At 48.2% G+C, this 255375-nt stretch overlaps 8 protein-coding genes across 9 annotated transcripts; 5 read left to right on the forward strand and 3 right to left on the reverse strand.

Annotated features, from left to right (window-relative positions):
* Positions 1-20372: 20372 nt before the first annotated feature.
* Positions 20373-35547, reverse strand: LOC146037139 (ficolin-1-A-like). The gene is made up of 10 exons (XM_083161087.1): positions 35212-35547; positions 33316-33429; positions 31427-31471; positions 29452-29505; positions 29062-29097; positions 26638-26661; positions 24980-25104; positions 23616-23745; positions 22453-22587; positions 20373-20974 (listed from the first exon to the last, which is right to left on the reverse strand). Exons 1-10 carry the CDS (start codon positions 35285-35287, stop codon positions 20712-20714), a joined length of 1002 nt encoding a protein of 333 aa, XP_083017213.1. The 5' UTR covers positions 35288-35547; the 3' UTR covers positions 20373-20711.
* Positions 35548-41748: 6201 nt separating this feature from the next.
* PMPCA (peptidase, mitochondrial processing subunit alpha) lies at positions 41749-53094 on the reverse strand. The gene is made up of 13 exons (XM_083161088.1): positions 52974-53094; positions 50866-51065; positions 50433-50512; positions 49971-50053; positions 49345-49439; positions 48635-48735; positions 47601-47864; positions 46963-47055; positions 46711-46829; positions 44730-44820; positions 44355-44417; positions 42777-42921; positions 41749-42420 (listed from the first exon to the last, which is right to left on the reverse strand). The coding sequence occupies exons 1-13, from the start codon at positions 53018-53020 to the stop codon at positions 42251-42253; spliced, it is 1551 nt and encodes a 516-aa protein (XP_083017214.1). The 5' UTR covers positions 53021-53094; the 3' UTR covers positions 41749-42250.
* Positions 53095-53130: 36 nt separating this feature from the next.
* On the forward strand, positions 53131-63310 carry ENTR1 (endosome associated trafficking regulator 1). Its single transcript, XM_083161089.1, has 8 exons — positions 53131-53605; positions 55708-55832; positions 56314-56640; positions 57342-57415; positions 57807-57918; positions 58973-59035; positions 60005-60144; positions 61005-63310. Exons 1-8 carry the CDS (start codon positions 53545-53547, stop codon positions 61096-61098), a joined length of 996 nt encoding a protein of 331 aa, XP_083017215.1. The 5' UTR covers positions 53131-53544; the 3' UTR covers positions 61099-63310.
* A 4226-nt stretch (positions 63311-67536) lies between these two features.
* SNAPC4 (small nuclear RNA activating complex polypeptide 4) lies at positions 67537-120405 on the forward strand. Its single transcript, XM_083161090.1, has 23 exons — positions 67537-67844; positions 71579-71613; positions 71968-72099; positions 74552-74677; positions 75128-75206; positions 76365-76446; positions 76778-76882; positions 77190-77262; positions 87575-87739; positions 88074-88221; positions 88474-88580; positions 90019-90113; positions 90673-90767; positions 90848-90936; positions 93171-93590; positions 97005-97097; positions 97700-97916; positions 99053-99123; positions 101160-101282; positions 102952-102979; positions 103516-105236; positions 106532-106643; positions 119615-120405. The coding sequence occupies exons 1-22, from the start codon at positions 67718-67720 to the stop codon at positions 106634-106636; spliced, it is 4236 nt and encodes a 1411-aa protein (XP_083017216.1). The 5' UTR covers positions 67537-67717; the 3' UTR covers positions 106637-106643; positions 119615-120405.
* A 10225-nt stretch (positions 120406-130630) lies between these two features.
* CARD9 (caspase recruitment domain family member 9) lies at positions 130631-175472 on the forward strand. 2 transcript variants are annotated; one of them, XM_083161091.1, is made up of 13 exons: positions 130631-130700; positions 151320-151519; positions 153664-153801; positions 155202-155527; positions 157038-157217; positions 158906-159061; positions 165463-165588; positions 166147-166332; positions 171698-171733; positions 172064-172112; positions 173380-173450; positions 174021-174097; positions 174513-175472. In XM_083161091.1, the coding sequence occupies exons 2-13, from the start codon at positions 151339-151341 to the stop codon at positions 174595-174597; spliced, it is 1611 nt and encodes a 536-aa protein (XP_083017217.1). In that variant the 5' UTR covers positions 130631-130700; positions 151320-151338; the 3' UTR covers positions 174598-175472. The 2 variants fall into 2 exon arrangements, with proteins under 2 accessions (XP_083017217.1, XP_083017218.1); XM_083161092.1 differs by lacking the exon at positions 173380-173450.
* A 4072-nt stretch (positions 175473-179544) lies between these two features.
* Positions 179545-197937, forward strand: CACFD1 (calcium channel flower domain containing 1). The gene is made up of 6 exons (XM_083161094.1): positions 179545-179677; positions 188395-188671; positions 191232-191304; positions 192116-192241; positions 194120-194227; positions 195753-197937. The coding sequence occupies exons 2-6, from the start codon at positions 188554-188556 to the stop codon at positions 195829-195831; spliced, it is 504 nt and encodes a 167-aa protein (XP_083017220.1). The 5' UTR covers positions 179545-179677; positions 188395-188553; the 3' UTR covers positions 195832-197937.
* Positions 197938-198718: 781 nt separating this feature from the next.
* Positions 198719-219113, reverse strand: SLC2A6 (solute carrier family 2 member 6). Its single transcript, XM_083161093.1, has 10 exons — positions 218683-219113; positions 206609-206771; positions 205206-205412; positions 204003-204102; positions 203475-203686; positions 202808-202960; positions 201522-201630; positions 201277-201444; positions 200957-201102; positions 198719-200211 (listed from the first exon to the last, which is right to left on the reverse strand). The coding sequence occupies exons 1-10, from the start codon at positions 218769-218771 to the stop codon at positions 200056-200058; spliced, it is 1503 nt and encodes a 500-aa protein (XP_083017219.1). The 5' UTR covers positions 218772-219113; the 3' UTR covers positions 198719-200055.
* Positions 219114-228437: 9324 nt separating this feature from the next.
* Positions 228438-247841, forward strand: LOC146037147 (uncharacterized). Its single transcript, XM_083161095.1, has 2 exons — positions 228438-228460; positions 244557-247841. Exon 2 carries the CDS (start codon positions 244568-244570, stop codon positions 245351-245353), a length of 786 nt encoding a protein of 261 aa, XP_083017221.1. The 5' UTR covers positions 228438-228460; positions 244557-244567; the 3' UTR covers positions 245354-247841.
* The last annotated feature ends 7534 nt before the right edge of the window (positions 247842-255375 follow it).

A 255375-nucleotide genomic window follows, 5' to 3' on the forward strand; every position in this document is an offset into this window, starting at 1 on the left:
TCACAGGCATCCAAGTGCCGCCCCAAACATGTGCCGCCCCTAGGCCGGTGCCTCACGTGCCTTATGGGAAATTCGGCTCTGGTCACCTGCGGAAACCATTGCTTGGGGGCCCACGTAATCACATTAGGTGCCAGTAAGTGTGATGGGTACCAGGCGCTGTACAATCTACTTTACATTACACACTCCTCACCACAAAGCGTAAGTGTGTAACAGGAGATTTCATTACACTGCAGCATACTTGCCTACTTTTGAAAACTAGTTTCAGGGAGATTATAGTTGGTAATAGAATTTTGCACAGCGCCCCATGGAGGGGGCTTGTCATGCTCCTCCCAAAGGGTGTGTCTAGTTCCATATATGGATAGATTGTGAAAAGAGATTGTGAAGTGGCACCTAGAAGCGTGGATGTGTACAGCTACATCTGATAGGAATCTTTTATAATGACTTATATCCAAATGTAGATGAGCCCCAAAGCAGTTAGTAAGAGATACTATACTTGGCAAAGTGCTGGGAAATGGTGCTGATGATTCCGTGTAAATGTATTTATCTCTCATTCCTTTTTTCCCCAAAAATGTAACAGTGTAATGTGGGCTAAGTGACATGAAGGAGATTGCTACACTAATGAGGGAGAGAGGGAGATTGCTGCTATGTCAGGGAGTCTCCTGCAGAATGCAGGAGGGGAGGTAACTATGATGTAACAGTGTAATGGGCTAGGTGACATGAGGGAGATTGCTAGACTAATGAGGGAGAGAGGGAGATTGCTGCTATATCAGGGAGTCTCCTGCAGAATGCAGGAGGGGAGGTAACTATGATGTAACAGTTTAATGTGGGCTAGGTAACATGAGGGAGATTGCTAGACTAATGAGGGAGAGAGGGAGATTGCTGCTATTTCAGGGAGTCTCCTGCAGAATGCAGGAGGGGAGGTAACTATGGTGTAACAGTGTAATGTGGGCTAGGTGACATGAGGGAGATTGCTAGACTAATGAGGGAGAAAGGGAGATTGCTGCTACGTCAGGGAGTCTCCTGCAGAATGCAGGAGGGGAGGTAACTATGGTGTAACTGTGTAATGTTGGCTAGGTGACATGACGGAGATTGCTACACTAATGAGGGAGAGAGGGAGATTGCTGCTATGTCAGGGAGTCTCCTGCAGAATGCAGGAGGGGAGGTAACTATGGTGTAACAGTGTAATGTGGGCTAGGTGACATGAGGGAGATTGCTATACTAATGAGGGAGAGAGGGAGATTGCTGCTATTTCAGGGAGTCTCCTGCAGAATGCAGGAGGGGAGGTAACTATGGTGTAACAGTGTAATGTGGGCTAGGTGACATGAGGGAGATTGCTAGACTAATGAGGGAGAGAGGGAGATTGCTGCTATGTCAGGGAGTCTCCTGCAGAATGCAGGAGGGGAGGTAACTATGATGTAACAGTGTAATGTGGGCTAGGTGACATGAGGGAGATTGCTAGACTAATGAGGGAGAGAGGGAGATTGCTGCTATGTCAGGGAGTCTCCTGCAGAATGCAGGAGGGTAGGTAACTATGATGTAACAGTGTAATGTGGGCTAGGTGACATGAGGGAGATTGCTAGACTAATGAGGGAGAGAGGGAGATTGCTGCTATGTCAGGGAGTCTCCTGCAGAATGCAGGAGGGTAGGCAAGTATGCACTGCAGTCTGTCTGCTGGTACATCAGGCCAGTCTATGTCAGGGCAGGAGGGGACAGGACAAAGCAGTGGCGGAACTCCCGGAGGCAATGGAGTCATCTGCCGCCGTGGCCCCCGGCTTAAAGGGGGCACAGGCTCCATTGCCTCCGATGTTCCGATGCCAGGGATGCCTTATTGGGTGCCGCTGGCTGTCGCATTTATCTTATGAAGCGGTCGGGCGCCGGGTGCGAGTGCCCCTCCCCTCTTGTGCGCAACGGCGCATCACCGCTCCTCGTCCTCCCTGAGTGTCACCTTCCTGCTGGCTTCGTGCTCTCTTCTTTGCGGAAGTCCCCTGACATCCGCTGGCGCCTGAGTGAGCAAGCCAGCTGCCTGTCTCAATGACCGCCGGGAGCCGGGACACTGAAGCAATGGGAGCTGCTGCTGGGCAATGGGAGAGTGACAGATAGTCACTGAAGATAGAAGCAGGGTGGTAGACGCTGCAGCAGCCTGGCCTGAGGGTGAGAGATAATTCAGTAAAAGCCTGCCCGACACACTGTAGTAACAATATCCTGTTGGAAAAGAAATTATAAATATATATCTATATATATACAGTATGTTACTACTGCCATCCTTGCTGGCGGGTCGCCAGAACGTACGCGCTGGCGACCCGCCAGCAGCCACGCCAGCGAGGAGACTGAGACGCGCGTGCGTCTCAGTCTCCGTCGCTAGCGCGACGGAAACCCTGTCCGTCTCCCGCCTCAGGGAGACGGACAGGGTTAGGGGGGGTTAGGGGGGGGGGGTGCGGGCAGGCGGCGGGGACCCCGGGTTACCGCCGGCAAGCCGGCGGGGACCCGGGGAAACGGATGGAAGCGCCGTCGGAAGGGGACGCGCGCGCCTCTCGTGCGCGCGCGTCCCCTTCTCACCATCGCCATGGCGCTGGCGGGGGATGGCGGCTGGCGACGCCAGCGCCATCCCCTGCCAAGATGGGAGAAGACCCATCTGTATATATATAGATATATAGGTACTTATGTAGTATCTGGGCGTCCGATTTAGAAATCGGATCGGATCGCATCGCATCGCATGCGACCAAATCGTATGCGATGCGATGGTCAAGATTTTTCCATAGGATTCAATGTTAAAATGGTCTGAGTCCATTTTAACATAGAATTCAATGGGAAAAAGGGGTCCTTTTCCTTTCCCCACTATCCAAGTGGGCATGGAGTTGGATATAAACCTGTGGCGAGCGTAGCGAGCCACCGAGCCCGAAGCGTGGCGAGCGTAGCGAGCCCCGCGAGGGGACACAGAATACTTTTTAAGAAATATGCGTCCCCTCGCGGGGCTCGCTTCGCTCGCCACGCTTCGGGCTCGGTGGCTCGGTGGCTCGCTGCGCTCGCCACGCTATATAAAATCAACTCTATGCCCACTTGGATAGTGGGGAAATGAACAGGACCTTCTTAACATTAAATCCTATGCAAAATCGCATCGAATCGCATCGCATCTGATTGTATGCCTTAAGGCCCCCATACACTATGCGATTTTGGGACGATTTCATCCGATTTCGGCACTTTGGGCCGATAATCGGATGAAATCGGCCCAAAATCGTAGGTATGTGACATTTGATCCGATCCGATGCGCGGTCCCGTGCGCATCGGACCGGATCAGGGAGGTCTGTACATACGATCACGTCCGACCTCCCTGTATGCATATGCCTGCCACCTGACAGGCATATGCATACAGACACCGGGGGAGTAGTGGAGGCGGCCAGCGGCAGCGGGGGCGGGCAGCGGCGGTGGGGACGGGCGGCGTGTGCGGTGAGCGCAGTGTACTTACACATAGCAGCAGCGGCGGGGACGGGACGCGTAGTGGCGGCTATTATATTTTTAAAATACTTGTCAAATGACCGGCCGCTCTCTGATTGGCCGGAGAGCTCTCAGCCAATCAGAGAGCGGCCGGTCATTTGACAAGTATTTTAAAAATATAATAGCCGCCACTGTGCGTCCCGTCCCCGCCGCTGCTGCTATGTGTAAGTACACTGCGCTCACCGCAAACGCCGCCCGCTGCCGCTGACCGCCCCCCCCCCCACTACCGCCGCTGGCCGCCCCCACCACCGCTGCCCGTCCCCACTACTGCCGCTGACCGCCCCCACTACTGCTCACCGCCCTGCAGCTCCCCGGGTTTTTTTTTACATGGGATAAATCGCATGCGATTTATCCCATGTAAAAATGGCACATCAAGTGCCAAATTGTATGTGAGCCTCCCGGGGAGCTGCCGGGCGGCTCGCAGGTAAATTGGGTCCGACTTGTCCCTAGGACAAGTCGGCCTAATGTATGGGGGCCTTTAAGGTAAGGCATAGAATCACAAAATCGGACGCCCAGATACTACATAAGTACCGATATATATATATATATAGATATATATATATATATTATCCAGACACGTGGTGGGATCAAGGAAAAGGGCCACAAATCCAATATATATATATATATATATATATATATATATATATATATATATATATATTAGAAAGAGAGAAGAGAGCGCTCCATGGTGCAATATCAAAAAAACAATCTATGTTTTTAGAATGGAGTTTCTCCAGCAGAGTCAGGTGTAAAATAACGTACCACAATAGGCGGTATAACAACCGCAAGATACTTGCATCAAATTGTGTTTTAAACACGTATAGTGTAGGAGTGAATGATACTCAGAGTTTTCACCGGTAAGCTGACACTATGAGGAAAGATGAAAGCACTCCATGGTGCGGTATCAAAAAGACAATTTTTATTTTTAAGACAAAGTTTCTCCAGTAAAATCAGGTTTAAAATGACGTACCACAATAGGCGGTATAACCACCGCACGATATTCGCATAAGTGATGTTATAGACACGTAAAGTGCAGGAGCAGTTGTCTCAGGATCTCCTGTGTCTTAACACGTCTGGTCAAAGAAATGCCGCGCCAGGCCACGCCCCAACGCGTTTCGTAACCACGTACTTCGTCAGAGGGCTGGCCTGGCGCTGGTCAGATTCCTCTTTTAAAGCCCGTGGCTGACTTACATAGAAGATGAGGACATTTTTCTAGATTTAGAAAAATTATTAATAAAAGAAACACGTGCCTGGTGGGAAATTGAAAGTATAGACAATTATATTAAGAGTAAAATTGTCCCACGGGGTCTGAGATTGCTCAAAGAACCCACGTTTGGACAAGACAATCTCAGACCCCGTGGGACAATTTTACTCTTAATATAATTGTCTATACTTTCAATTTCCCACCAGGCACGTGTTTCTTTTATTAATAATTTTTCTAAATCTAGAAAAATGTCCTCATCTTCTATGGGTTCTGTAATTTGTGTGGTGCTCTCATTTTGTTCACAAAATACATTTACACACTGCAAGGCTCTTTTAGCTCTTATATCCGTCAATCTAGACATTATACTGGTTAAGACAAAAAATGCAGCAACTTAAAAACGAAATTCAACGGAAATACAACAACAAGGAAATAAGGTGTCAGGGAAACCGGGTGTCAGAATATATTGACTGCAACATTAAAAATTATGTGCCCGACTTGGAGTCATATGTTAAAGACTCCACTGCTGTATTACAGCTAGTTGAAAGTATCCAATGGGAGTCAAATTTTAAGTGGGGTACAATCAACATAAACTCTTTATATACTTCCATTCCGCATCAAAAAGGATTGGAATCCATAGAGGCTGTGTTACAAAACGATCCCAAGATGAAACCAGCTAAAACTAAATTTATCATTGACTGTCTCCAATTTGTTTTGTCCCATAATTATTTCTCATTTCTTGACGAGTTTTATATCCTGACCCACGGGACGGCGATGGGTACTATTTGCGCCCCGGGGTATGCAAATTTGTTTTTAGGGGAATGGGAGAAGAAATGTATATACACTAACAATCCTTTTATTGACTATATAGCGCTGTATAAGCGCTATATAGACGACATTCTGGTGATCTGGAGGGGCACTGAAGATCAGTTCAAGGAGTTTGTAAAATATATACATAACCCTGAATTAAATCTAAGTTTTACATTTAAATTTGATCCGATATCTATAGAGTTCCTTGATTTAACGTTGACGGCAAAATGTGCGAATGGCAGCTTTGGCATAGAGACCTGTACGTTTTTCAAACCAGTTGACAGCAACAACTATCTCGAGTATTCAAGCTGTCACTATAAGAACTGGAAGACAAATTTGCCCTACTCGCAGCTCCTAAGGCTAAGGCGGAACTGCAGTTCATTGGACAAGTTCAATGAACAGGCAGAAGTCTATATTGAAAGATTTAAGGAGAAGGGATATCCGTTAGACTTGATCAGCAGAGCTGTGAATAGGGCAAAATCCTTAGACAGAAGTGAGCTTATTAAATACAAGGTCCCAGACCAGGAAACAACATCCCAAAGTAAAACCTTTTTTTGCCCATTTGTAACACAATACAATGTGCATAATGGGCTAATAAGGAAGGCACTTCACAAGAATTGGCATATTATAAAGGCTGATTCGATTTTGGGAGAAAAACTACCACCTGCCCCAGAGCTGGTTTTTCGTAGAGCTACCACACTAAAAAACAGGCTATCACCTAGCCTTCTCCCCAAAATCCCTAATGATAGTGTTAAAACAAACTTTCTTGGCAATAGCACTAAAATTAAAGGATTTTATTTTTGCGGCAAATGCAAGATGTGTGCACATGGCAAAAAAGGCACTAAAAGTATAACAGGAGGAGATGGAAAAACGAGGGAGATAAAAAGTTTTATTAATTGCAACAGCATATATGTCGTATATTTACTTATTTGCAAGTGCGGAAAGTATAGGGAAAACAAAAAGACAATTGAAAATACGCATATTAGAACATTATAGGAACATAAAGAATAATGTAGAAAATCATAGTGTGCCCAGGCATTTTAAGGAATGCCAGGGCGGTGATCCCAAAGGTATGCGCTTCCTAGGCATAGAACAAGTTAATTTAGATATAAGAGGTGGTGATAGAGATGTACAATTGCTCAGACGAGAGTCATACTGGATATACACAACGAAAACTCTCTACCCCGATGGACTAAATGAAGGAATTGAAATCACACCTTTCCTATCATAATATCTTTTTAAAATACAGCTCATCGCGCTGACCATCTCTCCTCCCTCCTCTTATAACTTATCCACTCTCATTCTTTCTTTCCATCTATCTGCTTTGTTATCCGCTAATATATCTGCCTACTGAGTGAGTTTATAGTTATTATTTGTAGTGGGACTCTTGCGGTCCACAATGAATGGTTTTACTGTACGGTTCCTTAGTTTGGGCCTTCTATATAAGTGCACAATATTTGTACTTGTCCTTAGTATTAATAGTTATGTTACCATTGTAAAGTCCTTTCTCTTCTCTCCATATTTTTATGTATTTTTATTTATATATTTATACCAATGTCTATGTATACCTCTATTCCACCCGTACGGGCGATGTATGTAGACATATTTAATGAATACATTTAATTAACATAAAAAAAATTCTTTACCCTCTCCTCCTTAACCTGGTTTCGAGAAAAGTCCATGGAATATCTCCGGTCACTGTCCAATTTAACACAATCCAAATGAATATGACCCGTTTATTGAGCGAGAAGACTACCTTAACTAAAGAAAAACCCTACCTCCCGAAATTGCAAGATCTGCGATCCAATGTCGGGTGGTGTATCGTCTTCAAAAACAACAATTGTCAATCAATCTTGTCAGTCTGAATATTTTTGCCTTATGTATATTTATATGTAAAATGTTGATATCTTTTTAAGTGTTATAAATATGTTTAGGAGAAATTGTCGGTTATTTAATACCGCTGACATCCTTCCTTGATTATGCCTTAAAAATGTTTTATATTAGAAAAGGAAAAAATTATTCTTTTTTAGATATTAATTGCTTTATTTATTTAATTGAATTATAGTATTGTTTATTGTATCAAATGTTGCACTGCACCGTTGCGAATTTATATTGCTATTACAAATGTTTTTTGGAGTCCGTTGCTGCCAAAGATTACCATATAATTGGTTGTAATTATCTGATGGATTTCAGATGTAAGTCAGCCACGGGCTTTAAAAGAGGAATCTGACCAGCGCCAGGCCAGCCCTCTGACGAAGTACGTGGTTACGAAACACGTTGGGGCGTGGCCTGGCGCGGCATTTCTTTGACCAGACGTGTTAAGACACAGGAGATCCTGAGACAACTGCTCCTGCACTTTACGTGTCTATAACATCACTTATGCGAATATCGTGCGGTGGTTATACCGCCTATTGTGGTACGTCATTTTAAACCTGATTTTACTGGAGAAACTTTGTCTTAAAAATAAAAATTGTCTTTTTGATACCGCACCATGGAGTGCTTTCATCTTTCCTCATAGTGTCAGCTTACCGGTGAAAACTCTGAGTATCATTCACTCCTACACTATACATGTTTAAAACACAATTTGATGCAAGTATCTTGCGGTTGTTATACCGCCTATTGTGGTACGTTATTTTACACCTGACTCTGCTGGAGAAACTCCATTCTAAAAACATAGATTGTTTTTTTGATATTGCACCATGGAGCGCTCTCTTCTCTCTTTCTAGTGTCTTTACACCTGTGAGATTCAGGTGAAACGAGAGCTGCCGGGACAACACTAAATTCCCAAGGTGTATGTTTAAATTGGATACGGGACTATTAAACCCCCCCTACATGTGTGGATAAACTCAGAAACATCCACCAGAGGTTTTTCCAAAGTTTGCGCACTTATTTCCTTGTTGAGATATATATATATATATATATATATATATATATATATATATATATATATATATATATATAGAAGAAATGAATGCAGCACTCCAGCGTATGTACAAAAGATTTCTTATTCGTGAAAGCAATAATATACAGCAACGTTTCAACACTTGCGTGTTGTCCTCAGGCTTAATATACACAATAAATCACCAACCTTAAATAGCCCCCTGTGAGCCGTCTGCCCGTGAAACCCGCTCACGCTGCAGCCAGCGTGTAACTACGTGACGTCAATAAGATGCGGCCTGTAGCGGCCGTAATGTAAACAATATGGTCACCAATGCAACGGGAGGCACGGCTTTCAGGCTGTAACGCCGTCAGCACGAATCTCCAGTCCCCGCAGTAAACTTTATGTGAACGTGATACATAGTGATACATATTATACAAATACAAACAACATTGAAAAACTAATTACATAAAACAGCGAGGTGACTAATACTCTAGACAACCTATGCTAATACGTATTTATCTAATCCAGCATCTGCCAGATTCCATAACTGTGGGTATTAATTAGACTATTACTGGCAATCAGAATGCACAATAAACATAATAACTGGTGATGCCTATATATTATCCAATTAGATTACACATTATGCTCAAAATGACGCCAAAAGACATCAAATTACCACTGCCCCATTGATACCATCTACCCAAGGGCTGGCATGGATAATCTGCTTACTATCAGGAATTCATGGGCCACCAACTGTAACCGCAATTTATGTCGGACCCATTACCTGGTATGTCGTGGTAATTATCAGGTCAAATAGGGTGAGTATGTTAGATATTGGACCCTACTCCTGATGATGCCTGGGACTTACATTGATCCTACTGGACCCACAATGGCTGCTGGTGCGTGCCAACACCTCAAGGTGAGATGCTAAAATTTATCACTAGACCTCCCACTTAATGCCACTCTACAGATGGTTATATTATGGTATTAATCAAATGAGCGCATTTAGGCCTGTTGACTCATTAAGGCCCCTTGGACTGAGGGTGTTGAGTCTCATAATCCAATATGCCTCACGTTGTAATAGCCGCAAGCTCCTATTTCCTCCACGTATGGAGGCTGGCACATGGTCAATCATCCTATATTGGATTGATGTGATAGAGTGTCGAGCTTCAAAGAAGTGCCTAGCTACAGGCTGTTCGCTTTTTTTGGTGTTGATGGCGGATTGGATCGCAGACCGATGTGCGGCCATGTGCGGCAAGGATGATTGACCATCTGCCTGTCTTGATAAAGGGCTACCCGCCCGAAACGTCGATTTGCACTACTTCTGTGTCTTTTGCTTTCTTATTGATTACTGCCACCGTGCAGTTTAAAAATCTTAGAGTGACTTCTGCTACTATCTTTGGTACATTTCCCCAGCGGGATAGAAGAGCACCTAAGTTGTTGCAGTACTACTGCTGGAGTGCCGGGACCCCAACCCTATATATATATATATATATATATATATATATATATATATATATATATATATATATATATATATAGTAGGGTTTGGGGGGGGCACAAGCATTCATCTTGCCTCCGGGCACCTGAGACGAACTTACGCCACTGGGACAAAGGCTGCTGTTTCCTAATAACACCTGAGGTTGGTGTAACTGTTATACACTGCACTTCCATGGAAAATGTAGTGCCCTTTCGTACAGGTGGTGGGTGGGTGAGTGGGTGTTATGTACATATACTCTACAAAGACAACTCTTTCAGGAGAGTGACACTCACTGACCCGCACGTAGTATATATATTTGGTACTGGCACAAATTCTATCCTGGCTATATTTCATTTTCCCAGGGTCAGATGCCGCTTAATCACCAATGCCAACTCCTCATAGAATTTGATGGCAGATAAGAACCACTTGGCCCATCTAGGCTGCCGCTTTTTTCAACATGTTACCTCAAACCATACTTGATCCTTATTTCTGTGTAAGGATATCAATATGCCTATCCCAAGCATGTATAAATTGCTCTACTGTATTTGCCTCTACCACCTCTGATGGGAGACTATTCCACTTATCTACTACTCTTTCTGTGAAGTAATTCTTCCTCACATTTCCCCTGAATCTTCCTCCCCCCAGTGTCAGTGCATGTCCTCGTGTTCTGCTGCTCCTCTTCCTGTGAAGAATGTCTCCCACCTGTACCTTGGTAAAACCCTTGATATATTTGAAAGTTTCTATCATGTCCCCCCTTTCCCTTCTCTGCTCCATAGAGTATACATATTAAGATCTTTTAGTCTTTCCTGGTACATTTTGTGATGTAGGCCATGCACCATTTTAGTTTGTACAGTCTCTAATGTATTTATATCCTTCTGGAGATATGGCCTCCAGAACTGAACACAATATTCTAGATGAGATCGTACCAATGACCTATAAAGTGCCATTATTACTTCTTTCTTTCTACTGCTGATACCTCTCCCTATGCAACCAAGCATCTGACTTGCCTTCTTTATTGCTTTGTTACATTGCCTACTTGCCTTTAAGTCCCCTGAAATAGTGACACCTAGATCCCTCTTTTCCTCAGTAGTTTCCATTATAGTGCCATTTATACTATATTTAGTCTTTGGATTTTTGCAACCCAAGTGCACGATTTTGTCATTTTTTGGCATTAAACTGTAGTTGCCATGCTCTTGACCATTCCTCTAATCTACCTAGATCATCAATCATTTGTTTTACCCCTCCTGGTGTGTCTATAATAAGATATTAAAAAGCACTGGTCCAAGTACAGATGCCTGGGGTACTCCACTTGTAACCTTTCCCTCCTTTGACTGTACTCCGCTTACTACAACTCTCTGTTTTCTGTCCTGCAACCATGCTCTTATCCATTCAACTATCTTAGAATCCAATACCAAGCTTTCAAGTTTATTTAACAGTCTGTGATGTGGGACAGTGTCAAAAGCCTTACTAAAGTCTAGATAAGCTACATCTACAGCCCCACCTTGATCTATTACTTTAGTCACCCAGTCAAAAAAGTAAATAAGATTTGTTTGACATGATCTTCCTCCAGTAAACCCATGCTGTTTTGGATCCTGTAAATTGCTGGTTTTGAGATATTCTACAACTCTTTGTTTTAAGAGTCTTTGCATCAATTTCCCTACTACTGCTGTAAGGCTCACTGGTCGATAGTTGCTTATCTCTTCCTTGCTTCCACTTTTGTGCAGTGGGACTACATTAGCTGTTTTCCAGTCCTCTGGGATTACTCCAGTAGCTAGTGACTGGTTGAATAATTCTGTTATTGGTTTTACTAGCCCCCCTTTAAGCTCTTTTAGTATCCTTGGATGTATCCCATCTGGCCCCATTGATTTATCCACTTTCAGTTTTGAGAGTTCTGTGAGGACTTTCTCCTCTGTAAATGGACTTGTTTCTCCCTCAGTTTTCTGACTATACTTGCAACTTAACTCCATTGTCTAGGGGGCCTGCTTGTAGAACCCTCTGTACCGTACAGTCTAATACCTGCATGGCCTGGTCCAGTGAGACAATAGCACAGTTTATATCCGGCTGCAGCCAGACACTAGCCAGCCAGGCTACTTTGGCCAGCTAGATCCTTGGAGGCTCTCCAGACACTAGTCATGAAACTCTTGGGCTTTGCTGGGGCCGGTCACTCCAACCCTGCTGGGTATAGCCTTCATATGTCCAGTGTAGGAGGCGTGCCTCAGCCACAGTCATGTCCATGTAGGATCTCTGTGCCACCCTTGTTAAACAGGGAGCCAGCTTATCAGACATCCCTCCACAGGCCATCCCAGAAGCGCAGTTGTGCGCTCAAATGTGCCAAGGAATACCTCAATGTAGTCAGTTGGGGTGAGCTTTGGTAATCTATCCTGCTCCTGCCCACCTTTCCCCATCACCTTTTACTTCTCATACACATCCCAATCTCCAGGGACTCCGCCACCACCACACATCCCAATATCCCGGGTGTCAACACTTAAGGAATCTGTGTTCCCAGCTGTGACCATGGTGGGCCCGTGGAGGGCGCTGGATACTAGAAGTAAGTGTATTGGTTGCAGGAGCAATGTGACTGGAGTATTGGTAACAGCAGGATTTGGTCTGAGAACTGAGGGAGGTATCTGGCCTGTGAGTACTGAAGGCCTAGGAGCCCTTGGGTGATGCTGCTTGCCGTTAGGTGAGGCGGCTTTAGGAAGCGGAAAGACATCCAGCAACTGAAGAGGACTGTGGCACAAGGGAGCAGCTGGGAACATGGGTGTAGAGTCTAACCCACCGGTGGTCTTCGCCAGGGAACCCAGCAAGAGGCTTTGGTCTTCTCTGCACCCGACGAGCAGGTCGTGGCCCCCTGCCCTGGTTTTCTGTGTTCAGCTGTCTTGTGGGTTGAGATGCTGGGGATACAGGATACCCAGGAAGATGTATACTAGAGGTCTTGAGAGAGATGATATTCGATGGTGAAGTTGATCGGTCAGGGAACCAATGGTGAAAGGTATTTGTGTACTGGTATCTATCTGGGAACTGAGGTAGATTTAGGCCTGGATGCCTGTGAGCACTAGAGGTGTGGCCTGTAGGCTGATGGTGAGGTTTGACTATCGGAGCCGGGAGTGATGTTTGTATGTCAGCCTGAGAGCCAGGGATGCTGGTATACCGATCTGGGAACTGATAGGAACAATCGGTCTGGGCACCAATGGGATAGTTGGCCAAGGAGCCAGTAGTGACCTCTGCTGGGGATAACCTGCACCAAGCACAGACTTCTTCAGGTGGAAAGCTGGAGATGATATTAGCTTGAAGAGAATCTGGCAGATGAAGAGTTAACCAAGGAACCGATTAACAGCAGCAACAGAAGATCACATGTGCTCAGGTAACACTGGAAGAAATAAGCAGGAATAAGCTTGTAGCCAGTGCATACCTTGATTATGTGATTAAGTGCTAAGGTCAGAGTTTCATAGTTTGCAGGTTACCTATTGGAGCCAACATGTCAGCTGATGGTCTTCAACATGGAAGATCCCAGAATGCAGACAACCTGAAGTAGCCTGTGATTACTTCAGAAGACAAGAATCCTCACAGGTGAATAATCAGCCAGGAATGTGATGATGATGCTGCAGCAACATGGACACAGACAAGCTGGGAAACACTGGGAAATAGGGACTCCGCCACTACTGCACATCGCAATATCCAAGGACTACACCACTACTACACATCCCAATATCCAAGGACTAAACCACTACTACACATCCCAATATCCAAGGACTACACCACTACTACACATCCCAATATCCAAGGACTACACCACTACTACACATCCCAATATCCAGGGCAGTGCTCGAAGTGGGCCGGTATACAACGGTATGACATACCGGCACTTCACTTCGAGCACTGATTTTTTTTTTCTCCTCGGCTGTGGTGGCTGGATAGCAGGAGTGGAAGCAGCAGCGGCCAGCTGGTTAGAAGGAGAGGAGACCCGGCTGCGGCGGTGAACGGGGGAGTCGGGGAGCAGAAGTTCCGGCCGGGGGACAGAAGACGTCAGCAGCAGCGTCCCTGAGCGGGGGGAGGTTGGCTCCGGCACTGCAAGGTTGCGCGCACTGTGCGGCGTGACAGCCTTCCGTGTCACCCACTTGCTGTGTGCCATCTACTGGGACTGCCTACCCTCCACCGCCCGCTTTCCTAGTCCTCCTCTTTCCCTCAGTTGTCTGCCCACCGCCTGTGGCTCACAGCGCCCCCCCTGTGAAAGCAAACATGTAATCCCTCTAGGCAATGAGCATGAAACCCTCTTGACAAAGAATATGAAGCCACTTGGCATCGAGCATGAAACCCCCTTGGCAACAAGCATGAAGACCCGGGCATCAAGCATGTAGGTGAGCAATACTTATGTGGCATAATATGTAATCGTCATCACGGTGTAAAGCAAATGTATATTGGGCATCACGGTGTGTGGCAAAGGTATATTGGGCATCACGGTGTGTGGCAACTGTATATTGGGCATCACGTTGTGTGTGGCAAATGTATAATGAGCATATGAGTCTCTCTCTGCTGTCACTCATACAGGGCCTTATTCTGGTTGGAGCGGCCGGGCCGTATGCGGACGTCCCGGGATTTTTTATGATCTGCGCATGCGTACATTCGCTAATGCGCAGGCGCGACCACTCACCAACGCTTACGGACGGGTCTCTACGTGCGAAAAAACCTGTACGCGAGTGTACGGGTATTGGGGGCGGCACAGGGGCGTGAAGAGGGGTGCGGCCGAAATAATGAGGGAAAATGGGTGTAAATATGGGCGTACACAGGGGTGTGCACCAAAAATGAGCGGTGCTACTACCGCACGATCGACTAAAGCACCGTTCATTTCGGACACAAAACAGGCGGCCGCCAACCGCCATCTCAAACCACCCCTACAGATACCGCATGCCAGCGTGCGCCTGGGTTAGCTAATTTACGCGGATTACTACTCAAACACATACACCTGAATGTAATAAGCAATGCTGCAGTCTATTAAGTCAAAACCATGAATTCACTACCTGCAAGCCACACACAGCACTCTAACACATTGGAAGGTTATCTTTCTATACTTCTCTACATTTAAAGGTTTGTTTAATTTAAGGTAAGAATCTTTGTAAGACCTGCTTATATATGCTAAGGTAGGTATTTGTTAAACAGGTCGACACATTCACTACGTGCTTTCATAGACTTTACACAGTAGCACACTCAATCTACACAAGTCGACATATGTCAACGTACAAACATAGGTTTTGTATTTATGATACAATAACATAAACCACATCGAACACCTACAAAGGATGTTTCAGCAATGTTTTAAGCCCATGGCCACTATTTTGCACATTAATTAATTCAATCAATTAATTAATTTTCATAATTATAGTTGAAAGGCAACATTTGCTGGTCCATATATATGAAGGGTATGTCAGCGTACACGGACGTACGCTCACTCTCACGAGCGGTGACATAAGCTGACTTTTCTATTGAAAACAATAGGGACCCGTCCGTGCAAGCTGGCGTACGCTCAGATCTCCGCAAGAAGGCGGTGGGAAGACGGACGAGAGACGTCCGTAAACGGCGGCGTACGCTCAGTTGTACGCCAGTTGTCGGAGTATAAGGGCTGGCCCGTCCGTGTACGTTGGCGTACGCTCATTTGTACGCCACTCCCCTTCTACGTTGTTTATGCCCGTACGTATGCGGCAGAGTTGTGGGTGGACCTAACCCCAACGGCCGTGTGCGGCTAGCGTACGTTAATAGGGAACGTACGCACGTTTGGCCGCTCCGATCAGAATAACCTCCACAGTGTGACACAATGTGCAAGGGGCACTAGTACTATATAGTATAAGGGGTCCTACTAGTGTGGTATATCAGGGGTATGTGGTATGGTACGCTACACACCCCCTTTTTCATTGGCCACACCCCCTTTTCTGGAGCGCGCGCGCATAAATAAATCCTTTGTTTTTCCATACCCCCATTTTAACATTTCCACTTCGAGCACTGATCCAGGGACTACACCATTACTACACATCCCAATATCCAGGGACTCTGCAACTATTACACATCCCAATATCCAGGGACTCTGCAACTACTACACATCCCAATATCCAGGGACTACACCACTACTACACATCCCAATATCCAGGGACTACACCACTACTACACATCCCAATATCCAAGGACTTCACCACTACTACAGATACCAATATCCAGTGACTACACCACTACTACACATCCCCATATCCAGGGACTACACCACTACTACACATCCCCATATCCAGGGACTACACCACTACTACACATCCCAATATCCAGGGACTACACCACTACTACACATCCCAATATCCAGGGACTACACCACTACTACACATCCCAATATCCAGGGACTACACCATTACTACACATCCCAATATCCAGGGACTACACCATTCCTACACATCCCAATATCCAGGGACTACACCACTACTACACATCCCAATATCCAGGGACTCTGCAACTACTACACATCCCAATATCCAGGGACTACACCATTACTACACATCCCAATATCCAGGGACTACACCACTACTACACATCCCAATATCCAGGGACTACACCACTACTACACATCCCATTATCCAGGGACTCTGCAACTACTACACATACCAAAATCCAGGGACTACACATCCCAATATCCAGGGACTACACCACTACTACACATCCCAATATCCAGGGACTACACCACTACTACACATCCCAATATCCAGGGACTACACCACTACTACACATCCAATATCCAGGGACTCTGCAACTACTACACATCCCAATATCCAGGGACTACACCACTACTACACATACCAATATCCAGGGACTACACCACTACTACACATACCAATATCCAGGGACTACACATCCCAATATCCAGCGACTACACCACTACTACACATCCCAATATTCAGGGACTACACCACTACTACACATCCAATATCCAGGGACTCTGCAACTACTACACATCCCAATATCAATGGAATACACCACTACTACACATCCCAATATCCAGGGACTACACCACTACTACACATCCAATATCCAGGGACTCTGCAACTACTACACATCCCAATATCCAGGGACTACACCACTACTACACATACCAATATCCAGGGACTACACCACTACTACACATACCAATATCCAGGGACTACACCACTACTACACATACCAATATCCAGGGACTCTGCAACTACTACTCATCCCAATATCCAGGGACTAAACCACTACTACACATCCCAATATCCAGTGACTACACCACTACTACAGATACCAATATCCAGTGACTACACCACTACTACACATCCCAATATCCAGGGACTTCGCCACAACTACACACCCCAATATCCAGTGACTACACCACTACTACACATCCCAATATCCAGGGACTCTGCAACTACTACACATCCCAATATCCAGGGACTACACATCCCAATATCCAGGGACTACACCACTACTACACATCCCAATATCCAGGGACTCTGCAACTACTACACATACCAATATCCAGGGACTACACATCCCAATATCCAGGGACTACACCACTACTACACATCCCAATATCCAGGGACTCTGCAACTACTACACATACCAATATCCAGGGACTACACATCCCAATATCCAGGGACTACACCACTACTACACATCCCAATATCCAGGGACTCTGCAACTACTACACATACCAATATCCAGGGACTACACATCCCAATATCCAGGGACTTTGCCACTACTACACATCCCAATTTCCAGGGACTACACATCCCAATATCCAGGGACTACACATCCCAATATCCAGGGACTACACCACTACTACACACCCCAATATCCAGGGACTACGCCACTACTACACATCCCAATATCCAGGGACTACACATCCCAATATCCAGTGACTACACCACTACTACACATCCAATATCCAGGGACTACGCCACTACTACACATCCCAATATCCAGGGACTACACACCCCAATATCCAGGGACTACACATCCCAATATCCAGGGACTACACCACTACTACACATCCAATATCCAGGGACTACACACCCCAATATCCAGGGACTACACATCCCAATATCCAGGGACTACGCCACTACTACACATCCCAATATCCAGGGACTACACATCCCAATATCCAGGGACTACACACCCCAATATCCTGGGACTACGTCACTACTACACATCCCCAATATCCAGGGACTAGACCACTACTACACATCCCAATATCCAGGGACTACACCACTACTACACACCCCAATATCCAGGAACTACGCCACTACTACACACCCCAATATCCAGGAACTACACCACTACTACACATCCCAATATCCAGGGACTACACCGCTACTACACATCCCAATATCCAGGGACTACACCACTACTACTCGTCCAATAGTTATGGTCCTGGTATGGAGTTTATCATGCCAGTTATGGTCTTGGTATGGTGCTTTGTGTGGTGGCACATATCGCGCTACGCCAGTTATGGTCCCGTTATTGACTACTCATGGTGCCCTGTGTGGTGGCACATGACCGACCACACCAGTTATGGTCACAGTATGGAGTGTATCATTGCCTTGTGGTGCCCTGTATGGTGGCACATGACAGTCCACACCAGTTATGGTCACAGTATGGAGTGTATCATTGCCTTGTGGTGCCCTGTATGGTGGCACATGACAGTCCACACCAGTTATGGTCACGGTATGGAGTGTATCATTGCCTCGTGGGGCCCTGTGGGGTGGCACATGACAGACCACACCAGTTATGGTCACGGTATGGAGTGTATCATTGCCTCATGATGCCCTGTGGGGTGGCACATGACAGACCACACCAGTTATGGTCACGGTATGGAGTGTATCATTGCCTCGTGGGGCCCTGAGTGGTGGCACATGACAGACCACACCAGTTATGGTCACGGTATGGAGTGTATCATTGCCTCATGGGGCCCTGAGTGGTGGCACATGATAGTCCACACCAGTTATGGTCACGGTATGGAGTGTATCATTGCCTCATGGGGCCCTGAGTGGTGGCACATGATAGTCCACACCAGTTATGGTCACGGTATGGAGTGTATCATTGCCTCGTGGGGCCCTGAGTGGTGGCACATGCCAGACCACACCAGTTATGGTCACGGTATGGAGTGTATCATTGCCTTGTGGTGCCCTGTATAGTGGCACGTCATACCACGCCAGTAATGGTCCCGGTATGGAGTGTATCAATGCCTTGTGGTGCCCTGTATGGTGGCACGTCATACCACGCCAGTAATGGTCCCGGTATGGAGTGTATCATTGCCTCAAGGTGCCCTGTGTGGTGGCACATGACAGACCACACCAGTTATGGTCACGGTATGGAGTGTATCATTGCCTTGTGGTGCCCTTTGGGGTGGCACATGACAGACCACACCAGTTATGGTCACAGTATGGAGTGTATCATTGCCTCATGGGGCCCTGAGTGGTGGCACATGATAGTCCACACCAGTTATGGTCACAGTATGGAGTGTATCATTGCCTCATGGGGCCCTGAGTGGTGGCACATGATAGTCCACACCAGTTATGGTCACGGTATGGAGTGTATCATTGCCTCGTGGGGCCCTGAGTGGTGGCACATGCCAGACCACACCAGTTATGGTCACGGTATGGAGTGTATCATTGCCTTGTGGTGCCCTGTATAGTGGCACGTCATACCACGCCAGTAATGGTCCCGGTATGGAGTGTATCATTGCCTTGTGGTGCCCTGTATGGTGGCACGTCATACCACGCCAGTAATGGTCCCGGTATGGAGTGTATCATTGCCTCAAGGTGCCCTGTGTGGTGGCACATGACAGACCACACCAGTTATGGTCACGGTATGGAGTGTATCATTGCCTTGTGGTGCCCTTTGGGGTGGCACATGACAGACCACACCAGTTATGGTCACAGTATGGAGTGTATCATTGCCTCATGGGGCCCTGAGTGGTGGCACATGATAGTCCACACCAGTTATGGTCACAGTATGGAGTGTATCATTGCCTCATGGGGCCCTGAGTGGTGGCACATGATAGTCCACACCAGTTATGGTCACGGTATGGAGTGTATCATTGCCTCATGGGGCCCTGAGTGGTGGCACATGCCAGACCACACCAGTTATGGTCACAGTATGGAGTGTATCATTGCCTTGTGGTGCCCTGTATAGTGGCACGTCATACCACGCCAGTAATGGTCCCGGTATGGAGTGTATCATTGCCTTGTGGTGCCCTGTGTGGCGGCACGTCATACCACGCCAGTAATGGTCCCGGTATGGAGTGTATCATTGCGTTGTGGTGCCCTATATAGTGGCACGTCACACCACGCCAGTAATGGTCCCGGTATGGAGTGTATCATTGCCTTGTGGTGCCCTGTATGGTGGCACGTCATACCACGCCAGTAATGGTCCCGGTATGGAGTGTATCATTGCCTTGCTTCAGCTTACTCTTATGTTTGCCACATCGGTGGAAATAATGAGAGATTACTACGTGGTTCATATCACACACACCTTTATTCTGTACCTGAATTACACCTAGTGTTGTATTCCATATTCTGTATTATTATCACCCTTTATCAGGATTCATGTAGAAATAATGCCTCCAACTAAGTTAGTGTTCTGTATTACCCACAGGACATGACACTGTTATACATGAACGGAAAACAACTTTATAATATGGTGACTAGATAGATAGATAGATAGATAGATAGATAGATAGATAGATGTCCCATTGAGGAGATAACATCACAATGTGCACATTTCCAGAACATTGTTCCCCTGTTCATCCAGTTTAGCAGTCCATTCCATTGTGGGGGTCAGTGATTTGTTCCATCTTATTTTTTATCCATTACTTGGCGGAACTTCATTTCCGAGAACTTGAGGGAATACTCCGCACCCTCGAAAGTTGACCAGATAATTCCCTTCTTCTTCTTCTCTTGTTGTCCACGGATATATTCCCCATTCAGAGAGGAATCAGAGCAGGAGCGGTGCCACCAGGGGGCAGAATATATCACAGCGCAGTTAAATCTTTTGCTGTCATCATTATCATTGTCGGAGGTGGTGAATTTCTGGTTTCTGTTTGTAGAAAGGGCGTCACCTGTGAATGGTCGCAGGGCTGGTCAGTCAGTGTAGCCACACACAATAAATAGCACAACTATATTTCAGTGTGGTCATGTGACACCATTGTGCTTACTGAATAGATGCCAGTAGCAGTGGTACTCATGCAGGAATAAGACACTAAGGGGGAAACTTACTAAGATGTGTATTCTACTTCACATGTGCTGTTGCCATGTTCTTCTAGAGCAGGGCTGGGCAACACCGGCCCTCCAGATGTTGATGAACTAAACATCCCACGATGCTTTGCATTAGTTTTGCTATGTGGCCATGCTGCAACTGATGCAAGGCATGCTGGGATGTGTAGTTCATCAACATTTGGAGGGCCGGTGTTGCCCAGCCCTGTTGTAGAGGGTGCTAAATAAATAAGTAGTAGATTCTGATTGGTTGCCCATGGCAACAACACTTGTGATGTAGAATACACATCTTAGTAAATTTCCCCCTGAACGTCATTTGTGAGTATACAATGACATACCTCCCAACAGTCCCAATTACCGCGGGAACATCCCGGTTTTCGGGGACATTCCCGCGTCCCTCCCGCAGCCGGCAGTGTCCCGTGGCGAGGGGGGGGGGGCTGTTGGGAGTCCCCCTGTCGGCTGCTGAGCAGCGGGGAATAAACGCTGTGCGCACGCACAGCGTCTATTCCCGCAGCCAGGGGGCTGGGGGCATGGCTAGAGTCTCACAGGGCCTCTGGGTCATGCCCCCATAGTGTCAAAATGGGGGCGTGGCCTCACGAGAGTGCAGCGAGTATAGGCCACGCCCACTTTACCACACACCCTCCTACATGCCAACTTCATGCCTATTTCATTGTGACGGTTTAATCAATATAATTGTGATGACTATAGTCTGAATATAGAACTGTGGACCCGCATGGTGGGCAGAGGCGGATTTAGGGGTCTGGCACAACGTCATTGACCGACCCTCCACCAGGAACAAATATATATACATATATATTGTGTATAGTATAGAATATAATGTGCCTCCCCCTCTCTGGATTATAATATGAGGGGAGCCACAGCTGTCACCCCCATACACACGGGCGTATCTATAATGGGTGCAGTGTGTAAGGCAATACCGTTCAGAGCTCGGTGTTGGCAGCGCTGTGGAAACCACCGAGCAGTTGGTTGGTGCGCACTAGACACTGGCGTCACCAAGAGATTCCCAGCATTGTCCCAGAGTTTATTGCCGGCTAGAGAGTTGGGGGTCTGGACGGAGAGTGCACATGGACCTCCTCCTATGATCCCACACCCCTGCCCATAGAGCCAGCGGCAGAGCAGGGGAGCCCACAGTGGGGCAGTCACCGGTAAATGGCACCACAAGATGCCAGGGATGACCGTTACACAGCATGAAGATGGGTTGGGGTCACCTGAACGGATGCCTCTAGCTCTGGGGATATAATATGTTATATAGGTCCTGACTATGGATGACGCTGGAGCTATCCCCAGGTGATCACTGTATTACCTGCATTACCCGCCGTGTAATTCCCCAGGTACAGGGCATACTTCTCAGACTCTCCTCCCAATCGGAAGCCTTGGTACATGGCATTGGCATGATTATTATCAAAGTCTTCCAAATCGACTCGGAGCTCAAAATGACCTGTGAGCAAAAGAGGAAAACTCTGAAGATCATAAATTGTATCAAGTACGTAACGAGTCAGAGAGGCTTTCTGCTGGTCAATGTGGATCAGTGATCAATGGAGAGATGTGACACCTTCTTGGCTCCACGTCTGGTCACCCAGCACCTGTGCTCTCCTGGCTCCTCATCTGATCACCCACCACCTGTGCCATCCTGGCTCTTTATCTGATCACCCACCACCTGTTCCATCCTGGCTCCTCATCTGATCACCCACCACCTGCGCCATCCTGGCTCCTCATCTGATCACCCACCACCTGTGCCATCCTGGCTCCTCATCTGATCACCCACCACCTGTGCCATCCTGGCTCATCATCTGACCACCCACCACCTGCGCCATCCTGGCTCTTCATCTGACCACCCACCACCTGTGGTCTCCTGTCTCATCATCTGGTCACCTACCACCTGTGCCACCCTGGCTCCTCATCTGATCACCCACCACCTGTGGTCTCCTGTCTCATCATCTGGTCACCTACCACCTGTGCCACCCTGGCTCCTCATCTGATCACCCACCACCTGTGGTCTCCTGTCTCATCACCTGGTCACCCACCACCTGTGCTCTCCCGGCTCCTTGTCTGGTCACCCACCACCTGTGGTCTCCTGTCTCATCACCTGGTCACCCACCACCTGTGCTCTCCCGGCTCCTTGTCTGGTCACCCACCACCTGTGGTTTCCTTGCTCTGCAATAAGGTGAAACAGTTATAGGAGCCTGTACCCCTTTACTCCATTTGCTCTGGGGTATCAGGACTCTCACCTGAGAACATTGCGAGGTAAAGATTTTGGAATCTAGTTATGATATAAAAATAATGAGTAAAGGTCGAGGTATTTCCACTCTTATTTCCCTGCATTTGGCTGCACCCACCCAAGTATGTGCCAAGGAATGATAGACTTAGGAATGTTTCTCAGAGTTGTGGAGAGAACTCTATCCCGGAGCTTATGGTGAATAGATCTGGCACCTTCTGTAGGTATCATTATGATGATGGAAGTATTACCTGACGATGTTAGTGAGTGAATGTTGTCGTTCCCCAGCCAGAACTCACTCCAATGATTCCCAAAACCTGTCTTGTAGGCGCTCCAGTCACGGTTAAAATTCACTGAACCATCCGAGCGTCTCTGGAAGACCTGCAAAGAGAGAGAGGGGCAGCTGCTGACCGACCCGGTTCTAGCGTGTGGTGCGTACTTGCTCCTCGTCACACCACTAACCATTCCTCATTATTATTATGATCAACCTGAGGGCTGAGAACTGCAATGGTCAAGGCCAATAACTGGAGTCTCCCAACAGTGAAGAGTTAATGATAGACATACAAGGAATCAATATGGAGTTCAAGATATGGCAGACTGTACCACAAGAGGGCCCCAAGAGAAAGACTAAGGGGACCACAATTTGTTTTGTATATAGGTCATTAGCATGCCCTCTATGCTGTATGCCTGGCACTAGCATGTACTCTTTCTTGTGTGCTTGGCACTAGAATGCTCTCTGTATTATATTATAGTAAATAGAATATATCATGTTTTGTATAACTGTCACTAGAATGCGCTCTGTATTGTACAGTGGTCACTGAGATGCTATCTGTATTGTATATAACTAGGATGCTCTCTGTATTGTATACATATCAATAGGATGCTCTCTTTGTTGTATAGCTGTCACTTAGATGTTCTCTATATTGTACAACAGTCACTGGGATGCTCCCTGTATTGTATATCACTTGGATGCTCCCTGTATTGTACAATGATCACTGGAAATATCTCTGTATTACATATCACTGTGATGTTCTCTGAAATGTAAAGTGGTCACTGGGAATCTCCCTGTATTCTATATCACCGGGATGCTCTCTGTAACGCTCAACGATCACTGGATTGTACAACAATCACTGGAATTATATTTGAATTGTATATCACTGGGATACTCTCTGTATTGTATATGACTGGGATGTTTCCTGTATTGTATATAACTGGGATACTCTCTGTATTATAGGGCACTAGATGTTCTCAGAATGGCGATAACCCAGGAATGCGAAGCTGGGCTGCCCGATGTTGATACACGGGAGCCTGGGCTGCAACTGTAATGGTGTTGTAGGGAACACAATGGGACCTGGTGCAAGAAAAGGCCGCGACGCCTATATCGGGGTCCTTCTTACACAGAATCAGGCTCCATCGCACACAGATGCACGAATGGCCCCTCGCCCCACTGGTCAGTGTACACCGGCAATGCAGTGCCATCGCTCCCACAAGAGCCACATTTTGGGTGAGAAAGATGCCTCGTGCGGCATAGTTTTCAGGGACCTGTCGCGCCGGGAGGGGCTATATGGTGCGACTGCAGCAATAGGTGCAGAAAAGATATTGGTTTGACACTTACGATCCATCCTCCACCTTCACTTTCCATGTCACACATAACCCTCAGAGGCTTCCCATCCGGATATACGGTATACCAGCCGGTAAGAGACAGTCCCAGGTCTTGCAGCTCCAAGCAGTTCCTCGGAGCTACAGAACAAGCAGAGGAAGCGATTTAGCAGTAACCGGCTTCTGGGGTCAGGTTATCTGCATTTGTTCTGGTTAGGATAAGAGCCAGGCTGTGGTTAGGATTAGAGGTGCAGGGAGTGCAGCTGCTATGGGGCCAGAGCTGAGAGGGGCCACCTTCCCTGTCACAGTTACATGTGTTATATACAGGGGTGTAGCTACCATAGGTGCAGGGAGTGCAGCTGCTATGGGGCCAGAGCTGAGAGGGGCCACCTTCCCTGTCACAGTTACATGTGTTATATACAGGGGTGTAGCTACCATAGGTCCAGGGGGTGCAGCTGCTATAGGGCCAGAGCTGAGAGGGGCCATATTCCCTGTCACAGGTACATGTGTTATATACAGGGGTGTAGCTACCATAGGTGCAGGGCGTGCAGCTGCTATGGGGCCCAGAGCTGAGAGGGGCCACCTTCCCTGTCACAGTTACATGTGTTATATACAGAGATGTAGCTACCATAGGTCCAGGGAGAGCAGCTGCTATGGGGCCCAGAGCCGAGAGGGGCCACCTTCCCTGTCACAGTTACATGTGTTATATACAGGGGTGTAGCCACCATAGGTGCAGGGAGTGCAGCTGCTATGGGTCCCAGAGCTGAGAGGGGCCACCTTCCCTGTCACAGTTACATGTGTTTTATACAGGGTATAGCTACCATAGGTGCAGTGAGTGCAGCTGCTATGGGGCCCAGAGCTGAGAGGGGCCACCTTCCATGTCACAGTTACATGTGTTATATACAGGGGTGTAGCCACCATAGGTGCAGGGAGTGCAGCTGCTATGGGACCCAGAGCTGAGGGGGGCCACCTTCCATGTCACAGTTACATGTGTTATATACAGGGGTGTAGCTACCATAGGTGCAGGGGGTGCAGCTGCTATGGGGCCCAGAGCTGAGAGGAGCCACCTTCCCTGTCACAGTTACATGTGTTATATACAGGGTGTAGCTACCATAGGTGCAGGGGGTGCAGCTGCTATGGGGCCCAGATCTGAGAGGGGCCACCTTCCCTGTCACAGGTACATGTGTTATATATAGGGTGCAGCTGCTATGGGAGGGGCCCACCTTGCCTGTAAAAGTAAATGTGCTACATACATTTTTCACTATAGGGAGGTACACAGGGGCCCTTACAAACTTTTGCTATGGGGCCTACAAAGATCTAGTTACGCCACTGAGGGTAAGGCTGTGGTTAGGGTTAGAGTATTACTATTAGACTGTAGTTAGGGTTAGAGTTATGCACTGGTTAGGATAAGGGTCAGGCTGTGGTTAGAATTAGAATTAGGCTGTGATTAGGATGTGGCTACGGTTAGGCTGTGGTTAGGGTTAGGCTGTGGTTAGGGTTAGGCTGTGGTTAGGGTTAGGATATTGGGGTTAGCCTGTGTATTAGGGTTAGGATTACAGTTATGCTGCAGTTAGTATAAGGGTTAGATTTATTCTGCGATTAGGGTTACAGTATTGGAGTTAGAATTACAGTTAAGGATAGGTTATAAAATACATATTCTCAATTTTCTCTTACCATCGAAGGGATCTCCTCTTTCTCCTGTATAAGGTACAAAATGGATACATAGAGTAAATAATCTATAGACGCTGTATAATTCTGCTGTACAGAGTATGCTAACATTAGTGTAACCCAATCTGCACAGTCCTGGAGCCCTCATACATACAGTGTCAGTGTAACCCAATCTGCACAGTCCTGGATCCCTCATACATACAGTGTCAGTGTAACCCAATCTGCACAGTCCTGGAACCCTCATACATACAGTGTCAGTGTAACCCAATCTGCACAGTCCTGGAACCCTCATACATACAGTGTCAGTGTAACCCAATCTGCACAGTCCTGGAACCCTCATACATACAGTGTCAGTGTAACCCAATCTGCACAGTCCTGGAGCCCTCATATATACAGTGTCAGTGTAACCCAATCTGCACAGTCCTGAAACCCTCATACATACAGTCCTGGAACCCTCATACATACAGTCCTGGAACCCTCATACATACAGTCCTGGAACCCTCATACATACAGTGTCACCCAATCTGCACAGTCCTGGAACCCTCATACATACAGTGTCAGTGTAACCCAATCTGCACAGTCCTGGAACCCTCATACATACAGTGTCAGTGTAACCCAATCTGCACAGTCCTGGAACCCTCATACGTACAGTGTCAGTGTAACCCAATCTGCACAGTCCTGGAGCCCTCATACATACAGTGTCAGTGTAACCCAATCTGCACAGTCCTGGAACCCTCATACGTACAGTGTCAGTGTAACCCAATCTGCACAGTCCTGGAACCCTCATACATACAGTGTCAGTGTAACCCAATCTGCACAGTCCTGGAACCCTCATACATACAGTGTCAGTGTAACCCAATCTGCACAGTCCTGGAACCCTCATACATACAGTGTCAGTGTAACCCAATCGGCACAGTCCTGGAACCCTCATACATACAGTGTCAGTGTAACCCAATCTGCACAGTCCTGGAACCCTCATACGTACAGTGTCAGTGTAACCCAATCTGCACAGTCCTGGAGCCCTCATACATACAGTGTCAGTGTAACCCAATCTGCACAGTCCTGGAACCCTCATACATACATTGTCAGTGTAACCCAATCTGCACAGTCCTGGAACCCTCATACATACAGTGTCAGTGTAACCCAATCTGCACAGTCCTGGAACCCTCATACGTACAGTGTCAGTGTAACCCAATCTGCACAGTCCTGGAACCCTCATTCATACAGTGTCAGTGTAACCCAATCTGCACAGTCCTGGAACCCTCATACGTACAGTGTCAGTGTAACCCAATCGGCACAGTCCTGGAGCCCTCATACATACAGTGTCAGTGTAACCCAATCTGCACAGTCCTGGAACCCTCATACATACAGTGTCGGTGTAACCCAATCTGCACAGTCCTGGAACCCTCATACATACAGTGTCAGTGTAACCCAATCTGCACAGTCCTGGAACCCTCATACATACAGTGTCAGTGTAACCCAATCTGCACAGTCCTGGATCCCTCATACATACAGTGTCAGTGTAACCCAATCTGCACTGTCCTGGATCCCTCATACATACAGTGTCAGTGTAACCCAATCTGCACAGTCCTGGAACCCTCATACGTACAGTGTCAGTGTAACCCAATCTGCACAGTCCTGGAACCCTCATACGTACAGTGTCAGTGTAACCCAATCTGCACAGTCCTGGAACCCTCATACATACAGTGTCAGTGTAACCCAATCTGCACAGTCCTGGAACCCTCATACATACAGTGTCAGTGTAACCCAATCTGCACAGTCCTGGAACCCTCATACATACAGTGTCGGTGTAACTCAATCTGCACAGTCCTGGATCCCTCATACATACAGTGTCAGTGTAACCCGATCTGCACAGTCCTGGATCCCTCATACACACAGTGTCAGTGTAACCCAATCTGCACAGTCCTGGAACCCTCATACATACAGTGTCAGTGTAACCCAATCTGCACAGTCCTGGAACCCTCATACATACAGTGTCAGTGTAACCCAATCTGCACAGTCCTGGAACCCTCATATATACAGTGTCAGTGTAACCCAATCTGCACAGTCCTGGATCCCTCATACATACAGTGTCAGTGTAACCCAATCGGCACAGTCCTGGAACCCTCATACATACAGTGTCAGTGTAACCCAATCTGCACAGTCCTGGATCCCTCATACATACAGTGTCAGTGTAACCCAATCGGCACAGTCCTGGAACCCTCATATATACATTGTCAGTGTAACCCAATCTGCACAGTCCTGGAACCCTCATATATACATTGTCGGTGTAACTCAATCTGCACAGTCCTGGAACCCTCATATATACATTGTCAGTGTAACCCAATCTGCACAGTCCTGGAACCCTCATACAGTGTCAGTAGCCATTATAGCTACGTTACAGCCACCTCACATACTCAGAGTGTCTACCTTGTGCTCCGACCGGTCCGGGGAACCCTGACAGTCCTGTTGGAAGATTACATTTACGTTAGCTTCAGGAGATATCTGTGTAGATAATAGAATCCTATTTATTATCTGTCCCGTAGATACAGTGTAGCAGTACGTGGAGGGGGGGTGTCTTGCCTCCGGGCGCCCCGAGCTTAATTCCGCCACCATATGTCAATCAGTAGTGGCCGCTGTTAGAGGATAACCCCAGCGGGGTGTGGTCGTGACCACGGTAAGATGGTGGCGTGGCTGTGGGGAGCGGAGGCTTGGCTTGTGTGGCTCAGGGGTACCTCCGGGAATACTAAGCAATACTTATATATGATTATGTGTCACTCCTATACAGTATATAGAACTCTTACTGTAACAGCATTTTACCTGATATCCCGATAGGTCCGTCTACTCCAGGACTTCCCTTCTCTCCGGGATCCCCTACAAGATGGAAACGTTGGTGAAGCTTCAGGCAGCAGACAGCAGTTATTAGTTATATAGAGAACATTGTAGAGGGCCTCATCCATGACCAACGTTGGGGACACACTATACAGCGATCTAGTGCACACATACTGACCACATCCCCTGTGATACACGGGGTAAGTATCATGGGGGTTATTCTAGTTCACTCTTTCTGACATATTCCTTCTTAGATGGACAAAACCATGTGCACTGCAGGGGGGCAGATGTAAAATGTGCAGAGAGAATTTGATTTGGGTTAGTTATTTTGTTTCTGTGCAGGGTAAATACTGACTGCTTTATTTTTACACTGCAATATAGATCTCACTTTGAAGTAAAACCCCACCCAAATCTAATTCTCTCTGCACATGTCACATCTGCTCCACCTGCAGTGCACATGGTTTTGTCCATCTAAGAAGGATTTTGTCAGAAAGAGTGAACTAGAATAACCCCCCATGTGACGTGTAATTTACAGGTAAGCATTATACAGGTGTCTGTTCCGTCCCACAGGCTCCAAGATAACAGTCTCCCAATAGCAGGTTAGAGGCTGGATCACAATCCAACTCCAAATATATTGTAGACAGTAATTACACAGAATTCGTATGACCCTTGAACATTCAGCAAAAGCTGTAACTTGGAGGAATTATCACAAGTAACAATACTCAGTCATCACAAGTGACAATACCAATTAAAGGTCACAAGAGGTGAAATGTATCTATTAGTTGACTTTTAGGACTTAGGGGCTCATTTAGCATTAATGTGCAATGCCGGCGTGGAGACGTCGCCGGGCATCGCAATGCGGTTCCTTGTAATACCGCCGGGATGTATCATTTTGAGGGCGCAGGGACAGGGCTCCGAAAGGAGCCCGTCCCTGCGAAGCCCTGACCCGGAAGCCGGGGGGGTCTGCGCATGCGCGGTTATGCGCTGACCCCCGCCGATCCCTGTGACCGCACTGCCCCGCTCGGCAGTGCGATGTGTAGCCATAGGCTACAATGGGCTATCGCCATCCCAGAATGGCGATAGCCCAGGAGTGCGAAGCCGGGCTTCCCGTTGTTGATAAATCGGGCAGCTTCGCATCCCCCATAGAAACCTATGCGGCCGGCGGCAGTGCAGGGGGGATCGCAGCAGGGATCAGAGATTCCTGCTGCGGTCCCCCTTTGATACATTTGGGGGATACTTAATATTTGCGGCTAACCCCCGAAAACTGGTGTTTTCGGGGATTTAGCCGCAAATATGGTTTGATAAATGGGCCCCTTAACCCTCTAACAATGCCAGCACCGCTCACAGCATCTGTTCTTTTAGTATAAATACAAATATAGCGGAGTCTATTAAATGAAGTTTATTTAAATATTAAGTCTTCTTGAAGGGGACAATGTAATAGATCATATTAATGTCAATATTCACTGCTGAAAGAGAGGGGAAGGGGCCACAGTTAAGTTGCAAGTATAGTCAGAAAACTGAGGGAGAGACAAGTACATTTACAGAGGAGAAAGTCCTAACAGAACTCTCAAAACTGAAAGTGGATAAATCAATGGGGCCAGATGGGATACATCAAATGATACTAAAAGAGCTTAAAGGGGAGCTGGTAAAACCATTAACATTATTATTTAACCAGTCACTAGCTACTGGAGTAATCCCAGAGGACTAGAAAACAGCAAATGTAGTCCCACTGCACAAAAGTGGAAGCAAGGAAGAAGTCAGCAACTATCGACCAGTGAGCCTTACATCAGTAGAAGGGAAATTGATGGAAACACTCTTAAAACAAAGAGTTGTATAATATCTCAAAACCAGCAATTTACAGTGTCTGAAACAGCATGGGTTTACTGGGGGAAGATCATCTCAAACAAATTTTACTGACTTTTTTGACTGGGTGACTAAAGTAATAGATCAAGGTGGGGCTTACCGTCCTCGCCAGCAGAGCCAGGATTTCCAGGGGCTCCGTTGTCACCTGTTGGCAAATAAGTTATAGATGACATTATAAGCCAGTAACATGAGAGCAGGGAAGGCGGCGGAGAGTGCCCGGGACAGGGGTGTCTGAGATCGCAGGACAGGGGACACTTGGACTAGTCCTGTGGCACTCAGCGGCCCCAAATGCTGCACTGCCAGTTATGATTGGCATACAGTGATGTACAGTAGGAGATGGTTATTAGTTCTGCCCATCGGCTAACATTTAATATATGGACATTGTGCCTGATTCAGACGATCGCATGGCTGTGTGCAGTAGCCAGATTTCAGGGAGACGCTGCCTGCTAAGCCGAGATCCCACCTTGTCAATTAATGTGTACGCCTTGTGAATAGGTGTGTAGGGTTACAGAGGACTTCACACCTGTCCAAATTATGTTGTACACTCCCAGCATTTTCCCACACACACCCAGCGTTTCCCCTAGACATGCCTTGCATTTTCTCCGACACACCCAGCGTTTTCCCAAGACACGTCCAGCGTTTCTTTACACGCCCAGCGGTTTCTTGGGCACACCTGAATTTTTCCCAAAACTCCCGTTTCCCTAGACAGTCACAGCTTTTCCTCGACACACCCAGTGTTTTCCTAGACACGCCTTGGGTTTTCCGGACACGCCCTGCATTTTCAGATGCGTGCAATGTTTCCCTACACACACCCAGCGGTTTCTTGGGCACACCTGAATTTTTCCCAACACTCACAACATTTCCCTAGACACTCCCAGCATTTTCCCTAGACATGCCAAGCATTTCCCTGGACACGCCCAGAGTTTCCCTAGACACGCCCAGAGTTTCCCTAGACACTCCCAGTGTTTCCCTAGACGTGCCCAGTGTTTCCCTAGACGTGCCCAGTGTTTCACTGGACACGCCCAGAATTTCCCTAAAAAAGCCATGCATTTTCCAGGCATGCTCAGCGTTTCCCCAGACACGCCCAACATATTTCTGGACACACCTGTATTTTTCTTAACACTCACAACATTTCCCTAGACACTCCGTGCATTTTCCTGGACACGCCCAGAGTTTCCCTAGACACTCCCAGCGTTTTCCCTAGACACATCTAGCGCATGGGTCCTCAAACTGCGGCCCTCCAGATGTTGTGAAACTACAAATCCCAGCATGCCTTGCCACAGTTTTAACACTCCCTTATAGCAAAACTGTGGCAAGGCATGATGGGATTTGTAGTTTCACAACATCTGGAGGGCCGCAGTTTGAGGACCCATGGTCTAGAGTTTCCCTGGACACGCCCAGAGTTTCCCTGGACACGCCCAGAGTTTCCCTGGACACGCCCAGAGTTTCCCTAGACACTCCCATCGTTTCCCTAGACACTCCCATCGTTTCCCTGGACACGCCCAGCGTTTCCCTGGACACGCCCAGCGTTTCCCTGGACACGCCCAGAGTTTCCCTGGACACGCCCAGAGTTTCCCTGGACACGCCCAGAGTTTCCCTAGATACTCCCTGAATTTTCCTAAACAAGCCCTGCATTTTCCAGGCACGCCCAGCATTTCCCCAGACCCACCCAACATATTCCTGGACACACCTGCATTTTTCTTAACACTCCCACTAAACAGCCGTTTACCGCCCCCAGACCCCTATTCCTGGCGAGCAGCCAACAATCACAAACAGTTGCAGGAGTTCATTGTAGCCGGGCATTGCGGCCCATACGCAGTTCATCAATAATCCGCCAAAGCGCAATCAGGTCTGTATTGGGCCCAGCAGCAATGTAATGACTGAAACACGTGTCCAGAAGAGCTGACAATCTAGTAGAAGTGGAATTTCCTGCCGATACTGTATATATATAAAAGTCACAGACTGATGGCTACCATATGGGCATTGTACCTTTTTCCGCGGGTGCACCACCAGCTCCCAGTAACCCCGGCGGCCCTTGGACACCAGGACATCCCTTTAGTAGGTCCAGACTATTCCGCCATCGATCTGCAATGACGCTGACATCTGTGCAGGAGAAAGAACCAAGGAGGAGAATGTGTACAACCTTACACGCTATGCGGGAGCTATAATATACAAGATATATACAATATACAAGAAGGAGCTGGAGATGTACAGACATGCTGATGTCTGTCCGGTGATGGGTCTATTCTATGGGTAGGCCTGGAGGCGCAGCTCCATCCTAATCATTGTTAATCTGGCCCTGAGAACAGGGCTGCTTTAGGAAATAGACAAAACCATGCTGCACTGCAGGTGGGGCAGATGTAATTTGTGCAGAGAGAGTTAGATTTGGGTGGGGTGTGTTCAAACTGAAATCTAAATTGCAGTGTAAAATTAATGCAGCCAGTATTTACTCTGCACAGAAACAAAATAACTCACCCAAATTTAACTCCATCTGCCCCACCTGCAGTGCAGCATGGTTTTGTTAATTTGCTAAATCAGCAGCTGTGCGATCAGATCTGAATTAGGCCCACTGTGCGGGCCCTATAATACACAGGGCCACACATTATCATCCTTAATCTCAGCAATAGTGTTATTTTATAAAAAAAGACCGCTCACAGCACTGACAGCTCTCTACCTGCCCTTCCGACCTTCAACTACGCGTAAAGGGCGTGTCTGTAGCCATCTTCTGCGCACAAGTCGAGGCGGTTCCAGTTAACTCAGACGTTAGATGTCCTAGGGCCGGGGTAATGGCCGGAGCTATCCCTGGCACCCCCTGGAGTAATATTGTCTTCTACAGGATGACCACAGGTTCTAGCAAACCTCTCCCACATGTTGGTACTTGGAGAACAACAACTACCAGCATGCCAAGCTCTATAGACCTGCTTGTACCTATAGTAGCACATTTATATACAGCAGGGGTGGCCAAACCGGTCCTCGAGATCTACCAACAGTCCACGTTTTCCAAGTTACCTAGCTGGTGTACAGGTGCAGTCATTACTAACTGTCACATTTTAAAACATGCTGCATTCATACCTACTATAGATACACAGGTTGCCTGGAAAACATGCACCGTTGGTAGATCTTGAGGACAGGTTTGGCCAGCCCTGATATAGAGCATTAACAAAACTTCAAAACACATTTCAGAGGAACCCCTGGGCTGGGGTAACTAATTGGAGGGGGGGGGGGGGTATAGTACGGATTACTTCGGCTGACAAACCCTGGGAAGCACCTTGGCTCTGGCATTAGGACAACAAGGACCGGCTCCCGCACTGGTGCTGGTTTTACTTTCGGTGGCCTGCTTGCGATTTGGTGCACTGCATGCGGTGTGATTTGATGAATTGCATGTGTGCAATTTGGTGCATTGCATGCAGTGTAATTTGGTGCATTGTATGCAGTGTGATATGGTGCATTGCAGTGTGATTTGGTGCATTGTGTGTGGTGTGATTTGGTGCATTGCGGTGCGATTTGGTGCATTGTGTGTGGTGTGATTTGGTGCATTGCGGTGCGATTTGGTGCATTGTGATGAGATTTGGTGCATTGTGATGAGATTTGGTGCATTGTGATGAGATTTGGTACACTGTGTGCATTTTGGCGAGCTTGACATGTGACTTCCATGTGAATTGCCTTTAAGTAGAGTTCGTGATTTACAAAATCGCCCCAAATGTGATTTACGGTTTCCTGCTTTGCTGAATGGTTTATGTGCTGCGTAACTGGGCGCTGCCGACCCCTTGTGGCGCCATATGAATAAAGGATAATAACTTATCACCAAAATGACCAATGAAGTCTATAATTAGGTCTTATGTTCAGTATAATTCCCAATAAGCAATAAATGATCAAATGACTGACCTGAGCAGGTGTCTGCGGTCTGGCTTGTGGCCGCAGTTATCAGGGCGCTCAGTATAACCAGGACAGGGACACTCATGGCGGTCTGCACTCTGGGGTCTCAGCCTTTAGTCTGTGCCCTGCTCACACCTCTGCCAGCTGCGGTGGGATGAGGCTGGATGTGAGCTTCTCAGCTGCGGTGGGATGAGGCTGGATGTGAGCTTCTCAGCTGCGGTGGGATGAGGCTGGATGTGAGCTTCTCAGCTGCAGTGAGAGGAGGTTGGATGTGAGCTTCTCAGCTGCGTGGGATGAGGCTGGATGTGAGCTTCTCAGCTGCGGTGGGATTAGGCTGGATCTGAGGTCACTGACCCTATCCAGCCAGACAACTGTTACGGGAACAGAATTTACCTAACTAAATACCAGAGAAACTGTGTTGCAATTATCAAACAAACCTCCAAATCCTTAGATCAAGGTAACTGTGGGGGAATGATTTTCTACAGAATGTTCACTGTGTCATATTATGTGGTCCTCAGGGCAGAGGAAGGGTGCTCATATATAGTAATCTTATTAGTAGTTACCATGCAGCCTTTATTCCACCAATAACATATATGTTGGTCCCCCTTATTTTTAAAACCAGCACTTGACTCCAGTAGTCAGTCAGGTAATGCCTCAGCTGGGTGACACTTTTATATTTTGTTAGGAAAACAATTGTGCTTGGCTCTGGAACTAAAAGCCCCAGCAAGCCTCCCCCACATGCTGGTACTCAGAGAACCAGCATGCAGGACATTAAATGGCCTACAGGTTCTTGTAGTTCTACAGTCAAACAAATATAAAAAAAACACACACTGTGACAGCATAACTTTAATAAACACACACACACACACACACTTGCCTATGTTGACATGTGGGCCTCAGTCCACTTTTCCACTTGAGCGGGCTGTCTGTTTGGCAGGGGACTGGATGTGGCTGCTCAACTCAGAGCAACGTGTCAGCTATTCCAGCCCCACATATCCAGTCCCCCGCCACGCTGCTCACCTGCTATGGTGAGCAGTGTATCAGCTTTTTCCAGCTCCCTGGGCAACAAGCATAAAATGCCCCCTGGGCAATGAACGTAAAATGCCCCCTGGGCAACCAGCACAAAATGCCCCCTGGGCAACCAGCATACATACACAACCCCCACTGTGGTAACCAGCATGTAACCCCTGCAACGAGCATATAGGTAAGCAGCACTTATGTGGTATAATGTGTACTGGGCATAACGGTGGGTGCTATAATGTGTACTGGGGGCATTACAGTGCGTGGTGTAATGTGAATTGGTACTATTATGTGGCCTCACCCCTTCCCCACAATGCCATGCCCTAGTTTTCTGTGTATTCTGCTTTATATGAGTGCGATGTGTGACATAACATGTAATGGGCATTATGGCATGTAGCCTTATGTGTAATGGGCATTATGATGTGTGGCATAATATGTAATGGGCGTAACGGTGTGTGTGTATGTGTGTGGCATAATGCCTAATGGGCATTACGGTTTGTGATATAATGTGTAGTAGGTATTACGGTGTGTGGCATAATGTGTAGTAGCTATCAGTTCGGAATTTATACTGTCTGCGCTGGGGCAGCCATTATATGGGACTTCTTGCCACCAATATGCCCACCATCCATCCCTGCACCACATAACTACTAGTGCTTGAGGGGGTTGGGGGCCCCCACAAATATCAGAAGGAGGCCAACCAAATATGGGAGGATCCTGACCCCAATCGTTGATTTCCTGCCATGACAGCCATGATCTTTGCCGAGGTGCAGTCGAAAGACCAAAGGGCAATGCATGAAATTGAAAGTGATTGCCTAGCAGTGCAAAGCACTGGAACCTTTGATGTTCAGGAGGAATGGGCACATGAAGGTAGGCATCCTGGATACATAGGGATACTATGAAGTTCCCTGATTCCAATGCCAGAATGATGGAATGTAGGGATGCCATAGGATATTTCAGAACCTGGAGGAACCAATTGAGGGATTTGAGGTTAAGTATCGGCCGATATGCCCCACTGGATTTCTGTACCAGGAAGAGGCTGGTGTAGAAACTCAGGCCTAGTTGTGCATGGGGAACTTGCACAATGACCCTGGACAGGAGGAGGGACTGAATGGAGTCCCTGAGGGCCTCTGCTTTGACGGGATTCTTTGGCAAACTGTGTTTAGTGCGTAGCCTCTTGTGACCACATCGCAGACCCAACTGTCTGTTGTTGAGCCATGCAGCCAAAAATTGCAACAGACTGGGGTCCTTCAGGTGAAGGTCCAACCCGTCAGGCAGCGGGCTTGTCTGACTGCTTGGTCTCTGGATGATGGGTAGACCAGGCGTGTCTTCCTCATTGCTAAGGAGATCTGGAGGGCTGAGGCTGCAATCTGGGTAACGACTGTCCTCGTGCCTTACCCTGTGGGCAAAAGGAAGTAGTACGGGGTCAAGGCCCTGCAGTGGAAGGCAGAAATGCCGCCGCCGTAGCCACTATTTTGTCTCATTCTGGACCAAAGAGGACACTTCCGGTAAAAAGGTAAAGCCTCTAAAACCCTCTTGGAGTCCTCTGCATCCACTCAACAAGAATGGAGCCACAAGGCCCGCCTGGCTGACTGCGGAAGCCAAAACCTTAGAAACTAGAACCCCAGCATCCATGGCAGCTTTTCCTAATAAGAGGCGTTCAGCTAGACAGGACACGCCAAAGGAACTAGCTCATCGTGGGGAGTGCCCTCAGACATCCCTCTGACCAGGGAATCAGACCACTCCACAAGAGCCTTAGAGACCCACGCTGAAAACAAGGCCGGTCTAGCGACTGCGCCTGTGTGCGTATAAATCACCTTCATAAAATGTTCTAATTTTCTGTTGGTGGGCTCTTTTAAGCGGATGGTGTAAAAATCCAGACGCCGAAATCCCGACAATTTCTACCTCTATGGGTGACCACAACACCCATAGAGGTAGAATAAAATAGTGTGGTGAGCGTAGCGAGGCACCGGGCTCGCTGCGTGGCGAGTGCAGCGAGAACGCAAGAGGGGCAATCCATGGCCCCCCCTTCTCAGGATTTCGGCATCGGTATTTCAACCACCGGGATTTAGTAATGAATCCATTTTAAGGAACCAGTATTTGGGATGGGCAGATAAGAAGACCTTACTGAGCAGGCCACATGTGCATCCACTGGAGGAGGATTTTCCCAGTTAACCCTATACTCCAGGGGTGGGGGATATAGGATGGAAAATCTGTTAGGGAACCAAAATGTATGATTAGGGGTAGCCCAGGCTTCCTCTAACATGTCCTCCAGCTGATCAGATTTAGGGAAAAGTGAGGTCACTTTTTCCTTTCGCTTAAAAACGGGTGTGGTACAGGGGTCTGACAGTCGGGATCCCAAATGGCCAGACCCAGACAGCATGGTGAGCGCAACTAAGCCCCTTGCGGGCTCGCTGCGCTTGCCACGCTGTGGGCACGGTGGCTTGCTTCGCGAGCCACCTATTCTATTCTCCCTCAATGGGGGTCGTGGACCCCCACAAGGGGAAAATAGCCGACAGCCATCGGGAACCCGACTGTCTGTGTTTTGACAGCCGGGATCCCAACGTCGGGTAAATGCCTGTCGGGACCCTGTCCAGCGCCCCTTAAAAACAGAGCCCTTAGTTACACAGGCCTCATCCTCCCCCATGTCCAAAGTTTCCCTGACCGCTTTTTACCAAGGTGTCCACGTCTATTGCTAGCGGCAGAGGGAATTCAACCTCAGTGGATATAAATTGGACATTTGCTGATGTGAACCACCAAGTCAGAGATAGGCCAGCCTTCGGAGACAGCATCACCCTTTGCTGAAGGGACAGCTGAGAACTGGGTCACTGACAGAAGACACAGTTGGAAAGGGCGGGAGCAAAACCGGCCGTACTGAACCAACTCGAACGCAGCCACCATCTTGCCTAGAAGGCGGGTGTAAAGATGAACTGAGACCCGTTTGTCCTGTAGTACCTGATGGACCAACAGCTGAAGAGAGCAAACCTTGTCCTGAGGCAAAAAGACTCCCTGGAGGGAAGTGTGCATAATCATTCCCAAAAATAGCAGCCTCTGTGAGGGCTGAAGCCAAGATTTCTGGAAATTGAGAATCCAAATGTGATGTACTCAGGTGCTCTGTGTCAACTAGATGTCATGCATCAGAATCGTCTAAGTAAGGTATTATCATTATACCCTGTGCCCGAAGAAGCTCCATAATCACTGCCATGACCTTTGTGAAGATCCGTGACGCGGACTATAGGCAAAAGAGTAGGGCCCGAAATTGGTAGTGCCGGTCTCGGGTTGCCAACCGTAGGAACTCCTGGTGAGGTGGCCAAAGAGGGATTTGCAAGTAGGCATCCTTGATGTCTAGGGACACAAAGAATTCTTCCTTTTCCAGACCCGTTATCATGGTCTGGAGGGACTCCATCCTGAACTCGACAGCCTTCCAGAAAGGTTTGAGCTGTTTCAGGTTTAGGATGGGCCTGGCCGAACCGTCCGGCTTTGGCACCAGAAATAGACTGAAGTAAAACCCCAGTTTCTGTTGCTCTTGAGGTACAGGAATGACCACCCCCACATCGAGTAGTTTGTTGAGAGCTTTCTCCAAGACCTTGCACTTGTCTGGAGAAACTGGCAAACCGGTTATAAAAACTAGTTGTGGGGGGAGGTATCATCAAGAGGCTCATCCTGTAATCTGAAACAATCAAATCCCTTGCCCAGGCATCCTGACAAGAGTGGACACAAGTGTCCACAAGAGCGGAAGACATGCCCCTACCTTGGGATCCCCCAAGTGAGTTAGATGCAAGCTGAAGGCTTGACTGAGGTCTTTGGGTCAACATAGGGCGGAAGCAGAGGTGCCTGACCGTGACCTCTGGCTCCTCTAGTGGAGGATCCCCCTTTGACGGCCTTGAAATCTACTGGCAGGGAGAAAGGACCGAAAAGACGGCCCCTGAAGGGTTCTGGGGGGGAGCTGCTGAAGGCACAAAAGGAGATTTACGTCCTTTTGCCTGAGAGATTCATTCGTCCAGTTCAGGACCAAATAAAACCTCTCCATTGAAGGGCAAAGCTTCCACATACTGCTCAGACTCAGCCTGCCACTGGTGGAGCCAAAGAGCTCGACGCACTGAGACAGACAGGGCTGAAATTCTTGCCGCCACCATACATATATCGGTAGAGGCCTCTATGAGATAAGCAGCTGCCTTACGAACGTGGTCAGCTAGGACTATTAGGTCCCCCACAGCAGGGTTGGCTCTGGCCAGCCCAGACCTCCATAGCTTTGGATACCCAACAGCCTACCAGGGCTACACCGGCAGCAGTATAGATAGTTTTTAATGTTTCAAATTTCCTGTCAGATGGTTCTTTAAGAGAAGAAGCCCCTGGAACAGGAAGCACAAGCTTTTTTTGAGAGTCTGGAAACCGATGGGTGGAGTCTCACTTAACTTCCTGCTAGGGTGGCCGCCCAGGATTTGGCCTCAAAAAGTCTGGGATTTCAATCCCGGGATTTGACTGCGCATGTGCATCCCTGGTGGTCCAGCTGGAGCGGGTGGCAGAGCAACCGTCCACTTGTTAGCGCTGCCCAGCGGTCCACAATGCCGGGCTGCACAGCCGCTACAGCCTCTTGCGTGCATGCGCTCCCAGCAGTAAACAAGTTACCTGTAATCTTGTTGTGCCAGTGCCCGACTGTGTCCTCCCGTGTGACCGGGGGCCTGCTGCAGTCAATCAATGATGTGTGGCTGCAGCCACCGGGCCCGGGTGATGGAGCAGCAGCGCTGGTGTCTAATAGACCCCCTGTGCTGCTGCCGTTACTGACCACAGTCAGGGCAAAAATAAGATTTAAAAATGAAAAATGTAGAGGTCAGGCTAATTATTGCAGACCTCTGTGGTACATGTTAGCGCCTGCCAGCACCAAAAAAACCTGAGCTACCTGGCAGCGGGGTAGAGGAGGGGAGGAGCCGGGGCTGACTGGGAGGCAAAATAAGTTAACCTCTTGGGTGCTGGTGGTCTCTCACTCCCACTCCACTACCCAGTATTAAGCCCATGGCCCCTGACGTGTCCGAAAGGGCTGCATAAGGCAGCCTCCCGTTATAACGGTGCTGCTCCAAACTGCCTGGAGAGGAGGAGCCTGGGTTGTCCAGAGGCAATTCTTTTAACCTGTTTGGTGTCTGCCAGGTCCATCAACCTATACCCGGCGTAGCCCTGTGTCTCCTATGGCTCGAAGAATAAAACTACTTTCTACCAAGCTGCAATGAAGGCAGCCAGCTGTGATACAAAAACCTGTGCCGGGAGTCTAATGGGGAGGGGGCACGAACCGCCCTGCACAAGGGAGGTGACACACACACACAACACATGTACCATTGTGCCTAGGGGGAGGGGAGACACGCAACTTCCTGCACAATAAAGAGGTGGGGGACAGGACTCACTTACCTCTCATCACAGGGGCACACATGCACCTCCCTGCACAAGGAGGGGAGACGGACAAGACACACATACCTCTCTGCACGGGGGACGACGATGACAGATTAATGAGGGAAACAATTGAAGTAATAATAAATATTTCACACATTACAAACTTGGTTTTAATTAGAAAATATTAATATGTTGGGTTTAAGCGCAATGGGAAGGTTCTTCCTCCCAGTATAGTCGTATCCATTACCATTAGTGCTGACAGGTTGTGGTAATACTCAGTCTAGTTTAATACGGTGACTGTTACACTTATAATGGAGCTGACAGAATAAAGGTTTGCTCGGTGCTTGTGTAACAATCCTGCCGCCCAAACACAGTGGTGTGTGAGCTGACCCAATTTTCACCACAAAGTAACATAAGGATCTGTCTGTGCCTCGTGCCTCAGTGACCGGGGGAGATGAATATTGGTTCACAGTAGAATACGAGTCAGGAACATTGTTGCTGTGGGGCCCAGAGCGCTCTCTCCTGCACGTCCTGATGGGACCCCTCCACGGAAACCTTCCTGACTGGTATGACCTCTCTGAGGGACAGCGCAGACCGTAACCCTCCAATCCACACATCTGGCAGCTCCGTTTGCTGTAGGGGCAGCGCGCTACCGGAAGAGGCGGTATGATCGGGGAAGCCGACCGTCCTTACTGGAGAGTGCAGCCTGGATGTGGTCGTACTCCGGCAGCTCTGACAGATCTCCTAACGCGGCCACAGCCGGCTTACTCCGCAGCATCTTAGTAGCCACTCGCTTTATGTCGCCCGCCTTCACATTACCTGTAAGAAGGAGGCAAGTAGGTGACAGGCATCCACAACATGGCTTCAGTGCAGAATTCTGACCGATTCCTAAATCCCCTGCATCCCCCTGGCAGCCCTACGCAGAAATCTAACCCGACCCAACATGATGCCGAATGCCGCAACATAATACCAACACCGCACCTTACACGGAGGGACACGTAGCAGCATCACTAGGGTCTGTGCTGGAAGACACGCTCCGTACGACTGGGCAAGCCCCCAGCATGGCGGGAAATCACGGCCATGCCGCCAAAATGTCATACACCTAGGGTCCCGGCAACGCAGCCACCCTTACGCACAAGGAGCCCCCCCCCCACACCACAAGCTTCAGTTCTTACTGATGAGAGAGCACAGTTCATGTGGAAGTTTTCTCGTCCCAGTGGCTAGCACTTGTCTCCCAACATCCTCGAAGATCACGGGTCGAGCCTCCAGGTTCATCATTAGCATAGATTTCAGCTGAGTCTTTGCCCGTTCCAGCTCCACCTGGTTACAGAGCAATACAGTACTGGTATAGCAGGAGCGGTATTCTCTAGGCCTGACTATCCCCCTCACACGGAATGTGCCCCCCGGGGTGGCTAGGCATAACTATCCCCCGCACACTGAACGTACGTCCCCGGGGTGTCTAGGCCTGACTATCCCCCCCACACTAAATGTACCACGCCCGGGGTGTCTAGGCCTGACTATCCCACCACACACGGAGTGTACCTCCCCCGGGGTGTCTAGGCCTGACTATCATACCACACATGGAGTGTACCTCCCCCGGGGTGTCTAGGCCTGACTATCATACCACACACGGAGTGTACCTCCCCCGGGGTGTCTAGGCCTGACTATCCCACCACACACGGAGTGTACCTCCCCCGGGGTGTCTAGGCCTGACTATCCCACCACACACGGAGTGTACCTCCCCCGGGGTGTCTAGGCCTGACTATCCCACCACACACGGAGTGTACCTCCCCCGGGGTGTCTAGGCCTGACTATCCCACCACACACGGAGTGTACCTCCCCCGGGGTGTCTAGGCCTGACTATCCCACCACACACGGAGTGTACCTCCCCCGGGGTGTCTAGGCCTGACTATCCCACCACACACGGAGTGTACCTCCCCCGGGGTGTCTAGGCCTGACTATCCCCCCCCACACTGAATGTACCACCCCGGGGTGTCTAGGCCTGACTATCCCCCCCACACACTGAATGTACCTCCCCCGGGGTGTCTAGGCCTGACTATACCCCCACACACTGAGTGTACCTCCCCCGGGGTGTCTAGGCCTGACTATACCCCCACACACTGAGTGTACCTCCCCCGGGGTGTCTAGGCCTGACTATCCCCCCCACACACTGAATGTACCACCCCGGGGTGTCTAGGCCTGACTATCCCACCACACACGGAGTGTACCTCCCCCGGGGTGTCTAGGCCTGACTATACCCCCACACACTGAATGTACCCCCCCCCGGAGTCTCTAGGCCTGATTATCCCCCACACACTAAATGTACCTCCCCCGGGGTCTCTAGGCCGGACTATCCCCCACACACTGAGCGTACCTCCCCCGGGGTGTCTAGGCCTGACTATCCCCCGCACACTGAGTGTACCTCCCCCGGGGTGTCTAGGCCTGACTATCCCCCACACACTGAATGCACCTCCCCGGAGTCTTTAGGCCTGACTATCCCCCCCCACACACTGAGCGTACCTCCCCCGGGGTGTCTAGGCCTGACTATCCCCCCCCCCCCTTCCCCGGAGTCTCTAGGCCTGATTATCCCCCACACACTGAATGTACCTCCCCCGGGGTCTCTAGGCCGGACTATCCCCCACACACTGAGCGTACCTCCCCAGGAGCTGACCCTCAATTTGTCTGACATTACTACTGAATGATGTCGGTCAGCATTTCTATTACATGGGGTCACGTGATACTGATATACCGACCTCCCCCACGGATCCGGCCATCAGGGAGAATTCCCGAGTGATAATTTCCACCATCTCTCGCACCTAGAAAACACAATATCATCACATTATGGCAGGATTGCAATTACCGCTTGTGTATCTGATCTGGGACCTATGCAGGTAATAACGGTTACATAGAACACTGGAAGTGTAAGCGAATACTCTCTGGGGACCTAGATGGGCTTTATCAGGGACTGGCGGATGTCTGAAGACCCAGCCCAGGAGAGGTACGTCCCCGTCACATGCTATAACTTACATGCAGGGACAGCCGGTGTATGATTAGCTGCTATGTGCAGTGGGGTTAGAGGACATAAGACATCAGCCATTCCTACCACACACACACACACACACACACACCTGGCGAGGGTCAGCGCTGGCATGGATGCACAGGAGTCCTGTATCCTCATAGCTGTGATGGTAGGAGGTCGCGTTATACATCCAGTGATGCCTGTACGGGGAGAGACGAGCCATGTGTCACACCTCAATCATGCACTCAAGCACTGGCAGCATATATAGTGCTCAGGATCATGTGTCATCGCACAGTACTGCCTCCCTCTTCCTGCATGCTACGTGTAGTGCTCAGGATCATGTGTCATCGCACAGTACTGCTTCCCTCTTCCTGCATGCTACGTGTAGTGCTCAGTATCACATGTCACCGCACAGTACTGCTTCCCTCTTCCTGCATGCTACGTGTAGTGCTCAGTATCTTATGTGTCACAGCACAGTACTGCTTCCCTCTTCCTGCATGCTACGTGTAAAGCTCAGTATCATGTGTCACAGCACAGTACTGCTTCCCTCTTCCTGCTTGCTACGTGTAGTGCTCAGTATCTTATGTGTCACAGCACAGTACTGCTTCCCTCTTCCTGCATGCTATGTGTAGTGCTCAGTATCATATGTGTCACCACACAGTACTGCTTCCCTCTTCCTGCATGCTATGTGTAGTGCTCAGTATCATATGTGTCACCGCACAGTACTGCTTCCCTCTTCCTGCATGCTACGTGTAGTGCTCAGTATCTTATGTGTCACAGCACAGTACTGCTTCCCTCTTCCTGCATGCTACATGAGTATCTTATGTGTCACCACACAGTACTGCTTCCCTCTTCCTGCATGCTATGTGTAGTGCTCAGTATCATGTGTGTCACCGCACAGTACTGCTTCCCTCTTCCTGCATGCTACGTGTAGTGCTCAGTATCATATGTGTCACCGCACAGTACTGCTTCCCTCTTCCTGCTTGCTACGTGTAGTGCTCAGTATCTTATGTGTCACAGCACAGTACTGCTTCCCTCTTCCTGCATGCTACGTGTAGTGCTCAGTATCATATGTGTCACCGCACAGTACTGCTTCCCTCTTCCTGCTTGCTACGTGTAGTGCTCAGTATCTTATGTGTCACAGCACAGTACTGCTTCCCTCTTCCTGCATGCTATGTGTAGTGCTCAGTATCATATGTGTCACCACACAGTACTGCTTCCCTCTTCCTGCATGCTATGTGTAGTGCTCAGTATCATATGTGTCACCGCACAGTACTGCTTCCCTCTTCCTGCATGCTACGTGTAGTGCTCAGTATCTTATGTGTCACAGCACAGTACTGCTTCCCTCTTCCTGCATGCTACGTGTAGTGCTCAGTATCATATGTGTCACCGCACAGTACTGCTTCCCTCTTCCTGCATGCTATGTGTAGTGCTCAGTATCATATGTGTCACCGCACAGTACTGCTTCCCTCTTCCTGCATGCTACGTGAGTATCTTATGTGTCACCGCACAGTACTGCTTCCCTCTTTCTGCATGCTATGTGTAGTGCTCAGTATCATATGTGTCACCGCACAGTACTGCTTCCCTCTTCCTGCATGCTATGTGTAGTGCTCAGTATCTTGTGTCACCGCACAGTACTGCTTCCCTCTTCCTGCATGCTACGTGTAGTGCTCAGTATCTTGTGTCACCGCACAGTACTGCTTCCCTTTTCCTGCATGCTACGTGTAGTGCTCAGTATCATATGTGTCACCGCACAGTACTGCCTCCCTTTTTCTACTATATGTAGTGCTCAGTATCATGTGTCACCGCACAGTACTGCTTCCCTTTGTCTACTATATGTAGTGCTCAGTATCATGTGTCACCGCCCAGTACTGCCTCCCTCTTTATGCTTGCTACATGTAGTGCTCAGTATCACCAAAATAAAGTTAACGAGTCTCTTCTGAACCAGGGAGTCACTGTGTTGGATACTGGATCTGCAGCGACTGCGCTCTGATATCTGCCCGGCCCAGTGAGAGACTGGGCACATTCTACCACAGAGACAGCTCTGCTGTCGGCACGGGCGAGATTCCAGGATGGGGCTCAGGTCTCACCTGTTGAGCACATTGAGGTACAGCCTGGAGAACATGCCTTTTCCCGGTCCTCCCGCAGAGAAGGAGCCGCCCCCGCCCATCATCATGTTTAATACTGCAAACGGGATGAAGTCATCTTCCTGGAAGAAGACGGATGATTCAAGCAACCAGCATCACAGTGGGGGCCCGCGACACATGCGGCGCCACAGCAGGGGCCTGCGACACACAGCTGGGTGGGACAGTATATGCGAGGAATACTGCACAGATAATTACCAGAAATGAGCAGCTCTCCAGGCCAATCATGATGTGCGTGAGCTCCGGGATGGGGGTGGGGCCGAGACTCACATCTGACATGTCTTTCTCCACCTGCCAAACATGAAAGAGGGCGGCACTCCGTCACTAGCCCCGGCTCTACTCACACAAGCAATACCACAATGATGCTAATGATATTATAATAGATACATAGAAATCAGCCAGATGGATGGGAAGAGCACTGCATTCACAGGTCATGTATATGGTACCAGAACAGTGCAGCATGGTGTTACCCAGGGGCATATTATATCTACCCCTCTGCAGTGCAGCATGGCGTTACCCAGGGGCATATTACATCTACCCCTCTGCAGTGCAGCATGGTGTTACCCAGGTACACGTTACATCTGCCCCTCTGCAGGGCAGCATGGCATTACCCAGGTACATGTTACATCTACCCATCTGCAGTGCAGCATGGTGTTACCCACGTGCAGCTACTAATGGTGTGAGAACAATTTGTAGTCAGTACAGTATAATGAAGTGTGCTAGCTGCAGATTCCTATGGAGTTAATGTACAGGTGAATGTAGTAGTTCTCTACCATCAACACAAGACCCCGCTCACCAGGGCTGCACCACAGAAGGACAATATACTATGCTATTACCTTGACAATCCCTCCTGTGTATTGGGCTATAGATCGATCAATGTTCCGGGGTTTCCCAGATGCCCACACAGGCTCCACCTTTTGCAGGTACTTCCTGGCACACTCCAGCAGCTGGTCATGTTCTATGCCCACTCCTGCCAACACCATCCTATCAGGGGTGTAGTAGTTGTGCATGTAGGAGTGTAGAGTATTCCGGGTGATCTTATCAATGTTCTCCAAAGGGGAGAACCTGGGGAGGCCGACTGTGTTGTCCCGATATGCTGCCTGCAAAATAATCATTACACAGATGGGCTGAGAGATGTATGTGTGTTACAGGAGCCGGCGCAGGGGGGAGCAGGAGCCGGCGCAGGGGGGAGCAAGAGCCGGCGCAGGGGGGAGCAAGAGCCGGCGCAGGGGGGAGCAAGAGCCGGCGCAGGGGGGAGCAAGAGCCGGCGCAGGGGGGAGCAAGAGCCGGCGCAGGGGGGAGCAAGAGCCGGCGCAGGGGGGAGCAAGAGCCGGCGCAGGGGGGAGCAAGAGCCGGCGCAGGGGGGAGCAAGAGCCGGCGCAGGGGGGAGCAAGAGCCGGCGCAGGGGGGAGCAAGAGCCGGCGCAGGGGGGAGCAAGAGCCGGCGCAGGGGGAGCAGGAGCCGGCGCAGGGGGAGCAGGAGCTCACTTAATTCTATGTGGTCACGTGGCACTACCGGCCCACACGCCTGATTCTATAAAGTCACGTGGCTCTACCGACCCACATCTCTCCTTCTGTACACATTTGATGCCTGTGGATGTCCCTGCTCCCGCTACGCAGAGACAGAGACACCTACCTTGTATGTATGTATATATATATATATATATATATATATATATATATATATATATATATATATATATATATATATATATATATATATATATATATAACAATAACTGGGCACCCAGAATGCAGACATCAGGGTCCCATCTACTTCTCTGGCATACGCTGTAGGCAATACGTCGGCAGCTGGCATCCGTTAGGAAGATATTTCTGTGCTACGCTGTCAGACAGAGCGCCTCACTCACTGCATGAATCATCTCCGTCAGCAGCGGTTCAGGGTCAGGTCTCAGGCTCAGGTCCTCCAACTCAAACCGTACAGCCATACGCGTCATCTCCAGCTCCTCATCTAGAAACACACAGGCGACACTCAGGAAAAGCAGCCACCCATCTGGAAATACTCAATACACAATGGTTTAAGCCCTGGAGCGTACCACTAGGTGGTGCTACAGAGAACACCGCCTGGCCACAGTCTGTCCCGCTGATAGGGAGGTATATACACTGGGTACCGGATGACCTACCGACAGCCGGGATTCTGACGCTCAGTATACAGACTGTTAAATGCACAAACGGAGCTATTCTACCCCGTGGGGGTGCATCACCCCCATAGAGGGAGAATAGAACCTGTGGCGAGCCCGGAAGGGGCTGCAATGCGCTGGCCCCCATCGGAGTTCCAGAAGTCGGGATTCCAATGTCAGTATACTGACCGTCGGTGCACTATACCAGACCCATATACATTAAGCAGGCATAGGTAGCTGTTAGCTGTTATGTAACAAGCCAGCACGGAATTTACTAAACTATTCTGAAGGAATGATCACAAAAATCTCACTGGTTGCCCTTGGCAACTTCACACGACTGAGTTACAAGGAACTGAGAAGGTTATGTACAACTGGTAGCCAATACACTAAACCTTGTGTCTCATGTGTTACACCAGCTCTATCAGTGTTTACAGGCTTACCAGACAGCCGCGGCTGCAACACCACCTCCGCCAGCAAACTGACCACAGTGTCCAGTCCTTTAGTTTCTGCAGACACAGCGTACATGGTAGTATCTCTGGAACAGGGAGACAATTACACAGTCAAGGCTAGGCCACATTCTCACAAAGGCAGCTTCATAAGGATGCTTGCGCCTGTCTAACAAGCAAGTGGCTGTATCCTGCACCTCACAGCACATGAATGGAAGAGAGGAGAGAATGGCGGGGAGACAATGAGCTTCACAGGGACCAGTTACAGCTGCAGAACAGAAGTACTTACCAAAATCTACAAACCCAGAGATAGATTTTGTAAAGCTTTGGTACAGAACTCAGCAGCAACATTCAATGGACTGAATCATGATCTAGCAATATAGCCCGCAAGCCCAGTGCTGACTATAGAGCCGCCTTGTGTCCTTTCACCCCCATATACTGTATACAGTGCTCCATTCCTTGGCCTCAGCTGTATATTGGGACTCACTGCAGGGCCATGAATGAGGCAGACATAGATGGTGGGAGGAGGCCCCACTATCTCCACCACATTCCACGCCTCTCACACCTCACCCACATCCCACGTATAGACAAACCTTACACAGGACATAGCCAATGCTCACCTGGAGGTCTGACAGTCACAGATCCCCCCATGCTTCTCCAGTGTCAGCAGGATCTCATCTTTGCTGCTAAACTGGGCCGTGGACTACAACACACAGGAGAGACAAGATCGGTTACACCGGGTGTAATGTGACTCCACTGACGCCAATGTGATGCCATGCATTCCCACTGATGCCAATGTGATGCATGTTCCCTGTAGGTGATGCCATCCAGTAAGATGTGTGCCCCTCCCCCCGACAATCCTAGTGCCCCCCACTAGGCTAATACCATGCGTGCCTCCCCCAACTAGGCTAATACCATGCGTCCCCCCCCCCCCCCCCAACAAATGAGATATGTAAGGATGGGATGTGTGTGTGTTCCAGCGCTGATGCATGTATGCTACAACTGTCTCATCGCTGTATTATGGTATTGGTACACAATAGTATTACACAAGTGTCACATGCAAGCATAGACCGGACACTTACAGAGAAGGCCAGTTTTTCCAGAAAGTGGGAGATGCCGCTCAGATACTTGTTTTCGTGCCTGGACCCCGAATTTATCAGGACTGTAAGACAATATGTGATAATTTAGGGGTGCAAAAACAAACAAAGGGAAATGCAGCGTCCGGTGTACCATCTGCTATAGAAGCCATTTCTATCTGCTCAGACAGCCACATGCTAAGGTACAGTGCTCTGCAAGCCCCACATCACACAGGCGTCCCCCAGTAGAGGCAGCTGTGTATCCCCATATCCGCCTGCTCTGTGCTCCTTAGCGCGAGGGGTCAGGTTAGATGCTGCAGAGACTAGACAGGAACACCGCAGTGTCCGCTCCTCTGTCTATCCTATCTATTCTTACAGCATGCACTCTGGTGTCCAGCCCATTTGGAGCTGGAATGTTAATACAACCAGTAAAACTTACGGCCGACTGTGCAAAACTGCCCGAATTTGTTCTGAGACGCCACGCGTAACCCGTTTTCCAGAGTGGTGACCTTTGTCTCAAACTTCTCCTGTCCGTCAACTCTTGCAAAGACCGGCTTGGGCACCCCTGGTAAGGAAGAGGTAAGTGGTATATTGGGGTAGGTGCTGCTGCTGTACCTCCTGTAGGCAGGTTCTCCACACCTGATGGAGAGAACAGATCAAAACTCAGATCCTCAGAAGTCACCTTCAGCACTAAAACAGTAACGGGCACCAAGTATTAACTATGCCAGCTATGGGTGCACTGCTGCATCACCAGTAACTGTATCACCTCTTCATTTATCGGATTCACATCATAAATGAGTCATTGGGCAGAGGAGATGCTGGACTTTACTATATGTGCAACATCAATGGCGTGCTAATGGGCTGGCCAGCAGGACGGTACCAAGTGCTTCCCATTACAGTACAGGGACGAGGCCCTACCCTGCCTCCAGATGAGATGAAGAAAGGAGAGTGTGCGACAGATTATCCCAAATACTGTGGTGGCTGAGAAAATGGACTGCTCTCCAGGGCCCCATTATTTGTGGCTGATTCATGCTACTGATCTCTGCAGATCAGGATAAAGAGAAGTTATTCTGTGCAGCTGCTGATCAAGTTAGACACAATACAGAGAGCACTGTATCCTGTGTGCACCTTCCTGACATAGTAATATACACTAACGCCTCCTATATCATACACCATGCAGACGGTGCGGCACTGTGTTACACTCAGGATAAGCAAAAGGGTACTTGTGTAGTTTCACGGCGCCACCTTACGCTACGTTGTCAGCGTAGCCCAACGGCAGCTTAGCGTAGTGTCCCAGCGGCAGCCCTGCGTAGTCAGCATAGTGGCCCTGTCAGGCAGCGTAGTCACCCGACTGTCTCCGCGAGCTGCAGCTCTGTCCCGTGTCCCTGGCAAGCCTAGCGAGTGCCTCTCACACAGCGCCGGTAACCGCCAGATCCCCTGCGCTGGCGGACTCCGGCGGAGAGGAGATCATGCGGGCGCCAGCGAGAGTCACCCCCATCTGCCTGAGACGTACGAGCATCTCATACACCATACTTGCCTACCCTCCCGGAATGGCCGGGAGGGTCCCGCCAAATCGGGTCCCCCGGGAAGGGGGGCAAGTCTCCCGCATTTCCCTACAGCCCCGGCTCCCCCTCTCCCCGCGGTCTAAAAACTATGACTTTCGCGGGTCCGCGGGGAGGGGGCGGGGCTAAATGACGCAATTCGCGGCATTTCGCATTATTTTTAGCCCCTCCCCCCACCCACAGACACGCAAATTGAGGCTTCAGCCCGTCATGGGGGCAGGGCTTGATGACATCACCCGTGCCCCGCCCCCAAAACAAAGCCTCTACCAGCCCCCTTTCACTCCTCTCCGGGCTTCTCCCGGAAAGGAGTATGCCAAAGTCGGCAAGTATGTCATACACTTGTGCGTCTCAGTGATTTGTGCGGCAGGGTACGGCAACCCTTCCCTTGTCCGCTTCAGGGAGACGGTCAAGGTTAGGGGTTCGGTAGCGCATGCGTCTTGTGGTGCACAAAGAGGGGGGTGCGGGCGCAAGTGCGTCCCATGCACAATAAAGGACACATTTGCCAGTGCTCTATGTTACATACTGGCAAATGCCTCCATTTCAAACACCTCGCAGTGAGCATTGCACGGGGGATATATGAGAGTTGATGCTGGGCAGTAAGAGAAACAGACAAATTAAGAACAGATACTGAGAGTTGCCCAGTATAAATAAGAAGTGGCACTGAGCGCACATACACAGATGGACAGGTGACAGTTACATGCTGGACATGAGAAGTGATGCTGGGCAGTGATACATGTAGGCAGAGTAAGAGCAGGTACTGATAGGTACCCCCAGTATAAATAAGAAGTGGCACTGAGCACACACAGATGGACAGGTGACAGTTACATGAGGACATATGGGCAGTGATACATGCACAGAAGCAGGGAGAATGCCCCATGGGAAGGTATTTGGCACAGTGCCCTCGCCAGGATACAGAGGATGCCCTGCTGAGGGCAGACGTAACTTGCTCCATGTGAGTAGATGACAGGAGTTATACTGCCGTTACCTCTTGATCCTGACCCACGCCCGGCTCCTAAACATGTTCGCCGCCATCTTTACACCCTCAACCCCCCTGACCTCCCGACGTCCGAGCACTTCCGGATACGTCACTTACGGCCAGGCAGAAGATGCTGCTGCACTATTCTCCTCAGGAGTAAGCACCCGGAAGTGACGCCGGGTGAGGGCGGAAGTGTCTCCTTGCTCTTATGTTGTCCCAAATCTACTTCCTATAGCCCGTATTATTCACATAGCAATACAGTTTGAGCGAGGAGGAGTCCGTTCCCGCTCACTGTTCAGTGCAGGAAGTGAGTCCTCATGCTGTGAAATTAGGGATGAGTACCCCAGGCTCTGCCCCGTGACCACGCCCTCCTCTACCTCATACAAGGCTCTGCCTCCTCCCTGTTACCCCACTGCGGGCTCTGCCCCCCCCTCTTACCCCCACTGTGAGCTCTGCCACTCCCCCCCCCCCCCTCTTACCCCATACAGGTCTCTGCTCCCTCTCTTCCACTGCAAGCTCCCTCTGTTACCCCACACAGGGCTCTGCCCCCTCCCTGTTACCCCACACACAGGGCTCTGCCATGTCTACGTTCTCCGGTCAGCCCACAGGGAGGAGAACCAAGACCTTGATCATAGAGGATGGTAAGTACAGCAGCCAGAGACCACTGTATGCTATAGTATCAGTCTGTCACATTGTATCCCCCTGCTTCCCATTGTCCTACAGTATCTGTTACATTGTATCCCATGTGCTACAGTATCTGTCACATTGTATCCCATGTGCTACAGTATCTGTCACATTGTATCCCCCTGCTTCCCTTGTCCTACAGAATCTGTCACATTGTATTTCCCTGCTTCCCATTGTCCTACAGTATCTGTCACACTGTATCCCCCTGCTTCCCATTGTCCTACAGTATCTGTCACACTGTATCCTCCTGCTTCCCATTGTCTTACAGTATCTGTCACATTGTATCCCATGTGCTACAGTATCTGTCACATTGTATCCCCCCCTGCTTCCCATTGTCCTACAGTATCTGTCACATTGTATCCCCCTGCTTCCCCGTGTCCTACAGTATCTGTCACACTGTATCCCCTGTGCTACAGTATCTGTCACATTGTATCCCCCTGCTTCCCCTTGTCCTACAGTATCTGTCACATTGTATCCCCCTGCTTCCCCGTGTCCTACAGTATCTGTCACATTGTATCCCCTGCTTCCCCGTGTCCTACAGTATCTGTCACATTGTATCCCCCTGCTTCCCCATGTCCTGCAGTATCTGTTACATTGTATCCCATGTGCTACAGTATCTGTCACATTGTATCCCCCTGCTTCCCCTTGTCCTGCAGTATCTGTTACATTGTATCCCATGTGCTACAGTATCTGTCACATTGTATCACCTGCTTCCCCTTGTCCTACAGTATCTGTCACATTGTATCCCCCTGTGCTACAGTATCTCTTACATTGTATCACCTGCTTCCCCATGTCCTACACTACAGTATCTGTCACATTGTATCCCATGTCCTACAGTATCTGTCACATTGTATCCCCCTGTGTTACAGTATCTGTCACATTGTATCCCCTGCTTTCCCATGTCCTACACTACAGTATCTGTCACATTGTATCCCATGTCCTACAGTATCTGTCACATTGTATCCCATGTCCTACATTATCTGTCACATTGTATCCCGTGTCCTATAGTATCTGTCACATTGTATCCCCTGTGCTACAGTATCTGTCACATTGTATCCCATGTCCTACAGTATCTGTCACATTGTATCCCCTGTGCTACAGTATCTGTCACATTGTATCCCCTGCTTTCCCATGTCCTATAGTATCTGTCAGATTGTATCCCCTGTGCTACAGTATCTGTCACATTGTATCCCCTGCTTTCCCATGTCCTATAGTATCTGTCAGATTGTATCCCCTGTGCTACAGTATCAGTCACATTGTATCCCCCCTGCTTTCCTGTGTCCTACAGTATCTGTCACATTGTATCCCCTTGCTTCCCCTTGTCCTGCAGTATCTGTCACATTGTATCCCCTTGCTTCCCCTTGTCCTGCAGTATCTGTCACATTGTATCCCCCTGCTTCCCATTGTTTTTTTAATTTTATTTTTTGGGGGGGGGATATATTTTTTATTGAAAATTGAGAAAAAGTTGACAAGTGGTACAAAGAAAATGTCATAAAGCAAGTTGATACAAAAATAGAGGGCAGAATTGCTTCCCCGTGTCCTACAGTATCTGTCACACTGTATCCCCTGTGCTACAGTATCTGTCACATTGTATTCCCCTGCTTCCCCGTGTGCTACAGTATCTGTCACACTGTATCCCCCTGCTTCCCCGTGTCCTACAGTATCTGTCACATTATATCCCCCTGCTTCCCCGTGTCCTACAGTATCTGTCACACTGTATCCCCTGTGCTACAGTATATGTCACATTGTATCCCCCTGCTTCCCCGTGTCCTACAGTATCTGTCACACTGTATCCCCTGTGCTACAGTATCTATCACATTGTATCCTCTGCTTCCCCTTGTCCTACAGTATCTGTCACACTGTATCCCCTGCTTCCCCGAGTGCTACAGTATCTGTCACATTGTATCCCCCTGCTTCCCCGTGTCCTACAGTATCTGTCACACTGTATCCCCCTTCTTCCCAGTGGGTAGCCACCCACCCCCAGGGGTATTGGAGAGGAGGGGGGGGGGGCACACTAGTCAGCAACATGTCTCTTATTGACTCTTTCCCTGCTCATCAGATGGCGGGGCTGCCAATCAGGAGGATGCAAACCCCTTTTCCTTCAAGGAGTTTGTGAAAAGCAAATCAAGCTCAGATTCAACTGGGAAAGTCGGTGACGGAGCCTGTGATGGGGATTTCCCCCAGGTTAGTGACACCAGGCTGGTATATACAGGGGTGGATGTGTGCCCTGTGGTGGGACTGAGGGTAGGCCCGTGATGGGGACTTCCCCCAGGTGAGTGACACTGGGTAGGGCTGGCTGAAGAGTCTAGGTAAGAGGTGGAGGGCTGACGGAAGAGTCTAGGTAAGAGGTGCAGGGCTGACGGAAGAGTCTAGGTAAGAGGTGGAGGGCTGACGGAAGAGTCTAGGTAAGAGGTGCAGGCTGACGGAAGAGTCTAGGTAAGAGGTGCAGGGCTGGCGGAAGAGTCTAGGTAAGAGGGGCTGTATTTGCACAACAAAATGTATTTTATTGGAAGTATAACCTTGTGTGACTTCTAGTGGACCCCTTGCTAACAGGAGGCAGCCATTTTGTGTATCATATGATTGTTATATGATTAGTTGCTGGGGTATGAACAGGGCTGCCTCTCCTGGGTGTACGTGAGAATCAGGCTTTTTATCTCCCCTCCAGGTGCTTCCCCATCCCCAGGACAGGACAGGGTACACGCTACACTACCAGGACCCCACCCTAGATGAGGATCTCCTGGATGACCATGAAGATGATGACTGGAGCAGAAGTTATCACCCATCTGCTGTGGAGCAGACTCATGACGCTGGGACTGACAGTATATATAACGAGTCATATGACTACAGTGACAGCTCTGGGGGGGAGAACTTTACACCCTGGCAGCTTCTGGGACATGCCTCTCCTTCCACAGCAGGAGAACCGCCCACTACCACGTTACGGGATTTCACTGAGGACGTGCGCCTCCAAACCCTGCGGGTCAGCTATGATGAGGTAAGAGGCCAATGTGCTTGCCAGAGGCTCAGTCAGGATATATGGAATGTGTGCATCTATAGTCCGGTTTGAAAGCTTACAACCTGCGCTGCCCTACATCGACAGGTAGGGGGCGAGATTGTGCTCTATGGAATCTGTGACTATAGTAATGACATCACTGGCATCTGTACACCTGCTTACATCATCCTTCAACTTCTTTTGTGCTTCAGCTTGAGCTCCTATTTCCTACATTGTCCGATCTATAAGATGCTGCTCTGCTCCCGGTGCTTTATTGCAGGTGTGAAACAAGGATTTTTGTCACCTGTGGCAAAGGCTCCCTGCATCATTGGGAAAGCTGAAAGGATTGTATGGAGAGGGCAAAACACATTCTAGTCCCAGATAGCATCGCAGTAACGGGCAGGCAGTGCAGATAGTGGCGCAGTGACGGCCAGGCAGTGCAGATAGCGGCGCAGTGACTGCAAGGCAGTGCAGATAGCGGCGCAGTGACGGCCAGGCAGCGCAGATAGCGGCGCAGTGACTGCAAGGCCGGGCAGATCGCAGCAGTCATGCCATTGATCCTAATGTTAAGTATACAGTGAAAGGGAAGTGGCAGACTTCTGCACCAGTAAGTACACTATTCAAAACCCCACGTTATAGTCACTATATACTCCATGATTGTAAGCCTTCAGGTACACAGGATAATGTCCTCCTTTGTGTTCCAGATGCTGGAAGAAAATACATTCCTGAAAATGAAAATCCGAGAACTGAAGGAGCTTAATGATTCGCAGGCAGAAAGGTTAATACGCCATTAATCTCCCTCTGATGTCACCGCTACTGTCCTCGTTGTATTATCAGATTCAGTCTACTCCAGCCGGGGAGTCATTACAATAAAATACAAATGGTTTAATGCAGGTTTGAGAAAACCATTCTAGAAATCTGGAACCAGTTTGACAGATCTAGGAGCTTGTAGAGATGTGCGTCCTGGGCATTAACGTTACCCAGAGATAAAGCCCTAGCGGTGCCCAGCCCAGATAGGGCAATGTTCATGCTTGGCAGTGCAGTCACCTACCTCAGTACTGATAATCCCCTGGATTTTTATTATAAATCTTACAGAGAATATTTGGTCATTTACTTCAGTTCCTGTCCAGCAGAGCTTACAGTCTAAACTACGGTTCCGTCCATTACAGGGTTAAACATCTGGAGAGGAAACTGGAGGAAAAGATTCTGGAGGAGCAGAAGGAGGCGCAGGACCTGGAATCCATGGTGCAGCAGGTGGAAACAAACCTGCAAATGATGACGGTCAGTATTCAATGTATAAAGCTATTGACCAATCCTCCAAGTATATGTATTACTACAGAGTATTTGTCACAGTGATGGCTGCCATTCTGTGCTCTAACCAATAGTCACTGAGAATGACGTCACTTTGAGTGTGGCCTATCCAGTCACTAGTGACATCACTGAGAGTGCAGCCTATTCAATGACTAGGAGCCAGTGACATCACTGGAAGAGCAGACTATCCAGTCACTAGGAGCCAGTGACATCACTGGGAGCGCAGACTATCCAATCACTAGGAGCCAGTGACATCACTGAGAGTGTAGCCTATCCAGTCACTAGGAGCCAGTGACATCACTGAGAGTGCAGCCTATCCAGTCACTAGGAGCCAGTGACATCACTGAGAGTGCAGCCTATCCAGTCACTAGGAGCCAGTGACATCACTGAGAGTGCAGCCTATTCAATGACTAGGAGCCAGTGACATCACTGAGAGTGCAGCCTATCCAGTCACTAGGAGCCAGTGACATCATTGAGAGTGCAGTCTATCTAATCACTAGTGACATCACTGAAAGTGCAGCCTATCCAGTCACTGGCAGCCAGTGACATCACAGATTGAGGGGCACACTTTAAAGAATGCAATCTAAATGTTTAAAAAAAAAAAAAAAGGTGTCACCTCTTAAAGGGAACCTGTCATCTATATACAGTGATTGTAGCCGGGAAGTGCCACCTGAGTGTAAGCTTATGTCCTCATCAGGTGCCGCTTCCCAGCTACAATCCTAGCTGGGAAGGGGCACCTGAGGAGTGTAAAGCCTGTGTCTGAGTGACGATGCTGGCTGCGTACAGTGAGTGTAGCCGGGAAGCGGCACCTGATGACAGAGTACAGGGTGACAGCAACTTCCTTACATCTGATGAGGTTCAGCATCTGGACTTTCCCTGTCCCCTACAGATGACGTGTGTGATGACGTGTGTTGTTGTGAGATTACATGTGTGTGATGGCTGTGAGATTACATGTGTGTGATGGCTGTGAGATTACATGTGAGAATGTAACGTGACCTTATCTCTGAATGTTCTCTCTTTCTAGAAAAGAGCCTCGAAGGCAGAGAGTAACGTGACCCGGCTGAAGCAGGAAGTGGCTCTTCTCCAGGTATCTGGTGCATTGGATTATGGATGTGTAAGGACATGTGCAGCTGGGAGTACCAATGATCTATCCTTAGTCCGTTACAGTTGGTGTAACAGCACAAAGTACATAACTATGGGCCTGATTCAGATTTGATCGCTGTTGTGAGAATTCTCAGCTCAAATGAATGTCTGTGCATACTCATGGATTGTAGCGTGCGTGTTCGAGACCAAATAGTGAAATAAAAAAAAAACCCCAGTGCATGGCGTCCGGGGCCGTACTGACAGGAAGCGGCATTTGAGGGTAGTAACGAGGCGTTATCTGGGAGGGAGTGCGACGCTGGCGCCGGCCTTGGTCAGCCTGTTTCCGTCACAAATAACAGGTAGGGTCAAACGTCTATTTGCATAGCCTGGGAAAATCATTTGATGCTTTGTGAATTGCTGGGAATATCGATGCATTCGCAGTTCGATCACAGATTTGCGCGGGACGGGATTTCTTCCTGTCTGGCCAGTGGCTATCTCCTCGCAGTCATCTGCACCTTTGCACAACAGTGATCAGGTGTGAATTAGGCCCCTAATGCGGACTGTACCTGCAGGCTTATTGCAGACTCTATGGTTTTACTGCGCAGCTGTATGGTGGTGCTAGATAACCGTGTGAAGTTGGAAGCCACGATCCGCCAGAGATTGATCGCAACAATTTTTGATTTTTAGGTCAAATTTAGTTTTGACCTATTCAATGAAAGTCATGATTTTTCGACTAGTCAAAAAATGGTGAACTACTCACCAATCCCCGTGTTTTTTTGTTGCAAAATTGTTGCGTTTCAACAGTTTTTCTTTGTCGTGCAGTTCCGAGTTTAAATAAAAATTACACCAGCGAAAAATTACTGCAAATTGTCGGAAAGCGGCTGCAATGGATTATGAAGGACTAATTGAATTCCAGCCTTAGCCCCACACAGCAGAGAGACATCAGACCTATGTATATTATTTTGTATTGCAGATTCAGCTGAGCACCTACAAAGCTGACAATGAGGCCCTGCGGAGAGGAGAGACGGCCGGAATGAACGCCGTGAAGCAGAACGCTAATCTAGCGCTGCAGAACTTGCACAAGGCAGTGAGTGGGGCTCAGGATTCTATAAAGTAAGTGTACAGCAGTGTGGTCCTGCTGCCATCTGTGTATAGTAATGCTGTTCCTCTACTGTGCGTGTACTGTCATTAGGCATATAGCAGCGCTGTCCCTCTGCCGTGCGCGAAGCATCATTAGGCATATAGCAGGGTGCTCCCACTGCCGTGTGTGTAACGTCATTAAGCATATAGCAGCGCTGTCCCTCTGCCGTGCGTGTAACGTCATTAGGCATATAGCAGGGTGCTCCCTCTGCTGTGCGTGTAACGTCATTAGGCACATAGCAGGGTGCTCCCTCTGCTGTGCGTGTAACGTCATTAGGCATATAGCAGGGTGCTCCCTCTGCTGTGCATGTAACGTCATTAGGCATATAGCAGGGTGCTCCCTCTGCTGTGCGTGTAACGTCATTAGGCATATAGCCGGGTGCTCCCTCTGCTGTGCGTGTAACGTCATTAGGCATATAGTAGGGTGCTCCCTCTGCCGTGCGTGTAACGTCATTAGGCATATAGCAGGGTGCTCCCTCTGCCGTGCCTGTAACGTCATTAGGCATATAGCAGGGTGCTCCCTGTACTGTGCGTGTAACGTCATTAGGCATATAGCAGGGTGCTCCTTCTGCCGTGTGTGTAACGTCATTAGGCATATAGCCGGGTGCTCCCTCTGCTGTGCATGTAACGTCATTAGGCATATAGCAGGGTGCTCTCTCTGCCGTGCGTGTAACGTCATTAGGCATATAGCAGGGTGCTCTCTCTGCTGTGCATGTAACGTCATTAGGCATATAGCCGGGTGCTCCCTCTGCTGTGCGTGTAACGTCAGGCATATAACAGGGTGCTCCCTCTGCTGTGCGAGCAATGCTGCCATATTCTCTTCTGTTATACAGGAAGCTGCTGTCTGGAGCTGAAACATTAACCCTGGTGGCGGAACTGCTGCGATCCATAGACAAGATAGCTGAAGTCCACGAGGATGTTCCCTAAACTCTCGCTGTCCCTCCAGAGCTCTGCTCTATCAGAGCATGCTGTATACCCGATTGGTAGCTATGTATACCGATGCCTGATTGGTAGCCATGTATACCTGAACACAGCGCCAGTGAAACTGAGCCGTCTTCTGCAATGGTGATGTCAGCAGTGATCTCCATAGTCCATAGAGAATAGAAGCTGCCCATATAATGGTCTGCCCAAGATGGCTACCTACACTGTAAGCAGACGATGGACACTTTTTAATGAGCTGCTGTTTCCCCTAACATTTCCAGTGCTAACACTAACATCTGATCGTTTATTTTTATATAAGAAATTATTTTTTTTATACAGTGTGTGTGTGTGGGGTAATCAAATCAGGACTTTTCCAAAGTTGGTTTACCAACATGAAATGCTGTGCCTGCAGGGATGTCTTCCCGTGTCCGGTCCTGCTGATGTAATGCGCTGTTCGTACCAGCCGCAGGAGAACCCACCTCCCAAGACGTCTTCCCGTGTCCGGTCCTGCTGATGCAATGCGCTGTTAGTAGGAGCCGCAGGAGACCCCACCTCCCAAGACGTCTTCTCGTGTCGGGTCCTGCTGATGCAATGCGCTGTTAGTAGGAGCCGCAGGAGACCCCACCTCCCGAGATGTCTTCCCATGTCCGGTACTGCTGATGCAATGCGCTGTTAGTACCAGCCGCAGGAGACCCCACCTCCCGAGACGCTTTCCCGTGTCTGGTCCTCCTGATGCAATGCGCTGTTAGTACCAGCCGCAGGAGACCCCACCTGCAGGGACATCTTCCCGTGTCCGGTCCTGTTGATGCAATGCTCTGTTAGTACCAGCCACCAGAGACCCCACCTCCCGAGACGCCTTCCCGTGTCCGGTCCTGCTGATGCAATGCGCTGTTAGTACCAGCCGCAGGAGACGTCTTCCCCTGTCCGGTCCTGCTGATGCAATGCGCTGTTAGTACAGGCCGCAGGAGACCCTTCCTGCAGGGACGTCTTCCCGTGTCTGGTCCTGCTGATGCAATGCGCTGTTAGTACCAGTCACAGGAGACCCCACCTCCCGAGACGTCTTCCCCTGTCCGGTCCTGCTGATGCAATGCGCTGTTAGTACCAGCCGCAGGAGACCCCACCTGCAGGGACATCTTCCCGTGTCCGGTCCTGCTGATGCAATGCTCTGTTAGTACCAGCCACCAGAGATCCCACCTCCCGAGACGTCTTCCCCTGTCCGGTCCTGCTGATGCAATGCGCTGTTAGTACCAGTCGCAGAAGACCCCGCCTGCCTATAACATCATTCCCATTACACAGCTATACTATTGCTACACAGTAATCCTGATCACATGACTCTGCCTATTACACCGGATTCCACAGCATCGATGGGAGACTTGGATACTGCTGTCCTCGGCTAAGTGATTCCTCACATTCTGTACTGTGCAGTGTATACAATAAAGTATCTCCAGGACAGTGTCCTTATCCCAGCTTCATGTGTAAAATGTAACATTAGTGGGAGCTGTGCTGTTGGGATCCTTTATAATATACCAAGATATTATATAATTATATGGACTCTATTATTATGGAATGTTCTGTTCGACTGCTACCTTTATCAGGCAGTAGTATGAGTGGCACCTCCCTGAGACGTGGTGGGTGATGTAAGCCCTAGTGCAGTAAGCTGTACCTCATGTCTTAGTACAGTATATAATACGGATGAACACTTGTGGTGTAATGTGCATCAGGTCACGGTAGCTGTAATCGGTAATATCCTACTGGCTCACAGGATATGATGCACTTTATAATCGTTGTCCCTGCACCGTTGATGTCATTATATTTTATAACACCGCTCCCCAGGGGGTTTTATATTCTGTTTAATATAGAAAAGTATTTGTATTCTGCCATATGGGCCTTAATGTAGTTATTCCATCATATGGTGTGGATATCGCATTATGTCACATTAATGATCTTTGCAAAGCACTATGATAACTTCCTCTAGCACTTTATGTTGTCTGTGTGGACAGATAGTTTGCACTGTATAGTACTGTGTGCGCGCTACGTGCCAAAGGTGTAAAGGTAGACAGCAATAACAAATGTCCTTTGTGTCACCTGTGCATGCTAGTTACTAAGGACTAGTAAGTATACATGGTGATGTCACTGGCTTAGAATGGCTGCCAGTGATGTCACCAGAAACTAATAAATAAGCTGCATTCTTTTTGGATCAGCCAGTAATGCCCCCAAACCCCCCCCCCCCCCCCCCCCATTGTGTGCAGAGGACGCATGTACTTTTAGCAGCAATTATAACTATAATAATCCAGTTTTGTTATATATGACTACGCACAAATACAGTATTTATTAGTATGCACTCTCTCCTTTATGTCTGCCGGTATCATCCCTCATCTTATTACTTGGAAGTGTCGCAGTGGCTAATGGTGACACTGTCTAGGAAACGATGTCTTCTGCCTCCCAGCCGAAGAGCTAGCACTCAGGAACGGAAGCTCTTCTAGCCATATGGGGTAACCTGTAGCTCGTCATCGGGAGTGGAGCCACATCTGGTGAGCCATGGATGGTCCTACCATAGATCTATACTACATGGCAGAACCACTATGATGCTTTATTATATGTTATATTGACCACAAGGAATAAAGTGTTATTTACACTAAACCTGCTGTGTGTTTGTGCGGTCTCTGATGACGGTGTGTTCTGTACAGTATAACTTCATACTGCGTGCGTCATGTTATTCTCCTGGTTATATATATGTACTTATAGCCATTGGCGTATGTTCTCTGGTCTCTCTGACTCCTGGCAGACTCCTCTTCCCAGCACTGGGAGTACTTCCAATCACTCCTCACAACTGACATTTGTATCAATGTCGCCTGAATAAAATGAACAGATTGCAGCGAATACTGCAACAGAATGAGAACTGTAAGAAGGTTGGTACTTTTCGCATCAATCCTTACCCACATATATTCCCTACAGAAGCGCAGGCAGCGAGCGCTACTCAATACAGCAAATATTGCAATAGTTCCTAATGTGCGCTGTTACCGTTGTGGGTCAAAGTTCGAGGAGACCCAGGCGGGTGGATTCCCAGAACAGTACTTCAACAAATGACTTTAATATTTTTTTCAGAGTAAATATCTTTTTCTAACAATTTATTAATGAGATTTTAAACAAAACGCTGTACATTGTATAGCAGAGATTGGTAATTAGTTACTAAGGGGGTTATTCTAGTTCACTCTTTCTGACAAAATCCTTCTTTGATGGACAAAACCATGTGCACTGCAGGTGGGGCAGATGTTACTTGTGCAGAGAGAGTTAGATTTGGGTGGGGTTTTACTTCAAAGTGAGATCTATATTGCAGTGTAAAAATAAAACAGCCAGTATTTACCCTGCACAGAAACAAAATAACTCACCCAAATCTAATTCTCTCTGCACATTTTACATCTGCCCCCCTGCAGTGCACATGGTTTTGTCCATCTGAGAAGGGTTTTGTCAGAAAGAGTGAACTAGAATAAGGCCCTAAGTACCTGTCAATTGCATGTTAAGCCATCATTGTTCAAAATTCAGGGCTTGATTGTAAGTTTCCTGGAAGGCCTAGAATGCTCAGCAGCAGGGATATCGCTCATCAAAGTCCAACAGTAATCTGCAATCATGAATGCATCCCAGCGTCCCTGATACCTGGTCTCCAACTCTTTCATCTCCTGGTGGAATCTCTCACCCTGCTCGTCGCTCCTTGATCCCAGATTCTCAGGAAACCGATCTATATGTGAGAACAATACCCCTTTCACACCAGAAAATGCAGGGATTTACCCGGGAATATGGCCCTGGATTGGCCCTTTTCATATCGACCTAGTCCCTGCATTTTCTGGTGTGAGGGTCCGGGGTCCAGAATGCAGGGATCTGGTAGAGACAGATTTCAAATCCATCAGCTCTTCTCGCCCCGCTGCCCGACAAATAGCGCTACAAGCGCCCAGCCGTCTTTACTGGATCCTCGCAGTCTGGACTCCGCCCCTTGGACCTCGCCCCTGGAACCTGCTCCCACCGGCCTGTTTCCCGGGCTGGTCCCGGGAGCAACCCTATCTAGCAGGGTTGAATTCCCCGGGAAAGTGGCCCGGGAACCTTGCACACCAGCGCTAGTCGTGGGTTGTTCGCGGGGTCATCCCAGATTTCAGGCTGGTGTGAAAGGGGTATAAGTAATGCTTTTTTTATACTCATGTTGCATCCAAGGTTTCTGAAAGTTCCACGTAGTTCGTTGCCTTCTTGTTGCCCAGAAAGTTCTTTACCACCAGAACAAAAGCCTTCCACGCTTCCAGTTCTGCTTTTTTCATAGAGTTTTCGAACTGTGGCTCTCGGATGAGCTGACGGATTTGAGGACCATGGAAAATACGAGCTTTCAACTTCTCAATTGTCAATCCTGGTAAAGCTTTGCACAAGAAGTGAAGCATCCACCATCCCTGTCCAGAGCTTTGGTGAATTGGATTATCAAGCCAAGCTTGACTTGCAGCGGTGGGAAGAGAATCCTGTCTGAGGGTTGTTGATGACATTCATAGATCTGCCAGGCATCAGTTCCTCCCGTACAGGCCAGTCCTTCTTTTTGTAATGTTGAGATCTGTTCCTACTGTCCCACAGGCACAGATAGCATGGGTACATGGTGAACCCCCGACTTTTTTCCCAACAAAAAGTTCACCATCTTAATAAATCATCATAAATTTTTATTTGCGCAGGTTTTTGCCACACCTGTCATAATACACCAAATAATGCAAAAACACACATAAACGTTAGTGAGAACTCAATAACTGAAAAAGTTGACCTGATTGACCAAAACTAATGTCATTTTTGAATTCATAATTATACAAAATCAGTAAAAAATACTTGGACAATTTTTACATTGTTGGACAGTGTTATTATGGGATACGGTCATTGGGTCCCCAGCATGATGGTAGACAAGCATTAGGTCGACATGCAGGAAGGTCGACAGGGTCATTATGTCGACATGGTTTTTTTCTACTGTTTTTTGAGCCAAAATGTGGCGACAGGCGGTATTTCATGCCCTACCATCCACAAGGGCGTGGTGGAAGAATAAAATAGTGTGCGAGGCACCTTGCCCGAAGCATGGCGAGCGTAGCAAGCCATGCAAGGTACGCGGTGCTACGTTTCGGTGGGAGATTGTGCAGGAATCTGTGCCGCCAGCATTACCGTGGGATCATGTCTGTGCCCTTCTCCCACCAGGGTACCAGCGCAGGATCCTGTCGCTAGGGCTACAAATATTAGGTTGACGGTCATTATGGCGACCACTATAAGTCAGGGTTGCCGACCCTCCCGGAATGGACCGGAGGGTCCTCCCGGATTCTGGGGGACCCTGCTTCGCCCCCCGATCACGGCATCCTTCACCCTGACCAGGGCAGTTAAATACCGCAATCCGCGGGTCTCCGAGGAGGAGGAGGGGCTTATGTGTTATAACACATAGGGGGTTATTCTAATCCACTCTTTCTGACAAAATCCTTCTTAGATGGACAAAACCATGTGCACTACAGGGGGGCCAGATGTAACATGTGCAGAGAGAATTAGATTTGGGTGAGTAATTTTGTTTCTGTGCAGGGTAAATACTGGCTGCTTTATTTTTACACTGCAATATAGATCTCACTTTGAAGTAAAACCCCACCCAAATCTAATTATCTCTGCACAAGTAACATCTGCCCCACCTGCAGTGCACATGGTTTTGCCCATCTAAGAAGGATTTTGTCAGAAAGAGTGGATTCGAATAAGGCCCATAGTGGCTTAATGACATCATGCTGAAGCACCTCCCCCCAAAGTGCTGCTGAAAGTCTCCTCTCCCTGCTATAAGTTGATACATGAAATATGTTGACATGGTCATTAGGTAGACACAAAGGGCAGTTTTTGTATTCTTTACTATCCATGGGTAGGGTACAGTGCACTGCTGCACAGCGAGACACCATGCGCGGGGATGCGGCACACTTGAAACTATGTAAAGCTCATGTCGACATAATGCTTGTGCCGACTTAATGACCATTGTCAACCTAATGCATGTTGACCTATTTCATGTGTTAACCTATGACGCATACCCACCAGCGCCCTGCCCCTCTCCCATTTGTGAAACCAGTCCTGCGCCCCTCTCCTAGCAGAGAAGTTGTGCCCACTGAAATGGGTGTGGGTCGAGCCAGCATGGACTGTGATTATGTTTTGGGTCATTGACCTTACACCGTTACCCTGGGAGATGGAGCAGGATCAGGACTCAGGATTGGTCTGCTGCACTGCACTTCATACATACCGCACAGCTGCAGAGTGACCGGAATGCATGATGGGTAATACATGCTAATCACTGCCTGGGGAACACACCCCTTCTGACTGCGTATCGGTCGGTGTGAGCGTTGGGCCTGCACCCCGCCACACCCACTTCTGTTCTCCTATGCAAATCCTTCCCTGTGCCCCTCCTCCGGCAGTGACAGGATTTGCATAGAATCTCCCAGCATGCCTCCCTCCCTGTGCCACAGACGGCGGCGCATGCGCAGTGTTGTGGCTGAGGGGCTGAGGTGCGCTGAGAGTTTTGCGGTTTTATACCCGGCGGGGGCTGCTCCGGGTCTCATAGCCGGGTGGGGAGGCTGCTCCGGCCGGGTCCTGTCAGGAGAGCATGGCCGCCATGGAGGCGGAACGGGAGAAGATCCAGCGAGAGATCGAGGCGCTGGAGAGAAGTTTGGGTCGGGATGCAGCAATGTGCGAGGAGTCGATGTCGGTGCCCAGTGACTGCTCCGAGGATGGTGAGTGGGTGACAGGTGTAACCGTGCGGGGCTTATAGGGGGAGCCGGGCTCTAGGGCCACACTCCTCAGTCAAAAGGTGTCGACATAGCGTATGGTCAACATGGGTTTTTCACGTTTTTTTCATAAAGTTTTTTTTTATATTTTAACTATGTTTGGGAGGGGTAAAGTAGCACGCGTGAGTGCATCGGTAGTGTAATGAGGCACCTGCCCCCGAGCACGACGAGCGCAGCGGTAGTGTACTGAGGCACCTGGCCCCGAGCACGGTGAGCGCAGCGGTAGAGTATTGAGGCACCTGGCCCCGAGCACGGTGAGCGCAGCGGTAGAGTAATGAGGCACCTGGCCCCGAGCACGGTGAGCGCAGCTGTAGTGTAATGAGGCACCTGCCCTCGAGCACGGTGAGCGCAGCGGTAGTGTAACGAGGCACCTGGCTCAGAGCACGGTGAGCGCAGCGGTAGGGTAATGAGGCACCTGGCTCCGAGCACGGTGAGTGCAGCGGTAGTTTAATGAGGCACCTGGCCCCAACCATGGTGAGCGCAGCGGTAGTCTATGTGGCGAGGGGAGCGGTTCACTTCTGGGGTCTATCTGGCGAGGGGAGCGGTACACTACTGGGGTCTATGTGGCGAGGGGAGCGGTCCACTACTGGGGTCTGTGTGGCGAGGGGAGCGCGACACTACTGGGGTCTATGTGGCGAGGGGAGCGCGACACTACTGGGGTCTATGTGGCGAGGGGAGCGCGACACTACTGGGGTCTATGTGGCGAGGCGAGCGCGACACTACTGGGGTCTTTGTGGCGAGGGGAGCGCGACACTACTGGGGTCTTTGTGGCGAGGGGAGCGCGACACTACTGGGGTCTATATGGCGAGGGGAGCGCGACACTACTGGGGTCTATGTGGCGAGGGGAGCGCGACACTACTGGGGTCTATGTGGCGAGGGGAGCGCGACACTACTGGGGTCTATGTGGCGAGCGCGACACTACTGGGGTCTATGTGGCGAGGGGAGCGCGACACTACTGGGGTCTATGTGGCGAGCGCGACACTACTGGGGTCTATGTGGCGAGCGGTACACTACTGGGGTCTATGTGGCGAGCGCGACACTACTGGGGTCTATGTGGCGAGCGGTACACTACTGGGGTCTATGTGGCGAGGGGAGCGGGACACTACTGGGGTCTATGTGGCGAGCGCGACACTACTGGGGTCTATGTGGTGAGGGGAGCGTGACACTACTGGGGTCTATGTGGCGAGGCGAGCGCGACACTACTGGGGTCTTTGTGGCGAGGGGAGCGCGACACTACTGGGGTCTTTGTGGCGAGGGGAGCGCGACACTACTGGGGTCTATATGGCGAGGGGAGCGCGACACTACTGGGGTCTATGTGGCGAGGGGAGCGCGACACTACTGGGGTCTATGTGGCGAGGGGAGCGCGACACTACTGGGGTCTATGTGGCGAGGGGAGCGCGACACTACTGGGGTCTATGTGGCGAGGGGAGCGCGACACTACTGGGGTCTATGTGGCGAGCACGACACTACTGGGGTCTATGTGGCGAGGGGAGCGCGACACTACTGGGGTCTATGTGGCGAGCGCGACACTACTGGGGTCTATGTGGCGAGCGGTACACTACTGGGGTCTATGTGGCGAGCGCGACACTACTGGGGTCTATGTGGCGAGCGGTACACTACTGGGGTCTATGTGGCGAGGGGAGCGGGACACTACTGGGGTCTATGTGGCGAGCGCGACACTACTGGGGTCTATGTGGTGAGGGGAGCGTGACACTACTGGGGTCTATGTGGCGAGGGGAGCGCGATACTACTGGGGTCTATGTGGCGAGCGCGACACTACTGGGGTCTATGTGGCGAGCGCGACACTACTGGGGTCTATGTGGCGAGCGCGACACTACTAGGGTCTATGTGGCGAGGGGAGCGCGACACTACTGGGGTCTATGTGGCGAGGGGAGCGCGACACTACTGGGGTCTATGTGGCGAGGGGAGCGCGACACTACTGGGGTCTATGTGGCGAGGGGAGCGCGACACTACTGGGGTCTATGTGGCGAGGGGAGCACGACACTACTGGGGTCTATGTGGCGAGCGGTACACTACTGGGGTCTATGTGGCGAGCGGTACACTACTGGAGTCTATGTGGCGAGCGGTACACTACTGGGGTCTATGTGGCGAGGGGAGCGCGACACTACTGGGGTCTATGTGGCGAGGGGAGCGCGACACTACTGGGGTCTATGTGGCGAGCGGTACACTACTGGGGTCTATGTGGCGAGCGGTACACTACTGGGGTCTATGTGGCAGGGGAACGGTACACTACTGGCCTCTATGTGGCGAGGGGAGCGGTACACTACTGGCCTCTATGTGGCGAGGGGAGCGTGACACTACTGGGGTCTATGTGGCGAGGGGAGCGGGACACTACTGGGGTCTATGTGGCGAGGGGAGCGGTACACTACTGGGGTCTATGTGGCAGGGGAACGGTACACTACTGGCCTCTATGTGGCGAGGGGAGCGGTACACTACTGGGGTCTATGTGGCGAGGGGAGCGGGACACTACTGGGGTCTATGTGGCGAGGGGAGCGGGACACTACTGGGGTCTATGTGGCGAGGGGAGCGGTACACTACTGGGGTCTATGTGGCGAGGGGAGCGGGACACTACTAGGGTCTATGTGGCGAGGGGAGCGGTACACTACTGGGGTCTATGTGGCGAGGGGAACGGGACACTACTGGGGTCTATGTGGCGAGGGGAGCACGACACTACTGGGGTCTATGTGGCGAGGGGAGCGGTTCACTTCTGGGGTCTATCTGGCGAGGGGAGCGGTACACTACTGGGGTCTATGTGGCGAGGGGAGCGCGACACTACTGGGGTCTATGTGGCGAGGGGAGCGCGACACTACTGGGGTCTATGTGGCGAGGGGAGCAGTTCACTTCTGGGGTCTATCTGGCGAGGGGAGCGGTACACTACTGGGGTCTATGTGGCGAGCGGTACACTACTGGGGTCTATGTGGCGAGGGGAGCGGTACACTACTGGGGTCTATGTGGCAGGGGAACGGTACACTACTGGGGTCTATGTGGCGAGGGGAGCGGTACACTACTGGGGTCTATGTGGCGAGGGGAGCGGTACACTACTGGGGTCTATGTGGCGAGCGGTACACTACTGGGGTCTATGTGGCGAGGGGAGCGGTACACTACTGGGGTCTATGTGGCAGGGGAACGGTACACTACTGGGGTCTATGTGGCGAGGGGAGCGGTACACTACTGGGGTCTATGTGGCGAGGGGAGCGGTACACTACTGGGGTCTATGTGGCGAGGGGAGCGGGACACTACTGGGGTCTATGTGGCGAGGGGAGCGGGACACTACTGGGGTCTATGTGGCGAGGGGAGCGGGACACTACTGGGGTCTATGTGGCGAGGGGAGCGGGACACTACTGGGGTCTATGTGGCGAGGGGAGCGGGACACTACTGGGGTCTATGTGGCGAGGGGAACGGGACACTACTGGGGTCTATGTGGCGAGGGGAGCAGTACACTTCTGGGGTCTATCTGCTGATATCTACAAATTGACACCTCTTTATGTCATCCTTTCACTACATAATAAATGGTCTATTATTTAAGTATAATCTACTGAAAGTTCTGTTATAGCGTTTACTGCCTGCATGTATCACCATAGATCCCATGATGATGATGTACTTGCTCCAGGCCCACAATTTACAAACCTCTGAATCTAAAGCTCTTCATGTTTTTGCAGATGATCTGGACATGGAATATGGAGATTACAAAACAGTGAGTTGGGCATTTGCTGTTTTACGTATCCAAGTCCCTGTACCTTGGAAGCACCCACCCGACGCATCCTCCTTCCCAGGAAGCACCCACCCTACGTATCCACCTTCCTAGGCCCCTGGAAGCCCACTCTGTGCATTCACCTTCCCAGTATCCTTGAAGCACACCCTATGCATCCACCTTCCTGGTACCCCTGAAACGCCCACCCTTATCATATACCTTCCTGGTCCCCCGGAAGCACACCCTACGCATCCACCTTCCCGGCCCCCCAGAAACGCCCACCCTAAGCATCCAACTTCCTGGTCCCCCGGAAGCCCACTCTACATTTTCTTAATCACCTGATTTATTTCTTGCCAGGATGACGTTGCTTGGGAAGATGGTGGGGACTCGGTGGAGATTTGCTTACAGATGAACCTGGTCTACCAAGCAGTGATAGAGGAGAAGCTGCAGGAACTGGAAATCCTCGTTGCTCAGAACAAGGACCAGCAGGTACAGAGAGCGCTTACATGTGATCAGTAATATGTACAAGTGTACACAGAGCGCTTACATGTGATCAGTAATATGGTACGCGTGTACAGAGAGCGCTTACATGTGATTAGTACTATGGTACGCGTGTACACAGAGAGCACTTACATGTGATCAGTAATATGTACACATGTACACAGAGCGCTTACATGTGATCAGTAATATGTACACGTGTACACAGAGCGCTTACATGTGATCAGTAATATGTACACGTGTACACAGAGCGCTTACATGTGATCAGTAATATGGTACGCGTGTACAGAGATCGCTTACATGTAATCATTTATGCGTGTACACAGAGCGCTTACATGTAATATGGTACGCGTGTACACAGAGCGCTTACATGTAATCATTTATGCGTGTACACACAGCGCTTACATGTGATCCGTAATATGTACGCGTGTACACAGATCGCTTACATGTGATCATTTATGCGTGTACACACCGCGCGCTTACATGTGATCAGTAATATGGTACGCGTGTACACAGAGAGCACTTACATGTGATCAGTAATGTGTACACAGAGTGCTTACATGTGATCAGTGATGTGTACACAGATAGCGCTTACATGTGATCAGTAATATGTACACGTGTACACAGAGTGCTTACATGTGATCAGTAATGTGTACACAGAGAGCGCTTACATGTGATCAGTAATAGGGTACGCGTGTACAGAGAGAGCTTACATGTGATCAGTAATATGGTACGCGTGTACACAGAGAGCACTTACATGTGATCAGTAATGTGTACACAGAGTGCTTACATGTGATCAGTAATGTGTACACAGATAGCGCTTACATGTGATCAGTAATATGTACGTGTGTACACAGAGAGTGCTTACATGTGATCAGTAATATGTACACGTGTACACAGAGCGCTTACATGTGATCAGTAATATGTACGTGTGTACACAGAGAGAGCTTACATGTCATCAGTAATATGTACACAGAGTGCTTACATGTGATCAGTAATATGTACACGTGTACACAGAGAGCGCTTACATGTGATCAGTAATATGTACGTGTGTACACAGAGAGTGCTTACATGTGATCAGTAATATGTACGCGTGTACACAGAGAGCGCTTACATGTGATTAGTACTATGGTACGCGTGTACACAGAGTGCTTACATGTGATCAGTAATATGTACACGTGTACACAGAGAGCGCTTACATGTGATCAGTAATGTGTACACAGAGAGCGCTTACATGTGATCAGTAATATGGTACGCGTGTACACAGAGAGTGCTTACATGTGATCAGTAATTTTTTCTTCGGGACACGTCAGGGGCCACAGGCTAACACTGGGTATTTGGAGTGGGAGAGAAGCTTCCAGCACCCGAGAGGTTAAATTGCTCCCCCCCCCACCCCAGGCAGACCAGGCTCCTCCCCTCCTCTACCCCGCCTCCAGGCCAGGCAGGAGCCACACGCACCGTAGAGAGGGGCTGCTATCAGGGCCGGTGCTAGGGTGTCTGGCGCCCTCCTGCAAACCATACATTTTGCGCCCTTTCACATTGCCATTGCAAGAAGCTGCAGCCCGATTGTGGGAGCATATGCAACATGCGATCTTATGGAGGATCTCGGGTGTATGTACATGTATGCAATGCATACACCATCTCAGTGCTGTGTCTACAAAATTTTGCAGGCACTAAACGTGCCCATACACGCTGCGAGAATCGCATATGTTATAGGCCAGATCGCATTGCATCGCACGGCATGCAATGTGTGTGCAATGCGATCCGAAAGCAGTACAAAAAGTATATGCTGCACATACTTTTTGTACTGTGTGATGCGATGCCCGATTTCAGCGTGTATGGCCACCTTTAGGCACATAACCCAGCCCATTATTTAAAAAGTGTCTAAATTAATATAAAAACATCTACAATTATTTAAAAAATTGTTAGAAACATGTATAATAAAAAAGACTCACTGTTCTTTTGCTGTTTAACTCTTGTATCTGCATAGGCAGGACGCTGAGGATGCCATTACACCCCTCTCATGACTGAGGGGGAAAGGAGGGGAGAGAAGGAGGAGATGGAAGAATAGGGGAGGAGATAGAGGGGGCGGAGTGTTGAGGACTGGCAGTGGCCTTTCCATACTAACCGCCCGCTGTCAGACAGGCGCTGCGAGCGGCGTGCAGGAGGCAGTGACAGTGAGGGCTGAGGCAGCTTTAGCAGAGCAGGGAGGGAGACAGCGCCTTTTCAGCATGGCGCCTCCCTGCTTTGCAGGAGCTGCTGAGTGGGTAGCGCCGGCCCTGGCTGCTATATGCAGCTTTACATATTATTTTTACACTGACTTTGGACGGTGACAGAGCAGGAGCTCTGGGGGTCTGTTAGACACTGCTGCTGTGGCCCCTGACGACCTCGAAGAAAGAGATTTTACATGTAAATCCTAAATCTCCTTTTCTCATCATTTCAGGAACAGCTTCTGTGGGAACTTGCTGGGCGGAAAACTCAAAGGGCTGGAACAGCAAAGACCTACCCAACCAATCATTCCATCGGCCACTACTCCAAGCCATATTTCAAAGATAAATGCAGCGGTGTGGTGAGTGTAGTTGTTGCTTCCAGACTTATTTGTTGTATCGGATTATTACAAAATAACCCGTGTTATGTGTTGTATGCAAACTGAACTAATTGTTGTCTTTATTTTGCTCGATTAGTTTGTATCTTTCCTTACTAACTGTAGAGTTGTGGACACGTGGCTGCCCTCTTTGTAGTTTCCGGATTGTTCAGATGATTCTATCTGTGCCTGTAATCCATAACCACGTGTATTGGGAGTAGTATTAAGCGTGGTTGGTAGAGATGACCAGCCACCTAGTTTCCTCCTCCTGGCTATAGTGGTCCTGCCACAGTCGGCAGGAAGAACGTGGTTCCAGCCACAGTTTTCAGCCCTGGTTTTTTATTTTATTTTGCTGGAAATCTAGAAGACGCACTGATGCTGATTCTGCCAGCAATGACCATTAAGCCTTTTGTTTCTGATTCTGCTGCTTTGCAGGGCCCCCCGGCCAATCCGGAGATGATAGCCCGATCCGCTCACATTGTGAAAACCTTTCAAGAACTCGCCAGTCGGCAATGTGAGTAATTGTCTTCTAAGCAGCTCTAACTAATTATTGGGAGGTCAGCCTGCATGACCCCAGAATATACAAACGTGTTCCAAAATCAGTTCAGTCGTAAGCCTGTTTCCAAGTTCTGTAAATCCAGAAGTACATACGATGAATCAGATACTGGGTATGTTGGGCAAAACATTTAGTTAATGAGAATAAGACGGAGCTTTGAGTGTTTGCTGCAGTCTGTGCAGAATGCAGTGTTAATGGAGGCAGTGGGTGCCGGCTGCTGCGGGGGGACAAGTGGGTGCCGGCTGCTGCGGGGGTACTAGTGGGTGCCGGCTGCTGCGGGGGGACAGTGGATGCTCCATCTGTGCTTGTGTTCATAGGGAAGTATTTTGTGTGTGTATGTGTGGCAATGTTCTGTGTAAGAAGCTGTTGTGCCATTGGCTGTTCCTTCAAGTTCCTAGGAACCACAGTCTCCCGGGACCTTAAATGGGGGCCCAACACTGATACTATTTTGGAAAAGCGCAGCAGAGGCTGTTCTTGTTCCTTAGGCAACTGAGGAAGTTCAACATCCCACAGAAGCTTCTGCTCCTCTTCTACTCCGCGATTGTGGAGTCTGTACTGTGCTCCTCAATACTGGTCTGGTACGGCTCTGCCAGCGAGAGAGACAAATGCAGACTCCAAAAGGTAGTCAGAACTGCAAGAAGATAATCGGGACAGACCTTCCCTCTGTCCAGGACCTGTATCTGTCCACAGCAAAAAAGCAGGCAACGAAGATAGTCAGGGACCAACTACATCCTGGCCATGGCATGTTTAACCTGTTGCCGTCAGGCAGATGCTACAGGGCTATTCCCCCCCCCCCCCCCCCCCAGGTCCACCAGAAGCCTAAAAAGTTTCTTTCCTCAATCGGTTCACCTGCTGACACATGAACTCCTCACTGTCTAGTCACACCATAAACCTTTGCACATAATCTAACACAGTGTCCCCTCGGAATAACTTTCTGTATGACTGTACATGTTCCCCTACCTGTTTATACTGTATGTTGTTTAGTTGTTACCCACCTGGCTGCTGCACAGCAAACCGAAAAGAAAAATTCCTAGTATACGCAAGTATACCCGGCCAATAAAGCTGATTCTGATTCCATGATCCCGTAACCTGAAAGTCTTGTGTTCTACATGACAGGGATTCCTTCGTATAATGATGAACTGAGACAGGCCATTGTCAGCGGTACCTTACAGAGGATGCTACAGCCCAAACTGCTGAAGTAAGTAGTAGTGGCTGTTATTGTGCTCGCTGCTTCATCTGTTCCCTGCTTATTACACAGTGCAGTGTCACTGGGAACCCGATGTGCACTGCCCTCCGTGTAATCATATGTGGTACTTGGCCTCTGTATATGGCAGCTGTTCTCCTCCACTGTCCCATCAGATCTAGTGAGGTCTCCTCCTGTTCTAGGGAGGGTGTCACTAACTATCTCTATAGCTCTATCACAGTGCAGCCTCCTTTCTGTCTCCCGACACATAATGTGTGAGGTATCTGTGCTAGTTATGTGTGTGGGATTTGCCTGCGCTCTAATGGCGTCATATGCACCCTTACAGGCTGGAATATCTGCAACAGAAGCGCAGCGACACCAAGAGCGATATTGACCGGAAACTGTTTACAAAGCAGATCCAGGAAAGTGAACGTGAAATTGATGATATCAAGTAAGATTCATGTTTATATCTGGTAACCGCAATGCAGCACGATGCAACAGAAATTCAGCAGCCCATCAACAGTAGGGTAGGTAGGTAGAGAGAGGCTGCAGGAGGGCATAGTTGGGCTGTGGGCTCGAGTCAGGCTGTGAGGGACATTAGGGTTTAGATAGTGGGAGGCAAAACTATGGGGCTGTAAACATTATAATCCGGCACAGTGCTGGAACCGCGGGTGCCGGGATATCAATATTCTACCTGTATTAGGTTCCAGGTGATTGAGGTTTAGATGTTCCGTGTAATTCTTGTGTTTACTTTCCAGCCAACTTCCAGAGCATATGTTGATGGGCCAAAGAGGTGATGAACATGACTGGGAAAAGATCTCCAACATCAATGTGAGTGGGGCTGAGACGTCTTCTGGTTCTTTCCCCAGCGGCCTGTTACTCTACCAGATGGGAACAATGGGCCTTATTCTAGTTCACTCTTTCTGACAAAATCCTTCTTATATGGACAAAACCATGTGCACTGCAGGTGGGGCAGAAGAGGTGCAGAGAGAATTAGATTTGGGTGGGGTTTTACTTCAAAATGAGATCTATATTGGTGTTAAAATAAAGCAGTCAGTATTTCTCCTTCGGGAGACATCAGGGGCCACAGCTTTACTTTGGGTAATAGGAGTGGGAGTGAGCTCCAGCACCCTAGAGGATAACTTTAACTGCCTCCCAGGCAGTCAGGCTCCTCCCCTCCTATACCCCGCCTCCAGGCCACGGACCTCAGTTTTTTAACAAGCCATGGCAGGAGACAGGAGAGAAGGAAGAGAAGCACCACACAGAGACACATTCTGAAACATGTTAGTACCCTCAACAGAGGAGTAATATATATAACCAGTGAAACGTAACTTGTAACGTAACTGAAGCAGGCGCGGCAGGGAGGGATCCCTGTGGCCCCTGATGTCCTCGAAGAAAGAGATTTACCAGGTAAGACATAAATCTCATTTTCTCCTTCGGGAGACATCAGGGGCCACAGCTTTACTTTGGGACGTCCTAAAGCAGCCACCTATGGGTGGGGACGCGCCTGCGCCGCAGCCAACACGCTCTGCCCGAAGGCAGAGTCCTGGGAGGCAAAAGTATCAAAAGCGTAAAAACGCACAAAAGTAGCAGCTGACGACCATGTCGCAGCTCTGCAAACTTGCTCAGCTGTAGCACCGCCCCGAACAGCCCAAGACGCTCCCACAGACCTAGTGGAATGTGCCCGGATACCAGCCGGAACCGGGAGAGAGGCACCCAGGTATGCCTGCCGGATGACAGAACGAAGCCAGCGGGCAATAGTCTGTTTAGTGGCCGGCCATCCCCTCTTTTGAAAGCCATACAGCACAAAGAGGGAGTCCGTCTTGCGAAAGGACCGGGAGCGGCGCACATAGATGCGCAGCGCCCGTACAACATCCAAGGATGATTGATCCAAAGATGCATCTGGCCCTTGAAAGGCCGGAACCACGATTTCCTGGTTAACGTGGAAACTGGACACCACTTTTGGTAAGTGAGAAGGGACAGTCCTCCCCTCCTATACCCCGCCTCCAGGCCACGGACCCCAGTTTTTTCTAGGGTGCTGGCAGGAGCCAGATGCACCCAAAAGAGGGGCTGCTATTTAGCAGCCATAACTTTTTTTTTTTTTTTTAATTTTTTATCAGAGCAGCAGCGCTGGAGGTCTGAATAGACCCCTGCACTGCTGGCTCCAACACCCGGATCCGGCGCTGCCTCGCCACCCGCGGGTGGGGACCAGCAGCGGCCCCCGGGCACTGGGGAGCCTGCAGCCACAGCCGGACGCCGGGGACCACAGGCGCCCGCTTCAGAAGAACCGGGACGGCACTGTGAGTAATACACGCTCCCCGCCGGGAGCGTGTGCGATAGCGCAGCGAGGCGCATAGAGATGGCTGCTACAGCCGGCGAGGGGTGACCGCCGGCTGTGCTAGCAAGCGGTCGGCCGGCTCGCCGCCCGTCCCGCTGGACCACCAGGGAAACTAGTTTGTGGGCAGCAGCGCTGGTATGCGGGGCCGCCCGGCGCGCGCCGGATCCCCGCCATTTTACCAGCGCTGCATGTGGACACCTTCCCTATGGTCATTTGTTAGCAGGGGGAGGAGGCTCCCCCCACATCAGCCCCTCCCCCGGGGACAGTAGGCAGGGAACTGTGCTTGGCGCACAGAGAGTTCCCGCCACTGACATCCCTTCCTGTCTGCCTGGCTGCACGTGAGAGGGACACGGAGAAGCTCCAGTGCCACCCGAGGTTCCACTCTTTCACTGCCAGGAGGCTTGGGCAAGTCCCCCCTGTACCTCTCCTGCGGGACACAGGTCACAGTTATTGAGTGCTCCAGTCAGCCATAGCTGCTGCAAGAGCCTAGTGCCATTGACTTTCTATTTGCATTGTATGCCTCTGTATGCTTGCTGTATATGTGTACTTATTAACCCAATAGCTGCTGCTGCAGTGTATTTGGTGTCTTTTTGTACTCAGCCCTCCTGTACTTACAGTAGTTATGCCGAAGAGCAAGTCCAAAAAGGGGGACGCCCCAGCATTGCTGTCATGCACAGCCTGTAATGCGGGCCTATCTCCCCTGGACTATGTACAGGACGGCGTATGCGCAGGCTGCTACAATGCGCAGGCGCTGCCCACGCCTACGGCCTCCTCTCAGGAGCCTGCTTGGGCCTCATCCCTTGTGCAGATGATGGCGCAGCTAGTTGATAAAGTCTCGGCTGCGCTGCCCCAGCGGTCCATGCCGTCCTCATCGGCAGCGAGTGCAGCCCCCCCAGCATTGGATGCCCAGGGGGAGGGTCCACTGCCCGCAGATACACGCAGGCTTTTAGTTAGAAGACCGTCGCCACTCCGCCCCCTCCTCGGGCAGGATACTGACGATGAGGAGGAGCAAGACGATGTCGATGATGATGACTATGTTGAGGAGGCAGTCGATGACGCCATTGACGTCGCCGCTGACATAGGGGATACCTGTGTTGGAGAGGACCCCCCGTCTCGCCTTGATGTACCAGGCCTGATTACAGCGGTTAAGAAGGTCCTGCTAGTAGACGACCAGGCTGACCCGCCTGCGGAGTCGGGCCCTATCTTTAAGCGCCCTAAACGCTCCTTCAGTCGCTTTCCCAAGTCCGATAACCTGGACTCGGTCATTAAGGAAGCTTGGGAGGTCCCTAATAGGAAGTTTATCATTCACAAACGTTTCTCCTTCCTCTATCCTCTCCCCCAGGAGGACAGGATCCCCTGGGAGACAGCCCCCAGGGTAGACGCTCATGTGGCAAAACTGGTTAAAGCCTCCTTGTTGCCCATACCTACAGCGTCTCTTAAGGATACGGCGGATAGGAAGTTGGAAAACTTCCTGAAGCTGATATACACCACGGCAGGGGCAGCGGGCAGGCCGGCCCTGGCGTCAGCCTGGGTGGCTATGGCTCTAACTAAATGGACCGCTGCCCTCAAATCAGGGGTGTCTGAGGGGGCCCCAGCAGATACCCTTCTGCCGACTATAGAATTGATACATCAGGCTGCCCTCTACTTAGGCGAAGCGGCGCTTGATTCCGATACTCTCTCCTCCAGGGTGTCCGCTTCAGCAGTGGCTGCTCGCAGATCACTTTGGTTGCGCTCCTGGAAGGCGGACACGGATTCGAAGAGGGCCTTGGAAGCCCTTCCATTCGATGGTTCCCTCTTGTTTGGTCCTGAGCTGGACAGGATGGTTGCTACGGTGGCAGCATCAAAGACTGCCTTCCTACCATCCACCCCGACTACACGGCCCCGGCCGGCCTTTCAGTCCTTTCGGTTTCAGGGCCGTGGTAGAGGACAGTCCTTCTCCTCCAGATCTTCCCAGGGAGGCAGATCCTCCCGTGCTAGGGGCAGACGTCCCTGGGCCACAAGACGCCCTGACCCAAAGCCGGCGGACAAGCCCGCTGCATGACAGACACCGGGAGGACCCCAGGGTGGGCGGTCGCCTGTTGGAGTTTTCCCCCATCTGGTTGGAATCCACCACAGACGCGTGGGTTCAGGAGGTGGTCTCTCGGGGCTACTCCTTAACTTTTTGGCATCGCCCACCAACATCGTTCTTTTCCACGAGTCTTCCATCAGACCTGGAAAAGCGCAAAGCGCTAGAACTGGCAGTCCAACGTTGGCTTCAAACAGGGGTCATCATACCTGTCCCCTTGTCCCAAAGGGGTTCGGGGTTTTACGCCAGCCTCTTCTTGGTCAGGAAACCAAACGGTTCCTACAGGCCCATTCTCAACCTAAAGAAGCTAAACAAGTTTGTACGGGTCCCAAAATTCAGGATGGAGACTCTGCGCTCCATTGTCCTGGCCCTTCAGCCAGGAGACTTCATGGCATCCCTGGACATTCAGGATGCGTACTTACACATCCCCATTCGCCCAGAACACCAGCGGTTCCTGCGCTTTGCCATCCTGGACCAACATTTCCAGTTCCGAGCCCTACCATTTGGTCTATCCACTGCTCCCCGGGTGTTCACAAAGGTGATGGCAGTAATGGGCAGCAGTCTGCGCAACCAGGGGATCCGGATAATCCCATATCTGGACGACCTGTTGATTCTTGCTCCGTCTGCAGAACTTCTCCAGGACCACCTGAGGGTGGTAATACAGCTTCTGGAGCGACACGGCTGGATCATCAATTGGGACAAGTCCTCATTGATTCCGGCACAGTCGATGGTTCACCTAGGAGCCACGTTGGACACTATCCATCAGAGGATCTACCTGCCGGAGGACCGTCGTCTGATTCTACAGTCCAGAGTCCGTTTGCTCCTCCATCCTCGACGGGTGTCCATACATGCCTGCATGAAGGTACTGGGTTCCATGGTGTCGACTTTCGACATGGCAGAATATGCCCAGTTCCATTCCCGCCCCCTTCAGAAGGAAATCCTCTCCAAGTGGTCGGGATCCTACCTCTCTCTCCGATCTCAGGTGATAACCTTATCACCGACAACCCGTCTCTCTCTTTCGTGGTGGCTCCTAGACCAGAACCTCACGTTGGGACGCCCATTCTGGATCCATCAGTGGACCCTTCTCACTACGGACGCCAGTCTCCGCGGGTGGGGAGCGGTCACTTGCCAGAGGTCTTTCCAGGGCCTTTGGTCTACATCGGAGGCCAAGCTCCAAATCAATGTCCTCGAACTGAGGGCGGTCTTCCGAGCCCTTTGCCTGGCAGAACCCTGGCTGAGGGGTCGTCCGGTGCAGGTCCAGTCGGACAATTCCACCACAGTGGCTTATATCAACCACCAGGGGGGCACCCGCAGCAGGGCGGCAATGATGGAAACATCCCGCATCTTTCAGTGGGCGGAAAAGAAGATTCCAGCTCTATCGTCTTTATTCCGGGAGTCCAGAATTGGGAAGCGGACTACCTAAGCCGTCAAACACTGAATGCCGGCGAATGGTCCCTCCATCAGGAGGTTTTCCAGATGCTGGTACATCGGTGGGGCTTACCCGAGGTGGACTTGATGGCCTCTCAACACAACCACAAGGTTCCCTCTTACGGAGCCAGGGCCCGCGACCCGGCCGCCATCTTGGTGGACGCTCTGTCCGCTCCGTGGCCGTTCAGGCTGATGTATGCCTTCCCGCCATTCTCCCTCCTCTTGCGACTGATTCGCAAGCTGAAGGCGGAGGGAGGCACATTGATCCTCGTGGCCCCGTATTGGCCCAGGCGAGTCTGGTTCTCAGACCTCCAGGCTCTGTCGGTGGCCCCCCCGATCCGCTTGCCTCTGCGTCGGGACCTTCTCTCTCAGGGTCCGTGTCTGCATCCAGACCTGAGGCGTCTGGCTTTGACGGGGTGGCTGTTGAGACCTCCCTCTTGAGATCTAGGGGGTTTAATGCTCGAGTAATTTCCACTATGCTTAGAGCAAGAAAGGCTTCCTCTGCGAGAGCTTATAATCGGGTTTGGAGGGCTTACTTCGTTTGGTGTAGGACTCGCCACTTCAATCCTAAGTCTTACCGCCTGGCTCGGATTCTATCCTTCTTACAGAAGGGCCTGGAGGCTGGATTGCGCTTATCTACCTTGAAGGTTCAAGTCTCGGCTTTGTCCATCTTGTTTCGCCGACGATTAGCACTGTTGCGGGATGTCCGCACATTCATGCAGGGGGTTCTGCGTATCCAGCCTCCCTTTGTCCCCCCGGTTGCTCCGTTGGACCTTTCCCTTGTGCTATCTGCACTCCAGAAACCACCGTTTGAGCCTTTGCGGTCAGTGGACCTGTGTTGGCTCACCTGGAAAACGGTTTTCTTATTGGCAATAGCATCAGCTCGGAGGGTGTCCGATCTGTCTGCCCTGTCTTGTAAGTCCCCCTTCCTGGTCTTACACAATGACCGGGCGGTTCTTCGTACTGTCCCTTCTCACTTACCAAAAGTGGTGTCCAGTTTCCACGTTAACCAGGAAATCGTGGTTCCGGCCTTTCAAGGGCCAGATGCATCTTTGGATCAATCATCCTTGGATGTTGTACGGGCGCTGCGCATCTATGTGCGCCGCTCCCGGTCCTTTCGCAAGACGGACTCCCTCTTTGTGCTGTATGGCTTTCAAAAGAGGGGATGGCCGGCCACTAAACAGACTATTGCCCGCTGGCTTCGTTCTGTCATCCGGCAGGCATACCTGGGTGCCTCTCTCCCGGTTCCGGCTGGTATCCGGGCACATTCCACTAGGTCTGTGGGAGCGTCTTGGGCTGTTCGGGGCGGTGCTACAGCTGAGCAAGTTTGCAGAGCTGCGACATGGTCGTCAGCTGCTACTTTTGTGCGTTTTTACGCTTTTGATACTTTTGCCTCCCAGGACTCTGCCTTCGGGCAGAGCGTGTTGGCTGCGGTGCAGGCGCGTCCCCACCCATAGGTGGCTGCTTTAGGACGTCCCAAAGTAAAGCTGTGGCCCCTGATGTCTCCCGAAGGAGAAAATGAGATTTATGTCTTACCTGGTAAATCTCTTTCTTCGAGGACATCAGGGGCCACAGGGATCCCTCCCTGCCGCGCCTGCTTCAGTTACGTTACAAGTTACGTTTCACTGGTTATATATATTACTCCTCTGTTGAGGGTACTAACATGTTTCAGAATGTGTCTCTGTGTGGTGCTTCTCTTCCTTCTCTCCTGTCTCCTGCCATGGCTTGTTAAAAAACTGAGGTCCGTGGCCTGGAGGCGGGGTATAGGAGGGGAGGAGCCTGACTGCCTGGGAGGCAGTTAAAGTTATCCTCTAGGGTGCTGGAGCTCACTCCCACTCCTATTACCCAAAGTAAAGCTGTGGCCCCTGATGTCCTCGAAGAAAGAGATTTACCAGGTAAGACATAAATCTCATTTTACCCTGCACAGAAACAAAATAACTCGCCCAAATCGAATTCTCTCTGCACATTTTACATCTGCCCCCCTGCAGTGCACATGGTTTTTTCCCTCTAAGAAGGATTATGTCAGAGAGTGAACTAGAATAAGGCCCAATGTTCTTTGATAGGTGCAGTGCATAGCCAATTCCTGCAGGGGTCACTCCCTCAAATGCCAGCAGCTTAGTACACGTGGATAGGTTGTTGCTATGTGAGATGGATGCACTTATATGATTTTGAACAAATTATTCCACTTTTTTTGACCCTTACAGTCAAAATATTTATAGATTTTTTTTTTTTTGCAGTTCAAACGGTCTGGTTTAAATGAATTGTATATTATTTATTTTTTTGGTACTTGTTTCCTAGCACGGCCACAATCGCGGCCATCGTGGGTAATTTTTAGTGGCCTGCGACCGACGCGATGCCCCCGATTTTTCCATTGAAATGCATTGAAAAGAGTGAAAATCGCGTCGGTCGGGTCGTATGCGGCCAAAAATGCTTAAATGGTCCACCCGCGATGGCCGCGATTTCCCCATAGGGAACAATGTTAAATGCCTCAATTTACCCGCGATGACCGCGATTTCCCATAGGAAACAATGTTAAATGGGTCAATTTACCCAAATCATCATAGGGAACAATGGTAAATGGGCCAGAAACCCCAAAAAAACACCCCTGAACATTGACATGTCCCCCCAAAAGTAGTTCACGCCACCCCGCGATCAACGTGAACCCGAAGCGTGGCGAGCGGCGTTGGTACGCGTCCTCCGACCTTTTCATACCCCCACCATCCACGTCGGCGTGGAGTTGAGAATAGAATAGTGTGGCGAGCGCAGCGAGCCACCGAGCTCGAAGCGTGGCGAGCGTACGCGGATACCTTCACAGGTAAACGCGTCCCTTCGCGGGCTTCACAGGTGTCCGCGTCGCCATGGACACCTGGGAAGCCCGCGAGGGGACGCGTATAACTGTGAAGGTATCCGCGTCCCCTCGCGGGGCTCGCTGCGCTCGCCATGCTTCGGGCTCGGTGGCTCGCTGCGCTCGCCACACTATTCTATTCTCAACTCCACGCCGACGTGGATAGTGGGGGTATGAAAAGGTCGGAGGACGCGTACTGCCGTCCCTCGCGGGCTCGCTGCGCTCGCCACGCTTCGGGTTCACGTTGATCGCGGGGTGGCGTATAGTACTTTTGGGGGGACATTTTAATGTTCAGGGGTGTTTTTGGGCCATTTACCATTGTTTCCTATGATGATTTGGGTAAATTGATCCATTTCACATTGTTTCCTATGGGAAATCGGGGTCATCGCGGGTAAATTGAGGCATTTAACATTGTTCTCTATGGGGAAATCGCGGGCATCGCGTCTGGCCCATCGCACCCGTTTTTTTTTTAGTGCCCGCGATGGCCCCGATTTTACCCCCGATGACCGCGATCATGATCGTTGTGGCCGTGCTAGGAAACAAGTACCATTTTTTTTATTCAAAAATGGTCTAAATTGAATGTTGAACGATGTTAATGTTCTTATTTTAAAGTGGCTCACCATTGGATTGGCTACTAGCGCTAGGGCTGTTGATCCTAAATAGACATTGGACTTGAAAGGGTTAAACCCGTTCTCTGCTATATTTGTTGAGAGCAGCAGGTTGAATCCATGTTTTCAGATTGTGATGCTGGAATTCTTATATGCGTGTATACAGGGCTTCCCATACGTCTTGCAGTACGTAGGTGTTATATATGTAGATGCTATATATCTGCACGTGTCCTGGGATTCCCGCACCTCTTACAGGATGTAGATGTTATATATCCGCGTATGTCCGGGGATTCCCGTACAGGATGTAGATGTTATATATCCGCGTGTGTCCTGGGATTCCCGCACCTCTTACAGGATGTAGATGCTATATATCCGCATGTGTCCTGGGATTCCCGCACCTCTTACAGGATGTAGATGCTATATATCCGCGTGTGTCCTGGGATTCCCGCACCTCTTACAGGATGTAGATGCTATATATCCGCGTGTGTCCTGGGATTCCCGTACAGGATGTAGATGCTATATATCCGCGTGTGTCTGGGGATTCCCATACAGGATGTAGATGCTATATATCCGCGTGTGTCCTGGGATTCCCGCACCTCTTACAGGATGTAGATGCTATATATCCGCACGTGTCCTGGGATTCCCGCACCTCTTACAGGATGTAGATGCTATATATCCGCACGTGTCCTGGGATTCCCACACCTCTTACAGGATGTAGATGCTATATATCCGCACGTGTCCTGGGATTCCCGCACCTCTTACAGGATGTAGATGCTATATATCCGCACGTGTCCTGGGAATCCCGCACCTCTTACAGGATGTAGATGCTATATATCCGCGTGTGTCCTGGGATTCCCGTACAGGATGTAGATGTTATATATCCGCACGTGTCCTGGGATTCCCGCACCTCTTACAGGATGTAGATGCTATATATCCGCGTGTGTCCTGGGATTCCCGCACCTCTTACAGGATGTAGATGCTATATATCCGCGTGTGTCCTGGGATTCCCGCACCTCTTACAGGATGTAGATGCTATATATCCGCGTGTGTCCTGGGATTCCCGCACCTCTTACAGGATGTAGATGCTATATATCCGCGTGTGTCCTGGGATTCCCGTACAGGATGTAGATGCTATATATCCGCGTGTGTCTGGGGATTCCCATACAGGATGTAGATGCTATATATCCGCGTGTGTCCGGGTATTCCCGCACCTCTTACAGGATGTAGATGCTATACAGTATATCCGCGTGTGTCTGGGGATTCCCGTGCAGGATGTAGATGCTATACAGTATATCCGCGTGTGTCTGGGGATTCCCGTGCAGGATGTAGATGCTATACAGTATATCCGCGTGTGTCTGGGGATTCCCGTGCAGGATGTAGATGCTATACATAGTATATCCGCGTGTGTCTGGGGATTCCCGTGCAGGATGTAGATGCTATACATAGTATATCCGCGTGTGTCTGGGGATTCCCGTGCAGGATGTAGATGCTATACAGTATATCCGCGTGTGTCTGGGGATTCCCGTGCAGGATGTAGATGCTATACAGTATATCCGCGTGTGTCTGGGGATTCCCGTGCAGGATGTAGATGCTATACAGTATATCCGCGTGTGTCTGGGAATTCCCGTACAGGATGTAGATGCTATATATCCGCGTGTGTCTGGGGATTCCCGTACAGGATGTAGATGCTATATATCCGCTTGTGTCTGGGGATTCCCGTACAGGATGTAGATGCTATATATCCGCGTGTGTCCGGGGATTCCCGTACCTCTTACAGGATGTAGATGCTCAGCATTGTGGCACTGAATCACACACACACAGAGGCTGCCCATCATGGAGTTGATTTGTATTGTCTTTCAGTTTGAGGGTATACAGAGTTCGAGAAGGCTGAGGAGTATGTGGAAGAACTATGTGCACCCTCATATTAACAAGGAGCCTTGGGAAGAGGAGGAAATCCAGAAGTTACAGAAAGTAGCGGAAGAACATAACTTTGTCAACTGGCAAGAGATCGCGCAGGAATTAGGGGTGAGTACACTCACTTGACACACATAGACACACATACACACACACACACACACTTTTCACTACATACATCCTAGTCATCAATAATAGTCTAAGCAGCAATGTGTAGCCTGTAGTTGTCTTTTCTGAAGATAAACCCACCAATGTGCAGTGTGCATTTGTTAACTAGGAGACTGCAATCAGGGTGGTACAAGACCATCTGCAGCAGCTTCTGGACTAGGACAGCTGCCAGCAAGGGAAGTAGGCAGGAAGCAGGTCGCCCAGATTTAGTTACATGTTATTACAGCGATGCTCAGAAGGCCGCCTATAACCCGCACCGTTGTGTCTCCCGTCACAGACCAAGCGCACAGCCTTCCAGTGTCTGCAGACTTTCCAGCTCCACAACAAAGACTTCAAGAGGAAAGAGTTCACGAAGGAGGAAGACGAAGTTCTTACGCACTTTGTCCAGCGGATGAGGGTCGGCGACCATATTCCTTACCGTAAAAGTAAGTGTTGGACGCAGCCAGAGATTAGCGCCATTTCCTCTGATAAAGGAACCATGCTCTGTAATTGGTGACTGGCTAGAAGTGGAGGACGGGATGGACTTTCAGTTGTCCGCCGCTCAGACATGGCCCGACGTCTGGCTTCAGGACACATTGTTACTATTGGTAATGTCCTTGGCTCCGCCTGCAAGGCAGCTTCTGATTGCATTAGTCTGCTCAGTACCTGGACCTGACCGTGCCATCTGCTTTCTTTAGTTGCCTATTTCATGGAGGGTAGAGACCCCATGCAACTGCTCAGTCGGTGGTCAAAGTCGCTGGATCCCAACCTGACGAAGGGGTACTGGAACAAAACCGAAGACGAGGTAAGACCCTTTTATTTTTCAGGACACGTCTGGGGCCACAGGCTAACACTGGGTAGTGGAGTGGGAGCAAGAGCTTCCAGCACCCTAGAGGTTAAACTTCTCCTGCCTCCCAGGCAGGCCAGGCTCCTCCCCTCCTCTACCCCACCTCCAGGCCAGGCAATTCAGTTTATTTGGTGCTGGCAGGAGCCAACATGCACCTTACAGAGGGGCTGCTATAGGCAGCCTTACATCTTCATTTTATTTTTATTTTTTAATTATTTTCTCCTTCATCCACTAGGTGGAACTGGAGTTCACAGTGGGGAATATAGGGGACTACCACGAGCATGGGCACTTTAAGAAATTAAACAAGTGTGGCTGATTCCACCCCTCTACTTCCCCTTCCCATGCAGTCTTAGATTGTGCCCTGTGGGAGCTGGGCGCTTATTTGAGCTCTCCAGGGGACGACTAGACCACTGTCCCAGAGTGACCAGACGCCGCTGCATGCGGCGCAGTACTCCAGCCTGTTAGTGCGGGAGTCCGGGTAAATGGCAGTAAATAGAGACTGAGCGGCCATTTGAAATATGCACTATTTAAGGGGGCGGAGCTTAGCACTGCAGGCTCCCAGCCTCTCCCCACAGACGGCGGCCATCTTAAAATTTACTAAGATGGTAATTAGACTTCAGAGAAACAGATTCTCTGTTTGTACTATACAAAGCTTGGTTGGCCTGCTTCTAGCCCTTCTATAGTACGCTGGTTGAGATTTGCTATTCGTCAGGTTTACAATGTGGCTTCGCGTCCAGTGCCAGCTTCCATTCGTTCCGTGGTGTGTCTACCTTACAGTTGTGTTGTGCCGCTTGGGCGGGCAAACACGCGTTTATACAGTTTTACAGTTTTGACACGTTTGCAGCGGTGGATAGTCAGTTTGGCCGCATTGTCTTGCTGGATTCTCAGCGCTCTACTGCCCGTGTGGAGGCTCTGGGACGTCCCAGTAGTTATGACTCCCTGCGTATCCTATGATAAATCCCTTTCTCTGAGTGCATAGGATACCTCTGCGCTACTCACCCAGCAGGTTGGCTACAGTACCTTGCCTATAGTTATTATGCGTATATGTTGTGCTGCCTCTCCCCGAGCACGGTTTCTTAACTGGTCTGGGGGTGGGGCATAGAGGGGGAGGAGCCAGTCACACAATGAAGAATTTAAAGTGCCCAGCTCCAGTAATCACCCATTTATAACTCAGTAGTAATGACTAACCAGTGCATCCAATGGACTAAGAGAAAAGGATTTATCCTGTTTATGCAAAGCACCTCAATTTCTTCTCTGTTATTTCGCAGCGTATATTATAATTATTCGGAATAGTAGTGATAAGTACTTCGGGTACTGCGATCGTATTTCTGGGAATTGTTCTGTTGATGGTGAATAAACGATAATATCCTATATCTTCTTATTCACACATTTTCAGATGTTACTAAAAGCTGTCGCTAAACATGGTGAGAAAGATTGGTACAAAATCCGACACGAGGTGCCCGGAAGGAGCGACATGCAATGTCGCGAGAGGTATGGCTGGCAGAAGCCTCTCATTGATGTCTCTCATACTGGTGTCAGGGGGATTTCACTGTCTTATCCACCCCCACTTGGCTCCAGCTCTACCTCTCCTCTTCCAGTCTCTCCAGCTGTGTCTCTTACTCTGCGTATTTAAGCCTGAGCCTACTGTCTCCCCTCAAGCATCGATCTCTTCTTGTTCTTAACACCATCCTCTTTCCTGTACCTCAAGTCACTACCTATCTAATATAACACCCCCCCCCCCCCCCCCCCCCCGTACTATTTGTACATTTTTGTTGCATTGTTTGTGTGTCACTGTAATTGTATATTGTACAGTACTGTCTGGGAAATACCAGCAGCTGATTGGTTGCAGTGTGAGATGCTGCTGCTGCATTTGCTTACTTCATCCGGTGTTTTTGTAAGCACAATATTAAATCTGGCTAAATGCTGACGCTTGTGAAATGCAAAACCTGTGTGTGTGAGTGTGTGTGTGTGTGAGTGTGAATATCCTCCGCTGATGTATTCTCAGACTGATAACACATGATATTCTCATTCTGAATGCCTGATCTCTTAGGTATTACAAGGGTCTTTACAAGGGGGTGAAAAAAGGCAAATGGAGCCAGGAAGAGCAGGAGAAACTGATAGAATTTACTGAGAAGTACGGCGTAGGTAAGTCACTGGCCCTGTGACCTGACTGGTATATGTACCCGCGTGCCCCTGTACTTCTATCTGTAATTGGTATCTGACAGGTCACTGGACAAAAGTAAGCAAAGAGATCACACGTCGGAACGGCTCCCAGTGCCTGAGCAAGTGGAAGCATATTAACGGTTACTTCAAGGTATGGAAACGCAATAAAACATTATAGGACAACATGTTTGCCGTAGCTTTAGGCGCCCATACACTGGTGCAATTTTGGCCGGTTTTCATCCAATACAGACACATTGGGCTGAGAAATTGGATTAAAAGTGGCCAAATCAGATCTGTTTGACATCTGATCGGATCCATGCCCCCTGTGCGCGTAGTGTCAGAGGTCGGGCGTGCTGCATATAAGATAAATCGGATGTGCAGCCGGCCGTACACATCACGGGGGCTTTTTAGCACCTACGATGTATCCCATCCGATTTCCCCATCAAATACCAAGTAGGATGTAAGCTCTCCTGGCGATCTGCCGTGGAAGCTGACGGGAAATCGGGTCTGACTACTGCCTCAGGTAAGTCGGACCCTTAAGATGATCCTCCATAGGTATCGGTTTCTCAAATTGTATGTAGCTGCACATAAGATGCTCACAGTGCACCAGGGACTCTGTGCTGTCACGTTGTATCTGCAGTGCAGCAGGGCTCCCCCAGGCATATTGTGTGTTACGTTGGGCTCCTCCGATATAATGTGTGTGTCGTGTTGTATCTGCGGTGCAGCAGGGCTCCTCCAGGCATATTGGGTGTCTTACGTTGTATCTGCGGTGCAGCAGGGCTCCTCCAGGCATATTGGGTGTCTTACGTTGTATCTGCGGTGCAGCAGGGCTCCCCCAGGCATATTGTGTGTGTTACGTTGTATCTGCAGTGCAGCAGGACTCCTCCGGTATATTGTGTGTGTTACGTTGTATCTATGGTGCAGCAGGACTCCTCCGGCATATTGTGTGTGTGTGTTACGTTGTATCTGCGGTGCAGCAGGGCTCCCCCAGGCATATTGTTAGTGTTATGTTGTATCTGCGGTGCAGCAGGAATCCTCCGGGCATATTTTGTGTTACGTTGTATTTGCGGTGCAGCAGGACTATATAAGACATATTGTGTGTGTGTGTAACGTTGTATCTGCGGTGCAGCAGGGCTCCCCCAGGCATATTGTGTGTGTGTTACGTTGTATCTGCAGTGCAGCAGGACTCCTCCGATATATTGTGTGTGTTACGTTGTATCTGCGGTGCAGCAGGACTCCTTCGGGCATATTGTGTGTGTGTGTGTGTGTTACTTTGTATCTGCGGTGCAGCAGGGCTCCCCCCAGGCATATTGTGTGTGTGTGTTCCGTTGTATCTGCGGTGCAGCAGTGCTCCTCCGGCATATTGTCTGTGTTATGTTGTATCTGCGGTGCAGCAGAAATCCTCCGGGCATATTTTGTTACGTTGTATCTGCAGTGCAGCAGGACTCCCCCAGGCATATTGTGTGTGTGTGTGTGTGTGTTACGTTGTATCTGCAGTGCAGCAGGACTCCTCCAATATATTGTGTGTGTTACGTTGTATCTGCGGTGCAGCAGGGCTCCTCCAGGCGTATTGTGTGTGGTATGTTGTATCTGCGGTGCAGCAGGGCTCCCCCGGGCATATTGTGTGTGTTACGTTGTATCTGCGGTGCAGCAGGGCTCCCCCAGGCATATTGTGTGTGTGTGTGTTACGTTGTATCTGCAGTGCAGCAGGACTCCTCCAATATATTGTGTGTGTTACGTTGTATCTGCGGTGCAGCAGGGCTCCTCCAGGCATATTGTGTGTGTTATGTTGTATCTGCGGTGCAGCAGGACTCCTCCAGGTGTATTGTGTGTGTTATGTTGTATCTGCGGTGCAGCAGGGCTCCCCCGGGCATATTGTATGTGTTACGTTGTATCTGCAGTGCAGCAGGACTCCTCCGATAAATTTTGTGTGTTATGTTGTATCTGCGGTGCAGCAGTGCTCCTCCGGCATATTGTGTGTGGTACATTGTATCTGCGGTGCAGCAGGGCTCCTCCAGGCGTATTGTGTGTGTTACGTTGTAACTGCGGTGCAGCAGGGCTCCCCCGGGTATATTGTGTGTGGTACGTTGTATCTGCGGTGCAGCAGGGCTCCCCCGGGCATATTGTGTGTGTGTGGTATGTTGTATCTGCGGTGCAGCATAAGGTGTAATAAGATGTAAGACTGACCATTTACACTTAGTGACAGGGACACGGCACTGATTTATGAGATCTCATACGCAGACAACAGCTGGGGATAATATCTGTGCTCTTTGTTGGAGTCACTCTGATTTTAGCATCTTAGTTTTAGGACTATTATTGCCTTTTATTTGGGGCTACTCTATGGGAGCTGTCGCAGGTAATTACACCCACTCCTTGGTTTCACAGAGAAAGAAGAAGCAGCAGCAGAAATATGTGAAGCGAAGGCCTAAGAAGATAAAGGAAGAGGCTGTGAGTGATGTGGAGGCCGGTAGCAGTGACAGCAGCAGCTGCTCCATTGACATTAGCAGCAGTGAGTCCGAGGACAGTTCCATGGCTCATTCAGAAGAAGACCCTGATAAGGCGGACCTCCCCGCTTATGTACATTATACTCCCAGTTTGAATTTATGGCTTCCCAAGAGGAAATACCCCAAGTCGCGTAGCAGAAGCCTCTTCATCCATCCTGCGGCCTCCGGCAGCGCCCAAGTAGCTGGGACTAAAGTCCAGAGGAAGGGTGACACCTTTCAGTTCAACACTATACTGAAGGGTATCGCCTGTTCCACGTCCACAGACACCGTCACTGAATCTCCGGATGACTTCCTCGTGCAGGTACCTCAAGTGTATATATTATCCTGTTATCTGCTCCAACATATAGGCGGTTATTCTGGTTCACTTGCAAAGGCGCAATCACTCTCTAATGGATAAAACCATATGCACTGCAGGTGGGGCTGATGTAACGTGTGCAGAGTGAGTTAGATTTGGGTGGGGTTTGTACTTCAAACTGAGATCTAATATTGCAGCGTAAAAATAATGCAGCCAGTGTTAACCTGCACAGAAACAATAAAACACCCAAATGTAACTCTCTGCACATGTTACATCAGCCCCACCTGCAGTGCACATGGTTTTGTCCATCTGAGAGTGATTGTGCCTTAGCGAGTGAACCAGAATAACCCCCATAATCCTGTGCTGTACATAAGACAGGGTTAATGTCCCTATGTTTTAATTGTATCCCCTGTAACATAGAGGCTGGGCTACCTACCTGCATATGCAGATGCTGTATTATCCTCTGCAACATAGAGGCTTGGGTACCTACCTGCAGATGCTGTATCATCCCCTATAATATAGAGGCTGGGGTACCTGGGGAGTTGGATTCAGTCGCACAAGATTAAGTGTTATTCAATTCATGTCCTTGGTAGGAGGCCCCCTATTGGTTCATAGTAGTAGGAACACAATGTAGAATATATTTTGGGGGTGTGCAACCACATATGCAAATTGGTAGGAATAAACAATTTTGGAGAATATAAATAATTTGTCTGGTTGTGGTGCACCAAAAGAAGCAGAGAGATTTATCTCAAATAAAATGTAACCTTTAATAAGTTTATTAAAAGAGCGAAATATTTAAAAACAAACATGTAAATGGGACAAACCGTGCGGACGTGGTGTGTGTTAATACACAGCACATGCGAAGCAAAAGTGTGTTTTTATCAGTCTCTTTTTATTAATAAAGTTCAGTGAATACAATGGCCTTTCTAAACATACACAATTGGTTATTTTTCTCAGTTCAGAAACACACAATTAATATGAAAGATTTCTAGGTTCCCCTATTTAATTGTATAATTGACCTTCGAAAAGAAATAAGCAGAGTTATGTCACAGTCTAATCTGTTCAATGATACAGTATCTGATGTGCAACAATGTTAATTGTTGCCAACAGTAGTCTCTGTAAATACCAGATAATATGTGAATTATTCCAAGCCTTTATATATAGGCAGTCTGCTTAATTACCCATATATGGAGTATGTCAGTCTCCAGCGGATTCAGGCAGAGTGGTGCAAATCAAAACCCCATTAATATTCACAGTGGGGACGGGTTTGTAAGATATTGAATACTAGATTAGGATATGGCTCAGTGGTCACAGCATTTATGAGTAAGTCAATATTTGCTGGTCTCTCTATTTGCACGGTGTCGCTTAATGGTTAAATAGTGGAGGCAGAATGGCACACACCGATCTCAGTCACTAGGAGTGGTGGGGACGGGTTGCCTGATACTGCACAGAGTAAGTGAGCACATCATGGTAGTGTAGCTGTGTAGTTAATTAGTTATTCTGCTTTCTGTCCATGCAGCATGCTCACTGGAGATGTGGGCGGCTGTGCGGCTATGGGACACTGCATACAATATACATGGCATACAATATACAATAACACAGTGGTTTAATGCAAAGAAGCCCTTATAAGGGCTGTAAGTAGCGGCACAAATTTTCTGTCAGGTGGAGACCAAAACACACATATCGCCAGCACGGCTGATGGTACCACCGGCGTATGCTTCGCTGGCCGCTTCCTCAGGGCAGCCCTGAGGAAGCGGCCAGCGAACCATGCGCCGACGGCACCATCAGCCGTGAGGGCGATATGTGTGTTTTGTTCTCCACCTGACACAGAAAATCCGTGCCTCTACTTACGGCTTTCATCTCCCTGCCTGCCGCCCTCCCCCAGTTAGAAATTGCCATCAGGCGCAGCGAGCCCCTGAGAGGCATTGAATAGGGTGAGATGGAGGGCTGGCAGCGAATGCTCCAGCCCTCCGGAACCCTGCGAATGTGCACTAAACAGTATTCGCTGCACATCACGATAATTATCATTGAATACCTCCCATTATCTGGTATTTACAGAGACAACTGTTGGCAACAATTAACATTGTTGAACAACATCAGATACTGTATCATTGCAAAGATCAGACTGTGACATATAATTGCTCATTTCTTATTGAAGGTCAATTATACAATTAAATAGGGGAACCTATAAATCCTTCATAATTGTGTATTTCTGAACTGAGAAAAATAACCAATTGTGTATGTTTAGAAAGGCCATTGTATGCACTAAACTTTATTAATAAAAGGAGACTATTAAAACACACTTTCGCTTTGCATTTGCTGTGTTTTAACACACACCACTTTGACACGGTTTGTCCCATTTACGTGTTTGTTTTTAAATATTTATAATAATTAATAAACTTTTATTAAAGTTTTACATTTCATTTGAGATAAATATCTCGCCTCCTTTTGGTGCACAACCAGACAAATTCTTTCTGTCCACCAAAATTGATTGTACCTATCCTTTAACATAGAGGCTGTGGTACCTACCTGCTTACGCAGCTGTTGTATCATCCTCTGTAACATAGAGGCTGGGGTACCTACGTGCATACGTAGTTGTTGTATCATCTCCTGTAACATAGAGGCTGGGGTACCTACCTGCTTACGCAGCTGTTGTATCATCTCCTGTAACATAGAGGCTGGGGTACCTACCTGCTTACGCAGCTGTTGTATCATCTCCTGTAACATAGAGGCTGGGGTACCTACGTGCATACGCAGCTGTTGTATCATCCTCTGTAACATAGAGGCTGGGGTACCTACGTGCATACGTAGTTGTTGTATCATCTCCTGTAACATAGAGGCTGGGGTACCTACCTGCTTACGCAGCTGTTGTATCATCTCCTGTAACATAGAGGCTGGGGTACCTACCTGCTTACGCAGCTGTTGTATCATCTCCTGTAACATAGAGGCTGGGGTACCTACATGCATACGTAGTTGTTGTATCATCTCCTGTAACATAGAGGCTGGGGTACCTACCTGCTTACGCAGCTGTTGTATCATCTCCTGTAACATAGAGGCTGGGGTACCTACGTGCATACGTAGCTGTTGTATCATCTCCTGTAACATAGAGGCTGGAGTACCTACGTGTATACGTAGCTGTTGTATCACCCCCTGTAACATAGAGGCTAGGGTACCTACCTGCATACACAGCTGTTCTATCATCCTCCAAGGTTGCTAATAGCTCCGGATAGTAGAACCACAACAACAAGGTTGATATTGGGTCCTTGGCTGCAGTACATTGTACTCTGCAGTGTATTTGCCCTGTGTTGCTGGGGCAGACACTGTACGCTGGCTTTATATAGTATATATCAGAATACAGACGGCAGAGTGCGAGCAGCTGTATGTAACGCGGCTGAGTGGTAACCTCTCGTCTCTCCCCAGGCTGCTGACAGTGGGTGCCAGATACTGCAGATCAGGGAGGACGATGTCCGCACAGTCCTCAGACGGAACACAGATCGATGCCGGGAAAAGCAGGTGCAGTAATCCTGTCCCCCGTACCATTAGCACAGTGCTGGCTGTTACATCTCATCTACACATAACACTAATTATAACCCACACGTGGCGGCCAACACTAGCGCCGTCTCCAATAGAGACCGGTCGTAGCGTTAGTTGTGTGTAATATGTTTTCTCTTTCCTCCACTAGGTGACACTGGAGAGTTACAGTGGGGAATAGAAGGGCGACTATAATATTTTATCTAGCGTGACCTTAGATAGTGATTATATAGCAGCTTAGCGTGTATACCTGGGAGTAGTAGTGCACTTCGGGCCCCTGGCTGAATCACTACGTCATGTTAGATACGTGTGAGAATCCTTACACTCACTGTATGGTTCCAGAGCGCGTCGGCATGCTGCGTCCACGTCACTGTCCCCATTGTCACTGTGACATTCTGATTGCTGCGCATGCATGGCTGGCGATCCTGCATCTTGGTTGCTGATCTTGTGGCCTTATCAGGCTTCAGTGCAGGAGCCCCAGGTGTTCTGTGCCTCTGGTAACCAAGGCGATGCCCCTAAATGTACACCTTGCTCCATCACACCAATCAGGTGCCACTCTACATGACATGTGATGTTCTTTGCAGGTCCAGCAGCTGAAGCAGAAGCTTAGAAAGTACCCGGCCAGGTCTCGGAAGGATGACCCTGCGCAGGAGGACTCAGAGAAATCCTCGTCCAGGTTTTCAGTGTCCCAGTTGTGCAAAGTTTCAGTGGACAGAAAGCTGCTTTTTGCTGTGACACCCTGGGTGGGAAATGTGTTTCTTCCGCTATCCACAAACTACGGAAGGAAAAGGAGAACACACGGTAAGCGCTAAACTCCGCTTTATTACATACCGGCGGGAAGAATCGTCAGAGCACTAGTCTGAGTCGCTGTGATCCTTCCATGTTTTGTGATGGCACATAGGTCGTATGTAAGCGAGAACTGTATGCCACATACTGTGTGCCTGTCTGGGTAGAGGCTCTGCTGACTGTATGCTGTGTTCACACGCGGAGCAGCCAGGCTGTGTACTGTACATTTAGATGAAATGTTTTTCCGCACAGAGTGTGTTTTTTTTTCTTTTGCTCAGACCCTGTGTAATCCCTTGCTGTTTGTTCTGTGTGTTCAATTTGTATTTCACACTACTCTTTGTGTGCTTTCCTTTGCAGGTTTTTGTATTGTTAACAGCTATGGTGCTACCCTTCTCTAGATATGTACACAAAGCAAAGAAAGGGGAGAAAAAGCTACAGCTATTCTGGGTGCACTCTTGGGTTTATCACTTGGTCCGATCAATTAATTTGAAAGAAATACTTTAAAAAAAAAAATAACCTTTATTTGTACTATTATTTAAAAAAGAGGAGATCTAAATGACCTTTCCTCTCCATAAAACGAGAGAGATAAAGAGTGATGCTTTAAAGTAAGAATGGTGCTATTAAAAAAGAAAGATTCATGTGTCATGTACCCCTTTGGATGACAATAAGGGGTACATGACACATGAACACAAGCATATGAATTAAGGCACTAAAAAGTCAGTCTTAAAATCTTTCTTTTTTAATAGCACCATTCTTACTTTAAAGCACCACTCTTTCTTTCTCTCTCTCGTTTTATGGAGAGTTTAGGTCATTTGTATCTTTCCTTCTTTTTTAAATAATAGTACAAATAAAAGTTATTTAAAAAAAAAAAGTATCTCTTTCAAATTAATTGATCGGACCACGTGATAAACCCAAGAGTGCACCCAGAATATCTCTAGCTTTTTCTCCCCTTTCTTTGCTATGTGTACTGTACATACAAGTTCCTGTGGCTTGTGCGAGCTGGTGGGATGTGTTTTTTAGTTTAGCTTATTTTATTATTTTTTTAAATAAAAGAATATTTATTTCAAAATCGTGTAACCCCGATGGTTTCTGATGATTTGCCGTGCGCCTTTACTGTGTAACGGAGTCTAATCAGATTATTTTATTTTCAGCTGATGAAATGAGAAGAAAGCTTCATTCCATGACCATAACCAGCACCCCCATATTCACTTTGCTTATCCAGGTGAGTGTGTGTGCGGGGCACTAGTGCACATTGTAGGGGTCCCTCTCACTTTACCTATCCTGGTTAGTGTGTGCGGGGCACTAGTGCACATTGTAGGGGTCCCTCTCACTTTGCTTATCCAGGTGAGTGTGTGTGCGGGGCACTAGTGCACATTGTAGGGGTCCCTCTCACTTTACCTATCCTGGTTAGTGTGTGCGGGGCACTAGTGCACATTGTAGGGGTCCCTCTCACTTTGCTTATCCAGGTGAGTGTGTGCGGGGCACTAGTGCACATTGTTGGGGGCCCCTCTCACTTTACCTATCCTGGTGAGTGTGTGCGGGGCACTAGTGCACATTGTTGGGGGCCCCTCTCACTTTACCTATCCTGGTTAGTGTGTGCGGGGCACTAGTGCATATTGTAGGGGGCCCCTCTCACTTTGATTATCCAGGTGAGTGTGTGCGAGGCACTAGTGCACATTGTAGGGGTCCCTCTCGCTGTACTTATCCAGGTGAGTGTGTCCGGGGCACTAATGCGCATTGTAGGGGCCCCTATAGCGGTTGGGTGGTGCCCTTCTAGTGTTACCACCTAGATGAGAGCATCTAATAACCCTGTTCCGTGGGCATCACAGAGGGATGTGGTAGGGAAAATAAAGTGTAAGCTCCACTGGGGCAGGGTCTGATATGAACTGCCAAATATTCTCTGCGGTATATGTGTGCGCTACATAAATAACTGATGAGGATCATATAGTTGTCACCGTTTGATTATTGTGCATTAGAAGGTTAATACATAAACAGCGTCCCTGGGCCACCAGGTGCCTTGACCCCAAGCCAGAGGACAAACCTTCTGCATGACAGGGCGGGCCTCCTCCAGGGGGATCCCAAGGTGGGAGGCCGCCCATTGGAGCTTTCAGATGTCTGCCTGGAAAACACAATTGACACATGGGTTTGGGATGTTGTCTCCAGGGGCTTCTCCCTAACCTTCTGGCATCGTCCACCAAGCTCGTTCTTTTCTACAAGTTCTCCAAAGGACTTAGAAAAGTTCAGGGCTCTGGAGCAAACCATCCAGAAGCTCCTACAATCTGGAGTCATAGCACCGGTCTCTTCGTCTCAACAAGGCTCGAGATTCTACGCCAGCCTCTTTCTAGTCTGGAAACCCAATGGGTCATACCGTCCCGTTCTCAACTTAAAAAGACTCAAAAAGTTTGAGTCCTGAAGTTACAAATGGAAACATTGCGGTCCATAGTCTTGGCCTTACAACCAGGAGACTACATGGCATCCCTGGACATCCAGGATGCATATCTGCAAATCCGTCAGATTCAGGCACCCCCGGGTGTTTACGAAGGTCATGGCAATGATGGGCAGCCCACTTTGCAACCAGGGAGTCCAGATACTTCCATTCCTAGAGGACCTGTTGATTCTGGCACAATCTGCAGAAATTCTTAAGGACCATCTGAGCATAGTGGTGACTGCTAGAATGCCACCGCTTGATCATCAATTGGCCCAAGTTGTCCATGATTCCCGCACAGTCTCTCCTCCATCTGGGAGCCCAATTGGACGGGACAGACATTGCAGTCCCTCGCATCTGACATCTCCTCTCCCTCAGACGGGTGTCCATTCATGTCTGCATGAGAGTCCTAGTTCGATGGTATCGACCTTCGACGTGGCGCAATACGCCAAATTCCACTCACGTCTGCTACAACTGGAGATTCTCACCAAGTGGTCAGGATCCTACACCAACACCCGGTATCAGGTGATAGCTGGTGGCTGCTAGACCAGAACTTCACAGTCAAAAAAGATTGGTGGAGAGCAACAGGCGCTGTGCTGGGACTTGCTTGGATATGAATTCCAAAAGTGGGTGGGATGGCCGCATACAATCCTAGGCAGACCTTATTCCCTATGTTTCCTCACTTACTTTAGAATTCAGTCATGCATTCCCATTGTGGTTTCTTTGCTTATTCAGGTATGGTAGCTGTCTGTAGTCCTATCTCCAGGACATACACTTACTTTTTTCTCTCTCGGGTGCCTGAAAAGTCTTCATGTCCCTCTGTTGTGTTTCAGCTGTTTCAGATCGATGCACAGGGCTGCCTGCAGATGATCCGCCTAAGGAAAGGGAGAGAGTCGGAGACTGTTAAAAGCATCAAAAGTTGCGCAATGAGAACGGAGCGCAGGACGGCGAACTCTGTAAGTGAATTTCTCTTCCCAGCAGCTCCTCTGTTCTTCTGCGTCACCAAAGCTGTGTAACCGGCCTGGGCCGTGATTCTACCCTCTGAGCCATAGAGAGGAGAGGGCACCTGCATACTGCCTATATCAGCTTGATGCCAACTGCAGACTGGCTATGTCCTATATCAGGTGTGTGGGGCATATCGCCGATATCGCCTCTGCCGCTCTTATCCTCGTTTCCTAGACACTGTGGCATTGCAGGCAGCAACACCCCACATGCCCAGTGCATTCCATGCCAACAGGAGAGTGAAGGTGGCATGGGTATCAGAGGGAGCAAGCCCTCAGGGAAGAGGAGGGCTGGACTAGTGATGTCAATATGGCCACCGGTCTGTTCTCCATGTGGCATCCAGGGCGATGCATTGCGCATGCTGGGGCTGTGTCCTGACGGTGTGCGGGGTCTGTTGTGTATCCTGGGGCGTTCTCTGCTTCCGGTGTTCTGGGTCTGTTGCGCATCCTGGGGCGGTCTCTGCTGCTGGTGTGCGGGGTCTGTTGCTTATCCTCAGGCAGTCCCTGCTGCCGGTGTGTGGGGGTCTGTTGCGTATCTTCGGGCTGTACCTGCTGCCAGTGTGCGGGGGTCTGTTACGTATCCTCAGGCGGTCCCTGCTGCCGGTGTGCGGGGGTCTGTTGCGTATCCTCAGGCGGTCCCTGCTGCCGGTGTGCGGGGGTCTGTTGCGTATCCTGGGGCAGTCTCTGCTGCCGGTGTTCTGGGTCTGTTGCATATCCTCAGGTGGTCCCTGCTGCCGGTGTGCGGGGGTCTGTTTTGTATACTGGGGTGGTCTCTGCTGCCGATGTTCTGGGTCTGTTGTGTATCCTCAGGCGGTCCCTGCTGCCGGTGTGCGGGGGTCTGTTGTGTATACTGGGGTGGTCTCTGCTGCCGATGTTCTGGGTCTGTTGCTTATCCTCAGGCAGTCCCTGCTGCCGGTGTGTGGGGGTCTGTTGCGTATCCTCGGGCCGTCTCTGCTGCCGGTGTTCTTGGTCTGTTGTGTATCCTGGGGCATTCTCTGCTTCCGGTGTTCTAGGTCTGTTGCGCATCCTGGGGCGGTCTCTGCTGCTGGTGTGCGGGGTCTGTTGCTTATCCTCAGGCAGTCCCTGCTGCCGGTGTGTGGGGGTCTGTTGCGTATCCTCGGGCTGTCCCTGCTGCTGGTGTGCGGGGGTCTGTTGCTTATCCTCAGGCAGTTCCTGCTGCCGGTGTGTGGGGGTCTGTTGCGTATCCTCGGACTGTCCCTGCTGCCAGTGTGCGGGGGTCTGTTGCGTATCCTCGGGCTGTCCCTGCTGCCAGTGTGCGGGGGTCTGTTGCGTATCCTGGGGCAGTCTCTGCTGCCGGTGTTCTGGGTCTGTTGCGTATCCTGGGGCAGTCTCTGCTGCCGGTGTTCTGGGTCTGTTGCATATCCTCAGGCGGTCCCTGCTGTCGGTGTGCGGGGGTCTGTTTTGTATACTGGGGCGGTCTCTGCTGCCGATGTTCTGGGTCTGTTGTGTATCCTGGGGCGTTCTCTGCTGCCGGTGTGCTGGGTCTGGTCTGGTACACATGCCAGGCCTATTTTGCAGCACAATTCTACATTTTACCCTGATCTGTTTTATTCTCAGCCGCCTCAGTCGCTTTTATTAAATGTTTCCCTCTGCTTATTTCCAGGGTCTGCTGTCACCAAGAAGCATCTTAGGTACAGTATGTGCTGGTTATACAGGATACAAAGTACAGTTATGTGCGCTACGTTCTGCTGTCACATTCTACAAGTGTTATACATATATATTACTCTGGAGTTATATGATTACTTGTATGATAAAGATCAATATCTCCTGTACTGCAGGGTATGCCGGGTGTATGATATCTGTATCTCCTGTACTGCAGGGTGTACCGGGTATATGATATCTTTATGTCCTGTACTGCAGGGTATACCGGGTATATGATATCTGTATCCCCTGTACTGCAGGGTGTGCCGGGTGTATGATATCTGGGAATTTTAGAACGCCACCTTGATGGGAATAGGACTTGATCCCAGGCCTCTGTAGTGAGGGTATCCTAATCTCCCTGCAGCGCACAGTGAGGGACGTTATCCTGCAGAGGCTTCTACTTTTATACAGTGTTTTGTATTTCGTAGTTCTGTGTAATGTCGTTGTGTACCTGCCAATGGAAACATTGTGGCACTATAGAAGTAAACCTGATCTATATTTACTGTACGTATCTATTTTATTCTAGTGCGTTATTTTGACAAACAAGATCCAAAGGTAGGTCGTGGCGGCAAACCGAAACCCCAAGGAAAGCCATGTGCTTCTCAGGCAAGCAATGGTGTCCCTGCCGTAGGAGGTCCGGCCCCTGCCGTAGGAGGTCCGGCCCCTGCCGTAGGAGGTCCGGCCCCTGCCGTAGGAGGTCCGGCCCCTGCCGTAGGAGGTCCGGCCCCTGCCGTAGGAGGTCCGGCCCCTGCCGTAAGAGCACATACTCCCACACAGAAGCCAAAAACAGTCTACGAGTTATTGATGGAAAAGCGAATGCAGCAGGCAAGAGCCAGACGAGCGGCCAACCAACGTGCAGTTGTCCTGTCTCCAAACATCCTGGTTCCACCACAGTTTTTGATTCAGCAGCAACTGAGCCCAGCAAGACCAGCACAACCCATAGTGATCAATGCGGCTCCACTCAATGCGCAGAAGGGCGTCTGGCCGGCCATGCCCTTCATATCCATGCCCGCAGCGCAGGTTATGCCACCAAATAACACAGCTGTCGGACAGATGTCGCCAGCAAAGAGTGCTGCGACCGATCCAGGGAACGCATTATTGGTTTCTTCTACTAATGAAGCCCCGGAGACAGTAAATAGTAAAATGACCGGTGGTTCTCCATCCCAGGCTGTCGCAGATTCACAGCAATCGTCCGTACGGATTGTTCACACTCCCATGAGTCCTGCAGCCACCAGCAGCCCACTTCCTGTGACGTGGCTGGTGACTCCTCAAGGGTTTGTTCCAATTCCGTCTCATGCATTAATGTTTCCAAGTCCAACCCAGCTGCCCATAGATCAGGTGAAACCCAAACTCTCCACATCGCCGGAAGCCAGAGCTGCAGGAACCTCCACAAGCGATTCCTCCATTTGTAGGGTCTCGGAAGTGCCAGTAGATGTGACTATTAGTAACCATGAAGGTTTGCCTGCTTTTAGCGGCTCCATATCACAGGAAGGTACGGCAATACCTCCTGCCGATGTTCTTCCTGTTCCACCAGCTAGACCTCCTCTGCCGGTCTTGGCTCCTGCACCGGTTGGAACCAGCAGCTCAAGTCAATCCACACTGACGCCCAAAAAATATCCTGTTGTTAAGATTGCAAAACTCTTGCCCTCCGACCTCGATAAAGTTAGCGCAGTGACTGTTGCAAAGAATGGAGACCCCAATCCAGTCCAGACCCCTACAGCTGGCGCTGAGAAGAACATAGTAGATGTGAGCCTCATCTCCTTGGAAGAGGAAGCCAGTGTGAGAGAGTGGCTCCAGGGGAAGAGAGGGGTAGAGATGTCCTCTGTGAGGGGCGGAATGGCCTATTTGCCACCTTCTGTTTGCACTCTGAAAACACTCTCTAGGATTCTATTACAAAAGGACGTGTTGGAGGAGCGCGCTTTTACCCTGCTCCCTTGTGCTGAGGATGTAGAGACCATGACCTCCCAGAGAAAGCAGGAGGTCCTCAATGACCTGGTGGAAGAGAGACTGAAGGATAACCCAGCGTACCATGCTCTCAAGCAGCGGTTCCTCTCCGCATTCACCTTCCCAGGGCTCTTAGCCAGCTTCACACCACCGATCAGTAAATCAGCAAAGATGAAGGAGGAGGAAGAGAGCGATGAAGACAGCGATGGGTCTGTGTACAGAGACGAGGACGGCCCCAGGAGAACCAATAGTGTGTCAGAAGATGTCCCTTCCGGAGAAGCAGGGGTCAGGCTATCAGAACAGGTGAGATGCTTGGTGTAACGCTGAACAAATGTGGAGTAAAAGTCATGTTATTTACAGTGTATGCTCAAAACTTAGAGGGATATCCAAATGCTTGCGATCATTGATGGCGGGGGGTTGTATCACTGGGGGGGCTATTCAGTTAGCCTGCATCTCCTGTATATGACAGGCCCTGCCCACTGCGTCTCCTGCATATGACAGGTCCCACCCACTGCATCTGTAGCAGGGGTCCCCCCCACTGCATACTGCATCTCCTGCATATAACAGGTCCCACCCACTGCATACTGCGTCTTCTGTGTAGGACAGGTCCTGCGTACTGCGTCTCCTGTGTGGAACGGGCCCCACCCACTGCATACTGGGTCTCCTGTGTAGGACAGGTCCCGCCCACTGTGTACTGCCTCTCCTGTGTAGGACAGGTCCTGCATACTGCGTCTCCTGTGTAAGGCAGGTCCCGCACACTGCGCACTGCGTCTCCTGTGTAAGACAGGTCCCACAGGTGCATACTGATTTTTTCACAATTTTTACAATAAAACCTGAATCTCTAAAATACATATAGATGCTGGCTGGAAACCGAGGCACTCTTAAAATAAATTCTTCAGTGAAGAACTGGTGTCCGACATTTCGGGGTTCACAGACCCCTTTTTCAAGGAACACGTCGGACACCAGTTCTTCACTAAAGAATTTATTTGAAGACCACCGAGTGCCTCTGTTTGTTTCCAGCCAGCATCTATTTAACAGCCCCAGAAGGGCACCGGAGGCAGTTGTCTACAGTAGGAGAGAGTCCCGTTCGCGGTGGGGGGGGGGGGGGGGGGGTTGGGTGGGGGGCGGTTGGGAGGGGTGGTGGCCGCTCACCTACACTAGTTAGTAATGGTGGGCGTGTGCTGTAGCCCTGGTGGGGTGCAGTGTGTTTTCAAAGGGTTTGGGGATGTGTGTAACGCTGCTCTTTTCCCTGGGGGGTGGGTTTGTGTATAACGCGTTTTGTCCTAAGGCAGAAACTATGTGTGTATAACACTGTCCATCACTCTTGTAACCCCGTCCAGCGTTATACACACAGGGGATGAGTGACAGATCTGGCTAAATATCTGATATAATAAAAAATGATATTTATAGAAGTTGAGTTGTTGCTGGTAGCCCAGGGATTGGGCACCTGGCATAATCTGGGTAAATATGGTCTTTACCTGCGCTATACTATTCTTCATGTCGGCGATTTGCTGCTATGTATTGTACAATCCTCGGGATAACTATTCTAGACTGAGCTGAGGGTGGAACCTCTGTAACTGCCCTCTTCTGTCTCACAGGAGGGGGCTCCATGCCAGTCGGTGGCTGATGATGATGTCAAGGAGACAGATCTCTCCACGAGGAGAATCACACGGAAATCTGCGCGGTGTCTTAGAGTAACGTGAAGTACCGGTAAGTGAAACTCCCCGTATGTATTGTCCTCCTATGCCTTTATGGTGTATCATTTACAATTTTACAGCTTGTTTCCCATAAAAAGACGCTAAAGGGGGAAATCGGCTGGGCGTGTGCTTACGGTGCACTACCTCATTACATCCTTGAGGAATGTGCTGGAATCTACGGTTCCCAGGAAGTTTCCGCTCCCTGGGGCTCAGCACGAAGGGTTCCAGCAGCTGATCGGGACCTCTGTCCTCATTGAATCATTCCCTATATAATGATTTTCTTATCTAATAGAAGATTCCGTTAGGTGTTCTCTGTAACCTTGTAGCTTAGTAATTTTAGGTTGAAAGACCTTTTTACATGACCGCTTTGATTCCACTAAATTATTATTGGTTGAACCCCGTGATGGTTTTTGTCCAACCTTAACCCCTTCCTGACAGAGCCAGTTTTTGCGTTCCTGACAGAGCCCTTTTTTCCAAATCTGACATGTCTCACTTAAGTGGGGATAACTTTTTTTTGCTTTTACTTATCCCAGTGATTTTGAGATTGTTTTTTCGTGACACATTGTACTTCAAATTAGTGGTAAATTTGGGTCGATACAGTCTGTGTTTTTTTGTGAAAAATACCAAAATATCGTGAAAAAATGGAAAATTTAGCGATTTGCAAAATGTTAAATTTTCTGCTTGTGAGACAAATAATCTTACCACTCAAAATAGTGAATAACTAACATAGACCATATGTCTACTTTATGTTGACATCATTATTTCAACTTCCTTTTAATTTTTTGGGACACTAGGAGGCTTACAATATGAATAGCAAATTCTCAAATTTTCAAGAAAATTTCAAACACTGATTTTTTTAGGGACCAGTTCAGTTCTGATTTGACTTGTATGTGAGACACCCCCATAAATGATGCCATTTCAAAAACTGCACCCCTCACAGTATTCAAAACAGCATTTTGGAAGTTTGTTAACCCTTTAGGTGTTTCACAGGAATTAAAACAAAGTGTAGGTGAAATTTCAAAATTTCTTTTTTTTTGCAGATTTGCAATTTTAATACATTTTTCTAAGGAACACAGTACATTTTACTAGAGAAATGTGACTAAAAATTGATTCCCCCAATTCTTTTGTTTTCATAAATATCCTATATGTGGCCCTAGTGTGCACGGTGACCAAACCACAGGCTTCATAATAGAAGGAGCACCTACTTGATTTTGGAGCCTCCTTTTTATGAGATTATTTTTTAGGCACCATGTAGGTTTCAAGGCACCATAAGATGCTAAAAGTTAGGAACCCCCCCACAAGTGACCCCATTTTGCAAACTACACCCCTCAGGGAATTCATCTAGGGGTATAGTGTACATTTCAAACCCCCAGGGGTTTCACCAATTGTGGTACAACTGGGCAGTGAAAATGAAAAATTATTTTTTTTACACAAAAATGCAGTTCTGGCTCCAAATTTGTCATTTTCAGAAGGTATGAAGGAGACAAAGCACCCCAAAATCTGTGCCCCAATTTCTCCCGAGTACGGCAATGCCTCACATGTGACCAAAAAATACCAGTTGGGTGCATGGCAGGACTCAGAAGGGAAGGAGTGATTTTTGGATTTTGCAGCTCAGATTCTGGTGGAATTTTGGTGGGTGCTATGTCGCATTAGCAAGACCCCCCAAGCACCAATACAGTGGAACCCCCCACAAGTCACCCCATTTTGCAAACTACACCCCTCAGGGAATTCATCTAGGGGTATAGTGTACATTTCAAACCCCCAGGGGTTTCACCAATTTTGATACAAGTGGGCAGTGAAAATGAAAAATTACATTTTTTTACACAAAAATGCAGTTCTGGCTCAAAATTTTTCATTTTCAGAAGGTATGAAGGAGAAAAAGCACCCCAAAATCTGTGCCCCAATTTCTCCCGAGTACGGCAATGCCTCACATGTGACCAAAAAATACCAGTTGGGTGCATGGCAGGACTCAGAAGGGAAGGAGTGATTTTTAGATTTTGCAGCGCAGATTCTGGTGGAATGAATGGTGGGTGCTATGTTGCACCAATACAGTGGAACCCCCCCACAAGTCACCCCATTTTGCAAAGTACACCCCTCAGGGAATTCATCTAGGGGTATAGTGTACATTTCAAACCCCCAGGGGTTTCACCAATTTTGATACAAGTGGGCAGTGAAAATGAAAAATTACATTTTTTTACACAAAAATGCAGTTCTGGCTCAAAATTTTTCATTTTCAGAAGGTATGAAGGAGAAAAAGCACCCCAAAATATGTGCCCCAATTTCTCCCGAGTACGGAAATGCCTCACATGTGACCAAAAAATACCAGTTGGGTGCATGGCAGGACTCAGAACGGAAGGAGTGATTTTTGGATTTTGCGGCTCAGATTCTGGTGGAATTTTGGTGGGTGCTATGTCGCATTAGCAAGACCCCCCAAGCACCAATACAGTGGAACCCCCCCACAAGTCACCCCATTTTGAAAACTACACCCCTCAGGGAATTCATCTAGGGGTATAGTGTACATTTCAAACCCCCAGGGGTTTCACCAATTTTGATACAAGTGGGCAGTGAAAATGAAAAATTACATTTTTTACACAAAAATGCAGTTCTGGCTCAAAATTTTTCATTTTCAGAAGGTATGAAGGAGAAAAAGCACCCCAAAATATGTGCCCCAATTTCTCCCGAGTACGGAAATGCCTCACATGTGACCAAAAAATACCAGTTGGGTGCATGGCAGGACTCAGAACGGAAGGAGTGATTTTTGGATTTTGCGGCTCAGATTCTGGTGGAATTTTGGTGGGTGCTATGTCGCATTAGCAAGACCCCCCAAGCACCAATACAGTGGAACCCCCCCACAAGTCACCCCATTTTGAAAACTACACCCCTCAGGGAATTCATCTAGGGGTATAGTGTACATTTCAAACCCCCAGGGGTTTCACCAATTTTGATACAAGTGGGCAGTGAAAATGAAAAATTACATTTTTTACACAAAAATGCAGTTCTGGCTCGAAATTTTTCATTTTCAGAAGGTATGAAGGAGAAAAAGCACCCCAAAATCTGTGCCCCAATTTCTCCCGAGTACGGCAATGCCTCACATGTGACCAAAAAATACCAGTTGGGTGCATGGCAGGACTCAGAACGGAAGGAGTGATTTTTGGATTTTGCAGCTCAGATTCTGGTGGAATTTTGGTGGGTGCTATGTCGCATTAGCAAGACCCCCCAAGCACCAATACAGTGGAACCCCCCCACAAGTCACCCCATTTTGAAAACTACACCCCTCAGGGAATTCATCTAGGGGTATAGTGTACATTTCAAACCCCCAGGGGTTTCACCAATTTTGATACAAGTGGGCAGTGAAAATGAAAAATTACATTTTTTTACACAAAAATGCAGTTCTGGCTCAAAATTTTTCATTTTCAGAAGGTATGAAGGAGAAAAAGCACCCCAAAATCTGTGCCCCAATTTCTCCCGAGTACGGCAATGCCTCAAATGTGACCAAAAAATACCAGTTGGGTGCATGGCAGGACTCAGAACGGAAGGAGTGATTTTTGGATTTTGCAGCACAGATTTTGGTGGAATGAATGGTGGGTGCTATGTTGCACCAATACAGTGGAACCCCCCCACAAGTCACCCCATTTTGCAAAGTACACCCCTCAGGGAATTCATCTAGGGGTATAGTGTACATTTCAAACCCCCAGGGGTTTCACCAATTTTGATACAAGTGGGCAGTGAAAATGAAAAATTACATTTTTTGACACAAAAATGCAGTTCTGGCTCAAAATTTTTCATTTTCAGAAGGTATGAAGGAGACAAAGCACCCCAAAATCTGTGCCCCAATTTCTCCCGAGTACGGCAATGCCTCACATGTGACCAAAAAATACCAGTTGGGTGCATGGCAGGACTCAGAAGGGAAGGAGTGATTTTTGGATTTTGCAGCTCAGATTCTGGTGGAATTTTGGTGGGTGCTATGTTGCATTAGCAAGACCCCCCAAGCACCAATACAGTGGAACCCCCCCACAAGTGACCCCATTTTGCAAACTACACCCCTCAGGGAATTCATCTAGGGGTATAGTGTACATTTCAAACCCCCAGGGGTTTCACCAATTTTGATACAAGTGGGCAGTGAAAATGAAAAATTACATTTTTTACACAAAAATGCAGTTCTGGCTCGAAATTTTTCATTTTCAGAAGGTATGAAGGAGAAAAAGCACCCCAAAATCTGTGCCCCAATTTCTCCCGAGTACGGCAATGCCTCACATGTGACCAAAAAATACCAGTTGGGTGCATGGCAGGACTCAGAACGGAAGGAGTGATTTTTGGATTTTGCAGCTCAGATTCTGGTGGAATTTTGGTGGGTGCTATGTCGCATTAGCAAGACCCCCCAAGCACCAATACAGTGGAACCCCCCCACAAGTCACCCCATTTTGAAAACTACACCCCTCAGGGAATTCATCTAGGGGTATAGTGTACATTTCAAACCCCCAGGGGTTTCACCAATTTTGATACAAGTGGGCAGTGAAAATGAAAAATTACATTTTTTTACACAAAAATGCAGTTCTGGCTCAAAATTTTTCATTTTCAGAAGGTATGAAGGAGAAAAAGCACCCCAAAATCTGTGCCCCAATTTCTCCCGAGTACGGCAATGCCTCACATGTGACCAAAAAATACCAGTTGGGTGCATGGCAGGACTCAGAACGGAAGGAGTGATTTTTGGATTTTGCAGCACAGATTTTGGTGGAATGAATGGTGGGTGCTATGTTGCACCAATACAGTGGAACCCCCCCACAAGTCACCCCATTTTGCAAAGTACACCCCTCAGGGAATTCATCTAGGGGTATAGTGTACATTTCAAACCCCCAGGGGTTTCACCAATTTTGATACAAGTGGGCAGTGAAAATGAAAAATTACATTTTTTTACACAAAAATGCAGTTCTGGCTCAAAATTTTTCATTTTCAGAAGGTATGAAGGAGACAAAGCACCCCAAAATCTGTGCCCCAATTTCTCCCGAGTACGGCAATGCCTCACATGTGACCAAAAAATACCAGTTGGGTGCATGGCAGGACTCAGAAGGGAAGGAGTGATTTTTGGATTTTGCAGCTCAGATTCTGGTGGAATTTTGGTGGGTGCTATGTTGCATTAGCAAGACCCCCCAAGCACCAATACAGTGGAACCCCCCCACAAGTGACCCCATTTTGCAAACTACACCCCTCAGGGAATTCATCTAGGGGTATAGTGTACATTTCAAACCCCCAGGGGTTTCACCAATTTTGATACAAGTGGGCAGTGAACATGAAAAATTACATTTTTTACACAAAAATGCAGTTCTGGCTCAAAATTTTTCATTTTCAGAAGGTATGAAGGAGAAAAAGCACCCCAAAATCTGTGCCCCAATTTCTCCCGAGTACGGCAATGCCTCACATGTGACCAAAAAATACCAGTTGGGTGCATGGCAGGACTCAAAAGGGAAGGAGTGATTTTTGGATTTTGCAGCTCAGATTCTGGTGGAATTTTGGTGGGTGCTATGTCGCATTAGCAAGACCCCCCAAGCACCAATACAGTGGAACCCCCCCACAAGTGACCCCATTTTGCAAACTACACCCCTCAGGGAATTCATCTAGGGGTATAGTGTACATTTAAAACCCCCAGGGGTTTCACCAATTTTGATACAAGTGGGCAGTGAAAAAGAAAAATTACATTTTTTACACAAAAATGCAGTTCTGGCTCAAAATTTTTCATTTTCAGAAGGTATGAAGGAGAAAAAGCACCCCAAAATCTGTGCCCCAATTTCTCCCGAGTACGGCAATGCCTCACATGTGACCAAAAAATACCAGTTGGGTGCATGGCAGGACTCAGAAGGGAAGGAGTGATTTTTGGATTTTGCAGCACAGATTCTGGTGGAATGAATGGTGGGTGCTATGTTGCACCAATACAGTGGAACCCCCCCACAAGTCACCCCATTTTGCAAACTACACCCCTCAGGGAATTCATCTAGGGGTATAGTGTACATTTCAAACCCCCAGGGGTTTCACCAATTTTGATACAAGTGGGCAGTGAAAATGAAAAATTACATTTTTTTACACAAAAATGCAGTTCTGGCTCAAAATTTTTCATTTTCAGAAGGAATGAAGGAGACAAAGCACCCCAAAATCTGTGCCCCAATTTCTCCCGAGTACGGCAATGCCTCATGTGTGACCAAAAAGTGGCAGGACTCAGAAGGGAAGGAGTGATATTTGGATTTTGCAGCACAAATTCTGGTGGAATGATGGTGGGTGCTATGTCGCATTAGCAAGACCCCCAAAGCACCAATACAGTGGAACCCCCCCACAAGTGACCCCATTTTGCAAACTACACCCCTCAGGGAATTCATCTAGGGGTATAGTGTACATTTCAAACCCCCAGGGGTTTCACCAATTTTGATAAAACTGGGCAGTGAACATGAAAAATTACATTTTTTTACACAAAAATGCAGTTCTGGCTCAAAATTTTTCATTTTCACAAGGAATGAAGGAGACAAAGCACCCCAAAATCTGTGCCCCAATTTCTCCCGAGTACGGCAATGCCTCACATGTGACCAAAAAATACCAGTTGGGTGCATGGCAGGACTCAGAAGGGAAGGAGTGATTTTTGGATTTTGCGGCTCAGATTCTGGTGGAATGAATGGTGGGTGCTATGTGGCATTAGCAAGACCCCCGAAGCACGGTGAAATTATGAACCTAATATTCCATAGATGTGTGGTATATTTTAAAACACTCCTTTATACATAGGCCGGGTTTGTCGGGGCAAGTGTCACACTGGAAAATAGTTTGCTTTCTTATTCCCTTTTTATAGCAAACTTTGCACCTTTTTTGATTCCTGCCCTTTTTTCCAGTGGAGGGGATTTCATCAGGAAAATGCTGCCCTGGTACAATACGGGGGCCAGTACTAGAAGTACTGGGGCCCTCTGCCTGCTGGTTCCCAAATATTAGGCCCTTTATGACTTCCTCTTGAAAGTGCATAAATGTCCCCCTCTGGCCGGTAGAACGGAATAGCACGTAAGCGTTATACAGTGCCATCTGGATGATATACACGGCCACCTTCTTGTACCAGATTTTTGTTTTCCGCAGGGCACTGTACGGCTTCAGTACCTGATCTGAAAGATCCACTCCGCCCATGTACCTATTGTAATCCAGGATACAATTAGGTTTTGAGGTGTGGGTACTGGTACCTCGTACAGGGACGGAGGTGGTACTGTCTCCGTGAATTGTTGTCAGTATAAGGACATCCCTCTTGTCCTTATATTTGACCAACAACATATTTTCGTTGCATATTCCCCTGCTTTCACCCCTTCTCATTACTTGGGCAATGTGCGTTTTTGGGAGGCCTCTTTGGTTCTTGCGCACAGTACCGCAAGCTGCTGTACCTCTTGAACCAAGGGCCTTAAACAGGGGGATGCTAGTGTAAAAGTTATCCACATAGAGGTGATAACCTTTATCCAGGAAGGGGTGCACTAAATCCCAGACAATTTTCCCACTAACACCTACGAGGGAGGGGGGGCATTCTGGCGGTTCAATTCTAGAATCCTTCCCTTCATAAACCCTAAACCTGTGGGTGTACCCTGAGGTGCTTTCACACAGTTTATACATTTTTATGCCATACCTTGCCCTCTTACTGGGAAGGTACTGGCGGAATTTAACCCTTCCTTTAAAATGTATAAGGGACTCGTCGATACAAATAAATTTTTCAGGGATGTACACCTCTTCAAATTTGGCACTGAAATGATCAATGACCGGCCTGACTTTGAATAGCCGGTCAAAGGTGGGATCATCTCTGGGTGGGCACTGTGCATTATCGGTGTAATGTATAAATTTAAGAATTGTCTCAAATCGAGTCCGGGTCATGGCCATACGGTAAAATGGAGTACTGTACAGAACATTTGTACTCCAATATTGCCTAATTTCTGGCTTTTTTACTATGCCCATATGAAACACCAGACCCCAAAACGTCATCATCTCTACTGCATCTACAGGGGTCCACCTAGCAAATGATGACGTGGGGTTTTGAGCAATAAACTGCTGGGCATATAAATTAGTTTGGTCCACCATTAAATTTACAAAATCATCAGAGAAAAATAATTTGAAAAAGTCAATTTCTCTGAGACCTGTGGAATCAAATTGGATTCCTGGCATGGCCAAAAACTCAGGAACCTGGGGCTCAAAATTGTCTGGTGGTGGGGTCCATACGAGATCAATTGTTGGGGGGGGGGTCTCAGCTGCTCTACGGGGGCGTCTTTGAGGGGGTCCCTCATCATCAGAGGAGGAAGAGGAGCTTAAGGCGAATCCTTCAAATTCCCCGCTTGCCTCACTGGCTGTGTCAGAGTCAGAAGCAAGCAGGGCATATGCCTCCTCCGCTGAATACATTCTTCTGGATGACTGTGATGACATTTGGGAGGACATTTGGGAGGACATTTGGGATGCCATTTTTATTTTTGTGTTACTGGTAGTGAAATGTTTCAACACGTGTATAGTGTAGGGGGGGGGGGGGTACAAACTTTATTTCAACCCGGGGGATATGTAGTGTGTATGTAGTGCAGAAAAAAAAAAAATACTTTATACCAATAAAAAAAAAAAAAAAATGAAGGGGTTAAAAATAAAAAATTGAAGGGGTTAAAAAAAAAAAAAAAAAAAAGGTCCTGCGTCAAAAATTGAGCACAGATGTTGGTCAGTAACGTCTGTCACTGAACAGCGCTCAAAGGCAACAGGAATTTGATAAAAAAAAAAAATAAAATAGATCAACCCTGTGCCGAAAAAGCTGATCAGTGATGTACGTCACTGATCAGCGCACAGTGGCCACAGGACACCCACAAAATCACAGTGTGTGTAAAAAAAAAATTAAAAAAAGACCCCACAGCACTCACAAAAAAAAAAAAGGTGATCAGTGATGCGACACTGATTACCAGTGAGGTGCAGCAGGTGCACAACCTTTGGTGCAACTGACAGGTATATAAAAAAAAAAAACCTCTGCACCCCCAAAAAAGTTGCTGATCACCTCAGATATAGTGATCAGCACAAAAGGCGGGGGCAGCAGACACAAAATTTAGCACTCTCTGTCACTCTCTATCACTCTCTGTCACTATCTCTCTCTATCTCTCACTATCTATCACTATCTATCACTCTATGACACTACAGCAGCAGCACTGACAGGTATATCTATATATAAAAAAAAACCTGCGCCCCCAAAAAGTTGCTGATCAGTTAATTTATACTGATCAGCACAAAAGGAGGGGGCAGCAGTCAGTTATATCAAAAATATATAGCACAATCTGTCACTATCTCTCTCTATCTCTCTCTCTCTATCTCTCTCTATCTCTCTATAACTATCACACTGCAGCAGCACAAAATATAGCACTCTGTCACTAGGCCTCTCTATCTATCTCTCTCTCTATCTCTCTCTATCTATAACTATATCACACTGCAGCAGCACAAAATATAGCACTCTCTGACACTATCTCTCTCTCTATCTCTCTCTATCTCTCTCTATCTCTCTCTCTCTATCTCTCTATCTAGCTATTACACTGCAGCAGCACAATTTCACAGCACAGGAAGGCACAAGTAGCAACAGGATCCAGGAAGCATCCAGCACACTACTAGGCAGATCAAGCAGTGATCAAGCAGCGATGAAGCAGTGATCAGGTAAGTATGGAGCAAGGTTCTGGTCAGTATATGGCGGCAGGTGGCACGGTGACCGCACTGCACGCTATTCCAGACCGGAATGGCGTCTGCAGTGCAGTCACCGTTAGTTTAAACCCCCCTCCATGGCTGTGATTGGTCCGTCGGTCCGACGAACCAATCACGGCCTTTGGGGGCGGGCGGGGTGCGGTGGGGTGACACCAGTGTCACCCTTACACCCCGCGGTGATTGGTGCTGTACTTTACAGCACCAATCACCTCCGATCCCGTGTCACCGGCGAACGTTATTCGCCGGTGACACAGGAAAACGCTGTAATTGGCTGTTCACACTGAACAGCCAATCACAGCGATCGCCGACGGGGGGGCGGCATCGCAGCCCCCCCGGGGCATGCACGGACATGTCTGCTGTCAGGGACAGCAGACATGTTGAAACTGTCACCGCGTCTATAGACGCGGTGACAGTTTAAATCCATGACGTACATTTACGCCATGTGTCGGGAAGTGCTTCCCGACCATGACGTAAATGTACGTCAAATGTCGGGAAGGGGTTAATCTAAATGTATTTGTTGTGTCTGCCGACACCACTTCTTCTGGAAGAGAGTTCCATACGTATACTGCCCTGACCGTAAAAGAGCCTTTCCTTCAGAGGATACGAAATCTTCTCTCCTCCAGCCTGAGCGCACGCCCACGTTTCCTAGTCTCCGACCTCAGCGTAAATATGGTGTCTGGCAGTTTGTTATATTGTCTCCTGATATAGTTGTAAATGTTATGTAGGTCTCCCTGTAAGCATCTCTTCTCCATCGGAAAAACATTCCTAATTCGGCTGATCTGTCCTTTCTCCAACCCTTTTATTAGCATGGTCGCCCTTCTCTGAACTTTTTCAGCTCTATAAATGGCCTTTTTGTAGTGAGGAACCCAAAATTGTCCTCCGTATTCTACATGTGGTCTGACCAATGCTTTGTACAGTGGGAGACATTAGGTACAGTTAATAGTCATTCATTTGCAGATGGTAGTAAGCAAGTAGGAAAATAACGCAGCTCTGTCCTCCATTGGCAATTTACTCACCATCTAAGGATTTTCCCAGTGTATGCAGTCTGTGCGTAGCCCAGGAATTATTTCTACACCGGACGTATTCAGTTCCCTGTCTCCCATTATACTGTACCAGCTGCGGCTAGTAAATAAGGAGGCTGTACTTGTAAATAATAAACCATAGTGAGTGGGAGACATACTGATGTGGACTGTGACAAAGCAGTTTGGAAGTGTAATCCCTCTGGCGCAGTATGGAGACCACGTGTTTTACACATGCGTTGAATAAATGTGAACATCAGTAGTCGGGAAATGTGCTAACTTGGGATTTGTAGTTTAATGGAACAAACTTCCGCTGAGTCTAAAGCTGCCCATACACTAGCCGATTTTGGTCCGATTTCGGCCAGATCAGTCGGATCTGGCCGAAATCGGACCAAAATTGGCTAGTTTTGATGCCCCCTCAGATCCGACGCGCGGTCCCGTGCGCATTGGATCTGCGTCGGGTGGTCGGACCTGCTGCACGTCCGATCACCCGACTTGGGACCTAGTCTGTTGTGGTAGTGGGGCGGCGGGGTGGGCGGCAAGTGCAGGGTCCGGGGCGGCTCTGCAGAAACACTGCGCTGGTCAGTGGCGGCAGTGTTTTGAAAACAATTCAAACGATAGGCCTGCCGCTGATTGGCTGAGGGAGAGAGCGCTCCCAGCCAATCATCAACGAGGTCGCTGATTGGTTAAGAGCGCATCCTCTCAGCGGCCAGCCTATAGTTTGAATTGTTTTCAAAACACTGCCGCCACTGACCGCACGGTCTCCGCAGTGACCATCCAGCCGGACACTGTGGAGACTCCTGCCCGCCCTGGACCCCATCCAGCTCGGACTCCAGACCCCCTGCAGCTCCCCGGGAATTTACATGGGATAAATCGCATGCAATTTATCCCATGTGAAAAATGGCACATCAAGTGCCAAATCGTAGTGAGCTCTCCCGGGGAGCTGCCGGAAGAGCTCAGAGGACATTAGGTCCGACTTGTCTTTCAGACAAGTCGGCCTAATGTATGGGGGCCTTTACAGTGCGCTAACTGATGCTTACAGGGCGGAGTGTATGTCACACACAGAGGCACAAAAGATTAGTGAGGATGTTCTAGAACAGAAAGTCCCGGAGGCCTCATACATCGATAACAAACTGGAAATAACTGAGAAAAAGTATGACCTGAAGTTTTGCACCAACATGACCGATGTCTGCAGAGATGGTTCCTCGCGTCGCGGAGCAGAAATCTATGCAGACATATTGGCACAAATTCAAGCGGATTCACACTTTATAAATAAAGTTATCATCTGTATTGAAACCTGTTTCTCCCAGGCTGGTCTTGAGGTAGGCCACCAATCCATGCACTGGGAAACACACCCATCATGGATACTGGTTCTCAGAATGTCGCACACAATGTACATTACTATAGTACCCACATGCTGAGTGCTGTATATGTTTCAGTATGCCACCTATAGACCAATCCTGAAGTGTAACTGTTGAGAACATACTGTATGTATACAATGAATACTCTCATATTTACCGTGGTATACCCGGTGTTATTCACTATTAATAGCTAGGACCTGCACAGGTAAAAGTCCAGCCCTGATAGGGAATTTGGCACTTAAACACATGACGCACATCTGCTCCAGTTACGTCGTGAACCAATATTAGTTCTATCCCGTCTATAAAGTAATATCTGCTAACCTTTGGCATTTTTTTTTTTTTTGTAATTAAAAAATATTCCCCCTCCAAGCTAAATATAAACCTACACACACACACACACACACACACACACACACACACACACGTCTTATCATGACTCTCCTGCAGATAAGACCAACTCCCGTCTTAGAACATGTTACTTTGAGTGCACTTTTCCTTGGGGGGGGCGGTTTGTGTATATGTGTGTGTGTGTATGTATGTATGTATATATATATATATGTGTGTGTATATATATGTATATATATATATATATATATATATATATATATATATATATATATATATATATATATATATATATAATATATTACAAGTAAAATCAGTCCTTTATTTCATGGTCAGACCATGCTTATATTTTATTTTTTATTATTATATTTAAATGTTCTCCAGTTATGATCCATCTATTTCTTTGTTGCCAATTGATCTGCTTCATCCTTTATTTCACATTATTTCTCTCTTTCTCTAATTTGGGACAATAACTATTAGAGCCTCCCGTGGTCCGCACTGTGTCCTGGAGACTCGCTAACACCAGGCCTTTGTATTATGTTTTGCAGAGATAACCTGCCTGCTGCGGATCTGAGAGATGATCACGTGACTTCTGCGCATTCCGTCGGCCTGCAGGAGCAGGGAGATCGTGTATTATCGCATATCAGATGACACTCCAGTGCTGCTTACATCCCATCTAAGTGGGGCCTGGGTATCAGAGGCCAATGCCGCCCCCCTCGTCAGTGCCGCTCTGCCCCCTGATTTATATCCTGTGTGAAATGGGGCGAGGCAGCATCTTCTAGTCTTGGGACTTAAGGTCTGGGGTGAGGCATCCTAGTCAAGTGCCACGTCCCCTGCCCATTACAGGTATGGTGACACCCATGACAAGCCAGGTGACGACTGACGCCAGCCGGCCTGCTCTGTGTGAAGGTCACCGCAGCCATCATGTTGTCCAAGAACCTATTGTTGGAGATATGACCTAGGCACAACTGGTGCAGGGCACTGTGGGATATAATGGCCAAGGATTGCCGACATTGGCCTTTTCGGCAAAATGATCACCGTTTATTTACAATCCTATGTGACAGCCACCTTGCTGGTTATGTACAACCACCAGGCACATCATGGAAGATGTCCTGTCTGGCGGCGGTGTGCGGGAAGTTCCGTATGCCGGGTGACATTAGGATTTGTTGCTCACCAGAAAACGTTGATGTATTTATAGGTTTCTGGCATGTTGCTGTCACTTAAGCACATTCCTATTGATGTTGTGTTGTCCTCTGAGATGGGTTACAAGTGTGACGCCCCAAAGTGCTTCTACTCATTTTTTTTTTTTTTTGTACCATGAAATCTGTTTGATTAAAAAGAAAAAACTACTACTACTGTGTTACGACATCCTCGTTGGTATCTGTTTTCCTTCCCTTATTGTCCAGGAAACTGGTCTGGAGGCGGATGCACCTGTCTATGGCAGTGACTGGTTTGTGCTGCAATGGGGGAGAGTGTCGGAGAAATACACAGAAATGTCTCGTATATGGCGAAATATATGTGACCATGCGTCACTCCTCAGCAATGAAGGTTCCGGGTGCTGGCATAGAGAGACAGAGGGCCACGGCATGGAGAGGTGGCTGTGGTATGGAGTGGGAGGGAGAGGCGGCTGTGGCATGGTGGGGGGGCTACTGTGGCATAGAGAGGGAGAGGTGGCTGTGGAGGGAGCCAGCTGTGGCATGGTAAGGGATGGAGAGGCTGCTGTGGCATGGAGGGGGGAGGGAGCCGGTTGTGGCATGAGAGGAGGGGGAGAGGCAGCTGTGGCATGGAGAGGGGGGGGGGGGGCAGTAGTGGCATGGAGAGGGGGGAGGCAGTAGTGGCATGGAGAGGTGGCTGTGGCAGGGAGGGTGGAAGAGCAGAATGTACCTCTGTAGTCACACCTGGGGCCTAATTAGTGCATCTTGATCCCAGGACGGAGACCCTTCTCCCTTGCCCCTGTGCCCCCGGTGGTTCAGCTCCCCCACCAGTGACCCTTCTCCCCAACCACTGCCCCCGTGGTCCATCCCCACCACAGTGACCCTTCTCCCCCGCCACTGTCCCCAGTGGTCCATCTCCCCCCGCCACTGCCCCCGGGGGTCCATCTGTCCTGCCAGTGACCCTTCTCCCCTGCCACTGCCCCCGGTGGTCCATTTCCCCCATTACTGCCCCCGGTGGTCCATTTCCCCCATTACTGCCCCAGTGGTCCATTTCCCCCATTACTGCCCCAGTGGTCCATTTCCCCCATTACTGCCCTGGTGGTCCATCTGCCCCGCCAGTGACCCTTCTCCCCCGCCACTGCCCCAGTGGTCAATCTCCCCCGCCACTGCCCCCAGTGGTCCATCTCGCTCACCACTGACACTGGTGGTCCATCTCTGCGGCCTCTACCACCAGTGATACGTGCGTACACTGTGACGGTGCGGGATCCCGGCAGCGATATGTGCGTACACTGTGACAGTGCGGGTTCCCGGCAGCGATACGTGCGTACACTCTGACAGTGCGGGATCCCGGCAGCGATACGTGCGTACACTGTGACAGGGTGGGATCCCGGCAGTGATACGTGCGTACACTGTGACAGGGCGGGATCCCGGCAGCGATACGTGCGTACTCTGTGACAGGGCGGGATCCCGGCAGCGATACGTGCGTACACTGTGACAGGGCGGGATCCCGGCAGTGATACGTGCGTACACTGTGACAGGGCGGGATCCCGGCAGTGATACGTGCGTACACTGTGACAGGGCGGGATCCCGGCAGCGATACGTGCGTACACTGTGGCAGTGCGGGATCCCGGCAGCGATACGTGCGTACACTGTGGCAGTGCGGGATACCGGCAGTGATACGTGCGTACACTGTGTCAGGACGGGATCCCGGCAGTGATACGTGCGTACACTGTGACAGGGCGGGATCCCGGCAGCGATACGTGCGTACACTGTGGCAGTGCGGGATCCCGGCAGCGATACGTGCGTACACTGTGACAGGGCGGGATCCCGGCAGCGATACGTGCGTACACTGTGACAGGGCGGGATCCCGGCAGTGATACGTGCGTACACTGTGACAGGGCGGGATCCCGGCAGCGATACGTGCGTACACTGTGGCAGTGCGGGATCCCGGCAGCGATACGTGCGTACACTGTGACAGGGCGGGAACCCCGGCAGCGATACGTGCGTACACTGTGACAGGGCGGGATCCCGGCAGTGATATAATGTCAGTATCACTTGCTAATACAGTCTGATGATGATGCTCTAGCATTGCCCGAACCTGTCCTCTGGATGGCATTCCGTCATTTGCTTTCAGGCATTTCCGTCCTTATTGTTTAGGTAATGGCAATGGTAGAGCAGAGGTAGGCTCTGGTACACTCACCCTGATACTGTGCATTCCCAGAGTACAAGTGGCAGCATGTTCTCTCCTAGACACACCATCTACACAATTATATACACAACTAGGTCATTTATTTCTATAGCGCGCACACACACACACATATATATATGTATATACAGATAATATTTTCACCAGTTATTTATATAGTGCACACACATTCAGCGCTGTACAGAGGATATTACCAGTTATTATATAGCGCACATAGTCTGCAGCGCTGTACAGAGGATATTATCACCAGGTATTATATAGCGCACACATATTCCGCAGCGCTGTACAGAGAATATTATTACCAGTTATTATATAGCACACACATATTCCGCAGCGCTGTACAGAGAATATTATTACCAGTTATTATATAGTGCACACATATTCCACAGCACTGTACAGAGAATATTATCACCAGTTATTATATAGTGCACACATATTCCGCAGCGCTGTACAGAGAATATTATTACCAGTTATTATATAGTGCACACATATTCCACAGCACTGTACAGAGAATATTATCACCAGTTATTATATAGTGCACACATATTCCGCAGCGCTGTACAGAGAATATTATTACCAGTTATTATATAGCGCACACATATTCCGCAGCGCTGTACAGAGAATATTATTACCAGTTATTATATAGCGCACACATATTCCGCAGCACTGTACAGAGAATATTATTACCAGTTATTATATAGCGCACACATATACACATATTCCGCAGCGCTGTACAGAGAATATTATTACCAGTTATTATATAGCGCACACATATTCCGCAGCGCTGTACAGAGAATATTATTGGCGGTGTGTAAATGTATGTATGCGTGTATGAGGGTGGCGGTGTGTAAATGGATGCATGGGTGTGGGAGGGTGGCGGTGTGTAAATGGATGCATGGGTGTGGGAGGGTGGCGGTGTGTAAATGGATGCATGGGTGTGGGAGGGTGGCGGTGTGTAAATGGATGCATGGGTGTGGGAGGGTGGTGGTGTGTAAATGGATGCATGGCTGTGGGAGGGTGGCGGTGTGTAAATGGAATTGATGTATGGGTGTGGGAGGGTGGCGGTGTGTAAATGGGTGTGGGAGGGTGGCGGTGTGTAAATGGGTGTGGGAGGGTGGCGGTGTGTAAATGGGTGAGGGTGGCGGTGTGTAAGCGTGTGTGGGTGGCGGTGTGTAAGCGTGTGTGGGTGTGTGTAAGCGTGTGTGGGTGGCGGTGTGTGTATGTGTGAGAGTGGCGGTGTGTAAATGTGTGTGTGTGGCGGTGTGTAAATGTGTGTGTGTGTGTGTGTGTGTGAATGAAGTTGGCTCTTTGTCTCTGGTTGGCCACCCCTGCTATACAGCAATATCAATACAGACACAATGTATGCCCATAGCCTGATCTCTCACGTCATAGGTCAGTTACCATAGCATGCCTGAGAACGAGGACCCGATTCAGATGTAGGTAACTCTCCCAACATCACTGATCTATAGGATTCCCACCCAGAGAGACAAAGGAGCTGGGGCCTCATTCAGACTTGTTCGCTAGAGAGAATACTTACTCGGGAACTGCCAGGATCGTGGCCGCTGGATTATGGAGGCCGGTGGTCTGACTGCCGTTTCCAGGTTCCGTTTTGTCTGCGTGCGGGTTGCGGTCATGTTCAGCCTCCATTGGGCTGGTGCCTCTTGCTATGTACAGCACCTGATTAGCGCCGAAGCTGGGGAGTGTCTCAGTAGTACGACCATTGGCCACAGCATTTATAATAAACACCGCCAGAATTGTGTCCGCCCCTGAATCTAAGTACCAACTAATCTGCTCCTGACGCCTTTCAAACACAGCCTATAATGTTGCAGTTTAAAGCTGATTGGCTGCTACTTTATCACTCTCCAAGGCTAGTACATCTCCCCCTTGGTGTTCGTTTCTTCCCTTAATATTTGCACATATAATACAATCCCTAATAATGGTAAATCTGTAACTTTGTGCCACTTGGGCCCCAAGACAAACACCCTGCCGGCCCTTCTTGGCTTGGGTGTGGATTATTTGGTCTACAGCAACTAGGTCGACCTGGGAAAGGTCGACATGGGTTTACATTTTCAGAAGTATTGCGAGTACACTAAGGGGAAGATAGAACTCTATGAATCAGAAACTTCAATGTTTGGCTAAGGAATTGGTGCAATGAGGAGAGATTTGGATATTTAGGTCAAAGTCAAGCTACCTGGCAAGACAGAGCCTTATATAAAAGTGATAGCCTGCACCCATCTTCAAGGGAAACGAGAATACTAAGTGAAAAGTTTGGAAGCTTTATCAGCAACTATTTAAACTAGCAGAGGGGGGCAGTGAACCAAATACGAATAAATAAATCTGCTCCCCCAACCTAGAGGTATTGTCTCTGCAGGCAAATGGAACAGGAAGCCTATCCACTGCAACAGAAGATAATGCCGATCAAAACCAAATAGATATAGGCAGAAAGATGAACATACTGTAGCTAGCACCAGGAGAAGCACAAACACAACTTTAAGAGCTATGTGTGCAAATGATAGGAGCTTAGGAAATAAAATACCAGAACTAATTGCAATAATGACAAGGGATGAACTGGATATTGCGGCTATTACAGAGACCTGGTGCAATGAAAATCATGACTGGGACATAGCTATACCAGGATATACTTTATTTAGGAAGGACAGAATGGGAAGAATCGGAGGAGGGGTTGCAATATATGTGGGGAAAAAAGCATAAAGACTACCTTAATACAAAGTATTGAAGAAAAAAATGAGGCCCTTTGGGTGACCATAGAAACAGGGAAGAAGGTGATTCTTCGTATAGGGGTGATCTACAGACCACCAGGTCAGGAAGAGGAACTTGACAAGAGCCTATTGCAGGACATCAATAAAATGGCATTAAAAGGAGAGGTGATAATCATGGGAAACTTTAATCTACCTGATGTAAACTGGGAGGTGCCTGTTGCAACATCCACCAGAAGTAGGGACATGCTGAATTCCTTGCAAGAAGCAATATTAGACTTAATACTTACAAATGGTGACAGAATATATGATGTAAATGTGGGTGAAAACCTGGGATCCAGTGACCATCAAGCAGTATGGTTCAAAATAAAGACCGAGACCGACTCATCGCACACAAAAACAAAGGTGTTACATTTTAGGAAGGCTGATTTTGTAGAGATGGGAAACTCTGTAAGGGATTCTTTGGCAGAGTGGAAGAACTTGGAAGGAGTGCAGGAGAAGTGAGAAAAATTAAAATGTGCAATACTGAAAGTAACAGAACTTTATGTCAAAAGAGTTAGGAAAAACACAAGGAACAGGAAGCCATTGTGGTTTGCAAAAGAAGTGGCAAGTATTGTGAAAGCAAAAAGTTGGCCTTTAAGAAATGTAAGCAGACGCAGAAGAATGAGGATAAAGAGATGTATCTTGTTAGACAGAAGGAGGCTAAGAGGGTAATCAGATGTGCAAAAGCACAGGCTGAAGAGAAAATAGCCCAATCAGTGGGTAAAGGGGGGTTTGAAACTTTTTTTAGGTATATAAGTGAAAGAAAATCAAAAAGTGGAATAATAAGACTAAAGACAGAGAGTGGAAGTCTTCTTGAGGGGGACAATGTAAAAGCAGATAATATTAATAATTCACTGCTGAAAGAGAGGGGAAGGGGCCACAGTTAAGTTGCAAGTATAGTCAGAAACCTGAGGGAGAAACAAGTACATTTACAGAGGAGAAAGTCCTCACAGAACTCTCAAAACTGAAAGTGGATAAATCAATGGGGTCAGATAGGATACATCCAAGGATACTAAAAGAGCTTATAGGGGAGCTGGTAAAATCAATAACAGAATTATTCAACCAGTCACTAGCTACTGGAGTAATCCCAGAGGACTGGAAAACAGTGTGCCACTGCACAAAAGTGGAAAAAAGTAAAGAGGTAAGCAACTATTGACCAGTGTGCCTTACATCAGTAGTAGGGAAATTGATGGAAACACTCTTAAAACAAAGAGTTGTAGAATATCTTAAAACCAGCAATTTACAGGATCCCAAACAGCATGGGTTTACTGGGGGAAGATCATGTCAAACAAATCTTATTGACTTTTTTGACTGGGTGACTAAAGTAATAGATCAAGGTGGGGCTGTAGATGTAGCTTATCTAGACTTTAGAAAGGCTTTTGACACTGTCCCACATTGCAGACTGTTAAATAAACTTGAAAGCTTGGGACTGGATTTTAAGATAGTTGAATGGATAAGAGTGTGGTTGCAGGACAGTGGAGTACCCCAGGGATCTGTACTTGGACTAGTGCTTTTTAATATCTTTATTGGTGATATTGCAAATGGAATTGAGGGTAAAATGTGCCTTTTTGCAGATGACAGTATGCAACAGGGTCGACACACCAGGAGGGGTAAAACAAATGATTGATGATCTAGGTAGATTAGAGGAATGGTCAAGAGCATGGCAACTACAGTTTAATGCCAACAAATGCTAAATCATACATTTGGGTCTCAAAAATCCAAAGACTAAATATAGTATAAATGGCACTATAATGGAAACTACTGAGGGAGAGGGGTCTAGGTGTCACTATTTCATGGGACTTAAAGGCAGGTAGGCAATGTAACAAAGCAATGAAGAAGGCAAGTCAGATGCTTGGTTGCATAGGGAGAGGTATCAGCAGTAGAAAGAAAGAAGTAATAATGCCACTGTATAGGTCATTGGTACGACCTCACCGAGAGTATTGTGTTCAGTTCTGGAGGCCATATCTCCAGAAGGGAAATATATTAGAGATTGTACAAAGAAGGGTAACTAAAATGGTGCATGGCCTACATCACAAAACGTACCAGGAAAGACTAAAAGATCTTAATATGTATAGTTTAGAGCAGAGAAGGGAAAGGGGGGACATGATGGAAATATTCAAATATATCAAGGGTTTTAACAAGGTACAGGTGGGAGACATTCTTCACAGGAAGAGGAGCAACAGAACACGAGGACATGCACTGACACTAGAGGGAGGAAGATTCAGGGGAAATGCGAGGAAGAATTACTTGACAGAAAGAGTAGTGGATAAGTGGAATAGCCTACCATCAGAGGTGGTAGAGGCAAATACAGTAGTACAATTTATACATGCTTGGGATAGGCATATTGATATCCTTACAAAAAAATAAGGATCAAATCAGGTTTGAGATAACATGTTAAAAAAAAAAAGGGCCAAGTGGTTCTTATCTGCCGTCAAATTTTATGTTTCTATGTTTTTGGTCCACATAGGGTTTTTTCACTTTTTTCTTACCCGAATGTCGACACAGTCTGAAGTGCGCCGCACCCTCTTGCATGGGGGCTCAGAAAACAGTGAAAAACCCCATGTTGACCTTTTGACTGTCGACCTTGCCCATGTCAACCTAATGCTTGTCGACCTAGACCCATGTCGACCTAAGGCTTGTCAACCTAGTTGCTGTAGACAATATGACCGTATACCCCTGGCTTCACTCAGGACTGGGTGTTTGTCCTGGGGCCCAAGTGCAGGTGTGGGTGGTGTGGTGTTATATTCAGCACTGTACAGCCCCCATCGGTGCCGTCACTAATAGACGACCATAAGCCGCCCTAAGATTGTGCACCAGTTCCTCGCCAGCTGGAAGACGATTGGACAATACATAAATAACTGCCTGAGATGCTACAGATGCTGGGGCCCAGTTACTATGAAATATTTGCAGGTAATTCAACGAAAACATATTTTTCAGGGTTTTTTTTTCTCCTGCACCATCGCCAGACGCATGCGATGCAGCCTGATTTATCAATATCGGGTCCCGGGGCTAGCGCCATTCTGAGATGGTGGTGGCCTCTTGTCTGCAGACAGCACTGTTGGCCGAGCAGTGTGGTCGGCGCTAACCGCACATGCGCAGACCCCAAGTACCCATCGAAGCCTCTGTCCCTGCACCAGGAAGATGAATTCATCCTAAAGGATCGCATTATTCGCATATTACAATGCACTAGATCCCGCCCAGATCACATTGTATGTGCGATCCACTAGTAATGGCCCACAATGTGTTCTCATGACTACTGTGACTCATTGTAATGCTATAGTACGATATTGCAGCCATAGGAATAAGCTACCAGATTGCAAAACTAAAGAGAAACTGGGAACTTGCGCTGTCTACATCCTGTTGTCTCTGAGTTACTGGAGGCATTGCGTGCACCACACCAGCCTCGAAATACCCCTCGACCTCCATACGGAACCCTCTGTGCAGCAGTGATATTACCCCTGGTAGCTGTGGGGGGCTTATGCAGCCAGCTGGGGGGGGTTTGAGACTACTGCCCGGCGCCCACCACCAATGCTGCCTGTAATTCTTGTTATTCATTCTTGGTATCACATTTTATAGTATTTGCCAACTGATTTTACAGATTTATTTTGTGTATCCAGCTCTTTCCATACTGTCACTTTAAGCCATAACACTCATGAATTGCGCAGGTTCTGTGGCTGGCTGATTTCTGCTCTGCATTTCACCTGGATTTAAGCAGCTAGACAACCTGTGTAATCCACATTTGTCCCGAATTTAAAGGGATAGTATTGTAAATATATATGCAGATGGCGCAGTACTCACCATAGGAAACTCACTGGCCCTGATACAGTACATAGATATTGGGGAATTGATCCATGCACTTGATCTGGTCACCCACCTCACGGGACCCCATTTCTCTGTAAGTCTCTCTCTGTCAATCTGAACATGTAGGACCCCACAACCGCACTCACATCAGAGTCACACGGACCACATGTTCACTCCTGGCTCTTACAGGTGAGACCGTCACCAGCTCACTCCTGGATCTTCCAGGTGAGACGGTCACCAGCGCAGCTCCTGGATCTTACAGGTGAGATGGGCACCAGCTCACTCCTGGATCTTCCAGGTGAGACGGTCACCAGCTCACTCCTGGATCTTACAGGTGAGACGGGCACCAGCGCAGCTCCTGGCTCTTACAGGTGAGACCGTCACCAGCTCACTCCTGGCTCTTACAGGTGAGACCGTCACCAGCTCACTCCTGGCTCTTCCAAGTAAGATGGTCATCAGCTCACTCCTGGCTCTTACAGGTGAGACTGTCACCAGCTCACTCCTGGCTCTTCCAAGTAAGATGGTCACCAGCTCACTCCTGGCTCTTACAGGTGAGACGGTCACCAGCTCACTCCCGGCTCTTACAGGTGAGACCGTCACCAGCTCACTCCTGGCTCTTCCAGGTGAGACCAGCACCAGCGCAGCTCCCGGCTCTTACAGGTGAGATCGGCACCAGCTCACTCCTGGCTCTTCCAGGTGAGACCGTCACCAGCTCACTCCTGGCTCTTACAGGTGAGACGGTCACCAGCTCACTCCTGGCTCTTACAGGTGAGACGGTCACCAGCTCACTCCTGGCTCTTACAGGTGAGACGGTCACCAGCTCACTCCCGGCTCTTACAGGTGAGACGGTCACCAGCTCACTCCCGGCTCTTACAGGTGAGACCGTCACCAGCTCACTCCTGGCTCTTCCAGGTGAGACCAGCACCAGCGCAGCTCCCGGCTCTTACAGGTGAGATCAGCACCAGCTCAATCCTGGCTCTTTCAGGTGAGACGGTCACCAGCACACTCCTGGCTCTTTCAGGTGAGACGGTCACCAGCTCACTCCTGGCTCTTACAGGTGAGACCGTCACCAGCTCACTCCCGGCTCTTACAGGTGAGACCGTCACCAGCTCACTCCTGGCTCTTCCAGGTGAGACCAGCACCAGCGCAGCTCCCGGCTCTTACAGGTGAGATCGGTACCAGCTCACTCCTGGCTCTTACAGGTGAGACAGTCGCCAGCTCACTCCCGGCTCTTACAGGTGAGATCGGCACCAGCTCACTCCTGGCTCTTACAGGTAAGACCGGCACCAGCGCAGCTCCCGGCTCTTACAGGTGAGATCGGCACCAGCTCACTCCTGGCTCTTACAGGTGAGACAGTCGCCAGCTCACTCCTGGCTCTTCCAGGTGAGACCGGCACCAGCTCACTCCCGGCTCTTACAGGTGAGACGGTCACCAGCTCACTCCTGGCTCTTCCAGGTGAGACCGGCACAAGCTCAGCAGATTATAGGCAGGTATAGACTGATAAAGGTGAGTGTAATGGGCAGCCAGGTGTGTGTACAGCTGTTTTACAGGATGCAGGTGAGGATACAGCCTGTACTATGGAATGTCATACAAGGAAGTCCTCTGCAGGCAGCTCCTCCCAGGGCTCATTCTCTTCTCTGCAGCCTCCCCCTCCCAGCTCACATGGGACAGAGCGGCCGGACGAACTCTGCGTTCCAACAAATCTCCTTCTCAGGTCAGTGTCATTCCCTGCATCTGGTCCAGCACTTAGTGCACACTTACCTCACATAAGCCAACTCATAATATTATCAGCATATAGCCTGTATATATAGCATATCTGAATTATATAACCTGTGTGTATCATATCTGCATACTATAACCAGCATATAACCTGTATATATCATATCTGTATACTATATCCAGCATATAACCTGTATATATCATATCTGTATACTATAACCAGCATATAACCTGTGTATATCATATCTGTATACTATATCCAGCATATAACCTGTATATATCATATCTGTATACTGTAACCAGCGTATAACCTGTGTATATCATATCTATATACTATAACCAGCATATAACCTGTATATATCATATCTGTATACTATAACCAGCATATAACCTGTATATATCATATCTGCATACTATAACCAGCATATAACCAGTATATATCATATCTGCATACTATAACCAGCATATAACCTGAGTATATCCTATCTGTATACTATAACCAGCATATAACCTGTATATATCATATCTGCATACTATAACCAGCATATAACCTGTGTATCATATCTGCATACTATAACCAGCATATAACCTGTGTATATCATATCTGCATAATATAACCAGCATATAACCTGTGTATATCATATCTGCATACTATAACCAGCATATAACCTATATATATATCATATCTGCATACGATAACAGCATATAACCTGTGTATATCATATCTGCATACTATAACCAGCATATAAACTGTGTATAATCATATCTGCATACTATAACCAGCATATAACCTGTGTATAGCATATCTGCATAATATAACCAGCATATAACCTGTGTATATCATATCTGTATACTATAACCAGCATATAACCTATATATATCATATCTGTATACTATAACCAGCATATAACCTGTGTATATATCATATCTGTATACTGTAACCAGCATATAACCTGTGTATATCATATCTGTATACTGTAACCAGCGTATAACCTGTGTATATCATATCTGTATACTATAACCAGCATATTACCTGTGTATAATCATATCTGCATACTATACCCAGCATATAACCTGTGTATATGATATCTGTATACTATACCCAGCATATAACCTGTGTATATGATATCTGTATACTATAACCAGCATATAACCTGTGTATATGATATCTGCATAATATAACCAGCCTATAACCTATATATATCATACCTGCATACTATATCCAGCAAATAACCTGTGTATATCATATCTGCATAATATGACCAGCATACAACCTGTGTATATCATATCTGCATACTATACCCAGCATATAACCTGTGTATATCATATCTGTATACTATAACCAGCATATAACCTGTGTATATCATGTCTGCATAATATTACCAGCATATAACCTGTGTATATCATATCTGCATACTATAACCAGCATATAACCTGTGTATATCATATCTGTATACTATAACCAGCATATAACCTGTGTATATCATATCTGCATACTATAACCAGCATATAACCTGTGTATATCATATCTGTATACTATAACCAGCATATAACCTGTGTATATCATATCTGTATACTATAACCAGCATATAACCTGTGTATATCATATCTGTATACTATAACCAGCATATTATCCTCTGTAAAGGTAATTGTTTCCCCTTCAATATTCTGACTATACTTGCAACTTAACTGTGGCCCCTTCCCCTCTCTTTCAGCAGTGAATACTGAGCAGAAAGAATTATTAATATGATTTCTGTCAAGAAGACTTCCACTCTCTGTCTTATTACTCCACTTTTTTTTTTGACTGACTGGGCCATTGTCTCCTCAGCCTGTGCTTTTGCACATCTGATTATCTTCTTATGCCTGGTACACACCAGGACGACTAGGGCCCGATCCCCTCAATCTAGATCCAATTCCGACCAATTGGATGTAGATTGTGTGGTGATTGGGACCTTTTCTGTCCTGGTGTGGACCGATCCAATGCACGGTCCCGCGGGTCGGTCGGTCGGTCGGTCGTTATTCAGATCCTACCTGCTGCAGGTAGGATCTGAATAACGACCAGTGGTGTAACTAGGTGCCACGGTGCCTGGAGCAAGGGCATGCTTCACGCCCCCCCCCACCCCCCGATTTGTAGTAGGTGGGGCCCTTGCACAGTGAAAAGGGGGCGCGGCCTAACATTATACCACACACCATAATGGCCATAGCACATTTTTTGCGAACTTGTAATAACCATTACACATAAAGCCACATGCTGTAATGCCATTTACACATAAGGCCACACATGATGCCCATTAGTGGCGTAACTTCAAAAATTGCGCCCCACCGCCAGAGGTTTCTGGTGCCCCCCCCCCCATGCCACCTGCCACATATAAATACATACTACAGTATATGTATACTTACATATTCAGGAGTCCGGCTGTCAGCGATGCGGGTGGGAGTCCGGCTGTCAGCGATGCGGGTGGGAGTCCGGCTGTCATCGGCGCTGCAGTGGTCCCGGCTCCCGTCCTGGCTTCATTCTGATGATATGAAGAACGGACCATCACAAAATGTCCGCCCCCATACAGCAGACAGTTTCAGAGAACTGTCTGCTATATGGGGGTGGACATTTTATGATTTCACATCATAATGAAGCCAGGACGGGAGCCGGGACCACTGCAGCGCTGACACAGTGACAGGTATCCCAGTTCCCACCCACACCGCACCGATATTACAATAGCACCGCAGCCCCCCGGCGCCTGCACTTACACTGCGCCTCCCCGCGACCGCGGGGGCTGCAGTGCTATTGTTACGCCACTGGCCCATTACATACTATGGGTGGGATGCTCTAAACCAGAAATGCGGTAAAACCCCCGTTATCGGGTTTTCACAGCATTTCTGTATGTTCTGTCCCCCCCTTCGCAGTGTCAGCCCTGCGGAGGGAATCGGCAGAAAAAGCTGGCGATTCCCTGCAGAAGCCTATGGGCTTCTTACCCTAGTGCTGTGTAAGGGATCCATCATGGATCCCTCCCAGCATGCCCTGCGGCCGGCGCTCTGCACATGCGCAGATGGACTCCCGAGTCTCAGACACGGAAATCCAGCGCCTCTTATCGCAAGTGCTGAACTTTGCGTTAATAATCGCATATGTTAGAGCATATGCGGTTATTAAGAATGCGGTACCCGGCGAAGGGGGGCGTTAGAGAACTGCAGATGTTAGAACATCCCGTCCTATATAACACACCGTAATGGTGCTCAATACTGCTGTTTGCATCTTTATTGCCTGAGTATATTTTTTTCTGAGTGCCTCCACACATGGACTGGGTATTTATCTTTAATTTGGAGTGCACCAGGACAGATGGTGGAAATTTATGCTGTGTGCCAACATACTGTGGAAATATATATATATATATATATATATATATATATATATATATATATATATATATATATATATTATATAACTACTATGACTGATTGGTGTGTGTGTGTGTGTGTGTGTGTGTGTGTGTGTATGTATGTATGTATGTATGTATGTATATATATATATATATATATATATATATATATATATATATATATATATATATATATATATATACATACACACATCAATCAGTCATAGTAATTATATAATATATATATTTATATATTATATATAACTACTATGACTGATTGATGTGTGTATATATATATATATATATATATATATATATATATATATATATATATATATATTATAAAGCCATGCAGGGCAGACAAATTTACTTACAATAGTCATAGGGCAGAGTTTTTACTGTTCAGTCTGTTTGTACTGCAGTCAGTGAGCCGGCTCCACAGCACCTTCCCCTCTCTCACGTGCAGGCTGCAGCATCCGGTCCCAGGCAGCTGGTCTGCAAACACACAGACGCTCCGCAGCGGTGGACGCCTCTGTCACTGTGTGCATTCAGTGACAGGCTTCTGCTGCGATGCAGACCTGCTCTCCAACTAAAGTAAATTAATTAATTTATCCCCGGCCGCCCCCACCTGCCCGCGCTCCCGCCACCCCCCGCCCGTGCTCCTGCTAAATAGCTGATCACCCCCCGCTGACCCGTGCAGCGCGGCGCACCTGCTGCCTTTATAAAAAGAAAAAGTGTGTGTGACTGTGCCGGGGGGGAGCGGGGCGGGCTGTAAGGCTCCGGCGCCATTTGATGTCTCTGCGCCTGGAGCACGTGCTCCGCCGGCTCCGCCCTCCCTACGCCCCTGATAACGACCATACTGCCGGGTGCAGGTCGCCATTGGATCGGACCCGCTCACGGTGCACATCGTGAGCGGGTCGTCGTGGTGAGTACCCTACATTAGCCTCCTTCTGTCTAACAACATACACCTCTTTGTCCTCATTGTTCTGCGTCTGCTTATATTTCTTAAAGGCCAACTATTTTGCTTTCACAATACTTGCTACTTCTTTCGCAAACCACACTGGCTTCGTTTTCCTTGTGTTTTTCCTAACTCTTTTGGGTTCTGTTGCTTTTAGTATTATTTCCCACTTCTCCTTCCAAGTTCCTCCAATCTGCCAAAAAATCCCTTACAGAGTTTCCCATCTCCACAAAATCAGCCTTCCTAAAATCTAATACCTTGAGTGAGATTTAATAGAATGAGAGATTCAGAAAGTGAGAGATTTGGTAAGAAATCTCCAGGTTTTTTTTTTTAAAGCGGCAATCATTTACATGGCTACACCACTTTGATTTTGCAGTGTAAATGATTGCCGCTTTAAAAAAACTGGAGATTTCTCACCAAATCTCTCACTTTCTGAATCTCTCATCCTATTAAATCTCACCCCTTGTGTTTTTGTGTGCGATGAGTCGGTCTCTGTCTTTATTCTGAACCATACTGCTTGATGGTCACTGGATCCCAGGTTTTCACCCACATTTACATCAGATATTCTGTCTCCATTTGTATGTATTAAGTCTAATATTGCGTTCTTACGAGTGGGCTCCCTCACCAACTGCTGGAGGGATGCTCCTTGCAAGGAATTCAGCATGTCCCTACTTCTGGTGGAAGTTGCAACAGGCAGCTCCCAGTTCACATCAGTTAGATTAAAGTCTCCCATGATTATCACCTCTCCTTTTAATGCCATTTTATTGATGTCCTGCAATAGGCTCTTGTCAAGTTCCTCTTCCTGACCTGGTGGTCTGTAGATCACCCCTATACGAAGAATCGCCTTCTTCCCTGTTTCTATGGTCACCCAAAGGGCCTCATTTTTTTCTTCAATACAATACTTCAATACAATGTATTTCACAAACTCCTCCCATTCTTCCCATTCTGTCCTTCCTAAATAAAGTATATCCTGGTATAGCTATGTCCCAGTCGTGATTTTCATTGCACCATGACTCTGTAATAACCACAATATCCAGTTCATCCCTTGTCATTATTGCAATTAGTTCTGGAATTTTATTGCCTAAGCTCCGATCATTTGCACATAAAGCTATTAAAGTTTTGTTTGTGTTTTTCCTGGTGCTAGCTATGTTCAATTCCTCTAGGTTGGGGGAGCAGATTTCTTCATTTTTATTTGGTTTACTGAAGAAATCTGCTCCCCCAACCTAGAGGTATTGTCTCTGCAGGCAAATGGAACAGGAAGCCTATCCACTGCAACAGAGGATAATGCTGATCAAAACCGGATAGATATAGGCAGAAAGATGAACATAGCTACGGTAGCAGCAGGAGAAGCACAAACAAAACATAAGAGCTATGTGTGCAAATGCTAGGAAGGACAGAATGTGAAGAAAACACTTCACAAGGTCCAACAGCACAGGTGCGTGTGTCAAACTTGCATACTTTTGAGCTGCTGCTATAATATTGTCACTTGCTTTATCTGCTATGTTAGCGTCTCTATGGACTGTAAGTTTATACTGCCGTCACTCTGTATTCTGACAGTGTAATATTCTCCAATGCAGTTTGCAGCCAGTAATGACGAGGGAGAGGGCCCCCCTGTCTAAAGTGACCGGGCCCCCCCGAAGGCTTAATCCAGCCCTGGCTAGGAGAGCTGGCTATGACCTGTGCTTAGTACTCCTCCCATTCTGATACCAAGAATAAGAGGTGCTGGGAGAGCTGACTTGGGACATCTAACGCAATTAGACCACGCCCCTAAAATGTTTAAGGGGGTGAAAAAAACGGTCTAGGGGGTATTGTTGGTATTCCCCCCCCCCCCCCCCCCCCCCCTTCCCCAGCAGCAGCACACACCTACAGCATGTGCTGTGCTGACAGCAGGCTCAACATGAGCGAGTCACTGACAGTGTGAGAACTTATGCTGAGCCTGCTTTCAGCACAGCACATACTGTAGGTATGTGCTGCTGCTGCTGCTGGTGGTGGTGGTGGGGGGGGGAGAATACCAACAATACCCCCTAGACCGTTTTTTTTTTTACCCCCTTAAACATTTTTGGGGCGTGGTCTAATCGCGTTAGGTGTCCACGCTTCCCACAAATAGGCCACACCCCAAAATTTTACCGGACCTTTCATACCTCTCGGCTGCCCTGCCTGTTACCTACCTGGCTGCTGCAACTACCAAGTGGCGCCCTGGACGGCTGCCTATGCGCTGTGCAGCTCAGCTAATATATGTTCCCTGTGTGATAACTGTGCCGTCTCTGCTTATATAGTTACCTGCCTGGCTGTCACGGCAACCAGTGACACCGCTTATGGCTGCCTAGGCGTTGTGCTGCTCAACGCATATATATGTTCCCTGCATCTATAATCCCCAGGATTAGCGTATGCCTGTATCTGTTATGTATGTCTGTACTGTCACTGTTTAACTGTTAAGGCCCCCACACACAGCACAATTTTCAGGCACTTTCTGAGCGATTTTACTAAATCGCTCAGAAAATGCATGTAAATCGCTGTGTATATAGCCCACACAGCGATTTACATGCGCGCCCCCGCCGTTCTGAATCTGCACAAGATTCAGAATGGCCCGGTCAGTCAATTCATAACAGTCGCTGAGATGCTCCTGCTCATCTCCCGCATGTGTGGCGCGGGGATGAGCAGGGCCATCTGAGCGACTGTCATGCCGGAGCACGCTGCCCAGATGAAGCCCCGCTGCCACCGACCTTGAAGCCCCGCCGCCGCCTGGAAGCCCCGCCGCCGCCTCGAAGCCCCGCCGCCGCCTGGAAGCCTCGCCGCCGGAGCCCAGCTGAAAAGACGCTTCCTGGACCTGCCGGGTGCCGCGCCCGCCCTCTGCAGTCAGATGGAAGCTGCAGTGAGAGGACGCGACGCTGGAAGACACCGGAGTTGGTAAGTATATTCTTTTTTTTTTTTACACTGTGCCACCAACGGTTGAGGGGAGAGGGGGATGCCACACTATACCACCAACGATTAAAACTTTTTATGGGGGACTATGATTAAAACTATGAAACTGTGTATATATATATATATATATAGGCAAAAACAAAGAAGAAGGTGCGCTTCATGGTGCATTAAAAGGGTTTTTAATGAATAACAAATGTTGGACAAAGGGGAGCAGGGCATTTGCTCGTACCAGAATTAAAACAGGGTGGACTGGATACCACGTTACATGACATATATCAACCAGGCTAGGCAGCTGGGCAATCCTGGTCCCAAAGAACCGAGTACCTCAAAAGCGCCCCCCGCTGGGTTGCGGGCAGACGCCTGAAGGAGAGCGGGATCGGGCGGAGAGTCCACAGGAGCAGCAAGCCAGTGAATGCGGATAGCCAGGCCCTGACTAGTTTCGTCACTGGGACTTCATCAGAGGGCGTGGCTTCCGCACATACTCACATCCCTTAAAAAGGCCTGGGATGTCAATCATCTGCCACAGCTCACGGGGCGTCGGCCCACATAAAGCTTAATGCTTAATAAAATTGCAGGCAGATGACTTCGGACAAGAAAATTATTATATCTGTCCAAAGATATTGCACAATGAAAAAATGAAGTACTTTAAGAAAGCCGCGAAAATATATGTCACGTCTTACAATTTATATGCCACAAACATACAAAATCTGTTTCTTAAAGGGACAGTACTCCCCAAAAAAAACATGAAAAATTTCATAAAATTTTTGTCTTCTTGACATTAAAAAATGAAGTACTTTAAAAAGCTGTGAGATTATAAGTCACGTCTTATAATTTATATGCAACAAACATACAAAATCTATTTCTTAAAGGGACAGTACTCCCTAAAAAAACATGAAAAATTTCATAAAATTTTAGTCTTCTTGACATTAAAAAAGTAAGTACTTTAAGAAAGCTGTGAGATTATATGTCACATCTTATAAGTCATATGCAACAAACATACAAAATCTGCTTCTTAAAGGGACAGTACTCCCCAAAAAAACATGAAAAATTTCATAAAATGTAGATGTTTTAAAAAAACGCGAGAATATATGTCACGTCTTAGACTCTAAATGCAACAAACTTACAAGATATATTTCTTAAAGGGACTGTACTCCCTAAGAATAAAAAAACATGAAAAATGTCAAAAATATAAACATTAAAAAAATGTCAAAAATATAAACATTAAAAAATGCTAAAACAAGAAAATATATAGTAGACAGTTAAGCTCAATTGATGAAAGGTGTAATCTCGTATCCTTCATTGAGTCCTAACGGACACAATGTTTTTAGTTTAAGGATCCAAAACGTTTCCCTTTTCAACAATGCCTTCTCCCGATCACCTCCCCGCTTCCCTTGCTGGACTATTTCAATCCCCTTAAAGTTTAAGCTGGAAGGGTTGCAGTTATGATTTTTACTAAAATGACGGGACACACTGTGATTGGTTATACCATGCTTAATGTTTCTTATATGTTCAAAGATACGGATTTTTAAACATCTCTTAGTTTTCCCGACATATTTAAGGCCGCAGCCACAAGTTAACAAATAGATTACAAACATGGAGTTACAATTTATGAACTCTCTAATTTTAAAATCTGAATCCGCAATAGCGGGACCCTTATGTGCATAAGGGCAAGCTTTACAGCTATTACATGGATAAAAACCTTTGATAGACAAGAATGTTTCAGATACTGGGTTCTCCTTTACCACTTCTAGTTGACTTCTTGCTACCATAGTTTTTACTGTTCTAGATCTCTTATAAACAATTCGAGGAGCTGGCTGAATGTGTCCGGATAAAACCGGGTCTAATTTTAGTACATGCCAGTGCTTTCTAAAGATGGAATTTATCTCCTTTTCTTTGTTATTATATTCAGTAATGAACAGTACTTCGTTATCAAAGGTAGTTTTTGTTGAATCTACTGTCTTTACATTTAGAAGGCTGTTCCTATCACGGTTTTTTGCTTTGTCAAGAGCCCCTTGAACAATCCCTGAAGGGTACCCCTTATCTTTAAATCTTTTAATGTACACAGATGATTGCTCATTGAACTTCTCTATACTAGAACAATTCCTTCTGAGTCTCAAAAATTGTGAAAAGGGGATATTATCCTTCCATGGGCCGTAATGACAGCTGGTATAATCAAGGTAGCTATTAGAGTCTACTGTCTTGAAAAATGTACAAGTTTCAATAACATTACTTTCAGGAAAATTTTCGGTACTTAGTACAATGTCAAGGAACTCAATACGAGATTTATGAAAATTTGATGTAAATCTCAAATTGAACTCATTAGAATTTAATCCCTTTAAAAATTCATTTTAATTGGGAGAAAGATCTTTGTTTTGCCACGGTCGACATTCAAACTTTGTATACGTGTATCCCTCATGAAAAAGGGATTCAGGCGGTGAGGTGCTGCTTAGAGAAAGATGCAGCAATGACCCCTGAAAGGATAAATTTTATCTGTGATTGTTTACAGTTCGTATTGAAACGAAACTATTTTGAATTTCTGGGTGACTGGTACCTTCAGACATGCGGGACAGCGATGGGGACGATTTGTGCCCCTAGTCTGGCTAATATCTACATGGGCCAATGGGAATCGTCTTCCATCGCTGTGCAGTGTACTGACAATGTAGCGCTTTTTAAGCGCTACATTGATGATATCATTATTATATGGAGAGGAGATGAATGCTCTTTTAATGAATTTTTAAAGGGATTAAATTCTAATGAGTTCAATTTGAGATTTACATCAAATTTTCATAAATCTCGTATTGAGTTCCTTGACATTGTACTAAGTACCGAAAATTTTCCTGAAAGTAATGTTATTGAAACTTGTACATTTTTCAAGACAGTAGACTCTAATAGCTACCTTGATTATACCAGCTGTCATTACGGCCCATGGAAGGATAATATCCCCTTTTCACAATTTTTGAGACTCAGAAGGAATTGTTCTAGTATAGAGAAGTTCAATGAGCAATCATCTGTGTACATTAAAAGATTTAAAGATAAGGGGTACCCTTCAGGGATTGTTCAAGGGGCTCTTGACAAAGCAAAAAACCGTGATAGGAACAGCCTTCTAAATGTAAAGACAGTAGATTCAACAAAAACTACCTTTGATAACGAAGTACTGTTCATTACTGAATATAATAACAAAGAAAAGGAGATAAATTCCATCTTTAGAAAGCACTGGCATGTACTAAAATTAGACCCGGTTTTATCCGGACACATTCAGCCAGCTCCTCGAATTGTTTATAAGAGATCTAGAACAGTAAAAACTATGGTAGCAAGAAGTCAACTAGAAGTGGTAAAGGAGAACCCAGTATCTGAAACATTCTTGTCTATCAAAGGTTTTTATCCATGTAATAGCTGTAAAGCTTGCCCTTATGCACATAAGGGTCCCGCTATTGCGGATTCAGATTTTAAAATTAGAGAGTTCATAAATTGTAACTCCATGTTTGTAATCTATTTGTTAACTTGTGGCTGCGGCCTTAAATATGTCGGGAAAACTAAGAGATGTTTAAAAATCCGTATCTTTGAAAATATAAGAAACATTAAGCATGGTATAACCAATCACAGTGTGTCCCGTCATTTTAGTAAAAATCATAACTGCAACCCTTCCAGCTTAAACTTTAAGGGGATTGAAATAGTCCAGCAAGGGAAGCGGGGAGGTGATCGGGAGAAGGCATTGTTGAAAAGGGAAACGTTTTGGATCCTTAAACTAAAAACATTGTGTCCGTTAGGACTCAATGAAGGATACGAGATTACACCTTTCATCAATTGAGCTTAACTGTCTACTATATATTTTCTTGTTTTAGCATTTTTTAATGTGTTTTTTTTTTTTAAATATATTTTTGACATTTTTCATGTTTTTTTATTCTTAGGGAGTACAGTCCCTTTAAGAAATATATCTTGTAAGTTTGTTGCATTTAGAGTCTAAGACGTGACATATATTCTCGCGTTTTTTTAAAACATCTACATTTTATGAAATTTTTCATGTTTTTTTGGGGAGTACTGTCCCTTTAAGAAGCAGATTTTGTATGTTTGTTGCATATGACTTATAAGATGTGACATATAATCTCACAGCTTTCTTAAAGTACTTACTTTTTTAATGTCAAGAAGACTAAAATTTTATGAAATTTTTCATGTTTTTTTAGGGAGTACTGTCCCTTTAAGAAATAGATTTTGTATGTTTGTTGCATATAAATTATAAGACGTGACTTATAATCTCACAGCTTTTTAAAGTACTTCATTTTTTAATGTCAAGAAGACAAAAATTTTATGAAATTTTTCATGTTTTTTTTGGGGAGTACTGTCCCTTTAAGAAACAGATTTTGTATGTTTGTGGCATATAAATTGTAAGACGTGACATATATTTTCGCGGCTTTCTTAAAGTACTTCATTTTTTCATTGTGCAATATCTTTGGACAGATATAATAATTTTCTTGTCCGAAGTCATCTGCCTGCAATTTTATTAAGCGTTAAGCTTTATGTGGGCCGACGCCCCGTGAGCTGTGGCAGATGATTGACATCCCAGGCCTTTTTAAGGGATGTGAGTATGTGCGGAAGCCACGCCCTCTGATGAAGTCCCAGTGACGAAACTAGTCAGGGCCTGGCTATCCGCATTCACTGGCTTGCTGCTCCTGTGGACTCTCCGCCCGATCCCGCTCTCCTTCAGGCGTCTGCCCGCAACCCAGCGGGGGGCGCTTTTGAGGTACTCGGTTCTTTGGGACCAGGATTGCCCAGCTGCCTAGCCTGGTTGATATATGTCATGTCACGTGGTATCCAGTCCACCCTGTTTTAATTCTGGTACGAGCAAATGCCCTGCTCCCCTTTGTCCAACATTTGTTATTCATTAAAAACCCTTTTAATGCACCATGAAGCGCACCTTCTTCTTTGTTTTTGCCCAGATTTCTACCTCATTGGATCCTTGAGGATTTGTTTCTGAAGGTTGCTGCAGTCCGCACACATAAGGACTTTGGTCTTGGCTAATATATTCCTTCTACTCAGCTAAAGGAACATTCACTGGATTTTCCAATTCCTACACTCAGCGCTGGTTTTACTATTTGATACATGCATATATATATATATATATATATATATATATATATATATATATATATATATATACTGTGTATGTGTGTGTGTATATATATATATATATATATATATATTGTTTTCAATGGATGGGGATACGGCGACTATTGCTCTTTTAAACACGTAATAAAGTATCACCTGTTCCAATTGGGACAGGGTAGAACCTGATACCACTGAAATAAATTATTGGCTACAATTACCAATTCATGAATAAAACTACTATGAGTAAAAAGTTTAAAAATTTATTACAAAAGAGGTAGGGATATTTGACACAATAAAAATAGAGGGACAATCAGTACAATAGATATATAAATGTAAAAAATATATAAAAAATGCTATACAAAAAAATGGGTGTACTTCCTAACTTAGAATCAATATTGCTCCTAAGGGCTAGAGCTAAAATATGGATACAATTTAATACTAAAAAAATCTAAAAAAGTCTAAAAAACAATTCAGAACGTAGGTAGTAAATAAAGTGCTTATCTTTTTAGATGAGGCAGGAGGGCTAGAGTGTCCCAACGCGTTTCGTCCTTCTGACTTTATCAAGTCAGAAGGACGAAACGCGTTGGGACACTCTAGCCCTCCTGCCTCATCTAAAAAGATAAGCACTTTATTTACTACCTACGTTCTGAATTGTTTTTTAGACTTTTTTAGATTTTTTTAGTATTAAATTGTATCCATATTTTAGCTCTAGCCCTTAGGAGCAATATTGATTCTAAGTTAGGAAGTACACCCATTTTTTTGTATAGCATTTTTTATATATTTTTTACATTTATATATCTATTGTACTGATTGTCCCTCTATTTTTATTGTGTCAAATATCCCTACCTCTTTTGTAATAAATTTTTAAACTTTTTACTCATAGTAGTTTTATTCATGAATTGGTAATTGTAGCCAATAATTTATTTCAGTGGTATCAGGTTCTACCCTGTCCCAATTGGAACAGGTGATACTTTATTACGTGTTTAAAAGAGCAATAGTCGCCGTATCCCCATCCATTGAAAACAATTTTTTCTTATAAGTAACTTACCATTGCTTGAACTTTGAGGATTGGCAGACACCCCTTTAAGAAAATAGTAAAAAGGGGGACATTGCCTTTAATAAATTGGCATAGCGAAGGAGGCACAGGTGGCGCCGCTCATTCATTTTTGCATATATATATATATATATGTATATATATATATATATATATATATATATATATATATATATATATATAGCGCAGTCTGGGCAGGCACATCCAGAGTAGCCAGCTGCACAATGTCACAGTCGTGACAGATTTGAGATCTCCCGTGCTGAATCTCCCAATTTGAATCTCTGACACAAATCTCTCTGTATGTGGCTCATTGTCTGAAATGAGCCACAAGAGTGAAATCTCTTGTGCTGAATCTCCCGTTATGTATCTCTGGCACACATCTCTGCGTATGTAGGGCCCTTTACCTACTTGGCTGCTGCACAAGAATCCAAATCTAATTCTGAAGACTTTCCTGTTTACTCAAGCATTACCGTAATTCCCTTAAGTATCGTTTATCAAAAGCTTTTATGTACTTCATTGTTTGTGTACTGTATTACATTTACTCTTTCTGTTAAGTGTCTTGAGTCCTATTGGAGAAGGAGCGCTATATAAATACATTTCTTATAATTTCAATGATAAGAAATCACAGGATAAGGGTAAAGTATGTTGTGTATATATAGGAATTGTATGTGCTCTCTATCTATAGTAAGGAATCCCCAAGGGGGAAGTAAACAGCACTCACCAGTCGTATGGGTCTACACACGTGGGTGTGGGTCATTTGGTCACAAGCAAGTTGTTAGACAGTCATTAGGTCGACATGCATTTAGGTCAACATGTGTCTAGGTCGACATGCAGGACGGTCGACATGGGTTAAGTCGAGAGGGTCATTAGGTAGACGGGTAAGGTTGACAAGGTCATTAGGTCGACATGGGTAAGGTCGACAGTGAAAATGTTGACTTTTTTTTTTTTCATTTTTTTAATTTATTTTACCCTTATGTCCTAGTGGATGGTAGGGCATGAAATACCGCCTGTTGTGTCGACATGGACACCGAAACGTACCGCCACGTCCCCTCGCTGCACTCGCCATGCTTCGGGCACGGTGCCTCACTATGCTCTGCACACTATTTTATTCTCCCACCACACCCTGGTGGATGGTAGGGCATGAAATACCGCCTGTCGGTACATGTCAAAAGTAAAAAATGAACCATGTCGACCGAATGACCCTGTCGACTTAACCCATGACCTAAAATCATGTCGACCTAGTGGTGTGGACATCATGCTTGTCGACCTACTTGGTGGTGACCCAATGACCGTATCCCGTACACGTAGTGACGAGAGTTCTGAGCGATCTGTCAGGGCCGGTGTTCTCTCCACGATTAACTAGATTTATCTGGCGCATTGCTAACGCAATGTTCCTACACACTAAGCAATGTAGGGGCATTGTCAAAGCCATCTAATGAGATTGCTTAGAAAATGCCCCTAAATCACTACGTGTGTAGGCCCCATAAATGTCAAAACTTGTTCAAAGGAGATCCAGGTTTTATTGGTTCAGAGGAAAGGCCTCAGGCCTCAGACCTGGCCGGTGTCAGTGGCAGATTGGTGACAGCCTCAGACCTGCTCACAATCGCACACATGGCAAAGTCTCTTCGATGTTCCGGGAATTGCGCACGGATCTGCGAGTGGATGGCGGTTAGTGATACATTTGTGATTCGCTTGCGCTTTAGCACACGGGCGTCTTCTGTTTCTGTCTGGGCGGCGGCTTTCTCCTCGCTGTTCTCACATTAGTGACCCATGGTGAATCGGCACAATAGGGGGCGGGGTGTGAACATATGAACGCATCATAGTCTTCCGTTCTCCTACTATGTAATGCCCACATTATTGGCAACGATCTGTTATTCTAAAACTGCTAAGGTATGGCCGCATCTGTTCTACTAATAATACTGAAGTATGGCCGCATCTGTTACACTAATAATACTGAAGTATGGCCGCATCTGTTCTACTAATAATACGGAAGTATGGCCGCATCTGTTACACTAATAATACTGAAGTATGGCCGCATCTGTTCTACTAATAATACTGAAGTATGGCCGCATCTGTTCTACTAATAATACTGAAGTATGGCCGCATCTGTTCTACTAATAATACTGAAGTATGGCCGCATCTGTTACACTAATAATACTGAAGTATGGCCGCATCTGTTCTACTAATAATACGGAAGTATGGCCGCATCTGTTACACTAATAATACTGAAGTATGGCCGCATCTGTTCTACTAATAATACTGAAGTATGGCCGCATCTGTTCTACTAATAATACTGAAGTATGGCCGCATCTGTTCTACTAATATTACTGAAGTATGGCCGCATCTGTTACACTAATAATACTGAAGTATGGCCGCATCTGTTACACTAATAATACTGAAGTATGGCCGCATCTGTTCTGCTAATAATACTGAAGTATGGCCGCATCTGTTCTGCTAATAATACTGAAGTATGGCCGCATCTGTTCTGCTAATAATACTGAAGTATGGCCGCATCTGTTCTGCTAATAATACTGATGTATGGCCGCATCTGTTACACTAATAATACTGAAGTATGGCCGCATCTGTTCTGCTAATAATACTGATGTATGGCCGCATCTGTTCTACTAATAATACTGAAGTATGGCCGCATCTGTTCTGCTAATAATACTGAAGTATGGCCGCATCTGTTCTACTAATAATACTGAAGTATGGCCGCATCTGTTCTACTAATAATACTGAAGTATGGCCGCATCTGTTCTACTAATAATACTGAAGTATGGCCGCATCTGTTCTACTAATAATACTGAAGTATGGCCGCATCTGTTACACTAATAATACTGAAGTATGGCCCCATCTGTTCTACTAATAATACTGAAGTATGGCCGCATCTGTTATGCTAATAATACCGAAGTATGGCCCCATCTGTTCTGCTAATAATACTGTAGTATGGCCGCATCTGTTCTACTAATATTACTGAAGTATGGCCCCATCTGTTCTACTAATAATACTGAAGTATGGCCGCATCTGTTCTGCTAATAATATTGAAGTATGGCCGCATCTGTTCTACTAATAATACTGAAGTATGGCCGCATCTGTTCTACTAATAATACTGAAGTATGGCCGCATCTGTTACGCTAATAATACTGAAGTATGGCCGCATCTGTTACGCTAATAATACCGAAGTATGGCCGCATCTGTTATGCTAATAATACCGAAGTATGGCCGCATCTGTTATGCTAATAATACCGAAGTATGGCCGCATCTGTTCTGCTAATAATACTGAAGTATGGCCGCATCTGTTACACTAATAATACTGAAGTATGGCCGCATCTGTTCTACTAATAATACTGAAGTATGGCCGCATCTGTTCTACTAATAATACTGAAGTATGGCCGCATCTGTTCTACTAATATTACTGAAGTATGGCCGCATCTGTTACACTAATAATACTGAAGTATGGCCGCATCTGTTCTGCTAATAATACTGAAGTATGGCCGCATCTGTTCTACTAATAATACTGAAGTATGGCCGCATCTGTTCTGCTAATAATACTGAAGTATGGCCGCATCTGTTCTGCTAATAATACTGATGTATGGCCGCATCTGTTACGCTAATAATACTGAAGTATGGCCGCATCTGTTCTGCTAATAATACTGATGTATGGCCGCATCTGTTCTACTAATAATACTGAAGTATGGCCGCATCTGTTCTGCTAATAATACTGAAGTATGGCCGCATCTGTTCTACTAATAATACTGAAGTATGGCCGCATCTGTTCTACTAATAATACTGAAGTATGGCCGCATCTGTTCTACTAATAATACTGAAGTATGGCCGCATCTGTTACACTAATAATACTGAAGTATGGCCGCATCTGTTCTACTAATATTACTGAAGTATGGCCCCATCTGTTCTACTAATAATACTGAAGTATGGCCGCATCTGTTCTGCTAATAATATTGAAGTATGGCCGCATCTGTTCTACTAATAATACTGAAGTATGGCCGCATCTGTTCTACTAATAATACTGAAGTATGGCCGCATCTGTTACGCTAATAATACTGAAGTATGGCCGCATCTGTTACGCTAATAATACCGAAGTATGGCCGCATCTGTTACGCTAATAATACCGAAGTATGGCCGCATCTGTTCTGCTAATAATACCGAAGTATGGCCGCATCTGTTCTGCTAATAATACCGAAGTATGGCCGCATCTGTTCTGCTAATAATACCGAAGTATGGCCGCATCTGTTCTGCTAATAATACCGAAGTATGGCCGCATCTGTTATGCTAATAATACCGAAGTATGGCCGCATCTGTTCTGCTAATAATACCGAAGTATGGCCGCATCTGTTCTGCTAATAATACCGAAGTATGGCCGCATCTGTTCTGCTAATAATACCGAAGTATGGCCGCATCTGTTCTGCTAATAATACCGAAGTATGGCCGCGTCTGTTCTGCTAATAATACTGAAGTATGGCCGCTTCTGTTCTGCTAATAATACTGAAGTATGGCCGCGTCTGTTCTGCTAATAATACTGAAGTATGGCCGCGTCTGTTCTGCTAATAATACTGAAGTATGGCCGCATCTGTTCTGCTAATAATACTGAAGTATGGCCGCATCTGTTCTACTAATAATACTGAAGTATGGCCGCATCTGTTCTACTAATAATACTGAAGTATGGCTGCATCTGTTCTACTAATAATACTGAAGTATGGCCGCATCTGTTCTACTAATACTTTAGAGATATCGCTGTATATTATACTAATACTAATTATACTAAAACTGCCAAGGTATAGCCTCCTCTGCTATCCTAATACTGCTGAGGTATCGCTGTATATTATACTAATACTGCCGAGGTATCGCTGTATGTTATACTAATACTGCCGAGGTATCTCTGTATGTTATACTAATACTGCCGAGTTATCTCTGTATGTTATACTAATACTGCCGAGGTATCGCTGTATATTATACTGATACTGCCGAGGTATCGCTGTATATTCTACTAATACTGCCGAGGTATCGCTGTATATTCTACTAATACTGCCGAGGTATCTCTGTATATTCTACTAATACTGCCGAGGTATCTCTGTATATTATACTGATACTGCCGAGGTATCTCTGTATATTATACTGATACTGCCGAGGTATCTCTGTATATTATACTGATACTGCCGAGGTATCTCTGTATATTATACTGATACTGCCGAGGTATCTCTGTATATTATACTGATACTGCCGAGGTATCTCTGTATATTATACTGATACTGCCGAGGTATCTCTGTATATTATACTGATACTGCCGAGGTATCTCTGTATATTATACTGATACTGCCGAGGTATCGCTGTATATTATACTGATACTGCCGAGGTATCGCTGTATATTATACTGATACTGCCGAGGTATCGCTGTATATTATAATGATACTGCCGAGGTATCTCTGTATGTTATACTGATACTGCCGAGGTATCTCTGTATGTTATACTAATACTGCCGAGGTATCGCTGTATGTTATACTAATACTGCCGAGGTATCGCTGTATATTATACTGATACTGCCGAGGTATCGCTGTATATTATACTGATACTGCCGAGGTATCGCTGTATATTATACTGATACTGCTGAGGTATCGCTGTATGTTATACTAATACTGCCGAGGTATCGCTGTATATTATACTAATACTGCCGAGGTATCTCTGTATGTTATACTAATACTGCCGAGGTATCGCTGTATGTTATACTGATACTGCTGAGGTATCGCTGTATGTTATACTGATACTGCCGAGGTATCGCTGTATATTATACTAATACTGCCGAGCTTTTGCTGTATATGGCTCCAAGTACTGTGATGGATTTGTGAACAAGCGGCAATTGCTGGCAGTCCATCATTTCTTATCTCCCTGGAGCACTACAACCATTTGTTGGTCCCTATAAGAACGTATTACATCCCGTCAGACAATCTGTAAATCCTGTATGCAGTTCCTTCAGTCTGTATGAGAACATAGGCATGTTCCTCAGGGCCACATCAGCGTGGAACGTTCCTTATGTCCCATTGTAAGGAGATGCTGGACATGACGTCTCGCAGTGACAGTGAGGATAATGTGACCATTTGCAGAAGTCCCAGCAGTGACATTGCGCTTTCAGTACCACATTTTGAGAGTACAGAATAGAGGGAGATTTCTGCTGTTCTCCTTTGGCAGCAGGGAGGGTGTAATATGTTACCAGTAGCAAAATGTGCTTGTCTTTATACACTACCAGAAAGGTGGGCAAGTCCTCATCTGCCCACAACCAAGTACAAGGGGAAACCTTATGACGCATTTCGCACTGAATAACTTCATCATAGCCCCGCCTCCGCTATACAGTGCATGGTTTTGAGAGACGTACATACAGGACATACACACATAGCGATGTAGTGCAGGTAATTTCCCGGTGGCTAGATCGCCCATACACACACAGCGATGGAGTGCAGGTGATTTCCCGGTGGCTAGATCGCCTGCACACACACAGCGATGTAGTGCAGTTGATTTCTTAGTGGCTAGATCGCCCATACACACATAGCGATGTAGTGCAGGCTATTTCCCAGTGGGTAGATTGCCCGTACACACATAGCGATGGAGTGCAGGCAATTTCCCAGTGGGTAGATCGCCCGTACACCCATAGCGATGTAGTGTATGTGATTTCCCAGTGGGTAGATCGCCTGTACACACATAGCGATGTAGTGCAGGCAATTTCCCAGTGGATAGATTGCCCGTACACACATAGCGATGTAGTGCAGGCTATTTCCTAGTGGTTAGATCGCCCGTACACCCATAGCGATGTAGTGTAGGTGATTTCCCGGTGGTTAGATCACCCATACACAGATAGCTATGTAGTGCAGGCAATTTCCCAGTGGCTAGATCGCCCATACACACATAGCGATGTAGTGCAGGCGATTTCCCGGAGGCTAGATCGCCCATACACACATAGCGATGTAGTGCAGGCGATTTCCCGGTGGCTAGATCGCCCATACACACATAGCGATGTAGTGCCGGCGATTTCCCGGTGGCTAGATCGCCCATACACACATAGCGATGTAGTGCAGGTGATTTCCCAGTGGCTAGATAGCGATGTAAGGATTGTTGCAGTACAGAGGTCCCATCCCGCTGCACATATAGATTGTGACACTGTAGGGATTGTCACTGAATCTCTCTCTGTGTTGTAAACAGACTCTGACGCCATCTCACCATGTCGGAGGAAGAGGATGAGGATTGCTGGAGTAAGCTGGAACATTACAGAGTGAAGTTGATCTCTGTTATAGACCCTAACAGAATAACCCCGTACCTCCGCCAGTGCAGAGTCCTGAACAGTGACGATGAGGAGCAAGTGTTTAACGACCCCAACCTTGTCATCCGCAAAAGAAAAGTGGGTGAGTTTGGTACCAGCTGTTGCCGCATCTTTGTCTGTTGGGGATCTGCAGTAGTGTGTAACGGAATACAGTGCTGATAATCAGGTAGATGTACTGTGCCTCTGCCCCACTGTGTATGTGTGCTGCCTCTGCCCCCCTGTGTATGTGTGCTGCCTCTGCCCCCCTGTGTATGTGTGCTGCCTCTGTCCCCTGTGTATGTGTGCAGCCTCTGTCCCCTGTGTATGTGTGCTGCCTCTGTCCCTATGTGTATGTGTGCAGCCTCTGTCCCTATGTGTATGTGTGCAGCCTCTGTCCCTATGTGTATGTGTGCAGCCTCTGTCCCCCTGTGTATGTGTGCAGCCTCTGTCCCCCTGTGTATGTGTGCTGCCTCTGTCCCCTGTGTATGTGTGCTGCCTCTGTCCCCTGTGTGTGTGCTGCCTCTGTCCCCTGTGTGTGTGCTGCCAGTGCCTCTGTCCCCTGTGTATGTGTGCAGCCTCTGTCCCCTGTGTATGTGTGCTGCCTCTGTCCCCATGTGTATGTGTGCTGCCTCTGCCTCCCTCTGTATGTGTGCTGCCTCTGCCCCCCTGTGTATGTGTGCTGCCTCTGCCCCCCTGTGTATGTGTGCTGCCTTTGTCCCCCTGTGTATGTGTGCTGCCTCTGTCCCCCTGTGTATGTGAGCGGCCTATGTCCCCTCCTACATATGTGTGTGCAGCCTTTTCCCCCCCTGTGTATGTGTGCTGCCTCTGTCCCCCTGTGTATGTGAGCGGCCTATGTCCCCTCCTACATATGTGTGTGCAGCCTTTTCCCCCCCTGTGTATGTGTGCTGCCTCTGTCCCCCTGTGTATGTGTGCTGCCTCTGTCCCCCTGTGTATGTGTGCTGCCTCTGTCCCCCTGTGTATGTGTGCTGCTTCTGTCCCCCTGTGCATGTGTGCTGCCTCTGCCCCCTGTGTGTGTGTGTTCTGCCTCCTTCCCTCTGTCTATGTGCATAGCCTCTGTGTATATGAGTGTTACCTGTCTGGCTGCTTGTCAGCATTGTGCTACACATGTTCCTGCAGGCCTGTTGTTAGTACATAGACATGTCACTGGCGGTACTGTCCCCATGCAGGGTTGTTGTTAGTACATAGCTCTCCCCATGCAGGGTTGTTTTTAATACATAGACATGTCACTGACGGTACTCTCATCATGCAGGAGTGTTGTTAGTACATAGACGTGTCACTGACGGTACTCTCCCCATGCAGGAGTGTTGTTACCACATAGACGTGTCACTGACGGTACTCTCTCCATGCAGGCATGTTATTCGTACATAGATGTGTCACTGACGGTACTCTCCCCATGCAGGCATGTTGTTAGTACATAGACATATCACTGACGGTACTCTTCCCATGCAGGAGTGTTGTTAGTACATAGAGGTGTCACTGGCGGTACTCTCCCCATGCAGGCATGTTGTTAGTAAATAGAGGTGTCACTGACTGTACTCTCTCCATGCAGGCATGTTGTTAGTACATAGCTCTCCCCATGCAGGCATGTTGTTAGTACATAGACATATCACTGACGGTACTCTTTCCATGCAGGCGTGTTAGTAAATAGACGTGTCACTGACGGTACTCTCCCCATGCAGGTGTGTTGTTAGTACATAGAGGTGTCACTGACGGTACTCTCCCCATGCAGGTGTGTTGTTAGTACATAGAGGTGTCACTGACGGTACTCTCCCCATGCAGGTGTGTTGTTAGTACATAGAGGTGTCACTGACGGTACTCTCTCCATGCAGGTGTGTTGTTAGTACATAGAGGTGTCACTGACGGTACTCTCTCCATGCAGGTGTGTTGTTAGTACATAGAGGTGTCACTGACGGTACTCTCCCCATGCAGGTGTGTTGTTAGTACATAGAGGTGTCACTGATGGTACTCTCCCCATGCAGGTGTGTTGTTAGTACATAGAGGTGTCACTGACGGTACTCTCCCCATGCAGGTGTGTTGTTAGTACATAGAGGTGTCACTGACGGTACTCTCTCCATGCAGGTGTGTAGTTAGTACATAGAGGTGTCACTGACGGTACTCTCTCCAAGCAGGTGTGTTAGTACATAAAGGTGTCACTGATGGTACTCTCCCCATGCAGGTGTGTTGTTAGTACATAGAGGTGTCACTGACGGTACTCTCTCCATGCAGGCGTACTCCTGGACATTCTGCAGAGGACGGGCTGTAAGGGGTACGGTGCTTTCCTCGAAAGTCTGGAACTTTATTACCCGCACCTGTTCCTGAAAATAACTGGCAAGGAGCCCACACGTGTGTTCTCCATGATTATAGGCAAGTATTATGTGTAAGTGCATGACTATGCCAGCCACAAATGCCACGCATCCTGTGCCCTCCATCATGACTGGCCAGGCAGTGCCCTCCATTCATGTCAGCAAAACCCCCCAATGTTCACCACTGCCCACCTCACTTGTACTACACCATCCGCCACCTCACCACTGCCCACCTCACTTGTACTATCACTCCTTCCCTACACCATCCGCCACCTCACCACTGCCCACCTCACTTGTACTATCACAACTTCCCTACACCATCTGCCACCTCACTACTTCCCACCTCGCTTGTACTATCACCCCTTCCCTACACCATCCACCACCTCACTTGTACTATCACCCCCTCCCTACACCATCCACCACCTCACCACTGTCCACTTAACTGGGACTATCACCCCTCTCTATACTATCTGCCACCACCTCACTAGTACTATAACCTCCTCCCTACACCACCCGGCCACTCCTCACCATTGCCCTCCTCACTGAGACTATCACCCCCTTCCTACACCATCCATCACCTCACCACTGCCCTGCTCACTTGTACTTTCACCTCTTCCCTACACCATTCGCCACAACCTCACCACTGCCCACCTCACTGGGACTATCCCCCTCCCTATACCATCCACCACGACTTCACTATTGCCCATCTCACTGGAACTATTGCCCCCTCCCTACACCATCCACCACCACCTTACCACTGCCCATCTCACTGGGACTATTGCCCCTCCCTACACCATCCACCACCTCATCACTGCCCACCTCACTGAAACTATCACCCGCTCCCTACACTATCCGCCACCACTGCCCACCTCACTGGACTATCAGCAACTCCCTACACCATCCACCACCTCATCACTGCCCACCTCACTGGGACTATCATCCCCTCTCTACACCATCCACCACCACCTCACCCCTGCATATCTCACTGAAACTATTGCCCCCTCTCTACACCATCCACCACCTCCACCTCACCACTGCCCACCTCACTGGGACTCTCACCCCCTTCCTACACCATCCACCACCTCTCCACTGCTTACCTCACTGGGACTATCACTCCTTCCATACACTATCTGCCACCTCCCCACTGCACACCTCACTGGCACTATCCCCCCTCCCTATACCATCTGTCACTACCTCACTACACAATGCTCCACCTCACTGGTACTATTGCCCCTCTCTACACTATCTGCCAAAACCTTACAGGGACTATTGCCCCCCCCCCCCCCCCCCCCCCACCACCACCACCACCACCACCACACCATCCACTACTGCTTTACAGTCCTTTCAGGATGGAAAATAGCATCATACAGAAGGTGAGGAGCAAGCCCCTGCCTGCCTCCCATGCCAACATGCCACCCTGCCAGTCTCCGGGGTCATCCTTACTGTTTTCCCCCATTACAGACACTGCCGGGGAGTCCAGCCTGACCCAGCTCCTCATGAATGAGATGTTGAAGCTCCAGAACACCATCCAGGAGGAGAGGACCAGGTACAAGGAGCTAAATGCTCTGCTGTGTGAGAAGGAGGACGCCATCCGTCAGATGCAGGTGAAGGACAGCGAGCTGAGGAAGCACCAGGAGAGGGTCATGAAGATGAAGGAGGAGATGAACAGCTTTACCAAGGAGATGAAGAAGTGTAAGGATGAAAACTATGAGCTGGCCATGAAGTACGCCCAGCAGAGCGAGGAGAAGAACAGCGCACTCATGAAGAACAGAGACCTGCAGCTGGAGGTCAGTATAGAGGGTACCCGGGCACAATGCCAGTGTGTCATTCTTGCCGGAGGTCAGTATAGAGGGTACCCAGGCACTATGCCAGTGTAACCTCCCTGACGGACGTCAGTATAGAGGGTACTCAGGCACTATGCCAGTGGGCTTTTTCTACTGGAGGTCAGTATAGAGGGTACCTGGGCACTATGCCAGTGTGTCATTCTTGCCGGAGGTCAGTATAGAGGGTACCCGGGCACAATGCCAGTGTGTCATTCCAGATGGAGGTCAGTATAGAGGGTACCCAGGCACTATGCCAGTGTGCTTTTTCTACTGGAGGTCAGTATAGAGGGTACCTGGGCACAATGCCAGTGTGTCATTCTTGCTGGAGGTCAGTATAGAGGGTACCCGGGCACAATGCCAGTGTGTCATTCCAGATGGAGGTCAGTATAGAGGGTACCCAGGCACTATGCCAGTGTGCTTTTTCTACTGGAGGTCAGTATAGAGGGTACCTGGGCACTATGCCAGTGTGCCCTTCCTGCCAGAGGTCAGTATAGAGGGTACCTGGGCACTATGCCAGTGTGCGCTTCCTGCTGGAGGTCCGTATAGAGGGTACCCAGTCGCTATGCCAGTGTGCGCTTCCTACTGGAGGTCAGTATAGAGAGTACCCGGCCACTATGCCAGTGTAACCTCCCTGCCGGATGTCAGTATAGAGGATACTTGGGCACTATGCCAGTGTGCGCTTCCTACTGGAGATTGGTATAGAGGGTACCTGGGCACTATGCCAGTGTGCCCTTCCTGCCAGAGGTCAGTACAGACAGTACCCGGGCACTATACCAGTGTGCCCTTCCTATTGGAGGTCAGTATCGAGGGTACCCTGGCACTATGCCAGCATGCCCTTCCTGCTGGAGATTGGTATAGAGCAAAGTTGGGCAATAAGCATCCCTCCAGCGGTTGATAAACTACACATCCCAGCATGCCTTGCATCAATTTTAGCATGGCCAAATAGCAAAACTAAGGCAAGGCATGCTGGGATGTGCAGTTTATCAACAGCTGGAGGGCTGCTTATTGCCCACCCCTGGTATAGAGGGTACCTGGGCACTATGCCAGTGTGCCCTTTCTACTGGAAGTCAGTATAGAGGGTACCCAGGCACTATGCCAGTGTAAACTCCCTGCCGGAGGTCAGTATAGAGGGTACACGGGCACTATACCAGTATGCCCTTCCTGCCAGAGGTCAGTATAGAGGGTACCTGGGCACTATGACAGTGTGCCCTTTCTACTGGAGGTTCGTATAGAGGGTACCCGGGCACTATGCCAGTGTGCCCTTCCTACTGGAGGTAAGTATAGAGGGTTCCCGGGCACTATGCCAGTATGCCTGCTGTGGAGGTCCTTTTGTGACTGCACCACACTGAGCCAGGGCATGTCAGTATACATGGGCAATATGCCAGTGTGCCCTTCATGCTGGAGGCCAGTATGATGTAGGACTACCAGCATGCCAGGTGTGATGTTGGCTGTCACTGTCACTGATGTAATGCAGATAGAGAAGCTGAAGCACAGTCTGATGAAGGCCGAGGATGACTGTAAGCTGGAGAGGAAACAGACACTGAAATTAAAGAATGCTATTGAGAAGAAGCCGAGTCGGGACGTCATGTATGAGCTGCAGAGGGAGAACGAGCTGCTGAAGGCCAGAATCCAGGAGCTGGACAATCCTCTGCAGGTAGGAAGCCCCTCACCCTGTCCACTGGTGGAATAACACTCTCTCTACCCACTGCTGGTCACAAGGAGAAAGCACTCTCCCTGCCCACTGGTCAACAGCAGATAGCACTCTGCCTGCCCACTGCCGGTCACCAAGCAGATAGCGCTCTCCCTGCCCACTGGTCAACAGCAGATGGCGCTCTCTCTGCCCACTGTCCGTCACCAAGCAGATAGCACTCTCCCTGCCCACTGGTCAACAGCAGATGGCGCTCTCTCTGACTACTGCTGGTCACCAGCAGATAGCACTCTGCCTGCCCACTGCCGGTCACCAGCAGATAGCACACTCTGTCCACTGCTGGTCACCAGCAGATGGCACTCTCTCTGCCCAGTGGTGGTCACCAGCAGACGGCACGCTCCCTGCCCACCACTGGTGGTCACCAGCAGATGGCGCTCTCCCTGCCAGCTGTCACCAGCAGATAGCACTCTGCCTGCCCACTGCTGGTCACCAGCAGATAGCACTCTGCCTGCCCACTGCTGGTCACCAGCAGATGGCACTCTCTCTGTCAACTGCTGGTCACAGGCAGATAGCACACTGCCTGCCCACTGCTGGTCACCAGCAGATAGCACACTGCCTGCCCACTGCTGGTCACCAGCAGATAGCACACTGCCTGCCCACTGCTGGTCACCAGCAGATAGCACTCTGCCTGCCCACTGCTGGTCACCAGCAGATAGCACACTCTCTGTCCACTGCTGGTCACCAGCAGATGGCACTCTCTCTGCCCAGTGCTGGTCACCAGCAGATGGCACTCTTCCTGCCCACCACTGGTGGTCACCAGCAGTTGGCGCTCTCCCTGCCAGCTGGTCACCAGCAGATGGCACTCTCCCTGCCCACCACTACTGGACACCAGCAGATGACGCTCTCCCTGCCCACTGTGGGTCACCAGCAGATGGCGCACTTCCTGCCCACTGCTGGTCACCAGCAGACGGCACTCTCCCTGCCCACTGCTAATCACCAGCAGACTGCACTCTCCCTGCCCACCACTGGTAGTCACCAGCAGATGGCACTCTTCCTGCCCACTGCTAGTCACCAGCAGACTGCACTCTCCCTGCCCACCACTGGTAGTCACCAGCAGATGGCGCTCTCCCTGCCAGCTGGTTACCAGCAGATGGCGCTCTCACTACCCACTGCTGGTCACCAGCAGACGGCACTCTCCCTGCTCAATACTGTTCACCAGCAGACGGCACTCTCCCTGCCCACTCCTAGACACCAGTAGATGGCACTCTCCCTGCCCAACACTGGTGGTCACCAGCAGTTGGCGCTCTCCCTGCCACAACTACTGGTCACCAGCAGATGGTGCTTTCCCTGCCTACTGCTAGTCACCAGCAGATGGCGCTCTCCCTGCTCTCTGCTGGTCACCAGCAGACGGCGCTCTCCCTGCCCACTGCTGGTGAAATGATTTCACTGGACATCCCGATAAGCTGAGGATTACTCATATCCAATGGTTGCACAACAGATCCATCAGGGTGCGCCCTATGGCTTATGCATACATACATACATAGGACATAGCAGCTGTACTACCTGGATCTACCTCTGATTCAGCCCATGTGCGCAGGAGATGGAAATCGGTTATGTACGATCTTAAAATACATTTATTTGGCTGAGGTTTATGCATACAGATAGATATTATATACTTTATTTATCCAATTTAGAGTGTACCCAGAGAAGGGACATCGGAGAAGACAAAACTGTACATTCAGGATCTAGAAGATGATCGCAGGCAGGCCTTGGAGCAGCACCAGGACATGGTGAATAATGTGTACACCCTGAAAATGAGTCTGCGGCAAGCTGAGGACTTGAGAGACAAGGTAGGTACACACCACTTACCTCCCTCCATCTGCAATGCCCTGCCTTATGTAACCAGCACACAATGCCATGCACCGCAGCAGTAACATGTCACCACCTGCAATGCCCTGCCTTATGTAACCAGCACACAATGCCGTGCACTGCAGCAGTAACATGCCACCACCTGCAATGCCCTGCCTTATGTAACCAGCACACAATGCCGTGCACTGCAGCAGTAACATGCCACCACCTGCAATGCCCTGCCTTATGTAACCAGCACACAATGCCGTGCACCGCAGCAGTAACATACCACCACCTGCAATGCCCTGCCTTATGTAACCAGTACACAATGCCATGCACCGAAGTAGTAACATACCACCACCTGCAATGCCTGCCTTATGTAACCAGCACACAATGCCATGCACCGCAGCAGTAACATGCCACCACCTGCAATGCCCTGCCTTATGTAACCAGCACACAATGCCGTGCACCGCAGCAGTAACATACCACCACCTGCAATGCCCTGCCTTATGTAACCAGCACACAATGCCGTGCACTGCAGCAGTAACATACCACAATCTGCAATGCCCTGCCTTATGTAACCAGTACACAATGCCGTGCACTGCAGCAGTAACATACCACCACCTGCAATGCCTGCCTTATGTAACCAGCACACAATGCCATGTACCGCAGCAGTAACATGTCACCACCTGCAATGCCCTGCTTTATGTAACCAGCACACAATGCCATGTACCGCAGCAGTAACATGTCACCATCTGCAATGCCCTGCCTTATGTAACCAGCACACAATGCCGTGCACCGCAGCAGTAACATACTACCATCTGCAATGCCCTGCTTTATGTAACCAGCACACAATGCCGTGCACTGCAGCAGTAACATACCACCACCTGCAATGCCCTGCCTTATGTAACCAGCACACAATGCCGTGCACCGCAGCAGTAACATACCACCACCTGCAATGCCCTGCCTTATGTAACCAGCACACAATGCCGTGCACTGCAGCAGTAACATGCCACCATCTGCAATGCCCTGCCTTATGTAACCAGCACACAATGCCGTGTACCGCAGCAGTAACATGCCACCATCTGCAATGCCCTGCCTTATGTAACCAGCACACAATGCCGTGTACCGCAGCAGTAACATGCCACCATCTGCAATGCCCTGCCTTATGTAACCAGCACACAATGCCATGTACCGCAGCAGTAACATGCCACCACCTGCAATGTCCTGCCTTATGTAACCAGCACACAATGCCGTGCACCGCAGTAGTAACATACCACCACCTGCAATGCCCTGCCTTATGTAACCAGCACACAATGCCGTGCACTGCAGCAGTAACATGCCACCACCTGCAATGCCCTGCCTTATGTACCAGCACACAATGCCGTGCACCGCAGCAGTAACATGCCACCACCTGCAATGCCCTGCCTTATGTAACCAGCACACAATGCCGTGCACCTCAGCAGTAACATGTCACCACCTGCAATGCCCTGCCTTATGTAACCAGCACACAATGCCGTGCACTGCAGCAGTAACATGCCACCACCTGCAATGCCCCTGCCTTATGTAACCAGCACACAATGCCGTGCACCGCAGCAGTAACATACCACCACCTGCAATGCCCTGCCTTATGTAACCAGTACACAATGCCGTGCACCGAAGTAGTAACATACCACCACCTGCAATGCCTGCCTTATGTAACCAGCACACAATGCCATGCACCGCAGCAGTAACATGCCACCACCTGCAATGCACTGCCTTATGTAACCAGCACACAATGCCGTGCACCGCAGCAGTAACATACCACCACCTGCAATGCCCTGCCTTATGTAACCAGCACACAATGCCGTGCACTGCAGCAGTAACATACCACAATCTGCAATGCCCTGCCTTATGTAACCAGTACACAATGCCGTGCACTGCAGCAGTAACATACCACCACCTGCAATGCCTGCCTTATGTAACCAGCACACAATGCCATGTACCGCAGCAGTAACATGTCACCACCTGCAATGCCCTGCTTTATGTAACCAGCACACAATGCCATGTACCGCAGCAGTAACATGTCACCATCTGCAATGCCCTGCCTTATGTAACCAGCACACAATGCCGTGCACCGCAGCAGTAACATACTACCATCTGCAATGCCCTGCTTTATGTAACCAGCACACAATGCCGTGCACTGCAGCAGTAACATACCACCACCTGCAATGCCCTGCCTTATGTAACCAGCACACAATGCCGTGCACCGCAGCAGTAACATACCACCACCTGCAATGCCCTGCCTTATGTAACCAGCACACAATGCCGTGCACTGCAGCAGTAACATGCCACCATCTGCAATGCCCTGCCTTATGTAACCAGCACACAATGCCGTGTACCGCAGCAGTAACATGCCACCATCTGCAATGCCCTGCCTTATGTAACCAGCACACAATGCCATGTACCGCAGCAGTAACATGCCACCATCTGCAATGCCCTGCCTTATGTAACCAGCACACAATGCCATGTACCGCAGCAGTAACATGCCACCACCTGCAATGTCCTGCCTTATGTAACCAGCACACAATGCCGTGCACCGCAGTAGTAACATACCACCACCTGCAATGCCCTGCCTTATGTAACCAGCACACAATGCCGTGCACTGCAGCAGTAACATGCCACCACCTGCAATGCCCTGCCTTATGTACCAGCACACAATGCCGTGCACCGCAGCAGTAACATGCCACCACCTGCAATGCCCTGCCTTATGTAACCAGCACACAATGCCGTGCACCTCAGCAGTAACATGCCACCACCTGCAATGCCCTGCCTTATGTAACCAGCACACAATGCCGTGCACCGCAGCAGTAACATACCACCACCTGCAATGCCCTGCCTTATGTAACCAGCACACAATGCCGTGCACCGCAGCAGTAACATACTACCATCTGCAATGCCCTGCCTTATGTAACCAGCACACAATGCCTTGCACCGCAGCAGTAACATACCACCACCTGCAATGCCCTGCCTTATGTAACCAGCACACAATGCCGTGCACCGCAGCAGTAATATGCCACCACCTGCAATGCCCTGCCTTATGTAACCAGCACACAATGCCGTGCACTGCAGCAGTAACATGCCACCATCTGCAATGCCCTGCCTTATGTAACCAGCACACAATGCCGTGTACCGCAGCAGTAACATGCCACCATCTGCAATGCCCTGCCTTATGTAACCAGCACACAATGCCATGTACCGCAGCAGTAACATGCCACCATCTGCAATGCCCTGCCTTATGTAACCAGCACACAATGCCTTGCACCGCAGCAGTAACATACCACCACCTGCAATGCCCTGCCTTATGTAACCAGCACACAATGCCGTGCACCGCAGCAGTAATATGCCACCACCTGCAATGCCCTGCCTTATGTAACAGCACATAATGCCGTGCACCGCAGCAGTAACATACCACCACCTTCAATGCCCTGCCTTATGTAACCAGCACACAATGCTGTGCACCGCAGCAGTAACATACCACCACCTGCAATGCCCTGCCTTATGTAACCAGCACACAATGGCGTGCACCGCAGCAGTAACATACCACCACCTGCAATGCCCTGCCTTATGTAACCAGCACACAATGCCGTGCACTGCAGCAGTAACATACCACCACCTGCAATGCCCTGCCTTATGTAACCAGCACACAATGCCGTGCACCGCAGCAGTAATATGCCACCACCTGCAATGCCCTGCCTTATGTAACCAGCACACAATGCCGTGCACTGCAGCAGTAACATACCACCACCTTCAATGCCCTGCCTTATGTAACCAGCACACAATGCCATGCACTGCAGCAGTAACATACCCTCACATGCAATGCCTGCCTTATGTAACCAGCACACAATGCCGTGCACTGCAGCAGTAACATACCACCACCTTCAATGCCCTGCCTTATGTAACCAGCACACAATGCCGTGCACCGCAGCAGTAACATGCCTCCACCTGCAATGCCCTGCCTTATGTAACCAGCACACAATGCCGTGCACTGCAGCAGTAACATACCCCCACCTGCAATGCCCTGCTTTATGTAACCAGCACACAATGCCGTGCACCGCAGCAGTAACATACCACCACCTGCAATGCCTGCCTTATGTAACCAGCACACAATGCCGTGCACCGCAGCAGTAACATACCACCACCTGCAATGCCCTGCCTTATGTAACCAGCACATAATGCCGTGCACCGCAGCAGTAACATACCACCACCGTCAATGCCCTGCCTTATGTAACCAGCACACAATGCTGTGCACCGCAGCAGTAACATACCACCACCTGCAATGCCCTGCCTTATGTAACCAGCACACAATGCCGTGCACCGCAGCAGTAACATACCACCACCTGCAATGCCCTGCCTTATGTAACCAGCACACAATGCCGTGCACCGCAGCAGTAACATACCACCACCTGCAATTCCCTGCCTTATGTAACCAGCACACAATGCCGTGCACTGCAGCAGTAACATACCACCACCTTCAATGCCCTGCCTTATGTAACCAGCACACAATGCCGTGCACTGCAGCAGTAACATACCACCACCTTCAATGCCCTGCCTTATGTAACCAGCACACAATGCCGTGCACTGCAGCAGTAACATACCCCCACCTGCAATGCCCTGCCTTATGTAACCAGCACACAATGCCGTGCACTGCAGCAGTAACATACCACCACCTTCAATGCCCTGCCTTATGTAACCAGCACACAATGCCGTGCACCGCAGCAGTAACATGCCTCCACCTGCAATGCCCTGCCTTATGTAACCAGCACACAATGCCGTGCACTGCAGCAGTAACATACCCCCACCTGCAATGCCCTGCTTTATGTAACCAGCACACAATGCCGTGCACCGCAGCAGTAACATACCACCACCTGCAATGCCTGCCTTATGTAACCAGCACACAATGCCGTGCACCGCAGCAGTAACATACCACCACCTGCAATGCCCTGCCTTATGTAACCAGCACATAATGCCGTGCACTGCAGCAGTAACATACCACCACCTTCAATGCCCTGCCTTATGTAACCAGCACACAATGCAGTGCACCGCAGCAGTAACATACCACCATCTGCAATGCCCTGCCTTATGTAACCAGCACATAATGCCGTGCACCGCAGCAGTAACATACCACCATCTGCAATGCCCTGCCTTATGTAACCAGCACACAATGCCCTGCACCGCAGCAGTAACATGCCACCACGTGCAATGCCCTGCTTTATGTAACCAGCACACAATGCAGTGCACCGCAGCTGTAACATACCACCACCTGCAATGCCCTGCCTTATGTAACCAGCACATAATGCCGTGCACCGCAGCAGTAACATACCACCACCTTCAATGCCCTGCCTTATGTAACCAGCACACAATGTCGTGCACCGCAGCAGTAACATACCACCACCTGCAATGCCCTGCCTTATGAAACCAGCACACAATGCCGTGCACCGCAGCAGTAACATACTACCATCTGCAATGCCCTGCCTTATGTAACCAGCACACAATGCCGTGCACCGCAGCAGTAACATACCACCACCTGCAATGCCCTGCCTTATGTAACCAGCACACAATGCCGTGCACCGCAGCAGTAACATACCACCATCTGCAATGCCCTGCCTTATGTAACCAGCACACAATGCCGTGCACTGCAGCAGTAACATACCACCACCTGCAATGCCCTGCCTTATGTAACCAGCACACAATGCCGTGCACCGCAGCAGTAACATACCACAAGAGCATTGACACTGCACTACATTTATATCTGTGTTATACTGATCCCGTGGCTGCTATGGGAATTGCTGGGACATGTCTCTGGCACAATCTTAAGGTGTGTACACACTTGTACAATTTAGACTATTTTACAATTTAAGGTGTGTACACACGGCAGATACTGCCGTGAGATGCGAGTCCCGACGCGATCAGATCGCATCGGGACTCGCATCTTACGGCATGCCAGAGGGGCACAATTTAGACTATATAGTGCAGATCTGCACTATATAGTGTTGCCTGCCCTCTTTATCTGTATACCGATATGCGCTCACACGGGAGCATGCGATTTGGCTTCCGATGTTCCCTATATCGGGAACATCGGAAGCCAAATCTTACCATCTGTACACACTATTAAGGTGTGTACACACTTGTACAATTTAGACTATGTACACAATATATACAATTTAGACTATATAGTGCAGATCTGCACTATATAGTCTATGCAGCCAAGACTTTCTGGCTGCGATACGGGAGCGCGCATCGGGATCGCAAGGGTTAAAACCCATACATGCGATCCAGATGAGATTTTGACTATATAGTCAAAATCTCATGCACATTGTACAAGTATGTACACACCATAACAAATGATTCTCTTCTTCCTCAGTACTTGGAAGAGAAGGAGGTCCTGGATCTCCAGTGCACAACTCTGAAGAAAGATTCCAAAATGTACAAAGATCGTATAGAGATTATACTACAGCAGATGGAAGAAGTGTGCGTGGAGCGGAACCTGGTATGAAGCCACAGTTGCCAGTGTGTTATCTTCTACATGAACCATGACTGGTGGCAATGCCAATGCTATTTGTGTCGCACCAACCTTCCGCCTGTGCCACACCATCCTCTCGACACACCTGTGCACCACCACCCTCCCGCCTTTGCTGCCCACCTGTGTCGCACCAACCTCCCACCTGTGTAGCCCCACCCACTTGCTTGTGCCACACCACCTTTCCGCCTGTGCTGCCCCTCCCTCCGGCCTGTGCCACCCGCCTGTGTCTCACCACCCTGCCGCCTGTGCCCCACCACCCTCCAACCTGTGCCGCCACACCCCGTCTGTATCTCATAACCCTCCTACCTGTGCCACCCCACCCTTCTGATACGCCTGTGCCTGTCCACCTGTGCCGACACGCCTGTGCACCACCACCCTCACTCCTGTGCCATTTGAACCACACCCCTCCCAGCTTGTGCTGTTACGGCCATCTTGTATCACTCACCTCATGACCATCTTGTATCACCTGGTGGAATATAAGCCCCTCCCACCATAGGTGACCAATTCTCCTTTCTCACACCCCAGGCCATCGCTAGAAGGGAGGAGTACCACAAGCAATGTGCCAAGAGCCTGGTGGAGAAAGACTGCTACCGCAAGCAGATCCGGGACCTTGGGGAGAAATGTGATGATCTGCAGATCCAGCTGTTCCGGAGCGAGGAATTATTGTTAGCTCTGGAGACTAAGCTGAAAAGGAAAGAGGCTTCAGCGCTGGTACAGATAACCTAACTCCTGAGTAATGTCTGTATTAGTAGCTCGTGCCATAGGTCAGTGTCCCATAGAGTCCTTAATGGCCATTTCCAGAACCAAGGACATGCCTGGTTTGTGGTAGTGTCCAGTTGGGCATAAACTGTCTCTACAGATGGAGAGAGCAGCAGTGACACCTACAGGCTATAGAGGGTACTACAGTACATTCCTTGCTGCAGTCCTCCATATGGGAATGACAGATAATCCGAATCGATGCCTGTAACCTGTAAAAATGTAGACAGCTCTATTACACCGTTTATCTCCGCATGTAGTATTAATGCAGTTTTCTGTGTAAGGTGTTGCAGGGTCCCACAGCGCCAGGCAGTGGGGACAACAGGACGTGCATGAAGTGGGGACATAAAATATAGATAAAATAAGTGCAGCTGGTAAGGTCCTGCTGGTGAGAGAGCTTACAATCTAGTGGAAGAGGGGCAGAGTTGAGACAAGTGGAGAGAGAGTGGCTCAGAAGGGAGAGTGTAACTGTGTGTACAATCGATAGGACAGTTCCCAAGAGATCCCCCTGAGGAAGTTCTGTACTGTGGTGAAACGCGTTTGCATTCTCCACAGCGGGAGCTGGCTGCTGCTCGGCAGAACCAGAGCGGGGACGAGGAAACATACCGCTAAAACTGCTCTCACCACTATTTTTAAAGGAAAAATTTCGTGAGCGAGGTTACCCACATTTCTGCGCACTTTTATCATTTATAGCACTGTATTCTATGAATGTCGCAAACTGTCCACACTGACATTGTCAGCGCCCCCTGCAGGCCATGCTGGTATATCCTACTCACTGCATTTTACATCTTATTGTTATTTTCATATAGAGGTGATAAATGGAATGACTTTCTTATTTAGTTATATACAGTAAATGTTTCTCTTCTCCCCATGTAATGAGCATGTGTCTGGTATTGTGCACCATGGTACCTCTATCCCTGTACAATAAACCCTTATCGTAATATTGTGATTCATTAGTTGATCTGGGCTCAGACTAAAGCTGCCCACACACACATAGACTCTATGGCTGTTTCCAACCAACTGAAACGATCTATCTGTGTGTGGGGATGGTAACGATGCGCGCAGCAGTCAGGTAACGAACTGTGGTGCAGAATTTAGCACATCGTTCCGGGTGTAGGGGTGATGAACGATGTGTTAATGATTTGCAGTTTTGTGTGTGCATTATATCTTCTGGCCAGGAGTGTTCTGGATTTCATGGGAGATTGGATTGTTCAGAGGTGGGCACCTTTAGAGACTTTCCACTGTCCTTCCATGTCCAGCCTATGTGCTAATAAGAGGGTGTGCTTCCCGGTCTCCGCCTATGCACCAGTAAGAGGACATGCTTCAAATATCAAGCCTAGTGAGGTGTGCTTCCATCTCCTCCTATGTCCAGCCTATGCAATAGTAAGAGGGTGTGCTTCCGTCTCCTCCCATGTCCAGCCTATGCAATAGTAAGAGGGTGTGCTTCCGTCTCCTCCCATGTCCAGCCTATGCACTAGTAAGAGGGTGTGCTTCCATCTCCTCCTATGTCCAGCCTATGCACTAGTAAGAGGGTGTGCTTCAGTCTCCTCCCATGTCCAGCCTATGCACTAGTAAGAGGGTGTGCTTCCATCTCCTCCCATGTCCAGCCTATGCACTAGTAAGAGGGTGTGCTTCCATCTCCTCCTATGTCCAGCCTATGCACTAGTAAGAGGGTGTGCTTCCATCTCCTCCCATGTCCAGCCTATGCATAGTAAGAGAGTGTGCTTCACATATCCAGCCTATGCACTAGTAAGAGGGTGTGCTTCCATCTCCTCCCATGTCCAGCCTATGCACTAGTAAGAGGGTGTGCTTCCATCTCCTCCCATGTCCAGCCTATGCACTAGTAAGAGGGTGTGCTTCCATCTCCTCCTTTGTCCAGCCTATGCAATAGTAAGAGGGTGAGCTTCTGTCTACTCCCATGTCCAGCCTAAGCACTAGTAAAAGGGTGTGCTTCCATCTCCTCCCATGTCCAGCCTATGCACTAGTAAGAGGGTGTGCTTCCATCTCCTCCCATGTCGGCCTATGCACTAGTAAGAGGATGTGCTTCAGTCTCCTCCCATGTCCAGCCTATGCACTAGTAAGAGGATGTGCTTCAGTCTCCTCTCATGTCCAGCCTATGCACTAGTAAGAGGGTGTGCTTCCGTCTCCTCCAATGTCCAGCCTATGCACTAGTAAGAGGGTGAGCTTCAGTCTCCTCCCATGTCCAGCCTATGCACTAGTAAGAGGGTGAGCTTCAGTCTCCTCCCATGTCCAGCCTATGCACTAGTAAGAGGATGTGCTTCAGTCTCCTCTCATGTCCAGCCTATGCACTAGTAAGAGGGTGTGCTTCCGTCTCCTCCCATGTCCAGCCTATGCAATAGTAAGAGGGTGTGCTTCTGTCTACTCCCATGTCCAGCCTAAGCACTAGTAAAAGGGTGTGCTTCCGTCTCCTCCCATGTCCAGCCTATGCACTAGTAAGAGGGTGAGCTTCAGTCTCCTCCCATGTCCAGCCTATGCACTAGTAAGAGGATGTGCTTCAGTCTCCTCTCATGTCCAGCCTATGCACTAGTAAGAGGGTGTGCTTCCGTCTCCTCCCATGTCCAGCCTATGCACTAGTAAGAGGGTGTGCTTCCGTCTCCTCCCATGTCCAGCCTATGCAATAGTAAGAAGGTGTGCTTCTGTCTACTCCCATGTCCAGCCTAAGCACTAGTAAAAGGGTGTGCTTCCATCTCCTCCCATGTCCAGCCTATGCACTAGTAAGAGGGTGTGCTTCCATCTCCTCCCATGTCCAGCCTATGCACTAGTAAGAGGGTGTGCTTCCATCTCCTCCCATGTCCAGCCTATGCACTAGTAAGAGGGTGTGCTTCCATCTCCTCCCATGTCCAGCCTATGCACTAGTAAGAGGGTGTGCTTCCATCTCCTCCAATGTCCAGCCTATGCACTAGTAAGAGGGTGTGCTTCCGTCTCCTCCCATGTCCAGCCTATGCACTAGTAAGAGGGTGAGCTTCAGTCTCCTCCCATGTCCAGCCTATGCACTAGTAAGAGGGTGTGCTTCCATCTCCTCCCATGTCCGCCTATGCACTAATATGAGGACGTGCTTCCCATATCCAGCCTATGCACTAGTAAGAGGGTGTGCTTCCGTCTCCTCCAATGTCCAGCCTATGCACTAGTAAGAGGGTGTGCTTCAGTCTCCTCCCATGTCCAGCCTATGCACTAGTAATAGGGTGTGCTTCTGTCTACTCCCATGTCCAGCCTAAGCACTAGTAAAAGGGTGTGCTTCCATCTCCTCCCATGTCCACCTATGCACTAATATGAGGACATGCTTCCCATATCCAACCTATGTACTAGTAAGAGGGTGTGCTTCTGTCTCCTCCCATGTCCAGCCTATGCACTAGTAAGAGGGTGTGCTTCCGCCTCCTCCCATGTCCAGCCTATGCACTAGAGGGTGTGCTTCCATCTCCTCCCATGTGCAGCCTATGCACTAGTAAGAGGGTGTGCTTCAGTCTCCTCTCATGTCCAGCCTATGCACTAGTAAGAGGACGTGCTTCCCATATCCAGCCTGTGTGCTAGTAAGAGGACGCGCTTCTCATATCCAGCCTATGTACTAGTAAGAGGGTGTGCATATATCTCCTCCCATGTCCAGCCTATGCACTAGTAAGAGGGTGAGCTTCAGTCTCCTCCCATGTCCAGCCTATGCACTAGTAAGAGGGTGTGCTTCCATCTCCTCCCATGTCCGCCTATGCACTAATATGAGGACGTGCTTCCCATATCCAGCCTATGCACTAGTAAGAGGGTGTGCTTCCGTCTCCTCCAATGTCCAGCCTATGCACTAGTAAGAGGGTGTGCTTCAGTCTCCTCCCATGTCCAGCCTATGCACTAGTAAGAGGGTGTGCTTCTGTCTACTCCCATGTCCAGCCTAAGCACTAGTAAGAGGATGTGCTTCAGTCTCCTCCCATGTCCAGCCTAAGCACTAGTAAAAGGGTGTGCTTCCATCTCCTCCCATGTCCACCTATGCACTAATATGAGGACATGCTTCCCATATCCAACCTATGTACTAGTAAGAGGGTGTGCTTCTGTCTCCTCCCATGTCCAGCCTATGCACTAGTAAGAGGGTGTGCTTCCGCCTCCTCCCATGTCCAGCCTATGCACTAGAGGGTGTGCTTCCATCTCCTCCCATGTGCAGCCTATGCACTAGTAAGTGGCTGTGCTTCAGTCTCCTCTCATGTCCAGCCTATGCACTAGTAAGAGGACGTGCTTCCCATATCCAGCCTGTGTGCTAGTAAGAGGACGCGCTTCTCATATCCAGCCTATGTACTAGTAAGAGGGTGTGCATCTATCTCCTCCCATGTCCAGCCTATGCACTAGTCAATGGATGTGCTTCCCAATGTCCTCCTATGTCCAAGTTATGCGCTAATAAGAGGGTGTGCTTCACGTTATCCTCCTATGTCCTGCCTATATGCCAGTAGAAAGGTGTGCTTCCTGTGTCCTCCTATGTAAGAGGTTCTGCTTCCCAGAGTGCTCCTATGTCCAGCCTATGCATTATAAGAGGGTGTGTCAGCCAGCCTCCTCTTTTCTCCAGCTTATACGCTAGTAAAAAGGTGTGCATCAGACCAGCCTATGGGCTAGTAAGATGGTGTGCTTCCCTGTATCCTCCCATGTCCAGCCTATGCACTAGGATCCCGGTCTCCTCCCATGTCCAGCCTATGCACTAGGATCCCGGTCTCCTCCCATGTCCAGCCTATGCACTAGGATCCCGGTCTCCTCTCATGTCCAGCCTATGCACTAGGATCTCTGTATCCTCCCATGTCCAGCCTATGCACTAGGATCCCGGTCTCCACCCATGTCCAGCCTATGCACTAGGTTCCCTGTATCCTCCCATGTCCAGCCAATGCACTAGGTTCCCTGTATCCTCCCATGTCCAGCCTATGCACTAGGTTCCCTGTATCCTCCCATGTCCAGCCTATGCACTAGGATCCCGGTCTCCTCCCATGTCCAGCCTATGCACTAGGATCCCGGTCTCCTCCCATGTCCAGCCTATGCACTAGGATCCCGGTCTACTCCCATGTCCAGCCTATGCACTAGGATCCCGGTCTCCTCCCATGTCCAGCCTATGCACTAGGATCTCTGTATCCTCCCATGTCCAGCCTATGCACTAGGTTCCCTGTATCCTCCCATGTCCAGCCTATGCACTAGTAACAGGGTGTAACATCAATGTTTGCCCAGCTCTGGAGTTCATTACACTCCAGTCTTATAGACGGGTGCTAGATCTTCCTCCACCATGGGGCACCCAATAGATTATTACAGCTTCACACATGAAATAATGTCTCTTTGTCTTCTCCAGTCCTCTGATGAGCTGTCATCACGTAGTTCTCAGGAGGTGAGTACTCACAGTTATCATGGAGAAGGGGATAATGGGTAATGGGGGCTGGTCACTGCTAAGTATACAGCTATATTGTAGGATGAGTACGGAATAGTACCTCAGACATGTTAATGTCGCAGCGTGGCTTTGTATGATGTACAGGATGTTGTGTGATATCACAGTATGGCTTTGTGTGATGTACAGGATGTTGTGCGATGTCACAGTGTGGCTTTGTCTGATGTACAGGATGTTGTGATGTCACAGCGTGGCGTTGCATGATGTACAAGATGTTGTGTGATGTCACAGTGTGGCTTTGTCTGATGCCTGTTATTCTTTTTTTTTTTTTAGATAAATGAGCAGATCTGCGCAGATAAGTGCAGGGCGCAGCAAGATAGTAGTAAGTATGACATGTCACAAGATATTCTGTAGTAGAATTAGTCACAGGATGGGATATAGTCAGCCAGTTGCAGCCCAGATACAGCGCCTTAGCGTGTGCATGTACATACATGTTTTTAGTTTTTTTTTACTGCAAAGAAAATGTACTTTGTGAGTCAGTCAGACATTGCTGCAGGTCTCGTTGCCAGCATTGAGTACATTGATATCAGGTCTCAGTACCCACAAAGGATAAACTGGCAGGATATGGGATGCATCCATGTCCAGGTACAAGGTGCCTATGAGGTGTACTACACTTTATGCCTTTAGTATAATACACATGATTATCTGCCCCATTATTTACCTGTGTAAATCTAGGATCACATACATTCTTGGGCATTGCACAGTAGTAACACAAAGATACAACAGACACACGACAGATGAAATTACACTAGTATTCATCTTGTGCACAGTCTCCATGTAGCTTATTTCTTTCTTATCTCCAACACACATGTATTCTGGCTTATAGACTGTTTTGGAACCCAAAAGGGACCTTTTACAGCAGTGTTCAATCACCCTTGGTTCTAGGGGCACCCCCATGGCGCTCCCTGCTTTTAGTGATATCCCAGCTTAAAAAACAGATTGATAAATCAAAATGAGATACTAATTACATCACCTATGCAAAGGTATGGCTAGCCTTAAAATCTAGACTGATAGTGTACCCTGAGGACCAAGGTTTGGGAACGGTGTTTTACAGGACAGCAGTGTGGGACCGCTATGGGGGTGTATATTGCTCCCTCTTATAATGACCTCTAAATGGGGTGATGACAGGAAATAGAGATTCCTGGCAGTGATATATGTCCTTTACTAACCACTACACATACCATGCTGCCCTACTTTAGGAATAATGATGAATGATATGTCTGGGACCGCCATGGGGGTGCATAAGCATATTGCTCCCTCCTATAATGACTCCTAAATGGGGTGTAATTTACTAAATCAGTTGTTTAGAGAACAGCATTACTCAATGTTATCAGGTTACATTACATGTACCCCAATGTGTTCTTGTTTCATATATTTAGTTCTATCACCATATAGCTTGTAAATGTATGAGGAAAAGTGTGGTGTACCGCGCCGTGCCCAGTGATGTTGGGGACAGGAAAGTAATTAGCTGCTTAAGGCTAATATTGCTACAATCATTTTGTAGTCATGTTTATTATAAGCCTTCTGTTGCAGTCTATTATAAGCACTGTGTATGTATTATCACATGGGAGACTGACTTTTCTACCCAGGCACAGAGCAACAATCCGGGCAGGTGGACGCAGGTGGCGAACACTCAGAGACATCAGGGACAAGCAGCAATGTAAGATCTGATCTCACCGAGACCATAGTTTGCTGTCAACCTGGGGAAGATATTTTCAGCTTTTTCCACTTATTCTCCAGTTACTAGAACGTCTGCAGATTTTACATATTGCTTAATCTTTGCTACAATCATTCACAGCAGGGAACCATTTCATTTGGGGGAAGGTTGTTGTGTGGCTAAAGACCATCAGACGGCGATATGGGTGTATGTGTGGGTGATGCAGGCAGTCCCAATGTTGTCCTTGCTTAGCCTGATGGGGGTGCCGCTATTTCCACCTACTGGCAGTAATGTGCATGGGCACAGATTATTGAGCGGTTCTGGAACTACCCAACATGTCCTGGCTGCTGGCAGTATCGCTAATAGTCCCCCTTCCCGATTGCATCTGCTAGTAGCCTGTTGCAAGGGTCTATGCTGGGACTTGTGATTCGCTTGTTGGAAAGGGGCTGCAGCTTGGCTGTCTCTAGATTATGGTGTACTAGGATTGGCCGTGAGATAATAAATTGTCTTGTTATTCCCATTGTGCATGTGTTACATAGTCAGGCATCATGATACATATCCTCCCTCCTTTAGATACACAACCTGGGAAATGGCGTGCCAGTCAGTAACGGGAGAAGACGGATTAACAAAAGCTTTGAGCATAATCGAAGGTAATGTCCAGGAGATTGCACATCTATTTGTGTAACTAGGTCTATGCCTGGTGCTCCTTGGTATGTTGAGGGAAGGTTTTGGGTGTGTGCGGTAATGTGGAACTCCGTAGCGTGTAGACCAGTGGTAGTCAACTCCAGTCCTCGAGAGCTACCAACAGTTCACATTTTCCAGACAACCTAGGTGCACTCTTTACTCACCAACGCATTTTCAAAGATCCACAGGTGGAGCTAATTACTTCACTTGTGATTCTGTGAGGAGATCTGGAAAACATTAACTGTTGGTAGCTCTCAAGGACTGAAGTTGGCTACCCCAGGTTGTAGACCAGCGCTGTGTCCTGCTAATTTGCACATCTGTAAGAATTGCTTCACCTTGGTATTGCTGGGTATAGTAATATTGCACCATTGTATTTTCCAGAAAGTGGGCCTTAAGATCAAGAGATTGGTCCCCAACATTGGTGGAATACTACTCAACGGAGAGCGACACTGATGGGACCCCGTAATTGCCCCCAGCTTCTCCTACTGGCAAAGGACAGCAACAAACAGCACTGTGATTGGGCGACCATATTGGACAAGCCAGCAATGTTATCAGTGGCTTAGTACAGACTTCTGGCAGTAGGGGCAGATATATTAGCCTGGGCAGGTGCTTTCTGATCTGGCACTGCCCAATGGCTAACCCTTATACAGATTGTACATATGGCGTGTCTGTCTCCATATAACCCCTCCCTATGTAATAATCAAAGTAGCAGCAATAATGTATCAGAGATATGAACACCAAATTATCCCGGGGTGCAGAGCATTCTTTCTGGGTGGCAGGTGCAGCACATTTTCTTATGGTGCAGTGCATTCTTTCCGGGGTGCATGCGCAGCGCATTCTCCCGGGGTGCAGAGACAGTGCACTTTCTGCTGCTGCGATCTAACATTTATCTTCATCTGATAAATCTCTGCGTTCGTACCACTCTTCATTACACTGAGCAGCTCCTTACAGGGAATCAGTGAACTGTACCCATCGCATTCTACCCTAAGGAGCAAAACCTGTCCTCTGCTTCCTGCATTATACATTCCTGCGTGTGGTGCATTATTGGGCGGGGAGAGGCGGGTGCACAGGGTAGGTACAGTATGTGTGGGGGGGAGGGGGCACACAGGGTGCGTGCAGTGGGGGGAGGGGGCACACAGGGTGCGTGCAGTATGTGTGGGGGAGTGGCTCAGGGTAGGTACAGTATCTGGGCCCGCACAAATAACAGTGTTACGGATTTAGCGCTGTCTGCGGTGGAATGTGTAATAGGTGCAGCAGAGCGGGGAACAGTGCTACTATGAGTGATCAAAGTATTGATGTTTTTGTAATTATTTGTATGTATAATAAAAGGCGTTCCTGCAGCAGCAGTATTGGTGTGGGCGTAGACGTACACCAGGAGCGAGGACATGAAGATGTCTGGGCTGGCACCATCCCATGTAGGCGGATGACTAGGAGTCTATACTCAGAGCCTATAGCCCAGCTGCTGCCGGCTGCATACGTGCTTCCTCCACTCTGTATAACCCCTCTGTGTGATCCCTCAGATGCAGATGCTGGCAGGAGGCCAATAGGGGATTCTTTTATCATCAGTAACTGCTCAATTACTGACTCCACCCACTACGCAGTGGGTGGGGATATCGATGCCACCACCAGACACCTACCATGTGATGTCTGGAACCACGGATACCTCCTCAGGCCCACATGCTGGCAGCTGAGTACTACCTGTTATGGTGTATGTGTCGACACGCTGAGGACACACTTAACTGCCTTCGGCTACTCCCCCACTGGTCAGTGAACACTGACCAGGTCCTCTACAGCCGGGTAACAGGCAGAGGGCGGAGCTTGGAGACGCTGGATCCTCTTCCCAATTCAGGAGGAGAACAGGACTGCACACACACCAACACATTCATATGCATACACCTCTACTGTGCTCCACACACCTACATAAAAATATACAACTCTCCACACATACATATACCCCCCACACACGCTATGGCCCATATTTAACCCCCACACCCTATTCAATGTTCCTGGGGGAACCTTCACTGACAGATGACGGCAAGGATTCCCCCAAACAGCGAGGCTCGCGGCTAATGCAGGGAGCCCGCTGCATTTAGCCACCAGCCTCACTGTTTTAGCGGCCGCACACGCCATTTCGCCATCGCTGCAAAAACCCAGAGGTGGAAATGTCGTGTGCAGGGGGTCAGTTGAACATTGACCATGCAAGCTGTGACAGCGAGCTGGCAGTACTACTCGGGTTACTGTCACAGCTCGCAAAAAGCATTGAATGAATATACGCTGCTCAAAAAAAATAAAGGAACATTAACATAACACATCCTAGATCTGAATGAATGAAATATTCTTATTAAATACTTTGTTCTTTACATAGTTGAATGTGCTGACAACACAATCACACAAAAATGATCAATGGAAATCAAATTTATTAACCCATGGAGGACTGGAGATCTGAGTCACACTCAATATTAAAGTGGGAAAACACACTACAGGCTGATCCAACTTTGATGTAATGTCCTTAAAACAAGTCAAAATGAGGCTCCGTAGTGTGTGTGTGTGTGTGTGGCCTCCACATGCCTGTATAACCTCCCTACAATGCCTGGCATGCTCCTGATGAGGTGGCGGATGGTTTCCTGAGGGATCTCCTCCCAGACCTGGAAAAAAGCATCCACCAACTCCTGGACAGTCTGTGGTGCAACGTGTCGTTGGTGGATGGAGCGAGACATGATGTCCCAGATGTGCACAATTGGATTCAGGTCTGGGGAGCAGGCGGGCCAGTCCATAGCATCAATGCCTTTGTCTTGCAGGAACTGCTGACACACTCCAGCCACATGAGGTCTAGCATTGTCTTGCATTAGGAGGAACCCAGGGACAACCGCACCAGCATATGGTCTCACAAGGGGTCTGAGGATCACATCTCGGTACCTAATGGCAGTCAGGCTACCTCTGGTGAGCACATGGAGGGCTGTGCAGCCTCCCAAATTAGTGCCACACCACACCATTACTGACCCACTGTCAAACCGGCCATGCTGGAGGATGTTGCAGGCAGCAGAACGTTCTCCTTGGAGTCTCCAGACTCTCTCATGTCTGTCATGTGCTCAGTGTGAACCTGCTTTCATCTGTGAAAAACACAGGGCACCAGTGGCGAATTTGCCAATCTTGGTGTTCTCTGGCAAATGCCAAACGTCCTGCACGGTGTTGGGCTGTAAGCACAACCCCCACCTGTGGACGTCCGGCCCTCATACCACCCTCATGGAGTCTGTTTCTGACCATTGAGTAGACACATGCATATTTGGCCTGCTAAAGGTCATTTTGCAGGACACTGGCAGTGTTCCTCCTGTTCCTCCTTCCACAAAGGTGGAGGTAGTGGTCCTGCTGTTGGGTTTTTGCCCTCCTACGGCCTCCACGTCTCCTGATGTAATGGCCTGTCTCCTGGTAGCGCCTCCATGCTCTGGACACTACGCTGACAGACACCGCAAACCTTCTTGCCACAGCTCGCATTGATGTGCCATCCTGGATGAGCTGCACTACCTGAGCCACTTGTGTGGGTTGTAGACTCCGTCTTATGCTACCACTAGAGTGAAAGCACCGCCAGCTTTCCAAAGTGACCAAAACATCAGCCAGAAAGTATAGGAGCTGAGAAGTGGTCTGTGGTCACCACCTGCAGAACATCTCCTTTATTGGGGGTGCCTTGATGATTGCCTATAATTTACACCTGTTGTCTATTCCATTTGCACAACAGCATGCGAAATTGATTGTCAGTGTGGACACATTGTGTTGTTTGTGTTCCCTTTAATTTTTTCTAGCAGTGTGTGTGTGTGTGAGATATTTATATATATATATATATATACACACACACACACACACCTTGACAACCCTTGAGGTTGTTTATATATATATATATATCCCCTACATACAAACACGCAAGTATACAGCCCTACATACATAAGGGCAGGGGAGAGGTGTACCTCACACCGGCGCTGGTGACAGAACACACGGAACTTGTTTCCTAGCACGGCGGACGCGATTTTGATTGTATTGATCGGGTCCAAAAAATTGCGTCCATCGCATGCCAACCAAATCGCATGCGATCAATGCGATTTTTACATTGGAATCAATGTAAAATGGTCCCTGAGACCCAATTTTACATTGATTTCAATGTAAAAAGCCCCAAAACCCCCCATTTTAATAGCAACCCCCCCCCCCCTGATGGGTGAAATGGCCCTCCATTGTTAACGCCACCCCACTATTGACGCCAACCCGAAGCGTGGCGAACGCATCGGTACGCGTCCTCTGACCTTTTCATACCCCCACTATCCACGTCGGCGTGGAGTTGATATTATAAAGTGTGGCGAGCGCAGCGAGCCACCGAGCCCGAAGCGTGGTGAGCGCAGCGTGCCTCGCAAGGGGACACACATAACTTCACAGGTATACGCGTGCGCTCGCCACACTACGGGCTTGGTGGCTCGCTGCAGTCACCACACTTTATAAAATCAACTCCATGCCGACGTGGATAGTGGGGGTATGAAAAGGTCGGAGGATGGGTACCGCCGTGCTTCGGGGTGGCATTAACAATGTGGGGGCATTAACCATACTTTATACCCATGAGGGGGCATATACAATGAGAAATTGGCCATATTGGCCCATTTCCCATTGTTCCCTATGTAAAATCGCGTTGATCGCATCGCATGCCATTATAATGTCATGCGACCGACGCGATTTTAACTTTAAAAATCATTTAACATTATTCTCTATGGGAAAATCGCGTCGGTCGCATCGCGGGCCATTATAATGGACGCGATTAACGCGAGTTTCTCTTTTACCGGCAATTAAACCTGTGATAGACAGAAAATCCCGACGGGCGCCGTGCTAGGAAACAAGGGATCCGATACGAATTGCCGGCGGTCGGGATCCCGGCGGTCGGAATCCCGACACTGGAATCCCGACCGCCGAAATCCCGACAAGGGGGGGACATGGATCGCCCCCCCTTGCGGGCTCGCTGCGCTCGGCACGCTATTTTATTCTCCCTCTATGGGTGTCGTGGACACCCACAGAGGGAGAAAGTTTCGGGATTTCGGCGGTCGGGATTCCAGTGTCGGCCTCCCGACCGCCGGCAAATTAACTGCATCCCGAAACAAGTACCGAACACACTCTGGAAAGCCTCCTTAATGTGGACTCCCGGTCAGCAGCTACACCAGCGTGTGACAGGCTCGCCGCTTCCCCCGCTCTCCCGTGTGACGCCAGCACTGTCCCCTACTCCGGCACCTGTCCACTTCCAGCCTAAGCCAGCCTAGTAGGCCCCCAGTCCTAGGACTCTGGTCTGGACTCCTGTCGGAGAAATAGAACGCTTCTGCCGCTGCGCCTGCTGGGAGCACGGGAGGAGGAGCTACGGCATACAATTACCTCAGAGGGAGCTCCGCCGATAACGTCATGCTGTGGACCCGCCCCCTCACCCTGTAGGTTCTCTCCCAGAAGGCAGCGCGGCGGGTGACGTGTCCCCGGCTATTGTTGTCACTAGCAGCCCGGCTGCCGGCGTCTGCTACTGCGGGGAGCAGGTGAGGATGCGTCACTGACATCTCTTCTATATCTGTGTATTATATCCCTATATATACTATATCACTGCCCCTATACTATATCTACAGTATGTCCCTATATATACACTATATCACTGCCCCTATATATACTATATCTACAGTATGTCCCTATATATACTATATCACTGCCCCTATATATATACTATATCTACAGTATGTCCCTATATATATATACTATATCACTGCCCCTATATATACTATATCACTGCCCCTATATATACTATACCACTGCCCCTATATATACCATATCACCGCTCCTATATATACACAATATCACCGCCCCTATATATACCATATCACTGCCCCTGTATATACCATATCACTGCCCCTATATATACTATAGCACTGCCCCTGTATATACTATATCACTGTCCCTGTATATACTATATCACTGCCCCTATATATACTATATCACTGTCCCTATGCTATATCTACAGTATGTCCCTATATATACTATATCACTGCCCCTATATATACTATATCTACAGTATGTCCCTGTATATACTATATCTCTGACCCTATATATTCAATATATGACCCTATATATTCTGTATCTGTGGTGTTATCACAAATATTGCAATAAAACAATCGTCTCCCCCCCTAAATGCTGCTGGTTATTACTATTACCCTTTGATTCTGATGTATTGGGCTGAGAAATTGGATGAAAAGTGTTAACATCACATGTGTTTGGCATCCGATCTGATGCGTAGTCACATGGCTTAGAGACAGGTATGTCCCAGGTGGTGTCAGAATGCCAGAGCACATTCAGCAGGATATGATGGGTCTCCTGCATGTTCTGTCCGTGGGATTACTGGCATGATCCTCCATTATCTCTGATTAGTCAGTAATAACTGTGCTGTCTGTATTTGGGACCGAATTCAGTGTTATGTAGCAGCCAATGAGATACTAGCCTTTATAAGAAGGGGCATGGAGGCTAGGGACACCAACATAATGATACCACTGTACAGGGCTCTGATTAGACCACATCTAGAATAAGGAGAACAATTCTGTGCTCCTCACTACAAAAATGACATTTATAGAACTGAAAAAAAGCCCAGAGAAGGGCGACCATGCTAATAAAAGGGTTATTAGCATTGCCACCCCTTCACCACTGCCCCTGTCACCCCCTCACCTGGCTACATCATGCTATCACATCTTCCCTCTCGCCCCCTTTCACCTCACCTCTCCATTAATCAGGCTACTGTGTGAAAGGAATAGGGATGTTATTCCTGGATTAACCTGGCGCTCAATCGCTGCCCTGGGTCGCTGTTAGATTGTATGTATCACCTAACATACATAGACAAATAGGTAAAGAAGGAAAGTACCAACAGTGTCCTTGGGCGCTGATCTCAAGTGTGTCTCTCAGTTGGTTGAATACCCAAAAACACAAAAAAACATAACCACAATAGTGTATTACCCAATGGAGTATACAGTACAATGTTTATGAAACCATTTAGAATTTAAAGTGGACTCGTACCCTAGACTTTGGTCTACTGTTTAGGCAGACCAAACAAGCTTGGGAGGGAGCGGTTCTGTGCCGTCTGATCCCAGATGTCCAACTCCAATGTCACATATGAACAGAAAAAAGCTAAGATGGTGTAATACCGTTATGGTGTTTTTTATCACATAGGTGTATTAAATGAACAGTCAGACTCGTACCGTATTCCTAGGTCTACTGTTTAAGGTAGACCTTAAATGCTTTGGGGGGAGCGGTTTCTCACCGTCAGACTTCCTCAATCCACCAACAGCCAATTGCATATAAAAGATAAAAAGCTGGTATAGTGTGATACCGCTTTATTCACAAAAACATTTAAAACAACAGCATGGGGGGGGTCAAAACAGCAGACTCTCACCGAGTTGTATTGTCCACAATCAGGATGTAGACAAAATAGGCAGATGGTAATACCAGGCGTCCCTGCAGCCTCTCCCGGTGGGTGTCCAGTGTGATATCCCCTCCTGCTCCACGGCCAACGCGTTTCTAGACCACAATGGTCTCTTTTTCAAGGCATGTGGAGCTGGATGCATTTACACATATTTATACCCCCAATCGGGGGAGCCTAATGCCAGACATGGATTACCTCACAGCTAAGAACCCTCACAGTCCCATTTCATTTTCCCGGATTTCACCTCCGTTTTTTTTCTTTAAAGCGTGTTTACACAGCTGACTCCTGTCAGTGCTGTAATGCCGGTGGTTTGACTAGGCGGATGTGACGTTCGTCCACCTCCGCCCGTCCTCGCTGGTATTTCTGTAGTTCTGCGGGTGTGAGCGGAAGTGACGTATTTCAACTGCATCCGCCGCGTTCAGATGACGCTTGTTTGTGTTCCATTTCGTTTCCATTTCCGGGAAAACACGCGATTTTGCGTTCCATTTCATTTAGATTCCCATTCATTTCCACAAAGCTTAATTTCAATGCAAAGTGAGGAGTTATCCTCATCGTTTCCCCGGTATTATGATATGAAACAAAGAAATACATATATTACATCTTTTTCACCATAGCAGCGTCAGATTTTAAAGTGACATCGTGCAATAAGAGCAGTGGTACCTTTAAAGTGACAGTGTGCTTTTTTTACAAGTGATAGGTGATTCCAATGTGTAAACATTAAGATATAATCGAATATTAAAAGATTTTATCCATTAAAATTCATATATAAAAAAACTTATATATAAAAAAGATATCAAGTATAAAAACATTTTTTTTAAAAACTCCTTTTAAAAAACTTTTCTAAAAAACATTCCTAAACCCCTTCACATAAACCATTTTAATTCGAAGTCTTTATTAAGACCGTTCGGAATGAGGGTTTGAAGGTTAAAAATAAGGGTCATCTCGCTTTTTGCAAGTATAGCAGCGATGTCTCCCCCTCTAATATTGCCTTCAATTTTCTTCAGAATGTAAAAGTTTTTAATGCAATCGGGATTGGATTGGTGCTGCATTTTAAAGTGCATTGGCAGTGCGTGTGTTTCAAGTCCTTTACGAATATTTCGGAGGTGTTCGCCCATTCTTATTTTAAAGGGCCTACTTGTCCTCCCTATATAGAACTTGCAACATGTGCACTCAATGGCATATATCACATTTACTGAGTGGCATGTGACAAATTCCCTGATAAGGTGTTTTTTACCATTTATCTGGATTTCAGTAATTTTGGGGCCGAAAGTGTTCTTAACATTTTTGCAACCTATACAGGTACCACATCTATAAAAGCCAGTAGATGTGACAACAGCTTTTTTGGGAGATGTTGGGCAGAGGCTTTTCACCAACTTAGATTTTAAGTTTGGTGCTCTCCTAAAGATGCATATTGGTTTTGATGGAATCTCAGCACCTATAACTGGGTCCTTTTTTAAAAGGTCCCAGTGTTTTTGCAGGATTTTCTTAATCTCCCAGTGCTGCGAGGAGTAACTGGTAACAAATGACCATTTAAACTTGTCATCTTGCTCAATTACTTTATCCTTGGGTGCAAGTAAAGTGGCCCTCTCTAATTCCTGCGCTTGTATGAGGGAATTTTCTACCTTTTCGGGATCGTATCCACTCTCTAAAAAGCGCTCCTTCATTCCTTGAGCCTGTTCTTGAAATACAGTCAGATATGTGCAATTCCTTTTCAACCTCTTGAATTGCCCTATAGGGATTGATTCAAGCCATCTGTCTTGATGACAGCTATTGCGATTTATGTAGGCCTGAGAGTCAGTCGGTTTGGTGTAATTTTTTGTTTTAAACACCTTGTCCTCTACATATATGATGACATCAAGAAAGCTTACTTGGTCCTGACTGATGTTGTATGTTAATTTAATCCCTTTGTCATTCTCATTTAAATAACTACAAAAACTGTCAAGACCCTGTTTATCTCCCCTCCAGATGAAGAGGATGTCGTCTATATAACGACGCCATGACACCAGGTTTGCCCCATATGGGTGGTGGGACCAGATGGTATCGGTCTCCCACTCACCCATAAAAATGTTGGCATAACTTGGGGCAAACCTGGTGCCCATGGCTGTCCCCCTCTTCTGGATGTAAAATTCATCCTTGAATACAAAATAGTTGTTCTGTAAAATGAACTCTATTCCTTCTACCAAAAAGTTTTTCAATTTTTGGCTCATTTCACTGTTCACCAATGCCATTTTTACCGCCTCTACACCTTGAATATGATTTATGATGGTGTACAGGGACGTTACATCGGCTGTAACGAGAAATAAATTTTCTTCCCACTTAATGGACTCAATGAATTTGAGCACCTCTGTTGTATCTTTGAGGTGTGATTGATTTTTTATCACCAGTGGTTGTAAATGGACATCTATGAACATAGAGAGATTTGAGGTTATAGAGTCTACCCCGGAGATAATGGGTCTTCCGGGGGGATGTGTAGGATTTTTGTGGATTTTCGGGAGTATATATATAGTAGGTATTATTGGACATTCTATGTTCAGAAATTTATTTTGATCTTCTGTTAGAGTTCCGCACCTACTATATTTGTCTGTCAGATTTTTAAGAAGTAAAATGATTTTTTGGGTGGGATTCCCCCTCATTTTCTTATATGTTTCCTGATCTGAGAGTTGTCTGAGGATTTCCTCCTCGTAGTCCTTCTTATTCAGAAGGACTATCCCACCCCCTTTGTCCGCAGGCTTTATAATCAAATTTTTATCCTCTTTTAATGATTTTAGACCTTTCCTTATGGGTTAGGTTTTGTCCTATTTTTTTAGAATCAAGTTTCCTGACATCGTCCATCACAAGTGTGTTGAATGAGTCAAGGAAACAGCCTTTTAGGTGGGATGGGTAAAATACTGATTTTGGTTTAAATACTGGGGTTTCAGCATTATAACTTCCCTCATTTTCTCGATCATGGAAGAATTTTTTCAGGGTTAATTTCCTGAGGAACTTCTGTACATCTATAAACACTTCAAATTGGTTAATTGGTACAGATGGGCAGAATTTAAGACCTTTTTCTAATAGGGTCCGTTCTTCTTGGAGGAGTAGATGGTCACTTAAATTGAAGATTTTAATTGTCCCTTTATTTTCAGTAGTAGAGCTAGAGTTTTCACTTATAGCAATGGGATTTTTTGTTTTTCTCCTTTTAGTTTTCCTCTGGGTATTTTTCTTTTTAATACCACCCCTTTTACCTCTGGTAGTTATCTTTTGTGAGGAAACTTGATTCTAAAAAAATAGGACAAAACCTAACCCATAAGGAAAGGAAAGGTCTAAAATCATTAAAAGAGGATAAAAATTTGATTATAAAGCCTGCGGACAAAGGGGGTGGGATAGTCCTTCTGAATAAGAAGGACTACGAGGAGGAAATCCTCAGACAACTCTCAGATCAGGAAACATATAAGAAAATGAGGGGGAATCCCACCCAAAAAATCATTTTACTTCTTAAAAATCTGACAGACAAATATAGTAGGTGCGGAACTCTAACAGAAGATCAAAATAAATTTCTGAACATAGAATGTCCAATAATACCTACTATATATATACTCCCGAAAATCCACAAAAATCCTACACATCCCCCCCGGAAGACCCATTATCTCCGGGGTAGACTCTATAACCTCAAATCTCTCTATGTTCATAGATGTCCATTTACAACCACTGGTGATAAAAAATCAATCACACCTCAAAGATACAACAGAGGTGCTCAAATTCATTGAGTCCATTAAGTGGGAAGAAAATTTATTTCTCGTTACAGCCGATGTAACGTCCCTGTACACCATCATAAATCATATTAAAGGTGTAGAGGCGGTAAAAAGGGCATTGGTGAACAGTGAAATGAGCCAAAAATTGAAAAACTTTTTGGTAGAAGGAATAGAGTTCATTTTACAGAACAACTATTTTGTATTTCACATCCAGAAGAGGGGGACAGCCATGGGCACCAGGTTTGCCCCAAGTTATGCCAACATTTTTATGGGTGAGTGGGAGACCGATACCATCTGGTCCCACCACCCATATGGGGCAAACCTGGTTTCATGGCGTCGTTATATAGACGACATCCTCTTCATCTGGAGGGGAGATAAACAGGGTCTTGACAGTTTTTGTAGTTATTTAAATGAGAATGACAAAGGGATTAAATTAACATACAACATCAGTCAGGACCAAGTAAGCTTTCTTGATGTCATCATATATGTAGAGGACAAGGTGTTTAAAACAAAAAATTACACCAAACCGACTGACTCTCAGGCCTACATAAATCGCAATAGCTGTCATCAAGACAGATGGCTTGAATCAATCCCTATAGGGCAATTCAAGAGGTTGAAAAGGAATTGCACAGATCTGACTGTATTTCAAGAACAGGCTCAAGGAATGAAGGAGCGCTTTTTAGAGAGTGGATACGATCCCGAAAAGGTAGAAAATTCCCTCATACAAGCGCAGGAATTAGAGAGGGCCACTTTACTTGCACCCAAGGATAAAGTAATTGAGCAAGATGACAAGTTTAAATGGTCATTTGTTACCAATTACTCCTCGCAGCACTGGGAGATTAAGAAAATCCTGCAAAAACACTGGGACCTTTTAAAAAAGGACCCAGTTATAGGTGCTGAGATTCCATCAAAACCAATATGCATCTTTAGGAGAGCACCAAACTTAAAATCTAAGTTGGTGAAAAGCCTCTGCCCAACATCTCCCAAAAAAGCTGTTGTCACATCTACTGGCTTTTATAGATGTGGTACCTGTATAGGTTGCAAAAATGTTAAGAACACTTTCGGCCCCAAAATTACTGAAATCCAGATAAATGGTAAAAAACACCTTATCAGGGAATTTGTCACATGCCACTCAGTAAATGTGATATATGCCATTGAGTGCACATGTTGCAAGTTCTATATAGGGAGGACAAGTAGGCCCTTTAAAATAAGAATGGGCGAACACCTCCGAAATATTCGTAAAGGACTTGAAACACACGCACTGCCAATGCACTTTAAAATGCAGCACCAATCCAATCCCGATTGCATTAAAAACTTTTACATTCTGAAGAAAATTGAAGGCAATATTAGAGGGGGAGACATCGCTGCTATACTTGCAAAAAGCGAGATGACCCTTATTTTTAACCTTCAAACCCTCATTCCGAACGGTCTTAATAAAGACTTCGAATTAAAATGGTTTATGTGAAGGGGTTTAGGAATGTTTTTTAGAAAAGTTTTTTAAAAGGAGTTTTTTTAAAAAATGTTTTTATACTTGATATCTTTTTTATATATAAGTTTTTTTATATATGAATTTTAATGGATAAAATCTTTTAATATTCGATTATATCTTAATGTTTACACATTGGAATCACCTATCACTTGTAAAAAAAAGCACACTGTCACTTTAAAGGTACCACTGCTCTTATTGCACGATGTCACTTTAAAATCTGACGCTGCTATGGTGAAAAAGATCTAATATATGTATTTCTTTGTTTCATATCATAATACCGGGGAAACGATGAGGATAACTCCTCACTTTGCATTGAAATTAAGCTTTGTGGAAATGAATGGGAATCTAAATGAAATGGAACGCAAAATCGCGTGTTTTCCCGGAAATGGAAACGAAATGGAACACAAACAAGCGTCATCTGAACGCGGCGGATGCAGTTGAAATACGTCACTTCCGCTCACACCCGCAGAACTACAGAAATACCAGCGAGGACGGGCGGAGGTGGACGAACGTCACATCCGCCTAGTCAAACCACCGGCATTACAGCACTGACAGGAGTCAGCTGTGTAAACACGCTTTAAAGAAAAAAAACGGAGGTGAAATCTGGGAAAATGAAATGGGACTGTGAGGGTTCTTAGCTGTTAGGTGATCCATGTCTGGCATTAGGCTCCCCCGATTGGGGGTATAAATATGTGTAAATGCATCCAGCTCCACATGCCTTGAAAAAGAGACCATTGTGGTCTAGAAACGCGTTGGCCGTGGAGCAGGAGGGGATATCACACTGGACACCCACCGGGAGAGGCTGCAGGGACGCCTGGTATTACCATCTGCCTATTTTGTCTACATCCTGATTGTGGACAATACAACTCGGTGAGAGTCTGCTGTTTTGACCCCCCCCATGCTGTTGTTTTAAATGTTTTTGTGAATAAAGCGGTATCACACTATACCAGCTTTTTATCTTTTATATGCAATTGGCTGTTGGTGGATTGAGGAAGTCTGACGGTGAGAAACCGCTCCCCCCAAAGCATTTAAGGTCTACCTTAAACAGTAGACCTAGGAATACGGTACGAGTCTGACTGTTCATTTAATACACCTATGTGATAAAAAACACCATAACGGTATTACACCATCTTAGCTTTTTTCTGTTCATATGTGACATTGGAGTTGGACATCTGGGATCAGACGGCACAGAACCGCTCCCTCCCAAGCTTGTTTGGTCTGCCTAAACAGTAGACCAAAGTCTAGGGTACGAGTCCACTTTAAATTCTAAATGGTTTCATAAACATTGTACTGTATACTCCATTGGGTAATACACTATTGTGGTTATGTTTTTTTGTGTTTTTGGGTATTCAACCAACTGAGAGACACACTTGAGATCAGCGCCCAAGGACACTGTTGGTACTGTGTGAAAGGGGTCGACACTGGAAATTCCCAGGTTTTTTGTGCTATGTGAAAGGGGGTCAGAGCTTTTGTCTGAGTCTTACCCGAGTTTTTAAATCCGGGAAATACCCGTGTTTTGGGGGGGGGGGGGGGTTCTGTCTGGAAGGATATAACTGAACTTTGCTTCATCTGCAGGATATCTAGGTGCTGATTTGCAGGATGCGTGTCTCTCGGACCTCGGATTAGGACAAAGGACAATACTGAGCGTTCCTCGTGCATTCACAGTGTACAGCAAGGGGTCTGGTGCGTAACCCGCGTCTCAGTGGACTGGCCCATAGACTTGGAGACTCTAAGATGAGCGCAGTCGAACCAGACGCTCCGACGCAGGAGAACGCAGCGGCCTCTCAGGGCGATGGCATGACCTGGTGGTACCGCTGGCTTTGTCGGTTAGCTGGGGTACTTGGTGGCATATGTAAGTATGGATGGTAATGTGTTTTATATACAGTATGTGGCTAGTTACTAGTGAGTCAGAACAGCTATTATATAATCAGGCGTCTATACAGGCAGACGCATCAAACGCTTTCTGTGAGAACACTTTCTGGAACACAAGCAATGATGTAAGCTGCCATATCCAGAACCGAATGCGCAGACCTGCCAGCGGTTTATCCCATGGCGGTCACCCTCTCCCTGTCTTTGGCTCTATATATCTGACACTTACCTACAGGACACAGAATGGGCAGTGCCAGGTGTCAAAATGATCTGCATTAAAATCTCAATGCTGGGACTGCCAGCTTCTCACAGCAAGGTGTTTTTTTTTTTTGGACGCAATATTTAAGTCAATTTCCATTACTTGACTTCAGATCATTTGCCGGCAATAACTAAAGAGATTCATATTCCTCGAGTACGGCTCTGGCACTTTTAACGGTTAATTTGCACATAACGTTGGACCTCAAAGGATTAATAATCCCATATTAAGCATTCCGTAATGTGATTTTTAGAAATTTTTTGTAATTTAGATTTATAAAGTTTAGAAGAGAAAACACCACTTTTTTTTGCCAATGTATAATCCGCGTTGCATATGATTTATCTACATACACTTTATGCGTAAGCGTTTATTGGGCCTAATTCAGGATGGATACGCTAATCAGAGAATGCGCAGAAAGAAAAGTGCCCTGTGCAAAATTGCTCATGCATCGCAAATAGTGATGTATTCACAGATCCACGCGCAAAAACCAAACCATCAAATCCATGCAGTTCCTCTTCCCTGCCTGGGGTGTCACTGTCTGCTGTGGTGTTTCTAGCACAGGTCTGGTTTGCATATCAGTGCTGATATACAGACCACACTGTGCTAGAAGCACCACAGCAGACCGCGACACCCCAGGCAGGGAAGAGGAACTGCATGGGTTTTCAAAGATAGCGGGTGCTAGAGTGAACGCTAGAATTTTTCTGATAAGCCCCAGACCACCTGTATTTCTTGAGTCTTGTGACCTCTGTGGATGGGCCCGGTGTAATGGCTAAACTGCCATTGATGAGATGATATTTGTTCCATTTGGATGAATCCTGATGATGTGAGGTTTGTACTGTAGCCCCCTGTGCTACATCGCGGCAGGCACATAAATCAGGGAATGCCGGTTCTCAGGACTAAACACCCTGAATTGAATAGCTCCGGGACCTCCTTCCTGACGCTTCCCCCTTACGCTGAATTCAATCAGCCCCATCGTTTTGTCTCCAAGATGTCTGTCTTGTGTATGGCTGATGTAAACCTGCGTGTATGAATACCTGCGTCCGGCCTCTGTGTAACCCTTCTATCCCCCATAGAAGCCAGATCTCTGCCGGACAGGAGCTTACAGTCTCCCAGCAATGCAGATAATGCCACAAAGTATTAGCAGAAAATAAAGCTGGACCTGTGTTGTAGGAGTCACAGAGCCGGGGCCATGGGCTCGCACGCTGCATCTGATGTTACATTGGAGAGGAATCCTTCCCCCCCCCCCAGCTGTGTGCTGTCAGCCGAGAACAGTGGGTGTATCGTGTGTGGAGACATGCAGAATTAATGGGCACCGGAGCTGGTTACATTCTGCCTTTGTCTCCTGGTATCAGTCACACGGCTGTACTTAGTATGTGCAGGACAGTTACCGCACAGAAGGAGTAGTGGCCGTGTGGAATATCCTCCCGTCAGAGGGGGTAGAGCAATGTATATGGATATTCCTGTAAAGACCTGAGATTATACCTAAAGGATAAGGGGGCGATTAGGGGGGGGGGGGGTCTCCTCTGCCGCCACATTTGTGGTTTCTGTCAAAGTATATCTGCAGATATCTCCTTTTTTTCTGGGATTATCCACATGCCCCCCCCCCATGGGACTAAGGCAGATATATCCAATACCCGCCATACTCCCTCCATTGCCACACACGGCCGCATCTCCCATAGGTTTCTAGGCGGGATGCGATGATGCCCGATGTGAGCGACTCACTGCATTGCCAGCCAGGCAGCGGGTTCCCCTGGTAGAGGCGGAGCCCTTGTCCCTGCATTTGCAGTGTCAGGCATGTTGCCGATAGGATGGCATTATTACCATGTGATCATGGGCCAGATGTATCAAGCTTCATAAAGTGATAAAATGGAGAGTGAAAAACAACCAGCCAATCAGCTCCTACCTGTCATTTTTCAAACACAACCTGTAACATGGCAGGTAGGAGTGGATTGGTTGGTGATTTATCACACTCTATTTTGTCACTCTTTAAGCTTAGTACATCTGGCCCCACGAGCGCTAAGATCCTGCCCAGATCACATTGAATGTGCATAAACTAGGTCCAGTCCTGTGCCGCACCAGGACTCACACGTGTCCCTGGTGCATCCTACTGCCGCCATCAGATAGATTAGAAATGTCTGTATTTTCCATCCCTGGAAGAAGCTTCCGCAGCAGCCGGGTTTCACGTTCCCTTGTTCAGTGTCTTATGAAGATTCCCATCTGTAATGATCTGCGTGTTAGTACTGAGCGTAAGCTCCGCTGCTCCTGATTGGCTGATTTTATATTTCAGCATGTGGCATTGCCGGCCTATGGAACTGCGTCACCGTCAATCCGTTGAATATCGCGGCTGGAGTATTTATGCTGTGAGTATGTGGCAGAATCTCTATCACCCTATAACACCCTTCCTTTTGATAACAACCTGTGAGGTTTGTTGTAGTTTATGTAGACATGTTGAAGGTATATTTTTATTGGGCAGCAGTTATATGTAACTTGCTGCGTTGTCATCGCTAAAGGCCACATTCCACTAATATGGGGAGAAAAAAAAATATCCACTGCTCTTCCCAGAGGTCACTGCTTCATTACCCGGTCTCTTATAGGGTATATACTGCAATATCCCTGTTTGTCGTTTATCTATTCCCTTTCTGTAGATGTTAGAACACCGGTCTGGGCACTGCAGTAACCTCGTCTCATCACCAGGTGGTGCTGCAGTGATCACCAGGGAAACTTGCTGTATATTAAATGAGGAATTCAGATATTGCTGTGACATCTGCTCTCCGGAGAGACGCCGCTTGCTGTTGTTATGTGTATAAGACAGCCTGCAGGGTCTTCATTCCAGCAGTTCCATCGCTGGATATGTGGTCTATTCCGTGGCTTTGTCTCTCCCATAGACCTGTGGTGTTAGTGACACTTTCCCATTACCGATCGATTGGTATATTATCAGACTGTAGCAGACTTCAGCTCGCTTGACCCCTGGGTCAAGCAGCAGCAGTTCCCTTCCTATAAATGGCTTAATCTGTAGTTCACTGCACCCTGCCATATTTTGGAGAACATTTCCAGTATCCCTAGTATATAGACCTGGTGGCACCAGTGATGTGTTGTAATGAATACCTGTAGAGTTCCATGCACGTACTGATGTCACACTAACACCGCACTTCTCTTGGTCCCCGTCCCAAGGGTCAACGCTCTTGTCCTGTTTCTCTGTGAGGCGCCATTTTGCTGCCAGTTCATTGAATTTGCGAACACGGTTGCTGAGAAGGCAGATAAGCTGCGGCCCTGGCAGAAGGCGATATTCTACTGTGGGTATGTGACCACCAGCTGGGAATGTGTCTGTATTGTGTTGGGTCAGGCTGTAGGGGAGGCTGCGTCTGGGGTCATGCTGTAGGGGAGGCTGCGTCTGGGGTCATGCTGTAGGGGAGGCTGCGCCTGCGGTCAGGCTGTAGGGGAGGCTGCGCCTGCGGTCAGGCTGTAGGGGAGGCTGCGCCTGCGGTCAGGCTGTAGGGGAGGCTGCGCCTGCGGTCAGGCTGTAGGGGAGGCTGCGCCTGTGGTCAGGCTGTAGGGGAGGCTGCGTCTGGGGTCATGCTGTAGGGGAGGCTGCGCCTGCGGTCAGGCTTCGCCCGCGGTCAGGCTGTAGGGGAGGCTGCGCCTGTGGTCAGGCGGTAGGGGAGGCTGCGCCTGTGGTCAGGCGGTAGGGGAGGCTGCGCCTGCGGTCAGGCGGTAGGGGAGGCTGCGCCCGCGGTCAGGCTGTAGGGCAGGCATTCCCAACCACGGTCCTCAAGGCACACCAACAGTGCAGGTTTTAGTGATATCCAGACTTCAGCACAGATGGTTTAATCAGAATCCCTCAGATACTAATTAAGTCACCTGTGCTCAAGCCTGGATATCTACAAAACCTGCACTGTTGGTGGACCGTGGTTGGGAATGCCTGCTGTAGGGGAAGGCTGCGCCTGCGGTCAGGCTGTAGGGGAAGGCTGCGCCTGCGGTCAGGCTGTAGGGGAAGGCTGCGCCTGCGGTCAGGCTGTAGGGGAAGGCTGCGCCTGCGGTCAGGCTGTAGGGGAAGGCTGCGCCTGCGGTCAGGCTGTAGGGGAAGGCTGCGCCTGCGGTCAGGCTGTAGGGGAAGGCTGCGCCTGCGGTCAGGCTGTAGGGGAAGGCTGCGCCTGCGGTCAGGCTGTAGGGGAAGGCTGCGCCTGCGGTCAGGCTGTAGGGGAAGGCTGCGCCTGCGGTCAGGCTGTAGGGGAAGGCTGCGCCTGCGGTCAGGCTGTAGGGGAAGGCTGCGCCTGCGGTCAGGCTGTAGGGGAAGGCTGCGCCTGCGGTCAGGCTGTAGGGGAAGGCTGCGCCTGCGGTCAGGCTGTAGGGGAAGGTTGCGCCTGCGGTCAGGCTGTAGGGGAAGGCTGCGCCTGCGGTCAGGCTGTAGGGGAAGGCTGCGCCTGCGGTCAGGCTGTAGGGGAAGGCTGCGCCTGCGGTCAGGCTGTAGGGGAAGGCTGCGCCTGCGGTCAGGCTGTAGGGGAAGGCTGCGCCTGCGGTCAGGCTGTAGGGGAAGGCTGCGCCTGCGGTCAGGCTGTAGGGGAAGGCTGCGCCTGCGGTCAGGCTGTAGGGGAAGGCTGCGCCTGCGGTCAGGCTGTAGGGGAAGGCTGCGCCTGCGGTCAGGCTGTAGGGGAAGGCTGCGCCTGCGGTCAGGCTGTAGGGGAGGCTGCGCCTGCGGTCAGGCTGTTGGGTAGGGGAGGCTGCGGTCAGGCTGTTGGGGAGGCTGCGCCTGCGGTCAGGCTGTAGGGGAGGCTGCGTCAGGCTGTAGGGGAGGCTGCGCCTGCGGTCAGGCTGTAGGGGAGGCTGCGCCCTCGGTCAGGCTGTAGGGGAGGGGAGGCTGCGGTCATGCTGTAGAGGAGGCTGCGCCCATGGTCAGGCTGTAGGGGAGGCAGGCTCATCCTATTGTCCTCTGCTCCTGGATGAGATTTGCTTAGATGGTAACATGTGTTGCGGTATTCTCCCTGCAGCACACGCTCTGTGGTTACACTCTGCAGCGGCCTCTTCACGGTGCAGCAATATTAGGGTTTGGTGGCTACTAACTCTGGATCTCCCTGTGCCAGGCGCAGAGCTGGGGATAGATGGGGGGGTGATTCAGACCTGAGCACTATGGTGCAGCGTTCCCGATGTGTATGTGTAATGACTGTGTCTCTCCCGCAGGATGGCCATGTTCCCCATCTTTCTCAGCTTCACGATAACAACCCTATTCGGCAATGCTATCGCCTTCGCAACCGGAGTGTTGTACGGACTGTCCGCTTTGGGGAAAAAGTAAGTCAGCGCGGAATACATTGTACTATGTGCAGAAGAGCCGCATCCTTGCCGGAGGTAACAGGCGGGTGTAGTGTTCTCCCTCATAGCGGTCAGTGATTCCCTGGTCTGTATGTCTCCGGTTATATCTGAGTTAGCATGGAGATGTTCCACACACACACGTAACATGTGATCTGTCGGGCTCACTGCGCCTGTTCCTCACACACACACGTAACGTGATCTGTCGGGCTCACTGCGCCTGTTCCTCACACACACACACACACACGTAAGATGTGATCTGTCGGACTCACTGCACCTGTTCCTCTCACACACGTAACGTGATCTGTCAGACTCACTGCGCCTGTTCCTCACACACACGTAACATGTGATCTGTCGGGCTCACTGCGCCTGTTCCTCACTCACACACACGTAAGATGTGATCTGCCAGACTCACTGCGCCTGTTCCTCACACACACACACACACACACACACGTAACATGTGATCTGTCGGGCTCACTGCGCCTGTTCCTCACTCACACACACGTAAGATGTGATATGCCAGACTCACTGCGCCTGTTCCTCTCACACACGTAAGATGTGATCTGTCAGACTCACTGCGCCTGTTTCTCGCACACATGCGTAAGATGTGATCTGTCAGACTCACTGCACCTGTTCCTCTCACACACACGTTAAATGTGATCTGTAGGACTCACTGCACCTGTTCCTCTCTCACACACACACGTAAGATGTGATCTGTCGGACTCACTGCGCTTGTTTCTCACACACACGCGTAAGATGTGATCTGTCGGACTCACTGCGCCGGTTTCTCACACACATGCGTAAGATATGATCTGTCAGACTCACTGCGCCTGTATACACACATTTCTGTCTCTTTATCATTCTAGCCAATGCCACGACAATAACAGATGAGGTGTTTAAGAGCAAGTATTAATTGAAAGCTCTTAATAAAGGAGACATCTCAGGATATAGAAAAAAGCCTCTGAATAAAAATCATTTGCTAGTATAAAAATAAAATAATCATTCTATTTTATTCTTTTTATTTGTCCCTTTCCTCGGCAATGGAAAATCTATTGCTGCTGGGGTAGATGAATGACCCCCCTGCTGCCTGACATTGGTGTGAAGCGGTAAGGGGTACCCGGCTGCTTCCCCACCTCACTCCCTTATATTATGTGTACGTGCGCCCCAGCTTGGGAAAAGAAAAAATGTAATGAAAAAATATACTTTTCATTGCATTGAAACTTTCTTGAACCTTTAAATATTGCTGCATTTATTGCATGGTTTAGTGATATTTCGGTTATCTCTGTGTAACAAGTGCGACGCAATACTTGCTGAGTAGAGGTCCGCTTACCGCTGAGTTATATTGCCGTAACCTGCAGACCTATGGGAAGTTGTATATATATCCCGGCATTAGTAGGCCGTAGCGCTTCTCCCCAGTTTGATAACTCTGCACAGTAGGCGACAGAAGTGCGTGCGAAGCAATAGCACCACAGTACTGTATGATAACTATATGTACCCTATATTACAGGGGCGACGCCATCTCTTACGCTAAGCTCCAGGAACAGAAGAAGCAGCCGGATGAAGAGCGGCCGGCTGGGGCCCAGTAACCACCCCCCGGTACAACCACCTTGGCTAACGTTAGGTTTTTAACAAGTTTTTCTGATACTGATTTTTTGGTGTGTTTTATAAAGACGATGGAATACTGTGTGAGTCTCTGTCCCCGGAGCTGGAAGAGTCACGTCCACGGACCCGGGTGTCCATCACACCAATGAGGGCGAGTCTGTGATCTGACTGTCCCATCGTTCCCGGGGCAGCCGGCTCATGTCTACTCTATGTACATATACATGTAGAATCCCGTGTAATGACCCCGATCACAGAAATGTCAGCAGGTTGCAGTAATTAGTCAGAGGCTGATCTGGGGATTACCCCGCTGCTCGCTGTGTCAGCTGTACAAGGCATTACCTCTGGGTACAGCGGCATAGCAGCGCCCCCTGCTGGGTTATAGCTGATGCTGATTGGTCTGAGGGGGTTTTAGATCATGTTTAGTCTGGAAAACTGTTTAATTTTTTAAGAAAGGATCATGTGGGGAAAGTCCTTCATCTGTCTGTCGCTGAGGAGCTGCCCCTGCTTTCTGTGTAGTTGTACGTCCATCTCCGGCTGTACAGGGGACCTGGCACCTACTGCCAGAGCCTGTCGGGGAATCTGCCGACATTATGACTGTTACTCTATAAAAGCACAAGAAGCCGCTTCACACGGACTACAAGATGCACACGCGTGTTGGCTACAGATTTGCGGTGATTGTGTGTATTGTAGATTTAGTCTGACTACGGAATCCGACACTTGAGGAACACTAAGATTTCCGGGTGCTTTGTTTTCTTGTACTTTTCTGATAATCTTGTATTTCTCATGTTTGTACCTTGGTCCTGTTCTACATTCGGCGTAACAGGAATTGGGGAACGCGGCGATGAGGTCGGTGTGACACCCTTCTGTCCGGATCATTTCTTCCTGACCTATGATTGTACGGCGCTCACTTAGGGATTTCTGTGAAACTTGCTGAAAGCCGCAATATGAGGGAATTGTGACGTGGCGGGTACCTCGGCCGTACGCTGACCCCCTCTCTGTGGCCGAACTGCGGGGTTATATGCTACAGGCTAATGCATGAAGGCTGATGATTGGGGAAAATAAAAGTAATGTGGTGGTTTGTGGAACTAGAAGTTCCAGCATGTTCTGCTGTGGCTCTTACTGTATTTCCACGTCTGATACATGTAATACTCCCACCAGGAGGCTGCAGATTCCACGTAGATCCGGGAACGTTATGAAGGATTTCTAGCCCTTAAATGTCATTTTTGCTGAATATAACCGGGATATTGAGGAGACTTTTCCAAGTTACTTCAAGATTTTAAATCATTTTTAAATCATTTTTAAACTTCTCCAAGAATCAGGTTTTGTTCTGTTAATGACACGTGTGCCCTGGCGTGTTACTTCTGCGTGTAAGGGGCATGTCACCTCTGCATGTAAGGGGCGTGTGACTGCAGTACATGTAAGGGACGTGTCACCTCTGCATGTAAGGGGCATGTCTCTGACTGCAGTACATGTAAGGGGCGTGTCTTTAAGGGGCGTGTCTGACTGCAGTACATGTAAGGGGCGTGTCTGACTGTAGTACATGTATCGTAGTGTCACTGCAACTGGGGGGGGGGGGGGGTGTTGAATGCTGACACATGGGGACCCGGTTATCTGTGATTTATATGAAGACATTTTTGCACTTTTCTCTACAAAACACTTTCTTCCAGCAATACTGTAGAAGATACTTTGTGACGGTGCGTTCTCAGAAGGAAATCTAACACAACTAATAGTCAGGTATCCTGCTCGGAGTACCATCCTTTATATCTGCACCTCACATAGCACTTGGCTGAGCGCTTATTGGGTGGGTAAAATCATGTGACTACCCTTTGTCCAGCCCCCTGATGTAACACTAAGCGGATTGGGTGATTATTTCATACTATAAATATAACAATAGCGATAATGGCTGCAGGTCCCCTTCTGCCTGTGATACATTGTACATATGTTATATACAGTTGTGTCATACTAATGGTCACTGGCGCTGATACTAATACACGGTGCTCTGTTACAGAACATTAGTCCTTGGTCCTCTCTTGGAGATGTTTTACTTCCTGTCTATGCAGTGAATAAAGGAAAAGCCTTTCTACCTCCAACCCCGTGACTGCTGTGTATCATTGTGCTTCTATGTGTATTGTGTGCAGTGCGCAGGCCTTGTCTACAAATACTCTACACAGTGTACAATTACTGAGCGGGAGAGATCCACGTGTTAAGTTTATTCTGTAATCGCCAGCAGAAGCAGCTTCGCGTTACACATCCGCTGTGATGTAGGGCAGGGGTTCCCAAGCTCTGTGTCGTGGTACCCTGGGGTGGCTTTGGACACTGGCAGGGGTGCTACTGGTTGCAGGGGACCGATTCATATTACAATCTACTTAATTGCATATTTTTTTCAACATTTTGTATTTGTCTTCGGTGCCCCGCGAAAATATTCTGATACTTGAGGGCGCTGCGATTCGAAAAAAGATTGGGAACCTCTGGATGTAGAGGAAGCGGTGTTCTTCCATCTCCACTATGCTTATAAGCTGGCCACAGTACATACCTGGCATTACCAGTCTGTATCCACAATTCCTCAGTGCAGTCGGCCTTATTACCGCCACTATAATGACACACAGCATGTTTTTAATGTAACTGGCAGTAAAGGCCACGGACCCCTCCCCTCATGAGACACACTTATCACAGCGTCTGCGTCTGTTGCTTTATATGTTCCTCCTCATATCCTCTCTCGGATGGGCGACCGTTCTCATCCTCCTCAGCTGGCAGCACCCTGAGCAGAGCAATAGATACATAATGTCCGCTTTGGCGCCACGCTGGTCACATGACTGCGAATGCGTATGACCGTGCACGCAGGAGGCCACTGGTAGTTTAGTTACAAAAAGCTGGAAATCACCATTTAATTATTCATAGGTTCAGTACAGTCATTTAATCTACATAGAGACCCTGATAGAGGGATGAAATGAACAGAATAATGTAATGACAGTCTAGTTATATCCAATGTGGCCGCTAGTACAATGGCTAATGCTCTAGGCCAGTGGTTCCCAACCCTGGTCCTCAAGTACCCCCAACAGTGCACGTTTTCCAGGTCACCCAGCAGGTGCACTCATTATTCAGACACATTTTAAAAGATCCACAGGTGGAGCTAATTATATCACTTGTGATTCTGTGTGGAGACCTGGAAAATGTGCACTGTTGGGGGTACTTGAGGACCAGGGTTGGGAACCACTGCTCTAGGCTCACGGTAAATGCACAAATCCCGCGGTGCTTCCCTAGAAATAGCATTTTCCGTTTTATATTTCGGGGTCAAACCCGACGTGAAGCAAGCTGTCCCTACGTAACTTTACCCCTTAGTGTTTGTGTTCGTTATTTAATGGTAGAATATGGCATATAGTTGGGTTAATCAATGCCCATTATCCTTTGCCCCAACAGGTCATGTTTTTCGGGATTTCTCTTTATGCAAAAAGGTGAAACACTTTATTAACCAATATATGAACTCGCCTGTACATGAGTAAAGCAATCCTGCAAATCTGTCTGGGTGGGGTCACTTGAGGACTGGAGTTTAGAAGTACTGATCTTGCAACCAATCATGTATCAATATACTAAAGCGCAATGTTACGAGAGCTGTGACTGGCTGTTTGAGGTGACGTATGTGCTCCGTGTTATCCCTGGTCTTGCAGCATTTCATAACCCCATCAGGGTAACATTGAGGAACTGAGTGCGGCTGTGTGACACAGTTCTGCTATTTGGCTGCTGTGTTTCCTGTAAGCCAGTCATCAGATCAGTCACACACATGCTCTGTCTCTCCCCTCTGTGCTGGGACTTGTAGTTCCACACTTAGAGCTGGTGCTGTCTTTAGTTTGGTTGCGTTGGGTAGGGCGGCATCTTGCAGAGACTGAAGGATTAATCAAGGCGGGACTCCTGCTGGATATAGGATTGAGGCTCGTTCTATGATAGGTTACATCTGTCACTTATGTTATCCTATCACATAAAGGTCTGTGGCCGCAGCAATGTAGTGTGAGGCGAGAGGGGACGGAACAGACGTTATTTTCTGGAAGTTTCTCAGTTTATCAAATAGAAATGTTTTGGATGACGCAGTGGAAAGCGCTGGAGCAGTCAGCATGTCCGACGTGGTAATATCCGTGACTCAGACGTCATATAATGCTGCTGTCGGCAGGGTTTCCCACATAGCTGTCCCTTGGCGCTACCGGCTGATCTCCCGGCTATTTCATGAAGGAGCGCCGCCCGGTCCTGAAGTAAGATTCGATTTGCTCCAGAGTTCGGCCCTTGGTCTCGGGGACGCAGCAGTAGGTGAAGATGAGGCAACATAGACAGATAATGGCGAAGAAGAAGAACGGAGTCTCCAGCCTAAACGCATTCTGCAAATATAGATACATTTCATCAATTTATGTACCGTCATCATTCTGATCCACCAATCACAGCAGTCAGAACAGGGTTACCCCGATTATTTATCTCTCTCCCAACTAGCAGAATTGCAAGGAAGCCATTACACATTGTTACATGTATGTCTGTATATATATCCGGAGCCCCAGCTGCCGCCGCTCTAACCGGTGACGTGTACATATATGCGGAACCCCAGCCGCCACCGCTCCTACCGGCGACATGTATATATGCGGTACCCCAGCTGCCACCGCTCTTACTGGTGACGTGTACATATATCCGGAACAACAGCCGCCACTGCTCTTACCGGTGACATGTATATATCTGGAACCCCAGCTGCCACCGCTCTTACCGGTGATGTGTATATATCCTGAACCTCAGCCGCCACCGCTCTTACCGGTGACATGTACATATATCTGGAACAACAGCCACCACCTCTCTTACCGGTGACACGTACATATCCTGAACCCCAACTGCCACCGCTCTTACCGGTGACGCGTACATATCCTGAACCCAAGCCGCCACGACTCTTACCGGTGACACGTATTTATATCTGGTACCTCGCTTCCCTCAGAAGAAGGGACTGTGCTGAGTGTTTGCAGGGGAGGATCTATGGTTGTACAAGTCCCAGCATAATACTCCCGTAAGAAGAGATTGCACAGTGCTGTCCTTTATAGATGCCCCTGGTTCCAGCACCCCCATTGTCCCATCCCTGGTACTCACCACCGCAGGAAGGAAAGCTTCCGTGAGAATGAAGCCAGTGATCCAGCTGACCACCACGCACAGGCCGGACGCCACTCCTCGGGCTTTCAGGGGCAGGATCTCAGACATGAGGAGCCAGGTGACTGGTCCCCAGCCAAAAGCGTAGCCTGTAGGGGAGACGCAGCGGGAAAACCAATATTAATGGGGGTTCTTCTCTCCGCCAGAGTGGATGATGTTGCGGAACACGTGTTAACATTAACACACAACTATGTGGATGGGGGAGCCATGACAATATATACATACACACACTGTAACCAGAGGCCGGGCCTACTGGCACCTACCTAATATATACAGCATGATGCATATGATGGGGATCACCCCTAGATAGTTTGTGGGGTCCACATGCGCTGAGGGGTCTGTCATGGTCAGGTTGGTGGAGTTATGCTTCTGGTCTATGGTGAAATGAATGTACAGTCCCATGGAGAGCGAGGAGACCAGCATGAGAGAACCTGCGGAGGGAGTGGGGACGGTCAGTGAGGATCTGCACCCTGGTATGTACGTACGCTGGTCCTGGTCTGACACTTACTGGACGTGAAGAGCAAGATCTTCCTTCCCGCTTTGTCCATCACAACGGCGGCCACAAGCACAGAGATCAGCCTGACGAGCCCGACCAGCGCTGCGTCGTACCCTCCTTTCTGATGTGTGAGAGAGGAAGCGTGACAGGTCAGAGATCGCCCACCTGTAACCCACCAATCCCGTCTCACCCCTGACACATAGGGAAAAGGGTATTCCAGCATGCTCACAATCACCCAGGAGGGTGATTGTGGGCAACACCTCGGAGGCGTGGGGGCGGATATTCCATACGTGGAACCTGGTTCCACGTGTAGAATATCGGCCCTCATGCCTCAGTGGAGCTGCCCACAATCACCCACCTGCTTCCACGTATGGAATATCCACCCCCACAGAGCTGTCCACCATGACCCACCTGCTTCCACGTATGGAATATCCACCCCCACACCTCCACAGTGCTGCTCACAATCACCCACCTGGTTCCACGTATGGAATATCCGCCCCCACACCTCACTGCCCACAATCACCCACCTGGTTCCACGTATGGAATATCCACCTCCAGAGAGCTGTCCACAATCATGCCTCCGCGTAGCTCCCACTCTCTCAAGCTATACCTCGCCATTGTGCTGTCCGGCAATTATCACTATCCCTAATTACATGATGCAGCCGGCACATATTGCCCCGTTATGGTACCTCCGGCATTGCATGTTTTCCTGCTCACCTCTAGGAGGGAGGCAAATGTGTGATGTACGTGACATGGGTCATAGGGCGACCGTAATTAGGTAAAAAAGCAATAGGTCGACCACTATTGGTTGACAGTCAAAGGGTTGACATGCATTAGGTCGACATGGTCAAAAGGTTGACAGAAGCAATAGGTAGACATGGAAAAGGACGACGTAACATTTTCATGGCTCGCTTTATGCCCACTTGGCTGGTTAAATATGGAACACACTGTATAAGGACAGGAGCGGTTTCCCTTCAATGACAGTTGTATGTTCCTCCAGACTAGGAACCAGGCACGATGTGTGTGTGTGTGTGTATGTGAAAACGCTTTATTATCCAATACTCAACAACTTGCACAGCAGATAGCTACCATCAGGAAACCACCATCGATGGTTCAAGTATTTTCCACCAGCCATAGACCTTCAATGCCTTTGAATCACCGATGGTCAATGTTCATCCCTAGTAGACACCCAACTGCACCCAGGGAGATGCCCGTTACGGCGATGCATGAAAGTCTTTCACAGCATAATAATGGTTACCCCCGCTACACATTAGCCGCACAGTAACATTCAGGCTCACCAGGATGGCGTTGGTCCTGTTGAAGATAGGCTCCAGGTAGGTGAGTATCGGGTTGATCCCAGAGAGTTGTTGAAGGCAGCGCATCAGTGTAGCGATGAGGATGGGTTTGTAGTAGTGCGGATTGGAGAGCTCGCTGCAAGTCAGAGAACTGTTCTGTAACAGAGAAAGACCATGTCGCCAACATCAGTAACGAGGATACGCACGCAATGACCATCGAAGACCGGGTGATACCGCACATTAATAGCCCGCATCAGTGTCAAGTTATCTAAGCGAAACCATATATGGAAACAAAACCCCCATTATTGTATGGTCCTCACCTCCCACCTTTTACCACGTATCACCACCATTTATGGCAGATGATCCTAATGTCACTAGAGCGAGTGATCTGATTGGACGGCTAATATTACCGGTGACTCCCAATCTTGTCATGTCCTATAACCTCCACCAGTGTCCTCTATATAATAAGTCCCCAGTCTGGTCAGTGGGGAGCCACCCACCAGTACACAACGGTCAACGTGTCTCGGTGGCTTGTGGTAGATCCCCCAGGACACGACGATCCTGATAAAGCGCGATGTGATCTGACATCTGGCAATTCACCATCTCAGGGTCTGAGCACCGGACATGTCGCAGGAACCAGAATACTATATGGCGAAACGCGTGGTCGTACCTTCTTCAGGATGCTGTCCTTAATCCTTTGGAACTCTCCTTTGTAGGCGGTGTTGGCCCCCCGCAGCCAGACCAGGGCCTCCAGAGCCTTCTCGTCTTTGCCTTTTGCTATTAGGAAGCGCGGGGAGTCGGGCATGAAGCACAGGAGGATCAGCATCACAAATACGGGCACCTCTCCAGCTATTGCCAGCCAGCGCCATGGCAGTACCAGACCTGAGGAGACAAGACTGAAGCTAGTTATCTGCACATGGAAGGCAAGGTGGTCACTAATAGCAACAACGGAGAAGACAGCAGAGATGTATATTCACTCTGTTGGGGAGCTGGCAAGTGATCTCTTATCAAACAACACAGACTCCGGGGATATGCCCTAAGCTTTGGAGAGAGATAAATTAACAACCAATCAGCTCCTGTCGTTTCAGCACAGCCTGTAACATGGCAGAGAGGGTCTGATTCGCTATTACTGTATACGTTATCTCTCTCCAAGGCTGAGTACATCTCCCCCTTGAGTTTTAATCTGGATTATACATACCGAAGGCATATAGAACCAGTGCCCCACACACCGCCAATAACTGTGGGCAGGCCCCCAGTGCGCCGCGTACGCCTGAGTGGGAAATCTCCGAAACATACACCTAGAACACAAATGGAAATATGTAACATGACAACATTACACATCGGATGCACAATGTTAGCTGGGTTCGGCTGATGCACAATGTTAGCGGGATTTGGCTGATGCGCGCGGTTCCGCTGATGCACGGTGTTATCGGGGTACGGCTGATGCATTGTGTTAGCGGGGACTGCTAGTGTTAAGGTGCCCACACACTAGAACGATTTCTTTGCTGATTGGCCGATTTCCGACCAGCTGTGATGAGTTAGGGTTAGTACATTACCCGCTGCTGTGCCTGGAGCCCTGGGTGTGGGAAGCACTGGTGTAGTGTATGCAGCATCTACTAGATCGGTTGGTACTACAGGCTGTAAAGTAAATCAGGTATGTCCAAACTATGGCCCTCCAGCTGTTGTGAAACTACAAGTCCCATCATGCCTTGCCACAGTTCTGCTATTTGGGATGCCAAAACTATGTGGCAAGGCATGCTGGGATGTGTGGTTTGACAACAGCTGGAGGGCCATACTTTGGACATGCCTGATTAGTAAAGCTTCCACAGGGCAGATGTAGTGGAATAGGGCGGCTGCGGCAGATGAGGGACGTAACCATGGGGCTAATTATCCATCCTGTAATTATACTCCAACAATATCCGGAACACGAGCCGTAGATCCCGTCCCTACAGAAATAGCTGCGGAATGTCAGTAATGTCCTGGCCGTGTGCTGGGGACACGGGATCCCTTGTAGGAGACCGTGACATGGGTCCGTTCAGCGGAACCCACCATAACATTTACTAAGGGGTATGACCAAGCTGACGTACCCCCTGGCAGCAGGCGCCGGAGATGGAGCAGGACCTACACCCAGCTATGGTATGTGTTCTGCTAATCATGATAAAGACCGTACAGTACATACATGTCGGCATTTTAACCATAATGTCACTATTTTGACTGTAGGTAAATCATACTGAACTCATCCAGGCTTAGGCACAGGTGACTTCATTTGTACCTCAGTCAGCTTGATTATACCATCTGTGCAGGGATATCCAGAAAACCTGGACTGTGAGTGTGCCTCGAGGACCGCTGCTATAGGGAAAGGACAAACATGTGACCGCGGCGCATCCGAGGTGGCACTCACCGGTATGGACGACGACGTGATGCCTCCGGCCAGGCCTGTTAGGATCCTGCCCAGAAGTAACATGGAGATATGTTGTGCGCTGCCCATGAGGAGGAAGCCCACAGCCGCAGGGAGAGCGGAGAACATGATGCTCAGTTTGCGTCCAAGCCGGTCATTTAGGAACATGGAGCTTAAGCCTCCAGCACAGGTACCGAGAGCAAAGACGGACTGGGGAGGAAGGCAGAGAAGAGATGCTTTCACCAATAGAACATAGGTGCCATATATACATTCCTGGCCAGGACTCTGTATATCACTTACCGGTCCTCTAAACCACAGGTTCTCAACCTCGGTCCTCAAGGACCACCAATAGTGTACGTTTACCAGGTCACCCAGCATGTGCACAGGTGCGCTCATTATTCACTAACACATTGATTCTGTGTGGAGACCTGGAAAACATGCACTGTTGGGGGTCCTTGAGGACGGGATGCGGTCATTCGTCAGACTGCATTTAGGTCTACAGTCATTAGGTCGACCCCACTAGGTCGACTGGCAGGAAGGTCGACCTGACTTAAGGTCGACATGGGCCAAGGTCGACATGACTTAAGGTCGAATTTGCATAAAGGTCGACATGAGGAAGGTCGACTGGTCATAAGGTCGACATGGGTTTTTCATTGTTTTTTGAGCCGACATGTGCCGACAGGCGGTATTTCATGCCCTACCATCCACTAGGGCGTGGTGGGAGAATAAAATAGTGTGCCGAGCGCAGCGAGGCACCGTGCCCGAAGCATCGCGAGCGAAGCGAGCGATGCGAGGGTCCGATTCTCATTGCCAACTGTGTCCATGTCGACTGTGTCGACATTCGGATAAAAAAACAGTGAAAAACCCATGTCGACCTTATGACCAGTCGACCTTCCTCATGTCGACCTTTATGCAAATTCGACCTTAAGTCATGTCGACCTTGGCCCATGTCGACCTTAAGTCAGGTCGACCTTCCTGCCAGTCGACCTAGTGGGGTCGACCTAATGACTGTAGACCTAAATGCAGTCTGACGAATGATCCCATTCCTTGAGGACCAAGGTTGAAAACCACTGCTCTAAACCACAGGTTCTCAAAGTCAGTCCTCAGAACCCTACACAGTTCTTGTTTTCCAGGTCACCCGACAGGTGCACTCATTACTCACTGACACATTTTAAAAGATCAACAGGTGGAGCTAATTATTTAGCTTGATGCTGTGATTAGACCTGCAAAACGTGCACTGTGGGGGGTCCCGATGACCGACTTTGAGAACCTGTGCTCTAAACCCACACACCAGTCCATACAACTCATACTTAACAAATCACACTCGCACAATAGTGAATTTATAGCGGCATTGGCGAAACTGTATATCTGTATACATGATAGTGAGAGATAGGAAAGGCTTATACCCCGAACCAGGACTGTTCTGCGTATGTGATGTGCAGACTGGGATCAGCATCTCCTTCCAGAGCTGGGATCACTGGTGATGGGTAAACCAGGGCATAGCCGAACGTGAAGTTCCCCAGGACTGCGGAGAATGCAGCCAGGAACATCTTCTTGTTGTCTAGTGTCCTGCAAATGAGGAGGAAGATGGTATAATTTCTGCTGGACAAAAGGGTACGGGCAGATGACCAGTAAGAGCCTCTTTATATAGATTATGGAGATGTGTTGGTGCACTTAGAGTATCTATCATCAGGCACAGGATGAACAGCGGCACTCTCGCACACATATAAGGCCTGATTTCAACAACTGCGCAAAACCATGCTGCGCTGCAGGGGGGCAGATGTAACATGTGCAGACAGAGGCAGATTTGGGCGTGGGGTGTTCAAACTAAAATCTAACTTGCTGTGTAAAAATAAACGCTGGTTATTTGCTTTGCTGACCAGGCTAAATCATGGCCACAGATTTACTGTTTCCAGTAACTCATGCATTCACCGCCACTAACAACCCCAGCAATGACATCACTTATTGCCCCTTGGTACAGGCAACGGAGTTCATGTAAGTTTCAGCAATATTGGGGTGGGGGTATGTGAGAGTACTACGGGGGCCCAGAGCTGTTGGGGGGGTCAGCCCCTGTGTAATACTGTACTGTAATACTGTCTCACATAACGGCAGCAATTATACAGATTTGGGCTCAGATATCGCCCTGGTGGCCCACATCCGCCCAACCTGCATCTATCAGAGGCATTCTGGGTTGTCGTAATACCCAACACAAGGAGAAGTGGTGGCTGCTGGGAAGTGACGCAACCATTGCATTCTATAGTGATTGTCGGAAGTGGCATCAACTAGATGTGATTTTACTTTATCTATTTTAACCCCTTCCCGACATTTGACGTACATTTACGTCATGGCCGGGAAGCACTTCCCGACACATGGCGTAAATGTACGTCATGGCTTTAAACTGTCACCGCGTCTATAGACGCGGTGACAGTTTCAACATGTCTGCTGTCCCTGACAGCAGACATGTCCGTGCATGCCCCGGGGGGGCTGCGATGCCGCCCCCCCGTCGGCGATCGCTGTGATTGGCTGTTCAGTGTGAACAGCCATTCACAGCGTTTTCCTGTGTCACCGGCGAATAACGTTCGCCGGTGACACGGGATCAGAGGTGATTGGTGCTGTAAAGTACAGCACCAATCACCGCGGGGTGTAAGGGTGACACTGGTGTCACCCCACCTCACCCCGCCCGCCCCCAAAGGCCGTGATTGGTCCGTCGGACCGACGGACCAATCACAGCCAAGGAGGGGGATTTAAACTAACGGTGACTGCACTGCAGACGCCATTCCGGTCTGGAAAGCGTGCAGTGCGGTCACCGTACCCCCCTGCCGCCATACTGACCAGAACCTTGCTGCCTGCAATACTTACTTGATCGCTGCTGATTGATTACTGGATCCTGTTCAATAATTGTGCCTGTGAAATTGTGCTGCTGCACTGTATTAGCTAGATAGATAGAGAGATAGAGAGATAGATAGAGAGATAGATAGAGAGATAGATAGAGAGAGATAGAGAGAGATAGAGAGAGATAGAGAGAGATAGAGAGAGATAGAGAGAGATAGAGAGAGAGATAGTGTCAGAGAGTGCTATATTTTGTGCTGCTGCAGTGTGATATAGTTATAGATAGAGAGAGAGAGATAGAGAGAGAGAGATAGAGAGAGAGGCCTACTGACAGAGTGCTATATTTTGTGCTGCTGCAGTGTGATAGTTATAGAGAGATAGAGAGAGAGAGATAGAGAGAGATAGTGACAGATTGTGCTATATATTTTTTATATAACTGACTGCTGCCCCCTCCTTTTGTGCTGATCAGTATAAATTAACTGATCAGTAACTTTTTGGGGGCGCAGGGTTTTTTTTATATATAGATATACCTGTGAGTGCTGCTGCTGCAGTGTCATAGAGTGTTAGATAGTGTTAGATAGTGAGAGATAGAGAGATAGAGAGAGATAGTGATAGAGAGTGCTAAATTTTGTGTCTGCTGTCCCCGCCTTTTGTGCTGATCACTATATCTGAGGTGATCAGCAACTTTTTTGGGGGTACAGAGGTTTTTTTTTTTTTATATATACCTGTCAGTTGCACCAAAGGTTGTGCACCTGCTGCACCTCACTGGTAATCAGTGTCGCATCACTGATCACCTTTTTTTTTTGTGTGTGTGCTGTGGGGTATTTTTTTAATTTTTTTTTTTACACACACTGTGATTTTGTGGGTGTCCTGTGGCCGCTGTGCGCTGATCAGTGACGTACATCACTGATCATCTCTTTCGGCACAGGGTTGATCTATTTTTTTTTTTTTTTTGATCAAATTCCTGTTGCCTTTGAGCGCTGTTCAGTGACAGACGTTACTGACCAACATCTGTGCTCAATTTTTGGCGCAGGACCTTTTTTTTTTTTAACCCCTTTTTTTTTTTTTTAACCCCTTTTTTTTTTTTTAACCCCTTCATTTTTTTTTTTTTTATTGGTATAAAGCATTTTTTTTTTTTTCTGCACCACATACACAATACACACTACATACCCCCCGGATTGAAATAAAGTTTGTGCCCCCCCCTACACTATACACGTGTTGAAACATTTCACTACCGGTAACACAAAAAATAAAAATGGCATCCCAAATGTCCTCCCAAATGTCCTCCCAATCATCCAGGAGAATGTATTCAGTGGAGGAGGCATATGCCATGCTTGCTTCAGACTCTGACACAGGCAGTGATGCAAGCGGGGAATTTGAAGGATTTGCCTTAAGCTCCTCTTCCTCCTCTGCTGATGAGGGACCCCCTCAAAGACGCCCCCGTAGATCAGCTGAGATTCCCCCCCCAATAATTGATCTAGTATGGACCCCACCACCAGACAATTTTGAGCCCCAGGTTCCTGAGTTTTTGGGCATGCCAGGAATCCAATTTGATTCCACAGGTCTCAGAGAAATTGACTTTTTCAAATTATTTTTCTCTGATGATTTTATAAATTTAATGGTGGACCAAACTAATTTATATGCCCAGCAGTTTATTGCTCAAAACCCCACGTCATCATTTGCTAGGTGGACCCCTGTAGATGCAGTAGAGATGATGACGTTTTGGGGTCTGGTGTTTCATATGGGCATAGTAAAAAAGCCAGAAATTAGGCAATATTGGAGTACAGATGTTCTGTACAGTACTCCATTTTACCGTATGGCCATGCCCCGGACTCGATTTGAGACAATTCTTAAATTCATACATTACACCGATAATGCACAGTGCCCACCCAGAGATGATCCCACCTTTGACCGGCTATTCAAAGTCAGGCCGGTCATTGATCATTTCAGTGCCAAATTTGAAGAGGTGTACATCCCTGAAAAATTTATTTGTATCGACGAGTCCCTTATACATTTTAAAGGAAGGGTTAAATTCCGCCAGTACCTTCCCAGTAAGAGGGCAAGGTATGGCATAAAAATGTATAAGCTGTGTGAAAGCACCTCAGGGTACACCCACAGGTTTAGGGTTTATGAAGGGAAGGATTCAAGAATTCAACCGCCAGAATGCCCCCCCTCCCTCGTAGGTGTTAGTGGGAAAATTGTCTGGGATTTAGTGCACCCCTTCCTGGATAAAGGTTATCACCTCTATGTGGATAACTTTTACACTAGCATCCCCCTGTTTAAGGCCCTTGGTTCAAGAGGTACAGCAGCTTGCGGTACTGTGCGCAAGAACCAAAGAGGCCTCCCAAAAACGCACATTGCCCAAGTAATGAGAAGGGGTGAAAGCAGGGGAATATGCACCGAAAATATGTTGTTGGTCAAATATAAGGACAAGAGGGATGTCCTTATACTGACAACAATTCACGGAGACAGTACCACCTCCGTCCCTGTACGAGGTACCAGTACCCACACCTCAAAACCTAATTGTATCCTGGATTACAATAGGTACATGGGCGGAGTGGATCTTTCAGATCAGGTACTGAAGCCGTACAGTGCCCTGCGGAAAACAAAAATCTGGTACAAGAAGGTGGCCGTGTATATCATCCAGATGGCACTGTATAACGCTTACGTGCTATTCCGTTCTACCGGCCAGAGGGGGACATTTATGCACTTTCAAGAGGAAGTCATAAAGGGCCTAATATTTGGGAACCAGCAGGCAGAGGGCCCCAGTACTTCTAGTACTGGCCCCCGTATTGTACCAGGGCAGCATTTTCCTGATGAAATCCCCTCCACTGGAAAAAAGGGCAGGACACAAAAAAGGTGCAAAGTTTGCTATAAAAAGGGAATAAGAAAGCAAACTATTTTCCAGTGTGACACTTGCCCCGACAAACCCGGCCTATGTATAAAGGAGTGTTTTAAATTATACCACACATCTATGGAATATTAGGTTCATAATTTCACCGTGCTTCGGGGGTCTTGCTAATGCCATATAGCACCCACCATTCATTCCACCAGAATCTGAGCCGCAAAATCCAAAAATCACTCCTTCCCTTCTGAGTCCTGCCATGCACCCAACTGGTATTTTTTGGTCACATGTGAGGCATTGCCGTACTCGGGAGATATTGGGGCACAGATTTTGGGGTGCTTTTTCTCCTTCATACCTTCTGAAAATGAAAAATTTTGAGCCAGAACTGCATTTTTGTGTAAAAAATGTAATTTTTCTTTTTCACTGCCCACTTGTATCAAAATTGGTGAAACCCCTGGGGGTTTTAAATGTACACTATACCCCTAGATGAATTCCCTGAGGGGTGTAGTTTTCAAAATGGGGTGACTTGTGGGGGGGTTCCACTGTATTGGTGCTTGGGGGGTCTTGCTAATGCGACATAGCACCCACCAAAATTCCACCAGAATTTGTGCTGCAAACTCCAAATATCACTCCTTCCCTTCTGAGTCCTGCCACTTTTTGGTCACACATGAGGCATTGCCGTACTCGGGAGAAATTGGGGCACAGATTTTGGGGTGCTTTGTCTCCTTCATTCCTTGTGAAAATGAAATATTTTGAGCCAGAACTGCATTTTTGTGTAAAAAAATGTAATTTTTCATTTTCACTGCCCACTTGTATCAAAATTGGTGAAACCCCTGGGGGTTTGAAATGTACACTATACCCCTAGATGAATTCCCTGAGGGGTGTAGTTTGCAAAATGGGGTGACTTGTGGGGGGGTTCCACTGTATTGGTGCAACATAGCACCCACCATTCATTCCACCAGAATCTGTGCTGCAAAATCCAAAAATCACTCCTTCCCTTCTGAGTCCTGCCATGCACCCAACTGGTATTTTTTGGTCACATGTGAGGCATTGCCGTACTCGGGAGAAATTGGGGCACAGATTTTGGGGTGCTTTTTCTCCTTCATACCTTCTGAAAATGAAAAATTTTGAGCCAGAACTGCATTTTTGTGTAAAAAATGTAATTTTTCTTTTTCACTGCCCACTTGTATCAAAATTGGTGAAACCCCTGGGGGTTTTAAATGTACACTATACCCCTAGATGAATTCCCTGAGGGGTGTAGTTTGCAAAATGGGGTCACTTGTGGGGGGGTTCTACTGTATTGGTGCTTGGGGGGTCTTGCTAATGCGACATAGCACCCACCAAAATTCCACCAGAATCTGAGCTGCAAAATCCAAAAATCACTCCTTCCCTTTTGAGTCCTGCCATGCACCCAACTGGTATTTTTTGGTCACATGTGAGGCATTGCCGTACTCGGGAGAAATTGGGGCACAGATTTTGGGGTGCTTTTTCTCCTTCATATCTTCTGAAAATGAAAAATTTTGAGCCAGAACTGCATTTTTGTGTAAAAAATGTAATTTTTCATGTTCACTGCCCACTTGTATCAAAATTGGTGAAACCCCTGGGGGTTTGAAATGTACACTATACCCCTAGATGAATTCCCTGAGGGGTGTAGTTTGCAAAATGGGGTGACTTGTGGGGGGGTTCCACTGTATTGGTGCTTGGGGGGTCTTGCTAATGCGACATAGCACCCACCAAAATTCCACCAGAATCTGAGCCACAAAATCCAAAAATCACTCCTTCCGTTCTGAGTCCTGCCATGCACCCAACTGGTATTTTTTGGTCACATGTGAGGCATTGCCGTACTCGGAAGAAATTGGGGCACATATTTTGGGGTGCTTTTTCTCCTTCATACCTTCTGAAAATGAAAAATTGTGAGCCAGAACTGCATTTTTGTGTAAAAAAATGTAATTTTTCATTTTCACTGCCCACTTGTATCAAAATTGGTGAAACCCCTGGGGGTTTGAAATGTACACTATACCCCTAGATGAATTCCCTGAGGGGTGTACTTTGCAAAATGGGGTGACTTGTGGGGGGGTTCCACTGTATTGGTGCAACATAGCACCCACCATTCATTCCACCAGAATGTGTGCTGCAAAATCCAAAAATCACTCCTTCCGTTCTGAGTCCTGCCATGCACCCAACTGGTATTTTTTGGTCACATGTGAGGCATTGCCGTACTCGGGAGATATTGGGGCACAGATTTTGGGGTGCTTTTTCTCCTTCATACCTTCTGAAAATGAAAAATTTTGAGCCAGAACTGCATTTTTGTGTAAAAAAATGTAATTTTTCATTTTCACTGCCCACTTGTATCAAAATTGGTGAAACCCCTGGGGGTTTTAAATGTACACTATACCCCTAGATGAATTCCCTGAGGGGTGTAGTTTGCAAAATGGGGTCACTTGTGGGGGGGTTCCACTGTATTGGTGCTTGGGGGGTCTTGCTAATGCGACATAGCACCCACCAAAATTCCACCAGAATCTGAGCTGCAAAATCCAAAAATCACTCCTTCCCTTCTGAGTCCTGCCATGCACCCAACTGGTATTTTTTGGTCACATGTGAGGCATTGCCGTACTCGGGAGAAATTGGGGCACAGATTTTGGGGTGCTTTTTCTCCTTCATACCTTCTGAAAATGAAAAATTTTGAGCCAGAACTGCATTTTTGTGTAAAAAATGTAATTTTTCTTTTTCACTGCCCACTTGTATCAAAATTGGTGAAACCCCTGGGGGTTTGAAATGTACACTATACCCCTAGATGAATTCCCTGAGGGGTGTAGTTTGCAAAATGGGGTGACTTGTGGGGGGGTTCCACTGTATTGGTGCTTGGGGGGTCTTGCTAATGCGACATAGCACCCACCAAAATTCCACCAGAATCTGAGCTGCAAAATCCAAAAATCACTCCTTCCCTTCTGAGTCCTGCCATGCACCCAACTGGTATTTTTTGGTCACATGTGAGGCATTGCCGTACTCGGGAGAAATTGGGGCACATATTTTGGGGTGCTTTTTCTCCTTCATACCTTCTGAAAATGAAAAATTGTGAGCCAGAACTGCATTTTTGTGTAAAAAAATGTAATTTTTCATTTTCACTGCCCACTTGTATCAAAATTGGTGAAACCCCTGGGGGTTTGAAATGTACACTATACCCCTAGATGAATTCCCTGAGGGGTGTACTTTGCAAAATGGGGTGACTTGTGGGGGGGTTCCACTGTATTGGTGCAACATAGCACCCACCATTCATTCCACCAGAATCTGTGCTGCAAAATCCAAAAATCACTCCTTCCCTTCTGAGTCCTGCCATGCACCCAACTGGTATTTTTTGGTCACATGTGAGGCATTGCCGTACTCGGGAGAAATTGGGGCACAGATTTTGGGGTGATTTTTCTCCTTCATACCTTCTGAAAATGAAAAATTTTGAGCCAGAACTGCATTTTTGTGTAAAAAAATGTAATTTTTCATTTTCACTGCCCACTTGTATCAAAATTGGTGAAACCCCTGGGGGTTTGAAATGTACACTATACCCCTAGATGAATTCCCTGAGGGGTGTAGTTTGCAAAATGGGGTGACTTGTGGGGGGGTTCCACTGTATTGGTGCTTGGGGGGTCTTGCTAATGCGACATAGCACCCACCAAAATTCCACCAGAATCTGAGCTGCAAAATCCAAAAATCACTCCTTCCCTTTTGAGTCCTGCCATGCACCCAACTGGTATTTTTTGGTCACATGTGAGGCATTGCTGTACTCGGGAGAAATTGGGGCACAGATTTTGGGGTGCTTTTTCTCCTTCATACCTTCTGAAAATGTCAAATTTGGAGCCAGAACTGCATTTTTGTGTAAAAAAAATAATTTTTCATTTTCACTGCCCAGTTGTACCACAATTGGTGAAACCCCTGCGGGTTTGAAATGTACACTATACCCCTAGCTGAATTCCCTGAGGGGTGTAGTTTGCAAAATGGGGTCACTTGTGGGGGGGTTCCTAACTTTTAGCATGTTATGGTGCCTAGAAACCTACATGGTGCCTAAAAAATAATCTCATAAAAAGGAGGCTCCAAAATCAAGTAGGTGCTCCTTCTATTATGAAGCCTGTGGTTTGGTCACCGTGCACACTAGGGCCACATATAGGATATTTATGAAAACAAAAGAATTGGGGGAATCAATTTTTAGTCACATTTCTCTAGTAAAATGTACTGTGTTCCTTAGAAAAATGTATTAAAATTGCAAATCTGCAAAAAAAAAGAAATTTTGAAATTTCACCTACACTTTGTTTTAATTCCTGTGAAACACCTAAAGGGTTAACAAACTTCCAAAATGCTGTTTTGAATACTGTGAGGGGTGCAGTTTTTGAAATGGCATCATTTATGGGGGTGTCTCACATACAAGTCCCTCAAAGTCACATCAGAACTGAACTGGTCCCTAAAAAAATCAGTGTTTGAAATTTTCTTGAAAATTTGAGAATTTGCTATTCATATTGTAAGCCTCCTAGTGTCCCGAAAAATTAAAAGGAAGTTGAAATAATGATGTCAACATAAAGTAGACATATGGTCTATGTTAGTTATTCACTATTTTGAGTGGTAAGATTATTTGTCTCACAAGCAGAAAATTTAACATTTTGCAAATCGCTAAATTTTCCATTTTTTCACGATATTTTGGTATTTTTCACAAAAAAACACAGACTGTATCGACGAAAATTTACCACTAACTTGAAGTACAATGTGTCACGAAAAAACAATCTCAAAATCACTGGGATAAGTAAAAGCAAAAAAAAGTTATCCCCACTTAAGTGAGACATGTCAGAATTGAAAAAAAGGGCTCTGTCAGGAAGGCAAAAACAGGCTCTGTCAGGAAGGGGTTAAGACACCTCTGTGAACTGAAACAACCAACCTTTCATTATAATACTGTCATGATACAGCAATAGTATAATTTTTGAGGGCTTCAGTACCTCGTACTGGCATGTAGGTGTCACTGCTGCAATGCTGCCTGTGCAGAGCCTTTGGTTGAGAACCAAAGCTTCCCATAGGCAGCATTGTAAACGGCGACACCTGCAGGTGAAAACATGAAGAAAAATCCCTAAAATTAATGTATCCTAATTCACACTTAGGGGAAAATGTACTAAAACGTCTAAAAATTAAAAGTGGTGGTGTTGCCCATAGCAACCAATCAGATTGTGTCTTATGTTCTAGGATGTAATAGAGAAATGATAGACAGAATCTGTTTGGTTGCTACGCTTACATCTCAGCTGTCCCGCTTTTTGAGGGACCGTTTTTTTGGGCCAGTCCCCTGTAGCATTGGTATAGTAACATAGGACACATTTCATACTTCACAACCGGAAACTCTCCGGAAAAGCAGATACCCGGAAGATAAGACGGACGTAAGTATGACAGCGTCTGGCAGCGCAGAGATCATCTGTATACGTGAGAGCCAACCACAGGCTGTAATAATACACTGGTCACATACAGAGGAGACGCCCCATTCCATGGTGCACAATCTCCTTCTCCTCCCAATCATCTGTATACGTGAGAGCCAACCACAGGCAGTAATAATACACTGGTCACATACAGAGGAGACGCCCCATTCCATGGTGCACAATCTCCTTCTCCAAATCGTCTCTACACGTGAGAGCCAACCACAGGCTGTAATAATACACTGGACACATACAGAGGAGACGCCCCATTCCATGGTGCACAATCTCCTTCTCCTCCCAATCATCTGTATACGTGAGAGCCAACCACAGGCAGTAATAATACACTGGTCACATACAGAGGAGACGCCCCATTCCATGGTGCACAATCTCCTTCTCCTCCAAATCATCTCTACACGTGAGAGCCAACCACAGGCAGTAATAATACACTGGACACATACAGAGGAGATGCCCCATTCCATGGTGCACAATCTCCTTCTCCTCCAAATCATCTCTACACGTGAGAGCCAACCACAGGCTGTAATAATACACTGGACACATACAGAGGAGACGCCCCATTCCATGGTGCACAATCTCCTTCTCCTCCAAATCATCTCTACACGTGAGAGCCAACCACAGGCAGTAATAATACACTGGTCACATACAGAGGAGACGCCCCATTCCATGGTGCACAATCTCCTTCTTCTCCAAATCATCTCTACACGTGAGAGCCAACCACAGGCTGTAATAATACACTGGACACATACAGAGGAGACGCCCCATTCCATGGTGCACAATCTCCTTCTCCTCACAATCATCTGTATACGTGAGAGCCAACCACAGGCAGTAATAATATACTGGACACATACAGAGGAGATGCCCCATTCCATGGTGCACAATCTCCTTCTCCTCACAATCATCTGTATACGTGAGAGCCAACCACAGGCAGTAATAATACACTGGGCACATAGAGAGGGGACACCCCATTCCATGGTGCACAATCTCCTTCTCCTCACAATCATCTGTATACGTGAGAGCCAACCACAGACAGTAATAATACACTGGACACATACAGAGGAGATGCCCCATTCTATGGTGCGCAATCTCCTTCTCCTTCCAATCATCTCTATACGTGAGAGACAACCACAGGCAGTAATAATACACTGGGCACATACAGAGGGGATGCCCCATTCTATGGTGCGCAATCTCCTTCTCACAATCATCTCTATACGTGAGTGCCAACCACAGGCAGTAATAATACACTGGGCACATACAGAGGGGACACCCCATTCTATGGTGCGCAATCTCCTTCTCCTTCCAATCATCTGTATACGTGAGAGCCAACCACAGGCAGTAATAATACACTTGGCACATACAGAGGAGATGCCCCATTCTATGGTGCACAATCTCCTTCTCCTCCAAATCCTCTCTATACGTGAGAGCCAACCACAAACAGTAATAATACACTGGGCACATACAGAGGAGAGGCCCATTCTATGGTGCGCAATCTCCTTCTCCTCACAATCATCTGTATACGTGAGAGCCAACCACAGGCAGTAATTATACACTGGACACATACAGAGGAGATGCCCCATTCCATGGTGCACAATCTCCTTCTCCTTCCAATCATCTCTATACGTGAGAGCCAACCACAGGCAGTAATAATACACTTGGCACATACAGCGCATTCCATCTGTGCACAATCCCCTTATGGTGATCTGCAGCACATAAAGTGACTAAGGGAGTGACCATGGAGAGAGATAAAGTAGCAATCAATCAACTCCTGTCGTGTGTGTGTGCTGAGCAGCGCTGTGTACTAAGCAATTTCTAGCATAGCTCAGATCACTCAGCACAATATGGCCCTTATTCTGGTTCACTTGCAAAAGCAAATTCCATCTCCAATGGACAAAACCATGTGCACTGCAGGCGGGGCAGATGTAACTTGTGCAGAGAGAATTCGATTTGGGTGGGGTTTTTACTTCAAAGTGAGATCTATATTGCAGTGTAAAAATAAAGCAGTCAGTATTTTTCCTGCACAGAAACAACATAACTCACCCAAATCTAACCCTCTGCACATGTTACATCTACCCCCACCTGCAGTGCAGCATGGTTTTGTCCATTTGAGAAAGAATTTGCTTTTGCGAGTGAACCAGAATAACCCCCTATGTGTGTAGTCCCATAAGTCTTGGTAATAGCAATTAGGAAGCAAATCATGAAAAGTAATTAATACATTATATACTTATGTGATATGTGTGTGTTTAAACCATTTGGATGATTGATTTATGGATGTGCTGGTCCTCGTCATTTGCCTATCGTGCTGGATTTGTTGATATATATATATATATATAATGTAGGTAGGTAGTCGGCCACTCACCGGACATATTGCCTATCCGCCTCCCGCAGGGTCTTGCCCACGGACTGGTACTGTGGTTTCTCGCCGTCGTTCAGCAGCGGTTTGTCCATGGTGCTGCGGATGTGTAGTGTTGCTCTGCTACTTCACATTGTCACATACAGCGCAGAGAGGAGAACACTGCAGGCTGACAGCATCTCAGGGACATTCCCACAGCTGGGGAGGGTCAGGGTTGTGCAAGGAGGGAAATCTCCTACACAATTGGTACATACAGCCCCATCAGGAAACTCCCCCGCATGTCACCACATCTTCCTTATACACACACACACACAGGGTATATGTCCTGTCACTCTACAGTAGCTGTGGAACTACAAATCCCAGCATTCCTGCCCAGCTGCGACTTCTACTCTCACTGTATACAGTCAGGAGGCACCTATAGATAATATACACTGCAGACACCCTATGACACATGGTGCACAGATGCACTAGATAATATACACTGCAGACACCATATGACACATGGTGCACAGATGCACCATACCCTCCCATACCCAGTGTGGTCATATTTGTGGTTACGCCTCCTGAAACAGCCGCATATACTTCATATTTGTGGATGTCTGTAGTTGGCGGACATGCCACACTTATAGTAACACCAGGGTTGCCTACCCTCCCGGATTGGCCAGGAGGGTCCGAGAAATTGGGTCCCCCTCTCGGCCCGCCGGTTGCCCAAAGGGTGTGAATTCGCATCCAAGAGAATTAACCAGAATAACCCCCTATATCTGGTATGTTATCATGATGCACTAGCAGTGTTTAATAAATATATATTCATCAAGGGCCCCAGACCATGTACTCTTTAACAGCCAAACCTGTGTGGTGACTGACCACACCCTCACTGGAGCCTAGCCACACCCCCATAGTAGCCTTGACACCCTTACTGGAGCCTAGCCACACCCACACTGGAGCCTAGCTACAACCCTATTGGAGCCTAGCCAAACACCCCTGGTGCCCGGCCACACCCTTATTCATGGGTCCTACACTGGCTGGTAGTGCCAAGGCTGCCAGAGGACACGGCGATGGCGAAGATTCTTTCTGATCCCTGGGTTTGTATAATTGCAGATAAGCCGACTATAGAGAGTTTTGCGGGATGCCAAGGCTCAGCATGGTACCTGGGTAGGGAGTGTCCTGTGACATGTATATTCCACTCATGTACCAAACAAAGGATTCACGTCTGTAAGGAACGCAATAGAGTAACTGGCCAAAACCATGTTGTGCTGCATGGGGCAGATGTTACATGTGCAGAGAGATGGATTGGGGAGAGCACCGCACTGTAGAGCTGGAGCCTTAGTGGGTTCAGACCCAGAGATATCTCTGGGAATGTAGCACAGCCGCATGTGCGGTGTGGCACCCATGGACTCAGGGATCCATATAAACACACTCAGGAGCATTCACTGCAGCCATTATTAATACGGCACTGAGTGGATGCGATCTGCAGGGTCCCCCGCACCCAGTTCTTTCATTTCTCAGAACCTCCACTTCTTCTTTCACATAAAAACTGTGTATGTCCCGTGTCCATATCTATGTGATACATGTATGACCTTTGCACTCAGTATAACGTTTCCTCTCAAAGGTGTCATCGTACAATCACAGAGCCGATGGCGGAGGAACTTGAAACCAAGAAGGAGAAGTGGGAGCATGTGGCCGATTACCAAGAGAGCAAGTACAATTCTCAGAAAGGCGAGAGAGAGAAAGGAAACCATTACGTGCTGTCCGGGTGGACGGAGGGTGACACGCTGGTATTCCACGTGTAGATCTAGTGATACACGACGCAGGGTCCACCTGCCTTAGAGAATTCAGAGATGTACCCACCTGTATAACCGCCCCCGTACTCAACTAAATAACTGTGCCAGTCTCCCCTGTGTAACCATGCCCATACTCACCTGTATAACCACGCCCATGCTCACCTGTATAACCGCTCCGAACTCACCTAAATAACTGTGCAATTCTCCCCTGTGTAACCAGACCCATACTCACCTGGGTAACCATGCCCATACTCAACTGTATAACAGTGCCCATACTCACCTGTATAACCACGCCCATACTCACCTGTGTAACCGCGTAGTCTCACCTGTGTAACCATGCCCATACTCACCTGTATAACCACGCCCATACTCACCTGTATAACCACGCCCATACTCACCTGTGTAACCGCTCCGAACTCACCTAAATAACTGTGCAATTCTCCCCTGTGTAACCAGACCCATACTCACCTGGGTAACCATGCCCATACTCAACTGTATAACAGTGCCCATACTCACCTGTATAACCACGCCCATACTCACCTGTGTAACCGCGTAGTCTCACCTGTGTAACCATGCCCATACTCACCTGTATAACCACGCCCATACTCACCTGTATAACCACGCCCATACTCACCTGTGTAACCGCTCCGAACTCACCTAAATAACTGTGCAATTCTCCCCTGTGTAACCAGACCCGTACTCACCTGGGTAACCATGCCCATACTCACCTGCATAACATTGCCCATACTCACCTGTATAACCACGCCCATACTCACCTGTGTAACCGCGTAGTCTCACCTGTGTAACCATGCCCATACTCACCTGTATAACCACCCCCATACTCACCTGTATAACCGCACCCATACTCACCTGACTAACTGCCCATACTCACCTGTGTAACCAGACCCGTACTCACCTGGGTAACCATGCCCATACTCACCTGTATAACAACGCCCATACTCACCTGTATAACCACGCCCATACTCACCTGTATAACCACGCTCATACTCACCTGTGTAACCACGTAGTCTCACCTGTGTAACCATGCCCATACTCACCTGTATAACCACCCCCATACTCACCTGTATAACCGCCCCCATACTCACCTGTCTAACCGCGCCCATACTCACCTGTGTAACCAGACCCGAATTCACCTGGGTAACCATGCCCATACTCACCTGTATAACCACGCCCATACTCACCTGTATAACCACCCCTGTACTCACCTAAATAACTGTGCCATTCTCCCCTGTGTAACCACGTAGTCTCACCTGTGTAACCATGCCCATACTCACCTGTATAACCCCCCATACTCACCTGTCTAACTGTTCATACTCACCTGTGTAACCAGACCTGTACTCACCTGGGTAACCACACAGTACTCACCTGTATAACTGTGCCCATACTCACCTGTGTAACCACGCCTGTACTCACCTGTATAACTGTGCCCATACTCCCCTTGTAACCACACAGTACTCACCTGTATAACTATGCCTATACTCCCCTATGTAGCCACACAGTACTCACCTGCGTAACCATTCCCATACTCACCTGAGTAACCATTCCCATACTCACCTGCGTAACCACGCAGTACTCACCTAAATAATTGTGCCTATACTCCCCTGTGTAACCACACAGTACTCAGCTGTATATGCCCATAGTCACCTGTATAACCATGCCCATACTCACCTGTATAACCATGCTCTTACTCACCTGTGTAACCACACCCGTACTCATTTGTATAACTGTGCCTGTACTCACCTGTATATCCACACCTGTATAACTGTGCCCATACTGTCTAACGGGATGCGATCAATTTGCCAGCGGTCGGGATCCCGGCGTTCAGAATCCCGACACTGGAATCCCGACCGCCGAAATCCCGAATCTTTCTCCCTCCGTGGGTGTCCACGACACCCATAGAGGGAGAATAAAATAGCGTGCCGAGCGTAGCGAGGCACCGGGCCCGCTGCGTGGCGAGCGCAGCGAGCCCGCAAGGGGGGGCGATCCACGTCCCCCCCATGTCGGGATTCCAGTGTCGGGATTTCGACCGCCGGGATCCCGACCGCCGGGATTTCGTATCGGATCCCTGTCTAACCACACCTCTCTACTCACCTGTGTAACCACACCTGTATTTATCTGTATAACTGTTCCCATACTCACCTGTATAACCACGCCCATACTCCCCTGTCGGCAGACGTAGACATAAAAAACGTGAATAGCTCATATTGTCGCCCGTGCCACTACATCAGTCACTGGGGTCCTTGGCTGATACTCCGGTTGTTGGGAGGGTGGCCCTTCCCCAGCATTGGGGCCCGGGTGACCCTTCCCCAGCATTATGGCTCGGAGGCCAGGAAGGGGAATTGGCAGAACTAGAACATGATGTCGCCCTTTCCTGGCTGTACACCGTGAGCCTATGTGGTGATGGCGAACACCTGGCAAATCCATGTCCTGCTGCTTCCTGCTGCGGGGAGACGTGATAGTGAGTTGTGGGGGGAGGGTTTGATATTAAATGATAGTGATTTGGAGGTGATAGTAAGTTGGAGGTGATAGTAAGTTGGGGAGTATTAGTAATTTGGAGGTGATAGTGATTTGGAGGTGATAGTAAGTTGGGGGTGATAGTGATTTGGAGGTGATAGTAAGTTGAGGGGTAATAGTAAGTTGGAGGTAATAGTAAGTTGAGGGTTTATAGTAATTTGGAAGTGGTAGTAAGTTGGGGTACGGTGATAGTAAGTTGGAGGTGATAGTAAGTTGGAGGTGATAGTAAGTTGGAGTTATAGTAAGTTGGGGGGTGATAGTAAGTTGGAGGTGATAATAAGTTGGGGGGTGATAGTAAGTTGGGAGGGGCGATAGTAAGTTGGAGGTGATAGTAAGTTGGGGGGTGATAGTAAGTTGGGGGAGTGATGGTAAGTTGGAGGTGATAGTAATTTGAGGGGTGATAGTAAGCTGGGGGGTGATAGTAAGTTGGAGATGATAGTAAGTTGGGGGGGTGATAGTAAGTTGGAGGTGATAGTAAGTTGGGGGGGTGATAGTGAGTTGGGGGGTGATAGTAAGTTGGGGGGGTTATAGTAAGTTGGAGGTGATAGTAAGTTGGAGGTGATAGTAAGTTGGAGGTGATAGTAAGTTGGAGATGATAGTAAGTTGGAGGTTATAGTAAGTTGGAGGTGATAGTAAGTTGGGGGGTAATAGTAATTTGGAGATGATAGTAAGTTGGGGGGGTGATAGTAAGTTGGAGATGACAGTAAGTTGGGGGGGTGATAGTAAGTTGGAGGTGATAGTAAGTTGGGGGGGTGATAGTAAGTTGGAGATGATAGTAAGTTGGGGGGGTGATAGTAATTTGAGGGGTGATAGTAAGTTGGGAGTGATAGTAATTCAGGGTTGCCGACTTTCAAATTCTCCGTTCGGGGGCTGGGCTTGACTGTGACGTCATTAAGCCCCGCCCCCATTACGGGAAATAGTCTAAATCACTGATCTCCATGGAGGAGGCGGGGCTAAAACTACACGAGTGTGTCATTTTAGCTCCGCCCCCTCCTCTGAGACCCGCAGATTGCGGCATTTAAATGCCGCGATCGGGGGACTCAGTGGGGGTCCCCCTGATTCCGGGAGGGTTGCCCACCCATCCGGGGGGGCCTGGAGGGGGACCCGATTTTCGGGAGACTCCCGGTAATTCCGGGAGGGTCGGCAACCCTGTAATAATTTGGAGGTGATAGTAAGTTCTGGGGTGATAGTAATTTGGAGGTGATAGTAAGTTCTGGGGTGATAGTAAGTTGGGGGTTATAGTAAGTTGGGGGGGTGATAGTAATTTGGAGATGATAGTAAGTTGGGGGGTAATAGTAATTTGGATGTGATAGTAAGTGGGAGGTGATAGTAAGTTGGGGGGTGATAGTGATTTGGAGGTGATAGTAAGTTGGGGGCTGATAGTACGTTGGAGATGATAGTAAGTTGGGGGAGGGTGATAGTAATTTGGAGGTAATAGTAAGTTGGGGGCAGGGCCGTCTTAACAGCAGTGTGGGCCCCTGGGCAAAGCAATGCACTGGGGCCCTAACCCATTCTCCCCTCCTAGGGGTGGGGGGTGTTATCAGCAGCAGCTTTGATGTCCCACGGGTGGCCGGGGGTGCTCTATCTTCCACTGAACATGTAGGACCTGAAGCAGTAACTTCTGCTAATTACTCCTTTACTGCACAGGTGGTGGGAGGGTGAACACTAATGTGTGGAAGGGGGCACTGAGCTGAATGAAGGGTCCCTTGTAAATGACTTCCAGGGAGGTAAGGGTTGTTTATACGCAGGGGAGGGTTGGATAATGGAGTGGGCTTAATATTCGTTATTTTCCGGTGGAAGGGCAGCTTGTTTGACTGCAGATATTGCCATTATCTGGAAATAGATTTCTCTGCCTTCAATAGCATAAAAACTTAGAGTCCCAACTTTCAGGAGGTGCTGGGAACTTGGGGATCAGAGATCAGGAGCCAGAGCAATCCATTGACAAAAATATAATACTGTACACCAGACGTTTGGAGCTGGAGCAGGGACCGGCTGCTGGAAGGCTGATATCTCTGGTTCTGGGTATGATAGAGACAAGCCGCTAGTATCGACAGAAAGGGAAGAGTCACAGCTTTTGGAATATACTCTCAGAAAAACTCTAATGCTAGCAATATATTGCTGAGCAATATATCGCTCAGTTTCTCCTGTTCATCAGCGACCAGAGATGGTCGCTGATGAAAAAGAAACTGCCGGGTGGGAGCCCGGCAGTGGAAATCAGCTGGTCGCAGGAGCATGTTCCAGCGATCACTACAGGGGTAAAAACGGGAGCGCGCACCCGGCGATATATCGCCGGTGCACACTTCCATCGCGAGCAATATGGTCGCTTAGCGATGGCCCTGATTGGGGGGTGATAGTAATTTGGAGGTGATAGTAATTTGGAGGGGGTGAGAGTAAGTTGGAGGTGATAGTAAGTTGGAGATGATAGTAAATGGGGGGGGGGGGTGATAGTTAGTTGGAGGTGATAGTAAGTGTGGGGGGGGTAATAGTAAGTGTGGGGGGGTGATAGTAATTTGGAAGTGATAGTAAGTTGGGGGGGGGATGATAGTCAATAAGAGGCGATAGTAAGTTGGAGGTGATAATAATTTGGAGGTGATAGTAAGTTGGAGGTGATAATAATTTGGAGGTGATAGTAAGTTGAGGGGTGATAGTGATTTGAAGGTAATAGTAAGTTGGGGGGTGATAGTAAGTTGGGGGGTGATAGTAAGTTGGTGGGTGATAGTAAGTTGGGGGTGATAGTAGGTTGAGGGTGATAGTAATTTGGAGGTGATAGTAAGTTGGGGGGTGATAGTAAGTTGGAGGTTATAATAATTTGGGGGAGGGTGATAGTAATTTTGGGGTGACAGTAATTTGGAGGTGATAGTAAGTTGGGGGTGACAGTAAGTTGGGGGAGAGTGATAGTAATTTGGAGGTGATAGTAAGTTGGGGGGTGATTGTGAGTGGGGGATGATAGTGAGATGGGGGTGTGTGAAAGTGAGTTGGCGGGTCGGGTGATAGTGAGTTGGGGGTGATAGTAATTTGGAGGTGATAGTAAGTTGGTGGGTGATAGTAATTTGGAGGTGATAGTAAGTTGGGGGTGATAGTAATTTGGAGGTGATAGTAAGTTGGGGGTTGATAGTAAGTTGGGGGGGGGGTGATAGTAAGTTGGGGGTGATAGTAAGTTGAGGGTGATAGTAATTTGGAGGTGATAGTAAGTTGGGGGGTGATAGTAAGTTGGGGGGGGTGTGATAGTAAGTTGGAGGTGATAGTAAGTTGGAGGTTATAATACGTTGGGGGAGGGTGATAGTAATTTGGGGGTGACAGTAATTTGGAGGTGATAGTAAGTTGGGGGTGACAGTAAGTTGGGGGAGAGTAATAGTAATTTGGAGGTGATAGTAAGTTGGGGGGTGATTGTGAGTGGGGGATGATAGTGAGATGGTGGTGTGCGAAAGTGAGTTGGCGGGTCGGGTGATAGTGAGTTGGGGGTGTTGGTAATTTGGAGGTGATAGTAAGTTGGAGGTGATAGTAAGTTGGGGGGGTGATATTAAGTTGGATGCGATAGTAAATTGGGGGGGTGATAGCAAGTTGGGTGGTGATAGTACTTTGGAGGTTATAATAAGTTGGGGGAGGGTGATAGTAATTTTGGGGTGATAGTAATTTTGGGGTGACAGTAATTTGGAGGTGACAGTAAGTTAGGGGGTGATAGTAAGTTGGAGGTGATAGTAAATTGAGGGGAAGACTAAGTTGGGGGAGAGTGATAGTAATTTGGAGGTGATAGTAAGTTGGGGGGTGATTGTGAGTTGGGGATGATAGTGAGATGGGTGTGTGTGAAAGTGAGTTGGCGGGTCGGATGATAGTGAGTTGGGGGGCTGATACTGAGTGTGTGGGGGGGGGGGGGATGATTATCCAATGGTAGTGATGGTGATCCAATGCTAGCAATTGTTATCTGATGGTAAACTGATGCTAGCGATGGAGATTTGATGGTAGTGATGGTGATACAATACTATCAATTGTGATCTGATGGTGATCCGATACTAGCGATGGTGATCCGATGCTAGCAATGGTAATCCGATGCTAGAGATGGTGATCTGATACTAGCGATAGTGATCTGATGCTAACGTTGGTGGTCCGACACTAGCGATGGTGATCCAATGGTAGTAGTGATGGAGATGCCATGGTGATCTGATTCTAGCGATGGTGATATGATACTAGCGATAGTGCTCTGATGCTAACGTTGGTGATCAGATACTAGCGATGGTGATCCGATGCTAGAGATGGTGATCTGATACTAGTGATAATGATCTGATACTAGCGATAGTGATCCGATGCTAACGTTGGTGGTCCGATACTAGCGATGGTGATCCAATGGTGATTTGGTAGTAGTGGTGGTGATGCCATGGTGATCTGATACTAGCGATGGTGATATGATACTAGCGATGGTGATATGATACTAGCGATAGTGCTCTGATGCTAATGTTGGTGATCCGATACTAGCGATGGTGATCCGGTAGTAGTGATGATGATCTGATACTAGTGATGGTAATCCGATACTAGCGACGGCGATCTGATACTAGTGATAATGATCTGATACTAGCGATAGTGATCTGATGCTAACGTTGGTGGTCCTATACTAGCGATGGTGATCCAATGGTGATGCCATGGTGATCTGATACCAGCGATGGTGATCTGATACTAGCGATGGTGATATGATACTAGCGATAGTGCTCTGATGCTAACGTTGGTGATCCGATACTAGCGATGGTGATCCGGTAGTAGTGATGATGATCTGATACTAGCGATGGTGATCCGGTAGTAGTGATGGTGATCTGACACTAGTGATGGTGATCCGATACTAGGGATGGTGATCCGATGCTGGATGCAGGACTCGGGTGGCAGACATTTATTTCCTACAGATGCCCTCTGCTGCATTAGCACGTGCAGTGATGCGCGGCAGCTTCCAATGTGATATACAATTCTATACTCCCCTATGACCAAAATGAAATCAGCAATAATGAGCAAATTCCCTGCGGCTGTGAATCCGGCCCAGAACAGACCCCCCAAGCCCAGGGGCCGGGTAATGTCTTGCGCATCAAGACAATGGTTATTTCCGTAGATTGGGCCTCATTCAGCATCAGTTGCAGTTGCTTGATATGGCACGCGGAGCCTAGCGTGAGATGGTCGTCCCTGTGCTGCGATCGTAGTGATTAGATCCGACCCCTGATTGGGCAGCGGCCCTATATAGAGAGGTCAGTGTAAATCCTAGGGAACCTGCATGTCCTCTCCAACATGTATATAGCCCATGTTGCCAGCAGCAGGGAATAGGTGCGCCCAAGCCTCCTGCAGGTGTGGGTGTGGTCCCAGCTACCTTGGGAGGTGTGTGGGCGTGGCCCCAGCTACCTGGAAAGGTGTGTGGGCGTGGCCCCAGCTACCTGGGAAGGTGTGTGGTAGCCTCAGACGCTCAGTAGCTGTCAGCTGCCAGAGGGATCAGTACGGTGAGTCTCTGCTTCCTCTCAGCATTGGTCAGAGCTACTGTATGTGCAATGTTCCTGGGGTAAGAGGTAGAAATGTGATGGTGCATATATACAGTATATACAGTGTATACAGATCCCGGGGCTGCTGTCTGCTTCTCCTGTTGCACTTGGCAGCATATATGGTCGGGCTGCAGACGTTGCCTGGTCTGGGCTGCATGTGATAAGGATTTATCCTGAACTCCTCGTACAATACTGTCTGTACATGCCAGAGAGAGCCTTGGGCAGATCAGCAGCATGGGGTGTAGTAGGTGTGATATTGCTGTTATATAATGTACGAGGGTTGCATTGCAGCACATTGATGAGCACGCAGTGACATCACTTTCTGTCCCCTCTGTGATATGCAATGGGCTTTGTGTAGTGAGCAGGACCCTTCGTCCCCCTGGTCCCGGCCTCGTCACATCGCTGTGACATCACTTTCTGTCCCCTCTGTGATATGCGGTGGGCTTTGTGTAGTGAGCAGGACCCTTCGTCCCCCTGATGCAGTGAAAGTGTCACCCACATCCCCCGGCCACAATGGCTGCAGAGTGAGGTATTCTGGGTAACAGGGACCAACAAGCCTCTGCAGACACCACCCCATATATACTGTATGTTATTGTGTGTAATCGTGTCTGTAATGCCTGCGATTCCTTATACAGGTCAGATGCATTAACAGAACTATGTCTGGCCCTTCATAGAACAGCGCAGCTCGGCCCCACGAATGTCTCGTCCAACACTGGCCTATGTCGACATGTCAACACTTACTGCTGCAATAATGTAACCTGATGCACATGTGTGTAATTGCGGGTCACCCGGGAAACCATTGCTCCGTCTGCAGTGACATCTAATCCCTGTGCTAACTGAATATGCAAATATTACCAACTCTCAGGAGCGCACATCGCTTGTAGCGTAACCACTGGGTGATATTTGAACAATATCGCTCAGAATGGCCCCGGGCATAACCAGCCCCAGGCTCAAAGAGCCGGGATTGGTTTAAAAAAAAATCAGAAAACCATTTAAATAGGGCTCCATTGATTTTTTAAAAACCAGCCCCAGGGCCGGGCATGGTTCCCAAAATACGGGGAACCCCTACACTTTTTGTCCCCCGTATTTTTGGAACCAGGTCCAGCTCAATGAGCCCGGGGCTGGTTATGCTCAGCAGGGGGGACCCCACGCCATTTTCTTTATAACCTTTTTATACACAAAATCCTACATGTCCTCAAATTCGCACAATTTCATGATTAAAAACGCACAATATCGCACTATTTTGCCACAAATTCACATCTCATTAAATATGCAAATTTGCAGAAAAATTACATTTAAAAAAGTGCGATGTGGTGTGATTTCAGAAAATGCTGTTTTTTTTTTCACATTCCATTAAATCTCGGCCCAGGTATCTCATAGCCCACACTGAAATGGTCTGTGAATTTAAACCTTGTGCCATGTTTGAAGCTGGGAAGTGTGTATGTGTGCTAAGTGGCCTTTTATAAGTCACACATCTGTGATTTTGAGAAGCTGGGGGTTATTTTCAGATTTTATTTCCTCATGTTTAAAATTCGAAGATGTGAGATACACTTCCAAATCAAGGTGTATTTTTGTTGGCGTATTTTTTTTTACGATTCGCATGAGTTTACGATTCTAATTCGTATTTTTTACAAATACGAATTGCTAGTAAATGACTAAAGTACGTAGTTTTCATGTTAAAAATAGGCGTATTTTATCGATGTCGTATTTGTATTCAAAAATAGTAAATCCTGAAAATACGAATAAAAAAATCATGCGGGATGTAAATCTTAGGTACTGGCCCGTTATAGTGTGCTGGGGATTCTGTGTTCCATGTGAGTGGGGTTACTGTGGGTCAGCCACTGGGGACGTGCAAGGCTGGGTGGACAAACCTGTCGAGTTGGTTTTCCATGTAGTAAGGCAGAGTATGCGATCGGTTACAGGACGCGCTGGCTGCAGCCTCCGTACACACAACAGGAGGAGGGTACATGGGGTGATAACAGTACGCGGTCAGTGGGGCGGAGGGTCACACAAACTGGCCAGCCTTGTAATACCCTGCTGATTGCTATATTGCACTGCATGGGCATTGGGGGGCGACAGGCTGCTTCTTCATATATTATTATTATTATTATAATTTTATTTATTTATATATGTCCTCGGGCGGGAAGCACCAACCACATGTGGTACATTCCACCGCCGATCGCACTATGGCACTTATTCAGATCTGATCGCAGTACAAATTTGTTCTCAAAATGGGCAAAACCATGTGCACCATACCTCCCAACTTGTGTCCGGATGAAATAGGGACACTCGCGCGCGTCCGAAAAGGGGGTGGGGCGCATGCAAATGAGGGCGCGGCTTATGCTAATTAGCCGCAACCTCATTTTCATACGAGAATAGACACTGTGCGCGTGCGCACAGCGTCTATTCTACTAGATTGGGGGGTCTCCAAACTGCCACCTCCCGCAGCGGGACAATGCCTGCCGCGGGTGGGACAGCGGGACAGGACCCGAAAATCGGGACTGTCCCTCTAAAATCGTGACAGTTGGGAGGTATGTTGCACTGCCGGTGGGGCAGATGTAACAGGTGCAGAGAGAGTTAGATTTGGGTGGGGTGTTTTGAAACTGAAATCTAAATTGCAGTGTAAAAATAATGCAGCCAGTATTTACCTTGCACAGAAACAAAATAACTCACACAAATCTAACTCTCTCTGCACCTGTTACATCTGCCCCACCTGCATTGCACATGGTTTTGCCCATTTTGAGAACAAATTTGTACTGCAATCAGATCTGAATAAGGGACTATATGTTTTGACACGATTAGCAGCGCAGAGGGCGGCCCTCCTGATAAGAGGGGTCAGCGCCGGTGCCTGGACTTCTGGGTCTGTTCCTCTGTGCATGCTGGGAGATCCTTCACCCAGCGCTGCATAGGCCTCTATAGGGTAACGCCACCTATAGCTGCCATTGGTATGGGTCATTGGATCGACCCAATTCAGGTTGACATCCATTAGGTCGACCGCTGAAGTTTGACAGGGCTTAGGTCGACACCAGGAATATGTCGACATGGCTAAGGTTGACAGGGTTGGAAGGTCGATACAAACATTAGGAAGACAATGGCAAGTTTTACACAGTGTTTGGTTTGGAATGTCGACACCGTCGACATGGCCAACGACAAAGTGTACCGCATACAGAGTATTCTCCGAGCACGGCGTAGTGGATGGTAGGGCATGAAATACCGCCTGTCGGCTAAAAAGAACGTGAAAAACTCATGTCAACCTTTTTACTGTCAACCTTGTCAATGTCGGCCTTATGCTTGTGTTGACCGACCTTCCAGCCCTGTCGACCTTCAGTTGTTGACCTAATGCATATAGACCTAAATAGGGTCAACCTAATACTAATACTCTATCAGTATTACCTAGGAGACTGCAAGCCAGTGACATAACCCTACACAGCCTGAGCCAGGAATTACTCTTCACACCTTTGGGCCATTTATGAAAGGGTTAATGCTGGAGAAATCAGAGATGGCGTCCAATAACGTGATCGCCATAACCGGATATACCGGCCATTCGATAATGCGGCCTATAGATCTTTCCGGCATCGCTGCCGGTGATAAGAGCCATGTGGGTGACTCGGTGATGTCAGATGCGCACGTGTTAGGCGGCCAGACAGGGGAGTAATGGTAAATACTGGCGGCATAATATGAGTAAGGTGCTGCCTGCATAACGGAAGCGGTGAATGGTATCTTATGTATAATAGAGTGAGGTCGCAGCTGGTGGGGAACAAACGGGTGATCTTGGTATATGCACCCTCAATGCCAGGTGCCTCGTGACCTGGCACCACAACTGCTGGCGCAGGTACTACACGCTCAGCAGCCAGCGATAAGCCAGCCTGGAAGCTGTTGGATGAGCCTCCGTTATGCAAATGTTCAGTGTTATATCAGGTCGTTTGTTTGAGTTGGCTGAGGCCTTAATTAGGTGACATGTGGCAGAATAGAAATGTTTTCCTGGACTTGGCAGTAATTTATCATTCACCGCCCATGGCCAACCAGAGGAATCCAGCTCTCCAGGAAAAGGCTCCGGGACACCGGGTGTAACGTGGTGAGGGGCAGGGCTGCCATCAGGAACTGACTAAACAGGCAGGGCCCTCCCTCTCTCATACTCCCGGTGTGCCTGGTGAGACCATTGGTGTCTGTCTGCACTACGTTGCCTGTGATCACGGTGCGGTATTTAAATGGTGATTTAAGTCATGGCTATCGCACCCATTAAGGTTGGGTATAGGTGTCCAAAGTGCCTAAACCCGTCCAAACTAATGGGTGCGATGAGAAAAGATTGGGCACCAATATGGGTTATTTTTTTTCTCCTCTCTTAGCTCGCTTCCCCCACAATTCAAATGTACCCGTGCGAGCACCGGCGGTATTCGTATGTTATTGCTGACAGGCACGCACACATCTTCCCCGAGGGTAGAGAGCTAAAAGACGAGGAGTCACCCATTTGGGCCTGGGACTACAGTTAGAACTCTTACCACCCAGGTTTTGGGAATCTGCCACAATCGCCCTTCTGTCTACCGGAATCCCAAGCGCCAGGATGCCGACACATCCTACTGATGATAAATCTTACCGCGGTATATAATAATATTACGTACTCAGCTAGGCAGCAGCTCCCAGACTGTGGTTTTGTTTGTTTGAAGGTTTATAATTGGGGTAATAGGTCTATTCTGCAGACCAGTGAGGTGCAGTGTGGGCTACATGCAGAAGCAGCCAGTAACTGGACACCTGGGTAACACCATGCTGCGCTGCAGGTAGACAGATGTAACATGTGCAGAGAGTTAGGTGTCGGGGGGGGGGGCTGTCCTAGCTCAGAGTTACATTGTAGTGTGCGAATAAAGCTGCCCAGAATGTGTGGGCTACATGCAGAAGCAGCCAGTACCGGAGCACCTGGGTAACACCATGCTGCACTGCAGGGGGGCAGATGTAACATGTGCAGAGAGTTAGGTGTGGGAGGGGTGTGTCCTAGGTCAGAGCTACAGAGTGTGAGAATAAAGCTGCCCAGTATGTGTGAGCAGCAGTTAGCTGTTCGGCAAAACACGACTCTAGCACCTAGTGCAACCATAATAATGGGTACTTGTGTAGTTTCACGGCGGCAGTAATGTAGTTAGCGTAGCGTCCTTGTCAGAATCAGCGTAGTGTTCCTGCGGCCAGCATAGGCAGCATCGTCAGCGTCCCTGTCAGTATCAGCGTCGTGTTCCCGCCCGTTCGCGGCTAGCCGGAGCTTACGTAGTTAGCGTAGTCAGTCAGTGTTACGCAGTTAGTGTAGTCAGTCAGCATTACGCAGTTAGCATAGTCAGTCATTGTTACGCAGTTAGCGTAGTCAGTCATTGTTACGCAGTTAGCGTAGTCAGTCAGCGTTAATTACATTGTGTGTAAACCATTGACCATTTTAACCTGCCTTTTGACAGGTGTGAATGTGTTCCTGACACACCTATTATCCACACCAGGCCGAAGCGTGGTGAGCGGACGCGATACGCGTCCTCCCAACCTGTTCATACCCCCACTATCCACGTCGGCGTGGAGCTGAATAAACGTCAAGTAATCTGCGTCCCCTCGCGGGGACTCGCTGCGCTCGCCACGCTTTATGAAATCAACTCCACGCCAATGTGTATAGTGGGGGGTATGAACAGGTCGGGAGGACGCGTACCGCGTCCCCTCGCGGGGCTTGCCACGCTTCGGGCTGGCGTGGATAGAGGAGGTTTGAAATGGAGGCAGTTGCCAGTATGTAACATAGAGCACTGGCAAATGCCTCCTTTATTGTGCATGTGCACCCGCAGCCCTTCCCCCTTTGTGCACGAGACGCATGCGCTACCGAACTCCTAACCCTGTCCATCTCCCTGAAGCGGACACAGACAGGGTTGCCGTACCCTGCCGCACAAATTACTGCGTCTCAGACTGATGGAGCGCCTCTCCGCCGGCGCCCGCATGATCCCCTCTCCGCTGGCGTTTGCCAACGCAGGGGATCTGGCGGTTACCAGCGCTGTGAGAGGCGCTCACTAGGCTTGCCAGGGACGTCGGGGACAGAGCTACAGCTACAGTATGGTGACTAGCCTGCTGACGGGGACACTACGCTGACTAAGCAGGGCTGTCGCGGAGTCACTACGGTAACTACGCTAAGCAGCCGTTGGGATACGCTGACAACGTAGCTTAGCCTACGCTGAAAACGACACAAGTACCTAATAATGTACCAAACTAATAACCACCATACACCACAGTCCTGTAATGAGACATTGGTACAACACTAGCTCTTTGCGTGAGGCTGTGGCACCGGGTGCACACTAGGGTCGCCCTCAGAGACCGGTCCAGCGTCTGTGTATGAGCGGCCCTGCCCAGTATGAGCCGTTATGACCCATGTAGTTAACAGGTGAGAATGGTTTCATTACTCAAGAGGTGATGTTGCCTATAGCAACCAATCAGATTCTAATTGGTTACTGATGTCGGTGAGGAGCCCCTATAACCCCGGCATGGTCGCAGGCAGGATATACAGTCATTATACTCCTGTAATGATGCGTGTGTGACTTCCATACAAAGGGCCTGTGTGTACTGTTAGGTCCAGAGGGTCACATACTAGGCAGAACAGTGTGGTGCAGACGCGGGATGATAGAGAGACGCTTGTTGTCTGCATGGTTCGGGCTAAGATGACAATTCTTCCCTCCAACACAAACAAATACAGAATCATATGAATGGGGCTGAGGCTGGGATGGGTCCTTATGATGCAGCCGTGTAGCACAGCGCTACGTGACCCAGCAGCAGAATATAACAGAACCAGCGTCTGATCGCTGATATAGTATCAGGTTCCCATTTTTTTTACGTTTTTTTTTTTTTTAGCCGACATGTCCCGACAGGCGGTATATTATGCCCTACCATTCACTGGGGCGTGGTGGGAGAATAGAATAGTGTGCCCAAAGCGTGGCGAGCGCACACGGTACACTTTGACGGTGTCCATGTCGACATCAGGGACAAAAAAAAGTGAAACCTCATGTCGACCCTTTTGACCCTTTTTGACCTTCCCATTGTCGACCTAATGCTTGTGTAGACCTTCTAATCGTATCGACCTTAGCCATGTTGACCTATTTCCCGTGTCGACCTTCAGTTGTTGACCTAATGCATGTCGACCTAATATGGGTTCACTCAGTGACCCATTACCGGAAGAGTATTGGTATCTATATTCCCCCTGGTCTCAATGTCTATAGGTGCCCTATGAGAATCCGGTATATGGGACTTCAGAGGAAAAGATGAGAACGAGACGCTCGTGTGCCCTGTTCCGTCGGAGCCGCCCTCCCCCCCCCGCCAGCTCCCCCGTAGCCCCTCACAGCCCCCATTCGCCCTGACCTTCTCCACTCCATTGAGAGCTGCTCCATCTACACCTCTGAAGATCCCATATACCCCATTCTCATTGGGTACATACACTGCACAGCGAGAATCTGCTCCCCGCCGCCGTGCTGACGCTCGCGCGTCCCAGTCACATGGAGCTCCTGTCCGCCAGCCTGCGCCAGCTCAGGAAATCTGTTGATTCTTCAGGCTGACTGACAGGCGCTCCTTCTGTATCTGATGTAATTCCAGGTATCCCAATACAGCATCAGAAATACAGTACTGGTACAGCAGACAGCAAGATGTCCTGATGAAACGCGTTATTGCACGAGTACTATGGTCTAATTACTGTACTCCTGATAAATTTGTGTTATTGCACGAGCACTGTGGTCTGATTACCGTACTCCTGATGAAACGCGTTATTGCACGAGCACTGTGGTCTGATTACCGTACTCCTGATGAAACGCATTATTGCACGAGCACTGTGGTCCGATTACTGTGCTCCTGATGAAACGCGTTATTGCACGAGCACTTTGGTCCGATTACCGTACTCCTGATGAAACGCGTTATTGCACGAGCACTGTGGTCCGATTACTGTGCTCCTGATGAAACGCGTTATTGCACGAGCACTGTGGTCCGATTACCGTACTCCTGATGAAACGCGTTATTGCACGAGCACTGTGGTCCGATTACTGTGCTCCTGATGAAACGCGTTATTGCACGAGCACTTTGGTCCGATTACCGTACTCCTGATGAAACGCGTTATTGCACGAGCACTTTGGTCCGATTACCGTACTCCTGATGAAACGCGTTATTACACGAGCACTGTGGTCTGATTACCATACTCCTGATTAAACGCGTTATTGCACGAGCACTGTGGTCTGATTTATGTATTCCTGATGAAACGCGGGTACTTGTGTACTTTCACGGCTCCCATCGCATGCCAAATGTAATGGCATGCGATTTTTGCAGTTTTTATAGCATTTTTTGTAAAATCGCATGCGATCGCATGCGATTTTTAACAGAAATGCATACAAATGCATTGAAATTAGTATCAAACATATTCAATGGCCCCCAAATGTCATTTTTGAGGCTGTACCACCCCCACTATCAACGCGAACCTGAAGCGTGGCGAGCGCAGCGAGCCCGCGTGGGGCGGTGGTACGCATCCTACGACCTTTTCATACCCCCACTATCCACGTCGGCGTGGAGTTGAGAATAGAAAGTGTGGCGAGCGCAGCAAGCCCGAAGCGTGGCGAGGGGACGCGGACACCTGTGAAGGCCGCGAGGGGACGCGGATACCTGTGAAGGTATCCGTGTCCGCTCGCCACGCTTTGGGCTCGGTGGCTCGCTGCGCTCGCCACACTTTCTATTCTCAACTCCACGTACCGCTGCCCCTCGCGGGCTCGCTGCGCTCGCCACGCTTCGGGTTCGCGTTGATAATGGGGGTGGTACAGCCTCAAAAATGACATTTGGGGGCCATTGAACATGTTTGATACTAATTTCACTGCATTTGGATGCATTTCTGTTAAAAATCGCATGCGATGCGATTTTTTTCCTATACGATGGACATCGTGGGAGCCGTGATTGTACACAAGTACCGAAACGCGTTATTGCACGAGCACTGTGGTCTTATTTTTTGTACTCCTGATGAAACGCGTTATTGGACGAGCACTGTGGTCTCATTACTGTGGGAAGTCAGGCAAACAACAGCTGACATAGGAGGCAGGAATGGAGTTGGGCTTTGGGGGGTACATAATACGCTCTATAGGAAGAGACATAAGGGTATTTACTGTAGGGGTGTGTCAATGGGAGGGGGGAGGGGGGTAAAGCAGCGCATGGTCATTCTAGTGTGTCGACTTGCTGCATCAAAAAGGCACTAGCGGCCATATTGCAGTGCTGATGAGCGCGGCTGTACCTATATCAGACATGGGGCAGATTTCAGTAACCCCACAGAAAGGGATGGCAAATGTGTGAAATAGAGCGTGTAGTATGGGGCCTATTCACCACTGGGGTCATATGGTATTGCAAACGGGGATACTTATCACTGGGGCATTGCTCCAGCGCGGTGACATCGCTCTGATAAACCATCTGTAACACCGCAAATTTCTGTGTCAGCATTACTTAGCGCCTTCTGCGCTAGTGTGACCTGAGCTCTCACGCCCACAGTGCCGCTGGTCACAGACAGAAGGATCTGTTTGGATCCCTCTTCGCATCCCTGGATCTCCCATAGGAAGGCACCGGGCTCTGAGAACATGCGCCATCTGAAAGGGATACGATCATTAGGTCGACAGGCAACAAGGTTGACATGGGTCTAGGTCGACAGGTCATTAGGTCGACATGGGGTTTTTCACTGCTTTTTGAGCCAAAATGTGCTGACAGGAGGCATTTCGTGAACTACCATCCACTAGGGCATGGTGGGAGAATAAAATAGTATGCCAAGTGCAGCGAGGCACTGTGCCCGAAGCATGGCGAGCGATGCGTGGGGATGCGGTGCACTTCAAACTGTGTCCATGTCGACTGTGTTGACATGCGGGTAAAAAAAAACATTGAGAAAGCCCATGGCAACCTTTTGACTGTCGACATTGCCCATGTCGATCTAATGATTGTGTCAACCTAATGTCCTGTCCAACTAGACCCATGTCAACTTTGCTGCCCAGGGCCGCCAATAGGACAGTGCTGTGGGTACAGATGTCCCGGACCCCGGCCACTGAAAGGGCCCAGGCAGCTAATTTTGACCCCTGACTGCCTCCACTGTGCTCAGCAGGTGCGCAGGCTTATTCAACCCAGGACGCGGGCAGCCAATTAAAATGATGCACTGGCTTTTGAGCCAATCAGAGCTCGCGTACCAGCAGCCAATCAGAGAGCTTTCAATTTGCCACCGGTATCCTGAGTGGAAGAAGCTTTGCGCTCTGGGACCTCCTGGCTGCAGCTCAGCGGAAGAGGAGATGGGGGAGCAGGGTTACGGTAAGTCAAGTGAGGAGGGGCGGAAATGATCGCGGGCCCCAAAATTCCTGATGGCAGCCCTGTTGCTGCCTATTGACCTAGTGATGTCGACTGAACGTTTGTCGCCCTAGTTGTTGGAGACCTAACAACCCACACCCATCTGAATATAACGTTTATTTCCTCAGTGGTTGGAGTTTGCTGAATATCAGACAGCCTACTGGATCCCTAATGATGAATGTCCCAGATGCGGCAACCTGCGTCTATGAATGTGTAGTGGGCCCTTTGGTGAATAGGCCCCTAAATGTTACAAGTAGCGGAGTTATGTATCTGTGCCACTGACAGGATAATGGCTGCACCCTTCCATCAGAGGCCATTACGATACCTGCTAAGCTTCTGTACTCCCCTCACAAGCGCTTGTCTTGTGACTCTTGTATCGCTCGCTGCTGTCACACAGGTATATTACTGATACTGTACACAGTGATAACATTGTCTCTCTCCTATGTACATAGAAACAAAGCAGAGGAATGTGCAATGCGGGAAACACACGGGCAAGGGTTGGAATCGGATCACGAGGGAGATGTATTGCGTGGCATGACTAGAAATTTTTGCGCTCTTCCCCAAAAAAATTCTGCCCGCCCACCATACATTAATTGTCATTTTTTATTACCTCAGTGCTCATTGCCAGGGGTTTCATGCTTGTTGCTAGGGTTTTTTTGATTGTCACCAGGGGCAATATATATATTTGAGGGGCAATAAGTCTTCAGTGCCATTGGTATGCCACTGGATGTATTCAACATTGGGCGAGTAGGATTATTACCACCCGTTCCAGGACTGGGTGCTGGAGAGTTTCCCGACAGTCGGGATCCAGACAGTCAAAACCCCGATACTCTGGGTCCTGACGGCCACCGGCTATTCTCCCTCGTGGGGTCCATGACCCCCATAGAGGAAGAACAGAATAGGTGGCGAGTGTAGTGAGCCACTGTGCCCGCAATTGGCTTTGTTGCGCTCGTTCCGCTGTCTGAGTCCGGCCACTGGGGATCCCGACGTCGGGCTAATGACTGTCGGGGCCATATACCACACCCCCAGGACTATACAATGTCCGGGATTCCCGGAGGGGGGGCGTTCCCTGACAATACAATGTCCAGGATACCCAGAAGGGGGGTGTTCCCGGACTATACAATATCCAGGATTCCTGGAGGGGGGGGGGGGGGGGGGTAGTGTTCCCGGACTATACAATGTCCAGAATTCCCAGAGGGGTGGTGTTCCCGGACTATACAATGTCTGGGATACCTGGAGGGGGTGGGTGTTTCCAGACTATACAGTATCTGGGAATCCCGGAGGGGGGCTTTCCCAGACTATACAATGTCCGGGATACCCGGAGGGGGGATGCTCCCGGACTATACAATGTCCAGGATTCCTGGAGGGGGGGGGGGCAGGATTTCCCAGACTATACAATATACGGGTGCTCACAGACTACAATGTCCAGGATTACCGGTCTTAATTACCGGACTGTCCAGAGTAATCCCTGACGTGGGGAGAGATAAAGTACAATCCTACCAGCTGCTGCCATTTGTGAAACACAGCGTGTAACATGGCAGCTAGGAGCTGATTGGCTGCTATTTTATCTCTCCCCAGCACTGATTATACAGACTGGTTTAATCAGAGCGTATAATTTGACAGGATCTGATTGGTTGGTGACTGTGGGGATTATTCTGTTTTGTTCGCAGCAGGGCTGAGTTCGCATGGGGACCAAAAACGGCGACATAATTGACATTTAATTTGTCGGTTTCCCATCTTCGCGCTGCAGCTGGTAACGCGCTGACCAAATCAAATTGTGGATATTGCAGAACCCTAAGGACCAGATAAAGGTCCCAAGGAACCACCAGGCACACCTACGGAACATGAATATATAAGGGAACATTTGGACTGCGGGACAGTGATTGGAGATGAGGCGCAGTCCTGTAACTTAGCTCTGCTACAAGTAGGGTTGTTGCCACTACAAGAGAACTAGTGATCATCATTCACAAAAGGAAGAATGTGTTGTTTTCTGTCACACATGCCAGGAAATGTTTTCCCACATGCAATGGTTGTCGCTGGCTGAAACACGCTTTTCTTGTTTTTACATTATCATACAACTGCGGGTGTAGCCAACTCCAGTCCCAACAACAGTTCTAGACCACCTAGTACAGGTGTATTCATTACACACAGACACATGTCCCAGGTCCCCCACCAGGTGCACATGCGTACACATTTTTCACTGACACATGTCCCAGGTCACCCGGCATGTGCACAGGTGTACTCATTACTCACTGACACGTCCCAGGTCACCTGACGGGTGCACAGGTGTACTCATTACTTACTGATACATGTCCCAGGACACCCGGCAGGTGTACAGGTGTACTCATTCCTCACTGACACATGTCCCAGGTCACCCGGCAGGTGTACTCATTACTCACTGACACATGTCCCAGGTCATCCGGCAGGGGCACAGGTGTAGTCATTACTTACTGATACATGTCCCAGGTCACCCGGCAGGTGCACAGATGTACTCATTCTCACTGATACATGTCCCAGGTCACCCGGCAGGTGCACAGATGTACTCATTCTCACTGAAACATGTCCCAGGTTAACCATCAGGTGCAATCATTACTCACTGACACATGTCCCAGGTCACCCGGCAGGTGCAAAGGTGTACTCATTACTCACTGACACATGTCCCAGGCCACCCGGCAGGTGCACAGGTGCACTCATTACACACTGACACATGTCCTAGGTCACCTGATGGGTGTACGCATTACTCACTAACACATGTCACAGATCACTCAACAGGTGGCTAGATGTACTCATTACACACAGACACATGTACAGGTCAACAGGCAGGTCAAAGGTGTACTCATTACTCACTGATTCATTGTAAAAGATCCACAGGTGGAGCTTACAGTATTTACTTCCCTTCTGAATCTGTGAGGAGACCTGTTCTGTTATGCCGCCCATACACTATGCATTGCAATCTAGTTCAAAAAGTACATGCAGCACCTACTTTATGTGCTGTGTGATAGGCTGTGCGCAGGAGAGTGCATCTCATTGCACCCGTACATCGGACCGTGTATGGGCACCTTTCAGTGCACCGTTGGTATCTCTTGAGGACTGGAGTTGGCTACCCCTGTAGTACTGTATCTGAAGAACCCCAATCACACCATTAGGGACAGACGATGTAAAGCTGAATGAACAGGCCCTGACTTAGATGGTGTACCGCAGTAGTTTATAATGGGTACAATTTGTGTGGTGGCGGTGCATAAGGGCCACTGAGACTAAGGGGAACAAACATGGCTTCTATGAGTAGAAGCTTGCGGTTTCATGTCCTGCAGCATCAGCGATTAGTATCAATGCGATGCGCACGTGCGATGTGTGGCGATAACTTATTATCGCCACACACTCCCCTCTCCAGTCCCTACCCCTCCCCTTCCCAGTGCTGACTCCTCTCATTACCAGTCCTTACTCTTCCATCACACAAATAAATATGACTGCACAGGAATAGGTGTATCCTATTAACAGAACTCCCACACTAGAAAAATATATACCTGTTATCACTAATGAAGGGATGTGTAGTGTTGAATTCTGTGTGGTTATGTTACCGCACAGCTTATCGCATGCTTGCCTACTTTTGAAAACTAGTTTCATAAAGATTATAGTTGGTAGTAGAATTTTGCACAGCACCCCATTGAGGGGGCGTGTCATGCTCCTCCCAAAGGGTGTGTCTAGTTCCATATATGGAGAGATTGTGAAAATAGACGTGGCACCTAGAAGTGTGGGTGTGTACTGCTACATCTGAGAGGAATCTTTTAAAATGACATATCCAAATGTAGATGAGGTCCAGCAGTTAGTAAGAGATAATATACTTGGTAATGTGCTGGGAAATGGTGCAGATGATTCAATGTAAATGTATCTATTGCTCGTTCTTTTTCCTCCAAAAATGTAACAGTGTAATGTGGTCCAGGTGACATGAGGGAGATTGCTAGACTAATGAGGGAGAGAGGGAGATTGCTGCTATTTCAGGGAGTCTCTTGCAGAATGCAGGAGGGGAGGTAACTATGATGTAACAGTGTAATGTGGGCTAGGCGACATGAGGGAGATTGCCAGACTAATGAGGGAGAGAGGGAGATTGCTGCTATGTCAGGAAGTCTCCTGCAGAATGCAGGAGGGGAGGTAACTATGATGTAACAGTGTAATGTGGGCTAGGCGACATGAGGGAGATTGCCAGACTAATGAGGGAGAGAGGGAGATTGCTGCTATGTCAGGAAGTCTCCTGCAGAATGCAGGAGGGAGGTAACTATGATGTAACAGTGTAATGTGGGCTAGGTGACATGAGGGAGATTACTAGACTAATGAGGGAGAGAGGGAGATTGCTGCTATGTCAGGGAGTCTCCTGCAGAATGCAGGAGGGGAGGTAACTATGATGTAACAGTGTAATGTGGGCTAGGTGACATGAGGGAGATTGCTAGACTAATGAGGGAGAGAGGGAGATTGCTGCTATGTCAGGGAGACTCCTGCAGAATGCAGGAGGGGAGGTAACTATGATGTAACAGTGTAATGTGGGCTAGGTGACATGAGGGAGATTACTAGACTAATGAGGGAGAGAGGGAGATTGCTGCTATGTCAGGGAGTCTCCTGCAGAATGCAGTACGGGAGGTAATTATGATGTAACAGTGTAATGTGGGCTAGGTGACATGAGGGAGATTACTAGACTAATGAGGGAGAGAGGGAGATTGCTGCTATGTCAGGGAGTCTCCTGCAGAATGCAGGAGGGGAGGTAACTATGGCTTATTGTTGGTGCCATCAACTGGTTTTATATAATTGAACCAAAGAACAGAGAGAAAAAGAAACCAGCTTTTCAGGATGCACTCCTCCCTCCCTGATCTATTTTCTTGGTTTAAAATGTTTTACTTTATTAGTCAATATTAATAAAAATATATAATTGCCTTCAGTCTAATATCAGTTGATAGGTACTAATTTGTACCCAAGCAGGACACATTACCCTTAATATTTTTTGGATTGTATATTAGAACAGAGCAAAGTACCGGTATGTTAAAATTAAGTGAAAAAAGATGTGTGAATAACAAAGAATAATACCTATAAAGATTTAATTAAAAAATCAGTCTGTGCTTGCTGCCTCCTTTGTGTCTTTATAAGTGGTATTCTTATTTGTTGAGACACTGCTGGGTCACATTTGTAACATATGTCCTTTCAAAGTTGTATTATCATTGGTTATTCATAAAGTCTAAAGAACAGCTCCAGCCACGCACTGCCCCCATTACAAATATGACAGTGCTCAGTGGGGAAATATGTGACCAGTAAAATACACCATTACCAGTATGAACCATTAACACAATGCAATCATAATCACTAAGAGTTGCATCTTTTCGCAGTGCAGCCTATGAGTCCTTTCACACACTCCGGCTCCTGCCAAGCGGCAAAAACCCGCACGGCCAGGAAGCCGTGAAGCACACAGTAGTTTATCATGGAGGGGATGGCCACAGCCCGGCAGCCGTCCCTTCCAGTGGCGGGATCAGGCTGCAACTGGACGGCTTCCTGGCCGTGCAGGATTTCACCGTCCAGCAGGAGCCGGACAGTGTGAAATAGCCCTATGTATGGGTGATGCAGGGTCACACATCCATTTCAGTGGCGCCCCACGTGTGACTGTCTCTGCATTCCCAGAATGCTGAGGAATGTTTTGGCCATGTATAAATCATTGGTTTCCACCATTTTGTCTCCACAGCTCCATGTAAGATGGTGCCCACCCGCCAGTGTGGTTGCGGTCTGGATGCAGACTCTGGGAAAGTTCCCCAGATGACCGATGACCCCAGGATGCTGATGCCGGAAGACTCGGATTTCCTTCCCTCTGTCAGCCTGGCTGCTGTCCTGGTCCTTATTTTCCTCTCTGTCCTCCCCATGTTACAGCCTGACACCGGATGGGAGGCAGCTAGAACATTGGCCAACGTTAAAGGAAATATGGCTAATTTGCACCCTGTTCTCTATAGCCAGCCGTTGTCCATGCAGGTGACCACAGACACATTAAACAAGGTAGAGGACCAGGTGGTCATGGTTCTGGCTGCTGCAGCGGAAGATGCCTTCAAGACGCTTGTTTGCTTCTCCAAAGTGGTTTCTCTTCTGTCAACGCAAGGCCACCTTCAGTCTGTGATGCAGCGGGTCCGGGGACACCGGAATCTCGGGGCAGCCTGGAGGAAAAGCTCCATAAGACCCTCAAAGTTCTTCTCTGTTGCAGTAATAACTTGGAGGAGAGGAGAAAATCCTCACTGCGTGATTCTTGGTCCGCCGAACCCAGTGACTGGCGATGTGACTCTAATGGAGATATGGCTTCCGTCTTCCTCACCAGAAGGAAATGTGACCATGTGGAGCGATTCTCCCACCATTGCTGGCCAGTTCCTACAACACCTCTACAGAACTGCTCTGGTCCCAGAGTCCTTTGAGATCAGAGAACCCAAAAGACAAAACCTCAGGGTTATCCACATTAAAGGGGACCCCTACCTGGAAAGGGGCATGGTCCTGTGTTAGGTTCTGATGGCAGCCACACAGCTCTATAAGACCTTTCACAGTTACGTTAAATCAGGTTCTTCCATTTTTGCTGAGAACATGGACAAATTGAGAAGCGCAAGGTTTTGTAGCGGCTGGAGGGAAATGCATAGAAATTGCCTTGTGGCTTCTTCCCAGTGTAACGAGAAAACATAATAATTACCCTGCTCTAGATGGAGATCGCAGTCACTGCAGTTCCAGGGCACTGGCATAAATAATGGTGCAATGATGCATAGTCGCAGTGGGAGGAGTTATCACAGGGATCTGTCCCAGAAGTGTCTTCTCTTGTAGCACAAAGACAAAAACAAACCTGGTATTGCCATAGAAATGATTGGGCTGGAAACACGCCAGTTCCCGCAACCCATGGGCTGTTAGATATGGGCCAAACGCAGGGTTGTAGCCAGTACTTTGTGGGGCCCCTGGCAACATTTAGAAGGGACCCCAGTCCTACTGCTTCTAGAGACTCTGCTTCCACAGCAGCTATGCTGTGGAAGCAGTAGTGCCTTGGATCATTCTATACCCCATAGTAGTGCCCTGGATCATTCTATACCCCATAGTAGTGCCCTGGATCATTCGATACCCCATAGTAGTGCCCTAGTTCATGTGATGCCCCTTACTGGTGCCCTGGATCATTTTATGTCAATTATTAGTGCCCTGGATCAGTATTTGCCCCATAGTAGTGTCTTGGATAATATTATGCCCTATAATAGTGCCCTAGTTCATGTTGTGCCACATAGTAGTGCTCTGGATCATTCTATACGTGGGGATCATTCTATAGTTCCATAGTTCATGTGATGCCCCTTATTGGTGCTATAGACCATTTTATATCAATTATTAGTGCCCTGGATCATTATTTGCTCCATAGTAGTGCCCATGATAATGCGCCCCATAGTAGTGCCCTAGTTCATGTTGTGCCACATAGTAGTGCTCTGGATCATTCCATACCCCACAAAAGCATCATGATATGCTTCTTACTGGTTCCCTAGATCATTTTATTCCAATTAGTAGTGCACTGGGTCATTATGTACCCCATAGTAGTGCCCTAGTTCATTATATGCCCCGTAATGGTGCATTGAATCATTTTATGCCCAATGAAAGTGCCTCATATCATTGTATGCCCCATAGTAGTGCTCTAGTTCATGTTATGCCCCATAGTAGTGCCCAAGTTCATGGTATGCCCCAAAGTAGTGCACTGAATCATTTTATGCCCAATGGTAGTGCCCCATATCATTGTATGCCCCATAGTAGTGACCTAGTTCATGTTATGTCCCATAATAGTACACAATATGCTGATCTGTAGGGCTACCAGTACACATCATGTCAGACTATACCCCTTCTTTATATTATGCCATACAGTGTCCTCAGTAGATAGTATGTTACATTGTAGTTCCAACAGTTCAAAATATGCCACATTGCACTTGTCCCAGGTAATTTTATCACAGTTTAGTGCCCTTTGTTCCTATTAGACCACATTGCAGAACCAATAGTTCATTATGTGCAACATGTCAGTGCCCTCAATTCATATTATGCTGCACTATATTGCGTCCATTGCATATTATGCCACATCACAGTGCACATACCACATTAGTGTCCCATTACCATTATAACATCTGCTACACACACCTCACTGAAAATGGAATGTCACCCTGTACAGGTGGTGCTGGGTAAGACTGGTATACAACTATATCGCCAGGAGCCCAGTCCCCCTAAGCCTCTTGGCCCCATAGCAATGGCACCCCTGCACCCACTGTAGCTATGCCCATGGACACAGATGAACTTGCAAATTGGGGGTGTAGAGAATCCTTGTGGACATTTGGGGAAGGCTGGAGATTTGGTAGACACTGTAACAGCTTACTGGCCATGATGAAAGTGCACCTTACCACATCAATGCCACCATGAGTCGCTGCACCCTGCACCCACTACCAGACAATGGCATTTCCCACATGAAATAATCTGATTCTCTGTGCAAAGATGGCAGAACAGGGTGTTAGTGCATATGCACTAGGGACACAACATAAACTCTGCAAATGTCCCCAGATGTCACTGTCATGTACTGCTTTATATAATGTACATAGAAATATACTTTTTTTTACTTGAACGCAAGAATATGCTTATTACTGTTCATGTTGCGGTATATGTGGCTGTGTGCGATGCTGTGTACGTCGCTGTATATGTTGCTGCGTAAGTCTTTCTATATGTCACTGTATGTCTCCATAACTATCTCTTTATTTATTGCCTGCAGCTTTTGGTATTCTGTTATGAGCCCCCACATCCACGGCTGCCATGGCTGTTATTATCTGCGCAAGCTCTACAGTGATTATCACATTCTAGGTTCAGTAGTATAGTATTGTAGTTATATAGCCAGTTATACTGTAGTTATAGTTATATAGTAATTATATATCTAACTATAGCTCAGGTTATATTGCATACATGTGACATAAATGTTTTAATGCTGTAAATGTCCAACCTGCGGCCCTCCAGATGTTGTGAAACTACACATCCCAGCATGCCTTGCCATAGTATTGCTATTAGGGAATGCTAAAACTATTGCAAGGCATGCTGGGATGTGTAGTTTCACAACAGCTGGAGAGCCGCAGGTTGGACATGCCTGTTTAAATGCTTTCAAAATTATATTGAAGACTCCTGGCGCAGTACTCCCTTTGGTACACTAGATGGCATCATTGTGAAGTGACGTTGGATGGACTAAAAATGTGGATTATGATATAAGAGGTCTGTAAATCCAGTAAATCATTGTTTCCTGCTTGTCCGCCCAGCACAGACATGGCTGCGAGCCCAGTAGTGTTATCTATCTGCCCAGGTATTATTCTTATGTATTGTGCTAGATATGAAGAGCACGCGCCACATTAACCAGTACAACCTAATATAAGAGGGATACAGTCATTTGGTCTACAGCATGATGGTTGACAAGCATTGGGTCGCCACCACTAGGTCAACATGGCTTTAGGTCGACACAAGCATTAGGTCAACAGTGTATAGGTCGACAGTCAAAAGGTCGACATGAGGTTTTTTAATAATTTTTTTTTTTAGCCGACATGTGCCGACAGGCGGTATTTCATGCCCTACCATCCACTAGGGCGTAGTGGGAGAATAAAATAGCGTGCCTGAAGCATCGCGAGCTATGCGAGGGGATGCGGTGCACTTGAAACTGTGTCCATGTCGACTGTGTCGACATCCGGATCAAAAAACATACTTTTCATATGGAAGCTTTCCTGATGAATTCAAGGTGGACGCTAATGTCATGTGATGTAATCCACCTGCCCCAAGCAGGCAGGGCCACTTCTGCATTTGCTGGGGTCATCCCTGCGTTTCCATGGGCTCGCCCACCGTTTTTGCGGGCATGCCATGAAACGCTGGGTGGACCTCAGTGACCGCCTCCTGGCAGTCATTCATTTTGCGAACGCCCCAGTGAGTGCAAAACTCGCCAAAGGCGTTGGCTCCGGGGGTTTGCAGTCTGCGCACATACTGGTCCCCTGGCGATTCCTTTGCAGGGTAACTCCACGAAAATGGCAGATGGGAAGGAGTTACTGTGAGCATTGCCGCTCCTGGCTGGCACCTGCCGTTCCGCCCGCTTCTTGCTGACTTGGAGATAAAGTTACCAGTCTAAACAGAAGGCTGGATGCGGCATGGCCTCTGCCTGAGCTCGGCACTGGTGAGAGGGGATGGGGGTGCAGATGTGCCCCGAGGGCTCTTCCTAACCTGCGTCATCACTTCTCACAGGAAATACAAAGACTCCTGACATTCAAACGTCTCACTGCCAGAAACAACTAATCTGCTCTCTCCTGCACTTGCCGTCTCTCCTGATCCTGCTCTCTCTCCTACACCTGTTCTCTCTCTTGCACCTGCTCTCTCTCTACTTCCGATGCTCTCTCTACTGTACCTGCTCTCTCTTCTGCCTCATCTCTCTCTCCTTCCGCTGCCCTCTTCTGCATCTGCTCTCTCTCCTGCGTCATCTCTCTCTCCTTCCCATTCTCTCTCCTGCATCTGCTCACTCTCCTTCCCCTGTTCTCTCTCTCTTGCCTCATCTCTCTACTTCCGCTGCTCTCTTTCCTGCCCTCTGCTGCCCTTTCTCTCTCCTGCACCTGCTCTCTCTCTCCTTCCCTCCACTACTCTCCTGCACCTGCTTGCTCTCTACTTCCCTCCCCTGCTCTCTCTACTTCCCCTGTTCTCTCTCCTGCCTCATCTCTCACTCCTTCCTCATCTCTCTCTCCTTCCGATGCACTCTCTCCTGCCCCATCTCTCTTCTTCCCCTGTTCTCTCCTTCCACTGCTCTCTCTCCTTCCCTCACTACTCTGCTGCACCTGCTTGCTCTCTACTTCCCTCCCCTGCTCTCTCTACTTCCCCTGTTCTCTCTCCTGCACCTGCTCTCTCTACTTCCCATTCTTTCCTTTGATCCACTGCTCTCTTTTTCCCTCCCTCTGCTCTCTCCTGCCCCTGCTCTCTTCTTCACTTGCCCCAGTTCTCTCTCCTGACCCAGCTTTCTCTCCTTCCAGTGCCCATGTTCTCTTTCGCCTGCCCCCTCTCTCCTGCCCCTGCTCTCGCTCCTGCCCTTGCTCTCACTCACTCCCACCCCCGCTCTCTCCCCAGCCCCTGCTCTCTCTCCTGCCCTTGCTCTCTCCCTGCTTTCTCTCCTTTCCCTGCTCCCTCTCTCCATCCCCTGCCTTCTTACTGACTTCTGGCATCCCAAGCACTGCTCATCCATACGTATCACCACACAAATTTAATTTTCTGCTCTAGTCCCACTCTGAGGACTATGGGGCTGACTCAGCAGTGAACAATGAAAAAAAAAAAAAAGGTACAGTATAAGCAAGCCCTGAAACTGCATTGTACAACCTGATCTAAGCTACTAGCTCTTTGTATTGCCATGCATGTCTGCCCCTGGCTTACAGGTGAGACTGGCACCAGCATAGCCCCTGGCTTACAGGTGAGACCAGCATCAGTGCAGCTCCTGGCTCTTACAGGTAAGACCAGGCAATGGCACAGCTCCTGGCTCTTACATGTGAGACTGGCACCGGCGCAGCTCCTGGCTCTTACAGGTGAGACCGGCACCAGCGCAGCCCCTGGCTCTTACAGCGGAGACCGGCACCAGCACAGCTCCTGGCTCTTACAGGTGAGACTGGCACCAGCACAGTACTCATCCTGGCTCTTACAGGTGAGACCGGCACCAACGCAGCCACTGGCTCTTACAGGTGAGACCGGCACCAACGCAACTCCTGACTCGAGTGAGACCGGCTCCAGCTAAGCACCTGACTCTTACAGGTGAGACCGACACCAGCTCACTCCTGGCTCTTACATGTGAAACTGACACCAGCACAGCTCCTGGCTCTTACAGGTGAGACTGGTACCAGCTCACTCCTGGCTCTTACAGGTGAGAAAGGTACCAGCTCACTCCTGGCTCTTACAGGTGAGACCGGCACCAGCTCACCCCTGGCTCTTACAGGTGAGACCGGCACCAGCTCACTCCTGGCTCTTACAGGTGAGACCGGCACCAGCTCACCCCTGGCTCTTACAGGTGAGACCGGCACCAGCTCACTCCTGGCTCTTACAGGTGAGACCGGCACCGGCTGACTCCTGGCTCTTACAGGTGAGACCGGCACCGGCTGACTCCTGGCTCTTACAGGTGAGACCGGCACCGGCTGACTCCTGGCTCTTACAGGTGAGACCGGCACCAGCTCACTCCTGGCTCTTACAGGTGAGACCGGCACCGGCTCACTCCTGGCTCTTACAGGTGAGACCGGCACCGGCTCACTCCTGGCTCTTACAGGTGAGACCGGCACCGGCTCACTCCTGGCTCTTACAGGTGAGACTGGCACCGGCGCAGCCCCTGGCTCTTACAGGTGAGACCGGCACCGGCGCAGCCCCTGGCTCTTACAGCTGAGACCGGCGCAGCCCCTGGCTCTTACAGCTGAGACTGGTACCGGCGCAGCTCCTGGCTCTTACAGGTGAGACCGGCACCGGCACAGCCCCTGGCTCTTACAGCTGAGACCGGCACCGGCACAGCTCCTGGCTCTTACAGGTGAGACCGGCATCGGCGCAGCTCCTGGCTCTTACAGGTGAGACTGGCACCAGTGCAGCTCCTGGCTCTTACAGGTGAGACTGGCACCAGCACAGCCGATCCTGGCTCTTACAGGTGAGACCGGCACCAGCACAGCACCCATCCTGGCTCTTACAGGTGAGACCGGCACCAATGCAACTCCTGACTTGAGTGAGACCGGCTCCAGCTCACTCCTGGCTTTTACACATGAGATCAGCACCAGCTCACTCCTGGCTCTTACAAGTGAGACCGGTGCCAGCTTGCTCCTCTCTCTTCCAGGTGAGACTGACACCAGCTCACTCCTGGCTCTTACAGGTGAGACAGACACCAGCTCACTCGTGGCTCTTACAGGTGAGACCGGCAACGGCGTAGCACCCTGGCTCTTACAGCTGAGACCGGCACCAGCGCAGCTACTGGCTCTTACAGCTGAGACCGGCACCAGCACAGCACCTATCCTGGCTCTTACAGGTGAGACAGGCACCAACGCAACTCGACTCGGGTGAGACCGGCGCCAGCTCAGCACCTGACTCTTACAGGTGAGACCAACACCAGCTCACTCCTGGCTCTTACACATGAGATCAGCACCAGCTCAGTCCTGGTTCTTCCAGGTGAGACCGGCACCAGCACAGCTCCTGGCTCTTCCAGGTGAGACCGGCACCAGCTCACTCCTGGCTCTTCCAGGTGAGACCGGCACCAGCTCACTCCTGGCTCTTCCAGGTGAGACCGGTACCAACTCACTCCTGGCTCTTCCAGGTGAGACCGGCACCAGCTCACTCCTGGCTCTTCGAGGTGAGACCGGCACCAGCTCACTCCTGACGCGTACAGGTGAGACCGGCACCATCGCAGCTCCTGACGCGTACAGGTGAGACCGGCACCAGCGCAGCCCCTGGCTCTTACAGGTAAGACCGACACCAACTCCACTTTTAGCTCTTACAGGTGAGACCAGCGCAGCCGCTGGCTCTTACAAGTGAGACAGACAAAAACGCAACACTGATCCTGGCTTTTACAGGTGAGACCGGCACCAATAGTTGGAATACAAAATGTTAACATGAAACATGGAAAGATCCCTTATCTCAGTAGTCACTCTCTTCTCTTTTACACACTACTGATTATGTATTTATTTCTCCCTCAAAAACTTTTGTAAATGATTGAATGCTTGCGAATCTGTAACAAATGCTATAATATAATTGTATTACGTATCTTGAAAATGTATCCAATTGTAAAGTGCAACAGAATATGCTGAACTATATAAGAAACTGTAAATAAATAAAATATTTTAGGATACCTGATGAAGTCTCGTTGAGACGAAACGCATCTGATTTTGCATTTCCAATGTCATGTACAGCTTGAGAACCAATTCTGGATCAAGAAACCTTGTACAGACATCTTAGTGAACTTTGAACATATGAACTTTAACTGATTTTAAATATATTATCGCTGTGACATCATTGGACTATATAATGATGCGTAGGATTTGGAAGCACAGCACTCCAGCCGATTTTATAATCCTTGTATAGAGAGGATTTCACCTTTATATAGCCTTGACAAAGGGGCATATGTAGCCCCCGAAACATTGGCGCATTTTTCATGCACAAGTTACATAAATTGTTTTACCAAGTCCCTCTGGAGTGCCATCTTTCTTCAATAAAAGTGTCCTTACAGCTGAGGGGCACCGGAGGCGATTGCACCGCATGGGAGAGTGCCGGGCCGCATAAAGAATATATATATATATATATATATATATATACACACACACACAATAGTAGGTTCATTTTAAAAGTCGCAGTGTATTTAAAAAATTAAACCAACATTTTGGGGCTGTCACGCCCCTTTATCAAGGTGTAGGGTGAGGCTTGATTTTTATAAATACACTGCGACTTTTAAAATGAACCTGAGTGCCATTGTTTGCTTCATCTACTATTGCGTATATCCAGTCCGGAGGGCCCTGGAGTCAGTTGCCTACTCAGGAGAGTACCAGGCCGCAAGCAGTTCTCTATCTAATCTACCTATCTATATGATTCAGGCATTGCATGTTGTTTCCCAATAATTTGCTGGAAGTGTGGATTATCACCCGGCTGTAATGTGATGGGCAGAGGCTTTGGAGGTGACACTCTGATGCTATCCACCCAAACCTGTCACCTGCTCCTGCTCAGCGCAGAGCGGCTGCTAAGGTGATTTATTTGGAGGCTGAGCTCTCCTGGGATGGCAGAGACTTCAGAATTGGAGTACAAGGTGCTGGAGAGCTCTGTGTCCACCGATATTCCTCTGCCTCCCCCGGCACCTTCGCCGCGGCTTTGCAAAAACATATCGCTTCCTTGATTTAATATGGGCCAATTATGGCTTTGTGCTGTTAACATCATCATCAGTACTTCCAAGAAAGGCCTTAGCAAAGGAAACGCACATACCCAGCATACTGGAGAGAAAGCCAGACAGCTGAACGGATCCTGATATAACTCTTCTGTGACATTAAAAATGTGACCATTGAGTGCTGGTTGGGGGAGGGCAGGAGCAGGGGAGGGGGCACCTCGATCCCCGCGTCTACCTAAGGACTTGCTATGGAAAATGTGCAAGGCCGTAGCAAGCAATAAATGTCCTCTGTGCATAACTCAGAGCTGGTTACACATCTGCAGAAGGATACCAACTGGAAAGGAGATTACAAGCCCTCAGACTGAGCCCTTTCCTGGGCTGTCTGCCCCTCCTAATGAGGAACACATTGGCTGGAGCAGGTTACCTACACTGAGCAAATTCCTAACCTGAAGCTGTGTCAGAGCGCAGCCACTTCATCAGTCGCAACTGTCGCCCCAGCGCACAAGGAGCGTGGCAGTGCCACTAGCAGGACTGCACCTGGAGGCAGCGCTCATCCTAAGTCTGTCCTTCATTATACAGGGTATTACTTGTATTACTGGCACAGGTGTGGCAGACATTGCCATAGGGGTAGTTGCAATCAGTGATCAGTCACACTTATGCACACAGGGGGCAGTGGTGTGTGCCAGTGCTGGGATATTGGGTGACTGCTGGCAAATGCCCCCATGAACTTCGGAGCTTGCACAGTGAAGATAAGAGCAGGGGTCACAGATCGGGGTACTGTTAGCCGGCAGAGTTGCCCACATTCCTGATGCACAGAGGGCAGATGTACTTAGCCTGGTGAAATGATAATGCAGCAGCCAAACCTGCTCCACCAGGCTTAGTATATCTGCCCCGAGTGCTGTAGGCTGGCCGGAGGCTTTCTGCAGGAAGCGTCACTTAGGGGTTTATTCTAGTTCATTCTTTCTGACAAAATCCTTCTTAGATGGACAAAACCATGTGCACTGCAGGGGGGCAGATGTAAAATGTGCAGAGAGAATTAGATTTGGGTGAGTTATTTTGTTTCTGTGCAGGGAAAATACTGACTGCATGATTTTACACTTCAATACAGATCTCACTTTGAAGAAAAACCCCACCCAAATCTAATTCTCTCTGCACAAGTTACATCTGCCCCACCCGCAGTGCACATGGTTTTGTCCATCTAAGAAGGATTTTGTCAGAAAGAATGGACTAGAATAACCCCCTTAGACCGATACACTGCACGCGTCACATAGGGCCTTATTCTAGTTCACTCTTTCTGACAAAATCCTTCTTAGATCAACAAAACCATGTGTACTGCAGGGGGGGAGTTGTAAAATGTGCAGAGAGAATTAGATTTGGGTGAGTTATTTTGTTTCTGTGCAGGGTAAATGCTGACTGCTTTATTTTTACACTGCAATATAGATCTCACTTTGAAGTAAAACCCCACCCAAATCTAACTCTCTATGCACAAGTTACTACTGTCCCCCTGCAGTGCACATGGGTTTGTCCATCTAAGAAGGAATTTGTCAGAATGAACCAAAATAACCCCCTAAGTGTAGATTACATTTCCATCATTCACTTTTGATTGGCCAATAGGAATGTGATGGTAAATAATTTCTTTCTAAAC

Source organism: Crinia signifera, chromosome 9, assembly GCF_055691185.1.
Source record: "Crinia signifera chromosome 9, ASM5569118v1, whole genome shotgun sequence".
In the NCBI taxonomy this organism is placed as follows: domain Eukaryota; kingdom Metazoa; phylum Chordata; class Amphibia; order Anura; family Myobatrachidae; genus Crinia; species Crinia signifera.

What these genes read in the sequence shown, in the direction of transcription:
- LOC146037139 (XM_083161087.1), bottom strand. Translation starts at nt 35,287, where the DNA reads ATGAGTGTCCCTGTCCTGGTTATACTGAGCGCCCTGATAACTGCGGCC. An exon ending in CGGACCTATCGGGATATCAG is followed by an intron (nt 29,098 to 29,451) that starts GTAAAATGCTGT and finishes ATCTTCCAACAG; the next exon opens with GACTGTCAGGGTTCCCCGGA. An exon ending in CGGACCGGTCGGAGCACAAG is followed by an intron (nt 26,662 to 29,061) that starts GTAGACACTCTG and finishes TACCTTATACAG; the next exon opens with GAGAAAGAGGAGATCCCTTC.
- PMPCA (XM_083161088.1), bottom strand. Translation starts at nt 53,020, where the DNA reads ATGGCGGCGAACATGTTTAGGAGCCGGGCGTGGGTCAGGATCAAGAG. An exon ending in TGACGGAGATGATTCATGCA is followed by an intron (nt 47,865 to 48,634) that starts GTGAGTGAGGCG and finishes ATTATTTTGCAG; the next exon opens with GCAGCATATCGGGACAACAC. An exon ending in CCAGCGCTGACCCTCGCCAG is followed by an intron (nt 44,418 to 44,729) that starts GTGTGTGTGTGT and finishes TGTGTTTTCTAG; the next exon opens with GTGCGAGAGATGGTGGAAAT.
- ENTR1 (XM_083161089.1), top strand. Translation starts at nt 53,545, where the DNA reads ATGTCTACGTTCTCCGGTCAGCCCACAGGGAGGAGAACCAAGACCTTG. An exon ending in GTGATGGGGATTTCCCCCAG is followed by an intron (nt 55,833 to 56,313) that starts GTTAGTGACACC and finishes TCTCCCCTCCAG; the next exon opens with GTGCTTCCCCATCCCCAGGA. An exon ending in CAAACCTGCAAATGATGACG is followed by an intron (nt 57,919 to 58,972) that starts GTCAGTATTCAA and finishes CTCTCTTTCTAG; the next exon opens with AAAAGAGCCTCGAAGGCAGA.
- SNAPC4 (XM_083161090.1), top strand. Translation starts at nt 67,718, where the DNA reads ATGGCCGCCATGGAGGCGGAACGGGAGAAGATCCAGCGAGAGATCGAG. An exon ending in AATATGGAGATTACAAAACA is followed by an intron (nt 71,614 to 71,967) that starts GTGAGTTGGGCA and finishes ATTTCTTGCCAG; the next exon opens with GATGACGTTGCTTGGGAAGA. An exon ending in AGCGCAGGACGGCGAACTCT is followed by an intron (nt 101,283 to 102,951) that starts GTAAGTGAATTT and finishes GCTTATTTCCAG; the next exon opens with GGTCTGCTGTCACCAAGAAG.
- CARD9 (XM_083161091.1), top strand. Translation starts at nt 151,339, where the DNA reads ATGTCGGAGGAAGAGGATGAGGATTGCTGGAGTAAGCTGGAACATTAC. An exon ending in ACAGAGACCTGCAGCTGGAG is followed by an intron (nt 155,528 to 157,037) that starts GTCAGTATAGAG and finishes GATGTAATGCAG; the next exon opens with ATAGAGAAGCTGAAGCACAG. An exon ending in AGCTTTGAGCATAATCGAAG is followed by an intron (nt 174,098 to 174,512) that starts GTAATGTCCAGG and finishes TGTATTTTCCAG; the next exon opens with AAAGTGGGCCTTAAGATCAA.
- CACFD1 (XM_083161094.1), top strand. Translation starts at nt 188,554, where the DNA reads ATGAGCGCAGTCGAACCAGACGCTCCGACGCAGGAGAACGCAGCGGCC. An exon ending in GCGGCTGGAGTATTTATGCT is followed by an intron (nt 191,305 to 192,115) that starts GTGAGTATGTGG and finishes CCCCGTCCCAAG; the next exon opens with GGTCAACGCTCTTGTCCTGT. An exon ending in CTGTCCGCTTTGGGGAAAAA is followed by an intron (nt 194,228 to 195,752) that starts GTAAGTCAGCGC and finishes CCTATATTACAG; the next exon opens with GGGCGACGCCATCTCTTACG.
- SLC2A6 (XM_083161093.1), bottom strand. Translation starts at nt 218,771, where the DNA reads ATGGACAAACCGCTGCTGAACGACGGCGAGAAACCACAGTACCAGTCC. An exon ending in TCACGTCGTCGTCCATACCG is followed by an intron (nt 204,103 to 205,205) that starts GTGAGTGCCACC and finishes TTTGTGTTCTAG; the next exon opens with GTGTATGTTTCGGAGATTTC. An exon ending in AGGACAGCATCCTGAAGAAG is followed by an intron (nt 202,961 to 203,474) that starts GTACGACCACGC and finishes TCTCTGTTACAG; the next exon opens with AACAGTTCTCTGACTTGCAG.
- LOC146037147 (XM_083161095.1), top strand. Translation starts at nt 244,568, where the DNA reads ATGGTGCCCACCCGCCAGTGTGGTTGCGGTCTGGATGCAGACTCTGGG.